Genomic DNA, 270,648 nt, shown 5'->3' with positions numbered 1-270,648 from the left:
CATTAAGGACGATATACTTGCAACAATCTGTTGTAAGATTGCTGATTACATAGGGAGCGGTTGAGAGGAGATAATACAGTCTACAAGGAACAAGGATTTGGACCACTCATCATCAGAGAGAGATATTTTTGTTTTCTGCAGTTTTTTTTTCTTTTATTGATAACACAATTTTTACACGTAATTTAGAAAGGATATAAATATTTTGACTAGGAGAGTTAGAATAGTTTGGATTTTGAGTTTTCAATTAATATTGTTTGTACCATTAATTTTGATTGTTCACGTACGGAGAACAAAATTTTGAGAATCCTTATATGAGATTTGTTTATTGAAAACTTTTGAGTGTGAATTATTTCATTATTTTTTTTTCAATATATAGTGTTAGATCATATGTGTTTTTTATTATTCCGGTATTCTCTGGACCTTACCTTTCACATGTAATAGCATAGATATTGAAGCACGAATTTTAACCCTGAGATAAAAGAATTAAAAATTGTGATAGAGTCATAATCACATCATTGAAATAATTTTAATTAATCAAAAAAATTAATTAGCTAATTATTGCTTGGCGCACCAAGACTTTAAATATCACAATAATATATATATAAAGGAATTGGTATAATAAGATTATAGAGTAAATAAATAAATTTATAAATATTTTATGTTTATTTATATTTTCAAAAAAATCAACTATAAATATGGATTGCCTAATACAGTATAATTGAATCTAGTAGCCAGGAGTTTTCGATTTACTAATCAAAAACTTCTCTACACATTCCGTCTGCGTCTTTCATTAATCCATCAGTACAAGTATCAAAAACATCAATATTTGTTCTCAACCTTACGCTCCTATTTTTAACATTGATGTCTTCAGGAAGAAGTTTCTTATTAACAACACTTTCGTCGGAATTATTTTTAGGTTCTGTTCTTGAAGTGGAGCCTGAAAAAAAAATCGTTATTAGTATTTAAAAAGTATGTGACTAGATAGTAAATAAATATGCTAAAACTCTTTGGCAATCTCTCTTCTCCCAGAGGTAGTGTAGAGGGTCATCGGGATGTCATGTATTGGCCGTCTCCAAAGGTCTCTGTCTTTGGTCATTCTTTTAACTCATGCATAGGTCTATTTGTATATTCCTGTAATTTAATCGATCCATCTTGTTGGGGATCTTCCTCGTAATCTTCGGTCTTCTACCTTTCTCTTGGATAATAAGTCTGTCCATGTTTTCTGTATCTGCTCTCATAACATGTCCAAAGTATTTTCATTATTGGAGATGGAGTTTGCTGGATAGCCGTTTTACGATTCACATTAGTATAGCATTGGTAATAGGTAGCATAATATTGCTACCAAATAGCAGAAGATAGGCAGTAGGGAGACAATTAAGAGACGCCTATATCTTGCGGCGACTTTAAAAATGGTTAATGATAATGGGGGTAGAAAACTGACGATGGAATACGACCTTGCAATGATTCTAAAAATGTACAGGATCATTTTCATTGACATAAACGTAGTCATTATTATAGGCCACTATGGAATATATTATGTAATGACAACGAAAATTTAGCATGTAACAATATTTTCGTGACAACAGCGAACTTTCAACGAACGTCTTCTGGTACCGAACTACGATTAAATTGAAAACAACCAGAGATATACGTTGGAATATAAACAAGGTAATGGAAATTGTGTTGGTATGACAAAAAATTGGGTTTTTCTTTGCATCCTCAATTTATACTTCGGGTTCTAAAATCCTGATTGTTATTTTTACATGTATATCTTGATACTTTTACATGTATTATAGGTGGTGTTTTTCTTTTGACTATTTAATTGTGAAGAAACTAAAAGAAACGTACAAGAAGCTACTTGCAAAGCACTTGTTAGAGAAGCACTTAATTCTCTTCTACATAAAAATTTAAATTAACAGCCTGCAAATTTGTTGGGTGGATCGAGTAGCTCGACAGAACTGTTGCCGCTCTCAAGCCCGGATAAAGGAGGAGCGGTCTACATCCAGGTTAGCAACCTACTAATAGACTTTAAACCCATACAGCTCATGGAAATCAGATTATGCCTCGACTTTAAACCCATACAGCTCATAAAAATAAGATTATGCCTCGGAACAGGAATGAAGAGGAATAACGACGACCAACGCGAGAAAGAATACAACGGCTTTATGGAAAGCGAGAAATATACTTTAAATCGGTACTTGAATTGAAACGTGAAGTTTCTAAAGATAAGAGAGTAGGAAATTACCAAAGGGCTTATAGAAAAATGCTAATTCTAATTAGGCCGGTCGGAAAAAGAAGAAGGAACCTTAAACTCAGGTATTTGGACGATGTGCAGTACCATTTAAGGAAGATTGGAGTAAAGGGATGGAGAAGACAGATACTCGCCTGGGTAGGATGAAAGAATGAAGAATGTTTTGAGGCAGGTCACGGCTCACGAAGGACTACAGCGCCAACTGATGATGATGATGCTTGTAGAAAAAAATGTAAATATATGTGCAGTACAAGAGACGAGGAAAAAAGGAAAGTGTCAAATTATGCTAGATGAGTTTCTGATGGTTTACAGGGGTATTGCAAAAGAAACTAGATCCAAAAAGGGTACTTGATCTCTGCAACATGAACGAAATACGTATTAATAATACAATTTTCCTTCACAAAGAACAATACAAATACACTTTTGAAAACACTAAAATACTAGAGGACAAAGATCTATGATAGAAGAACAGAATCCAATTAGAAGATGCCGTCAAATATCTTGGAGTCGACCTTAACAGAGGATTAAATTTCACACGGAATACACAAGAAATCAAGAAAAAACCATCTAGAGCAAAAGGCTGATTCAACCTTTTATTTTCATATCCAGCCCTCTAACGAAGGTCAAGAAGATTCAATTATACCAAGCCTACGTTAGATCTGTAATGTTATATACAGTTCCAGTTTCGAGTTCGACAGGAGAATCTAACTGGAGGAATTTAGAAAGAACAAAAACAGCGTGTACAGACTAATCGAGGGATCGACATGGCAAGAACAAATTTCAAATGCAATCATCCAAGAAAGGCTCCAGTACACACCACTGAGGGAGGTGGCTGAGAAAAGGACGAGAAGTAGGTATGGTGCCGAAAATAATTTCTACAGAAAAAGATGTCCAAGAATCCAGAAACATAGATAATCAGATATCAGGTCTCACAAGGAAAGTGAAAAATATATTTCTGAGTTATACGAGGCAATATAAGGCAATAAACGAATTTATTTTTATTTTTATTTGTATTTTAATTTTACAAATTACCCATTACCAATCAATATTATACAAACCACCGTAAACATCCACTTCCATAATCGAATACAGTACAAAGGGGAGTCAGACAGGGTGACTCGTTAAGCCCACTTCTCTTTAATATAATAATGGACGAAATAATACAAGCAGTCGTAAATGTCATGGTTACAGAATGGGGAACAAAGAAATCCAAATATTATGTTATGCAGCCACATTAATCGCCGAGACAGAAGACGAGCTTCAAAGATTAACACACATCTTCAATACAACAGCCAAGAAACACAATATAATAATATCAGCAGAAAAAACCAAATGTATGACAACATCTTAATACCCACTACAATGAAAATAATAAAGCAGGAAGCAAGGTTTAGATATCTGGAAATAGATATAACTAGTTACGATGTTGAAGAAGAAGTACGACAACAAAGCTTAAAAGCAAGTAAAACGGCGGGATCTCTTAATGACACAATCTGGAAGAACAAACACCTGAGACAAGACACAAAAACAAGAATATATAAAGCAGCAATTAGGCCTATATTAACAACAACTACTAGAAACAACAGAGATGAAAATACTCCAACGAATGTCAGGGAAAAGTTTGTTGGATAGGGAGAGAAGCGAAAACGTAAGAAGAGCATGCAGTATAGAAGACATAAATGGATGGGTGGCAAAACGGAAACAGGAGATCGATGGAGACAAATAGATGAAGAAGTATTGGCAGACCAAGAAAAAGATGGTGCGATAATTTAAACAATTTAGGAGGCTAATATTGAAGAAGAAACAGGCTTTAAAGTCTACATACAAGAAGAAAGAAGAAGAAGAGGAATTTTAATTTTATTTCTTTAACTTGTCCTAACTCAATGGCTGGATTTTGACTAAACGATAAAATCAAATGCCACTGTAAGCGTGGTTGGTGATGTCAAAGTGGTAGTGGTGAGGGTGTCCAAAGCGGCTGATTCAAAGGTCGAAGAGTTCTGTTCTCAAGTGATCATCAGGGTAAGCACTGGAAAAGTACCAGCAGGCCTAAGAATGCCAACAGAAACAATCTACCTACATTATAAAGTAAAACCAAGCTTATGCCAACTAACACACACAAGAACTGAAAATTGGATAGAATAAAGCTTACGTGACGAAACGGGGTGACATAATATGTTGAAAAAAGATTGGTACTTTCAATTAGAAAACTCAAGCACAGAATACAACAGCATGGCGTAGGAAACTTGAGAATATCGTAGCCCTTTAAGCATTATATACACTTATACACTATAAAAATAATTTCTGTAAGACAGATGACTCCGTCAGATATCCCTGCCCGTCGTAAGAGGCGACTAATGGGAAGGAATGAGAGGTGGAGAGCTGTTGTTTGAAGTGTAGGGTTTGTAGAAACGCACGCAGGGCGCTTCAGCGTTACGGTCACCGGTCTACACTCCTAGTATCCGAGACGAGTTTCTCGTGGGACCACTCTACTTTCATTCCATAGAACCAAAGTGAAGATGAACGAGCTGAGACTCTTATTCGTCCTTTTCTCACTAAGGGTGTGGATTGCGACAGTACCCACTATTTGAGATTTAAGAGTGGGAGAGGAGAGCTCCTCGGCGGCTACCAGTCTACGTGCAAGGTCGAGTTCATCTACCTGCGCTCACCTTTCCGACCCGAAGGGGATAACGGACGGGTGTTTCGTCCAACGAGCCACCCTTAAATGGTGTCGGACTCGTACGGGTTAGTGGCTAGCTAAAATAAGGTCATATGCCGAAAGGCCAGGTAGAACTGGGTCCCACTGATATTTAATTATCAGAGGAACACGAACTTCTTCATGTAAAGGCAGATGACACGAAAGAAAATATCAAATTTATAATGTTCAATTAACAGTCAAAATTATCTCTAAAATGCAAGCTTAAGGTGGATTGGGTGATAATCAAATTATCGATTTTATGCGCGCCAGTTACCTCTGTCTGTCGCATTGGTGTAAGCCAGACCTCGTTAGTCTGTGGTCACACGTCTTTATTTTATAAAATTTTGAAATGACGGCGCCCATTGAGAATCTCGCCAAATTTAAAGTACGCAGTATGATACGGTTTTTAAATGTAAGGGTTTAATGCACGTATAGTTTATGTCCTGGAGTGAAACAATAAATTCAGAAGCCTATTGCGAAATCCTTTAAAGACTAAAACGTGCAATACAGACTATACGATACGGCGTATATGGTCTTACATCGGCAAGAACTCAGCAAGAATTTCAACGTCTACAATGGAAAATTTTGCTTCAGCTCAGACCTTGCACCTTTCGATTATAATCTGTTCTCCAAACTGAAGGAATTGTTGGATGGAAAGGATTTTGCAAACGGAAGAGCTCAAAGATGAAGTAATATCCTGACTAAGCGTTTGGCGGTAGGGGCCTGCAACACCGACATCGAAAAACTGATTGCACTTTACAATAAATGCCTTGACAACCATGGCTGAACATACTAAAAAAAGACTAAGGTAATGTGACTTTGTAAATAAAATTTTGTGTTGATATCTTCCGTTTTTAATCTTTTATGCCAAAACGTTTCTTTCTTTCTGGACGTCCTAAGTATTTTTGTAATTTTAATATTAATACAAATCGAAGATTTTCTTCTAAACTAAAATATAATTCTTTAGATAATTAAATCTTCATAACATCTTAAACGTTAATAAAAAATAATATAAAAATAACATAACATAAAACAAAGAATTACAAATAAGTTACAAAAAATTTATGTATTTTTTATATTTCCTCAGAAATAAAATATAAATATTAATTGCTTAATAAAACATTTTAATATTATAACTAATAAGAGTCTTTTTAGTTACTCATCATCGAAAACTTCCATGCATTCCCCGTTGTCGGCTTTCTTGTATCCTTTCGTACACGTATCGGGAACATCGACGTTCACCCTCATTCCTATACTGATATTTTTTGAGGCAGTAGGTTCTACAGGAGGAAGTCTCCTAGTGGCAACATTTTCGTCTGAATTACTTTTGTTTTTGGTTTGGACTGGTTTTCTCAGCCTGATTTCATCGTCGGGGTAGAATATTTTTTGGACGTTGCTAGGTTGTCTTCTTGGAGTTGGATCTGGAATAAGTATTAAACTTTAGCGTTTGAAAAGTATGTGATAAGTTAATTGCAAAGGTTTATGCTGAATGATGTTCTAAAAGTCTTTATAAGCAGAAAGCCAATGCGAAAACATTAAGCTACTTTCCTAGCAACTGGAAAATTATAAATGCTATAATAATACCCACACCTTGAAATTTTTAATTTACGCGTAATATTTAGGACCAATTTCCGTAACCAATATCTCTCCAGAAGACTTGGAATGCATTCAGGAGGGAGTGGTGAACTTCTTCGATTACCACAATATCGCCGTCATTGATTGTCCAACTAAAAATGCTTTGACTCGGTTAACTAACCATTTCATCCAACCATTTAATTATCATTTAGGCATTAGTACAATGTAAAAAAGACTTTGATCCAGTTTTGTTTGACTAACTGATCAAGATACTACTGGACAGTTTTGGAAAAATGTTATTTGAATCTGAATACAACCGGTTTAAATCTTGTAATAACTTATTACAAGATTTAAACAGTTTGTATTAAAAAATTTTTGTCAGATTTTAAATTTTTATGAAATCAGAAGCTATTGTTGTTACTGAAATAAATTTATCTACCCTTATTGCTAAAGTACCACTTAAGTAGTTTATTTATTTGAGTTGAATACCGATCCAGTTTAACATCTGCTATAAAATTTTTTGAAGTTATACTTCTATACGCGCGCTCCACGTTGGAAATTTGTATGGGAGTGAATCTGTGAAATCATTACATATGTAAGATAATGAGTACGAGAGAGACAGAAGATATATTTTCTCTCTCTTCCTCTCTCGAATATAAAAATGTTCCTTTTGTAATAAAAATGTATAATTTAATATTATATATATATATATATATATATATATATATATATATATATATATATATATATATATATATATATATATATATTGTATACAGATATATATATACATATAATATTATATATGTAATAAAAGATTTATTAATATTATTATTTATGTGATATGTTTTGTATTATTTATTAAATGTTCATAATTATATTAGTCTTTTGTATTTCAAAATAATAATCTCAATAAATCACTGTATGATCCAGAACTGTCAATTTTGAAATACGTTTGTGTCATGTCCTCGGTAGTATAGTAGTCAGTATCCCCGCCTGTCACGCGGGAGACCGGGGTTCGATTCCCAGTCGGGGAGGACTTTTTTATTAATATTATTACATGGTAAATGTATAATGGTAAAACATATATGCGTCAGTAGAAAAGTTATGTATATTATTGTCATTTTTAAATACTTACGAATATTGCATTTTAATTTGTATTGTATTATTATATTAATAACAAAATAAACAATGAATTTTACTGCAGAGTATGTGTAAAAAAAATTTTGCATTCAACTCCTTTCATACATACATGAAAATAAAAATATACATTTTCATCAAAATATTGATTCAATCCTTCATTTACTTATTACAGGTCAAAAGTTGTTTATTAATTGTTAGTAAGTTGTTATTAATTCTGTTTCTCTTTCTGCTATGTCTTACCTATAGCATTACATATGTAATGATTGTCCAGATTGACTCTCAAATAAATTTGTAACGGCGAATGCGTGTATAGAAGTGTAACTTCCACCGGCAGTCCCACTGGACTGCCACACTCGTTTTTTTTTTTTTTAATTTTCAAATGCCCTATATGAATAATTGCTATTTTAGTTATGGACAAGAGAAAACGGCTTAGCGGAGCTGCATACAGAAAAAAAGCACAAGAAAAGATATAGAGGTTAAAAAATGTCTAATAAAGACTATCTCAAAAATTAACTCTTTTTTCACTACAAAGCTCATGATGAAGCTAGTTGATCCAGTTCTGCTAACACAGAAACTCCGTTGGCAAAACCACCAGAAAATGTTAATGCAGAAACAACTGAAGACTCTCCCAGTGCAACGTTAACACCAACTGAAGAATTTTTTGTATTTACCGATCCTGCTAGTTGGACAAAAGATGACAGAACAATATAATATTTAATTATGAATCCTCCACAACATAACCTGAATATTGAATTTTCATTTTCCGCGTTTAGAGAGCATTCGACTGGAATCAACAGATCCCTAACAAGAAATGTTGGACAGCGAAATGAAGTTCCTTCTCGTCTATTTCAAGCGCAACCGACTTCTTTCACTGCAGGTTTTAATGACTGGAAGAATGCTGGCGTCAGATTAAAACAACATGAAGAATCAAAGGACCACATGACAAATGTCTTGAGTTTTATTCAATGAGGTAAATTAAAAAACAGAACAGAATGTTATGTTTTATAACAAGCATTTATCAGAAGCAAGTACAATGCTCGTGTAACGTTTTCTACGTGTTTTTGCAACAATAATTACACTGACCACAAGGGGAGGTAAGGTAGAGGGAGGTAAAAAAGAGGTACAGTAGGTGAGGTAGGGGGAGGAAGGTAAGGAGGGGGGAGGTAATTCAGTCATAGGATCAGTTCAAAACGGCAACTTTTTAAGTTGTTTAGAATTCATAGCAAAATTTGATCCATTTTTACGCGAGTACCTTACTATATTTGGAAATATTGGTCAATGAAACTGTAATTATCTATCAAACACTATATGCGAGGAACTAATAATTTTGATGGAAAGAAAAGTAAGAAAAACTATTGTTGGCGAATTAAAGCAAGAAAAATACTACTCTATAATAGTTGATTCGACACCAGACGTGTCTCATGTTGATCAACTAGCATTTTTAGTTCGCTATATTTCTGGTGATGGTATAGGTACCGACTAAAAGATTTATTAAATATATTCCATTTGAAGGTCACAAATCACATTGACATTCTCTCAATTTGGTAGGATCTTTGGCAGCAGAATCCTGTCTGAACGCCACTTCCTTTTTAATTTTTTACAAGTATTATATATATTTTTCTCGCCTTCCACATATAGATGGAAAATTTTGACTGACAACTTAAAATCACCTGTTGTGAAATCTCTTAGTGTAACTAGATGGTCCGCAAGGGCGGACGCAACTAAAGCGTCAACACTTGCTTCAGCGAAATAAAAAATGCGCTTTTTAATATCTCTAACAAAATATGTCAAACTGCAGCAGTGAAACATCAAGCACCATACTATATTATTTATTTATGTCAAGAACTTTCTATATTTGAAAAAATAAACACTTTTGAAATGGCTTTATTGGCTGTCATATTTGGCAACATATTTTAGAAAGAGTGAACCTATCCAATAAGTATGTCCAGAATCCTGCAATGGATCTGGGTTCTGTCGTTAAATAGTATGAAGCTCTTTCAAATTACTTTACCTCAATCAGAACTAATTTTGCCATTTATAAAGAGGAAGCCAAAAAACTGTGCCCAAATAAAACATATAAAGAAATAAGAAAGTGAAAAAGAAAATTTCAATTTGACGAGGGGGCCGATGACGAACTTAACTTTTCAGCTAGTGATGAGATGAAAATCCACACATTCTATATTATAATCGATACTCTGATAAGATACCTGAATAGACGCCTGGACTCTTATCGACTTATTTATCAACGTTTTCGTGTTATAACAGATTTGCCAAAATTAAACAATGAAGAAATTATTAAAGTAGCTGAAAATCTGATACAAATTTGTAAAGACGACCTAGATACATCATTCATACATGAATGCATTCACTTAAAGGGTCATTTGGACACTACAATAAAATCACTAATTGACATACCTAAATATTTAAAGAAGAGTGCATTTAAAGATATTTTCCCTAATTTTGACATTGCTTTGCGCATTTATTTGTGCATCCTAGTTGCCAATTATCCACTGAAAGGTCATCTTCGAAAATGTCAAGAATTAAAAATAATTTCCGATCAATTATGACGCAAGAACGTATTAACAATTTGTCGATTTTGTCCATAGAAAGTGACGTAATAATGGCGATAAATTATGACGACATTGTAGATGATATCGACAAAGAAAAACCAAGGAAGAAATCTCTGATGTGAACGAACTGAAATGACAATTTTTTCTGTTATATGTTTATAAACATCGTAGTTTAAATTCATTTTTAATGTATTCTTATTTAAATAAAAAATTCTGTTTGCAATTTTTTTTTTCGCAAAAATGGTACATGTTTGAAGGGCGGTTACTAGCGAATTGCCTAGGGCGTCAATGAACCTAAATGCGTTCCTGGTAATAAGCCTACTATATCGTCCATAGGAGACAAGGTAAATATATAACCAAATACAAAGAAGTAGACGTTTAATTATCAATTTATGAAATTAGTATAAGACAACTGGGACAATCATAAAGTGAACGAAAAAGTAGAAGGATTATAATAATATATTCAAGTTCCAACTTATCAAAACACATCTGAAAGTCAACAAGTACATATTTACAAATATATTTTTTAAAAGCAAAATTCAAAACATTTTATTATAATTTACAATGGTGTTATATAAATAATATTATTTCATTAGATAAATTACGATTTTTAACAACAAACAATACCTGTGTGATATAATCGGGTAATACCTGTTGTTAGTAAACATTATGTCATGCTACATCTTTTAATAGATTGTTCTGTATCTATATTTACGATAAAAATTATTACATGGATTGTTTCTTTAATTTTAATCTGGTTCGGTAAATATTTCTAACCTTTTCAGTCACCGATGTCTAATTGAAAGCAAAATATTTAGACCTAATGAAATAATGAAGTTTGTAATCTTTAAAAAGAAATATGGCGCTGATGTTTAGTCCAATTTCTAGCATTTGACCTTGCATGGCGATCTGTTCCAAATTTTATTTATTCTCAAGTATTGATTTCATCAGAAAAATGAAAGAGTATTGTATAACATATAATTCTCTTCATTCTTGCTTATGTATATTCATGTCGTTAAAGTTAACAATACACGAGATAATTCGATAATTATGTTGCCCCCTCCCCCCCTTCCATTAACTGGAAAAATATAAAACAGTTTCAGTTGTTACCACTTGAACTCCACAGGAAAATAATTTGATAAGTCACATTTTTGGTTTTGTTCAAGATAACATTTTTAGAGTTTAAAACCCTGGGATTATGTTAAAGTACATCTTACAATTAATCAGTAATAACAAGAAAAAAATTGCTATATTGGTTGTTGGTTTACGTTTGAACTTTTTTAAATATATATCGCATATTACTGGTATTAATTGTTTTTTATTCGCCTACATGGATTTAACAAGTTTTTCCCCTGTAAAGAAGGGCTTATCACGTTATTACCCTATAAAATTATTGGCTGTCTATTTTTTGTAAAAAATGAAACACAGAAATAGAGCAAATATATTTTTAATGCAAAAAGTATCAAATGAAACCACCTTGTCAAACGCCTCAAAAAATATGGGCCTGCAAGTAAATGAAAATAAAACTAAGATAATGGCATCAACACCCAACAATAGAGCCAGAAACATCGGCCACCAATTCACGGTTGATAATTCTACCTTTGAAGTGGTGGACAAATTCACATACTTAGGCTCCCTGATCACCAAGGAGAACGTCATGACGAAAGAAATCAAGCGAAGAATAATCCTAGCAAACAAATGCTATTTTGGACTGAGTAGACATATGAGAAGCAGAAACTTAAGCCAAAAAACAAAAATAACCATATACAAAACCCTTATACAACCAGTGTTGACATATGGGTCGGAGACATGGACCATTTCCAAGGCAGATGAAAATCTCCTGCTTATATTTGAACGAAGGATCCTGAGAAGAATATTTTGTGGCATCTGTGAAAATGGTGTTTGGAGAAAGAGGTACAACTACGAGATATATCACAGATATAAACATATATTTGGTGGTAAAGACGTAGTATCGTTTATAAAAATAGGAAGACTAAGATAGGCAGGACATCTGGCAAGATCACAGCAGAACAACCCTCCTAGAAGAATCCTTATGTCACAACCTGTGGGAAGTAGAAGTAGGGGTAGACCAAAACTCAGATGGAGGGATGGTGTAGATGAGGATGGTAGACAAATAGGCGCAGCAAACTGGCAACAGTTGGCAATGGATAGAACTGACTGGCGTAATAGACTTGGGAAGGTCGAGGCTCTTTTATAGGGCTGTAGCACCAATGATGATGATGATCAAATGAAACATTCATAAAAAAAACATTTTACAATATAATTCCAGTTTTCCAGTTATTGACGATACCTTGTAGTCATCTTGTAGTCACATACTTACGACTATGCCTTGTATATATGTTTCGACAGACCCATACCTATCAGTGGACGTTACATACTTTGAAGATACCCCGTAGTCTTGTTTCTCTCATACAGTTTTATTGTATACATAAAATCCAATCGCTTGATATCTCATAGGACACGATCCAATAAAAATACGTCACAGTGAATTTTTGACAAGACGCCACATTTGTTTTAATAATCGTATCCCCCACCCTTTCCATCGATACCTCATACCTCATGATCCGTCTAGCCGTTTCTGAGCCCTACGACTTTGTGACCAATTTTCTAATTTTTTTTCTTATGGAGATTTACATGGAAAAATGATCAATTTGGTGCTCAGAGTGAGGTTGTTACCCGTCTTTAAAAACCCGGTAGGTCCCTAGGAGGTTTATTTGATTTTTTAAATGTATTTACAAGAATATCAACTTTACCTCGTGTTTTACCATGAAATAGCACAAAAGGCCATCTTCCACACTGGCTTCCCGTTTTATTTTCACATGATAACAGACAGTGAAATCTCGGAAACCAGTCTTATTCTCGGGTTTTCTTCTTCTTCTTCTTTTTGGTTGTACATGAATCAAGGTAACCAAGCCCGCTAAATATAAGTTTATTTCTTCGTTATTTTTAGAAGAGTTTATATTTTTTAAATATAAACTCTATATATATTTACTATATAAAATTTCTTAGCACATTTACAAGCTTCACCAGTTACATGAGACTGTACATTGTACAAGACAAGGTAATTGATCACTCGAACACTCACCCGATCTGCCATGATTATTTTGATTATCAGATAAAAGTATCAAACGTTGTAAATAATCACTTCCACTTTAAAATAAAACAAACTGAGCACTATCATAACCTTCAGAAAGACACTGAAAGCATCTGTAGAAACCAGGTTATCCAACGTCGCATGCCATTGTTGCCAACTACTAGGATTACCTAGACCACAGCCACCTAAACTTTAGGTGGCTGTGCCAGGACTTATCAACGTTTTCCCCTGTTTGGAATTTAAATGTCAACTTATTTTCCGGTACAGGGTTATTTCAAACAATTATATCTTTTGACTTATCAAGTTATTATTCTGTATTTTGTTCCTCTTAGAAACCATGTAATTAAAGCTACAAAGTGGTATTAAAAACAAGAAATGTCAAAAATTGGACTTATCAAGTTCTTTCCCTGTGGTCTTCATTTTTGTCGAAAAGTTGAAAATGGCGAAGATATTGTGAAAAAGCAGTTCTCCTTTAAATTCCAGATGCCGGCCACTGTTGGATTCAGTCGCGATTTTAAATTTTCACTACGATTGACCCTCGCTAAAGGTTAGAATAATAAAATTTAAGTCATCTCACCTTGCAAGGTTAGGCCTTTTTTCGTCTAACCCGACTGGACTATGTAATTAATAATAAAACAAAACATATAAACACAACACTGATTTTAATCTCAATATTAGAATAACTCGACACGTTTTGCTGTAAAACAGCTAGCTTCATTAAAAGAGAATATTAGTATAATCCTCATAATCCGTTTTCCTCTTCTTTAGTCGTCAGAATTTGACCTCTAAAAGAAGCAGCTTTAAAAGTTTTAGATCGTTTGTAATGCGAAACTTTAAATTTAGCGTTTTTAGGCATATTTTAAATGCCTCATATTTGTTAACAAACCTCAAAATCGGAATTTCATGTTATAGGTTTTAAAAATTATTCTCTAATAATGGAAATTCCATAGGGACCGGTTAATGGAAGTGATAAATTTTGTTGGTCTCGTGAAAAGCATAAAAAATGGCAAAAATCGTGCAACGGTAATTTATTTACGAGCTTTATAGAATCTGACTTCATTTGCGGCAAAATGCAGAAATTGAATACTAAAGTTCTACTCTTCATCTTTAAAACGCATTTTGATAGGAACTTTGAATTAAAGATATCGAATTTTTAAAATCAAAAATTGATTTCGCGCGCGTAACCGACAGTTAAAATGGCCGGTCGCTTTAAGCGTTGTTTCTGAAAGAACGGTTTATTCTACACAAAAAGTGCTAATAAACATTTTTTCTACGAGGGAAATTTTAGGAGGGATCCCGGCAGTAGGAGTCGCAAACTTTTTATCTTTTTTGGAGTCTCAAAATTGACATTCTCAGCAAAACTGAGCTTTGTTCGTATGATTTTTAGAGGTTCAGTGTCATTTTCGTCTCTGATAACTGGACTATTTGGCCGATTTAATATTCAAAACTACTGAAGTATGATGAAACCGTCAATAAAATTACCAATGGCGAAGAGAAATATATTTTTGGAATTAAAATTAATCAATTGCAATTGACAAAATGCAAAATATCACATCCGATTTAATTGAAAATAGTTTTGGGGTAAACTTTTAATGCAATATTTAAATAAGCAATAAATAGATAGTTTCCTTATTACAGCAGTAAAATATGGCTTAACAAAGATATTTTTTATCATTTTAATTTTAGTTTATGATTTTAACCCTTTATTTCGAGTCACTACTATTATATTTTCCATTTAAATAATGACAAAAATACCAGAAAATATACAATATTAAAAACGTGATATCACGATACCTAAAATATCTCAATCACGTTTTCAATTAAGATTTAAGATGGAGAAAAAGTATAATAATATAATGTTTTCCTTGTCTTATAATATGTTCGATATTTATCAGCGTTAAAGTTTATAATATAAGTAAATGTGTAGGAATGGAAAAAAATAGTCTTGTGTCATAAGCATATCACTTATTACAAATGAAAGTGTTGTTTATCGGTTTTAATGAGGTCACTGTCACTATCTCTATCATTGGTGTTTGTGATAATTGTCTTTTTTAGTTTTTTATTACTGTTATAGCTATGCCTATTAGAAGTATTGCAACAGAAAAAAATGATAAAAAAAATTGATTAATACGAGTGACTCTCTGTCAAATTTATGGTTTATTATATAGAGCGGCAGAAAAAATAATAAAAACAATTATCTCGCAGATAGAGTTTTATACAAATCATCTGCAAATAATTGGCCATAATTGGGTAATCTAGAAAGAGAATTAAACATGATATTTTATTATTAAATTGCGAAAATTCACTAAAATTATAAACGCACGGTGATCGACAGTGTTCACGGTCTTACACGGTCACCAGATAAAGATTCTTTTTAAATGAAAACACCTGCAGCTTAAAGCATATTGAATAATTATTATTTTTAAGCAATATTAAGCAGAAATATACTCTTTAAATATCCTTAATGTGAGGGTGCCAGGGAGGAAAGGTACAATAAGCACATACTAGCCCAAAAGTTATCCTCACCTGCTCGTGCAATAACCTGGTTTATCCAATGCACCTTGCTAGATGACCTTGGCTCTGAAGACCTGCCGGAATAAGTTGTTTCCTCTTGCTTGTCAATAGCTTCGGAACTTCGGATGGAGGAGCCGACCAGTGTACGCGTATATTTTTGTCTGAAGTTAAAAAGTTCACCCCGAAAACGGCTTAACCATTTAACACCATATTCATCCAAAATTTTGTGGATAGGACTTTAAACATCAAGGTTACGCTGGATATGTATGAGATTTGTACGATTATTGAAATCGATCCAACCCAAACCTCAACAGAAACACCACCAAATCGGTCGACTTAGTATTTGCAAACAATTAGATTTTGTTCACCAAGAAGACTATACACACGAAGGTGGGTTATACAAAGCTTGACTCATCAAGAGAGATACCTTTAAGAATAATCAAAACAATCAAAAATATCTACCAAGACAACACAATAAAAGTAAAAGCAAAGTGTTACTCAACCTGATTATGGATGAAATAATAAAAAAGTAAGAACTAAAAAAAGTCACCAAATGGAAGAAAAACAACTTAAAAATAATCTCTACAAAGTAAAGATGATTTACAACATATATACATTGCTGCACCAATTCAATATAACCCCCAGAAGATTTAATATGTTAATTTCCCCAAAAAAGACAAAATACATGGTTGTAACAACAAATTTACTAAGATGTAAATTGGAGATGGAAGGTCAGATAATAGAACAAGTGATGGAGTTTAAATATCTAGGCATACACATTATCTAGCTAGGGAAATCTCGAAACAGACGTGGAAGATCAAGTGATTAGAGCAACCAGAGCCGCAGATTGCCTGATTGAAACAATATGGAGAAATAAAAATATCGGGAAAGATATGTAAGGCAGAATTTATAAAACAGTAATCAGACCAATAATGTCATAAGCGGCAGAAACACGACCTGACACAGAGAGGATAAAAAGGGATTAGAAACAGCTGAGATAAAAAATTGATGATAAAACACTATGGGACAGAACTAGAAGTACAGATATACGACATAGATGCAAGGTGAAGAACATCAAGGATAGTAGGCTAGGTAAGGAATAGAAGAGTAGAATGGAACGATTATTTAAGCCAAATGACAAGAATAGAGTAGTAAAGACGGCAAGAGACAGTTTACCCAATGAAAAACAGACATGTCTACATAAAAGAAGAAGAAGAAGTAGACTTTCGTACGAAGTTGAGAGATGGACATTAAAGGCAATAATCATGTCACATCTGGATTCATTTGAAATGTGGTTGTACAGGTGGTTATTGAAAATACCATTAATCGAGAGAGTATCAGATTATCAAGTGTTGGAAAGCATAAATAAAGATAAGGAACTATTCACAATAGCCAAGGTAAGCAGCTTATTTTGGCCATATGTTTAGAAACGATAAGAATGGCTTTCTGCAGTTGATAATTGAAGTAATAGAAGGAAGATGAGACATCGGACGCCATCACAATTATATGATTAGCACAAGATAGGGAAGATTTCCAGTTGATGGTCGCCAATCTTTGATTAGGAGAGAGCAAATAAAGAAGAGGAAGAATGACTTCTAAGTGGGCAGTAAAATTTTTTTCTACTTATGTTTTATTATTTTGTAAGCGAAAATTTGTCTTCCATTTTCAATTTGATGAATAAACTTTTCTCATGATTGCTGATGTTTGCTAGAAATCCTCTTTGCTTCGTTCCGAGTTTCCCTGTATATTTCTTTGTATATTTCCCTATTAACACTGTTTTTAACGTATTTGCGTAGCACCTTTTTAAAAAAATTTATATTTCCTTAAAAACTGACCAGGTAATTTTGATTTTTAGTTATCTCAATTAAAAGTTTTATCAATTTTGATAATTTTGTTTTAAATAATACATCTCAAGAAAATGATCAAAAACCAATAAATATTAAACATTAATTGTCATTTGTTAATATTAATTTACAGTCATAAGAAAACCAAATTAAAGTTGTTTTGCAAACTAACCTTTATTTAAACTTTTCAAAAATCGCTGAACAACTTCGGTCTTCCCGCTACTTCCAACATTATTTTTAAAAAACAAACAACACTGTCCTGAAACTTCGTCAGTTTCTACATTCACCTCTTGACACCTAGGAGGGACACACATTACTTGGTAAACCATGCACATCAATAATAAGACAATTGTTGACATGATTGTTTACAGTTAGATCTTCACGGAGTCTGAAATATGATTGAAGGATTCGAATAATTGCTTGAAACTGGTTTTCTCCGCCTTGGATTCACATTATTAATACGACGAAAGAATTATAATTATGCTTCCCGACGTTTGAAGGTAATAACAGATTTATTTAGAATGCTGTAATTCAAATATTTATGGTGTTAAATGTTACCGATTATTGTTTTACCAACGTTAAGTAATTTTTAATGCGGATTAGAGATGTCTGGAATGGAGTTTAAACTGGTTTGTATATTGACACTTTGATTCACCTATAAATTAAAATAATAATACGCAAATACAAAGAATATGTAATAGGATAAGAGTATGGAGTTGGTAGATGCGCTTTATAGAAGGAGGGTACACATTGCTTGTATTCCAGAGACAAGGTAAAATAGACAAATGGTGAAAGAACTAGGTGACTGATGCAAATTGCTCTATATAGAGAAAAGTAACACCATGAATGGAGTTAACGTAATTTTTAATAGAGAAATGAACGATAACGTATTAGAAGTTGTAAGAAAGACTGATAGAATAATGTCAGTTAAATTTGTACTTAAATAAAGAAGTTTTGAGTGTTTTGTGCGTATCTCCACAAATTTATTTGGGTGAGAATGAAAGAAGTCTTCTTTTATCAACTAGGAGACATACTGAGTGATATTCCATCAGCGATAATGCACATATGGGACAATCCAAGAGATGATATAAAGCAAAACATGGAGGACTATGCTTTGGAACTAGAAATGAAGCTGGAGATTATAATATACTAAAATTAGCATTAGATATGGCGATTGTGAACATATTGTTTCAATATAGAGAAAATCAACTTATTACCTACAAAAGTGGACAAATTAATTATGAATAATGACCAATTTTAATTTATAAAATCTAAAAAAAAATGTAAAAAATTATTTTATTTTTTATTTTTATATTGGCGCCACCTTCCCCCCCCCCTTAATTTTGTGCCTATGAGTCTGTCTACTGGTCTTGTACATACTTCCTAAAATATAGTATAATGCGAGTTAATTATCGTTTCTAGATTTATAAATAACATACGAAACTCAAGAATCGATAACCGATTCGGATCATCTATTTACTGCAAGTAACTGTTCCATAGATTCGCTTATACTACACCTCTCATTTGGTTTTAAATTCTAAAAATGTGGATTTGGTAGGCGTAGGTCAATTATAAGGTATAATATGACGAAATTTAAAACCAAGCCTCAACGTTTTAAATATTATACCAAGTGAGTTTTTATTATACACCGTAGATACGAGGGTAAATTTAAAATTTATTTATATAAAGATTTTGCGCATCAGTATCTGGACCACACGGCAAGTATTTCAACATTCAGCATAGAGCACAGTCTCGTATTTGCTAAATAGCCGACCACATGTTTGTAATATTTAGTGATGGGAAGGCCTGGTTCGTTTTGGTGACCCGGGTCTTCCAGGTCATTCATTAAAATGATCCGTTCATATGAACGGCTAATTAAATTTGTTGTGTAAAGGTCAAGTGTGTAGAGTTTAATATGGACATAATATGTTTACGAATCTTTCTGAGAGTATATGAATTAGTGATAATGCAGGACCCGTTCATAGAAATTCGTTGATTAGAACGACTTTAATTATATTGTTGTTTAAGTGTAGAATTCGATATTATTACTATTTTAAGAATGAAATATAGTTTAAGGCTGACATTAAGATTTGTATGTCTCAAATCACCTTCAGAAATCAATAAAATATAAAAAAATACTTGAAAAAGTTGAGTAAAATTACAAATTCTATATTGTTATGTTCATGAATGAATGATAATGCAACATTTAAAATGGATTAAATTGACTCGACAATTCGAATGTATATAATTTTACAGTTTTGCAGCGTAAGGGTTTCGCCGTTCTGGTAAACTGAAATCAGCGTTTGAACGATCCTTTGCGGTTCACGGTTCATGCATTAATTTAACCGAGTAAAGTGTCGCGATTCGCGATCACACAGTTCGTTTCGTAAACACTAGACAGCGTCATTCATAGGCTCAATTCGAACTTTCATTAAGACTATTCCACGATTACTTTGCTTTATAATATGCATAGATAAATTCACGTACAAAAACAATGCATTGTATTTAGTCATTAACGAAGAGTGATAAGCTAAGTTAGATTACTGACACCTCCGTGTGAGAATCTTTACTGATATAGTGTTTGTACTGCTTTTTAGATTCCAAAATCGGCCGTGCTTACGTTCGGAAACCCAAAAGATCAAAATGGATAGGATTTGGATCAAGACGAATAAAAAGCTGTTATCACTGCTATACGATCTAGGCGAAAAATACGAGAAGTAGGTCGATCATTCAATATTCCAGAGTCCACTCTACGTGACAAACTTAAGTCCAATAGCCATAAGAAAATAAAACTTGGCAGGAAACCAATGTTAAAAAATATGTTTTTTAGAATCACACCAGCAGAACTAAGGTGTTTCGTATGCCAGTTTGCCAATATGTCTTTTTAAACCGTCATCCAGACATTATTAGTGTTAGAAAACCCGAAGGTACCAGTCAAAACTGCATTTTTATTTTCAATCAAGGTGTGGTTGAACGATTTTTTAACAATCTGCTCACAGTTATGGAAAAGTTAAAATTTCCTGAGAGTCGAATTTTTAATGTAGATGAAACGGGTATTTCTACGGCTCAGAAACAAATTATAAATATATAAACTAATTAAAATAAATAAATTATAAACTCATTATAAATTTTGGCACCAAAAGGTCAAAAACAAATAGGATCCGTAATATCTTGGGAAACAGGGAAAAATGCTACCATAGTATGCGTTGTAAATGCTTCAGGACAGTTTGTCCCTCCTATGTTCATATTCCCTCCTATGTTCATAAAGACCACTAAAGAAGGTCCAATGCTTCTCATATTGAATAACCATGGGAGTCAGATTTCTTTGGAGATTTATACTTACTGAGAGTTGCTACGATGAACAAAGGAATATCCGGATTCCTTGTTGCTGGAATATGGCACATAGATCCTAATAAATTATCTGAAGATGATTTCAGCTTAGATCATACTGAAGTTTTAGATGTACACATTGTAATGAATTTAAATGAAACCGAGGATACCAAGGATGGCAGTGCTTTTCAGCAGTCGAATATAAATTTTGAAGTTGATCCCAGAACGTCACCACAAACAATACAGTCGAGATGTGATAAAACTCTGCAGAGAATTCGGCCTAGAAATACCGAACCCCAACCCGAACCACAGAATAAATAACAATCAGAATGCCCACTCTCATATGCCGCCTTTGAAGTTTGTCAGCACGCGAACGCCATGTTTTAGACGGAACATAGACTCGAATTGAGACATTTTTTGACAAGCTACGACAGAACTGTAATTTAAATTTTTAGAGATTAATAATTTAGTACATTTGAAATAATTTAATCTATTCTTCAACTAAAAGTACGAATAAAATATTGCTATTATGTTTGTAGTTGCCGTAAATAAATTAAACCGGGTTAATTTGTCTATGCATACCACATAAAATGTCACTGAACAGCACTGGTTACGACTAAAACATGGCTGATTCCGTCTGCGCGAACGTGATGCGCGTAATTTTGTCAAGCAGAGTGGGCATTCTGATTGTTTATTATTCTGTGCCCGAACTATCGAGATGTGATGAAACTATGCAGAGAAATCCATCTAATAATGCCAAATTGAACCCCAGCCTGGAGTGTCAGGAAATGTTAAGACTCTGGTAGAAAAGCTAGCGCCTCTCCCTGCCAAAATTGTAAAAAATAGTTCCAAATCACTTGCAAAACAACAAAGAGAAATCTTAAGAAAAAAGCTGAAGAGGTCAAAAAAAACTGAAACCAGGAAAAGAACGGCAGGAACCGTAGGAAAGCTGGCTACTAAAGTAAAGAAACGACCTGTAAGCAAGAAAGCTGGAATTGGAAATTAACATTTTGATGAGTCTGAGTCTGAATCTGAAAGATATCGTGAATTCGGACGACACAAAGAAATCTGGTACCGTTGTGATATTTGTTCGAATTGGGCTCATTCAGAATGTACTGGTTGAGATTCACAAGTAAATTTAGCCAGAAACAGCCAGAAAATAAAATTATCTCTTTAACGTGTTTTTTAGGTAAATTTTGTCTTTAAGAAATTTGTTTTGTTTACAATATTTGCTTTATTACAATAATTTTTTTTTTTTCGAATACAGCTTTTTATAATTTCTGTGCAGAATTACCCCGTACTTAATGGAATACTGCGCAATGACTGGTTTTTAAAGTATTTTTTTTTTCAAAATCCATAAAGTTTTAAATTTTTTTATTAGAATAACGTTCCCAATAGATACAAGTTTCAGTAGTTAAATTATGGAAGTTTGTGTGCACATAGGAAACTTTTTGTGTTTTCTTATAGGTACGCAGAGTTACCCAGGTCTCCCCTACACACTCTGAAAACCCACTGAAAAAAATTCATATCAGGCTATACTCTAAATTAGAAGTAGATATTACTAATCTTAGTGATACGCAATTTGGGTTTCGTAATGGTGTCGATACAAGAAAATGTTTATTTGCTCCCAACGTACTTACTTAAAGATGGTTGGACGTTAATCAAAATCTTTCTTCTTCCTCTAGCACTACTTCTTAACCCTCTGTGGGTTTTGACTTATTTATCAATTACATTACATTCCTTTCTGATATTGGTGACTCTTCTCAAATTACGAACTCCCATAATCCTTAGATCATTCTCGACATTCCCTAACCAACGCTTTCTAGAGTGTCCTCGTGGTGTACTTTCGATCAGCCTCCATTCGGTCATATTTTTTGTATTTCTTTCATTGTTCAATTGGGGCAAGTGGTTAAGCCAACGAATTTTATGAGATTTAGCAAACTTAACTATATCGACATGTTTAATTAACTCGTCGAGCTCAAAGTTCATGCGAATTTTGTAGCCCACGTACTGCTTCCAAACAGTCACAAAAATCTTCCTGGACACTTTCCTTTCAAAACTGTTCAGGGCTTCTTTATCTTTCTTCGCCAGTGTTCATATTTAGCAACCATAGCCCAGAATGGGTCATGTCGGTGTGTTATATAAATGTAGGTATCTTTGAATTCAGCACTAGTATTTTAGAAGGTAGCAGTTTTTTATTTGCGTAATATGCCCTGTTTCCTTTGCTTATTCTATTCCTTATTTCTGCACCTACATCATTACTTTCGGTTACTAGGGATCCGAAGTACGCAAACTCTGCTACCTTTTCAAAGCTGTATTTGAAGTTTTGAAGAGGATTTTGTTGTTTCGTCGTACTCTTAATGAACTACAATGATATGCCTAATACACAAAACTATGACAAAATGAGATGTAAAAACTATAGATGGATCGCTTTACTAGAAGTAGTTTACAAAATATTGACACAAATCATAAGGAAAAAGCTAAATCAATACACGGAAGAGATATTGGGCGAATATCAGGCAGGATTTGGAAATAATAGGTCGACGACAGACCAAATATTTGCACTATAAAAAATCCAAACTTCGTGCTACGAACATAAACAGACTTTAAGCAAGCCTACGATAGGGTAAAGAGACAACAGATGTATGAACTAATGAAAGAGTTGGTTCTACCAAGTTAAATTGTCAGGATGGTAAAAATAAATATGGATAACACAACAAACGAAATAACATGGAAGGGTAATAAATCAAGCAATTTTGAAACAAAGGATAGATTTTGACAAGGACCCACTATCAATGAATCTTTTTAATCTGATACTGGAATCGGAAAAAGCAAAATAACTAAATATGCGGGAATCAATCTTTAAAAATGGCCATTAATGTATCGCATTCGCAGACGATCTAACACTATTAACGACAAGTAAGAAAGAACTAAAAAGATTGTTTGTGTGTGTGTGTGTGTGTGTGTGTGTGTGTGTGTGTGTGTGTGTGTGTGTGTGTGTGTGTGTGTGTGTGTGTGTGTGTCAAAGACTTGTTTTAAATCTATAAATAACTTGTGAATGTCGATTTTGTATTCAAGGCTGTTTTCTAACACTTGCCATAGCATATGTATGTGATCACTACTTGATTGGTTTGGCCGAAATCTGCATTGGTAGTCACCAATGATCACTTCCGTCAGTTTGTTATACAGAAAAAAAACACTTTGTATGATATGTTTTTAAGATAACTCCTCTATAGTGGATCATTCTTGCTTATTCTCTTTCTTGTGAATGGGGTGTATAAGGCCCCATTTCCATTCTTCGGGGATTGTTTAAACAATGTATTTGTTTCCATAGTTTTGGTCCTCAATTTTTTAATAATTTAGCTTTCATTTTATCAGTACTAGATACCATATTATTTTTTAAAGAACTTATTACATAATATAATTACAATTTCGTAAAGTCCATGAATTTCTCTTTCAGATGATATCAGCTCACTATCCCAAAACCTTTATGTTTAATTAAAAGATTATTAACAAAGCTTAGATTCGCTACGATATAATCATGGAAATTCGCTCTTGAAAAACTTTTCGAAAATAAAACACCTGTCATAAAATTCAAAGGTGTTTTGATCAACAATATTCGTGACGCAGACGATACAATAATAATTATATGTGGTAATTGGCACTGCTCCAAATGAATTAGAACAGTGGAAAAGTGCAAATATATAGTGATACTATTAACTGAATGCGACGACTACACTGTAAAGATAAGAGAAAGAATGCAGAAAACGCGAGCAAATTTTGTCAGAGTGAAGAAAATTTGATGTAATAAAATAAATTGACTTACACGCGTTTAATTAAATGTTACATATTTACTGTCGTTTACCGGTATCAAAGCATGGACACTAAAAATGTAGAAACGATAAGACAAATTAACTCTTTTAAAAGATGGCGAACTCTGAGAATATCATAGGTTGATAAAATTACCAATAAGGAGGTGGTAAAAAGAGTGTAAAAAAAAATAAGTAGAAATAAGGGTAAAAAAAGAAAACTACAATACCTGGACACATAATGTACGAAGAAAGATTTAGCTACGATTAATCATGCATAATTGGTACGCAGTATAATGACCTATGGAGCAGAGAATTGGGTAATAAATAAACAAAACAGGTCCAAAATCACGACAACTGAAATGGAGTTCATGAGAAGAAGCTGCAGAGTGACAAAAATGGATCGCATCAGAAATGAGGAGATAAAACGAAGAATGGCAGTAGAACAAGACATACTCAGCTACATCGAAGAAAAACGTTTAATTTGGTATGGACATGTGAGAAGAACAGATCATACAAGGTGGATAGCAAAGACTTCGAATTGGAGCTCAATAGGAAGGAGGAAAAGAGGTAGACCCGAAGATCATGGAGGGATGAAGTGGACGAGGCCATGGAAAGACGAGACCTTAGAGATGGAGAATGGCAGAACAGAAAGGACTGGAGACGTTGGCTGAAAGAAGGAAGGCGGCGACAGCTTTAAAAATCCTTGAATAAATAGATAGATAATCATGCAGGGTAAAATAGCTGAAGTAATAAATATCGGAAGAAGATGGATAACCTGGCTCATAAATTTGAGGCATTTGAGGCATTTAGAGAAACAGGTGTAAAAATCAAAATAGGCATGATGATATATTCAATATTCGTAGTAAAGTTAATACCTTAAGAAGAAGTGACATTTTCATCTCCTTAAGTTCAAACCGAAAATATCTCATTCCCATATACTGTAAAAATTATTTTGTGCCCCGGTAAAAAAGCACTGACCATGGATTTCGCTTTAAATAGTGATACTAGGCGTAAACGTAATCAAGCTGTAATGTCAAGGGGACGTAAAAATAATTGCTTTCTATAGTACAGGTGTACATCAAAAGCTGTAATATTACAAAAACAGAATAATAACTTAAACAGTAAAAAATTAATTATATTCTTTACGTAAATGTGACAAATTTTTCACAGTAGTAGGAGTAATTAAATGAGTCTGAATACCAGCAGTCGAACAAATATATAACTCTCTCTCTCTCTCTCTCTCTCTATATATATATATATATATATATATATATATATATATATATATATATATATATATATATATATTGAAAAAGTTGTATTTTATTAATTTTATTTTTATTTATAATAAATGTTGTAATTTTTAAAATATGTGGTTCGTTGTTTAATTTAATATATACCTCAGCTAGCTCAATTATGTGTTCTAAGCAATCTGTCACTGTGTGACGTCGACTCTGTAGTCTCCTGGTAGAGTTCAAAAAGAAATTAAACCAAAATTTACATTAGACTTTTGATAAATTAACCCAAATGAAGCACGTTATTTATTAATATTGAACAAATTTAATATAAACAATAAAATTCGTCTGCAACTTGGGTTGCCTTTAAAAATTTACAAAAATAGGAATCGTATAAATCTTAATGTGGTTTAGTGTCGTGACAATAAAAATTTATTACAAAATGTGGAGACTCTCTACAAGTACCTAAAAACTAAATAAATATTGCAACTTTATAAAGTGTTTAAATGAACTATAAAGAAAAAGAAAATGAACACTTTATTCCGCTGACTTTTAACTTGCATTCAAATATAATCAAAATTTCAAATGATCCCCAAAATTATTATCCAACCACACTTTAAAACAGTTCTGATTTATTTAAAGAAAACTAACTACTCGCAAAATAATCGGTGAAACTGGAATATCAATCCTCTCTTCGGAAGTTAAGGTACGTACTATTCTATTTTTAATATATTTTCAATTTTTTAAGGCCTATCGCAATTATGTTAATTCATGAATTTTAATTTTCTCAATTTAAATGACATTTCTGTACTCCAATAATAATTTATAAGTCAAATTGTTTCTCTTACTCTCTGGAACAAATTCTGGATATCTCTGCTGTGGAAACTGTGGAAAAACTAAAATTCTAATTAGACGAGTTAAAAAAACACTCCCGACCTATTCCACAGTTTCAGGGCTCCCCTTCGTCGAAAAATCCTCGTCGGCCTCCCAAAAAAACCTATTATCCGTTGCTAACAGCAACCAACGTTCTTTTTCTTTTCGTCTTCTATTTTTTTTTTAAACCATAAAACTGTCCTGTTCTGACACATTTGTCAATCCACATTAATTTCTCATAATCACTTTAATCACATCTAATTTGGGAATTTATAAAAAAAAAATGTTCAGATATAAAACTTATTCTATTACAATGCTAATACAATTTATTCTTTTCATCTCCACATCATTGTAATTTCTTATTTAACAAAACCCCTATTAATTTAGCTCCCACAGACTTGCTTGACAGTTTATTTTCTGACGTTTTTTTAAAATTTCTATGTTTAAATATTTTTTAAGAATTCTTCTTTTTTTGTTCTTTTTAAGGTTTAGACGATTCACCTATACACTAGGCAACCATACTATTCAGAAATTATTAACACTATACCAGGTAAGTCAAAATTAATTTATTTAACAATTTACTAATCTTTTTCTCTCTTTTATTTCAGAGTCGAACCCACATTGTGATGGCTTCATGAAATTCATGAACAACAAACTCATATAAAAATCCATTTAAGTTGTATCCTTTTTAACATATTGAAATCATTTCAATATATATATATATATATATATATATATATATATATATATATATATATATATATATATATATATATATATATATATAGTTTATATAGTTTTATATAGTTTATATATAGTTTTGAATTTGTATCAGCCCAAGTGTCTGATGAGGCTGCGATAGGCTGAAATGAGTCATAACACTATTGATACCGATTCGTGCACGGGAAATTTAACGAATTTGTCCTCCTAGGCCATATATTTGGCCATTTAAATCAACAAAGCGATAGCAGCTTTTGCTAGAAGATTTATTCTTTTACACATTTCGCATAGCCCAGAGGACAGGAAACGATATTATTATATCGTTTTCGTTCATGGCCACCAAAGCAGGTGGCGCCTCTGCATGCTAACCACTGCTGTGGTGAAATTTGGAAGACATTCGTTGGACTTTCCGAGTTTAAATTTGTATCAGCCCAAGTGTCTGATGGGGCTGGGATAGGCCGAAATGAGTCATAATACTTTATTGATACCGATTTGAGCACGGGAAGTTTAACGAATTTGTCCTCCTAGGCCATATATTTGGCCATTTAAATCAACAAAGCGATAGCAGCTTTTGCTGAAGATTTATTCTTTTACATATATATATATATATATATATATATATATATATATATATATATATATATATATATATATATATATATATATATATATATATACAGATAATGACATTTTTTTGTAGACCATATAGGAATTAAGATTTATTGCAATCCCATCTCTAGAGTATATTTATTATAATGCTCTAAAACTAATTTTTTGGTTATTTTTTTGCCGTAATAGCAATACAAATAAATAAATAAGTAAATTATGCTCTATTGTCACTGAAAATTGTACAAATTTTATGGACACGGCTTATAACAATAAGACAAGAAAGAAGAAAAAAATCAGAATAAGAATCGTTTGTAGTTTTAAATAAAAAAAAAACAATAAAATTCTTCCAAACTTAAGCATAAAAATACTACCTAATTAAGAACCTACAAACTTCGTAAAATGTACCTAACAAAAAATAAAAATTAGGAAAGCAGATTAATGAATTAAGGGCTCAAATATTTCACCTCCTTGTGCTAAAAAGTAACCAAATCTGTCATACAGATTTCTCCTCATATTTTGGAGTACGGCTGGTGTAATGCTTGCAGAGAAATAAAGTATTTTTGCCCTTAATTCGACTAGGTTTGTGGCCCTTTCAAACTGATGCCTATAAATGTTTTCTTTGAGAAAACCCCTAAAAAAGAAATCGTTAGGCGCTAAGTCAAAGGATCTAGCGGGCCATTTAATTGTACCACGTGTAGTTATCAGTCGATCAGGAAACGTTTGATTGAGGAAGTCAATATTTGCCCTAGAGTTGTGACCGAACACCCATCCTGTTGGAAATAAATCTGAAAATTAACGGGAAGGCGTCGAACTGCCGGATTGGTCTCATTCTGTCTTATATTCTTTTCTCTTTTATACTCGTCTTCAATTATTTATTTTATAACTTTTGCGTCTAATCTGTCACACCTTAGTGTTACTATAATGCTCCTGCACTTATCTGATATTGTCCGTCTCGTTTTTTATGTGTGTTTTATTGGCACTGGTTTTAACAACCAACTGGCCAGACAATCGTTTTTTATGGAATGATGTTAAACATCATATTTCTGGTGGTTTTGTCATATTTATGCATTTATTCCAACCAAGTCATGTATAAAATGACGTGGTTGTCAATTTTATTAACCTCTCAAAACCGGCCTGTATCAGCTCAAATGTGATATTTTCTGGTTCGTTTAATATTTCCCTTTAAAATAGAGTAAATTAATCATCAGGCTCGAAGGAACAATATATAAAATAAGTTCCCTTTCTCCGTTGTTCTCGTTTAAAAAATAATAGCGTGAAAAAATCAATTTTCAGTCATTGATTACAAAAATTGATGTGCAAGATTACGCGTCGATCGAAGATTTTTAAGGTGTGGGAATTATTATCATTAGAGTAGCTTAATTTTTACCATTCATTGGAATTCTAGTTATATACGACTTTTAGAATATTGCTTTATAGCCTTTAACATAAACTTTTACATTTAATCATAGTAATGTTTTACTATGATTAAATTGTTACTATGATTAAAATGTTACATTTAATCATGTTTCTTCCGGATTCATCTCCAAGAAGAAAACTTAACAAAATCTATCTTGACAATGAAATCAGAGAAAATCAGCCAAAAACAAAAGTAATTCTAAGGAAGATATCTCCAGTAAGAAATTTCCTTCTATGGAACCTTCTATATGTAGAATGGAATGCATGGAAGCTTTCGATAATTATAGTAACTTAGAAGACTTGTCTTAAATATTAAAATATTATTTGTTACTAAGCAATAAATATTTTTATTTTATTTCTGTAGAAATATAATAAATACATAAATTGTTTTTAAATTATATTTTTTATTTTATGTCATCGTATAACTATTTTTTTATATATTCTTTTTTTATTGAATGTTTAAAATGTATTCCTCTTCTAAAACTAGTAAACTAAAGATATTAATAACATCTTAATACAAGTTTAAAGGAAAATTTTCGATTTGGATTAATATTAAAATTACAAGAATAGAAAAAACTTACGTGTGTAATTGACACGAGGTAGTTTTAAACGTTTTAGATTTTAGACACATTTTTGTTGCCAAAACTCAGAACCAAAATTTTATGCTATAGGATAAGTTCTGAAGATTAGGCTCTAACAATGGAAATCCCATAGTGACAATGGTCAAAAATCGAGCAACTTTTATTTATTTAACACCTTTGTAAAAATTGACTTCATTTGCAGCAAAATACAAAAATTGCATACAAAATCTGCCCTCCTTACCTTTAAAAAGCAGTTTGATTTTTGTCTATAGGAGACTCCGATCAAAAGATATCGAATTTTTACTGTAGAGTTGATACAAATTTTATTTAAAATTGATTTCGCGCGTAACTGATGTTCAAAATCGCCGGTCGCTTCAAGCGTTGTTTCTGAAAGAACAATTCATTCTACATAAAAATTGCTTATTACCATTAAACATTTTTGTTCAAAATTATCTCAGCTACATGTTTATCTGAAACATTTTTTTCTACGGCGTACAGATTGGGATTGGTAAATCGATTCTCAGCCAAATTCAGCTTGTTCGTATGATTTTTATAGGTTCAGTGGCATTTTTCCTGAGGACTGGAGTACTCAAAGTTAAAATAAAATAAAAGTTCTACTTTATATTTATTGAAATATATTAAATCATATTTTCGTTTGTATTTAAATATAAATGATTCATATACTCATTTAAAACAAATCTAATATACATATATTTACATGTTAATTGCACAAAAAGTAATAAGTAGATTTGTATTTAAGTTGCCCGAAATGACAGATTTTGGTACTAAAAAAATTAATACTATAAAGATGTAAGAAATGTGATTAATACCTACAGTGAAACTTATACTACGTTGATAACAGCTTGTTTTAGCTCTAAATAATGTACTTTTTAACTTGAAAGTACAATATCATGATCCCAATATTGATAAACATTCCTTGGCTTTAAAACCACTATCAGTTGACATATAAAGTTTTATCTTGTAATTATTCATTGTATGCAATGAGTAACATACTTCCTTTACAATTTGACCCAAGACAGCGCAAAATAATTAACAAAAAAACATAAAATTATAACAAATACTTTTTGATAATAATTAACCGACAGAAAAGACTGTTCAATAGTGCTTAAAATGCGGTAGGAAATAAGACTAGTCTATTTGGTTAACGACCACAAACGAAGCATCAGAATCATCGAAAATGGGAAAAAGGACCAAAAGTTTCTGGTGAAATGAAAATATTTAAAATGAATTTAAGAGATGCCAACTTGAAATGACAAAGCAGATTTATATAGAAGTATATAAAATTCGCGTCTGTCACAGATCAGAAACAAACTGTGCAATCGATGCCTACCAGTGTATATATATCGACGTACCACACAAGAACGCTATTAACAGATGAAACACTAACAGAATTGGAAGAAAAATTAAATCATAAAGGGTCTAAGCATCATAAGTCAGAGAAAAATCAACAAATATTAAACTCCGGAAACCTCTGATACTACATAGGAGAAGAAAGATTTATTATATGAGTAGCATTTTTTATCCACAAGACACTTTGATCCTCAACATCGAACATATTGTCAGTATTAAAAATATTAGCTCAAGAGTCATATATCTAATCTACAAACTGAATAAAAGATGTTCTTTAAAAATTATCTAGGCCTACGCACCTACTAGCGAACGTTCAGACGATGAGGTTGAATACTTCTACGACGATATTTCCTACAAGGCGAAAAATGTCACTACCAAATGTTTACAGAGGACTTCAATGACAAAATCGGAAGTAGAGAAGACGACGCAGAGTCTTTAATAGGTCCTCATAGACTAAGGAAAGAGGGTCTACACTCCCACATAAACATATATATGCTTTGAAGACGTTCTTTGAAAAAAGCATAACAGAAAATGGACCTGGGTAAGCACAGATGGAAAGACAAAGAACGCCGTGGTATACGTTATAGAAACAATATTGTTCTGGATGTAGGTGTTCTAAATAGATTCTGTATTATAATAAATGTATTCTTAAAAACATCTGAGAAATGGACAACCCCAGAAAATATAGACGAATATGAGAAAGAGATAAAAATACTGTGTACTATGATGATAATCTGCTGTAACGATGTGCATCGCCAGTTATCTCCGCAAGCTTACCACCGCTCTGTAAGCACGCACTTCCGCCACTAAGTTCCACTTCCATCGATGAGCGCTGGAGATGGAAGACCAGCAACGGTATAAAACAACATCCACCGCAAAAGACAATCAAGTTCCGCCAGAGTGCTGATCTGGTGGGAACTCCACCGGACCTTTGGGTATTGACCAAAGGCCAACCGTTCTGGGAGCCAATCTACCAAGGAATCCAATAGGTAGAAGAGATCTAAAATATCTCGTCTTCGCTGGATCGACTGCTTGTAGGCTCAGGCATACCATATGTTGTAGCACTGCGGAGGAAGTTAACAAATAATATGTATATAAAATGGGCAGCGTAGGACAAACTATCAAATACTTTTTAAAGCGAGTTGCTGATATATTTGATAAAATACTTCGTCGGTGTTTTCTATCGTTACTGATACACCAAGTAAAATACTCGCTATAAAAAAAATTTCATCTACTAAACTGGGGTAACGTAAAGAAGAATGCAATGATCTATAATGGAAGTAGGGGGAAAACATCAATAATATGAATGAAGACGAGGTCAGTGACTTGAAAAAAGTAAATAAAAACTGTCTAACGATAGACGATAAACTAAATGACTTTATAAGAGCAGAAATTAATTTGAACAGGGAGATCAATGACATAATCGACTGTTTAAGTAAAATTATTTGGCGAAGAAGTAAAGTTGTCTTTTAATAACCTATGAAAATATATTTCATAATATGCTAAAATATTGTGAGTCAGATAACCCTGATTACAGCCCTATGTGTTAAAGAAATCAAAAACCCTCTCCGTCGCCAAAATCCGATAAAGAGATGACCTACGAGAATTTTTGGACTTTCCCAGATGACTCGACCGTCGCCTAGCCAGTTGTTTCTAGAATTCTAGACAGTCTGTTCTCATTATATATCACATCATGCTTCACTTGACTCTCTAAACACATAGAATAACGTAACAATATTTATGTCTTAATATTCTGAAACAGAATGACGTCTTACCTGACACATTCAACAAAATGTATTTAAACAAGCTTTACAAACGACATCGGACGTTTTAATTCTATATAGTAGTAGTAGTTTCACTGTATTACACGTTTTGCAATAAAATTTCTGAAAAATAAAGTATAAAAAATTCTATAACTTGCTAACCCTTGTAGAAAAATGAGAACACAATGTTTTGCTCTAAAAAATTTCGATTTATAAAAGTCATTTGTCTGATTGCCCTAACGTAACGTTAGTTATATCCTTAACTATCATTTCAGCTACCTGCCATGCCATTTCCTCCCTCTTCCTATCCTCCTCGTCGTTATTAACTACTTTCTTGAATATACTTTTGAACCTAAACTGCTTCCTATCAGGTTCAGGTTCAAAATCAGCTTCGTACTTGCCTATTTCACTAACTCGCCCTAATGACAGTCTGTAACACTTTTTTCTCTTCCAAAGAGAGTCTGGATCGTACAATTCCCTGGTATCGATAGTCATATCTGCGTTCTTATCTCTTCTTTTGATCGCACTGGGAGGGAGTTCAAATGCTAAGAAAGTGCTCTGACTAAAACTCTTCTCACTGCTACAGTCAGAAGCTGGATTCGGATACCGCTCAAAGTTCGAAAAGTCATTCAACTGTACTGTGTTTATCAGATCTGACAAATACTTATAAAACAACTGGGAAGTTAAAAACGGTTGTAGATAGTTCTTTTCCAGAACTGTTTCGACGATCTTTAATGGAAGATGAAAACAATCAGGCATCAGACCGTTCTCGCCGCAAATGCTTTGTTCTACTGCAAATCTAACTTTATCACTGAAACCTAAGGGACACGTAGCTTGGAGAGAAAAATATTTATCATATAACACTACGGCATCAGTTTGAGCTTCCACGTGATCAAAAAAGTCTTTTTGGTCGTGTAATTGTTGCTGAAAATTCGAAGCGGCTATCCAAAACTCTAGCAAACTACGCTGGTTTTCTTGTTCCAAGTACTCCATGAAATAAAACAAAGCAGTCTCGTTGTATAGAATATCATCAAGAGCAATATTACCACCTGTAAGCAGATCGATCTGATATTTACAGAAATAATCAGAAGCTAAAAACGATGTGAAATACTCATCTTGCATGATATTATATACATAATTCTCTACGGTATCAAAACAATTAATTGATAAAACTTTATCAGTACTGCAAATATTTTCCATAATTTCTTTCCTCATTTCCTCTGTACATTTAATATTACACAGCGCCTCTTGTGCTATATATTTTTTAAATAATAGTAAGGCTTTATCTACTATACTTTGTACACTTTTCTTTTCACTAAAATTAGATTCATCACTTTCTTTATCACATGTGTTATCCTGAGGTGTTTTGCCCTCTGATAACGTTGTCGCCGAATAGTCATACAAACTATTTGAATCGGCTGTATAGGAATCACAATCAGTACTAACTGATAAACTGTCATGTTCGAAATTACTATGTGGCACGGGAGAATGGGGGAACTGTTTCATGGTGTGAAGATTCTGGCTATCTTTTAGAAGAGATTTGAAGGTTTGTATCTCTGACCAACAATGGATGTAGTCACAAGCACTTCTTGATTCCATGTAGTGGGTAAAATAAGCCAGCGCATTTTTGTCCGATATTGTTTCTTGTAGTGTTCTCGTTAGTCTTGATTGGTCTTTTGTAGCTTCCAATTCGCCTGGAAAATATTATTTATTAATGTATAGAAGACACGTCACTCAATATTTACAATACAAAAATGTAAGTTATATTATAGATCTATTACAATGCATTGATCCTTTAACAATTTTTCTCCACCAAAGAAGAAGTTTGAATTCTCAACAAATTCGAAGTATCCTTGTACCACTATCTTAAGAAACTAAAAATAATGAAGAACACAAGAAGAGATAATACCATAGAACAGACTTATGTCATATCTTGTCAAAAACTTTTAAATACCAAAAAAACTGGTGTTTTTTCACTGGTGGTATCCTACTGTTTTATTTTTAACATTAATTTAATAACAAACTATAACATATTCCGCCAATATAGAATAATGAGCTTGTTTATGTAAATTCTAACCTAGTAACCTTATCGTTAAAAATAAACAAAAAAAGAAAATTGGAGTGGAAATGTTTCCTGAAAGACAAAACAATCATTCATTGTAATTGAAGTTACAGATTGTAAATAGATGGAAATTTACTTGAATATATTTATACAGTACAACAAAAAAAATGTAAGAAAAGGTTCTCAATGTTGACGATATAGTTGACTCTTTTTAGACATGATAGATCACTTGATGTATCTCGAAGCTGTTCTGTTGCAACGCTTTTTCTAGATATTTCAATTCTTCAAACAAATAAGCGCAAGAAATAGCAGTCCCTACATATTGATTTTTGTGTTTTATACTCTGTGTCCACTTTCCATTAGAACATAATCTTTTCCTTCTACTAAAACATTTAAAACAGCACTCTTGTTTGTTGTGCTCTACTTCCATGGTAAACTGGATCTTAGGATTTAGGGAATTTATCAAATTAAAGAAATTCACTTTCCAGATTGATCCAGGCCATGAAAGTCTCAATTACATAACAGTGCCAAAACAATGACATCTTATCTGCTAATTATAGAGCTTATTGTTTGAATTTTTCCATCAAAAAGTTTACAATAACTGGACTAACCATGCCCATAAATCTGTTTGTAACACCACTTTCTTGCTTAAAATATATTGTGGTAATATAGTGACGAAAAAAGTTTTACTCCTAGGCCAGCAACTTTTCTACTTTTTATGGAAAATCTCAAATATTGTTCAGTTGTAAATAATACCTTTAATTTAAAGGAAAAAAGCAATATAGAAATCAAAGCAGAACTTTATGCAATTTGTGGGCAATCTGCAACAGCAACATGATTAGTATCAGAGAAATTTTGGCAAATTGAATTTGTTTGTGGGTAAGAATGTGTTTGATTAAATGTCCAGCTATCTCAGAAACCATCACTGCTTCAGAAATCTGCCTAACCAGCAATGCAGTGGCTCTAAACATGTCAACTGACCAAAACATAGTATTACAAACAAATATTTGAATCTGAAAAAGCTATATGTCAGCAAATACAGACATATGTTGGATGGGGTGAGAAAAGAATGTAGAAGGATATTGAGCCCCCACCAGTCCAGTTCGACCAGCAGTTCATGGTTGATGAGTGTTTGTTTGACAGATATTACCCACTACGGCTCTGGTACTGGTGGTGATCAGGTGAACAATCATTGTGGACTAGTGTGCTTTGAACAGTTTTATATGTCCCTTATAAAAGATGAAAGAAATTTTATTGGACTGGTATTGACTATGATTGAAGAAAAAACTACCACGTTAAAGCAGCCATTAGATAGGCAAAATTTAACTAACTGGAAGGCAAATTAATAGGCCATCTACTTTATTCACCTGATTTAGCCTTTCATGTATGGAATTTTAAAAAGATCTGCTCAGAGGACATTGTTTTAGATTCAAAACTTATATTATTCAGAGGAGCTAAACCAAAATTCTTTTCAGAGGGAATAAAAAGAAAGATTATTTAGTAAACAGAAAACTACAATGAAAAATAAATGGGAAAAATAACAAAAATCATGCATTTTCTTACTTAGGTTATGTTAATGTCAAATCACCTTCATAGTAAGATAACAAGGTAGTTTGTTTGATAGTTTTATTAGTCAAAAAGCTAATAACATAATTAGAGAGAAACAATTAAGTACTTAAGGTCATACAAATTAAGCAAAATATAGTTAATTAAAAAGTGTTATGAAAATGAAATAGATAAAGGTAAAAATCAAATTATTATCAAAGGTCTGAAAGGAAGTTGGATTCTGAAAACATTGTAAGAGGGAAGAATCCAAACTTGTTTTTATTTGACATTAGGTACTATCATTCACTAGTGGTTTTTCTATTATTTTTAATGACTCCAGTTGTCTTTCTATATTATATAATAAAATAAGCCTAGAAATAGTGCTAATAAGTGTGTAAGAGCCACAACGAATTATGACTTAAATATAAATTTGCCATGCCCCTTTTTACACCTTAAAATAATCACAATGAGTAATATGTAAGGCTTTCTGTAAAGTGCTTTCAAAACAATCACATGCCAAGGAATCCTTGTACCATAAAAGGTTTTCTCCTTTTAAGAAATGGTTAAATTAGTAGCATACAAAATTTTCTAGTTACCAATATCAAACAGTCCCTCATCATCAAATGATGATAGTGGTAATGGAGTGGTTTTTCCACAATTCGGTTTGAATGAATCCAACACATTTTCATGCGGAATTATAGGATGATCCTTTTCATTGCTACAGTGGGGCGGATGGCTAGAGGAGTATTTTTGTTGACCTAAAAAATACATGATTTTAATTTGATAAACATTTATGATTGTTTAAATGTACTTACCACTCTTGTTTGCTTTTTTTAGAAACTGTAGCATTGTACATATTAAAGCTTATTTCAAATACATATTAAGATTCTATGAATTTACAACGATAACACAATATTTCAAAATATCACTTATCTTCTTTACTTCGCATTTTCAATTCATAAACAAACTGGGCCTCTGACATTTCCAAACGTGACATTTACAAGTTGACATTTCCCGCCAACAATGTTGCCATACTATTTTAGGATATTCCTTGAAATTATCCTTCTGTGTTCAAATTAGATAAATCTTTGAAAAACAAAAGATGATTTTTAACAGGGCTCCTTTAAAAATGCAATAGAATAAAAATTTATTTTAGATTTTACATCTTATTTATTATACTGCCATGTGCACAATTTTTGATTTTAAATTAATATAAGCGAAGGTAATATCAAGCGGTAAAACAATAATTATCTTTATCTAAACTAACAGTTTTATATTATGATCTATCAATATTTGCTTCACATTCTTTTCCAATGGTGACTTGTGTGTATTATCAACAAACACTTAAATAACTTATTAGTTTGTCGTTTATTTTCAGTAATTTTTATAGATATGACAATACCAAATACCACAGATTAAAATTGCTCCCTTGTTGAGAATGAAGAGACACAATCCAAAAATACATATTTACACATTGTATTGTAATAAAAGCAATCGTTTATCTTAAAAAAAAAAGATCAAATTTTATTTTATTTGCACTGTAAAAGTATACCCAAAATTTAAATTACTTTATTAGATCATAATCTTTTATAATGCTTTTATTGCAATGCGCCATCTATTATTAAGTGCTCAACCTGTTTGGTCATCGTGTGAAAATTAAAAATATTTTAAAATAATTAGGTAATTAGGTATAGCGGAAACAATGTAAACATAATGTAAATAATTCAGGAAATATTAGTTTTCTATAAATATTACATAGAAAATTTGTATTTAATTCTGTTCGTGTTTATCAATTTTTCTTTTCCTTTGTTCTAAAATATTTGTGAATTAGATAGTAGTTTAAAAGTAGGACTATTCTTGATATACCTATTGACCGATTTGCTTGTTTTGCATGTAGGTATTTAATTTTCTTCTGGTAAAATACGTTATAATATCATGTTGCGTACACATAGCTATACTTCGTTCATAATAAGTGCCCGATAATAAAAGTGATTCCGATAACAGCAATAAAATTAAACAAACCCTTGTAAATATTCTATTGTTGTGGAATTATCACAGTAACCATATAGACTACTACATCTTGCAAAACTGATAAGCAGTAACTGAGTTTTAAAATTATCGCATTGTTTTTATATATAGTACGTCTAGAAAGTATCCGGAATTTTATATTTTTCCTAATTTTAATAGATTTCCTTTTTGTAACATTTTAAGACAAAAGTAATGCATCAAGTAGGTTGTGCCGATAGTAAGTTATGGACAAAATCGCAAGGGGCAACACCATATGTCAAATATTGTTGTTTGTAAATAGACTTAAGGTTTGAGAAATAATGTCGCAAGTAGAAAAAAAGAAAAGTGGTGGAATATTTGTATAGAAAGGGTGTCCGAAACGTTAAAAAATTAGTGCAATTTACTGAACTCGGAAAAAGTGCAGTGTATGAGACAATAAAGAGGATAAAAAATGGCATATATATGAGACATAGACCAGTTTCGGGTAGACCGCGTAAGATTCGCGGAAACAATTTAAATGCTTTAGTGGCTTTAGGACGACAAAATCCGCGCCTAGGGTTTTGAAAATTAGCGAACAGATTTGGAAATCAACGAAGAATAAAAGTGTGCCCAGAAACTGTCCGCATGTTACTGAAAAAGTAAGGCTACATATCAAGGAATCCAAAAAAAATCGCTACAATGACACCTCTGCAAAGGCAACGAAGAATAGATTTTTGTCAACGTTTTCGAGAACATAATTTTAATAATATCTTTATATCTGATGAAAGTAGTTTCGAGCTTGGTGCAAATAATCTAAAAGTCCTATTAAGAGAAAATGTTACCGTTCAAATTTCCAAATTTCCCACTAAAATAATGGTGGGGAGCAGTATCTTAACGTGGTGCTACACCTCTCTGTATAGTTAATGGTACTGTTGATAGTGCGAAATATTGTGACATCCTAAATGGTTTTCTTCTTGAAACGGCTCATGTTTTATATCCAGAGGGATGGCGTTTTTAGCAAGATAATGCAAGATGCCATACTTCTGCTTATACTCAAGCTTGGATGCAAGAACACGAATTGGCAACAATTCCGTGGCCAGCAGCGTCTCCAGATCTTAGCCCCATTGAAAACATATGGGGACTGATGAAGATTGAAGTGGAACGAGCAGCGCCACGAGATAAAGAAGGTTTGATTCGGTCAGTTTTACAGGACTAGAACACCATTACCGAAAATTATGGCCTTGACCTAGTTTCGGGTGTACCTGGACGTTTAGTTAAGTGTTTAGATTTAAATGGAGGTTGTATAAGTAAATCTAATGAATTATTTGTTGAAATTTTGTATTTCAAGTGATAGAAATAAATACCGTAAAATTATAATTCTGCTTTCTTTTTTCCGGATACTTTCTAGACGGACTATAGTTATGTCCGCAGAGTTGTTATAAGTTCATACAGGGTGTCCCAATTATTTACATGCAACATTATTGTGAGTTAGGCGTATTCACGATCCATATTTATTTGAGAAACTTACAAATGTTATTGTTACAGAAAAATGGTCAAAAAACGTCTTAACGAAGCAGAACTGCAACGTTTACTGGAAACTTCCGAGAATAGTGCGTTCTAGTACTCGGACTATGAAGGAGATTCTGATGCCGTGGATACTCTGTTGCTGGGTGGTCCTGGGTGCAATTATTAACGGTAATTATTTGGAAAATACCCCAGTAGAAAACGTTGAAATAGAAGTTAAAAGCACTTTCGATGATTCTGATAATGACCCCACATTCTTCCCTAGAACTCCTAAAAAGGCTAGAAAAAATAGGTTTACATTTACATAGATACACATCGAGTAGTGAGGATGAAAAAACAATAAACAATAATTCATCGGATCAACTAATAATGTTCAAGCTCGCATGAGTTTAGATGAAGAAATAGTAAATAAAAATTCATTGGAAAATGGTCAAAAAATATGGTCAAAAAATATTCAAGCTCCCTTTGAGTTATGAAAACTTTGAGTTCAAGGAAGTATAATAATTTTGGTGACATACAAGCTGCTTCTCCTAGGGCATACTTTAACCTTTTTTTATAAGGATTTTTGTGATCAAATTATCCCACAATCCAATTTATATGCCGAACAAGGAAATTTTACGTTGGAGCTAGATAGAGCAGAATTTGATGATTTTTGAGGAGTTGTTAAAATAATCGGATTTCATTATTTACCTACAATAAAATCGTATTGGTCTAACGACATTAATTTTCAAGTAGACCGAATCACCGATATCTTCACGGTGAAACGTTGCCTCAAGTTTTAAGATATTTACATAATTACATATAAACAACAACACGAAAATGCCCTCATCTGAAAGTCCGGATTTTGATAAACTTTTTTAAATTAGGTCTCTTATAAACAACCTAAAAGCTAAGCTTTTGTCCACTTTTACACCATCTAGGCATCTCTCAATAGATAAAACTATGATCGGTTTAAAGGAAGATTATCACTGAAGCAATATATGCCTATGAAGCCTATCAAAAGGGGCTTCAATGTATGGGCTATTGCTTATTCCGAAACTGGGTTTTTATTAGATTTCGAGCTCTACGAGTGCAAAGAAACGAGGGATACTAGTGATATACTATATACTAGAGGGAGAAAGTGTCACTCTAAAATTTGAGCTCACTCAAAAGTTCACTCATTAGGAAGAAATTATTTGCTTGTGATATAATCCGGAAAACTAGAAAACAATTTGCTAAGAACTTATTCTCCTACAAAAAGTTAAAAATGATTCAATCGGACGCTGTGTCTTTGGGAAATATTTCCGTATACCAGTGGAAAGATAGGGGTGCGAAATGTGTGGCAGTTGTCAGTAACATGCATAATATTCAAGATACAGTCCTCTCTCTCTATAACGATATGCAAGGAACCGGGAATTTTCATCGTTATAAGGAGAGATCGTTATACACAGAGAGAGAGAGAGACAAAATTCGGTACTGTAATATTAATAATACTGTACTAAATAACCTATTTTAATTTAAAAAATTTATCAAAACGAATATAAATGAATTAACACTGTATTGTACACAACATAGATTTATTAAAGAATAATATAAGCAATACAGTATAAAAAAAAATGACTGTACAATTAAAACATGTGTACGGTACAATAACAAAATAATATGCTACTGTAAAATTTATTTAGCCTACATTACTAAAAAAGTCTCAGCATAAATCACTCAAAAGCACTCATATCGTCTTCCTGGTGGATGAAGAATCGATGCAATACTTTTGCCGCATCCAATGCCTGCTGAGTGGTCGGAGCTGGTTCTGCTTTCACTTCCGGATCACTGTTTTTTTCTACACGAACTGCTTGTAGGATGTCCTCGTCAAAAAGTCCAGGTGTTGTAGCTAGATTTTCATCAACTTCTTCAAAATCTGTTAGCTCTTCTGGTCCGTATGTGATAGTAAGTTCAAACTGTCTGGCCCAAACATCTAATGGCAGGTCATCTTCACCATCAGTCAATCCTTGATCTTCCAGCCATTCTGCATGTTTGAAGGAATGTTTTATTGTATTGCTCGTCACCTCGCCCCAGGATTTACTAATTATTAGGATGGCGTCAAGAATGTTAGTTTAAGATCGTTATTGTTCTCAATAGATTCCATCAAAGTCTTCTCTGTAATGGCTTTTCTAACTCTTGATGACACTTTGGTCCATGGGCTGAAGGACACTCGTTATGTTTGTTGGCAGAAAACAAAGTTCAATGTTTTGAAGGTCGCACAGTACATAATGAGCAGGACGATTATTGTCTACAAAGAGGAAGAATTTTTTCCCTTTAAACTCGATATCCCACTTTCTTATCGCTTCTTCAAAAATTTCCGAAGTCACCACGCACTTTTGTTTGCTTTATAGGTCACCGGTAGATTTTTTATGTTTTTTAAGCAACGTGGGTTTTTCGACTTTTCTATCATTAACAATTTTCGCATCACCGAACCTGTCATGTTAGCGGCCACTAAAAATATAATGCGTTCCTTAGAGAGCTTTCCACCAACGCACTTTTCCGATTTAAATTTTTAAGTTCTGTTTGGTGTCATTTTAAAAAACAGTCCAGTCTCATCAGCATTGAAAATGTCGTCTGATACATATCGTGCCTTCAGTCCAGGCCACACGTTTTCTAGCCAATCATCCGTTACGTTTGTGTTAACATCGCGAGCCTCTCCGCTGATTTGCCTGTAGTTGATCTTGTGCCGCAGCTTCCACTTGTTCAGCCAACCCTCAGATCCCTTGAAATACTAAATTCCAAGCTCAGTTGCAAAAAACCCAAGCTTCTGTGTTGATCACAAACCCGGAAAGTGGAATATAGTTCATACGCTGCTACTGGAACTACTGAAGCATAGCGTGATCTAAATCTTCGTTCTGAGGTTTCCGCAACTTCTTCCTGCTACCGCTCTCCATCTCCGCTTCAAGCCATTTTTTCTGTCCTTCCATATCGTAGCCATAGTTAAGTGAGACAGCCCCGTACAGCGAACGACATCCGATTGCTTTTCACCTTTCTCTATTACTCGAGTTATCGATAACTTTTCCTCCCCGAGAACACTTTACGCTTTTTCGAAAACATGTTGACTGTTGACACACTGAGACACAACTCAAACTGGGAATGAAAGGTCGTCAATAGATGACAACATCTGTGCGATAACAGTTAGGCACGCCACCCGAACAATAAAAGCCAGTCACTTAACCCTCTGATAAGAATGAGTAGAATGGGTGGCCGCATTCCTTAAGCGCAAAACAAAATAACTGCTGGACAATGACCTTGCCACTTGTGACTCAGGTAGTCTGAACTTTAAACACAATAACACATTTGTCATCGACTATTGAACGTTGAAAAGTCATCGCTATACAGAGAGAACGATATCGGCATAGAGAAAGAATTAATACATTGTCCTTATGACGATCCAACCAACGTTTACTATTTTCATCGTTATAGAGGAATTATCGTTATATAGGGAATCGTTATAAAGAGAGACTACTGTATGTCAGAAGTATCATGTACCAATAAAAGAGAGCAATCGGAAAAAGTTCCTTGTCCTATGGCCATAGGGGACTAAGAGATATATGGGCAGCATGGATCAGTTTGATCAATAATTATATTCCACGTATATAATAACTTGGAAGTCTAGGAGGCGGTGGATGAAAAATTTTTATTACCTGCTTGATGCGGCAATTGTGAATAGCTACATTTTATACAAAGAGGATATAAGAAATAACAAAAGTAATCAGAAACCCATGTCTCATTTGCAGTTCAGAATTAATCTGGCAAACACCTTGCCGTAAAGGGAACCTACCGAAGATGTGCAGGGTGTAGCCAAAATAAAAAACAAACTATGTCAAATATAATTTGTAAAAAATGTAATGTTGCTTTATTCAAAAATTGTTTTGAACCATACCACAAAAATTAATATTTTGATTTCTATAATTGTTTGGTAATAAATAAGTTTATATAATTGTATATTTCAATTTTTGTAATAAAACATAAGAAAAATATGATGGTATCTAGATTTACCAGCGATCCTTCGGCACTTTGTTGTCATTCTAAAGAAACCCTGGTAGCTATATTTACCAATCATTTTTTGCGTAAATTTGGGAAAAAATTGTTTGTGGAATTTTTTAAATATTTTTTCCGTAAATCTAAGGTCACATTGAATATGCACAAGGAGCTGTAATTAACAAACCAAGGAAAAAAAGTTTTGTCACTTGAAGTGTTACGATGATTTTGAATGTTTTAACTTTTGTTGGATTATCTTTCTATTCTGAGTTCAATTAAACAGTTAGGTAGTTTCATAAGTTCAATTATTCTAATTTACACATTTCTTTAGTATATTTTACAAAAAAGGTAGACACAATAATACATATATCTTTTTGTTTAATTGCTATTAAAAGTAAAAAAAGGCGCTAATTAATATTTTCTCTGGAAAGGTGACAGTAGGCCACGTTTTGGGAACCGCTGTATTGGAATGAACGCAATAAAAATTAAGAAGAAGCGTTAGAAATAACAATAAAGATCATAATTTTCTTATATTATAATAAGCTAAATATATTTTGGACCATAGTAAACTAAAAATCTCCAGAAACTATATTTCTAAAATTAGACATAAATACTAGAGGTGGAAAAGCACATTCTCTTGGTAAATGTTACGTTAAAATGTCGACAACGGATACAAAAAGACAATAGATGTTTTGCATAATCAATATTTTATCAAACAATATATTTTAACCTGAAGATTGATCGAAAAAATATTAAATGAGTCAAATCCTAATCATATCTACTTGGAAAGTAACAATAAATGAGATCACCATCTTGGATCGGAGTAATATCTACGCCCCTCGCCACAGATATGGCTTGCCTACGCATGACTCACCAGATTTTCTTTTGAGTTCCTCTCCTACACATTCCAGAAACTTGCAACTCATCAAACACGCCCTAATTATTTTAACCTATGCCCTCTCATTTTGCCATCAATTGATGCCACGCCTAAACTTTTCTTAATATCTCTCTCTCCAATGGCGCTACCGCCCAAATAGGGCCTTGGCCTCCTACAAACTATGCCTCCAACCTTGTCGGTCCCGTGCCGATCTTCTCCAGGTTCTCACGTCTAGCAAATTTTGCGCGTCCGCTGCCACTTCATCCTCTCATCTTTTCCGTGGCCTTCCTTTTGGTCTTGCGCCCTACATTTTACTATCTAGGGCTCTTTTCGACAATCTTTTTGTCTCCATTCTTACTACATGACCAGCCCAGCGAAGTCTCTGAAGCTTAACGAATTCTGAGATCGGTGTCTCTTTAAACAGTTGGTAGAGTTCATGGTTGTACCTGGATCTCCATATTCCGTTTTCGTTCTTCTTCTTCTTCTTCTGGTTTCTATCCGTTTCGGATGTTGGAAATCATATTGGCAATCATGCCAATTCCGCCAATTGCTTAAATTCCGCAGCCATGATATTCTCCTTCTACCGGGTCCACGCTTACCTTTGACTTTACCTTGCAATATAGACTGCAGCAGGGAGTAACGGTGCTGATTTCTCATAACGTGTCCCAGATATTGCAATTTTATGCGTTTGATCGTAAACACAATCTCTGGTTCCTTCTTCATTTTTTCTAGAACTTCCTTGTTCGTGATCCTTGCTGTCCATAATATTCTCAGCATTCTTCTATAAAGCCACATCTCAAATGCTTCAAGTTTTTTAATAGTGGTGTCTGTAAGCGTCCATGCCTCCGCCCCGTACAACAACACAGAGAAAACATAGCATCTCAAATGTCTCATTTTTGTATCTAGGGATATGTTGTGACTTTTGAAGATGGCGCTCATTTTGTTAAAGACCGTTCTTGCCTTTCCTATGCGGCACTTTATTTCCTGTACATTGCTCCACTGCTCGTTTATAATAGTTCCCAGGTAGCAATACTGTTTTACTCGCTCTATCTGCGTCCCATTAATGTATAGATGAGCCCCATTTATATTCTCCTTGCTGATAATCATTTGTTTCGTTTTGTGGGTATTAATGTTTAGTCCGTACTGTTGACTGTACTCGTTTATTCTGTCCATTAGCCTCTGAAGTCACTCTAAACTATCTGCTATCACCATGGTGTCGTCGGCATATCTAACATTGTTTACTCTTTCACCATTTAGAAGGATGCCTTCGTCTATTCCGTAAAGAGCCTCGTTAAAAATTTTCTCTGAGTACATATTAAATATCAACGGCGATAGGATACATCCCTGTCTAACTCCACGTAGTATTTTTATGTGATCTGTTTCTTCTCCGTTAATTTTCATGTATGCGGTCTGATTCCAGTATAGTTCTGAAATTATTCTGAGGTCTTTGTCATCCATGTCTGCTTCTTTTAAAATGTTTATCATCTTTTGATGTTGAACTCTGTCAAATGCCTTTTCATAGTCGATCAAGCAGGCGTATACGTCGCAGTTAACGTCCCTGCATCTTTGAATCAGTACCTGTACTCCGAAAAGTGCCTCTCTGGTACCCACTGCGTTAATGAAGCCGAACTGTCTGTCCGATATTTGTTCCTCGCACTTCTTATAAATTCTTCCATGGCTGACTCTAAGAAACAGTTTCAACATGTGGCTCATTAGGCTGATTGTTCAATATTCTTCGCACTTTTTAGCCCCCTGTTTTTTAGGTATCGCTATGAATTCTGATTCTAGCCATTTATCAGGGATGATTCCTGTATTGTATATTTTATTGAAGACAGCCGTGATCCAATTTATTCCTTCTTCTTCCAAGAGTTTTCGTTAATAGGTCCAAATATCTTTCTTAGGACTTTTCTTTCGAAGACTTTGAGTTTTCTTTTTGTCTCTTCTGTCATCATCCATGTCTCGCATGCATAACATACTATTGGTCTGATAATAGTTTTGTAGACCCTGATTTTCGATCTCCAGTGTGTGTTTTTGGAACGGAACACATGATCGAGTGAAAAATAACCTTTGTTTCCCTTTACTATTCTTCTTTGGATTTCTGGTTCTTCTGTTCCATCCGTGTTTAATGCAACTCCTAAATATGTGAAACTTTCTACCGTTTCAATATCGTCCTCCATTTCAACTGTGCGTCTGTTTCCCCTAACTCTTGCCTGTGTTAACTTTTTTGTCTTTTGAATATTTATTTCTAGTTCGGTCTCTTTTGCCTTTGTTTTTAATTGTGAATCTATTGCTGCCGCCTCTTCTGTTCTGCGAGACATGATGCTGATATCATCGGCATAGTCGGCAATCTGTATTGATTTACTTGTTAGGAGATTACCTCTTCCTTTTCCTAATATATCCATTCTTAATGTGATCGTTTATTGTTACGTCACTTATCCATCTAACTATTCTCATTTGCGCTAAATGGATTCGTTGTTCTTTCTTTTTGACTACTCAACATTCAGTGCGGTACATCACAGCTGGTCTAACGGCAGTGTCATAGAATTTTCCTCTCAGTTTATTTGGAATATTCTTCACCCAATTTCCCCATTACACAATAATACCGATCATACATACTTAAAATTATTACTTTTACTGATTGGTTATCCGATTAAAAAAATTGAGTAAGCGTAAAATGTTGATTGTGGCACTATACAAGGAACTTATAAAGGAAAATGTTTTGCGGTGTTATACTCGTAATAATAAATATTTTTAAAAGAATAATAAGCATCAAACACACGTATTGTCAAGATAGATAGTTAAATGTCAAGTTTGTAGAAAGTTATAATTATTGTACTACATAATCCATGTTTAGTTACGCACAATATTATAAGGACTTTAACGTTTTTGTAGGTATTAGATTTTAAATGCTTTTTTTTAATAAATATATAATATTTTTGCCTGAAATGATGTTTACTGATTTATTTCACTTTATTTCCAATAACAACTACCTGTTTAAAAAAAAAAGTAGGGATTATTTTACCCTGCCCTAAGGGATCCTTTTGTCCCACCCGGTTGGGTAAACTGATCCTTTTGCAAACATTTGAAAAATTGTAAAATACATGTATCATACATTTTTAAACATTAATTGCATATACCATACAGGGAGCAAAATAGTTGATGAGTCTAAAAATAATTTTCCGAATTTTTTGGCCTGTAATTAAGCATTATTTAGATTTTTTGTCTTACGGCGATCATTTAGGGCCACTCTCCCTTATGTACAAACGGTTCCAAAATAACAACTCTCTCGACCAGCTCTACCAAATGTATTTTTGGCTTAGGAAATAAGCGGTGGTTCTATTGCATAAACATGTAAGCATCCTAATATCCCCCTAACACAGTTTTTGAGAACATAATGAATCAAGGTTGTTGGAAAGTTGACGAAAATGATGAAGGTAAGATGCTTCATTTATTTATACATCTATCCCACATTTTTCATTACCGATTGAGATCTGTTACTCCATTCCATATTTTTCGATCTTATTTACATTTTACTTGGATAAATAAAAAATGTTATTATTAGCCAGTGCCGGCAAGTTATTAGAAAAAATAGTTGGTCCGGGCAAGCTACGGCGCATGTGGAATGAACCTTTAACTAACTAATGTTTATTTGTGTCAAACAGGAGAGTTTTAATTTATTATTTTTTTAGAGGAGACACCTATGCGAACTATTGGAATATCAATTACTTGCTATTTTTTATTTATCAAATCTAGGTAGACATTTATACGATTTTTGGCACTTAAATTAAAGTTAAAGATAAATATACTGTAATGTGTTGATGTGACATACTCTCAAATTATCAAATTATTGTCACTCTCATACATACAGATATTTTACACTTTTACGAATTTTCACAGTTTTTGTTTACTGAATTGTTAGATCTATGATTATGAGAAGCAGATTTATTACTGAGCCATATTTAGACCAACTAGACTATCAAAGAATCTAGCTTCGCTGAGCATTTGCCATTGACCTTAGACTAGCGGTGACGATCAACAACATTAAAGTAAACACCGCTGCTCACATACTCTTCCTTGTAATCTGTGCATTTTAACATATGCGTGGTGATTACGAATGGTTCTTTTAGAGATCTTATTGGTCTTTTCAAGCTTTCTCTTCATCTATCTCTATTCTGAGTTACATGCACCTATTGCATTGACGAATTCCTGCTTCTTCAAGTAAAAACAGCTTCAGCTTCTTCGGGAGCATATAGTGTATAGCTTCCAAAAGTACTACAGCCTATTTCTTCCGTGAAATGGAGAAAGTATGTGAAGAGGAGGACGAGGCGTTATCATATATATGTTATTTATATATATATATATATATATATATATATATATATATATATATATATATATCAAGGAAAAAGGATATATGGTAACGCCTCGTACTGCAGCCTATTCTAGTTTATGTGAAGAGGAGGACGAGGCGTTATCATATATCCTTTTTCCTATATATATATATATATATATATATATATATATATATATATATATATATATATATATATATCCTTTTTCCTATATATATATATATATATATATATATATATATATATATATATATATATATATATATATGTATATATAAATAACATATATATGATAACGCCTCGTCCTCCTCTTCACATAAACTAGAATAGGCTGCAGTACTTTTGGAAGGTTCCATAACGTAGAATTTACCTCTCTCGCTATTTCTTTCGCTTTATGCCATGTTTTGTTCTTCTGTTTCTTCTCAGACACATTATCCCAAGTCTAGGTTGTCTTCCTCTTCTTATCTTTTTGGATAACAGGTACCCTTATGTTTATTATGTGCAAATGTCCTAACCTACCAAGTTGTTTTCTTGACACAAATTGTGTTATTGATTTAATATTAAGATTTGTACTAATTATTTTATTTTTCACTTTGTATATTCTTGAAACACCTTTTACTCTTATCAGCCATTTTGTTTTAGCCGCTTCGTTAACACCAATGCTTTACAGTCATATATGAGTGCAGGTCTGCATATTGTCTTGAAAATGTACATTTTTTCTCAAAAGACATTTATGAATATAAACTCATTTATAAATGATGAATTTACTGCATAATATATACTGTTGGCTTTTTTATGCTATCTTCTATTTTTCTGCATTGACGAATTCCTGCTTCTTCCTCTTTATACGCAATTCTGCTTGTTCATTGGCGGATTGATACCTCTATGGAAGGTTGTCACTCCATCTTTTAAGCGGTCGTCCGATATTTCTTTTACCGATTGGTGATTTATATCTTGCTATTTTGACCACACGGGTTTCCCCCATTCTGCTTATGTAGTTATTCCATTCTTTTTTTCTGTTAAGTGTCCATTAGTTTATACAACTATACGTTACATTTTCTTCTAATGTCTTCACTTCTATCTTGCGATCTCTCAGCGTATTTCTTGTAATTCTTTTCAGTACTCTCATCTCTGCAGTTTCTAGTAGTCATTGTGTTATGGTTGTGTTGAGTCTTGTTTCTGATACATATGTCGTTATTGGTCTTACAATGGCTTTATAAATTCTTGACTTCACCTCAGTGTTACCATATGTCGGTTTGGCCATATAGTAGTACTTTCTTTTTTTATTTGATCTCTTACTTCTTTGACCAGGTCTCCATAGCTTCACAGTGTAATTCCAAGGCATTTTATTTGCATTACTTATTAAATAATGATACCATCAATTTCTATTTTACATCTGGTTGGTTTTTTGCTGACAACTATTGTTTTAGTTTTCTGAGATGAGATAGTCATATGAAATTATTTTGCTCTTATGTTAAATCTGTGACATATTTTTTACTAATGCAAAATTTCCAACAAGGTTACCACTACATACTCTATTTTCCTAAATACTTTTGGCCTCGCAGAAAACCACAAACTTCCTCAACAGGATCACTTGACCTGGTTCGGCAAGTTAAACCTGGATGAACCTTTTACCTTCTCATATAATCCAAGGCTTTTCAATGAAAAAGAGAATTAAGAAAATGACAAAAACGATTGAAACATGAAACGTAAGGACGCTGGTGGAAACAGGAAAAATGGAACAACTAGTGACACAGTTAAAACAAATCAAGATAGATATTGCAGGAATTCAGGAAACCAGTGAAAAAATGAACAGAGGAAAAAAATCAAACAAGGAATAAACAATGCAGCAGAGAAAGTGGTTGACAAAATGCAAAATAAAAGAAGAACTAATTGGTTTGACGATGAGTGCAAATTAGCAGTGGAAGAAAAGAATAAAACAAGATTGAAATGGTTAAGCACAAGCAAAGAAGAGGAATGAGAAAAATACAAAGATCAAAGGCAAAAAACAAAGAAATAATTTAAATCGAAAAAAAATCAAAAAGTAGAAGACATGAACGAGATAGAAACAGAAAATAAAAGACACAACTCAATACCATTGTACCAATACTTAAAACTACGTAACCGAAAACAGATAGCTAATATAGATACAGAAGCAGAAAAATGGCAGAAGTATTTCGAAGAAATAAATCAAGAAACAAGTAGAGAAGAAGAAAGAGAAACAGTAACGAACACAAAACAAGATGAAGAAGAAGACTGGCCTATACAGAAATAAAAAAAAAATGCAAACTTAAAAACGGGAAAAGAGCAGAAGAAGACGGAATATGCACAGAACTTAAATACGGTGGGAAGGCACTATACAGACAGATTTATAAACTAATACAGAATATATTAGTATATACAAGAATCCTAAATTATTCCTGCATAATATATTATTATGCAGGAATCAACCCTGAGATCATCGAGGAGATCGAGGAAGAGTACCGCGCAAGGAAGAGGGAACTGTACAGGAAAATCCGTACAGAAAAAAGAAGGCACTGGAAAGAGTTGTATGAATAGCTGGATGAGGACATCTGGGGTCAGGGATACAAGATCGTCATGAAGAAGTTCCATGCGTATTCTCCTTACGAAATGCCTATGGATAAGAAGCTTGAGGTAACAAGAGAGCTCTTTCCGGACGGCAGATGTCATGGTGTATAGATAGATACTATGGAGGGATGACGGAGCTAAGCGAGCTGTACCCTTTACCATGGATGAACTTATCGAGGCATTGGGTTCACTGAAGACTCGTAGGTCCCCAAGACTAGATCAGATACCACCTGAGGCGGTGAAGGGTCTAGGACGGGTGGAACCTGCGTGGCTTCTGGAACACATGAATGCACTGCTGGAAGCACAAACCTTTCCTGAGCCTTGGAGGACATCGAGGTTAATACTGCTTCCGAAAGCTAGGGAAAAGTATCGCCCATCTGTCTGGTTCCATGCATCAGTAAGCTGTATGAAAGGATGCTGCGAGTAGGCATAGACGACATGATTGAGAGGTCAGGTGGTTTATCAAGGAGGCAATTTGGTTTTTGTAAAGGGAAAAGCACGATTGATGCAATCATGAATGTACTCGAAGCATTGCGCAACAGAGGGGATGAACATCGCTGGGCGGCTCTGCTGTTGTTTGATGTTAAGAATGCATTCAATACGTTGCAGTGGAACGAGGTAATGAAGGCAATGGAGGAGAGAGTATGTCCTGGTTACCTGATGAATGTGGTGGCGGAGTATCTGTCCGAGAGAAGGATTATGGTGGAAAAGGGCACGATCGTGGACGTGACGGCCGGGGTACCCCAGGGATCTGTCTTGGGCCCGACGCTATGGAATCTGGCATATGACGGGGTTATGCACTGTGAATACGGAGAGGATACAACCCCCTTCGCATTCGCGGATGACCTCGCTGTACTGGTAGTGGCCCGTCTAGGTGAAGCTAGAAAAGTGGGTCACACTGTATGAGTTGGAATGCGTGAGTCAGACTGTGGGGAAGGAGTAAATGCCCATCTGAAAATAATGCCAAACTACGAGCGATGAGTGTCTTCTACACGCTACCTGGAACGAGACAGGGGACCTCCTTGCTGATGAATAGAGTGTGGATGTGTATGAATGGAGAATGAATAAATAAAGGTAGTGATTTGAAAGGTAGTAAACAGGCGTTTGACAAACTAAACAGAAGAAAAATGATCCAAGACTTACAAGAGAGTAATATACCAAACAAAATTATAAGAATGATAGTGAATGAAATGACAATGCGAAATTCCCAAGCAATAATAGATACCGGAAGAGAAACATAAATAATAAAAATAAAAAATGGAGTAAGACAAGGAGATACGCTGTCAACGGTACTATTTATTCTATCACTAGACAAAATAATAAAAAAGCTGTCAAATGCAGGAACTATAAAAAAGAATGCAGTACCAATAATAGGATATCCGGACTATATAAACATACTAGCAACAGTTAAAAGAGCAATAAAGAAAACCTTCCAAGAAATAGAAAACGAAGCCAAACTGAGAGAACTGGAAATAAATGAAAATAAAGCAAAATACATTAACGTAAGCAAGAAAAAGAAGACACAAATGACAGAACTGACAATAGATGCGCAAGAAACGAAAGTGTAGTTATAAAAAGAAGAATTCAAGCGGAAAATTCAGCGTTTTATAGAAATAAAAAAAATGTTTAGAGATAAGAAGATAAGCCGAAACACAAAAATGAAAATCTACAAAACGACCACAAGACCAATAGTAGTATATGCTGCAGAAACATTTACACTAACAACAAGAGAAGAAGAGCAATTGAAAGTTTTTGAGAGGAGGATTACCAGAGAAATACTGGAACCAAAGAGAGAAAACGAAGAGAATGCAAGACAATGGATGAATCACGAAAAACAAGAATGGATGGGTCAAGAGAACATAGTTAGAGCAATAAAAGCACAAAGAATTAGATGGTTTGGTCAATATAATCTACATATTAAATCAATTGACAATCATCGTTTTTTCCATATTTGAACTTAATTTTAGTCACAAAAACAATAAAATTAGCTATAATCAATATTAGTTGTATTTATACCTTTTTTCGCATTTCTTTCCTTCCTATTCACCTACTTAATATTTGTTTTGTATATAGATATGATCTTGCCATTGTGCACCTACTTTAATTTAAAAGCCTTTACAACTATATAAAATATTTCTATTTGTAGTTCGTCTGGCAAAAGATAGACACCACAACTTTTCAAAAACACTGTACACCAAGCTTTATTCGTCGAAAAACACTGGTTCTAAAGGTACCTTTCTGAACTAAAACCTACTAATACCTCTATCTATGTCAATAAACCAAGGTTTAAAAATGTGTAATGGGCAACACAAAAACAATCTATTACTGTTGTGATCGAATTGTAGCTAATAATATTTGTAGGTTTGTGAACTTTAGTTTGAAAATGTGGTCTCAATCGAAAAGACATAACCTCAAACCTGAACTATGGGCGGAGAGGTATGCTGAAAGAAATACAGGCTCAAAAGGTATTCGTTTCTTTAACACCTATTACCTACACTTTTATTATTTTACTAATTTTTTTTATTGTAGTTAACCCTGAGTGAGCTTTAAAAGCATGGTTTTAAAGCATGGTGAATTAGTAGGTATATATGTATTTTACATAAGCTTAGGGATAAAAACTGTAGATTTTTATTGAACCGTATTGACAAAAAAATGAGCTTATTAACGAATCTGAAAAATTAAACATATTTATAAAGAGTGGTTGCTGCTAAAGCTAAAAAAAATTCAAATTAGTTGTAGTTTTTTTTTTTAAATACAATTCATAATTATAATGGATGAAATATTAATTCCTTCATTATAGTCAAGTGAAGATATTAAGTCAAGTGAAGGCATTATATAGTAAGAATATACGAATTTTTCATATACATTACTGATCTTTTACAGTGTCTGTCATCTGTCATGCATGGCGACGCGACGGTACCACTAGCCTGTCAAAGCTCTGCGCCGGCCATGTCCATCAGATATCAGTTTTGCTCGCTACTCAGCTCGTGAGGTCAAATTCGCCGTGACTGTTATCTTGGAAGTGTCAAAAGACAGTTTACAATTATTAAACAAATTAGCTTGGTTCGTTAGCGTGGATCGTCTGCGAGGATATACGGCAAGCACATGTCGAAAATTATTATATGGTACAACAATTACTGTAAAATGTGAATATGACCTCCATTTAAGTTCATACCAAACTAGCGTCGCCGGGCACGGCAACAACAGTTCTTCTTTCAATAGTGCTATAACCTATAAATTGAGCCTTCACCTCCTGAAACTTTTGCCCCGAATATAGGCGGACGCCGCTCTTCTCCATGTTCTGACTTTTAGCAAATTGTGCGCATGCTTTACCACTACGCCCTCCCATCGTTTAATTACCTCTAGATAATCCAAAACAGTCGCAAGTTAGTGAAATATACTATAAGATCCTATATTATAATAGCAGAAATAAAATATTTAACTTTGTTCTCATAATCTAATTATTTCTCTATTTGTAAAGTCGGAAACAGTAATATCTAAAGTACTGAAATTATTTTTAGCTATATACATCGATCTTGACGACGAGGAAAGCGATGATGATGAAAACAAGGAATATTCCATGTGGTCCGAACTGCCGGATCTGCTTCTAGAAAAAATATTCGCTTACTTGGGTATCAGGGAAAAATATTATGCAAGTTTAGTATGTAAAAGTTGGTACAGGGCCTTTCATTTTCCTTATGTTTGGAGTCGGTTCATTTTGGAAGATAATACACTTACTAGAAGCAGGTTTAATTACTACAGCGGATGGCAGGTATTTTTTCAACATTTTATAGTAACTGTCAGCTAGGAAGAATCAAAGATGCGCATTTTATTATTTCCGAATGTTGACGAGAAACAGTTGATGGGTGATAATTCTTATGAAATTGTATTGTGAACGGTTGCAATACGGATCGGCTAAAAGCGGTAGGAAAATGAGGATCTGTGGTGGTTCTTTTTAGCTGGCAACTACTTTACCTATTTTCTATTGCTACCGATAGCTTAAGGCCTGTATTACTCGTATCAGTATCACTTAGAGCTTCATTTTAAGCTACATGTATTCTATTGGCGGTAATACCAAAATTAATAATATCAAAAAAAATGTTTATATACTCTGTTTTTATTTTCAGTACGTTTTGGATCATGTCAGGTGCCAAGCATGCCTTGCAGGCTACGGAAAGCATTTCAAACATTTGACAATAAGACCAATGCTTAATTTTTACAATCTATATGAATTTATGAACATGATTTCCTGGTATGCAGAACAAAGAGAACAAAAGGAAAATGTGGAACTGGGTGTAGGTAGCAATATCAAGTTTTTCAAGTTTACTTTTCCTTGTAATATGACAGCAAGGGATGATACGGAGAGGATTAGGTTATTTGGAACTGGTGGTAAGTAGTATTTTTAAGAATTTCTGTGCAACCGGAAAAAACCACGGTTACAAAAACCTCATTGTATACAGTTTCCTTCAGTTGAATCTACTAAACAATATATATAAGTATTTTTTTCGATGATTTAAGGGATTCAAATGTTTTAAAACTATCAAAAGTCTTGAAAGAAGGAAACGGATATCCAAAAGTAGTATAAAACTTACGAACTCTGAAACGCTATATTGGAAAAGAGTAGATCCATTAAATCTCTAATATTTGTAAATATTATAGATATGACTGGTTTAAAACGTCTTCCGACGCTGCCAGAATCCCAAACTTCATTTATATTCGGCCAGAGATCATCCCTAAAGTCTCTTGCAATTATCACCTTGATGTCGGCCGTCCAACTAGTTGTCGGTCTTTTTCCCACTTCCTTTTTTCAGGAGGTTTCCATTCTAGACATTGTTTTGAGAGCCTCTCGTTATTCATTGGATTTATACGTCCGTACCAAACCAACTGTTTCTTTCTATATCATGTCATTCACGATTGTTTCCTCTATCTCAGTGTTTCTTAACCTTTGGTCTACGAACCCACGGGGGTCCACGAGCATGTGTTAGGGGGTCCGCAGTTTTATCTATGGACATTAGAATTAATAAATAAATGAAAGATGATTTGAAAAAATGATTTATCATATATACATACCAACTATAGCTATTACTTTTTAGGTAAATTACTTCAAGCCATCAAACGATTGATGGGCAATTTAAAAAAGCTAGAAAATTTACATTTAATAGATTTGATGCTAGATCCCAAAGAAGCTCAATATTTGTTAGACGAAGTTTGCGAGTCACAATGTTTAACTCTAAAGACATTATTTTTGATAAATACGACAAAAGTTCAATATCAGTTACTTCACGTTGGTGTGTTTTTAAATCTGAAGGTAAGTTTATTCACTTGATTGAAGAATAGAACATAAACCAATATGAAAAATTTAAAAATTATTTGAAATTTTCTTTGCTCAAATGTGGTAGTAATTTTAATAAATCAATAATGTGGGTACCTACATAATCTGCTCTGATACCTATCAAATATCTCTTAAACAGGAACACTTCACTAGTGTTACTCAAAGTATAGTTTCTATGTATTCAACCATGACCAGAATTGGAGAAACAACCATTTATATAAGTTTGACACAAAAGTTAAAAGACGATAATTTAAAATAAACAATTCTGTGGTTAGTCGTTAGTCCTTGCGGTTACACAAATCTAATAACTTAGAACGTTTTATATTCGCAAAAACAAATACCGATAAGACTAATGTCGCGTGGATTCCTTCAGATTCCTTCTGGAAAACTTAGAAAGTAACTTTTTCGATAGTAAACAAATTTCAATGGTATTTTGACGAGACTAAATTATGATTTATTGCTTCATTTACAAAATCCGAAGAAATAGATATGTTTTTCACGTTGGAGAAATTAGTAGTTTACGCTAAATTTCCTTAATGTAAATTTGCTGAAAACTGATGAATATGACTACATCCAATTAAAAAAAACAATAATGTAACAGTTTTCAAATAATATTTTTAACAACTTATATTTTAAATTTAAATAACAACTTACTTTTTAGGAATTACATATAAGCCCTCAAAACCTTGGAGATGATTTAGTAGAACTTCTTGGCCATACCAAACTAAAACACTTACATATTGTTCAAAATAGATACACATCAACCGATATTAAGATTATACCTGTATCTCCAGACAGTTGGAAAAAGTGCCGGAAAGAGAATACAGGTCTTAGTGTACATTTGCATCTGGAAAGTATGAAAGAAAAACCATTGATTTGGCAACAGAGTGCTCCAGTTAGGTCGTTAATTTACGATTCTCCACATATTGGTGTAAGTATGGTATATTTCAACATTTTTAACCTGTACCTTTTTTTACGAACAAAACGAACTAATTTTTTAATGCCTGTTCTGATTTTTAGTTTTAATAAAGAAGTTTTCAAGGTAATTAGGTGATAGTAGTGTCACGTTTTACCAAAATATAAAACATATCAAAATTACTGTTCAACTGTGCATTTGACATTACATTATAGGGGTCTCCATACGAGGTATGAGTATGTTCAGTTCCTCATGACGTCATGACTTACCCTATGTATATACAGATCACGACATCACGACGTGTTACACGTTTCCACCTCTATATTCATTTCACAGTAGGTACAAATTGTAATTGTCACATTGACATTAAAAATTTCAATCGAAATTCAGTTAAAAATACAATTAAACATTTTCAACTTCGGGATGTGTAAACAGTTGTAAAAAGTGTCATGAAGGTAATGAACCACGTGTTAGACCTGTCGATGAGGAGCGTCAAAACAGGGATATTGATATTTGTGCTTTTGTGGAAGCTAGTGAACCCCGCAATAGTATACAAATTGCTAGGGAAATTAGCGTGAATGCTCGAACTGTCCAGCGAGTTCTCAAAAGGAATGGGTATCACTGTTTTAAGATTCAACCAACACAAGAACTATTTCCGGAAGATAACTTTAGGCGAATGGAGTTTTGTGAAATTATGTTAGAATAAACAGAATAAAAATGGACACTTTTTAAAAAATATTTTATTTTCTGACGAATTTTCATTTTCATTACATAAAAAACACAATCCATCCGTTGCAAGGTATTATTCTCGGAATAATTAGCACCTCACTGTTGCAGTGCGAACTCAGCATCCGCAAAAGTTAAATGTTTGGACTGGGATGTTAGGCGACTATATTGTCGGTCCATTTTTTATCGATAGAAACCTAAACGGGTCCAAATATTTACAACTTTTACAGAATGCAGTTCGACGCCTTCCCGTTAACAGGTATCACAGGTAAAATTAAGTTGTCCAGGTGTATAGAGAAATGGATTGTTTGCAAATAATTGCACAAGAGCTTTCAATAGCATAACTCATTTCATCAATACGTCTTTAAACTATGTTGTTGCTTAAAGAAATTGTTTTAATAATATCAGATGCAGGTTTGTGTAAAACAGTTTTTAAAACCTCTTCAATGGCTGGCAAAATTACCTGTTCTCCGATAGTAGGCGGTTTTCCGGATTTTGCTATAAGCAACGAGATATTGCAAGGCGCTCGCAAACCATCATCGTTTATTTGTGAAGTCGAAGCGAACATTTTGTTCAACGTGGATCTCTTCTAAAGTTTCTTCTTCTTCCGTTTTATCAGAGTGGTATATTATCAGATGCTCTTTCAGCTTAGATAGCTTCATAGTGTCATTCCTAAAAGCTTCGTTGCATAAAAGGTACAAAGCATTTGTTTGTAGGTCAATGATTGATGATTGAAATTTCTTTCGAATTGACCCTCATTTTAATTTTATATTCCCCTTAATTTTTTTAGGCCACGTAGACAACTTGCAGGTTTTCATCGATCCCCGGGGAGTCGATATAGACGACATTGAGAATCACTGGTCCAAAGTAAGGACTCGACGCTAGGGTACGCACCACATCGATGATTTGTCAGCAAAAACGACAACGGGAACATAGCACGCCACGCTATCCTGTACTACGTGTGTACCTCCGTGTATATGTATACGTATTTCGTGTAAATCATTAAGTATCCCTTCCTATCCCATACCCCAGACTGGAAAATGAAAAAGCATTCCTGCCGGAGGGCAGCAGTCACAGTCAGTACCAAATTAAGACGAACAAGATTATTTGTAGTATTTTATCTCAAGTAATTTGTATTAGTCTTTGCTAAGATTGATAAATATCTGTCTTTCTTTTTCAGATACGTACAGATACACTGATTACCGCTATAGACTTTTATGGTAAAGATTTAAGAATTTATGGCCACAAGAATATACCAAGGTTTCACAGATCAAAATCGTTTTCGGAAAGAATGGATCAAAATTTAATGATGCTCATAAGACAATGCACATATCTTTCAACATTGGTAAGTTTTTTTATCTTGAGTGAGATAACTCCGAGTTGTTATCAACAGGTCCTCGAAGACACTTTGTCTCAGGACCAAGTAACCGATGTAGAGCCATACGTTGCCATGTTACCAATTCCAACGGTAACTTAGACATCTTAATTTTTAATAATATATAATGTAACATATTTGTAAATTTATAACATTTAAAGGGTTTTTACCCATATATTTTAGTGGCTTATAGCATGTGCACTTTGTTACACTGATGATGGAATTTACATTCCGAAAACGTTCTGTATTTGTGATATAGCCCGTTTGGGTATTTTATTTATACCTTTTACTAAAAATTTTAAAATAAAAATTTTTTTATGATACATGGTATACAGCCAGCTACAGGAACTTAGTTTCCTAGTGGATTATTAATAAATGTTCACTAAAGGTAACTATCTACTTAAAATTACTGTACTGTAAAATTATTAATGTAGTTCATATAATTTAATAGCTGTGGTTAATCAACAAATTATCTTTATTATGTATAAAAGCATTTTAGGAATTATGACCATTTATTTTATTTACGAATATTCTATTAAAAATTTTAACTTACCTTAAATATCTGAGTCTACCCTGAGTTTGACCCTGCGTATTTTACAAAAGTAGCAAAATTTACGATGGCGGTAGAATTGGCAACGCTGTTATTCTATATCCGTACACTGCCATCTGAATGTGATTTCCAGTATAGCACAAATCACTTAAGGCCGATTCACATTATAGCTCAGGTCACGCTCCGCTCACGCTCAGCTCAAGGTTCGGTCAAGTATTCTTACACTCATCTTAAATGGTGCTATTCACAGTAAACACAACGCTCACGTTCCGTCCCGCTCTTTTGACCGCGGCGATTCTCCAGGAGAATAGTTTGATCGTGACTTGATCTGAGTGGAGTGGAGCGGCAGGGTAGTGTGAATTAGTAACAGTCAGGTGAAGGTACGATTTTCGCGGCTCGATGGATGACGAACAGTTGATTGAATTGGTGCGCTGCTGTAAGGAATTGTACAACCAGGGAGATAGACTGTATTTTGATACGGTACAATAAAATTTATATTTTGTCATTCGAAAGTACTGAAAAAATTTAGTTTCATCGTCATAAAGACCTTTATACAGAGTAAAAAACTCCCCTTCTGTTTTCCTTGTTTTTAAAATATTGTGCACCCATATTCTTGGCTGTTTATTGGTTGACTGAAGCTCTTCTTCGTCCAAACATAAAGCAATGACAGCCAAATCACTGTTAGAAAAATCTTTAAACATGTTAAACAAATTTATATATGCAAAGAACTGTGCCTATTCTCTGAGTCCCGCCAAATTGAATAGTATACCGAAATTCTTGATCGTGAGCGGAGCGTCACCTGAGCGCCTACTGTGAATAGTGTACACAATTCTTGATCGTGAGCGGAACTTGAGCGGAGCGTGACCTGAACGTCTAATGTGAATCGGCCTTTACAACCTACTTGTACCTACCTTATTAGTGGTCTGCGCACTATAGTATCATTTGTATTACAGGTGGTGACAGAACGAATCTCAACAACTACAGTCTTACTTCTCGCTTACTATGGCAAAAATCTCAAATGGTTGTTTATACGTGGCAACGCTGTGATAATCAAGACTGACTGGAAGCAGGGACCTGATTGGACTGACGAGTTTTATTCGTGGTTAAAAACAAACAGTCGATCTTATACTTTGGTGGAGAAGGAAGTTTCCCAAATATTGGGCTATAAATGGAAGCTTTTGACAGATAAGGAATTTAAAACGCTGGAATTTAACGTCCATGATTATTGAGAATTAAGCTGCTAAAGGTGAAATTGTGCAATTTAGTACTGACCAGAGAACAAAATACTTTGCGATGAGAGATAAACAAGTTTTCTTGTTATATAGTTATAAAGAGAGAGTTTTGTGTAAATTGCGAAGAATATATAATATCGTTATATCTTTTTTAATTTTTACTTCCATCCAGTACAACGTTTCTAGTCACGGGAGAAGAATATTTATTTTATATTTGCAGATTGGTTTGAATAAATTTAGGAAAAACACTGTGTTCATTTTATTTAACCTCCGCTACCAATCAAAACTCGCAACTATATGTTCGTTTAACATTTAATCATCTTTACCCCAGTCAATGAAGAAAAAAAGCTGAAAAAATCTTATACAGATATTTAAAGGTTCTAAAAGATATATGAGGTGTACCTGATGAAAAATCCGTGAAGACGTACAGCTAATTTTGTTTTTTTTTAACAATCTTAAAAGGTGAAAAACATAGTTTTTGCCTATAAAAAGTTTATTATACATTCTAGAGAAAAATGTTTCAAATAAAAGTTGTAGATCATAACAAGTTCTTTATTTTGAGAATTTCCAAAATAAAATCTATAAACAATTGACCGAGATGATTATAAAAAACACTTATAACTTGCAATCGATTCTTTAAGGCTTCATTTATAAGGTTTATTAAAAAACTTCAACATTTTACTAAATTTGTTATTAAAAAGCATTTTGAAAAGGGCTGACCTATTAGCTTCTAAACATTTATAATAACTTTGATATTTTTTATGTTACACGGTTGAGAAAAATAAACAGAACCTTCTATGAATAGTAAAAGGAAACAAGCTGAGATATTGCAGCGGACAGTTCTCCTCTCCACTTTTCAATGGCGGTATTTTAAGAGTACCTTCATTTTAACGGGTTATAACTTTTTACTTCTTCACTGTATATGCCATCTATCAGTTGGATCATAAAATTTAGATCTTCTTTTACAATTTGTTCAAGTTTCAGCTCTTAATGTTAATAAACAATGGAAATATGGTTTTAAGAAAAAAATTATATCTGGTTTCCTATTGGTCATAGAAAGTTCTGTTTTTTTTTTAAAAGTGTTTTATCACCAGCTTTTCATTGAGCCTACATAAAAGTGTATGGCACAAAAAATGTCAAAGTTATTATAAATGTTTATAAGCTAAAAACTCATCCCTTTTTCAAACTGTTTTTTAATAACAAATTTAATAAAATCTTGAGATTTGTTTAATATACCTAAAAACGAAGACTCAAATAATCGATTACAATTTATAAAATACGTCTAAAGTGACTATTTGGATAAGTACAGTTGTTCCGTTTTAGCACACTTTAATAATTCATTAACTGCCACAATTATCAAGTTATATTACATGTCTATGCAAAAAACAAAGTTATTACCATTTTTATATATTAATGCAAAAATAAGGATTTTTTGAAATTATCTTGTTCAATTCTTTATGTATTTTAATTTTGGACTCTCAATATTAAAGAACTTTTTATGATCTATAACTTTTATTTGAACAATTTTTCTCTAAAATGCATAAAAACGTTTTTTATTTTATCAGAATTGACAAAACTGAATTTTTCATAAAATTTGAAGATCTACTAAATTATTAGTGGTAGTCTATACTTTTTCACTTTAATTTTTTAAAGATAATCAGTAAGACAAGAGCTTTCAAATCATGCATTACTTCTCACTTTAGTAGCAACCTTACCTGTAACTTTATCCTAATATATTTTTTGAATTATTCAGTCTGTTTCAGTTTTCAGAAATTTTCTAAGAGTTAATTGTTTATCTTTATTTGGTTCTCTGTTGTTCTTGTTAACTGTACCATCCTAATAAGTTTTTTGCTACTTTCGGTAGTTCTTTACGTGATCTGTACAATTTCCTCCTTTGAACTCTGTCAAACGCTTGTTTAAAATCCATAAATATTATCATCGTCGCTTTTTGATATTAATGAGTCTTCTCCTAAAGAGGTAGATCTAAAACCTACCTGGTATTCTCCAATTATGTCCTCTATTTTTCTTTTTAATACATTCTTTACGTACCAAGCCAGTTTTGTGTAAGATATTGGCAATCAGTGTTGCCAAATCTTATAAGCCACATTCAGCAGTTCTATGCCCTTGTAATTGTGTCTCCTTTTTTAGTTTATTTCTTTATTTTTTGGTTCATTCAGCAAATGTTCAAAATATTCCTTCGGCATTTTTAAAACATCTTTTTCATCCATCAGAATTTTTCCCTTTTTATCTCTCATAAATACAGGCTTAGTGCAATATCCTTACTTTTAATTTTTTATTCCCTAGTACAAATATCTTATAGGTATCATTATATCTGTAATTTTCTTCGATTTCGCTCAAGATTGTTTTCATTATATATCCTTTTCTCTTAATATCTTTTAGTTCTTTTTCAGTGTTCTGTGTACTCACTTCCAGCCTCCTTTGATCCCAGTGTCTGCATTCTTAATCTTAATTTTCTCCGTTTTCAACTAGTCCTTTTCTACATTGGCCATCGAACCATGTTTTTTCTCTTTTTTCTGCCCTTTCTCTGCTGCTTTTTGTTGGATTTTAACATGACAATTTAATTCTTTTCTACATTTGTTCCAGACCATCTTTTTCTATTCTTTTGATTTATATATGTTTGTGTTAAATGCTTGCTCGTATTTCCTTTTTTCATTTTTTGTTGATAATCTAGTAGCTCTATTCATTTTGAGTTTTTTTCTGTGTTTAAATTCTTTCTTCAATACTGGTATTAGTCTGTTTCATTCTCGCTCCCACTATAAAGTGGTCCGAATCTATGCCCTCTACATGTTTTGATATTAATAATATCTAGATAATTATAACATACCAGAAAGTAAAGTAAGTTCAAAGTCATCGTCACAATCATTTATTTTAGGAAAAAAATATACAAGATAAGGTACAACATTATGGAAGTCTAATTTCATCTATAAAAGTATGTACTTTTTGATTAATTTGAAAATAAAAAAATTTAAAAAATGTTCGTCTAGTTCTTTTCTTTACCAGTAACTACAATGTTAAACCTAATCAATAATTTACTCTGAATTAGTAAATATATATCACACTTCCCCGTAGTGTATGACCTATTTTAAAAATCTGGTGTTGTGTACACTGAAAAAACAATATCTTTGCTTAATGCTATTAAGAACTAGTACGTAAAATAGTACATATATAACAACATATATGAAAACAATGTAAAAACATTAAGCAAAGCGTGTGCCAACAAGCCACTCCCATTGACGTCACAGGCGACACTAAAGTCTACTAAATCGTTAGTTACAAAACCCAAATAAAGGACTTACAGCAAAAAACACACTGAGGAAACAAGCGAATGGGATAAACCACTTAATATTCGACCATCTGCTATTAAAACACACTGAGGAAACAAGCGAATGGGATAAACCACTTAATATTCGACCATCTGTTATTATTTTCACCCGAGAAGCTATAACCAGGCATCCTGTCGAAAAAATTTAGTTGTTACTCAAAACTCAAATAAGGTCCATTCGCTTAGCTCGGGCATATTTTGACAAATGCATAGTCAGAAACCTATAACACAAAAATTCCTACTTCTCAGTATTAATAGCTCAAATATACTACTATTGCAGACTTCTTTCTTTGAAAAAAGAAGAATTGTTCTAAATAGTGGAAGTGTATACTACACCCATAAAATTTTCCCTGTATATTTAAAATATAATATTTGAGATATTACAATTTAACATATTGTAGTAAATTTTTGTATTATTCGCGTTGTTTATTTTATTTATTACAGTTTTATTTTATTATTTTTGTATACTTCTTTGTTAGTTCCATTTAGTTAATTAGTTAGTTCTATTTTGAATGTTATCATTATAGATGGTCAAAGTTTTCCACTTGTTCCATCGGCTAATGCGTTGGTAAGTTTTTCTTAAATAAATGTGATAAAATGTTCTTTAAAAGCTAATATTTTAGATGAGTAAGATTGCTGTTAAATATGTTCTTAATAACAAAAACATTTCAGTTAACATCCAAATGTCTGAAAGTCTCAGGAAAAAGTGTGCGGAAATATAAAGATGGGCCTAATACAACCCTCACATTAAAGAAGAAAAGTCGAAAAAGTTAATTAACGACTGATAAATGAGAGAGTCAAAAATCAAATTCGCTTAGAAATTGATCCCATGTATGAAGAACGTAAATTTCTATTATATATAAAAAACATATTTTATAAAAAAGTTGGGCTAATATAGATTATATCGTTGAGTTGAGCCAAATGTAGGCAACCAACTTATTTGGTAACATTTAGCTTGAGTTTCTTAAGAATAGTTTCAATAAACGAATAAAGTTTAATCAATAAAGTTTATCCAGTTAGTCGGTAATTAATAGTTCTATTTTATTTACGTTTGTTTAATATTAATATTGGCTATGAGCACGTGTGCTTGGTTGTATAGTAATTTCCAGCCACTTCGAGTCTGTCAAAAAGTAACTAACTTCGCAAAAAAATAATTACTAAATTCACTAGACAGTTTGGACTGGGAATAGCGAACCGACTATACAATATGCATATATAGCTATGACTGGAATTTTGTCGGAACTTTTACGAGTCTTTCCTACTAAAAGGAAAAAAACGTTTGAACGGTTGAATATTTTTTAACTAATACTAAATATGCAGCGTTCGAAGTAGAATTAGAGCACAGAGCTCATTGTATATCGACAACAGCTCAAGCTCTATCAATGGACGGAAAGCTGGTAGACAATTTTGAATAGTATTGAATAGTATTAATAAAACATTTTTGTAAATCATTTTTAGCGATGCCTAAACACAAAATCAAAGATCTACTGACACGTAGAGGGGCTTTATCAACCCTTAATATTCAATAAAGAAATAAATAACCGAAATATCGTTTATAATATATCAGCAATAACATTTGTATTGCATCACATGTTTCAACATATTTAATTGTTTTAAACAATATTCCTACCTTAGTCCCATTGTCTTTCAACAGCGAAGTATATTGTTCATAGGAGGACCAAAAGATGGCGTAAGAGATTTTTGGTGGATAACTTACAGCAGATCGTGATCAATGTATATATGAAAACAAATTAGCTGGATAACTTGCCAAAAAAAATTATGGTATTCGAAGTCGTCAAGACAAGACATAATAATGAACTTACATTAAGCAACTGTGAGTTCGTCAAAAATGGGTCTTCTTCCTCTTTTAACAGTGCTTCGCTGTCCACTCCTGGACGTAAGCCTCTAATTGGCGTTTCCATTTTAATTTATCCCATGCTACCTGGTGCCATTGTCTCGTCGCCTTTTCTTTCACATCGTCCAGTCATATTTTTTTAGAAGATCGGCTCACACCTCTCTTATGTACGTACCTAACAACACTTCGTTGCAGCAGCGCGTTGAATTATAAACCAAGAAAAGGGCTACCACTAGAAAATTTAATGACGGACTTTATGTAATAACCTTATCTTCTCGATATTTATCTGTGTTTTGTTGAAATCCTAACTGAATGGACCTTAGAGCTCTCGCCTTGAGTCTTAATCTTTATTTTATTTTTTATATTTATTTTTTTAATCCATATATCGATTATTATTATTATTAGAAATCAGGGATATATCAAAAAGAACAGTTAAAGAGTCTTCTTTATAGCTGTAAAGAATAGTTGAAACAAGGAGACTTGACAGATGACAGATATGCTATGTGATGTCAGTGGGCGCGGCATGCGAAGCCAGAGAGTGAGTGGCGGTGGTGTCCAAACCGCTTAATTGACACCACAGCTGTGCCAAAACAATATTTCAATTAAGATTTGGGCATCTGAAACAGATGCGGTCATATTTGACGAAAATCGAGTATTACTCACATGACGTATCAAACAAAATTTTAAAACCTGATTTGTTCGTTGAAAAATATACAGATTCCAAATAATTTAACAATCTTTATAAATAATTACATACAAAAACCTGATAATCAATGATCAATACATGCTAATACAGACGTTTTTTCAGTGTAGACCTATTTAAATCACAATAATATAAATATTATCCTTTTTGTTTGTTTTTTTTTACAAATATGTAGTGTACTGGAATCAATCAGTTTTTGTGGGAGAATCGGATGATGTTTCGGTTTTCTTACGTTTCTGGGCGGCGATTTCTCTTTCCAACCTAGTCTGAAGGTGGGAATACAGCCTATTCGAGTCTTCTATATTGCTCTGTAACATTACAAATATAAGTGTATCTAACATATATTGACAGTTAAGAAAATGTTCGCGAAATGCACGAAAAGTGCTTAAAAGGACTTTACTTTCTAAATCGAAAAAAAGACAATTTTTAAATAGTAAAAACAAAAAAAAAACTATTATATTTATGATTATAATTTTTTCTACTCATTGTTCAGGTTTTGAGGTACACAAAAACATTTTTATTTTGGCACTTTTAGTGGTTTTACACCACTTCAGAGGGCGTCTTCCAAGAGATGCATTTTAATTTGGGAGACACTTTTCTGCCTTCCTTTTTTCGATTTTTTTTAAATTCCAACGGGATTCATTTCGTGAGACTTAAAACTAATAACTAAACCTTTAAAAAGTTATTTTTTTTTATATTTTTAAGGCCTTTATATGCAATTTTATTAAAAGTTCGAAAAAAAAACACGCCTGTTTTGGGGGTGGGGGTGAATTTACCCCCAAAGTTTTGAAAAATACGATTTCGAGAAAAAACGCGTTTAAAGTATTTTTACTGTAATTTTATAAATAAAATAGCCACACATGTTTATTTTTATCTCTAATCAACGATTCCTGGTGCATAATGGGTGCCCTCACAGTCCAGTAAAAGCTGTAAATGGTCGGTCAAAGCTTTTTTTTATATAACTTTGCCCTCTTTTGATGTCTCGCTGATGCTTCTATTGGCTTGAGCAATACGAGCTTCGTTGATATTTTCCGACCAACTCGTTACTATTTCTCCAATTTTTATTCCAATTTGTATTTTTATCTCCAATTTTGCCAAAGAACTGAGTAATTCAGAATTTTTTTCTGCAGTAAACTGGTTACCTTTCAATTTTACTTTCATATTATGCTTATTTCGATGCGTCTTCGACTGACTTTTAAATTACATATCAGCAATTTTTTCCGATTTTCAAAACAAACATTTTTGATAAATTTCAATAATATAAAACATGTGCTCGCTTTATAAGTTTTGGAAAGAAACTGTCGAGTTGCAGGTGCACAGGTGAAGTGGGGCGCGCAATGTTGTATACAAACGAGTTTTAGCTCAGGTCGTACCGTTATAAATACAGATATAACTTCGTTCCTATTTCGAATTTCTTAATAAAATTATAGGACAATATTTCTATGACACTAAGGAATGTTTTTCGCAAAGATATCGATTTTTTGAAAACTTAGAAAGTAAAAGTCCCCTTAATAATCTTTCCTGTGGCAGCAGAATTGTAAAATATCGATAGGGAGATTAGTCAGATTAAGAAAGAATGCAATGAATCTAGAAAATGAACTACACAACTTAAACCGACATAGTATGATAATATAACAAACAGGCAAGCAATTGATAAGAACAGTCAACTCTTTTTGATCAAGTCTGGACAAGATATGAATTGTTAGATCCTTTGGTTAAAATGGGGATCTCAAAAAGTAGTAGAAACAACATTTTCAACAGATGTATTAATCAAAACGACGATTTGTAGCTATATGATTTATAGGCTAGAATGATATGATTAAATAAAAGGTAAGAAAGATAAAAAAGTATAAAGTAGAGACATATTGTATGAAATGAGTATTGGAAAGGGAAATGAGTATTGGAAAGGATGTGAGATGAAGAGAAACTGAAAGAATTTTTGACAAAAAAGAGTTGAAGTTACAAATAATGTGTCTTCCGTTTTAACCGTGTCCTTTAATGACGATTCCACCCAGAAAAAAATAGGTCATAGTTCTTACACTGGCCTTGGAAGCTTCCAATTTCATTTAAAAGAGGTAACTAATGAAGAAATGTGTAGTATAAAACGTATTTACTTACCATGAGTAGAAAAACTTTTATTTCTCCACTAGCATCTAGCGCTGTAACTCTAATACTTTTTTCATTTGCTTTTTCTACTACCATTTCTGCCCAAATCTAAAATTAATGACAAAAATAAAATATATACAATTGCAAATATTATACAACATACAGTTATAATAAAATAAAAAATAATCTTTATTCAAGATCAAGATGTCAAATGAAAGCACTCAATTAGTGGATCAATTTAGGTTTACTTTACAATTTTTCTACTGAACGATTTCCGTGATAATCGAAAAAAATGCTTAGGGCACTAACTTATAAAAGTGTATGTAAACAACATATAACAAGAATTTCTGAAACCAACACTGATCATTATCGGAAAATCTGTTCAAACTAGAGGTTGGAACGAATAATTTCAATAATTCGAAAACTCCAACAACTGAAGTAAGACACATAGCATGTAGGTACATTATATTATATGTATAAATAAAAAAATGTTTTATATGATGAACAGTTCATATAAATGTGAATTGAAAGTACTGTTTTTGTGTCTTTTTTTTAATTGCACATAAAAAAGATTGTTTTGTGCCAAAAACATCTTTTGAGGAGAGATTCATCGAAATTAATGATTAAAGAAAAGCTTAAAATGGGATACTTCATGGGAATTGGCTGTATACCATATATTAGTTAAAAACTCGATCATCAAAGTAGAAACTTCTGTTATAAGTGGTATATTATTTAATTAAAAAATTAAATTAAAAATCCAAATGGATTATGGAAAAATGAAGATAACAATCCGGGAACAGCATGTCCCTAGTCGAAATAAAATTTCACATCCGAACTGGTATGGAAGAGTTTGTCAACTGATCTAAGATGCCGAAAATTCGTTTTTTTTTTGCAACTTTAATTTGATATAAAAACATGCACATACGTCATGACAAGCGTATTTTTTTTTAATAAGTGGACGAAATTTTTGTTCAAAAATTAATTATTATTAATTTAATTCAAACTATTTGCGGCCTGTTCTATTTTTCAAAAATCTTTCATTAGTAAACAGTTGTTGAAAGAGTGAACTTGTGCAATTTTTAAATTTAAAAGTGTTGCTGAGAGATTTGCTAGATCTATTCAAATTGTTACTTTGATTGATAATGGAATGAGTCAAAGAGAAGCGACTAGACAGCTTGGAGTCAGTCGTTGTATGGTCCAAAAAACATCCCAATCATTCGCAGAGACTAAATCTCACGAACGACGACCAGGATCAGGCGCGAGAAAACCGTTCTTTACAACGCACTTCTTTGTAAAATCGGTTCTTTACGGCTAGAGCAATCCAAAACCGTTTTCAATATGCTCACCGGTGGACATTAAGCACTTCTACAGTGAGAAGAGATTTGAGAAAATTTGTTCTAAGGGTTCGCTGAACAGCAACAGGACCTTTGTTAACAGCAGCACATCGAAAAAACCGACTTGAGTGTGCTAGAGACCACGAGCATTAAACGATAGGAGATTGGAAAAATGTTTTGTTTACTAATGAGTCCAGGATGGTTCTTTATGGCTCAGATGGTCGCATCAAAACGTACAGAAGATGTGGGAAACGATATGCTGCTTATGCTCGACGAGTAAGTGTTGCTTTTGGAGGAAACTCAGTAATGTTTTGGACAGGCATTTCATTCAAAGGCCGTACTGATCTCGTGTTTATTGACGGAAGAGCGTTGAATGCTCACCGATACATTACCGAAATTCTAGACGAGCATTTAATACCTTTTGCTGGGTTTGTGGGCGAAAACTTTATTTTCAAGCAAGACACCTAGCCAGGATGGTAACGCCATACCTGGAAACCATTGGTGTGGCAAAAATGAATTTTTCGACTTAAAGCCCAGATTTGAACCCGATTGAGCATGTTTGGGACTAACTCAAACGAAGAGTAAGAAACAGAATACATGCTCCAATAAATCGTGAGCAGATTCGGTTGGTGCTCATGGAAGAATGGGAAGCTTTTCATCAAGACAACATCCAGAATTTGATCAGTTCAATTCCAAGTCGAATGAGGAGTGTAATTCAAAATATAGGTGGTACAGAATATTAAAAATCGCGACTTTATTGTAATTTTTATAAAGAAAACAGAAAAAATTATAATGTTAATTTTTGAAATTTTCCATTAAAATCTTCATTTTTGGAAGAAGTATTTTTTTACATTTGTTATTTCAGAAATGGTTGCATACTGCTTTAGAACATATTCTTAAACATTACACAAACATCTAATGACAATCAATTTTTTGTGGGGTTCGTAAAAATTAAAAAACGTCAAAAATTTTAGGTGCCTTTCTTTTAATGACGCGCAGTGTATATTTTTTAAAGCAATTTATGTATCGATATTTTGTAAATACAAAAATAACAAATATTTGATTATAATTCAAAGTTCATACCGCACTAGAAAATAAATATGAGATAACTAATTAGTTTAATTATCAAATTACTGAAGTAAATAAAAATAACTCAGTCATTTTCAAATCAATAAAAGATTTACAAAAGGAATATTTTACCAAATTAACCATCACTGTTACTACGAAGGGTGATCAAAAAGTTCGAGGACTTAGAACACAATACCTAAAAACTTTAAAATTCCTTTTCAGGCAAGTTTCTGATATTTTCAGGCAGAACATTAAACCATTTTGACAACGACAATATGTTGGTATCATATTCTGCTTGTGTCTAGAATCGTAACCGTGCTGATGTTCATGACTTCTATAAAGATTGATATTGCTGTTCATGAATCGAAGGTTTTCTAGAATGTACTGTGCCGGTTCAGTAAGAATTGCCAATCTTTCATAAGCCTGACGACAGGCCTCCCTAAACTGCTTTTCTCTGCAGACCAAATAGTCTGTGAGTATTTGCTCTGCATTCATACTCAGAGTATGAAAGATGTGAGTGGAATATTGAGTGATATGTAGTATGTAATAGTCTCTAGTGAGACGCATTTTGAAAGGTTTCTCAAAATAAAGAGACTTTTTGACTAGTTTTTTGCACAAGTTATTAATATGTGGACCCCAGTGTAATTTTGGGTACAAAAGAACTCCTCAATCTCACCGACTCCATCATTCATATCACCCACATCTGTTATTGTGAAAATCACTTGTTTAGTTTTATTGTTGTTCAGAACCAATCTATTTGCAGCAAACCATTGCTCAATCCTCTGCCGTGGCACCATACAACCCTAAATAATATAACATTATCTCCAAATAACTTCCAACATTATTTCAACTGCTGAAAGGACCCTGATAACTGTTCTTTTGGACTAGTGCTTAACTCTTCTAGCGATTTTTCTGTAATTTCTTTTTAAAGATCTCTTGAGTTTGTATAACAAGAAAAACTCCACAGGAGGTAGTTCTGGTGAGTTGGGGGCTGATCGATGACAGTCATGCTGTTTCTTATAAAGAAATCGTGAATGAGCCAAGCAGAATGTACTGGTGTGTTGTCATGGTGTATTACTTAGAAGCCCCTCCCATATCAGTTAGCCCAACATAAAAAAGAAAATCCAATTTTGGAGAACAAAAACATAAGTCTGTTTTAATAAAGTTTTAATTCATCGAACAACATTTTTGGATTTCAATAATTATAGAAAGTATTTTGTAAATGAATGAAAACGATTAATTAAACAGAATAAAAACAAGTTAAAAATAAACACATACAATATGTAATATTAACAAAAAAAAAGGTGAAAGTTTACTACTGAGTGACATCCCCTTTATTTTTAATTACATCTAAAATTCTTCTAAGGCATAGTTTTTACAATTCATGTATTGTTTTTTGTAGTGCGTCTCCTCCTTCCTTTAGTAACTCCGATGCTATTTGATCCGATCCCGGTGCTTTATTGTTTTTTAATTTGTCTACTGCTGCTCTAATCTCGGCTATTGTTGGTGGAGTCTTTTCTCTGTTGTCTGCTTGGTCTAATGGTATGTCAGGGTTCGTCTCTCTCCGATCTCCTTCAAACTTTTCTGTAAAATGTTCTGTCCATCTACTTAGTATCTCTTGCTGTTCTGTCAATATATTACCTTCCTTATCTCTACACATCGTTGTTCTCGGTTTGAAGTCTTTTCTGCTTTTGTTTAGTCTCTAAACAGCTACCAGCGGAGTGGAATAGCGGTATTATTGTACCATTACATAAAAAAGGAAATCAGTTAGAATGTGGAAACTACCGTGGAATCACGCTGCTGAATGCAGCATACAAAATAATGTCTAACGTCATTTATGAAAGACTTAGACCACACGGTGAAAAAATAGTTGGCAAATACCAAAGTGGCTTCTGTAGACAGAAGTCAACAATAGACCAGATACTTGTTCTGCGACAGATCCTCGAAAAAACAAGTGAATATAACATCGACACACATCATCTCTTCATAGACTTTGAAAGCGCATATGACAATATAAACCGAGAATTCTTAATAAAAGCAATGAAAGAATTTAATATACCAACACAACTAATAGAACTGATAAAAGAATCTCTAAAAGTAGAAAGTAGAATCCGGATACAAAATGAATTAACGGAAACAATAGATGTGAAAAAGGGACTATGCCAGGGAGACGCTCTATCATGCATCTTGTTCAACATCGTACTCAAGAAAATACTGAGGGACACAACAGTCAATACACGAGGAACAATTATTAATAAAAGCGTGCAAATACTAGCATTTGTAGATGATGTTGACATAATTGCAAGATCAAGAAGAGAAATGATAGAGGCATACAACCAAATAGAACGAGCTGCACAAAATAGTGGTCTTAAAATCAATCAAACCAAAACAAAATATATGCAGGTAAGTAAAAACGCAGAAATATTTGTGGCAGCCACAAAATATAACAATAGGAGAATACAACATAGAGGGGGTAAAAAACTTTATATACTTGGGATCCCTAGTCACGTATGATAATAACGTTACAGAGGAAGTGAAGAGGCGAATATTTATTGCAAATAAATGTTACCATGGCTTAATTAGGCAACTAAGATCAGATAACGTCGCAAAAAAAACAAAATGCCAAATATATAAAACCCTAATAAGACCGGTACTCAAATACGGCTCAGAAACCTGGACACTCACTAAATGAGAGGAAACGTTGTTAGCCACCTTCGAAAGAAAAATCTTGCGACACATATATAAGGGCACAAAAGAAAACGGAATATGGCGAAGAAGATACAACTCTGAACTATACAAAATATACCAGGATCCGGATATTATAACATTCATTAAAATAGGACGGCTGCAATGGATAGGACATGTAGAAAGAATGGAAGAAGGCGAAATACCAAACAAAATATTCAAACAGATGCCAGTAGGAAAAAGAACAAGAGGAAGACCGAAGCTGAGATATTTAGGACAAATAGAAAATGATATAACAACCTTAAAAATAAAAAACTGGAGAAAAAAGCACGAAACAGATCAGAATGGAGAAGAATCCTGGAACTGGCCAAGACCCAAAAAGGGTTGTCGAGCCAGTGATGATGATGATGATGATAGTTACAAACTTCTGGAAAAATTTTAATGTAAATAATTGCCACATTTCTTGCAAGTTTTGCTTCAATTCGTTGACGGACCTGGTAGGATGTTTCCTCAATACTTTCTTTATTTGACAACACAAAGTTTCTATCGTGGACAATCAGGACTGTTAGAAACCCATTTCAGAAGTGGTATACAAAGGTCTTTAACCCAGCCTAAACTCTTTTTTGAAGTATCGCAACCTGCGCCGTCCACCTTTCGTTGATTTTGACTTATTTGAAATGACTGTTCCATAAATCGGTAAAAGAGATTCTCTAAAAGTTTTAAATATTTATCCTTATTTAAGGTCCCGTCAATATTAAAATACAACTTTTCCACACTCTTAGACGACATGATACCCTAGGCCATGATAGATGCAGGAAATTTGACTTTTCTTTTGAGAATGGTAGAAAAAATTTAAATTATAGTGTTATTTTAATTAATGCGATACTCAAATGTTGGACAAATACTTGATAAAATTTTTAGAAGGATCGGTCAAATAGTTTTTAAGAAATCGTGGTCACCATATGTAAAAAAAGATTTTGAGAAAAACGTGTTTAAACGTTTTTTACATATGGCGTCCTCGATTTCTCAAGAACTATTTGACCAATCCTTCTGAAATGTTAACCAAGTATTTGACAAACATTTGAGTATCGCATGAACTAAAATAACGCTATAATTTTAATTTTTTCTACTTTTTTCAGTTGTTAAACTGCCAAAAATTGCAAAAAAAATTTGAAAATTTTGTCTTTAAACTGCTGATTCAGTCATTCCCTTACAAAACTTGTTTTTTTTTAGTTCATACTGTAGTCACTAATAATACTAAACAGAAATCTCTGTGCATTTTATGTTTCAGATAATTCCCTAGTACAGAATCATGGTCGCTGTCAATTTTGGGACAGTCACAGGAAATCTGCCATTTAAATTTATAAGATGTTAAAAATAAATTAATAAATTTTTTTTTTAAAATAATGCCTATACATTATTATGCAATAATTCAACATGTATTTCAAAAGTTGTTCAACACATGAAAAGAAGTCTGTAATTCAACTATGAACTTCAAATATACTTAAGCATAATGAATCCACAACAACAATGCATCTAAACTAATAAAATCCTAACGAACTTAACACAAAATTGTACTTACTTTGGTATTCAAGATGACCCGCAAACTTCCTGATGTTCTAAAAACCAATCTACTCCCTGCAGCACAATTTTTAACGAAGTCATACCCATTCAGGTCATTTAACCTCAAAGTCCCTCTCCCCAACTCCAACCAGTTACTAGATGATTTATTAAACGAGAATAATTTACAGGAGATACTTAAAATATTAATTTCATCTTCTTCACCAGTTATGACTTCTACTTCTTCATATTTTCGCTTGTTCGCTCTGGATTCCTCGTATTCTTTTGCTGATTCGCTTAATGATTTCATTTCTTTTTCTTTTGAAGTATCTGCTGGATCGGCTATAAAAAAATAACACGGCATATTTCAGCATAAACACATAATTTTAAAAATAAATAATGTAAATAATGTAAGATTAAAAAAAATATATGTTAAACATGTACTAGATATAGATGCAAACAAACAATAGAATTTCTAGGGTTCTCCATCAGAGGAAACCGAAACTAGGGTGCACTATCACCACAAAAATGTTGTTTTTGGTAAATAATCTTATCAATTATTATTAGATAAATGTAAAAATCAGCAATCATGAGTGAATGCGTTCAAGTAGCCTCAAGTAAAGTCCATCAGGCTCCAGACAAGCTAACACAACTTAATTAAACCAAAAAATAGACTATAATGTAATCCTTAACAAAAAAAGTGTTCCTCCATTCAGACAGTCTCCATATGTAAATAAACAATCTTGGTAATCTGATCGAAACTAAAGTTGGTGATCAACTTTGGTTTAAAGGATGTCGTTTTTACTTAAGTAATTTTAATGGTATTCTTTCTTTATTCATTCATCTTAGGTGCCCGTACTATTTTAACTGTTATTCAGCTATATTATAAATTGTACCATTTTCAAATTTCATGATTTTGTCTTGTATGTAAAATCTGTATATTTTTTAAGCATATAATTTATATTATTCTTATGATTTTAGAGCAAATAAGTCAAGAGTATTGTCGTACTATTTGGATGATTTGTTCTGTGTATCATTATCAACTCTGTTCTAATTACTATATTTAAAAAATCATTATTAAAAGAGCAAATACAAACAAAGCACTAGTATTTATGCATTAAAGAATTTTTATTAATGGCATTTGGTTAGGCATATAAAATAAAACACATACTTCTAATGAAATCATTAATTTATTACTCATTTGAAAAGGCATATTAGCACTCTTTAACTGTTTCTCAGGAACTTAAATATATTAATTTTTTCTCAGTATGTTTATTAAAATGCCATATCACTTAACTGTTTTGTTTATTTTTTTTTTTTCATCTGTAACAAACGCTTTTGTTTGTACAATTGATGCTGTACAATTTTTCTGTACAGCATCTATACAACACATGCTATGTGAAACATGAAATAAGTGTGGAAAAAAGTAAAACTATCAGGCCTTAAAGTAATTAAAAATTCTATCTTTACATACTTAATGACCTAATAAAATTATTCCTTTATAAAACACAAATGTTTTATTTGGAACATCCTTGAAAAAATTCGACTCTCATCTACAATGTAGATATGATCCAGAAGACCCAGTTCCTCCAATAATAGATGCATCACAGATTCATCATTTTAGAGTTTTTCACCTGATATAGCAACATATGGATACTAAACAGCTTCTGAAATTTATTCTATCATCCAATAATGGCACAAAAATCTCCTTTTTGGTAAAACATAACAGCTTTTGCTTTAAAAATCTCTCCATATAGAGAACCCTCTTTCATTAACCACATGTATAGAGCTTGTTCTATCTTTAGAGAATCTTCAACTAGTAATGTTTTGGGCTTTCTGGATGTGGATTTCATTGTTGTCTTTACTTTTTCCAAGTTGTAAAAGTAAAGCAAAATTTATTTTTGCACTCTCTACTTTTGCACATGTTTACTCCACTATTTAATTTGTTTAAAATGTCTATTTTCTCTTTCAAAACTAGAGTCTTATGTTTGTGTTGTCTTAACATTTTAGCCTGCACTATTAGATGAAAATTAACTTGAAAACAGCAGTATATAGAAGTGGAAGATGCAGACAGAGAGACATGTCTGACTACTTAAGTGCCAGATTATTATATTTGCAAAATGCACTGATATTATTCCCTACTTTCAATAATTAAGAATGAAAATTATTGTGTTACCTTTAAGTTCACTCTTGATAGCACTGCTAAACAACATTTCTGAAGTCCCATTGGCCCCTAAACTTGTTGAAGCCTTAGATTCCTCTTTATTTTCAGTTTCTGCCACTCTTTCCTTTAAGTTCTGTCCAAATACAAAAGAATTACTGGAAATTTTGGTTTCAACAGGTTGAGATTTTGTTTCTGCAACTGTGGGAATATAACAATGTTAAATAAGAAAAATAAGATGATTGTTTGACATTAATCTAGCATTATATAGATGGAATTATGTGACAACAAATTGCTCTAACTTTTGATATCTTTCAACCAACACATATTAACTCTATGTGACAATGCCAAGTTTGGACACTATCAGCAATAATTGGATGCCTGTATCAGAATCTTTTGGCAATATATAGCATTTATAGCAAATATAGCATTTCTACATATCCATCATTAATTTGAAGTATATTAATATTTTAAATTTATTTTGAGATTTAGTAAAATTAAATCATTTTCTCAATATAAAAGATGTTTTTCAGGTCTATCCAAAAAAGTTTTTTGCTAAGTTGACACTCTCCCTAGTCCAACAATCATTTTTTCCATTTATACTGTACTAAATGAACTCTTTGAAATAATATGAAATAAATATATAAAATCGTGTAGTTTCTTTTAATAAAAACTTAAGTACTAATGTAAAGCTTTGGTTTAGTTTAAAAGTAATTATTTGTAACAGTTTGGTTTTATCAACAGTCTCACAAACTACTCTGTCTGTCTCACAAAATTCTCATCAACTGTGGTTGAAGGTTAAATCATAAAAAACTGCTCTGATGCAAACATAAATTAAGTAACTATTTATCTGTAGATTTGTGAATTTATCACCAGAGCATATCTAATAATTTCTTATTAATTTACTTACCTTTTTGTGTTGGTTTTTCAGGTACTACCAAAGGCACAAACTTCGGCATGTCTCCATTTACTCTGGTATCACTATTATCTGATTTTTCACTATTGGTCTTATCACTAGAATTCTTAACGGGATTAAGTTGACTGGGCTTTAATACAAACGGTGTCGAGGTGGTATTGTTGGTTTTAATATTAAACTGAGCTGGCTTTAGAATACCTTTTGATATTTTATTTTGTGGGGAAGCAAATGGATTGTTTGATAGTGGCAAAGTGGGTCTAAATGTTGGACTGCACATTTTAAATTCTTCTGTTTTCAATGTTTCTGTGTTCTTTTCGTTTTCTTCAGACTCTAAAAAACATTTTAAGTTTTAAGATTCAGATGCACATCTAAAAAAGCTGGCTATCCAAGTAAACACGCATTAGTTTCACTAGTTTATTTTCTGTTAAAACACTATTTCTATAATTTTGTTAAGGTAAAAAGTAAGCAATTGTTCAGTACAATCCAAGTTACCTTTATCATTAGTTTCTTCAGGTCCATCAATCTTCATAATAATTGGGGACTGCACGACTGCAGTTTTAACACTATCGTCAGTGGAATCTAAAAATAAAATAATTTCATAAATTTTTTATGGAATAATTAAAAATCGGAATTAAAAATATGTATAATAAATATTCATGTTTTAAAACATACTTCTCTGCGATTCCTCCATTTTTATTTATAATCATAACCCTAAAAGACAGTAGAGCCAACCCACTATTCAGAAAATACCAATCATTTTCCTACGAGTGTATACACGCACGATGATGCAGCACCTATATACCAGTTTGAAGACAAACATACAAAAAATCATACATCATGCATTGTACATAAATCATAATTTAGACCCTGGATGTTTTCGTCGATATACACTAGAATTTTTTTCATTATGTCAGTGTCATTGTCCGATTTTTGTTCAACTAATGATTTATGTTTTCGACGTCAGATATTTTTTGATGTTTTGATTTTTCCCTTGAACCAATACAGCTAGTATTGCAGTTAAATTGTCTACGTGTAATTATAATTTTTAGGCGTTTTATTTTTAGTCGTTAACCTGCTGCAATTATAATGATACCACGACTTCACGCATTGATCTTTCCGTTATTCCTTCATTCAAAGTCAGTTACGATCAAACCTCTCATTTACGTGTCCGTCTATGGATAATGGATATCGCCAGTGAATCAACCAGTTATTCAACTGACACGTTCGTAGCTTTATACACTCCCGCATTCTGGACTTGTTTTCATTCTGTCATTTTGTCGATAAATATAACCAACAAATTAAAGATAAATAAAGCACAGTATATACCACAAATAGTAGTGTAAGTGAAATAGGACAAGTGGGGAAACTGAATTGCATGGGTCCAGCCGTTAATAATGGCGACGGCGCTACTAGTCACGTTAAGTCATCGTTTAGTGGAGGTATGACATGACATAACAACATTAGGCACAGACCACTAATAACAGAGGTTAGGTGATCTGTGGAGTTAGGCATAACAAGAAGCGTATGACGTTGATGTAAGATGTAAGTCATCGAGTTAGATTCTAACTCGATGATGTAAGTGCTATTACCAGTTGCCATGATTTCACTAGTTTTGCATATTTATCCAAATACTGATTATAATATACAATGTTTTCCAAAAAACAAAGATTGTAGCAGATTCTACTAAAATCACAACTTAAATTTAGAATAACTTATTTCTAAAGAATTTTGAGTAGGGATCCACGGAACAAAAATTTGTTAGTGGCAACATTGTAATCCACGCCTTTGCAAATGCAAATTGCAAAAAATGACGACAGAGAACAACCGATCGGTTATTCTATGATGACGATATAAAAACCAAGGAATATACTCTGAATCAAGTCTGAATATAGTATGCATGGTACAATGAACACATCTATATACTATATTATTTATCTATGTTCATTGTACCATGTATAGTATGCGTCATGCGTCTATATTCTTTTTAAAAGCGGTGTATCCCAAATTTTAGAAATATGAGATAAAAACAGTATACCTACATCAATTTTTAATATCTGATAAACATTACTAAAAGAGAAGAAGTATCGTCTATTAAAATAGTATTGTCTATTTAAATAGTTAAAACACGTATTTACGTAAATATAGCTATTTTATTAAATTAAATCAAACTCGTTCACAATGGTCATAATTAAATCACACTAAATTATTATCTCTCGTTCCGCTGTGTTTATGTGTCATCACCGAACTACTCGTGACCATATAAGGTAATTAGTGTCCCAAGCCAATCACCGTATTAGAAGTTGAGTGTGTCTTCACAATGTCATAACAGAACTACCAGTATTCCATCTTAAGCTGATTAGGACATTAGGAAGTTAGTGACTTAAGCTGATCAGCGTATTAGGATAATAGTGTGACTGCATTCGACCATCCTGACGTCACGATCGTCCTCGATCGTACAACACCTATTAAAAAAAATAATATGTTCTTTATTATTAAGAATGCCAATTTATAGAAAGGCTCCATCATTCTGCAGAATGACATAGTCTAAATCAATTCGTTTCAGATAGCTACAACTATCCATACAAGCTCATTTTTAAACATTAAAACATATGACTGTCATTTTTCAGAATGACAATGTGAATAAATTTGTTCCAAATAGCTACGGCTATTCAAACAAACTCATTCAAGACATTAAAATATTTGGGTGTCATTTTGCAGAATGGTGAACTGAATATCCATTCAGAACATTAAAACATTTATTTGTCATTTTTCAGAATGACGAACTGAAAATCCATTCAGAACATTAGAACATTTATTTGTCATTTTTCAGAATGACGAACTGAAAATCCATTCAGAACACTATAACATTTATTTGTCATTTCTCAGAATGACGAACTGAAAATCCATTCAGAACATTAGAACATTTATTTGTCATTTTTCAGAATGACGAACTGAACATCCATTCAGAACATTAAAACATTTATTTGTCATTTTGCAGAATGACGAACTGAAAATCCATTCAGAACATTAAAACATTTATTTGTCATTTTGCAGAATGGCGAACTGAAAATCCATTCAGAACATTAAAACATTTATTTGTCATTTTGCAGAATGACGAACTGAAAATCCATTCAGAACATTAGAACATTTATTTGTCATTTTGCAGAATGGCGAACTGAAAATCCATTCAGAACATTAAAACATTTATTTGTCATTTTGCAGAATGACGAACTGAAAATCCATTCAGAACATTAGAACATTTATTTGTCATTTTGCAGAATGACGAACTGAAAATCCATTCAGAACATTAAAACATTTATTTGTCATTTTGCAGAATGACGAACTGAAAATCCATTCAGAACATTAGAACATTTATTTGTCATTTTGCAGAATGACGAACTGAAAATCCATTCAGAACATTAGAACATTTATTTGTCATTTTTCAGAATGACGAACTGAAAATCCATTCAGAACACTATAACATTTATTTGTCATTTCTCAGAATGACGAACTGAAAATCCATTCAGAACATTAGAACATTTATTTGTCATTTTTCAGAATGACGAACTGAACATCCATTCAGAACATTAAAACATTTATTTGTCATTTTGCAGAATGACGAACTGAAAATCCATTCAGAACATTAGAACATTTATTTGTCATTTTTCAGAATGACGAATAAAATAAATTTGCTTCAAATAGTCAGAACTACTCAAATAAACCCATTCAGATCATTGAAACACTTTGTTGTCATTTTTCAGAATGACAATTAAAATACTTTTTTTTTTTAGTTCCAGCTATTCAAACAAATTCCTTTTAAACAATAGAATATCTTTATGTCATTCTACAAAATGACTACACTATCATGTAACTAACCTGAATAATTTTAAGATCTTTGAATCTTAAATCTCTTGATGTTTTCTCCACCAACAACTCCTTCATAAGGACGCCTTGTTCATGATGAATGTACATCTTCTTTTACACGATATCTATCATTTGGTAGAACCTCAACAATCCTGAATGGCCCTCTATCCTTTTCTAAAAGCTTCTTACTTTCATTGTTTGCTGGAAAACTTGTAACTTTTGTCAATACCAGGTCACCAACAGCATATTTCACTGGAGAGCATCTTTTTTTATTAAATTCGTTATTCTGTTTGATTCTGTTTTCTTCTAATCGTTTAGCTACATCCTTTCTCAATAACGTTACATCAATAATGTCCATATCATTATCATCTATGTATTTGTCTCCATCAACTCTTAATTTGTACCCGAAAAACACTTCACTGGGAGAAGATTTAGTTATTCGGTGTTTTGTTCCGTTTATTCCTTGTTGAATGTTTTTTTTAAATTCTTATCCCACATATCGGACTCAAACTTTGCACCCATTGTGGCCATGGTATTCAGTAATGTTTTATTTGCCCTTTCTACTTGGCCGTTGCCTCTTGCCATTCCTACTGCAGTTGTAAACACTCTAATTCCTCTCTCTGCCATATAATTCAAAAATTCTTTTGAAACAAAAGCTGATCCTGCATCTGATATCATTCGTTTGGTGTTACCAAATATTTTAAAAATATCTTCTAAAGCACGAATAACATGTTTACTTGATGTATCTGGGACAGCTTCAACAAACACAAATTTAGAAAAGGCATCAATCAAAACCAAGACGTATTTATTTTGTGATTTCGTTAACACAAATGGCCCTAAATGATCGGCATGGAGTGTATGAAACGGTCTAGCATATTTTGGAATGGAATGTAGATAGCCAGGCTTTTTTTCTCCCGGTTGTTTATGGTATAAACAGGCAAGACAAGCCGAAATGTATTTCTTAATAAATCTTCGCATTCGTGGGAACCAATACCGTTCTTTTATTCTTTTAATTGTTTTATCCAACGCAAAATGTCCAATATCGTCATGATTCATTTTGACAATTTGCCAACGACAATCTTTAGGCACATACCATCTTCTACCATATTCCGTTATTTTATAAACTTTGTTTCCTCTTAAATCATATTTCTTGAGAGTATCCTTATGATTTTCCTGATCTCCTGACAAAAGAATAATCTTTTTTTATTTATTTCCGTATCTGTATCCTGTGCTTCTCTTAGATAGTCGTCTTCTTTGATGAGCATCACTTTAATTTCAAGACTTTCCCCTGCTTCAGTTCTTTCAAAGTTCCTACTTAAGGCATCTACATGTTGTAGTTGTACTCCTGATTTATGTTTTATTTCAAAACAAAAATTTTGTAAACACAAAACCCATCTTGCTGTTCTTGGGATTATTGTTTGTTTTACTAATGCATTTTTAACGGAATTGTAGTCTGTTATTACAGTAAAAGATCTTCCTGCTAAATATTATCTATACCTTTCTAAGGTTTTGACAATAGCCAAAAGCTTTAGTTCAAAAGAATGATATTTCTTTTCTTCTTTTGTGGTTTGCTTGCTAAAATAGGCAATTGACTTTTCACGGCCATCAACAATTTGAGTTATTATGCCTCCAAATCCTTCTCTACTTGCATCCGTGTAAACTATTATGTCATGTTTCGGATTAAATATTGTTAAAATTGGTTCTGAGACTATAACTTTCTTTATTTCTTTAACAATTTTTGTTTCTTCTTATGTCCATGTCCAATTTACATCTTTTTTTTATCAATAAGAAAAGAAGGGCTTGCGAACGATGAATTACTCTTTCGAATAATATTTGCATCCAATAATTCTTGTATTGTTTCTTGTAAAATTTCTTTGTCAGCTGCAGGTGTTCTGTAGGGACGAAACTTAACTACATCTGAACTTGTAATATCGATTCTCATAACAACAGAATGCGATTTTTTTAGAGCTTTCAAATTTGTATAAAAACAGTCCTCGTGATTTAGCAAAATATTTTCCAACATCATTTTCTCGTGTTTAGATATATTTCCTGTACTTATTTCTTTATCTAAGTCTTTCTTATATTTAAATGTTAAACTATTATCTATCATATAATACATAATATTTACATCTTCTGTAAAATTTCTTCCTATTAGAAGGTCATTAACCCAATCTTTATCCATGACATACAACATAATATTTAATTCTACAAAATCGATTTTTATTTTAGCAAATACATAATATTCAACTGATAAAGAATTTCCCAAAAATCCAGAAAGTTTTACATCTTTTAGTTAATGATTTTATTTCTAATTTAAACTTATCTGCCAATTCTTTTGAAATTAGCGAACAATCGCTGCCAAAATCAATGAATGCAGTATGGCTGTGCTCATTTAAGAAAATAATTTTATTAAATTTATTTTCGGAAGAATCAAACTGTATTTGTTTAACAGATTTATTTTTTTCTAAATTTTTGTTGACATTCTTTGTTCTTTTTAAAACAGTATTGTTCAATATGACCTTTAATTTTACAAAACCTGCATATTTGGTTTCTGTGGTGACAATCTTTTTTTAAATGACCACACACCAATTCCACAGTACATACAAGGTTTATTCTTGTTAAATTTGTTATTAACAAATTTGTTATTATGTACAAATTTTGATTTGGAAAAAACAATTGGATTTGTTAAATCAGGAAATTTTTCTGGACTTTTGTGATAAAGCTTATTTCTTAAATAAACTGCCAATAAATTGACATCTTTGATTTGAGCAACTTCAATAGCAGATTTAATATGTTCGTCTCCAATAGCACCAATTATTAAAGAAATCTTATCTGACTCGGAAAAATTTACTTTAAGTTTATTAATTTTTGCTAAATGTTCAAAATAAAATTCATATAATGAAGAACCCTCTGTTGGTTTAGGATGGGCTACGTTCATAAAAAGATCATAAGTATTTCGTGTACTTTGAAAAGTATTTTCTAACACTGATCTCCATTCTGCCCAAGAAAATTGAGACCATGCAACTTCATTTTCAATAAAACTAGCGTACCATGTTTTAGCGGTACTTTTAAGCTTAGAAATCGCTTGAAATATCGTCGGTATACTGCGAAAACCAGGTAAATGACAAATTTTAAAATATTGAGTTAAGTATACCAAAATTCTCAGCTTTTTCCGCTCTACATACAGGTAAAACCAAATAAATGATACGACTTACCATTCAGCAGATAATTTGTGTAATAAACAAATAAGTTACACCTAATCAACTTTTCGTTTTCAAATAAAACAATATATCGCTACTTACTTCCATAAAATTAAAGTTCTGTTGCATGTAAAACAAAGTAAGCCCACATATATTATTATGCCGGACAACAATATATTTCTACTACTGCAAACCATATTCAGTAAAAAGGTGATAAGTGTCTTTAATACATTTTACGTGTATGATTTATTAAAATTTCTCTTCCATATCGACTAGTAAAAACCTTTAAGTACACTTACTTCATTCTACGTGTTCTTTTCGTTTTTGTATACCTTGACTACCTTCTCGGCGAAGAATCGGTAGACGAAATTGTTGTGGTTTCACTACTGGAACTACTATCTCGCTTGGACTTTTTCCTTTTCGGCATTTTGGACACTTTCAATCACTTAACATTAAAAACAGTTCACTAAATTCTACCGTAGGTTCTTTAACACACTTCTGATATCGTCTATTAAAATAGTATTGTCTATTTAAATAGTTAAAACACGTATTTACGTAAATATAGCTATTTTATTAAATTAAATCAAACTCGTTCACAATGGTCATAATTAAATCACACTAAATTATTATCTCTCGTTCCGCTGTGTTTATGTGTCATCACCGAACTACTCGTGACCATATAAGGTAATTAGTGTCCCAAGCCAATCACCGTATTAGAAGTTGAGTGTGTCTTCACAATGTCATAACAGAACTACCAGTATTCCATCTTAAGCTGATTAGGACATTAGGAAGTTAGTGACTTAAGCTGATCAGCGTATTAGGATAATAGTGTGACTGCAGAAGGTACAATACCAACATGGTATATTCCATGGTGTATTCCAAATGAAAACAATCAAAAGAATATTTTTTGTGGATGGGTCAAAGTTAGTTAAAGTTGGACGAAGGGCTATTAAATATTCTGAGGATTATAAGTTTATTTTTACAAGCACCAGATGAAGAACAGCACCTAATGATACCAAACTTTTGTTAGTAAATACGAACACAATGCTATTTTGTACATTTTGCTTCTGTAGTTAAATTACCTTTAAATCGTAACCAACATGAATTTTTTATTTATATACTATATATATTTTAAAATCAATAAAACTCTTAACTCTTGCATTCCTAAAAGTTACCTCATTTTATAAAAAAAAAGTCAGATATGGTCTTTTAAGGAAGAGTATTTTAGAAGGTATGGAACTTATAACAAACCAGTACTAATGAATATAGAGGCATTTATATTTGTTTATCAATAGGAAGATCTCCAAAACAATGGGAAGATTAAATGAAGATTGGTGGAAAAATCCCTACATGAAGTTATCCATATGGTACAGCAAGCTAACAATAATTTAGAGTGCCCCAGACCCTATAAGGAACGAAGCAACAGAAGTCGGGGTTTTAGGGTAAGTTATTGTAGATCCTACATTAAGTACCCGCAAATTGCAAACTTCGTGTGGTGTTAGTCAACGTACTATCCAACGGATTCTAAAGGCCCATAATTTTCATCCGTATAAAATTCACCTTGTACAAGAACTTAATGAAGACGATTTTGATAAGCGATTAGAATTTTGTGAAGTTATGAGTGAACGAATTACAAACAATGAACAATTTTTATTTAACATTTGCTTTTCCGACGAATGTTCCTTTTTTTTAAATGGCGAAGTAAATCGTCATAATTGTCGATATTGGTCGGACTCTAATCCCAGAATTTACCATGAGGTACACACAGCAGCCACAAAAATTAAATGTTTGGGCTGGCATTTTTGGCGATCATTTGGTTGGTCCTTTTTTCTTACCTGGAAATTTGACTGGTGAAATGTATTTGGAATTACTGCAAAATGCCATAGATCCTGCGCTAACAGATATAATTGAAAATCAGAATGATGGTCGATACGTTGAGAATATGTTGATGTTCCAACAGGATGGTGCCCCACCACATTACGCATTAAGAGTTCGGCATTATTTAGATCAGACCTTTCCAGGTCAATGGATTGGTAGAAGAGGTGCCGTTGAATAGCCCCCAAGATCGCCAGATTTATCACCTTTGGATTTCTTTTTGTGGGGTTACTTAAAAAGCAAAATCTATGCTACTCAGCCAACATCCTTAGAAGATTTACGACAAAGAATTGTGAATGAGTGCCATCAAATTACTCCTCAAATATTGCAAAATGTCCGGCAACGTTTTCAGCAAAATCTTTATTATTGCATGGAAAGTAATGGTGGTCATTTTCAACATTTACTCGGCTGACAGGTCAGTTCATTCTTTATTTTTTAACAACTTTGCTGCTATGTATTGATCTCCTCTTACGATGATGTATTTAAACTTTAAATCAATAAATCTCCAAAACTACTGAATTGAAGTACATGAATTTTACATCATTGTAAAGGGAGTTGAAAGACCTTTTAAATGGTGGATCATTCGACCCCCCTTTCCATTTAAGATTTTAGGGATGGTACCACCCCCGCTTAGGGGGCTGCAAATGTTAATGTGATTTTATGCCAATTTTGTTTCCCCCTCGATAACAAAATCGACGGGTCCAAGCGTTTTTTTTAAAAAGGAATCATCTGCCAGTAAATGCATCTGTTTCGTTTTCGGTGCGCCACCCTGTATAAAAATGCGTAAGTGTATACTATATTTTTGGACAGAGAGAATATATTTTTTGGCATAGAATAAGTTTTTATTTCTAATTTTATGACTATATTTATTTTCCAATAACAGGTTGACTGCCACATAAAAATGTTTAAAAAAGTCCATGGTGCCAAGTTGAAAAAAGTGCATCTGGCAACCAACTGAAATACTTCCATTACTATTATTTCACCAATTTCATTTATTAGTCCCAATTTTTGAAAAAATAAGTCAGCGGTCGAATACGACCGCCGGGGCGTAGGCGGCATACTTATTCCCCTGGTGCCAAGCGGTCGGTCGGGCGGTCGTTCGAGTATTATTTTGTTGAGTGGTTATTTTGACCAATATTTTATCAGTAGAGGTTTGATGAGGTTTGGTTTGATGAAGTAAGTTAATTGTGCTCGTGTTATTTTTAGAGTTAGATAATAGTAAAAACAATTATTATTTCTTTAAATAAAATGGGAAGTCGCGGTAAAATGATGGTTGGTATGGTTTTGGAAAGCAATGAACGTTCAGGTAAGAAATAATTTTCATATCATATATTCCTATTATATTTTCAGATGTAAATCATTGCAAAGGATTACTGTTTGAAGTACGTACCTACACAATAAGCAAGATAATATTCTGAAAAATACACGTTGATTTATTAGTAGAATAGCATAGAAATATGCTTTATTGTCATTGAAAGCTATATAGACAATATAGATATCGAAAGATTTATAGCAAAAGTTTACAAAGAGTCAGAAAATAACAATAGCTAATACCATTTACTAAAATCATACAAATCGTTAATATAAATAAAAAATAATGAAGTAAAACAAAACCGATTTATTGCAAAATTTAAATAAGTTGCAAATAATTTACGTTTTTTTTGACAGTTTCACTTAAGTTATAAAGACAACATTGAGTCACAGAATGATTCCGAAAGGGAACAACAACAAATACGAACTACAAGGAGATCGATGCAAACTCATACTTTGGTGAAAAAAGAAGGACCATATGATAAAATAAAGAAATACTGTAAAGGTTGTTATAAAGAGAAGATTCGGGAAAACATAAAAAATCAGGTCAAAAAAGTAGTAACTTACTGTGACACTTGTGAAGGTCAACCACACCTTTGTTTAGATTGTTTCAACAAACACCGATATAACAAATAATCCTATAATTTTTAATTTCTTTTGTGTTCTTATTTAACTTTTGTATGTATTTCAGTTTGTAATGGATCCACAAGGAATCTACGTTCCTGTATTTGGCTGTATACCATATATTAAAAAATTTATTAAAATCCTTTGTAAAAGGTATATATTTTTAAAAACCCAAACGGGCTGTTTTAGACAAAACGTTTTCGGAATCCATTATTCCATCATCAGTGTCCTATAAAATATATAACCACTTAATTAAAAAGAACGTGAAGTTAAAATTTTGACCAAGGTTAATGTAAAGTGTGGTTAATACTTACTAGGAGTACATGAATGTAGCCACTAAATACATGGGTAAAAACCCGTTAACAAATAATTAGTTACATTTGTTTTACATTATATTTTATAAATTATTAGGATGTTAAAGTTACCGTCGGATTAGGTAGTCATATGTCACCATGTTACCTAATCCAACGGTAACTTTAACATCCTAATAATTTATAAAATATAATGTAAAACAAATGTAACTAATTATTTGTTAACGGGTTTTTACCCATGTATTTAGTGGCTACATTCATGTACTCCTAGTAAGTATTAACCACACTTTACATTAACCTTGGTCAAAATTTTAACTTCACGTTCTTTTTAATTAAGTGGTTATATATTTTATAGGACACTGATGATGGAATAATGGATTCCGAAAACGTTTTGTCTAAAACAGCCCGTTTGGGTTTTTAAAAATATATACCTTTTACAAAGGATTTTAATAAATTTTGTAATGGATGTTTTTTATAGTTTTATATTTTTTAGTCGAAATAAAGATATGTCAAAATTTCGATATCATTTTAGTCTCCCCTATTCAGCCAAAATGAAAACTGATATGTATATACGACGACTGTATGCCACAATGGTCGAATACTGCAATAATTTCGCTTCTCTACACGATCTCTAGCAAAACAGGAAATATATCACAGACCGTATCAAATCGGTCGTATACGACCGCCGTGGCATGCAGCACTTATTGAACTGTCGGTCGTATACGACCGCTGGCAGTCAACCTGATAAGAATACTTTTTGAATTTTGGCGCCTAAAATTTAAAACATATTTTTTGAATTTCCGCATAAAATTCAGAACATACGTTTTAAATTTGCCGCCAAATAAAATTAGTTTTGGCCCTTCCGCACTTGGCGCTAGAAACTCTCTCAAAATTTTCTATAGGACTTACCTTACTAGAGGGCTATGTACTGTGAAATAAAGAAAGATAATCCATAGAATCCATAACCAATCAAAATAGTATTTAATTTCTGTCATTAAGTTATTTACCTTTTTAAAATAAGATTAAAATTACCCTGGAAAAATTCAGTATCTTTTATTTATTTACAATTAAATAACAACATATTTATCTGTAATCATGTATATGAACATCTATATATTTTTTAAAACTCTTTTTGGAAATATTGATCAAACTTTTATGATTCGTTTTTGCTCGAAATTGAGAATGGCAGGTGTTATATTTATAAAACAAATAACTTAGAGATATGAAACGTATATAAAATCAAGGAGGTACGTATTATTGATAGAATCATAAAGTTTATATCAAAATGATGGAAGGTAGTCAGATTCAACAAAGGTTTAAAAAGAGATCGTTTACGGGCAGCAGAAGACCTATTCTAGTCACATCAAGAAGGAGAACGACACAAGATCTTTCAATCTTACATGAGGGAAAAGATGTAACTCCGAAACCATTGAATCCGGACGTTTATTCCGAAGGCAAAGAAAGACAAATTAGCGTATACGAAATTGGTGAACGATATTCCGAATACAAGTAACATTTTTTATGTTTTTGTTATCATTTTCATAGTTTCTGTACTTTTAAATTCAACTTCTTTTTCATCTATATGGGGATTTACTTTTTTTGATAGTTACTGGTGTTAGCAGATCAGATTAATCCATTTACTTCGCGGGCGTCCAATATCTCTAGGTCTAATGTACTAGTTATATTTATGTTCTCTTTTTTGTTCTCGTCATTTATAATTTCAACTAAGTGTTTTCTTATACCTTATTCTCTTCTTATGGTGGCTATCTGTTCCAGATGTTAACTATCATCTTGGTTATTTTTATTTTGTGTACCACAGTGTCAAACAGCTCAATAATAGTCGGGATGTACTAATTCTGCTAATCATGCTATATTATTTCAGTAAATTGTGAAGACCTATAATTATGTCTTCTACTTGGTCCGCTTTTACCATTTACCTTCCCTTGGATAATCAGTTGAAGAAGGTTTTAACATTTTCGATTCCTCGTTACGTGTCACCATTATTAACTTTTGATTGTTATCAGAATTTCACGTTCCTTCGTCATTCTTTGCAGAATATGTCTATAATACCACTTTTCGAGTCGATTCATACTTGCCGCAGTCAGTGCCGGTTCCTCTATTCCGTAGAGCAGAACTACAAATACGTAGAATTGTAGGGGACGCCCTTGTGTTGTAAATAATACGTCCCAGCTCCATAAAATGGGTTTCATCCTAAAGAACACAATTTTTACTTATATTATTCGTTATTTAAATTCTGTTGACTGATCCTATTTACTATTTAGATTTACACTTCTTCAAAATTGTACATCTTATTACCACTTCTTGCTGTTACATTTAGGGCATTGTATTTTATGAAATTTTTATCAGTACATGCCATGTATTATGTCTTTCTCTCGTTTATTTCTGAACCTCTTATACCTTTTTATATGTTGAGCATATCTTTGTTTATTTCTTCATGTTTTATAATTTCTAAATCTAACTTATTTCTTTCATTTAATTCTTTTTGACATCCCTTATCGAACCATTTGTTCTTATTTTTTGTTAATTTTTTTCATATTGCACTTTTTGCTTTTTCGTAAATTTTCCTTCATGCTTCCATCCCCAGATTTTTCCATCACAAAAACGCGGAATGCTTCCTGGATTGGTGGTGATTTAGTTAAAAGGCTAGTCGTGCTTTAAAAACATGTTTGCAAGATGCCCACAAAACTGGCACAAAAATAAAAAAAAGCAGATCAATCTCCCAAAACGATTTTTTTTTATAACACATACAAGTAAAGAAGAGTGCATCAACAAAGTGCATATACTTTTACTAAATTTAATATCCCGGAAAACCTTTTTACGCACATTAACGCATTGTCTGGTAGAGATTACAAAAATACTTATTAAGATGCAATCCTCAAATTGCCTTGCACAAGTCTGAATGCGACAACTAATACAAAAAGCATAAGAATTCAATGTTCAAACCTAAATATACTTCATCTAATTTACTTACCGTTGCACGTCATCCGCGTCATAGCCCGTGAGGTCACATGATACCAACACGAAATATTTAGGCGGTAGGTGTGTTCTTTTTTAGAATCACTTTGCCGAGTACACTGGCATTACAGCCACTAGACATATTTTATTATATACGCATAGAAATAATATTTAAAGATTTCTAATAATGTTAACTTAAAGAAATACACAATAATGTGTTTCATTTAATTTGTATAAATGCATTATAAAGCGTTTTTATGAAGAACATTTGTTCAGAACACACTGTAACTGTAATCGAACGAAGGTGATATTTTGGCATAAATTGGTAACACTTATTTGACAGTTGCGGTGTTGACTAATGTTAATAAGTAATGAAAAAAGTTTTATTTTGTTTAAGTTTTCCATTTTACATCTTTATACGACACATACAAGCGGCTCAAATTGTTTTTAACAAGATTATTTTTTTACTCTTGTTTTGTTTGTATTTATTTACATTAAATATTAATTTGTTTTGTTGTATAATCCACTTTTGCAATAATTGTGACCTATTTGATTTAAAATGGATTCAGGATTTTTTTATACTTTGACAACTATGTCAACTTCGATGTCTGTCAACTAATGACGTACAACGGTATGTAAATTAGATGGACTGTAGTCCAGTCTTCATAGATTTGATCTCTAAAAACTAGACGAACAAGCTGAATTTTGCTGAGAATGTCAATTTTGGCACCACAAAAAGGTACAAAAAGCTTCCCCCGAAATCCCTCCCCCTCGTGGGGGGATGGGGAAACATCTATTTACATAGCACTTTTTGTATAGAATGAACCGTTTTCTCAGAAATAACGCTTGAAATGACCGGCGAAGTTTAATGTCAGTTACGCGCGCGAAATCAATTTTAAATAAAATTTGCATTTACTCGACGGTAAAAATTCGATATCTTTTAATCAGAGTGCCCTATCGTCAAAAATCAAAATGCGTTTTATGGGTGGAGTGCAGCTTTCGTATGTAATTTTTGCATTTTGCCGCAAATGAAGTCAGAGCTGTGAAATAATAAACGTTGCGCGATTTTTACCATTTTTTTTTATTTACGATGAGATCAATAACATATATCACTTCCATTGACCTGTCGCTAAGGAATTTCCATTATTAGAACCTATTTTTCAAAGCGGTATACACGAAGACGGTATTGAGTGGAATTTGTAGCTGAAGTTGTGTACTTTGAAAAACTTACTTGTGCAATCGATAAGAAGCAGTTTTAAATATTTTACATCTATTTGTAATGTGAAAGTTTAAATTCAGCGTTTTTAGGCATATTTCATATGCCTCATATTTGTTACCAAAACTCAACATCGAAAGTTCATGCCATATGTTTTGAAGATTAGGTTCTAATAATGGAAAGTCCATAGTAATCGGACAATGGAATTGATAAATTTTATTGATCTTAGTCGTAAAAAATGGCAAAAATCTCGACCAAAGTTTTATTTGACCGCTTTATAGCAACTGACTTCATTTGCGGCAAAATACAAAAATTGTATGCGAAAACTGCACTCTTCATATTTAAAACGCATATTGATTTTTGTCAATAGGACACTCTGATAAAAAAATATCGAATTTTTACCGCCGAGTTGTTACGACTTTCATTTAAAAAATTGATTTCGCGCTCGTAACTGACATTCAAAATCGCTGGTCGCTTCAAGCAAAATTCTCCCCATTAGGGGGAGTTTTAGAGGGAAACCTGGGGGTGGGAGAGGCAAACTTTTTTTCTTCAAACTTCAAACTTGTTCTTATGTTTTTTAGTAGTTCAGTAACATTTTCGTCTCTGTTGACTGGAGTATGAAAATAAAAACATCTAAAAAATCTTCTATGAGGTTCCAAAACATCTATATCTTATACTTAAAGACCTAAATTAAAAATATATTCAGGTTTTTAAGGCCAATAACGGTTTTTCAAACCATTTATACCAATATCTGGTGTAAGACAATGCTTCATTGTATCACACACAATACTTAATTTATATGGAAAGTATATTTTGAGAAAAGTCGTTCAATTACCGAGAGCCGGAATAATTGTAAGTGGCAAAAGAATCAGGAATATTAGAAATACGATACGGACCATATCCTTATGTTCAGAAGAGCAACTGGTCCAAATAATGAGAAATTTGGATACAATGAGCTGAGAATATGGTCTTATAATATATTCAACAGAAATCCACCTATCGCAAAGCATCCAAGATCTGAAATATTACTGATTTTGAGGTGGTCGTCGATAGGGTTAAAGGTTGACAACCCGAAGAAAAATAGATGCTTTCGAGATGTAGACTTAAGATCATAAAGCAACTAAAGGTCAACACAATACTGAACAAAAATAAATCAATCTTATCACGTAATAGTAATACGTAATACTATAGACACGTAACGAGAAGAACAGAAGACCTAGAAAACCTGATCGTCGATAGTAAAATTAATGGCAAATGACCGCGAGAAAGGTCGTCCACACACTGAGTGGATTAGTTCAGAGTAATTATTGGCTATGGTCTACTCTAAGCTTCCCTAGCAGCATTAGACAGAGAAGGATAGAGAACTAGAATCCCAGCGATCGAGACATGATTGGTCACTATTACCACACGAAATAAGAAAGTCTACAATATGCAATGTATCTTTTTTATGGTAATGGATGAATCCCCGAAGAGCTTTTTATCGAGTGCTATGCTTACAATATACCCGCCTGTCGCCCACCATTTTCATCTATTTGATGTAAAGTTTTATGGCTCTATAAAGGCAGTCCATGACCCCTTGTATGCCAACTTATCCAGTAAGCAAATTCACGCTAGATAATGTTGAGTTGTTCAACAAACCTTAGGTGTGCAGAAACATTTGAAAAGGCCATATAGAATGACAGGAATTTATATCCTGTCAACCAAGAAATTTTTTTCAGGCGATGGTTTTATTTCCTCTGAAAATTTAACGCCATTAATAATGTCAACCTCTGGAACAATGATAATCAAACCTTTTTGAAGATAAAAAGAGGCAAACTGAACTGATTCAAGAAAAGTGAAATGTATCATTTACTTCTGGCTGCGTTAGATGTGGGGTCAACTGAGTAGCTTTATACCCGATGCTGCCCGTCCTATGCTCTGAAAAAGAGGAGAGATAGAGGAGTAACACCTCTACAAAAAAAAACAGGTTACAGACAGCCTGGTTGATAACACCTTGTAAGGGCTACTTATCTAGAGTTACAAATAAAAATTTCAACGACGATGAAAGCGGCTGAGAATAGCATTCGAAACGCTGAATTGGGCGGCAGTGGCAGCTCTAAAGCTCAGTAGAGAAGTATTTATGCAACATCTGATTCATGGTGGGCGCTACAAACAGCGTCTGTCCTCATGTTGAAATCGGCTGAACTCAGTGAGGCCCATGGAAAATCACACTGTTATATATATATATATATATATATATATATATATATATATATATATATATATATATATATATATATATAAATATATATATATATATATATATATAAATATATATATATATATATATATATATATATATATATATATATATATATGTAAATACTTTTTTCTTTTTGGGCATGGTAGTCAATAAAAAATAGAGCTTTGCTAATAAGGCGTACTATTTATTCTGAATCTAAGCTTTCGGTGGTTTTTTGCCACCTTTATCAAGGTCTACAAAGAAAATTACTATGTTGTAACAAATTTGAATGGTGCAAAAAAAGGCTATAAAAAACTATAAAAAACTTACCCGAATGTAAGATTCGTGGCATAAACAACAACGTTAAATAACATGATAATACTGAAATTGCAACTAAACTTACAAATGTTACTGTTAAAAAGACACTTTAAAAATTAAAAAAAAAAACGTATTTAACGTATTTATTAATTTTTAAAGTGTCTTTTTAACAGTAACACTTGTAAGGTTAGTTGCAATTTCAGTATTATCATGTTATTTAACGTTGTTGTTTATGCCACGAATCTTACATTCGGGTAAGTTTTTTATAGTTTTTTATAGCCTTTTTTGCACCTTTCAAATTTGTTACAACATAGTAATTTTCTTTGTAGACCTTGATAAAGGTGGCAAAAAACCACCGAAAGCTTGGATTCAGAATAAGTAGTACCTACGCCTTAGCAAAGCTCTATTTTTTATTGACTACCACACCAAAAAAAAAAGTATTTACTTTTTTTCCAAACTAGTCAAAAAATTTTGGACTACTTTTTCTTATATATATATATATATATATATATATATATATATATATATATATATATATATATATATATATATAAGGAAAAATTATTGGCAAAACTTGCAATGTAAATAAAAAGGAATATAGATAAAAAAGGTAGAAGACAACCGCGCTATTTGGTCGTCATCAGTACGGTTCAGGTAAGTTAGAATAGGAGAAAATTAAGAGAAAGAATCACTACAGGATCAATGCGACCATCTTGTGACAATAATGCCAGAATGCTGTTTTATGTATTTTCGCGTGAATTCGGCCGTCGTGCTGGCTATTTCGAGGACATTTGTTCTCATTGGCGAATTGTTTTGTAAGCGATATCAGTGCGAACTGTAAGCGATAATTATTAATGTAATTAGAACTTGTGATATTTGTAATTAAAAATGACTTTTTGGGGCTAAATAAAGTTAGGTAAACAACGTTGTGCTTCACTTAATCTCTGAACCCACAGAAAAACTTAACAGTTTTACGATAACCTCCCTTTTCAGAAACCGTGTTATTTTTCTAAACAACATGGTTCTTGTCTCTAAAAGACAAGTGTGTACTTCAATTGTTGACATATCAAGTAATGTCTCAATTCTAAAGGCCCCTGTTGTCCGCAAAAAACACCAAATAAATTGTGTAGTGTAGTAAATACAGTAGATATAGAAATACTTAAAGATATCTAAATAATACAGATATAATTTATAATCGAGAATTGTTGTTAAGATACGTGATTTGCGCTGGTGCTCATTTACAAGCATGCTCCAACGAAGACAAGAAGAAAATATTTATTTGGGACTTTTGTTAACTAACTGTACCTGTCTAATAAGGTAGTTTGATTTTACGTTACCTTAGTTTATTTCTGTTTATAAATAACTTTCCTATCTTTAAAAATGTTGTCACAATTACAAAAGTTGTTTACGAAACTGCTACTCCTCCACTTACTTTAGTATTCTTTTTTTATTTCCATATTTATTTCATTTTCTTCATTGTATTATTTTTGCTGTATGTATCTAACATTTTTTGTACGAGATGACAGTAAAAAATATTAACTACTCATTTTAAAAGTCATATCGTATTTCTTTTACTTATTTTAGGATATCAGAGAGTGTATCACTAGCTATTACCAGATCCCAGTCAACAGTACGCTTCAAGCATGAATTGGACAAACAGCATCACCAGAGTTCTATTCAGTACAAAGGCAGTGCACCATTCGATGCAAGCGACTACTACCTCGGTATTTTTGTAATACCTGAAAGTCATTCTGATATCCGTTCTACTAGTACTATCGACGAAGAAATTAAGCCAATCATCATGAAACCGATGCCCCCAACGATCAGTCTGATATTAAAAGAGACACCTACGTTTTTTGTGCTGGATTTGCCAAGTTGTACAGCCATTAAAGATACAGAGGAAGGTTAGTTATATTTTACATAGTCGGCGGGTATTTCACTAGGAAATTATTCTCTACGTGAGAGTAAAATACTAAAAAAATGGCAACAATTTGAAAAGCAAAAGTTGAATTATTGCTCTGAACAGTGGCGTAGGTACTATACCTACTTTAAAAAATAAAAAAAAAATAAATGGGAAATTCTAAACTGTTTAATTCCTGCTTTTTTAAAACTATTTGTAGAGGACTGAAATCTGTTCTGAAAACAAATTTTAAAAGTGTACGAATTATATATACAGTCTGTCCCAAACCCTTCTTTCAGTGCGTCACTAATTTTGACGTCACATAGGATTTAAAGAATGTCGAGAATTATTGCATGACATTTTAGTTAAATTTGACAGTTGCAGGATCGTAATCTCTCTTTTTCTAATTAAAAATAATTTAATACTTTTAATATTAGTCTTTGTTCTTTCTCGATATATCTCGGCATATTTAAAATATTTTTATGACAATAAATACAAAATTAAATTTTCACTGTAAAATGTCTGATAATACTAACCTGGAATGACAATTATCATTTTATCAGTTAACATTGTGAAAGTACTGTCACGATCGAGACAATCTATCTGCGTCAAATTAAATGTATGCGCATCATTGATTGGATATATATTTAGCGTATTCTAAACCCCAACCAATTATACATCCGTAAGTAGAATTAGCTTTACGATAAATAATTTTCTAAGCGCTATGTATAATAATCAAAGACTCACGTTTTTTTCTGTCACTTCTAGCTTAATGTGTTAGAGAGAATTCGATCAACTATGACGCACTGAAAGAAGGGTTTGGGACGAACTATATATATATATATTTGTTTTTAGTACAATCCTGAGCCTTCGATAGTAAAACTTAAGCACAAACCTGAACTCCGTTTACGATCCTGAACCTGTATATTGGTTCAGGATTGTTTTCCTTTTATAACTGACATATGATTTAAAATTTACAAATTAAATCGTTTTTTTAAATTAGCGGTGCCATCAGCGGACAAAACTGCCTAATTTTCAATTCAATATGTCATTTGGAATCCAAGAGAAACCTGTTTGTATTGTGGTTCAGGATTGCATTTTTTAGTTCAGCCATTTGCCACTTTGGCTCTGGAAACAATTTCTTGAATATACATGATTTTTATATACATTATCACAATTAGTACCTTCCTGATCCATACTATGTGGCAACATTGCTTTGTCGTTATTTTGTTTAGAGAATTGGGGAATTCTATTTTTAGCCAAGGCCAGAGAGATTTCTTTTCAATAGGTGGTATAAGATATTATTATTTAGTTGCAAGTTGTAACAGTCGTTTGTTTTGGTTCAGGAAGGTGTGTTTAAAAATGAATAATAATTATAAAGGACGTTGTAAACTGATGGTTGATATATATTTAGGGAAAGGTTAATTATACAAAAGGTATTAAACTGAATTGTCATTTTGAGCACTTTGGCTTAAAAATCTAGCTGAATTGTCCTTATTTATATAAGTTAATATTAACAGAGGTACAGGGTATCCAAGTAAAATAGTTATTCTTGATTTTAATTTATATTTACAAAAAGACTGTGACAGAGTTTATTAAAAATTATTATAGGCGATTTTCTTATCGAAAGAAGCTGATTTGCAATTTGGGATTATCATGTTATCCGGTTTTTAGGATTTGTTCTAAATAATGTTTAAAAAAAAAGTAAATTTTTATTTTTTTAACAAAAAACGTAATTAATAGAGGGGAGTTCCGTGATACATCATTTTAGACGGCTTATGAAATGTTTTCATTAGTCTGAGATATCTCAAAATATTGAGTTCCTGTTTAAATTCATTTTATATAGGGCATCCCAAGTAAGAGAAATCACGTCATCTTCTTTTTGCTAACTGTTATGCAAGATGTTTTAGAAGTACTTCGATAAACCTCTAGGGGAATTATATTAGAAGGAAAAGTATCTCTAACTAATGGACCTTGATGTCTTCCTGTTTATATTTTTAAATTAGTATTTTATGACTGTCAGTATCTCAGACAAATTTGACTAAATTAGCACTATTCCATGTTATTTAGGTTGACTAGTTTAAAACCTTTGTCTCTATTAGTTAACAATAGCGCAAAGGGGAACTGTTTATGAGAACTTTTCATCTATCAATCATACTCCTGAAATTTTTCAAAATAGTTTTGAAACATCCTGTGCAAAATGAACCAAAAAAGCAAAAAATGAGAAAGGGTTTAAAGATTAAATGTATAATTTTTAGACAAAAACGTAGAAAAAATACAGTTTGATTATTGCTCGAAAAATTCGAAGAGCAGCTTGTATCCAATTTCTCAGATACACGTAACAAAAGATTCAAAAGTTTAAAGTTCAAAAGAGAAAAATGGAAAGGGGGAAGACGAAGAAGAGCAACGTATGGGTAACGTTTAAATAATATTTTACATACTTAATAATAATGGGTCTGAAATGCTTTTTTCTAATCTATTAAGCTCGAAGAATAAAATATATTCTTTTAAATAAATTTCCTGTTCATATTTTATTCAAAAATGAATGGGTGTCAAAATAGGTTAGTTGTAAATTATTGAGTCACAAAAAATTTTAAGCTGATTTCTTCTATTCAATATGATGAAAGTGGGGATATCTCGAGAACATACAAATCTAATAACATAGGGACCCAGATCAAGCAATAAATATGGATTTTTTATCCGACGAGTATGATTCCTAAGCGGAAAATAATAATGCTGTGTTTCTACAGAAAAAAAATTAATAACTCGTCTAACACATCCAAAAGCAAATTTATAAAGGATGACGACGATTCCATAAATATCCTAATTATATGCCATCAGAAGACGGCCGAGCTAAAAAAATGGGTAGCTATGTTTTTGTTTAATTGTTCTTAAATTTGGTTAAACTTTGACTCTTTCTTGCAGTTTTCAGATTTAAAAATGCCACAAAAAAGAGCCATCCACAAATCTGTGACAGCAAACAGTGTGAGAACGATTCGTTAATACTTGTAGAAGTGATTGATGGGAATGATGTTTCCTCAATTTTATTTAAAGAACCGATTGAAAGAGAGAAACGCGAGAAGGACAAATCCCTAATAATACGGAAACTCTTAAATTTCGATAATAAACAAAAAAGTGAACATCAAATGGAGAAGGAGACTGAAAAAGAAAACACAAGCAGCAGTACTGTAGCTCAAAGGATATCATCTCTTGCTCTAGAAGTGAAAGTAAGGACTCAATTAAATAACCATATAAGCAGTATATGGTATTCAAAACAATTTGATACTTTACATTCCCCTAAACTTCAATAATTCTTAAATTAACAATCTGTGAGAAAGCATATAACGTACGGAAAGAGATAGAATTGATTTTAATTTATTAGACATGACATACTGTGGTAAGGTTGTTTTGTCGTTTACGTCTCGTCAGACGGGTTTTTTTGTGGCCAATAAAACAAACCAAACTCAGCTACATGTATAAAAAAGCCTATCTGACTAGTTGTAAAGGACGAGACAACTGAGTCACAAGATGTCGTGTCTTAAGTTAAAATCAATTATGTTTCTTTTTTTTTTTAATGTTACTTTACTTAAATCTTTTCTTTTTCTTTTAACGTGTTTGATTCATTCTACTTCTTTTTTCAGCCACTTGTTAAAAAAACGTTGAGAAAAAATTACAAAGATCGAAGGGATTTTTGCTTCTATTGCGAAAAGGATGTTTCCCATTTTGCTAGACATATTTCTAAATGGCACTTAGAAGAAATTGACGTAGTTAACATATTATGTCATAAGGTTTATTTATAAGGGAGATAATTGGCTTTATGAAACTTGAAACTATGATGAGAAAAATAATAGAAGACAAACGTCCCAAAGCGACGGACAAACTACTTTGCTTCTACACCATTTTCTTAAACGTAATGATTTATTAAAATCAAAAATTTTCTTCAGAATGCGTGCAGACGACATAAATCTTATTGCTAAAAAGATCTCTCAATTTGCCAGTATGCATATTCGTACATAAAAGGCCGTCAGAGTAAGGGCAAAATTGATTTGGTAAGACAAAATATGCTAAGAATCCCAAAACTCTTAGACTTTACAAGACTACAGAATCCTGATATTAAGAAACTTATAGATATTCTTCGCCCAAAGCATTTTCAACTAATAATTTCTGGAGTTAATAAAATAGCAAAATGTAACCCAGAAACAGATAATTATGAGTCACCAACGTTGGCCATAAATTTTGGGACACTTATGAGAAAATGTTGCGACTTAGCATATATTATTCTTGTTCAGATTGAAAACACAAGCGATGAGAGAAAAGAACTTAAAATATTAAAAACTCTTTTAGAATCCCAATGGTGTAATGAAGTTTCTGCTCAAACATGTACCAATTTAAATCAAAATTAATGGAACAATGAAGAACTTTTGCTGCCTACTAACGACCTCAAGAAACTTAATATTTTTTTGCAAACATCTGCAGAAGAATTATTTCACAAATTGAAATCAGGTGAATACGCCAAAAAATGTCAGTTGGAGAGACCTGCGAGTATAACAGCAACAAAACTTCGAAAACATTTGGCCACCATTATTCAACTTCTTCAATTTTTCAATAATGATATGAAGCAATTAATCAAATTCATTACAAATGACACACATTACAAATGCATTGCAATTATTATCGTTTGTCAAAGTATATCAAACGGCTAAAATTTCTAAACTTTTACTTTTAATGATGGAAGGCGGAGCTGAAAAATACAAAGGTAAAACATTAGACGAAACTAACATTAACTTAGCTCCTCTCTCTGATGCGGAAGAGGCAGAAATGGAAAATATCTTGGATACTCTAATCTAAACGTCAATTGTGAGATTCCATCTACTTCAGCTAACTTAGATAATAATAAAGAACCTCAAAAAATGGGCAATTTAAAAAAGAAAATATTTATTGATAGAAGACGACCATGGACAAAACAACAAAAAAGAATTATCGCAGAATACTTTTCCGACGTTAAAAAAAGAAAGCTTTCCATTGAGGTAAAAGTGCAACACCTTATTAAAGAATATCCCGAGGTAATTAAAGAAAGAAAATGGACATGCATCAAAGCTGTAGTTTATAATACGTATACAGCAAAACTTAAACATTAAACACCCATTTTCTAATATTTTTTAGTTGGTTTTTAATTTTTTTTTCACTGTTTTGAAAGGCTTTCTTGTTTTAGTTTTGATCTGATCTGTATCACATTATTCTTATGTTTGTAGGCAAATTTAATTCCTATTACCTAAGCTATAATAAATAGTAGAGTAAAGTTAATGTACCAATGTACCTACTTTTGATAATAAATGAATGCAATACTTTCCTGATTTATTCTTTTTTTTTTAATATAAATCGCCGTTAACGTAAGCTCATATTTTTGACATTTATGAACTGGAACGTATGGTTTAGTCTGTTAAAATAATCGGTAGACAGGACGTATTGTTTACATATTTAGGATTTAGGATATGTACAATTAAGGGAAAGTAAAAATATACTGCTTCTGACTCTCAAGCAAACACATACGAAAATTTCCCTAAGAAATCCCATTTTACTTAAAGCTGGCAACATCTCTTAGGCTCAGGTTTGTGCATATACACGTATGTTTAGGTTCAGAATTGACTGAAATAACAAGGGGATCAGGATTATGTCATTAATAAGTAAAATTCCCATTTATATATCTTTTAAAATATTAAAAATTTCTTTTGTATATATACATTTTTGAAATCCTTGCTAGAATTAATGAAGATAAGCGTGCCATAGGCAACTCTAAATACTCTAGATATAGGAGGTTCAGGACTGTATGGTTTTTCAGATGGTTCAGGTATGGTATAAAGATGTATATATATATATATATATATATATATATATATATATATATATATATATATATATATATATATATATATATATATATATATATATATATATAAATATATATATATATATATATATATATATATAATATATTACCATAATGTTGTAAAATATTGTTGTAAAACCAGAAAATATTGTTGTAAAAGTAAATCTACAGTTCGCGCTAATCGTACGCATCAGCTCGGGCTCAGCTGACACCCAACGGTCGATACGTACCGAGCAGATCATATGCAATCCATGTGAAATGATTAATTTGCGCTTATGCATATATTCATCATCACTCACGATCAGCGCTGAGCGTCAGCTATACATATGCAAAACGGCACTTAGGCTACACCATAAAGACAGGGCTACACGCACTTACGTGTATAACGGGTTGCGTTTGGTAACAATGGAGTTAGGTATTAACAATATTTGAATTGTCAATATTTTTATTTTGTGATTTATTATTTAAAACTCAATAAAGCTAATTAAATGTACACAGTTGAGGAAAAATCAGCAATAATGTACCGGTGTACACCGCGTACCGGTACTTTCTATTCTCTATATATTTCCTTAAAGCACTACCCTTATATCTATATGCATTAATTTGGTTCCTTCACGGACCCTGGCAAAAATGGTGAGTAAGCCTTTCTTTTTCTTCTACCTATTAATATTGTTCTGAAGCTATTTTCTTGTGGCATCTCAATGTAATGTAATCCTTTTATTAGGAATAAGCCACAATTATACTTTTAATTTACTTTAAAATAAGTTTATTTTGACGTTTAGATTTCCACTTTGGAAATCATTCTCAAAATACAAAACATTCTTCTTCTTCTGGTTCCTATCCGTTTCGGATGTTGGAAATCATATTGGCAATCATGACCCAGCTCCGTTGAGGTTTTCTTAAACCATGTTTTTAAATTCCACAGCCATGATATTCTCCTTCTACCGGGTCCTAGCTTACCTTTGACTTTACCTTGCAATATAGACTGCAGCAGGGAGTAACGGTGCTGATTTCTCATAACGTGTCCCAGATATTGCAATTTTATGCGTTTGATCGTAAACACAATCTCTGGTTCCTTCTTCATTTTTTCTAGAACTTCCTTGTTCGTGATCCTTGCTGTCCATGATATTCTCAGCATTCTTCTATAAAGCCACATCTCAAATGCTTCAAGTTTTTTAATAGTGGTGTCTGTAAGCGTCCATGCCTCCGCCCCGTACAACAACACAGAGAAAACATAGCATCTCAAATGTCTCATTTTTGTATCTAGGGATATTTTGTGACTTTTGAAGATGGCACTCATTTTGTTAAAGACCGTTCTTGCCTTTCCTATGCGGCACTTTATTTCCTGTACATTGCTCCACTGTTCGTTTATAATAGTTCCCAGGTAGCAATACTGTTTTACTAGCTCTATCTGTGTCCCATTAATGTATAGATGAGCCCCATTTATATTCTCCTTGCTGATAATCATTTGTTTCGTTTTGTGGGTATTAATGTTAAGTCCGTACTGTTGACTGTACTCGTTTATTCTGTCCATTAGCCTCTGAAGTCCCTCTAAACTATCTGCTATCACCATGGTGTCGTCGGCATATCTAACATTGTTTACTCTTTCACAATTTAGAAGGATGCCTTCGTCTATTCCGTATAGAGCCTCGTTAAAAATTTTCTCTGAGTACATATTAAATATCAACGGCGAGAGGATACATCCCTGTCTAACTCCACGTAGTATTTTTATGTTATCTGTTTCTTCTCCGTTAATTTTCATGTATGCGGTCTGATTCCAGTATAGTTCTGAAATTATTCTGAGGTCTTTGTCATCCAGATCTGCTTCTTTTAAAATGTTTATCATCTTTTGATGTTGAACTCTGTCAAATGCCTTTTCATAGTCGATCAAGCACGCGTATACGTCGCAGTTAACGTCCCTGCATCTTTGAATCAGTACCTGTACTCCAAAAAATGCCTCTCTGGTACCCACTTCGTTAATGAAGCCGAACTGTCTGTCCGATATTTGTTCCTCGCACTTCTTATAAATTCTTCCATGGATGACTCTAAGAAACAGTTTCAACATGTGGCTCATTAAGCTGATTGTTCGATATTCTTCGCACTTTTTAGCCCCCTGTTTTTTAGGTATCGCTATGAATTCTGATTCTAGCCATTTATCAGGGATGATTCCTGTATTGTATATTTTATTGAAGACAGCCGTGATCCAATTTATTCCTTCTTCCTCCAAGAGTTTTAAATTAAAAATTCAGCTTCGATATTATCAGGCCCTACAGCTTTCCTGCTCTTCATCCGTTTTATTGCTTCTTCTACCTCGGATTTAAGTATGTCCGGGCCCGTCATCCTCTCTGAAAATGGATGCCTATAATCCTCTCTTTGATCTTGAAAAAGTGTCTCCAAATATATTCTCCATTTGTCTTTCATCTCTTGGGTGTCAATGATTAATTTTCCATTGGTGGCTATAAGTTTCATTTGTGTTCGCTTTTTAAAAGTACCCGTTATTTCTTTTACATTAAAATTGTCATGCTTGGCTTGTAGTCTTTCTATTTCTTTACATTTCTCTGCAGCTTCTTTTTCTTTAGCTTCTCTTATTTTTCTTCTGATGTAAGCCTGCATTTTTTATATTCATCTTTATTTCCTTTAATTAACCTTCTGCGTTCCATTAAGTGAAGGATTTCTGGAGTCATCCAAGATTTCTTCTTTGTTTCTTTGTTTGGTTTTAGCAGATCTTGTTTAGTTTTCTTAATTATTTCTTCGAATTGATTGATTTCTTGTTGGATGTTATTTTCTTCTTTTAGTTGTTTAACTTGATTGTTAATATATTCCCCCAATTGCTTTTTAACTTCCGGATGTTGCAGGGCTGTCATGTCGTAGTTAGGTCTAGACTTTTTCTTTATTGTCTTCAGTCTCACATCCATGACTCCCACTAAGGGTATGTGGTCAGATTCAATGTCCGCTCCTGGATATGTTTTGACAGATTTAAAACTGTTTCTGAATCTTCTATTTACCAAGATATAATCTATCTGGTTTCTAATTACATGGGGTTTATCTGCTGGTGCCTTCCATGTATACAATCTCCTCGGTGGTAGTTTATAAAATGTGTTTAGAACCACTAGCTTGTTATCTTCTGCGAATATTTCTAGTCTGTCACCTCTTTCGTTTCTTTGTCCTAACCCAAAAGGTCCGATTAGAGACGTTTTCCGTTCGGCCCCAAGTTTTGCATTGAAATCCCCCATTATGATGCTGACTTCGTGTTTAGGTATTCGTTCTAATATATCCTCTATGCTTTGGTAGAGAGTCTCTACTTCCTCGTCGTCTTTATCTGCAGTGGGAGCGTATATTTGTATTATGTTTACATTCACTGGATTGGCTCTTATTTGCAGTAGTATTACGCTGTTGGACACTGGGACAAAATTTAAAATACATCTACTAATTGTTCTCGTTATTATCACACCAACTCCATGCTCCAGTTTTCCATCTAGTGATCCTGAGTAGAATATTCTGTGATCTTTTTTGTCAATGATTCCTGTTCCGGGCCATCTCATCTCGCTTATTCCCATTATGTCAATGGTCATTCTTTCCATTTCCTGAATGGCATCGTCTATTTTTCCACTCCTTGCCATAGTTTTCACATTCCATGTGCAAATTTTTAAATATTGTGGTTTTGCTGCTTTTTCTTTTTCATAGGTACTCATAACTGTCCCGCCGATAACTGATCCGATTGAGGAACTTACTCCGGAATCGTATTTGGTTGTGAGCATTACCATATATGATTTTATACTAGGACTATTCAATGGAATCTTTAATGTAGTGGTTGTCCTCGGCCTTCTACATCCTTATGCCGTTGACCTCTACTGAGGTTCCTTCGCCTTTAGGGCCAGTTTCCCAACCCTCGGACAAAAGAGTGCCCTGTCACTTACCAGCTCATCCGTCCGAAGCCGTTGGCCAGTAAGTGGGCCGGCAATCGCTCGGTGGAATTTTCGCCATATCTGGCTACCCTCACTTAGTTTAGCCTGCAGACCAATGCAGTTGCCCGGGGTGTGGCACGTGGAGCCATAAGTGAGGGTTAGCTGTCTTATGAGGAGTTATCAAGAACCATCTCCCGTCTATGACGCTCGATGTGGTCGTTCCGATAAAAGGTGCTACCTCTACAACACAACTCTACACCCCCAAAACATTAATAATAGTAAATTCTATCCATTGAATTATAAAATTCTTACTCGCTGGTTTACGACGTTATGTTTGGTATTAACAGCTGTGTCACAAAATCTATGGTGTCAATAATTTTAAAATAGAATATATTTGGTGTGATATTATTTTTTCCAGGAACTCAAGTCCAGGAGGATAACGCGATATATGAGCATCTCACAGTCGGTAAAGGTCGCAATAGAAAAATATTAAACGCCGAATCCCAAACAGTGCCGGTGGTTATGAAAACCCGCAATACTTCTTGCGTAAAATCAAAAACAATCGATGGTACAGCTTTCGCTTCTGCCTGGGACATGTACGACACATTTCAAGATGTCCAAGAAGAATCAGAAGAGAGTGAAACTTCCGATGAAAGCGACTACGAGTTGAACAATAATGACGAATCACCCTCGATAGATAGTTACAAATTGTCAGCAGACGAAAAGCAAATGAATAAACTTATGAAAAATCCCAGGTTTCAAGAAGCTCTATGTGTTACGGAAAGGCTGTTGGCTAATAACTGTTTTAATGAACAACAGAAAGTATTTAGAGGTTTAACAGTTCCTGATCCGTTTAGAGAAAATATTGAGTATAACTACCGATTGAATTTGCTATGGACTTTTGGCAACAATGATACAGTTGGTACGTATATTTCTAAGTATAGAATCTATCGTGTAGCAGTTTTGTCTCACTCTGTATAAGGTTTTAATTTGCGTCTTAAATATTCTGAAGAGAAATACTTAAGAATTGCCCCTCAAAATGCGCTATTGTAAAAATACATAATCTATTTGTATGTTTACATTGCCAGATGCCTCTACCGAGATAGATACTGTCTTTCTCTTATTTCGCTATTCTCTATCAGTTTCGCATGAATTTTAAAAGAATGCCGGGAGTTTTCAATCAAGATAGGAGTGCATATCAAAGTATCTAGCGCGCAGATCAAGCTATTCAATATTAACAAGCAAGACTTTCCAATCCGTGGGATAGGAAACAGTCAGTCTGGGTCTGACCTTTCTCCAATCATGTAGTGCTTGATAGAGTGATGTCAAATTCAGTACAAGCAATGTATGGTTGTTTGAATGTACCTTTGTCGATAAAGTGTATCTTTTGCAGTTTTTTGTGTTTTAATTTTGAGAAATCTGTTATGGAAAACGATGTCATCGAAGCAATGAACGAATTTGTATACCTGGGAGCGCTCCTTAGCGTTTGAACATTTTGTCGAGATAATTAGAAGAGTTGAGAATGACGGTGGCATTACCTTTATTGGCCGGAAGGATGACAATGTCAGGGTTGTTATAAAGTTCTTTGAGAGCACGTCTTTCTGAAAGACTGATATTTGACGGTGGGGGTTTGGAAGTACGGAGAATTCTGGCGACTATATATATATATATATATATATATATATATATATATATATATATATATATATATATATATAGAACAGGCGGGTTTTAGAAAAGGCTATGGAACAAACGATCACCTACTGGTAATAAAAAATCTTATAGAAAAATGCACTGAATATAATAAACCACTAGCTTTAATATTTGTCGACTATGAAAAGGCATTCGACACCGTAAATCAACAAAAAATATTGGAAGCCTTGACAGAATGCCGAATTGACTATCGGTATATAAATATAATTAAACATATATACCAAAACGCAACAGCCAGTGTTAGAGTGGGTGATCGTCAAACCCAGAAATTCCCGATACAACGTGGAGTACGCCAGGGGGACACCATATCGCCGAAACTGTTCACTACGCTTTTGGAATATATATGTAAAAGGGCAAAACTGACCGACAAGGGCATAAACATAAACGGAGAAAAGCTTAGCCATCTAAGGTTTGCAGATGATATTGTACTAATAGCTGATAGGATAGATGAGGCCAAAGAACTTTTAAATCAGCTCTACCTTTCCTCGCTAGAAGCGGGATTGAAAATAAATATATCTAAAACCCAGATGATGACAAATCTTGTAGTCAGCGAAGATATATGCGTAGGAACAAGATCCATAGACCAGGTAATGGCCTATAAATACCTAGGTCATGAGATTCGCATAGGAAAAGATAACCAAACCGTTGAGCTTCTCCGTCGTATAAGACTGACTTGGGCAGCCTTCGGCAAGCTGAACCATATTTTCAAATCGTCTGATATACCAATATGCCTTAAAAGAGAAACGTTTAATCAGTGTGTTTTGCCAGTGTTAACTTACGGTGCCGAAACGTTGACCATGACAAGGAGAACAGTTCAAAAGATCCGTGTGTGTCAAAGGGCGATGGAGCGTGCTATGTTGGGCGTTTCACTACGAGACAAGATCCCAAATCGCCAGCTACGACAAAGAACAGGAGTGGCTGATGCAGTAGAGAGAGTAGCAACACTAAAATGGAACTGGGCAGGTCACGTGGCTCGAATGACAGACAATAGATGGACAAAGCGGATACTGGAATGGAGACCAAGAGATGATGCCTACCGAAGTAGAGGTCGTCCACCAACACGTTGGACTGACGATCTAAAACGTTGTCATAGGAATTGGATGCAAGAGGCACAAGATCGAAATAGATGGAAAATTATGAGGGAGATCTATGTCCAGCAGTGGATAAGCGAAGATTGAATGATGATGATGATGATGATGATGATATATATATATATATATATATATATATATATATATATATATATATATATAATCGATCCATTCCTTATTTCTTATTTATTTGAAGTTGTATAATTTTAGAGACATTAAATTACGTATGTAAATTTAGGTGTACCCTCGTATACGAGAAATAAAATAATATTTTTAATATTGCTTTTTATATTTCTTAAAACAAATTTGTATTTCAGGTTTTTGTCAAAAAGGGTCTGAAGCAAGTGGATATTTATTGAATGTTGTTTTTAATTCAACAACCATACTAGTGTAGTGATTTTATTTTCAAAACGTGTTATATTTTTATTTGATTATCCTTCCTAAATGTCTCTAACTCCGACAGATGCTGCAAGGACGGTGACTTTAGTTCAAGATGGTCTTAGCCAATATTATGCAGCTGAAATGTTGGGTGTTAGTCGATATTCGGTTCAAAGAGCAGTTCGGCGTTTTAGCGACACCGGTAACTTCACAAGAAGACCAGGATCAGGTCGTAGAAGGGTAACATCCGAAAGAGATGATCGATTTCTCGTCTCATCATGTTTGAGAAATCGGCATCTAACTTCAGTTGAACTGGCAAATCGTCTGAGCGAAATGAGAAATGTGGATGTAAGCAGATGGACAGTTTGTGGAAGACTTGTAGAAGGTAATTTATTATCCAGAAGGCCAGCCTTATCTCCAATACTATCCATAGAACATCGCAGAGCTCGCCTTGCTTTTGCAAAAGAAGATGAAAACTGGAGTGATGCAGATTGGAGTATTGTTCTCAGATGAGTCCAGGTTTTGTCTTTGGCCGTCACCAAACGGCCGAGAAAGGGTTTGGAGAAGTCACGGAGAGCGATATTTTCAATGTAATATTGCGGAAAGAATAAGTTATCGGGGGGGCTCCGTTATGGTTGGGCCGGTATCAGTTCAGAAGCCCATACTGATTTAGTTATTGTAGATAGAGGTTCTATGACTGCTGCAAGATACATAACAAGTATTTTAGATCAGCATGTGGTACCTTTTGCTCCTTTCATTGGACCTAATTTTATTTTTATGGACGACAACGCGCGTCCTCACCATGCTAGAATCGTCAACCAATATATAGAGGAGATGGGAATTGTCCGTAGGAACTGGCCAGCTTGCAGTCCCGATCTCAATCCCATAGAACATCTATGGGATATGATGGGAAGACGTCTTCGAGCACGAGTACCCCGTCCAAACCACTTAGCTGAACTCACAGCGGCTCTTCAAGAAATATGGGACCAATTGGATCAATTTGATATCCAGAGGTTAATTACCTCAATGCCTAGACGTGTACAGGCTGTTATAAGGGCCCAAGGGGGAAACACTAGATATTGATTTATTATCAATGTTTTTCTTAATTTCAGAAAGTTTTGAATATTCTTGTATTTTTGAGTTTTGGCGTATGTCTCTCTAAATAAATGATTTTTTTGGAAAATCTGTAAAAATTATTTTAATCTAACATATACTTTTACATATATACCTGATTTAAAACTAATATTTTCAAACGTTTTCTTTTTTCAGCAAATAATACCCATGGATCGTTTTTTTTGCATTTGAATATATATATATATATATATATATATATATATATATATATATATATATATATATATATATATATATATATATATATCCTATTTACAAAACTAGTCAATTCTTTTTATATATTTTATATCTTTCTTTCATCAGGTCTTGCAGTAAACGCATTCAGTTGGAATCCCAAAAATAAGGACCTGCTGGCGGTTGGATACGGCAAGTTCTTCTTCCACGACAACTTAACAGGCCTAGTATTAATATGGAACATAAAAAATCCAGTTCAGCCAGAAAGAAAGTACAACTTTGCAGAACCTGTGACTACCTTGGATTTTTCGAACAGCAATCCGGTATTGCTGGCGGTAGGATTCTATAACGGATCCGTAAAAGTTATTAATATATCCAATAGAGACGTTACCATTATCGGCGAGAATATACCTACGTTTGAGCCGGTGTGGAGTATCATTTGGCAGTTTGGTAGGAACGAAAAGAGGAACGAAGAAATGGTGATGGCGACGTTCGATGATGGAAGGATTTGTGCTTATTCTGTACAGAGAAAATTAGAGGTAAAAGAGTTGGGAATATTGCTATTGTAGAAGTCTCCATATGTTTCTATCTTGGATTATCTCAATATTAATACTTCACAGGTATGTCCAATTGCCTCCTGCAATGTCTATTTTATTATGTCTCCTGAATTTATATTTTAAAATAGTTGGGGATAAGTCTTCCTATTCAACGCATCACACTAATTCCACGGTAATTTTGGCTGTTTTTTGTTGCCTTTTTTTATTTCATCTAAGGCTTTTTTATTTCATCTACTGTAATTTCCTCTACTCTAATTTCCTTTACTGTATTTTCTGTTGTATAGTATTGTTCACTGCATGGTATTTTTCGTCAATAAATTCTCATAAGGCGCTTTCTAATCTTGGAGATTTATACATTACCTTTTTCACTTGTGTCTCTTCCCAAATTGCTGATCAGTTTTAGACCTCTTCCATTTTTCTACCACCCATCTGTGTGTCTAGCTGATTACATTTTATCTCCTACAAGTGATTTTTTTATTTTGTTACTCCTCCATTGACTTCTCCATTTAGTCTAGCATATTGTTTTCGATCTTCATCATCTTGCTTTCCGAGCCAAATTTCATACGCTCTTTTTTATCTTTTTCTAACATGTGCTAGTGTAATTACTACCGTGTTGGGTATCTAACCAATAACCGAACCACCAACCTTCAAGGGTCAGAGTTGTGTGTTGGGGTTTTTTCCTCTAGTCGAGTCAGTTTTAAGGCACCAGAAACTCGTCTTTCATCCTCGCCCGTCTGCTACATAACGGGCATACATTGCTCGCCATGTACCCAGTGTCTACGCGGCAACATGCCTTCGTGGACGTGAAAGTAGGGTTTGCTGGTAGAACTGAGTTCTATTTCTAAAACCTTCAACTTCTCGTTAGTAAAAGAATGGGTATTACTGAGAGTTTTATTCTAGTATAATTATCGACATCTTATACCGTCTCCGAGATCCACTATTTAAGCCACTATTTAAGGTTGTTTATTGTGTAACTATTTTAGAAATATTGATTTTAAATTGTTTATTTGTATTTATGTATTGTATAATTGTTTTTATAGATGAGCCAGTTAATGAGGGTAGGTAAGGCAGATGGAAAGCTTAAAGGTTATGATGCAATGAAGAAATGTACAAGTTTGACAATTCCTGTTTCAAGATATGCTGCAGCACTATTCATGAGGTTTCATCCTATAGGTTTGTAAATTTGTTATATTATGTTGTTCAAACAAGTTGTTTAAACTGCTTCCGACGTCCTTTTAGAACCATAAATAACAAAAGAAAAATAAATCATGGATAACCGATGATATACTCTGCATTATGAGATAGATTAAACAAAAATGTTAAGAAAATGTTAAGAAATGAATGTTAAGAATCAAAGCGCCTACATGTTCTGCAGGACGATGTAAATTTTCATAGAAAGATTAAAGAAATTACTCGCATCACAAAAAAAGTACCTCTATCTAAAACACGATGGGAACTTGATCTTCGACTTGGTCGATCTGTGCAATACCTGAAAAGCTATGCTTAAGTGCTTTTAAAGATGAGAGATAAGCCAGAAAATCTGTAAACTTGTAGATAATTGGGAGAAATTTTGTGAATATGCTGTAAAACATTGCAGCAAGCTCGGAAGAGGAAAAAAGAAAATAAGCAATACTGAAAGATTATAACATTGCAGTTGTCAAGACAGAAGAAACGTATTTGGGAAATAAACATCGTATAAATAGAGGGTGTATCCGAAAATAGTGCATTTCTTAAAGGTTAAGATAGGAGGCACCATGTAAAGTAAAAAAGTCTTATAATATTTTTCTCTAAATGCAACCGTTTGACCAAAAAACGAAAATACATTTTGGTATTCAAAAAGAAATCTGTCAACTACATGCGTTACGAAAATCTAAACGTAGACAGTCACAACTTTAATAAAGGGATAGCTTGGAACAATCGTGTTTAGTGTCACCGCAAAAATATTTTCGATTTGTGAGTACTATATATTGATTATTTATGGAGAAGCGCAGTGTAACAGTAATTTAGCTGTCCAAATTTATGTACATCGGTATCCCGAAAGGTGAACTCCTAATGCTCGAACTTTTGTGAATGTTTCTCAAAGATTATTAGAAACGGGTTCTGTTGTACCGAAAAAAAAAAAAAAAATAGAGGAAGAACAAGAAGTATCCGTCGATTAACTGTAGACATTTTAGATGCTGTGGAGAATAATTCAAATGTAAGTACACGAACTGTGGGTAAAATAGTCGGAATGTCGAACAGCATAGAACATCTCGGGAACAACTTCCACATCCATACATCAGAGAGTACAAGATTTACACCAATTTTCTCGAAGATTAACATTTTGTAAGTGGTTTCAAGATAAACTCATCAGAGAACCTGAATTTTCACCTGAAGTATTATGTACTGATGAAGCATATTTCACGAGAAATGGTGTGTAAAATTTTCAGAATTGCCACATATGGGGTGACGAGAACCCTTAGTTAATACAAACTTTCTGTTAGGACAAATTTTCAATGAAAATTTAGCATACATTATGCATACTTTTATGCACTAATCCCAGCACATTTTACAAGAACTGTTAAAAATCTTTTCGATATCACTTATAATCGTCGTTAGATTGGTAAAAATAAACCCATTCTTGACCACCATGAAATCCTGAGTGCAATGTACTGAATACTGAATTTTTATTTTTGGGGACATGAAGTCGTTAGTTTATGATAACAGAGATAAAATCGAAACAGAAGCTGAATTACTGGAACGAATTTTGGATGGTGCAGATACTATCCCACATAATTTAGTTAACTATGGCATTACTAACAATTTGATTCGTCGTATCAATGCATATATTCGCGCAGGTGGAGGCCACTTTGAACATTTATTATAATAATGATTGTTCAAGTATCTACTTTAATTTTACTTCACGAGTAAACAAATTACTGATAGTCCAAGCATAGTGGAAAAAATTAGAATTATTAAAAGGTGTCTCTTCTATTTAATTTTCTCTGTAAACTATGTAATTCAGTTAAATCCCTCGGCATTTAACACCTTTAAAGCTTAATAAATACATAATACTAGTTCGGTTAAAAGATGATAATTACTATTTAAATGGAAATAAGCCACAATTAAAGGTTAAAGTAAGTTTATTGATGTTTCAATTTCTACTTCGGAAATCGTTCTCAAAATACAAACTAATGTTTGTTTTTTGAGAATGATTGCCGATACAAACATTAGTTTGTATTTTGAGAACGATCTCCGAAGTGGAAATTGAAACGTCAATAAACTGACTTTAACCTTTAATTGTGGCTTATTCCCATTTAAATAGTAATTACTTTAACATGCCACAAGAGAATAGCTTCAGAATCATATCAGTTAAAAGATAAAGTGTTTATTGTAAATAATTGACATTTTAACAATTCGTTTAAAATTATGGCATTTTCAATCAATTTCAGAAAAACATTACAAATAATTTTTCTTAGTTGACTTAATTACTTTTTAGGAATTAAACCATAGTACTTACTTAAGTAAAAATAATAATTTATTTAAAATATCGAGCTTTAATCCAAAACCTTAATTAATTCAGGTAATAGCAAATGCCACCAAATGTATTAGGTACATTTCTACAGATATCATTAATCTTTAGTAGTAAATAAACAAGGGTTGGATTATGTTAAATACCCTAAGTCACAAACGATTTTTTAGTCAGAAGCGATTTCACTGCATACTACGTTGCCCGATTATGTAATTTTATAATAAATTGGGGTGGCTAGCTGTAATAATTTAGGATTGAAGCTGTAAATAAATCTCATAAACCCCTCTAATGAATTGTCTCCACTCTAATAAAGGCTGTCACCATTGTAGAAGACGTCTGTCTCAATATCCTTATCAATGCATCTACAATTCTTAGGGGATACTTATCCCTGCGAGCGGGGCAAGGCTTACTGGTTCCACTAGTCTGGACTGACTGGTTCCGCCCTCGCGGATTTACAAGAGGGTAGGGAAATTTTTGGAAGGAAGGGGATTAAGGACTTCTCGGTCTCAGGTCCTGCAAAGAGTGAGAGGCTATGGGCTTACGTTAGAAGCCGGAGCATTGCATAAGCGAAATGTGTATCTCTTCTAGTCTCTACCTGTAACGGCCAGGAATAACAAAAACAAATTTCGAGTTTACAATGTATTAAATAGACTGTACACTACAAAATATCAGTTATGACCAATAATATTTCGATCAGGCGCGAAGGGAGACGAGAAGAGACAAAGCAAGGAATTAAAGGTCGGACAATTCCGTATCATTAGATATACCTTGGGTTAGTATATAGATCTTAGTTACCTTAGCGTATTTAGGCTTTAGCTAATGAATACGCCTCCAGTCCTACAGGGTTTCGAGATCGCGAACTTTCGAATCTCCAGTTACCGGCACTCTACGTTACACCGTCCCGTCGAGTTAAACCAGCGTACCCGATCGCCGCGCCTCTCGCGTGGACCACTCTCGGGCGCCGCGCTCTTACTGAACGTTTGACCAACTTCTGCTTGTTTTTTATGTATTGCCAACTCGTACCTTAGATTCTTTTTGTCACGTCCGAAGTGGAGATTTGTTTCTACGTTTTCGCTGATTATGCCATCTATTCCATGTGTTAAACTGGATCACGCTATGTAAAACTTCTTAGTCAGCTCAATTCTTATCACTTGTTTAACAATTCGTACCTTGTATTACATTCCAACAAGGTCTAAGTGTCGTAATTTTTTAAACATTCAGGCTTGTGTTAAACTGGGTCAATTGTTTTGTTTTTAATTTGAAATGTATACGTTAAACTGTGTCGAATTTATTCTTTATTAATTTGGAATATATAATAATTACTTAAATAATTATTACTCTTTACTAGGCTAACTGTCCCTTAATTTTTCCTTCTTTATTTCCTTGCTATGTTTACATTACAATTTTTTGAAAATAAAAATTTACGTATATGGAAAACAATGTAATTTTTTTTTTGAAAACGGTTAACTTTAGAAAAAAATGTTAAAGGACTTTTTTGTTCTAAATTGTATATTATATCCGTATCTTAAAAGAAAACACTATTTTCACCTACACCAAATTACTGAAGAATTAAAAAATTTTTTTATTCTTGTGACTAGTTCAATAATTTCAATGACTACAACAGTGGATCTCGTTGTGATAGTGATTTGACGGTACACTTTCAAATTATACTGTCTGTTAAGCCAGTTTCAGATCCAAACCTGTAAAACATCTGTAATAAGAGGTTAGGTGATCTGTGGTAATAACCATTTTCTAATTTGTGTTTTTCAGATCCCAGTATTTACTTCGTCGGAACCAACGAGGGCACCATCCATAGATGCTCGTTGAACTATCTTAGTCAACATTTGGATCTCTTCCTTGCTCACGAAGGTTCGGTCCATGAGCTAAAATTTTCTCCGTTCTGCAAACGCATGTACGCAACTTGCGGAGATGATTGGCACACCAGAATTTGGGGAGAAGGTAGTTTTATTTAAGAATATTCAAGGCTAATTTTATTTCCATATTTTTCTTATATTTTGTTTATTTTTCTAGTTATCTATTTCCTCCTTCCCGCTTTTTTTACTTCTTTTTCGTTTATTCGCTCTTCTTCCTAGCCGAAACCCCTTTCACCACAATTTTATGTCCCATTTTTGTTACCGCCTCGTCATTTGTTTTGAATCTTACATACTAATTTGTTTTAACAACCAAATCAAGTGTGAAAAACTAATTTAGAAATTTTTCTAGGTATAGCAGAGCCTATTCTTTCGTTTGCTGCCATGCAAACTGTTCAAGGACTTGATTGGAGTCCGACGCATTCGACAATATTGGTGACCATTCGTGCTCAGTTTATCGAAGTTTGGGATCTCCAAAGAAAAGTGTACGAGCCCCAATCTATAACCAGTCTACCGTGTAACGAGAGATGTACTGTTGTTCAATTTACTGAATCTGGAAGATGTTTGGTTGTAGGTAAGCCTGAAAAACATGTCTGTAATGTTTTTCTTAATTTATCTTCTATATATCATCTTAACTCTTCTAATAATCTCGTTCTGCACTTGGCGTAGCCATCCTCTTATGCCTTCTAGAGATCATTTTCTAGTCAAGTCATCTAATTATGTTTCGAGGACGCCTTTGTTCTTAGTTGGTATATAATTTAGGTAAGCTTTTTTATTTTCTTTACATTTGAAATGATTTATGGTTTTTTGCCAACAATTTCCTTTATTTGATTTAATTTTGCTCATCTCCAGTTTTATGGATACTTAAGCAGCTGACTTTTTAACGAATGACCTGAATCAGCCAACCATATCTTATATGAGTGCGAGTCATTAAATCGCAGGCGGCAAAGTACTTTTTTTAGACTACAAGTGAATCCAAAAACATATGGTATCAATCCATTGGACTTGTACAAGCTGATGCAAGGTTCTGGTTTGAAAGATATACAATAAACCAATTAATTGCAGTATGATCGGTTTATAACGGATGGATTCCGAAAAAAAAAACAGGTAGTTTTTGATTGGAATTACTTGAGCAGAATGACAAGTAAGCGATAGTCTCTTTTATTGAACAGCTTTCTTGGTATTAATTAATATTATTCTATCCAGGTGCGCAATTTTTCTTCCTTAACTAATTAGTTTGTGCAACTTTCTTTTTCCACAGTTGTGCGTCATCTACTACGCAGTCGTAATTCATTAGTTATCTTCCTCTTATAGATATTTCTGTGCCCATGTGAGAAGTATTCATAATTTTCAATGAAGATTTTCTATATCGGTCTTAGTCTACATAACAATACCAAATGAATAACTAAGTGCAAAACGTGCGTAGGTACCTATTTAGAGTCATACACAAATTTTATGTAAAGGTTTTATACTTCGTATGGACTCATAAGTTTATTTAGGTTTTCAGATATTTGTACATACCATTTCACCCAAGTCGTCGACCGATTTTTCGGTCAGTTTGCACATCGAATGCCTCCGGTTGAATCTTACTTATAAATATAATAAAAAATACGGCACTGTTATGAAGGTAAACTTTTTTTTCTGGTTCCAAGTACATACTTGTTTCATTCGACATCTTTATTATTATAATTAATATTGATTTTATTGTTGTAGGTGATGTTAATGGACACGTACATGTTTTTTCTTTTGAAGATATGCCATTTGAACCATTTTTTCAAGAAAATTTATTGTTCGATTCTCTGTCGAGAGCTCTGATCACAGAACCTCAATTATTATCAAATATTAAAAAACTACGCAGAATGGCTCGAGATGAAGAATAGAGTAAATACGTGGTAATCACAAACAGAGAATTCTAACAAATATAGATAGACCATGGGAACTACATATTCCGTATAAAATTCATCAACGACATGTGTATATGTAAAAATATTTTATTGATTATTTTTAGGTTATTTATTGCATTTTTTAAATACAATATGAAAGAATATACCAAATGTTTATTTATTTCTTACGAATTATATAATGGGGCAATTGCAAAAACCTTATATTCTATTGGGTATACCCAAAAATATAGTAGTTTAATTAGATATTATTAAAATTACTTTATTTTTTAGGTAGGTAAATATAGTCTTGTTCATGAGTTTTATCTCTATCGTTCATTGGTATTCTAATGAAAGACCTAATAAAAGGCAAAGTTGAACTAACTAAAAAAGATATTCTGATGTTTCCATCACTGATATTTATGTGAAACGACACTTTAAAGCGGAAATAAAATATAAGTTTTGCTAAGTAGGTATCCAATGATTTGAAGTGTCCAATCGCCACATAAAATACGTTAAAAACCAAAAAACTAAATTTTGAGGGGATAGGCTATTTCATATTACTAAAAGAAAATTATTTAATCAAATGTTTCAAATACAAACATAATAAATAGGTAATTATTCGCTTTCGATAATGAAATTGTTTGCAGATTTCGTTTGAGTAATAAAATTATCAATGTACAATGAAATTTCGGTTTCGATTTCGGACCTATCTTTGAAATGGCGTATTAATATTTTAGTAATTTGTGTTAGTTTTAGTAAGTATTTGTATTAATAATTTGTAAAAATGGTATATCCGTAAATAAATAAATATTAATGCTTGTCTTGTACTTATTTGGATATGGCCATTGTATGATGGGGATGGGAACTAGAGAAAAAGAAGATATTTTCTAACCTAAAAAATTGGAATTTTATGTTTACAAATACAGATCAGAAGTAGGAATATCGTTTCATTGATTAAATAAACTCAATATTTTGGCTAAAATGAGCCAAAGTACTAGTGCAGCCACTGTAGTGCGAACTGTACCGCAGCAGGATTTGATGAACGAACTTAATTTCTTTTTAAAAGGAGCTTCTAAGAAGGAGCCCTACAGTAATGTAGATCTTACAAAGTCAGCTTTGACTCTTTTAAAGTGTCTTCCACCTACCAAGGTAGCAGTTTTCGAATATTTTCGAGGAGTTTTTGAGAACGCCGCTAAGAGCTATGTTCAAGGACTTGAGGTGAGTGGATAAAATTTAAAATATTTTTCAATTACCCTTTCACATAATACCATAATTTTTAGACTGAAATAAATACAGGAAAGTTGCCACCACCTTCAGAAATTGATGAATTGATGGTCTCAGAAATACATACAGTTCTCTCAACTCTAATCGCTGACAATCCTGTTGCTTGGGCTCCAACTATAAGTACCTGGTCACTGGAGTTACTTGGAGAAATTTCTACTAAATATTGTGGAAGAGCTCATTTCTCATCAAGTAAATATCTTTATTTATTAGAATAAGTTTGCAATTGTTTTTATATCTCAATGTAAACAGTTTTTAATACTCTTGAATGAATCATTTTGTGCTGTTTCAGATTTGAATGAAACTTTGCAGCTGTGGATGGGTTGCAGAGCTACAAGAACTTTAATGGATATCAATACAAAGTGTCTATCCAGCTTGATTCACTCAAATACTGAAGCATGTATTAGTGCCCTTCTAGGTAGTTATTATTAATAAAAATTAATTGTATTAGTTTAAGATATTAAGAAATACAAACAATCTTTAAAGTATATAAATGTTAAGACCTTGAGAATAAGCAATGATAGTTGGGGGGTTAAAAATGAAACAAAAAGCACTAATAAATAAAAAAAGGTTAGATCATGACAAAATTGCCATCAAATGATCATTATAAGTTTGCATGTTCACCTTTAGAACTTCATGGGACTATAGCAGAGTAGTCTGGTATTTTTTGGTCCTTTGGTATACACAGTACTACAAAATAACCCATGCCTATTACTCCTGGTATAGGTACTTTTTATTCAAACTGATTTGACCTGAGCATTTGGACATTTTTAAAGTGTCCATCAATGTAGTAATGAAGTATATTAGTAATTTGATTTGCAAATAATACATTAATAAGTTTATTAACATGTTTATTTATCAGTTGTAATAGACAAGAAAAATCAGTAGTTACCAAGACATAATGTATCAGTTATTTTTATTTTTTTAGACACATCTGTAAAACATTCTCCAAACTTTGACTGGGTTGTTGCTCATGTTGGCAGCTGTTTTCCAAATACAGTGATCACTAGAGTATTATCTGTAGGGCTAAAAGATTTTTGCCAAAATAAATCCTATGAACAAGGATCTAACTCTCCCAAGTTAAAATCAGTGGTTGGAATTTTGGGACATTTAGCTGGGAGTCATGCTGAGGATATTAGGAAAGCTCTTTTGGATATATTTACAGTAAGTTTTGAAATCTGCTATTAATAAAAATATCAAGCTAAGTATACTCAAAAATGTTTTTTATATGATTAAAACTATTTAATTATTTTTGTCTTTAATACAAACCAATAAATGTTACCATCGCTATTACTTTCTCTTCACGTAGTTCTTTTGCTGTTTATCCTTTTTAATCCCATCCACCAACTCCATACTCTTACGTGTAAAATTTTTCCAGATTTCAAGACTCTATATCCTGATTTTGCTAATCTGTTATGGTGCTCCCCCTGAAATAGTCTTCACCAATAAATAATCTTCATCTTTTAATTTAAAGTAATACTGATTGTATCCAACTGCAAAAAGATATTAATACCTTATCAGCTTGGTGTACATAATACAAGTTATCACTCAAATGTCCCAAGATGCAAGATTATCACTGTTTCTAATATGTATTCACAATGAAATTAATTTTGATTATAAATTAGGCAACATCATCATCAAGGGGTTGATTCTATCAAGAGACCTAGGGGTGACTATTGACAGTAAACTCACTTTCAATAAATATATTGATGACATTGTGAAATCTACACTGAAAACACTTGACTTCATCATCAGGTCAACAAGAGATTTTAAAAATCTGGACAGCCTTACCTCTTTGTACAATAGTCTCATAAAATCTAAACTGCTCTATCCAGCTGTGGTGTGGTTCCCTTACTATGAGGTCCATGTAGGTAGGCTAGAGTATGTACAACATAGATTTTTGACATATCCAAGTTTTAAACTTGATGGTATAAGTTTCTGAGGGACGAGATTACAATTATTAGGCGCTTTTGCAAAGATTTGGATTTATATCTCTTATACGTTGTGCTATATCACACAGACAAGTTTTTCAATTTAAACTATGTAACTATAATAATTAAAGTTCTTTGTACATCTGCTTAACCAGATGTCATGTCTAGTAGACCAATTACATCCTGGTCGTAGTCTCATTAACAAGATCCCATAGTCTCACATAAACCACTGTCAACCAGAGATAGATCCTGCTCAGAAGCAGGCTCTATGTCTGTTTGTTAACAACAGCTCTTATATCAACTTAAAATGTTCTCCAGGATATTTTGGCTTGAACCCAATTGTACTCATAGCTAATATTAAAAGCCTTTTCCAAATTTATAAACAAAAATCTCAATTTTTCTTGTGGCTTCTTACAAGAATCTTTCCTTACAAAAGTTCGGGGTATTATTTGTTGGAAAATATAGTGGAAATGTACAGGTTTCATTCTCTTCCTAACTCTCTCTATGGTGCTAATTCAAATGATCAGTGTTTTCAGATACATTATGGAAGTATTTATGTTTTTAATTATACTTTTAGGCTAGTATCAGTGAAAATGTACAAGATACTGATATAAACAGGCTACAGAAGAAAGCAACAGTGCCTTATATTTTACAGCTTATTCATTTATCTTCGACATTATTGTCATCAATATGCCAAGACATTAAAGAATTTCGTAAGTACTCAAAATTTACTTTTTGTATATTCAAAATGACAATTAGACATTTTTAGTTACCACCGACACTATTACTAGACTATATCATTTTGTGGAAGATTGGTGTAGATATTTTGGGACCCCGGAAGCTTTGCAGGTGAGTTGTGCAGTTGCATGGTCATATAACACATATTTCACTCGCCTGTCCAACTTTATTCTTAATAGTGTTTATTTATAAAATATTAATAAACCAATTATTTTAGGAAATACTAGTTGGTTTGATTCTTCGTTGCGAAACTGGAGGAGATCAAATTATAAGACTAATGCTTGACTGTATTTTAATTACCAAAAGTGAAGAAGAAATAAAAAATAACATAGTAGAAACATCAAAAGAGCTCTTGAGTAAGTAAATTACCTTAATATATATGTAATATGAATACTATGACTATGAAATATGAGAGACTTCAGATACATGGATGTTAACTAATGTGAATGGAAATGTAAATATTAATTTGCACCTTATTATAATTAAAAAATATTCATCAAACAATTTATCTAGTGCATAGATTATTTAGTGATTGTTACAATTACAGTCAACTCCTGTTTATCCGTGTGGTTGATTGACATGGTTGCCGATGATAACGAAAATTGCAAATAAGTCGCCAATTGGTTAAAGTACATGAGTAAAAAAAGGAGAAAAATGTAGTTTCGTCTAAAGATTTAATTTACAATTTTCAATATGCACTTACCTACATGCATTTTCTTAGGATGTCTTTATCCATTAGATGCTCAAACCCGGGTCGGTGACATTCTAGTCTAATCACTCCTGCAAAGGCTAGAGGGCGATAAGGTGGTAAAATCTGCACTCGACTGGATTTTTATCTGGGGTTGAGCACTTGAAAGTACACATTTAGAAACCCCTTTAGTGAAATTTCTAGCTCTCTGACTTCCCTAACGCAAAAATGTGTTTTTCAAAAAAAAAATCCTAAGCTTTGCCTTAAAATATTTGAAAAATTCATGAACATAAATATTGATGTCAAAAACCCTCTGACTTTTTTCAGATTTTTTGAATGAAAATTGAGCCCAGGAAAAATAGTTGAATTTTTAAAAAAATGTTTAGGTTATGTAGGTAATTTTTGGAAGACTTATACTACTTAAACTAAATTATTATTTTTCGTGTATTTTTTTCCGGTTTTTTGAGTGGCGGGGTTAGATTTTTCATTTTCCCTCCAGAAAGTTTTCAAAATTCGAAACTAATTTTTTTGATATTTTTTCTCACGTTTTAAGCTCCTAACCCAGAGCTTCCCAAACTGTGCGTCGCGACGCCCTGGATCGCTGCGTTGTCCCAGGGGCGTCGCGTGTCAGCGCGGATTTTTAATTCAGAAAATATATTTATTTTATTTTAAATGAGTATAAAATGTATGTATTAATAAATAAATCAATTAAAAAATATAACATTAAGTCGATAGACCCTTAAATTATCCGAAATTATTCAAAAAATTGTTCAATCCAAAAATTATCCGATGGTCCACGAATTACCCGAAAATCGGATAATTATCCGGACATTAGCAACAGTGCAGTCGAGTAAGCGCCTGGCGCATTCTGTTTCGCCGATCGGTTCCCCTCCCCGTGTTCCCTACTGTCGCGTGTTATGTCATTTAGTCAAGCTTTTGTTTTGTTTTATTACGCACGTGGAGTTTTTTACTATCAACAATGGATGCTTATATTCAAAAGAATAGAAAACAAAGTGAAGAATCAGGCGAGAGCAGTAATGTTAATTTAAGTAAAAAGATCAAAGTATAGGAAATATGACGACCAATATTTGGATTTTTGATTTACCTGCGTTTCTAAACTGAATGTAGAACTTCCTCAATGTGTTGTTTGTCACAAAGTGTTGGCGGCTGAAAGTATGCTTCCTAATAAACTAAAACGACATTTGGAATCAACTCACAGTCATTTACAAGGTAAGCCAAGAGACTTTTGTAAGAAAATTGCGAGAGCTAAAACATCAGACCACGGATTTGGTTGCAAAGCATTGCTCGTCTCTTACATGGTAGCTTACCGTGTTGCCAAATGTAAAAAACCGCATACGATCGCTGAGGAACTGATCTTACCTGCAGCGGTTGATACGGTAAAAGTGATGATTGGAGAATCCGCAGCTAAAGAAATACAAAATGTACCTCTTTCAAACAATACGGTTAGTCGCCGTATTCACGACATGGCAGAAGATATTAATGAGCAAATTGTGGGGAAACTTTCAGGTTTATTTGCCATTCAACTGGACGAGGCGACTGATAGTAATGTTGATGCTCAATTGATATGTTATGTAGGGTACATGCAAGAAACAAATATATGTGAGGATTTGTTATTTTGCAGAAAAAGATGTGAAAGTTGTAAAGCTACTGATTTATTCGAGATTTTAAACTCATTTATGACTGAAAATAATATTAACTGGGAATACTGCGTAGGCGTGTGTACGGATGGTTCCCGAGCGATGTCTGGACAATATGGAGGACTACAAGCTGTCATCAAAACCAACGCTCCAAGTGTAAAATTCACACTTTGTGTCATACATAGAGAGGCCTTAGCGGCAAAGAACGTTACACCTGAATTAATTATTGTGATAGATAGCATTATAGTGGTGAACTACATTAAAACACGTGAAATCAAGATTTTTCCAGAAACTTTGTGAAGAAATGGGGGCCGTGCACATCTCTTTAATTTATTATTGCAACTCTCGTTGGCTGTCCAAAGGCAACGTACTCGCACTTGTATACGAATTAATAAATGAATTTTACACGTATCTACATACAGAATCACATGATGATGCGCAAACCTTTATTAATTCAGAGTTTATAATAAAATTAGCATACCTCTATGACATATTTAACAAATTAAATTATCTTATTGAGTCTTTGCAGGGAAACAATACTCATATCCTGCAATTGGCAGATAAAATTACTGGGTTTTAGAAGAAGTTTCTCTTATGGAGGAAAAAATTAGAAGATCAAGAAATTGACTGTTTCCCTGCTTTACCATGTATTCTACAAGAAAAATCAATAGAAATCCTTGATCCTTCTTTAAAAAATATGTTTACACAACAAATGTTATCATTGAGCGAACACTTTGAGAAATATTTTCCCGAATATATGGAGCAATATGGCTGGGTCAGAAACCCTTTTCTGTCACCCACGCCATCGACAATTTCAACAGAGGAAGAAGAACAACTGACAGAATTGTCCTGTGATTCCAGCCTAAAACATCAATACGACAAGGACAAACTTTTTGAATTTTGGAGCTCACTTTCTCATGTATATCATGCCATCAGCACTGCTGCATTAAAGGTTTTATTACCATTTGCGACTTAGTATTTGTGCGAAACGGGCTTTTCTGCAGTTGCAGTAATCCAGTTACATAAATACATATCCCTTTTCGTTTTTGTGTCTATGTTTTGATTTCGTTCTTAATTTCTAATAAAAATATAAATGTTAAAATAGTGTCGTTGTTATAACTATAACCTGTTACTAGGCTAGTACTAAAATTGGTAAGTATTATTGGGGGTTGGGTTGAGGGAGCGTCGCAAAAAAATAGCAAAGTCCCAAGGGCGTCACAGTACGAATAAGTTTGGGAAGCACTGTCTGAACCACGTTTAAATGTTACGAATAACCATTTTTGTTTCTCCCCCGCCTTTATTCACGTGGTGATTACCATATACATATTTTCATGCCCAAAAACACTGATTTTTTCAGATTTTTTTGGATCAAAATTGAGCTTAGGAAAAATATTTAAAATTTTCAAAAAATTTTTGGGCTATGTAGGTAATTTTGGCAAACTTCTAAATATAGTCGGTTCGCTATATTTACGCGGGTTTCGGATTAACAAAATTATGCTAATGACTCATTGATAACCAGTTGCAGTAAACGACTTCCCAGAAAATTAGGTAAAAACTGCATTAATGGTCATATTTTAAAATACATTAAAATAACATTAGGGTAGGTATAAATTTGTTACAATATTGCAGTTGAATTGATTCTTTGCCAGTGTTGACATTGTATGTTTGGTGGAAATATTTAAAAATGCCTAGACGTGTGTTAGATGTAGATAGTCTAATTTGTAGTGTACATAAGTATTTTACGGATAAAAAAGAAAATGGCGGTCCTTTAAAATCGGTAATGTCTGTTCAACAACGCGTATGTGATGCTCTAGGAATTAGTGAAACCAAACTAAGAGGAGTATTACAAAATCGCAATAATGAACGGCCGAAAGAAGATCACCGAAAAACTCGCCTATCATTGAAAACGACAGATATTCCAGATGGAAAAAAATTTGAAATTCGTGATACCATTTATCGAATGCGAGCCAACAAGGAACATGTGACCTTAAATACAGTTCTCTCGGAATTAAAAGATAGAAAATTTGACGAAATTGGCAGAACAAGTCTATGGCAAGTGATACATAATTTGGGTTTCAAATTTCAAAAGGAGGATAACAGAAAAGCCCTTTGTGAAAGAAGTTCTGTTGTGCATAAAAGAATTAACTTTCTAAGAAAATATTATAAATTAAAAGAAGAAAGGGCAAATTTTATATATTTAGACGAAACATGGATATTTTCTAGGGGTGCAACCAAGAGAATATGGCAAGATGATAACGTAAAGTCTATCAAACATACTGATGGAGAAGGGAACCGACACATAATTTTACATGCAGGAGGGAAATCGGGTTTTATAGAAGGTGCTGATTTAATATTTTCATCTAAATCAAAATCAAGTGACTATCACGATAATATGAACACAGAAATGTTTGTAAAATGGTTACATGAAAAACTTCTCCCAGGTTTAAGTGAGCCCAGCGTAATTATTTTAGGCAATGCACCTTACCATTCTGAAGTATCAAACAAAAGTCCAACGAATTCTTGGACTGTTAATAAAATTAAAGAATGGTTGACAAAGGAACATATACCATTTACACAACATATTTTAAAATCAGAATTATTACGCTTGGCAAATATCCACGCAAAACCAAAAACCTTTGTTGTGGATCAGATTATTGAAAGTTACGGTCATCAAGTTTTACGTCTGCCACCGTATCATTGCCAGTTTAATCCCATCGAATATATATGGGGAATAGCAAAACAATATTATGACAACCATATTGGGCCTAACGGTTATAGCGACGACGCAGTTCGGGAAACTTGGCCAAAGGCACTTTCAATTGTAACTCCAGAAGTGTGGTGCAACTGTATATTCAAGTGCGAGAAACTAATAGAAGATTGGTGGACTCATGAAAATAAAATAAACGAAAGAAGTCCAATCATAATAACAATTAATGGTGATGACAGTGATGATGATGACGATTATGATATTTTTGATGATAATGACTGATTTTCATTTTTGTTGGCAAGTTAAATTTTTTTATTTTTCATTACAAATTCTCTCCATGGAACAAGTGAAGTGTAATATAAAATTATTATTAGGTTTATATTAGCCACATTAGACTCCATTAGTGAAGTAATTCTCCTTATTACACTGTCAATTATATAAAAGATTTTCCATTATTATTTAATTAAAAAAAGTTATGGATTATTTTTTATTTCATTTGACCAGTTGATATTTCCCCAAAGAGCAGGTAATTAAAACTGGGTACTTACAATAAAATTTTTAATCCGAAACCCGCGTAAATATAGCGAACCGACTATAGTTACGTTTCGTGTATTTTTTTGCTTCCTTTTAAATGGCGGGGTTAGATCTGACATTTTCTCTCCGTGATATTCTTAAAATTATATACTTTTACTAATCACTTGTATAAATACTTTTTTACATTGCCACGTGTTTTAGCAACCGTATTACAAGACATGGAGGAATCTGTCCGACATAATAACGCGGTGGACCTTATTAATTCATTTTCAAAAGAAATACCGCAGTTGGTACAAATGCTTTTGAATTCTGAAAAAGTTGTGTATGACACTGCCGCAAAAATTGTTTTATTATTAGGTAAGTGGTAATAACTTCGTTAGAAATTTCAATCAAAAGTACTAAAGAAGCTATACTTTTGTCTTTTTTTGTTGTGTTATTCTCAATTTATTAATAATTTTAATTGAAAATATGTGACATGTGAAGTTTTAACAACCACCTTGAATTTTTATAACGTTTTCTTACGTGGATGTCGAAATGTCAAATATGACGTATTTTCAATTAAAATTATGGTTTATTCCCATTAAATAGAGCAGATAATTGTAAAAATGCCACAAGAAAATAGTTTCAGAATCAAATTAAGCACAATAAATTGAGAGTAACACGAAAGCTTAGATTAGCTTAGATTAATGTCAAACCGTCTTTGTATTTTAAATGATATGTACTTTTGATATTTCAGGTCACACTAACCCGTCTATATTGGTAACAGTGCTACAATCTTTGTTAAAATCATCGACTACTGATAACCAATTAGTCATATTGTTGAAGTTTTTGACAAGTGACCTTATCGATAAAACGGTGTTACCGTATTCTGAAAAGGGAGGGCATTTTTCCTTAGTACTGGAAGAGATTTTGAACAGGAACGTTCAAAAGTTTTGCACCTCCAACGAGGAAAACTTGGATCTGTCGTTGATGTGGAACAATTTGTTAAAATTATTAAGGTAAGGTATTATATTGAACTTTTCATATCACCCCTTGTTTGACATACTCTATAAGCTATATTTAAGCATGAAAGAGTGTTAATCATGTTCTCAGTTGAGCTGTGAGTTTTTATTTGCTTATACCTTATTCGCACCTGTATTGTTCTATAAGACGTTTACTATTGGCCATTAGGACGCTTCATGTCGAGAATGAGAATTTATCTATCCTGTCTGTCCTGTGCGGTATCCTACTCAGTTTAGAGCTTTTTCTGCGCAGAGAAAAGTTCTTAATAACATATGAGATTCTCACACGACATTGTTCTTTTCAAAGCTTCTAACGAGTTCTTGAGTACATGGACGGATGGATCGTTTATAGAACTGAAAAGCTTTTTACTAACTTAATGTTTTTGTGTACCTAATTTTAAGAGCTTAAATATGCTATATTTTGTCTACTTTATTGTACGGGTTGACAACCTGGACACTAAAGGAGAGCCATATGAAAAAAGCTTTTGAAATGTGTGTGGTGGTAAAAATGGGGAAGTGCTGAAACGCCTGGAAAAGAACTTTCGAGTAATAAAAAGCATTAAGGTCAAAATCCTTGAGTATTTGGATCACAGTAATAGAATTGAGAAGTACTCATTATGCAGCAAAAGATTAATGGTAAAAGAACTATAAAATGAAGAATTTGCTTTCTGAGGACCCTCAGCCAATGGTCGTACCTCATTAGATCATTTTAAATCGCAGGTTGATAAAATAAGAGTAACTGCAATGATATGTTAGCCTCTGTTGAGAAGGAACTATGAGAACAAAAAGTGGAATTTCGTTAAACTCCGTGTTGTTCATTTGGAAATTCCTTGTGCAGACTGCCCCAGATCTTATATAGGCCAAACAAATCGTAGACTCCAAAATAGGATTTATGAACATTCCATTTCTGTTCGCAATTCCGATTCAATTTTAGCTCTAGGTTATGACTTGAGGCCCTAAATTTATCATGAACGGTTTCCTGAGGGATGACAACCACCAACAGTAAGCTTGAAAAGATTGAAAGATAGGTTTAACCTCACTGGTTCAGTTATGTATGAAAAACACGAACGAACAAAAAGAAGTACTGTGACAGAAAACCGAAATAAATGAGTTTCTGGCAGTTACTGAAAATCCAAATACGGAGTATTTTCAAAGAAAAAGATATATCTTACTACTCTGTGCAAAGAATTCTTACCAAAAACAGAAAGAACAGTCGTCACTCGACACTGAGAAGTAGGCAGATTGAGATCTCAGTGCCGTTTGACGGTTCTCGTATTTTTGGAGAACAAGATACTGGTACGTCACGAGTGGGGCGAGTAGGCAGATTGAGACCCCGAACTCGAACGGAACCATATCTCCCTTGATAATGGCTCCCAAATGGATACCGAAACGTGGAGGTTTAAGTTCTTAATGCGGTTCTTCCCGAGAACTTAGTTATTTTCATTTATCTGACCGCGTAAATTTACCCGAACATATATACATATATATATATATATATATATATATATATATATATATATATATATATATATATATATAATTATGTATAACATAATGATCCTATTCTAGATGGGAAAAAAGCGGCAAGGTACCCCTTCTCAATTCCAAGGTCATCACGAGGTCTCTTGAAGCCAATTTACCGAGTTTAACGGCTTTACTGAGTAACGAAGTTTTGCATGTGCACGTTATAGCAGATATATTAGACACCATGGAAATACCGGTACAGAACGGTCCTTACAATCCTCCAATAGAAGTTGTCCTAAATTTAACACAGTCCACGGTCAACTACTTTTTTCAATGCTGCAAAGACGATGGTAAGTACGAATTTGTTAGTGTCCATCTTATGGACGCATAAATATGGTCGTTATACATTTTTATTTTAAAGGTACGGCTTTGAAGTTAAAAGGATATAAAAAGGCGAATACCATGCTGAAACGACTATGTACCTATTCGAAGGTGGCTAAAGTATTAGCTCTCAGGGAGCTGTTAGAACGAGCTCTCTTTCGCGCCGATAACGTATTATTTGGTGCTAAAAATAACGAAATGGGCAACGAAAATGAGAAATATCTTTTAAAACAAAATAAAAAGATCGTAAGTACATACAGATTGAACCAATTTAAAACGGAACATACAATTTAATATATGTCTGTTTGAACTACATTTGAAATAGTGGACCAATATAAAACTTGGACAAAAATAAATCCATACCCGGTGATAGACATTGTACAAAATATCGTTCAACTATCTGTCTCCTTTAAAGGAAAGAGGTGCTTGCCTAATAGTCGGAGAGATAGAGCCGAAATTTTGAACTGATCAGTATGACATTTCTCTATTGGAATATATTCATTGTAACTGGGTTAAGACTTTGCCTTACAGGCGGACGTCCCTCGTGGTACAGGGGGTGGCTATACAGGGATGAAGTTGAAATTTTTTTCGGAAAAATTAACGATTGATAATATGGCTGAAAATTTGCCCAGAGTAAGATCTTGGTATAACTAGACGAAATCCCAAAGGGCGGACGCGAGAGTGGATACATAAGGGGTGGCGGACAGGGGTGAAGTTGCAATTTTTTGGGGAAAAATTAACGATAAGTAATATGTCCGCCATTTTCATGGCTTATTATTTAGCCCCTAAAAACTCTAAATCCAAAAGGGCGGACAGCTGAGTTGGTACAGAGAGCCACAAAAAGGGGTCAAATGTACCACTTGCCTGCGCATTTTAGGTCTCGGTAACAATTTTTAAACTGATTTTATTATGATATTTTTATACCGATTGATTTGAAAATTTGTATGCTCACTTCTGTTACTATTCTGAGAAGCGTCAAGTAGAGTTTTTCTCAAAATTTTCCAAAAAAATTTCCGTAAATGAAAATTTTCGTAATTTTTTGAGGTAAAATCTAATTTGTAGAATCCTTTCAATTTTCTGTAAGTTATACCATGATTTTTTTCCAAAAATTTTCAAACGATTTTTCCGATAAGAAAAAAAAATTTAGAAAAACTTCGTGATTTTTCTCACTCTCATTGATGTTATCACATTCATCATCTTCGTCACTTTCACTTTCAATAATATCACATTCATTATCTGCTCCATTTTCAATCACTACTTCTCGAACTGATTCTGGCATCTGAGGTCCACTAAACCATTTGAATTTATATGTTTCATCTTCAAACTCCCAACCATGTTCTTCAACAATCAATTCTGTTGGTACTTTTTTATGAGCATTTGTCCAAATATTTGAAATATAATGAGCTCGCAGTTTTTTTTTAAGGCTCGTTCACATCATGCAACTTATACTGCCGGTTAAATAGTAAAAATCTGACATCGTTTACTTTTCTTTTTGGAATTGTTCTCGTCAGTCCTGTTCCATATAAGTGACTAAGGTTTCAAAAACTTCATTACAATCGAAGTCAGTTTCACCAAGTTGAATAAAAGCATCTTGATACTTATTACATTTAGCGCATGCGTCTAGAATTACTGATCTAAATGAACGCGCATCATTATTATTTTAATATTTTAAAATAATATTCATGCAAAATTAATGTCCAAACAGAATTTGTAAAATTATAATTAACTAATGAAAAAAAAATTCAATCAATTTGAAAGTTAAAAAAAATATTGAAAATATCTACAAAGTAAATTTCAAAACTTAAAAAATTGATAATTCCACTATTAAATTGATTTTTATTAATAATTATTTGTAAAATGTTAAAGGAATTCTACAAATTGAATTTTACCTATTGATAAATAGAAATAATATATTTTGTATTTGATTATTAATGTAATAATAAATCAAATTTTTCTTATATCTGAACAATCATTATTTATGCAATATGTATTTAAAAACCTTTTTATTGTAATAAAAAATAAGTAAAATTACTGTTTGTTATACCAAAAATATTTAATAGTTAAATTATAAATTCGGCTCTATCTCTTGGACTATAAGGAAGCGATAAGTGGTTTAACAGCATAATAACTGCTTGTTTAGTCTAGTTTTTTCATGATTCTAGGCAACCTATTTGGGTGGAGTTTTGACTTGTTCTTGAATGAGTTCCGAATCCAGCAGCCCGCTGAAGTATTGGATTTTTATAATATAATTATTTGACAAACCTTTTGTTGGCCAACCACCTAGAGCGGAGTTGAGCCGAAATACATTGATTTCGTATGTTCCGTTTTAAATTCGTTCAATCTGTATATTAGATTTTATACTTCACGAGTTGAATTTGTTTTGTAACTTTATAACCAATTTTAACTGAAGAATTAAAAGTATCTGTAAAATTTTTCTGAAAGAGGAATAGCGTGTGAATAACATTATTTTGATTATTTATTTTAATTTCAGAACAAGACCATTCCCCTTACAAAACACTCCACTGTCTTCAACGGCGGAATAATTGGAACGGGAAAGCGAAAGTCAATTTGTTACGATCGTTTTCCCGCCCACGTGATTTCCGACAACATTGCACAACTGATCAACGCAATAAAAGCTTGTTGCGCTCTGCCCGAAGAACATAAATACACTGATATGTCGTGGGACAGTATGACTCTGCTGTCTCTTTTGCTAGTCCAATTTGTGAGTCCAGATGTGATGTACAATGGATTGCCATGGCCGGAGGAGGAATTTTCAAAGGTAAGAATTACATGTCTCTATTTTCATATTTTAAATGTTTTAATCACACAATAGCTCGTACAATATCACGATATCTAAGCGGTTCTTTTATTAATTCAAACGTGTATAAACGAAATAAAATATGTAAATTCATAGATAGAAAATATATGTACCGGGGTGGTCTCTATTGATTTCTCAACATAGTCTCCTTTAACTCGATAGACTTGTCCCAACGAGACTCCAACTTCTTTAACATTGTCTGAAAAATAAGTTTTCTCGTAGTTTGCAAGGTAGGCCTCCGTGGCGGAGATCACCACCTCATTCGACTCAAATTTCTGACAGGCGAGTGACTTTTTTAATTTTGAAAACAAAAAGAAATCGCACGGGGCCAAATCTAGAGAATACGGTGGGTGGGGCAGCAGTTCGTAGCCCAATTCGGGTGAGCCAATATTTTGTCATGATGCAAGAGCATGGGTCCGTTTATTCTGCAATTTAGCGTTGAATCGGTTCAATAATTATTATGCATAGTAGAGCTCTGATATTTTGCTCTCCTCCAGGTACTCCAGACACGCCTGTTTCCACACGAGGTCAAAACAACACTTTTTAACTAAATGCCAAATGTTTTGTTACCCTACACTGTCTAATTCGAATTTTGGCCGCACCATGCCACCTCTTTCGTTTGACATCGCGGATACTATATGATAGTAAATTTCTCTTGCGATACTGGCGCCATCGGATGGTGAGGCTGAGTTTCCTCGAAACAGGAAGTTGAATCTTCCATTGCATAACTTCATCACATAACTTTTTTTGACCATGACTCAATCCACCCAATTTTTTCTGGATCTGTTGAATTTTATTTCAATCTAATAATGAGAAACCATTCGCGATACTACACTAACAAAATACTTGCTGAAAAGTATTTTCCCTCTGTTCATTAATTAGTTTTTTTTGTCTCATAGGTTACAATGGAAAGGGATCTGTTCATCAGAAGAATGTTTAGCAACACACCTCTTCTCTGGGATCTACTGAGTTTCGTCGCAGTCTACCGGCCGGCTATATGCTATTGCTCCGTATTGATTAGAGCCTTAACAGCTACATTGATTCATCAGTGGAAGAGTATGGGGGAACAAAGTAAAGACGACGATTCGGAGCATTACAAAAATCTTATGGACACGACCATTAGAGTAATAGATGTTATGGCTTTGGGACAGCTTTTGCCACCTCCTCTGTCTAGTACTAGGGATGTATTACCGTATTTAAAGTGTTACGAGGTAGGTCTAAAAAAATCAATACTTTATTTATTTATATTGGTTTTTGCCACCGATCTATCGCTATCATTCACACACAACTTTCCGGACCCCTCGTGTCCAGTTGTTTCCGTCCAGTCCCTCATAAAATAAGAAGTGATCAAATTGTCTATTTTTTTTTTCAGATCGTAGCTGTTCTAAGAGAATGCATTTGGTGTTACATGAGAGATCACATTCCATCTCCAGCCTTATTCGCTTGTGATTCCAATGGAGTGCATTGGAGAGATCCCGTAAACGCTCGACCACCTGAAGTGTACACCAACACTTTAAGAATAATAATGCAGAGAAACATTAAGACATTAGGTCACATGTATGCCCAAATGTTCATTAATGTACCCACACACGAGTCGTGAGAGACTGTAAATTTTTTAATTTCCATTTGTATAAAGTTTTTATTTATGTTTTGAGTATTTTTCTTCTTATTTTATATATTGATATTTTTTCTAATAAATAATCGTTTGAGATAAAGTGTAAGTGTAAAGTAAACTTCCCAAATCACACATGTGATCCTACGTAACTTTAAAACCAGCCAAAAGTCCCTGACCACTTTGTAAATCATGCATACATTTCTAGCTACTTTTCAAAACGATCCATACACCTCCAACAACCTTTAAAATCACTGTTACATCTTTAGCTACTTCTCAAATTACTCATATGTCTATGATGAAGTCTCTAGGTACTTCCTAAATCACTCGACGTCTCTAGGTATTTTCTAAACCAGGCATACTTCTTAAGGTACTTTTAAGATCACTTTTACGTCTCAATGCACTTTAAAAATCAATCTCTAAGTACTTCGCTAATTACTTATCCGTCGGTAGGTATTTTTAAAAGTAGCCAAAGGTCTCTAGGAACGTTTCAAATCACTAATATGACCTTAGTTATTTCCAGAATCAGCAAAAAGTGAATAGTTACTTCCAATTCGTATCCAAGTTGTTAGATACTACTCAATTCACGTATATTTCACATCTATAGCTATTTCATGAATCACACAGACGACTCTTAGATTCTTTAGTACATCCCAACATACCCATATATCTCTAGATAATTTCAAAAAAATTTAAAAGTCTCTGAGTTACTTCCCAAAAGAAACATGCGATTCTAGATTTTTTCAAAATTAGTCACTACCATTTCTATAGACACTTTACAATTCACACGTACATCTTTAGCTAACTTTAAACGTAGGACTAGGATTTTCCTTCATTGCAAATTTCTTTGTGTACTTCAAAATCGGCACTAAATCACTAGGGTTTTCAAAATTCACACGTGTCTCTAGCCATTTCACAAATCGCGAATACCTCTCTAGGTATTTTTAAAATCACTGTTACGTTTATAGATATTTTTAAAATCAGTTTTATTGACTTTTAAAATCACTGTGACGATTAAAGGTACTTTTTAAATTCCACTGACTTTAGAATCTATTATTCGATTGGGTCAGCATTATGTCATTAGAATTTTTCATCGAGTTAGATTCTAACTCGATGGAATTTTTCCAAACTATCTGTCTCTCGTTATGTTTGAAGTTAGCCATATGTCTCTACATACTTTTAAAATCAATGTTAGGTCTCTAGCTCCTTCCTATCCTAAATCACATTTATGTCCGTAGGTATTTTCAAATATCAGCACTATAACTAAATTTTTCCCAAATTACGTATGTCTCTATGTACTTCCCAGATCACGTTTAATTCTCTAGATGTTTCTAAAACCAGTTTGCATCTCTAGATAGTTTCCTATGGTAACATATATACATATAAAATGAGCAGTTTATTTTAGAAGATAACATAAAAAGACAACTCTTGCCTTAAAAATGAAATAGAAATAATAAGGATCAACTAATTTGGAGGAACAGATTTTTTAAACAATTACAGAAAAGTTCTACATACCAACGACATATAATTCGGAATAAAAAATACAGATGCTCTTTCCAACTTAAAACTGAGACTTGTTAAAGGAAATACGGTGATAAGGTAGATATTAGATTATTATATATTATATTAGAATCACTGAGAATTCTAATAAGAATTTGATAGCTCACACACACTAAATAGATAATTTAGGCAAATTTTATATCATTCAGTTGCGCAGAATGTAGGCAACTTACAGTTTCTCGTTATAGGATTGCAGAATTTCAATATTTACTTAACCCTGTGGCGCAACTGGGGGGGGTTTGGGGGTTACCCCCGGGCATATAAATTAAAAAATATATAAAGAATAGTATAAAAATGTAACTTGTCTTTCACACATTAATCATTTAATCATTAAATTTAATTTAGTCAGTTAATCATTAAATTACCACTTTAAATATTCAGATTACAATAATTATTGTATAAATACATAATAATTAATATTTTTCATTATATTTAGATATAGATACCTAATATTAGGCTCATGATAAGAGTAGACAGAACGAGTCTGTTGCGAGTAGCATGCGCTCACAGGACTGTATCTGCAACGGCCTTGTGGACTATCACGGGTTGTGTTCCTCTGCATGTGTTAGCAGTAGAAAAGAGACATCTCTATGATAGAAGAAAGCATTTGACAACAGCCACAAAAAAGAAGAAAGGGAAAGATCAATGGGAAGATGGCAAGAAGAGTGAAACAACACGGAAGATGTTGCCCAGTGGAACAATATGCTGATCCCGAGCCTAAGGGACTGGCTAGATTGTCTGTTTAGGGCGTATTTTCATAGGTTCAGAAAGACAGATACAGATGCCTATTCTGCGAATATTCCGACACTGTTACTCACACAATGCTGGAGGTAATAGATGTAAAGTGGAGAGAAACAGGTGGACTATTAGTGGAGAAATACCTAGACTGTGAGAGAGATGATCGTGAAGATCTCGAATAGTAAGGAGGGATGGAATAGTGTTCACAAGTACATCCGAACAGTAATTAAAAGAAAGAAGAAGAGAATCACCAACCGGACTGACGACAGAGATAAAGATCTAGATAAGAGAAGGGAGTGTTCCAAACATGTCGTCAGCCTTACAGCGGCCATCCCACTTTCGGATTACGATACGTGCGACAGTCAACTATGCACAAGTAGAAGGGGGGTGGTTTTAGTTGGTAGGCAGAATAACAGATACCGGAATCTTTGGCACTACTATCTTTAGTACTTTAAATTAAACTAAGGCACAAATTTTAAGCACTCAAAATGGAGGTAGCATTAAAAAAATTCGTTGTCCAACCAAATCCCCCCCTACAAAAATTCTAGGTGCGCCACTGTTAACCTAACATGAAATAACACACGGTATATTGGATACATGGCATAATACAGCGTTTATTAATTTTCTCAAAGCATACCTCATAATAGCTGTGAATGGTATCATCCGTAATGTCTACATTATTTCTGGTAATTGAGAAAATTTTGAAAAGCATGTTTGTCAATCCTCAATCAGTATTCAAAACAAATAATGAATTATTGTTGTAATGCAGTATACTTCCTTTATTCTCAATATTCCGGATTATAGAAGAAAGATAGTTAAGAGTTTAGTCATCGATTTTTTACATTAGCATGCGTTTAGAAGAAGTGTGTACATATATATCTACTATATTTGGCACTTTGCCAAATTGAGAGGTCTAAATGCAAAACATTGTCCATATTCCGTCAACACTTATTTTCTGGCCCGAGATGTTGAATTACACTAAATTCTAGACTGAAGGTGGTGCCAAACTCATTTTCCTGTATAAAATCTAAATAAAAAAATTGTGTTGTTGCAAAACTAATATTCTCCACTCTCCAGTCATAATCATAAGTCACATTTTCCATTTGACCAATATGATGAATCTATTACGCTGCGCGCGCAACCGGAAGGTATTTAATCATTTCCGTTTTCAGTCTCATGTACGTATATTAAAAAGTTTTTTGACTTCCTGAAAAGTTATAAAAATGTGACATGTCCCGTTTCTGCAGTTAGCAATTCAGCTATAACTATTTTCACCATGTATTGAAAATCATTCAATACCTCCTTCGTGCTAGCAATTGTTCCCCATGAAGAAGGAATTCTCAGTAAGCACGAGTCATAAGCTCGCGTTGATTATATCTCTGCCCATTGTACACACCGCCCGTTGCTACTATCAGTGCAACTGTGATATAAAATGAAATGCAGTTAAGAATCTACTTTATAATTTATGGTTTATTTCCAACAAAATATTTTATTAACGTAATTTCTAGGAACAACTTATTATTTCCAAGTTAGACATCCACGTCTGACCAAATAATGAAATCAAAACAGGTTTTCGGGTAAATAATGAAACAAAATCAACAATAATAATGTATTTAAAACCTATTATGTATGCCACCATTATATTCATAAAAAAATAACAATTTTTTCTTTTTTTTTAGGCTTTAACCTTTTCCAAATTAACTTTAAACAGGTTCCATACATATGAGGAGTATTCCCAAATTCGCAAATAAAAGTCCAACAATATCCAGAACGTATTTCCACGTTAGTCAGGATGCCCCAATTCTACTCGCAATCATTCCTGTCAAAATTGTTACTTCCTTCCAACTATTGTTCCTTGTCAGTCTTCAATATTTAAAGGCAATGCTAGTTATTAGGATGTCTTTCGAGGATTCAAACTTTAATATAAGAGGTGTTGCTGGTAGTGTTGTCTCAAAATACGGGAATTTATACTTCCTCTGTTATTACAACACAAATATACGATTATAGAAATCCTCGCAACATCAACATATTACTCCCAATGTGTATAGCACCAATTAAACAATGTAGACCGTTTAGTCGATTCCAAATGCTTTATTTAATTCTTTTAAATCCCTTTTATCCACAAGATGCTTGAGGTCGCCCCTATTCATCAACGATATACACATGCGTAGTGTCGACCATATTGTATCCGACATTTGGGACATAGAACCTGAGTTTACTACATCCTTCCCTCTTGCTTGTTGATTTAAAGCCGTTAAGAAGTGCTCCGCCGCTTCTCTAAAACAAAAAAATATGGTATAAAAAGTGGTATACTGACTTGTCCATAGACAAATAATAATTTGAATATATGTCCTTTCACATTAATCTAGCCTTCATTATATGGCGTTACAAAGTGTTCTCGGTTTCGAAATCTGTCATTCAATGTATGACAGCCTTGTCAACCTTGGACTTAACGAGCTAAAAAAGTTGGAAAGGCGTCTTATAATCCTTCCGCTGGTTCTCTGCGATTATGTTATTCAATAAATATGATATACCGTACATAGAAATTAAAAAAAAAAGGAAGAATTGTTATAACGGTTAAACATTATCTTAATGTTATTGGGTAATAAGTAAAATCTAGACAAACGACTTGTCTAATATGTTTCCTGTAACTATTCCATTCCATATCGTATTATTAACTTCTGATAAGCTACAATAGATACTACTAAAGGGTATATCAAAGATGGAAATTAAAAACTGGACAGAAAATATTCAGGACCGGAGAGAGCGGAAAAAATATAATAGGCAAAGCAAAAAAAACATAATAATCTTTGAAAAATAGCCTAAAGGATATATGCGGACTAATCCACCATGATAAATGGCTTAAAAATCTCAAGGGATATTGTGCGACCTATATTCTACCTAGAGTCATCGGCCTATAACAGCCACTATAAGGCTGTAAGGCTGCTACATATTCCATGAATTTACGACTGTTTTTGTATATTGTTTTCATATAAAAACAGCCGTATATTCATGGAATAGACTGTAGTTACGTTCGTCTAACTTCTTTCCTTAGTCCTGATCCTCTTGGTTCGGACCAGATCCTTCTCCGTCTTCACCGGACATCTTGCTGAAACACTTCGTGGGTGTTCAGAATCATGATAAATATAGGCAGAACGAACCTGATGAAGGACTCTGTCAGTTCACGGCATCCCTGATGCGTTAGACAAACGATAAAAGACTCACGTCCAGATCTTTCTTTTTTTAGAGTGCTGTTCATAATGTGCCTAAATTGTGACAATTTTAATGTTTTGAGGACCAAAAATCATGCTGATCGTGACTTGTATACTGGCTTTTAAAGTAAGTGTAGTCCTAAGCAAAGATTTGTACTACATACTATATAAAGTATCTATGGTCTGTTTTTTAACCAGAAGGAGTAATTCAAATTTTCCGCGCCGTATTGCTTGTTTGTAATTGGTCCAACCGCAGGCAAGTTTACTCCACTAAATTATAAAATTTGGACACTAATGACATTTGTGAAATTTTAAAATTCAAAATTTATATCGACAATTTTTTGTGTTGTCTGCGTTATTCCTTACATTTTTGGATATTTCGTTTGTATTTATATAAAAAACAGTTCTTTTCAGAACTATTTAGCGATATATTAGTCTTATTAAGATAAAAATATGGATTCGATGCCAAGTACTAGTGGTAATTGTTCCTCTCCACTTAAAAAAAGTCGTGTAGATTTGGGTCATTTATCTTCAAATGAGAAACAATGTTACATTGTTTCATAAACAACATTATAACCATGTATAAACAAATCAAAATTGATAATTCTGGAATAAAAATAACAGCCACGGTAGCAAAAATAAAACAGGCAACAGGTTAGTTTTGCAGAATAGTTATTGTTAAAATCAAGACTTACTAAAGTAATGTGCTAATTTTATTAGCACATTACTTTAGCTTGTATTAGAATATAAGCAGACTGGAACAGTAATATTATTGTAAAATTCCATTGGATTTTAGATATCATTTTATCACGAATATATCGCTTTCGTATACGTTCCAGACGATTTTCTTCTACAATGTGATAAATAAACTCTAAAAATTCTTCAACTTCTTCATAACAGTCCAACATTTTTTTATTGTAATTAGAAATACTAAATAATATATATTGGAAGTTAATTCGAAACATTATTATTCAAACATAAACAATCAAAGTTATGTTAGAATCAACGTGTGAAGGTGTCCGATACTGATTACTGGATTACCGCAAGGCCGAGATAATCAACAAAAAAAGAAGATGTATTTGGTGACTTTTCTAGTAACTTTCTTGGGTGTGAATCTGTCTTTTTAGTTTACTCCTCCTGGTTAAAAAACAGAGTATAGTAGTAATTATGGTTTGTTTTTTTAACCAGGAGGAGTAAACTAAAAAGACATATTCACACCCAAAAAAGTTACTAGAAAAGTTGCCAAATACATCTTCTTTTTTTGTTGATTATCTCGGCCTTGCGATAATCCAGTAATCAGTATCGGACAACCTCTCAGCCTCACACGTCGATTTTAACTGTGTTTGTTTATGTTTGAATAATAATTTTTTCCAATTTACTTCCAATATATATTTTTTTGTTTTCCTAATTACAATAAAAAAATGTTGGATTGTTATGAAAAAGTTGAAGACTTTTAGAGTTTATTTATCACATTGTAGAAGAAAATCGTTGGGAACGTATACGAAAGCGATATATTCTATTATTTAATTAGCTCATTACTTTAGTAAGTCTTGATTTTAAAAATAACTATTCTGCAAAACTAACCTGTTGCCTGTTTTATTTTTGCTACCATGGCTGTTATTTTTATTCCAGGATTATCAATTTTTATTTCCATATTACCATGGATTCAATGCCAGTAGTACTTGGCATTGAATCCATATTGTTATCTTAATAACACTAATACGTCGCTAAATAGTTCTGAAAAGAACTGTTTTTTTTTTTATAAATGCAAACGAAAAATCTAAAAATTAAAGGAATAACGCAGAAAATACAAAAAATCGTCGATATAAATTTTGAATTTTAAAATTTCATAAATGTCATTAGTGTCAAAATGTTATAATTTAGTTGTGTAAACTTGCCTGCGGTTGGACCAATTACAAACAAGCATTACGGCGTGGTAAATTTGAATTACTCCTCCTGGTTAAAAAACAAACCATAGTTGTACTATAACAACGTAGAACTGTCACTGATGAAGTGCAACGAACGTAAGGAAATAATGTACAGCACTGTCCGGTTCGCATCTAAACATTCCGTATATGTGTTTGGCAGCTAGGACTTTTCTATTGGTCCTTTGCGACACGCGGCCATGTTTCAACCAATAGGCGGCGAGGTGCCAAACACGTATATGGAATGTTACTTTAGTGCGAAATTCATATGCGAAATGTTAAAAATGTGATTATTGAATCAGAAAAAATTTTAGTAAAATATAATGAAAACACGTTTGCCGTCATTGTTGTTATACCTATTATAAAACGAACACAATCTTCCATTTACAAAAGATGTTGTTTTTACAGATACCACAGCTTCTTGCAATGCATTAAACCATTCGGTTTCGTTTATGTTAACCCCTTGCGGAATAGGAGTAGTGCCTTTGACAGTTATTATTACCAGAGGTCAAACAATTAAAGATTATGCTGCAGCATACCAACTGCTCAAAGGGTCGATACTAAATGCCTTCGGTGGAATGGGTTATCCTAAAATATTTATTACAGATGATAATGACGCGGAAAGAAAAGCCTTAAAACGTGTTTGGCCAATATCACAAACACTTTTATGCTATTTTCATATCTGCCAATCAATTTGACGCTGGTTGTGTGAAAAAAGGAATGGAATACCCCAAGACGAACGACAACTTTTATTTAAGACATTTCAGGCTATATTATTAGCATTGACTATAGAGAATGCCACATAGTCACTTAAGATTATTCTTGAAAACCAACGATTTCCGCAGTGGAAGAAATATATTACTGAATATTGGGAAAGAAAGGAATATTGGTGCCTCGCTTATAGGGACGCATCAACACATGGCCACCAAACCAACAATTTCAGTGAAATAACAGTAAGACTTTTTAAATAAATAGTTCTACATAGAAACTGTGTACTGCCTGTATACTTTAGCTGCCCTGCCTTTGACGAATATTATAGAAGACGTCTTCGAAATTTTGCAAAGAGTAGAGATGCAGCTCCAAGATTACTCTTTAAAAGGCAATTAGAAAAAATTAAATATTTACAACAGGAAGACAATTAAATTATCTAAAAATTTATACAAAGTTCCTCGTGAGCAAAATAATAGTGTGCTTTACGAAGTCGATATAGCAACAGATTTTTGAAGCTGCGAAATTGGAAGATTGGATGTTTTTTTCAAGCATCAAGCTGCGATTGCACACTTTTTTAATACATATTTTTGCAACGTTCCAGGTACTAATCCTGAAGATAGATACGACGTAGCTAAATTAGCTTTTGGCGAAAAAGTTCAACATTTCTCATTTTATAGCGGACTTGCAGGATCCAGTAAAAGTATTAGAACAGAACATTATATTAATAACAGCATTGATGACATTGATGAAAATAATGATACAGAATATATTATTTTAAACAAAAATGAAACAGCTGAACAACAAGAATTTTCTTTTGCAGATTCTATTAATACGATATAAGATAATTTTTTTTTACATTTGGAACTGATTCATCAACGTTAAAATTATTGCACGAAATATTATTCCATATTAAAAAAACGACTGGGGAAAGTTTTCTAAACACGGCAGGAAGTTCCTCGGCAAGGCGATTTAGACACAATGCCAATATAAGAGTGCAACCAACTTCAATCAGCCAAAGAAAGTTGGGAGATACTAGAGGGTCAAAAAGATTACCATTTGGACGACCCTCTAAAGATGAACCTTCTAAAGCAGGATAAAAAGGCGACACAATCTTTCATCCAACATCGCAGCAAATCAAACAAATGCAACTAAACATGGCGAAGGGCATTGAATTTCGCCTAAATATTTCATTTTAAACATTTAAAATTTTTAATAATTTATTTGAATATACACTCGCGATCATAAAATCCGGGTCAACTTGAAAATTTAAAGTTTCTTGAATATTTTTGCCTCTGGTGCAGTAATAACCTTTTTTTACGCTAATGTATTTTTTATTTGTCATCAATGTTTGTTTTGAAAGAAAAAAAAACGGTTTTTTATTGTTTTTATTAAAAAAGCAGAAAACAAACCAAATTGTTGATAAAACAGACATACGAAAAAAATGGAAAATACAAAACATGGCAAAACATCAGTGAAATTTTAATGACTAATATCGTGTATTGCCTCCACTTGCTCTAATAAACTCTTGCAGACGACGGGGCATACTCTCAATTTTTCTCCGGATTACATGTTGTGGTATGTTATTCCACTCTCTCACTAACAGATCCTTAAGCTCCTGTGCGTTGTTGGGAGAAGATGTTAGGGGTTGAATACGTTTTTTCAAATCGTTTCAGAGATGTTCAATGGGATTCAGGTCCGGAGACCTAGCTGGCCAGGGTAGCCTGGTAATTCCAACCTCGTCCAAGTATTGCATACTGATCGTGGCAACGTGCATTCGCGCGTTGTTCTGCATAAAAACGACGTATTCTCCAAACCCTGTCATGGTATGCATAACATGTACTTCCAGAATCTCCGTAATGCCTCTTCGTGCAGTTAAGGACCCATTCTCGATGAATGGTAATTCTGTGCGGAAGTCGGAAGATACACCTTCCCAAGCCATGACCGAGCCTTCACCAAATGGCATTCTTGGACCAATGTAAGCTTGTGAAAATCATTCACCGGTTCTCCTCCAAACTCTTACATGCCCATCGGATCCAGTTAGGCAGAAACAAGATTAATCTGAGTATAACTCTTTGCTCCAATCGTTAATTCCCCTATGCGCGTATTTTCGAAAAAAAGCTAGTCGTGTAACTCGATGCGCCAGGCGAAGTGGCGGTCCTGTAGCCATTACCCGAGAAGATAGTCCGAAAGAACGAAGTCTTCTCCTGACTGTTGCAACGCTAACATTGCGATTTCGTACTTCCTGTGGACGATTTCGATGCATAATCTCAGTTGAGGTCCGGTTTCGTAAAGCCTGAAACACAAGAAAACGGCCATCTCGGCCGTAGTCGTCCTTCTTCGTCTAGAGCCAGGTCGTCTGGATAGCAAACCCGTTTCCTGAAAGCATTGAAGCACTCGTTGAACCGTAGAAAGGCAACAGTTCTTGCGATTTGCCGTTGAGTGTGACCGTCTTTCACAAGCGCAACAATTTGTGCCGTTTCAACAACAGTCAAGGGTATTTTTGGCAAAAAATAAACGATAATAAACACTAATAATGGCACTAATAAACATTAATGGTTTATTCGTTGCGTTTGAACAGAAAGTCGAAGCACAAATGAGACATTTAAAACAAGCGGCAGTTACAGGTACCGTTCATTTTGGGAAGTGTGCACTTTTCCGCGAAATCGGCACTATTGGAATTCTTTGTTGCAAAGGAAACCGCTAAGCCGACAACAATTCTCAGAAACATGCATTAGTTTGTATTTGTGTTATTATTATTTACGATAAAGCTCGTTAAAAATGAAATATCGGTGATTTTCAAGGTGACCCGGATTTTATGATCGCGAGTGTATTTTGTTTTATTTCCCATTGCATTGTTTTAGTTTTAATAAAAAGTCGTCTTTTTTGGTCTACGTATTTAACATTCCGCATATGAATTTCGCACCAAAGTAACATTCAATATACGTGTTTGGCACCTCGCCGCCTGTTGGTTGAAACACGGCCGCGTGTCGCAAAGGACAAATAGAAAAGTCCTAAGTGCTAAATATATATACGGAATGTTTATATGCGAGCCGGATAGTGCTGTACATTATTTCCTTTACGGTCGTTGCACTTCATCAATGACAGTTCTACGTTGTTATAGTACAACTAATTGATACTAGATGCTTTATATAGTAGTAAAAATCTTTGCTTAGGACCACGCTTACCTTATATTTTTGGTCCTCAAAATATTAAAATTGTCACAATTGAGGCACATTACGAACAGCACTCAAAAAAAGAAAGATCTAGACGTGAGTCTTTTATCGTTTGTCTAACGCATCAAGGATGCCATGAACTGGCGGAGCCAATATTTGGTTTTGGTCAGAAATTTTAACGGTATTTGGTTTATTAATTCCAACATAGAATATGTAAAGAATGATAATGTTTTACAAGTTTATTGTGCGTGGAAAACACGTCAGCACAAGAAAAATTGAAAGTATCAAAGGAATACAACAGCTTGGTGTAAGAAAAGATGTATTACTATCCATAATCCCGACGGCACATTTTTGACCCCCTCCCTTCATTTTAATATTAGCGAGTGAATTAAAACTTAATATGCTCACCTATAGGCATTTAGATTAATACATGTGATTCCTACATTGTACCTAGCCCTAATGAAACCTGGACTTAAATTTAAAGAGTGGTGATAAGCATCAACTGCTTCCTCTGGCCTTGAACCATTCGCTAAGGTCGCTCCAAGTCTGTTCCAGAGTCTGGCGTCCTGTAAAACAAAATTACCAATAAACAAATAAACTTTTAAGGCTTTTAAATAAAAAAAAAGAACCAGTGGTAGTCATTAGAAGGAAAAATATGTTGAAAATACAAAAGTAGAATAAAATAAGTATGGGTTTTCACACGAATATTTTTGAAAAAATTTTGCTTGTTTTTTAATTTCAAAACGATACTTACAAAAACATGTCATTTACATAGAACAGTTAATTTTTGATAGAGTCTAAGCAAAGTTTAGTATAATTATAATTACATTGAATATAAATAAAGTTAGTAAAACGAAGCCGTATTTTTAATAACCTTTTAACTTCAACAATTGAAAAAAATTAATACTTACATCTGGTTTGACCGACAAGGCTGCCGTAAAACAATCTGCAGCTTTATTATATTCACCAGTTAGATTAAACAATACTCCCAGTCCACATTGAACTTCATAATCTATTTGTTGTGGATTCCGCTGAGCTGCCTTTATAAATAAGTCTTGAATTATTTTGTGGTCATTCCTGTACAAGAAGAAAACGTGTTAATATGACGCATTAGATATAACGTCACGCCTTCATGTTCATCACTACGTTCATAATGTAGTTAATCAAAATGCCATTTTTACATATATTTAAAAATAGGAGAATACATTGATTAATAGGTTGCCAGTCAAAAAGTGGCCTCAAATATATTTTTTATTTAATTAATTGTAATTCATTTTTGGGCCAAAATTTTATTTCGATCATATCATCATATCATTTTGGGTTTACAACCCTGTGTGGGTCCTAGCCTCCCCAAGAATGTTTTTCCAGTCGTCCCTTTCCATCGCCTTCCTCCGCCAAGCACGTATTTCCATATTTCTCATATCTTGATCTATGTTATCTAGGAATCTTGTTCTGGGTCTTCCTCTTCTTCGTTGACCAATAGGTCTATCAAGAAGCGTTTTTCTAGCTGGGTCGGTTTATTCCATCCGGCTGGGTCGGTTTATTACATGGCCTACCCACCTCAGACGTCCTATCTTAATGTGTTTTACGATATCTGGTTCCTGGTATATTCTATAGAGTTCGAAGTTGTATCGTCTTCTCCAGACACCATTTTCATTTACCGCTCCATAGAATGGCCTTAGTATTTTTCTTTCGAAACATCCTGTTTTCATTGCTTTTTGTTAAAGTCCAGGTTTCTGAACCATATGTTAGGACTGGGCGTATTATTGTTTTGTAGAGTTTTACTTTTGTATTTCTTGATATAACTGTAGATTTAAAAAGGAGATTAAGCCCAAAATAGCATCTATTAGCCGTGCTAATTCTGCGGTTTATCTCTGCGATAGCGTCATTTTCAGTATTGACGAGCGTTCCCAGGTATACAAATTCGTTAACTGCTTCGATGACGTCATTTTCTATAACAAGTAGCCGTAGTATTTGTGGTTGCGTACCTATTTTCATGTATTTCGTTTTATTGGTGTTTATTATTAAACCCATTTTTGTAACCGCTTCCTTTAGTGCTACGTACGCCTCTCGTGCTGCGTTTTTCGTTCTCCCAACAATATTGATATCATCAGCATATGCACAGATTTGTTATATATTGAACCGGTAGTTGTGATTTGTGACGTACGTATTACTTTTTCCAGAGCTAGATTGAATAGTATACAGGAGAGTAGGTCTCCCTGAGTAGCCCGTTATTTGTTTTAAAAGGTTCAGATAGTTCCCCCTGAATTCGTACTCTGCATTCAACTTTTTCAAGGGTTAGTTTGGTTAGACTTACCAACTGATTTGGTACTCCTAGGTCTATCATTGCTCTAAACAATTCTCTTCTATTTACAGAGTCGTAGGCTGCCTTGTAGTCTATAAATATGTGGTGCGTGTCTACACCGTATTCCAGTGTTTTCTCTAAAATTTGTCTCAGGGTTGAAATCTGATGAATTGTTGATTTACCACCTCTGAAATCAGCCTGGTATTGTCCTATTATTCGCTCTGCATATGGTGCCATACGATGGCATAGTATATTGGAGAATATTTTATATGCTGCATTTAGGAGCGTAATTCCTCGATGGTTAGAGCATTCAAATATCTCTCCCTTTTTGTGTATGGTGCAAAGTATTCCAATATTCCAATCACTGGGAAGGGACTTCTATATCCATATTTCTTTTATAAGCTGCTGTAGCGCTATTATGATATCGTGGTCACCTTCTTTATATAATTCCGCTGGGAGATTATCTATTCCAGGTGATTTATTTCTGGCTAGTTTGTTTACAGCGTCTTTAACTTCCAGGATCGTTGGTGGATCCTCCTCCCTCTCGTCTGCTCCGCTTACCTCAGAGCTTTCGTCTTCCGGGTTTTCTTCTTCTTCCTCTATATTAAATATCTGGTTAAAATATTCCGTCCATTGGTTTAGTACGTCTGTTCTTGTGGTTAATAGATCGCCATTCAAACTTCTACATTGATTTGTGTTTGCCTTGAATTCTTTTCTGTTGATGTTAACTTTCTTATAGAATGTTCTGAATTCTTTCTCTCTGTTGAGGTTTTCGATATATTGAAGTTCCTTTTTTAAGTGGTTTCGTTTCTTCATTCTGTGTATTTTCTTCTCTTCTCTTTGTCTGGTAATCATCCATACTAATTCTAGTTCGGCGGGTAAGCATTTCTGCATAGGCTTCATTTTTTTTCTGTGTTGTGTCTTTGCATTCATCGTCAAACCAGTGATTTTTTCGGGTACAAGTTTCTGTTCCTATTTCATCTTGTGCTGCTGACTCAATATCTTCCTTTATCCTGTTCCAGTAGGAGTCTATATCTCTCTGGTCTTCTTCGCTTAGACTTTTATTCCTTAACCTATTGGTAATATTTTCCCAGTACTGTTTTGCAACAGTTGCATCTCTCAGCTTCTGTACATTCCATTTCTTTCTATCTATTTTTTTTCTTTGTTGGAATTTGAAATTCTAGCCCTTAGTGTTGAGATCACTAAACAATCATTTATTTTTTCGATCATTTATTTTTTAAATAAAATACGCTGCTCATGGCGTATATGGATGTTTTTATATCAAATTAAAGCTAATTTTTTTCTGAATATGATGATATAAGGTTGTCTGAGAAAAAATGGTCGAAAATTAGGGTTGCCAGCTGTTAAAAATGCGAGATATCAAAGATAAAGTAAAAGCACGCAACGCTACTGACTTGAAGTGTCAGTTGTGTGTATTTTTAAAGCATGCGTCGATAGATATATAATTATAATACTTATCACTTTTAGTATATATAATACATATTAAGAAAAAATAGCTTTAATTTGATGTGTGTGCATTTTATTGACACTGGTTTTAACAACCAACTGGCTTAAAAATTGACTGGCCTTGGTGGTTGAAGGCAAGATAGATGGTAAAAGAACCCGAGGAAGATCGCCACTCCGATGGTCAGACCAAATAAAGTGCGCTACCGGTTACTCTCTGTCTGAGGCAGCACACCGCGCCCAGGAGAAGAATGGATAGCAACAATTCGTCAAATACCATAACGTCACCACATCCTTACGAAGGATAAAGGATAGAGGAGGAGGAGGCTTAAAAATTAATTACTATTAATTGAATTCAAAATATTTGCGGCCACTTTTTAACTGGCAACCTATTATCAATGTATTCTCCTTAATTTTAAATGTATATTATACAAATTTGAGTTTGATTAACTACGTTATGAACGTAGTGATCCTGCAGTGGGATCTTGTACTATAAGAAAACCTATTTGTCAGAAATAAAAAAAAATAAATAAAATTGATCTAAATATTTCTTTTTTTAACAAAAACTTATCTGTATTCCGTTAACAAGAAGACTCAGGTAGAAGTAGCCCCCATCCATCTATGCCAGCATTCCAGTTCGAAGAGTCCAGCCACTGCCAAAACCACCAATCACGTAATAAGCTTCATCCAAACAAATAGGAAAACACCAATGCACTATTGGGCACTATAAAAATCCCAAAAAAGAAACGGGTAGGAAAACCTTCTCCCACATATTGTTGGAGAGTTATAAAATAACAAATTTTCTACTTTTGGAACGGGTTAAATGTAACAATATTGTAGCGATTACACTCCACCTTTTTTCCTAGCTTTGTTCCTTGACCTCGTGTTCTTTATTTCTCGCTCTCCCCTTTCCCTATATATAAAAACAATATCCCTCACTACTAGAAAATTAATACTACCAATCTCCGACGAAGAAAACAGAAACAGTCTGATCATGAAAAACACTAACCTATAGAATAGAATGGAAATATGCTTTATTGTCACTGAAAATTCTACAATTTTATGAACAAAGCTTACAAAAAGTCAGAAAATAAGAATGACAATCACAATTTACTGAAATTAAATGGTCTATATCACAAAATAAAACATAATAAAATGAACAATCCATTGCAAAATTTAAATATTGCAAATTGCATAATAAAACCTTAAGAACTAATCAATTGAAGTTGCTGCATAAGATACCCAAATATAGATAAAAATACTTTTGTTACTTGTACATAAAGATACTGTAATTTCTTAGTTATTCGTTACGAAACTCTTCTATTGAATAATATGGTCTTTCAGATAAATAGGCTTTTGTCATTTTACGGAACTTGGGGAAAGATGTTGCAGATTTAAATTGTAAGGGTAATAGTTTTTTTTGCCGAATCTAATATAGATTTCTTTACTAACTCAGTGGACGGGATCGGTAAATAAACATCAAAGGATGAATTTCTGGTGGTGTAGTCATGATTAGGTCTTGCTGGAAAAACATGAAGGTGTTTATGAATTAAGCAAACAGTTTCTAAAATATAAAAAGAGGGAAGCGTTAAAATCCCGTGATTTTTGAAGTAGCTTCTGCAATGGGTTGTTCTTCTAAAACCAAACAGATACAGTATTGCTCTTTTTTGTTATTTAAAAATAACATCAGATTGGGCAGCTGTACTAGAACCTCAAAAAGGAAGACCGTATCGAAGATGAGACTCGAACAAAGAAAAATATGTTATTTTGGAAGATGCTAAATTGATTTCCTTCGAAACAGATCTTATTAGCACAGCAGACTGAGGCTAGTTTCTTACTTAATAAATCGATATGAAGGGACCATTTAAGGTTGCTGTCTATAAAAATACCAAGAAATTTTATAGAAGCAACGATACTGATCTGGCTGTTATTAAAAAGGAAAGGTTGAAGAGCTCCTTTATAGGATAATGCTACTGTCTTTCCACGTTAAAAGAGAGTAAATTAGAGTCGGACCAGGTTTTTATTTTAAGTAGATCAAAAGTTATCGTTGCATGAAGAGATGAAATATTAGACTTTCTCTAGGTGATACTGGTATCATCAGCCAAAAAATTTTTTTTCCATCGATTTTTAAATTAGTGATGTCAATTATAAAGATAAGGACAAGTAAAGGAGCCTGTAATGTATGCCTCTTTAGGACTGTGGGACATAATAGCCAATAAAGCTACTTACGATAGGTTTTATTAAGCTTTATAAGGATATATAAATTAACATTGTTATTCTTAATCACATGGAGTCCCTAACCTAAGTGTGCTGTCCATGTCTGATTGTCATGTCACAGCTGTCACTTGTGATACCGTTTACCAAGTGCAACGTTGCCAAGTATATGCGTACATGAGAATCATACATAACAGAGCCAATACTGAATCTTGTGTTACTCCATATACATTGCTTTTGTGACTAGAGTCAGTGTCATTTGCTCTAACCAGTTGTTTCCTATTCCCCAAGTAGGATTGGAACTAATTCAAAGAAATACATCGAATTCCTTAGAAATTTAGTTTTGTTTATTAAAATGGTATGATTTACAGAATCAAAAGCTTTGGCATAGTCCAAAAAACAATGGCAGTGTTAAGATTATTGTTTAGTGCTTGATAAACCTCATGTAGTGTAGAAAACATAGCATCACTAGTAACTACAATTATTTTCTGGGAGATTTGAGAACATTTTTATAGATAGTCCATCAGTACTACAGGAAGATTTGCTTTTGATTCTATTGATTGTTTGGATCAGATCACATTTATCAACTGATTTGTTTTTGATTCTATTGATTGTTTGGATCAGATCAGATTTATCCACTGGTCTTATCAAGAATGAATTCGAGACCTTTTTTTGAATTGGGGAGATAGGAAATGGGATCTTGTTGTGGTAAAATAATTGATGTTATATTTTTACTCACATTAACGAAGTATTATTACTGAGCTGCGTTTGTTTTATTTCGAAAATCGTTTATTATAGACCAAGTTTATTTTGCAACACTTTTAGAACTTCCCAGACGATTCTGATAGTACGCTTTGATAGTCCAGGGTTTGTGATGTTTTAGCTTAATTGTAATTAAAGGAAATGTCTTATTGAAACAAGCTTATCTAAAAAATCACTGAAATTATAACCCATGTCCACAGAAGAAAGGTGCCTCTCAGAAGTCAAACATAAATTTTGGAATTTACGAAAGTTCTGAGCGGACAAATCCTACCTAAACGTCGGTTTACATATTTAAATAATCACCAATAATAGAGGCCATTATTAATGTTTAAACCAAAAGAGAAGACGAGATGACAATTTTGGCATATGAATGTCCTCTAATCCAACATAAAAATAAATATACACCTGAATATTCAACCATTATTATTAACCAAATAATAAAATGAGAACCTCATTATACTGGAAATATGGAATACCAAAATACAACAAAAATTCGAGTACTGACGAGATAGGATATTAAATTATAAAATATACATTTATAACTAATTAGATTCAACAACAAGAAATCGTTGACGACTTTACTTTCCTGACGATGGCCCTCTTCAAGCGTCGCCGAGAGGCGGCACTGTGAGACAAACATCAAACATAAAATGTTCCTACGTTCCTGCTCACTACGAAAGAAAGAAGAGATCTACTGAGTCTGTGAAAACCTGGAGCGCTACTACCGTGACTTGTAGTACCAATCATAGGGTGTGATCATATAGTCAGACAGTTACTGGATAGAAAACGAGGCCTGAAACCAAGTGTCAGTCGAAGCTCCATGAACCGATAACCGATACCGCCTAGCGACATGTCGATATATGTTTCGTATATTTGTACTATTAAATACTCTCAGGAACTCTTTTAACATATAAATTAACATTTAATGTTATTTGAAACAATTAATAAATAATATTGCAATAAAAGACACAAATTAAACAATATGGTTAAACAAGTAATACACAATTATTAAGAGCAAAGCGTGTTACAGAGAAAAAAAGCTATGTACAACACTGATTAGAATATCTCTATTTATAAATAATATGTTTATTCTGTAACTCGATGCTTGAAACTGCAAACAGACGAAAAATAAGCTGTTAATTCCATGCTTGTTACGAATAATATTACCTTTTAGCACTCTATCTGTAAATAGGGCTTACCATAAACAACTACGCTTTTTTAATGCACTGTTACTTTATTATTTCGTAAAAACCTTTTACCTATTAGCTCGAAAATTTTAACCTTAAAAGAGATTTAAAAATTAAATGACTATACACTCTTGCTAAAATTTTAAAACGCTATAAAAGGGGGAACATAATGAAGTTTATGGCTGTTGTGAGAGTGAGATGATGAGCCAGTTATTCACTATAGAGTAAAAGTGTCTAACTCTTCCTTACTTGGCAACTTTAATTATTTAAGTATTGTATTTATATGGAATTAAGCCATATTTAATTGTAATAAAAATTTCATTTTACATTTGTTTTTGACGTTTTTCTGAATCCGGAAGTCGCTTTAAAAAAAAATAATATAAATAAGAAATTACTTTAAGATGTAGCTTTCATTAATTAGCGCTTTGTAACAACAAATTTGACAGTTCACTTATTTGGCCTTGATTTTGTAGGCAAATAGGCATGTTTTAAGTTAAAATTCTGAGATCGATGTGGTACCCTCGGATTGATATCAAATTCTGATTTTTTGTATGCAAGTTCTATTAATCCAATAATGTTGATACAGTATACTCTCTCTATAACGAACACAGGTATTATGAGGTTTCGCTTATAACGTGGCATATTTTATTTACATGTGTTTGCCGCGGTGTTGCGGTACACAGAAATGTCTGAAAAGATGTCAAAAAAATCAATGTAAGATGTAATAATTTCTTGCTGTTTATCTAACGACCGATATTGAATGTTGTAGGAAATTTTAGGAAAGTGTTAATTTACGATGGCAGTCTCGAGGTCGAGCATCAGCACCTAATAAACTACGTAAGAGGCATCAAAACATTTCAGTGGTGAAGCACGTCATTTCACAGTTGTTTTTCGTCGTAGATGTTTATCGTTTGTTTCGTGATTGTGTTTTCGCTTCTTGAAAGTTGTGTTGTAGGTTATTACACTATGACTTTTAAAAGAAAGGCATTTACTTTGGAAAAAAAATTAACACCCTTAAAGATGTTGAAAACGGTAAGAAAAAAGCAGAAGTGTGTCGTAAAAAAGGAATTTCAAGTTCTATGATCTCTCCTGTGAGTAGTTCGGTTTGGTTTTGGACAAAAAAGATCTCAGTGTGTTGGTTATTTTAAATGTTGTTGCGATGTTGTATTTATTTCCTATTTATTTTAATTTTTCTAAGCTACATATTTTATTGTCATCTTCAAATCCCATCTTGTGAGTGTTGCTGGATTGCTTATGGTGTTTTGTTGCTTCCTTTCTTCAATCTTGTGAAATTACTTGTTTATAAATGACAATAAGTAATAATTTTTTGTTAAAACCTTTTTAGCAGGTTTTTTTCTTCTTGAAATGCATTTTAGTTGGAGCGGGTCGTTTTGGCTCTATCATATAATGATATAATTCCCTTTTTGATATATATGCGGTGGTTTGAGTAATAATTTAAATATTTGTTGATGTGAGTCAGTTTTGAGTAAACTTTGATTACATATTCTGTATCATCCTTTGTGATCAACACATCCAGAAAAGATAGTGAGTTGTTGTTTTATTTTTCCATGGTGAACTTTATTGATTATTCTGTACCATTAGAATTTCAACTCAAAACATGGTTATTATAAAATGTAATTTTTATTACAATTGATTGTGGTTTAATCCCACATAACTACAATGTCTAGATACACTTTCTCTAAATTTTTAAAAGCTCTCTAAAAGAGAGAGAATGGCTAATTTTACAGCCGTTGTATGAGTGAGATGATGTGTCAGTCATTCACTCCAACGTAGAAATGTCTATCTAGGACTAACTCTTGGCAAAAAAACCTTGGCAAATTTAAATGCTCTCCCTATCTTTTCTTAATTTTTTATTATCTCCAACAAAATTTGATCTTGTATATCGTCTTAATAGTGCTTCACACGTTAATAAAAATTCCTAAACAGTTTAAATCTATTTTTAAAAGTTCACTTTTCTCTTATCTCTTTCTAAAATTTTCTAACAGAAAACGAAATAGAAAAAAAGAGATAAAAATAAATATTGCCAGAACTTACGAGAAAGAAACAATAATGCAAATTCGTTCCCTGCAGCTGAACAGGTGTCTATAGGTTAATATATTATTAGCATAAGATTTACACCATTGAAAATATTTATAAATCTGCAGAAATAAAATCAAAAATTTGTAATTAATCGTAATTATTGTCTGTATATTAATTATTTACATATAAATAACGTTATCGTAGTATTTATGAATTACAAATAAATTTGGTAAAGTTCAAATTTGGATGATATTTTTACAAACACAGTAAGTTAATTTATAGATTTTAAACATTTTACTAGCTTATTATTTATATTTAATGAGCCATAATATAATACCAATTTATATATTTTATATTTATTATACCAATTGATATATTTACAGAGTTTATCTCTTCTAAAATAGAGTTTAAGTATTTATTTGAATAATAATTTGTTAAGATCCTAATTCTAACCCAACTTTTTGTCCAATTGTAAATACAGATCTACTGTTTTAAATATATAAATTGAGTAAATTTTTCCTCTTTTCTATTCTACTTTAATGTCATGATGCAATAATATTATTAACTGAATTTTTCTTTTTAAGACTAAAAATATGGAATTATTGGTACATCTTTTCTTAAAAAAATTATATTTTTCAGCTTTTACTATTACCAAAGAATATAGATGCATATACAGGAATCTTTCACTGTCATTTTTTAGCGTCAGCAAAGTTGATCATGATTTTAGTTCCTTATTTGTACCACTAAGGAGCGGTTTGCTTCTAAAATATGAAAGAGTGGGGCAATAAATGCAACTTTAGATATTTTTATATGTTGATGCCGCGTGGTCGTAGAATAAAATTAAATTTTTGCGTTTTATAAAATTTTTTGAAGAAAATAAAATATTTTAACTTTTAATAAATGAATCTTTTTAGACAAAATATTATGATTCAAATTTTAAATTTAAATATGTACAAATCTACAAATAATATAATTAAAACTCTCTTCTTATAAACTATAAATAATATTTATTAAAAGTCAACCACCGAGAGAGAAAGCTCAAAAAATTGTAAGGTGCTTCCATCAAAAAACAATTCCTGATCTCGTTAGTACGCTAGAATTGCTTTTTAGCACATACACCAAAGAATTATTTTTTACAATTTGAAAATGCGAAATTTTGTAATAAAAGTATAATTTCGGATTTTTAAGTTAAAAAAATAAATACGTAAGTCTTGAATAACACCTCACTAAAGCTCAACAAAGGAAGATGAGAAAAAAGGCAAAAATGTCTGCTGGGACAAGAACCATAGCAAATCCCAAGAAAACCAAATCAGCAACACCCGGGTATAAAAAGAGACTTCGGGAGAATACCATCACCCTCATCGTAACAGACTTGCTAAGAAATCAAGGGGCTTTAACGAGCAGACTAGGTCTTGGCAAAAGTATTCAGAATGGTGGTATCACACACACACATACACCATCCTGATACTCAACTAGATCGGGCTCAAGCGAATTTGATCGTTAAAAAACTGGAACAAGCACTTGATGAGGCTCCTATCGGAGGTCAAAATGAACTTCTGCAGTTCCATAAAACATCGTTTTATCGAAGGGACCCTGTGGGTGAACTGTGTTAACGAGTATAAAAAAAATGGACGACTGAAGGGGTAAAGACTATTGAGGGCCTGTGGAAGGAATCAAACTTGAATATAATTGATCCAAATAATATGCCCAATCGCTCGATGGTCCTCACTCGCGTCCCCGAGAAAGAGCTCGATGAAGAAACTACCAGGATCCGTCTAAAGAGGCAAAATCAAGACCTTAATACAGAAGACTATTCGTTGTGATCTCTGTTCCAGAGACAGAACGACAGTAAAGATAAAGATCATAGAGGGAGGAGTTATGAAGGAAATAATTTCTCAGATCAGCATACCTCCCATATGATGATCCCAAACCAGTTTGCAAATCAATGCCGTCGATTTGATTAAGCGTGGATGCATAAGTTAAATAAATAGCTCCGTAATCTTCCCCCTAACTATATCTTTCATGATGGTTTTAAGTCGACGGCCACGGTTTGAGTTTATGCAGTCGCCCTCTTAAGGATTGATTTGAAGTATAATAACCGTAACCAAATCGCCCATTTGAACTGTTCTTCTATATGCGTCTATATTCTTTGCTATTACTGTAGCAGTTTAGGATGCAACAAATGTTGCATACCATTGTTTTAAATAATTATATGTATAATTATAAGTTATAAAAATCTTACGGTGATGACAAATTTGGCCGATATGAGCGCTTTAAACGTGGCATATATCCCCTCCCGCCAGCTGCACAAAACGAACAGAAACAACAAACAAATACCGAAACGCTGACGCGAATGTGAAAATATGGAAAGTTTCCCATCCAATAATGGAGTATTGACTGTTGGCACGTCATCTATAAATATAAATAAACTTATCGTCGAAAAGATTGGGAAAATCATAATCTTATAATGATTGATTGCTCCTGTTCAAAAACATCTATACAATACACTACTCTTCGCGATAATTTGTAAACTGACTTGCATCTAATAATTTTCGCTTGCAATCATCTTAATTTTAACCATGCAAACTATATAAAAGAGAACCAAAAACCGATAAGTATCATATTATTTGAAAAATAGAGGTAAGCAGCGCATGCAACCCACGCCTTGCACTTACTGAACTAACAAACTTGTAACTTGCCCAGATAGCTTTAAATTAGGAGGTACGAGTTCTTGATATTTCGGATTATATTTCAACCAGTTCAGTAACATCTGACAGGCTTGGTTATAGTAACTTTCATTCGTGTAACTCACTGCTAACGCCATCAAGGCCTTTAAGTTGGAATTGTCTAGGAGAAGGCACCTATTTAACGCCGGTATCGCACTTGGATCCTTAAAACAAACAAAAAAAAAATGTTAATTTAAATAAAAACTGACATTCTCCTAACCTCACTTTCAATAACTTCTCTCTAAAACTGAGTTGTCTAGAAATCGGTATTTTAGTATAAAATTATTTAAATATTTGCTATTGTGTGATCTGTAAGTCACACACTTCATTGGTGTAATTTAATAATAATAAAAAGTTTAATAATTGCTGTGATAGTAGCTGATTTTCATTTTTGACATTAGAAACAGTAGTTAGAACTTTCAGCGTCTAAAGTTAGAGCTTTTCACGTTCAAAACAGAGTTTTGGTGAATTCTGTGACGATTTTAGTGATGCGTTTAAAGCTGTCCCTGTTATGATTGATTATATTAATAAGTTGCAGGAGGATATGGACAAATTGAGAATCGATTCTTCAGAACAATAATCAGAATCTCACTGAGCTTCAGTCTCAAGTTGATTTCTTATTTATCCTTATCCAGGCTCTTGATCTTAAAGTAAGTGCCATTGAGAAATATTTAGCAATTCTTTGTTCCCTTTGATTCTTACTGACATGGATAGCCTTTATTATGAAATACAAAATCGCCAGAATATAGCAAATAACGTTATGTTAATAATACTTAACGATCAATCTGAAATCGAACTTTTAGATAAAAAAAAAAAACTTTCTTACCTGTTCATTTTCGGCTTGTGTTGTTCCAAGTAAGAGCCATGCCTCTGCATTTTGTGGCTCTTGTTTGGCCGCTGCTTCAAAACAGAGCACGGCACTTGGAAAGTCGCCTTCTGCCAGAAATTGTTTACCCCTTTCAAGAGGTTGTGGGATATCCGCCATAGGATTTTCTTCACTGAAGTCATATTCCTGTTTCAAAAAAGGATAAATTTATAAGTAATTTTATCAATTTATTAATGGTTTGTATTTTGAGAACGATTTTCGAAGTGGAAATTGAAACGTCAAAAATAAACTTAGTTTAAACTTAAATTGCGGCTTATTCCCAATAAAAATAGCAATTGCGATAAATTTATAGAATTGCCAATTACTTAATTATTACATGAAGTTGATGATATATCAAGAAACACATTAAATAATATCTAAAGTTATTTACCTTTGTGGTCATATTATAATAGTTATTGAATTCATCTATCCATGGTTGAGATGGGTCTACATCTGTCTCTGATACTTTCTTCATTTCTTCTTGTAGTTTATCCCAAAAGGCAGTGTTAAATTCCTCTACAAACAATAAAAAATAAATAATAACAACTGTTATGTCATATAAAATGAAAAATTAGTACAATACCTTCTACAGATTTGGACTGTTCGAGTTCCTCAGACCACTTTTGAGCAACTGTTTCAACTTTGGCGGCCGGTTTCTCATCCGTGTCAAAATATTCTTTAGTCCATTGAGCAGCTTCTTGTTCTGTTAGTTTTCCTTCTTCTATATTGGACTCATTACCTTCTTCTTTCATAAATTTCATAAACTAAAATTTAATTACATATTGGACAGATGAAAATATGTACTAAAATCGAAATTCAATAGGATTGTCAGTAATCCATTTACTAAGTTCTAAACATTTAGGTGGAAGCCGGCTTAATACTGATTTATTTATCACCACACAAATTTGCTTCTCAACTAAAATTTCGACTCCTAACATCTATTATGGACAAAGTATACTCGCTATGTTTAGAAATTATCTATTTACTAAGATGTGCAGCTACAGTATCCAGAGTTTATCAGTATCAGCTCAATCAGATGTACCTGAATGCCACGGGATGGAGGGATGCCTCCTCTAATGCAAACAAACAATAAAATCGAGTATTTTACGAGCACACAGTTGGTAAATACAAAATGTAAACGAAAACAACATGCAGTACATCTGTTGATAGAATATATAAAAAGTAGTGGTTATCTGTGAAAGAAAAACAAAAACGATTGAGGGATTACATAGAAGAAATCCAGAAATGTTGATTATGTATGCCGCTACATTGTACGGAGATTTAACAAGAGTGTCAACTCTTACGGTTATGTAAGTAACTAAATTGTACATTTCTTTATTAATCCAACCATTGGTTTAACAGGCAATATGGATTTAGACATAATTCAAACACTGTGTATGTTTTTACTGACTTAATAACAGACATATACAACAAAATAGACAAAAGATTAAGCTGTGTATTTGTATCTTTGTATTATTGGGAAAAAGCTTTTGATGACATACATATTTCAATGCTTAAATATGAGACAACTGGAATGGCTTAAAGATATTGTACTTATGTGGAGTTTCTTAGGGGTACATATTTTGACCAACTCTTTTCCTAATTTATATGCATTCATTATTCAATTTACCACTACAATATATGTTGTATCTTTATGCTGATACATTGGCCTTCCGTTTTTCGAAGTAGGTAATTCAAGATAAGAAAAAACTTTTGTCAATGTCAATAAAAAAAAATAGTGAATGAATAACTTAAATATTGCAAATATTGTCATTAGACATCTAAAGTAACTAAATAATGCATTTCATATGTTTTCTCGAAGCAATTAAAAAGGCCGATCTTACAAAATCCTCCATTAAGAAATTCAGATGAAAGTTCGGTATAAAACAATCTGCAGAAGGCTATTAAAATTGAATATCTCGAAAAAACATTCCAACCAAATGAAGGTAATAACACATTAAAACGTCGCACAGGAAGAAGGTGAAATTGAACATACAAAATTGAATAATATTGAAAACATACAAAAAGATGAGGGCAACAAAATTAAAGAGAACACCTGGTTTTTATTTTATTACTTGGGAAATCTTAAAGCAACTCCCTGGAAAATCTTATAGTAAAGCTGGAATTTATTATTAATGAGTCATTCAGATTAAGACATACTCACAAGATATTTAATAGAAAACAACCAAATACAATATCATCGTACATGCCGATTTCCTTACTATGTACCCGTAATTTTAAACCTCTCATAGAAGCTAAAGATCGAAGCGAATCGAAGCTTTTAGTAATAACGCATGAGACGAAGGATTTAAATATATAGGCAAGGTTTTGTCTAGAAAATACACAGAATTATTGAAATCATACATTTCGGATAGAATTTGTGAGGTTATGTAAGAAGAAACCTACTGGAACTAAACGAAATCAATGCAGTTGTACCACAAGTAGTTTATTAAGACCAGTTCTGTACCTATTATTCACTAATGATATTCCTCAACTAGATCAAATTAGTGTTAGTTGGGTATGGAGATCATGATGGCACATCAAGAAAATGCAAACCCCTCTTTACAAACTTTAACGATTAGACTAAATGCTAGTGAATTAAATTAAATAAAATGAAGTCAGTGCACATTCATTGTACAAAACAGAAAAATCAACAGTCCGATTAGTATAAATAACATACATTCCATATGCTCATCATCATCATTTGTGCTAAAGCCCTATATTAGAGCCTCTACCTTCCCAAGTGTATTTCACCAGACATTGTCCACAGTTGTAAGTTTGCTGCACCTATCTTTCTCCATATGCTGATGGTGCAAAATATTTGGGCATTATATGTATTAGCTATTGGAAAGACAGAAAACAGATACTAAAACCTATATGGACATAGGCATCTAGCTGCAGCGTTGTACCAGTAAGATCAATTTAGACATCATCCAGCGATATCAAAATAAAGTGTTAAATTGAAGTGTTAAGAGCATTATAGTAAGGCTCCAAGGTAGTACAGGAATAGTGACATCCATGGAAACCTAGACATCAATGTTGGTTCAGTCACAGAAATGGTAAGAAGACTCCAAAGAAACAATCTCCTTGAGTTAGTTAAGTGAAAAGTTAGTAATATGAATGAAAAGAATGTATAGTGTATGTGATGGTACACGTTTATACTTGTGTAATAAATTAATACAACCTTAAAAATTGTAATGTTTATAAGAATTTAACATTTAACTGTACTTGTCTTTCATTGCTGATTCCTCCCCAGTCTATGCTTTGGAAACGATAAACTGACAATCCTATCGAATTTTGAGTATATGTAAGTAAATAAACTTTTAAATTACATATTGCGAAAAATAGGAGTAATTTTTAATTCAGTTACCTTTGAATAAACATATTTTGAATCTTCTAAATTATCTTCTTGTGAAAATATGTCTGAAGCACCTAATGGTCCCTCTAGACCTTCACTTGCCCATGTATCTGCTAATCGTTGAAAATCATGTTGTCTCTGTTCCTGTGACATTATTTCCGCCCAGACATTTTCATTATTATATACTTCCTAAAATTATTATCATACATAGAATAGTGTCCTAATATCCACGTAAATAGGTAATAGCTGACGAGATATACCATATTTCAACAGAATCACGTTTTTGCTCTTTTAAAACATTTTTTAATATCTAAAATGCTATATTTCGAACATTTATACACTAAACATACTATATTATTTTATTATTATAATTATTGTATTAAACTAGATCCAATAGAGTTGCTTTGTTTTCCAGCTGATTAGTCTGAAATTGAACCGTCTAGTTTAAAAATTGAGAGATTTCACTTTAGAGCATGGCCTTATGTCAGACCAAATCTTCAATTGTGACGAAACAGGTCTCAAATTCAGAATGCTTCCAACCAAAAAACTGGCAGCCCAAAGTGAAAAAATTGCGACTGGATACAAAAAAAAAGCAAAGAACGAGTAGCTTTTTAATGTGTAGCAACTCTTCTGTATCCTTAAAATTAAAACCTCTCCTTATTGGAAAATCGTAAAATGCAGGGCCTTTACAAATAATTTATTTAAAAATTCCTTTACAAATGGTATAATATTAAAAAACCTATAGGGCTACGTCCCAGAACATTTTCGGAATTAATATTCCATCATCAGTGCTATCTGAATGTACATGTTTTGAGCCACTAAATACTTGGGTAAAAAATGTTTAAATGTTGTTAAATTAAGTTTAAGTTGCATTATTTAACTTTGTAAACTAGGATGTTTAAGTTACAACAGAAATAGATAACATGGCAACATAAGACTCCATTGGAGGTTGCTAGTCCTGAGACGAAGTGTATACGAGGACTTGTTGATAGCAACTGATGAAAGTTGTCACAAGTTACACACAATCAAGGTAAAACGAGAGATCAAAGCCCTAAAATCTAAAGTCATAGAAACTGAATACTCTCGCCAATAATAAATACACAAATAGTTCTCAAAGTTGTAAAACCAAGTAACTCAGGCTCCAGGTTTTGATAATATCCTCCCCGAATAGAACAGAGGGAAATATTCAAGAAATTTAACTCACTTTTTTACAGATCTTGAAAACTGGTAACATACCTTAAGAACTTAAACACTCAATAGTCATTGCCATGTTAAAACCTGGCAAATGATGATAACCCCAAAAACTACAGGTCAATAGCCCTATTATCAGCAACATTTAAGTTATTAGAACCGTTTATCCTCAATAGAATCAACACAAAACTCCTTGAAGCAATATGAAGCAATCGAACAGGCAGGCTGCCAACCAAAGAAAAGTTTAGCTATTATGTGAAGTAAAAAAAATGTTATAAAATAATAAAAAAATATTGAAAAATGTTTTTTTATATATTTTCTGAAGAATCTGAATTTGTAGTAATATAATTTTTTGAGTATGTAGAATATACGAATAAATACTGAACATTGGAAAAGATTTACACAATTTCCAAATTTGGGTAATTATAGATTTTGATAATGTATCTTAAAAAAGGAACAATATATCAAAATCATATTAGAAAAATGTTTTTTGTAAAATTTTCTGAAAAAAACTAATTCTAGGAATGAAAACTGTTATGATGTTGGGTAAAATGGAGAAAAATGTGAAAAATCAGAAAATCTTACATTTTTTAAAATCTTTTTACATTCCAGTGATATTTGAACCCTATACAAAGTGCATTCATCTCAAAATATAATACTTATTTAACAAACATTTTGCGAGTTTCTAACCACATTTAAAGTCCATGGCTTTTTGTCCATAGCAATTTAAATCTGTTATCACAATTTCTGCTTTTCTGGCTTCCAATGGTAAATTTTAAAAAACTATCAAAAGTTTTCTTTTATATTAGCTGATTTTCTTAAACTACCTCATCTCCCCTTTAAGTTCATGTAATCTTCTATGATATGTATATACTAAATGATAATAATTTTTTATATATTTTTCTTGTACAAATTATGTTGAGTTGAGTTTGACTATTATTTTGCAGCATCCTCACATTCGCATAAATATATAATCCTGTTAATAAACTTATTTGTTCTTAGTTTGGTATGTACAATTAACTAAGATTGCCAATTCAATAAGATATATAATTAGAATGCAAAAATGATTTATGGCAATGTTTTAATAATTTTTTTTTTGTATTTTATATTACCTTCTAGGTAATTAAAGGATGTTCTAAAAGTCTAATGAATTATTTTTTATCATAATACTAACTAAGAACCTTGATAAAATTGCTTTCCCATTGGCAAGGTCACTAGATTTCTTGACAACATTAATGGTGCAGATAACCCATTGTTTATATATATATCATTTATGGAAAATTAATTGCATAATTCAATAGATTACCCTCTAAAATATAACCTTACATTAAATCGCTTTCCGTCTTCAATATATTGAAGGGCCCAGGCATTGTCATGTAGCTGATCTTTGACTGTTGAAGCAGGAATGGGTGGTAAAGCTGACCTTTGAGATTCAATTTCGTGCATTTCCCTCATCAGATCTACAAGTTAAATTACTTAGCAAAACAAAATTAAGGTTGTCTGTAAAGTTTACCATCCATCCTGAAACTTTGAGGGATGGCTCTGGTTTCCTGGAGAAATTGTTCGACCAATTGGTCTGAGCTACTTTGAAAAACTTGCCCATGATTATCAGAAAATGTGTGATCACGGGTAATGTGGGAAGTTAATTTTGTTAAGGGGTTCGCTTGACCACATTCTGCTTCAGTTAGGGGTCTAAATGCCATCTTTGTAACTACTTGAACTTTGATAACTCTCACTCTCACAAATTTAATCAAAATATTACATGTGGAAGTTAACTATAGACTATAATGACGTTTCTTTCCTCTTGCCCCTTGATAAGCAATATATGTCAACAAATACTTGTCAAACATATGTTCCGATTTCCATACATCACTCGCCAGGAAATAACATATTTCTATTGGCTTACAGTTGATATGCAGCAGACGCACACCAATAGAAACGTAGTAATATCCCCTAAAGGTATAATTATCTACACGAATAATATGTAGCTTATTGGCAATTTAAAAAATTTAGAGTATTGGCGGTGTTTTTAAAAACAGCATTATCTCTTTTTTTCCTTTAAAGATCAAAGACATACACATTTATTTAATATAAATTTAGTAAGTTGTCTTATATGATGTGCAGATTCGTTTGATTTTGTATGCTAAGAGTGATTGAGACTATGTCCAATATAAAAGATGTTAATGGCCACATTAATTATTTTTGCCGCCTTTTTCATTAAGCGACCTGTAAATATTGGGCGCGTTCAGCAGACGGAGCAGCTACCGCTCCGCTACTTCCGAATCCATCGGTTAGCGCTGGACCAAATGTCATAAGTCAAAACCTGCTGGATTCCGCTACCGCTACCTTATCTGTCAATGTCAAATAATTTGTCATTTTAAAAATTAAATATTTTTGTTCTTTGTTTACGTTTGTCAGTAGATTACCAATTTAGCTTGACTTTTAAATATTATTTAACTTTACGTCACATTCATATAATAGGAATGACATAATTAGAGTATTAGTGGAAGAACTTGCGGACGAGGAAAATAATATCCAGCTAATTGGAAATGTTGTGGATCAGTTGACACAAAATGAAGAATTAGAGCTAAATAATGTTGAGAGAGCTCAAGTGCCTCCTAATCAAAATTTTTTTATGAGGAAACCATTCACCAATAATATATGGGAGATCTTTTTGTAAAGCATTTTCGCATGAGTAGGGAATGTGATGAAGTAGGTTTTAGTAAAGATTATTAGTTCTTTGAAAACTACATATAAATATTTTAGGTAATTACTCAGCAACTAGGAAATTTAGGAGTTATACCCATTTCAATTCAATACCCTACAATTCCTTTAGATAAAAAGTGGAACATCTATTAATGTGGCGAAAAGGCAAATAGAATGATGATACTTGTATATATTTTGGTTCATTAATATTTATGTTATATTTACAAACTTTTCTTATTTGGCTTATAAACACACTTTCCTCTGTAAAATAATTAATTTTAATAAAACAAAAGCTACTAAAAATATATCATTTTATTTACAACATTTTACAAGTTTTATTTACAGTGCTATAAATGTAGTTAGTACAATAAACTGATTTGGAAGAAGAATATATGAATAGTATGATTACAAAAAAAATAACATATACAGTCACAAAATAAGATAACAAATCAATTCAGAAAAAGTCACAAGGTATAATGGTATTAAGTTATCTAATGCATGCAGATAATGTAACACTAAACACAATACAAAAGCTGAAGTCGAAAGTATTACAAAGTTGGATCAGAATTATCACTTTTGAAGGGGAAAACTGATAGATTAAAAATTTGGAGCTTCTTTGAAGAGTTAGCTAATAGAAGAGTTCTGGGAGTAAAGCTGTTATAAGAGTAATTGAATCTATGAAAAGAATATAAAAAGTCTGCACATACCTAGTTGCAATATTGGAGAATAATAAACAAATATTTTGGAGAGGAGTTTGAAGCAGGTGCACAGGCTGTTGATAATTTTAAATAGAACTATTAAGTCTCTTTGATTTCTATATACCTCAAGAGAAGTTCAGTATACATTCTAATGCAACATATTCACAGTATACATGCATCCATACAATGGCATGACAGAAAATTGGACAGTCTTAAGTTTCAGTTTAGATGCAATGTAATAGGGGGACAAAACTGTAGACCAGTAAATGAAAAGGGATCTAACCATGGAGAAGGAGATCAAATAGCAGAGATGTAAGAAAAATCTTTGATGGTTCTCTTCACAAATCCAAGTAGCTTCATAGATTTCTGTATTGTTGTGGAAATGTGTGATTTATAGTTAGAGTCAAGGTTCACACCTAGATCCTTGGTTTCAAAAGTAGAATATATGGTTAAATTGTGTTTACTATATTCGAATATTATTGGGGGATGAGGAAGGTGCAAATGAAAACTATGACATTTTGACGCATCCAAATACCATTTTGTGTGCTCCACTTAGAGGCGATCAATATCCTTTTGCAGACTTCGGCCTGGCATTTGTTTATTTTAAAGCATTTTAAATCGTCAGTAAATATATAGTAAATTTTCACTTACTTGGAAACAACATATTAGATAGTTGACAATTAGATTAAACATTACACACAATTATCATCTAAATAAGGAAAGCTATATAGTGCCTGAAAGAAAGACTTTGATATGTAAGTAATAAAACCATCAACGAATTGAAACAATAATTACATCTATAGGCATGATAACAACAGAACTAAAAAACCAGAAACAGAGAGGAATAACACCAGCTTTCAGAACAAACAATTACTTAAGCAAATATAATAAGCACCAGAGCCAACATAAAAAACATTTATACAGTGGGGTATAACAAACTTAATCAAAAACCCAACATACAATATTACATCTGTTAAACTGGTAGAACCTTAAACAAATGTATACCAGAACACAAAAGAGCTTTCAACAACAAAAAACAGAGTCTACATGCACACTTCACCTTTTATATCATAATAATTCATTTAGTGAACAATTTCAAATCCTTATATTAAGAAATTTATGAACCCTCACACTGCACCATAGTGAAAAAAAGGACCCTTCTGGCTGTATATCTTTTTAACTCTATATACACACAAAATTAAAATCTAAGTATATATCTACACATTTCTTTAAAAAAAAAACCTTAATTTGTGTTAGTTAGAGGTGAGAATCACTATATGATTCACGCAGCCTTGTTGACTGATATCATATATTACAGCAGTGTGCATCAAATGCCGATTCACACAAAAACAAGTCCATATGATTCATGCGACCGTGTTTATCAATGTAATATCGTTTATTACAATTATATGTCCATTTCCACAATATAGGCCATTTTACAGAAAAATAAAATTTTGCTCTAAATGAATATTATTTATTTCCAACTGTTAGCCCGTAGGTGTTTGTTGATTTCACTGTGTACTCTGTGCAATTCTTTATACTGTGAAAATGAGTTAAAAAAAAACAAGAGAAACTAAATAGTGTAATGAAAACAATATTTTTTTAATATATAAAGTTTTTGTTAATTTCTTATTAAAATAACAATGTATTTAAATAATAGTTTTCGTTAAAAAATAAATATATAATAGTTGACTTAAGTAGTTTTTATCAGTAACCCACTTTTCAGGCTGTGAGAATCAAACATTGGTTCACATATTTCAGAGGCCAAATATAGTTTCTGTTGCTTACAGCCGTCTACGTTTAAACTGCATTAATGATACTTTGATATGAGAGACCACAATTGCTTCTCAGAGCTTTCATAATTTGTGATGTGTGAGCATTACAAATGCGTGTGTATTCGATATTTGATTCTCGCGGCTGTAAAATCGTATTACCTGTGTATCACATTATGCTTCTCATGGCAGTGAGATGTATTAAAATATACAGATATAATTCTGAATGACCAATTTGAGACATACAGCTTTCCCCTCCTTTATTTGTTCAGAGACTATAAAGTGTAAAACAGACATTTGTTTGTCAATTGAGAAAGACAAAATGCTGAAATAGCTGTAGTGGGAAGAAATTATAATAAAAGTTATAGAGATGTAGAAAACAAAAGTTTTCAGAGTTTTCTTTTTAGATAACATTAACTATAAGTAATGATCAATTTCGACGTAAACATTTTTAATAGCTAATATATGAAGTGAAAAGAAAGTATGAACAAAACATGAAGGAATGGAACCAAACAGTCATTAAATTGTAAAGATAAATAATGGATCACCTTTTTGTTATTAGGAAACAGCTGGAAAGGAATTAGAAATCCAATCAAGAAATACCTCTAAACAAGTTAAATAAATTCAATGGATATGTCCATATAATAAAGTAATATATGGCTGGAAGTAAAAACGTAAAAGCAAAACAAACAAACACCTAACCCTCAATTTTAGTACAGAAATGTCATGAATGACATTTCTCTCAACATGTTGGATGGAGGTAGCGATACATTTTTACGCTACCAAATTTGACAGGCCGCTCCGGAAGTAGCGGAGCGGTAGCGGTTTCATTTTGCAGACATTTACTCAACAGTTGTGGAGCAGCTCCGCCTGCTGAACGCGCCCATTCTTATGTCGCTTCTGGAGTAGCCATCTATTTTTTGCATATCAAAACAATTTATTTGTAGTATTGAACGGTAACACATTTTTAAATTTACTTTTTAATTTAATTTAATTCTAATTAATCGATTCTTAATCCATTCTTATACCATTTTTGTAAACATCTATTTTCTCATTATTCGACGATATACAGTGACATTCTTATTTATAAAACAAACCTATTTTGTTTCATTTTGCATTATTGTTGAAGGAAAAAACATATTTAATCATTTTTGTGATTTCTACATCAGAACTACAACTAAAATCGTGAATTGTGAATTGAAATAGAACGTTTGCAGATTCGATTTGGATTTTGTCTGTTTATATTCTGAGTTATATAAAATCGAGAAGAATCAAACGAAAAATTTAATAAAATAAACCTATTATTCAGTTTTTATATTTTGAATGGAAAAAAAGTTTGAATGTGGATTAAAGACGGTTTTTTACTCCTCCGGTACTCGTGGGACAATACCGTGGTTAGAAAGCTCTGTGTGCTCGGTCATGGTCGCTAATTATGTGAGGTGAACACAAGTGAGTAGAGCCTAAGAGCGGTTTAACCCCGGGTATGAAGCAACTTCCAAATTTTCTTCCTTCTTCCGACATGAGGCTCAGTCGTCTATGACCATCAATCACCTAGAAGATACCTGGAAAAAGAATACATCAAGAACAAACAAACAGTTTGAATAACTCGTAAACTAAAAAGTAGTAAGAAAAACGAAGACTCAGCTCAATAATGATTGGAGAATGTCCAGCAAGTGAGCATCAGCGATCGCAGCAGGAAAGAATTTAGGTAGGTACATGTTGAAGCAAATAGCTTCTTTATAGCCATATACGGTGTAAATAGTATGCCTGGAGACCAAAGCTGGCAATCCCAGAATCTGTTCGAAGTTAAGCCAGCCATATTTGTAAAAATCTGCTTTGCAGAAACAGAAGTTGGAATACTAATCAGCTGAAAATATAAGACGAAATCAAATAGACGATTACAAACATGTTTTAGAAAGACTTATCTACTGATAAGAAAAAGAAAACCGATAACTAGACTTTATATTGTCTTGTTATACAGTCCATAGGATGACAAGCAAAAAACAGAGTATGAAACTTTATTTGACAATGGTTGCCATGATTTGCTATTTGCAAAACGTAGTTCATATGGATTTGATGGGACTTCATTTGGGTGGATTACTAGTTATCTAGAAAATGCAGGCTCTATTTAAACTTCCATGATGGTATCTTCGGGTGTCTGTCAGGAGTTACACTTGGGTTCTATATTGTTCAACTTTATTGACTTGAATAATCTTTCTAATGTAAGTAAAGTGCACCTACTGGGTCTTAATATAGGTAAATGTATAGGAGTCAGATTACTGTTTTAGGCGAGACAATGAAGCAGTAAAAAGCCCAAAACCTACCAAATGTTTGCAGTAGGATGGATCTCAATGAAACTTTTTGACTTCGATTCGATTCGTACGAGTGTCAGGAAATTTTGTTAACAAAACTGATGATGTGGAAATGAAAATTGCATTATTTCTAGGAGCTCATAGTCTATCAAGGAGCGTTTTTCTAGCTTGGTCATTTTGTTCTATCCGTATTACATGCCCTATCCAGCTCCTTTCCTGGTATACCTATTCCATAAAGTTCGAAGTTGTATCGTCTTCTCCAAACTCCATTGTTATTCACTGCTCCATAGATTCGTCTTAGTACTTTTCTATCGAAACATCCTAACATGTTTTCATTACTTTTTGTTAGAGTCCAGCTCTCTGAACCATATGTTAGAACTGGGTGTCTATTATTTTGTTTTGTAGAGTTTTATTTTTGTATTTCTCGATATAATTGTCGATTTAAGGAGATTGAGTCCAAAATAGCATCTGTTGGCCGTGCAACACAGTAACCCAGTCTTTTAAAATGCTTAAATTTATCAGAATACCATCAATAGATTTTCCCCATTCACCATTATACTACCACCACAGAATAAATAACAATCAGAATGCCCACTCTCAGATGCCGCCTTTGAAGTTTGTCAGCATGCGATCTCGATATTTTAAACGGAAACATAGACTCGAATTGAGAAATTTGTGACAAGCTACGACAGAGATTCGAGTCTATGTTTCTGTTTAAAATATGGCGATCGCGTGCAGACACACTTCAAAGGCGGCATCTGAGAGTGGGCATTCTGATTGTTATTTATTCTGTGACTAAACCTTAATACTCGGAGCTTGATCTTACCTTCCTACATATTTATTAAACGGAGCTGTTAAATGTGAAATTCTTAAGAAATTAGGAATAAAATAAATAAATAACTCCTCTTCTCAATTCAACTAATGCTTTCCAATCAAAAATCGATATCTTCAGCTCCTCAAAATAGTTAAACAACAGATTAAAAGTCTTACCTAAGCAATTTAGCTTCATGCCATGTTTCCTCAATATTATTCTTACTTATATAGGTCTATTAAATTAATGAATAAAGAAATTATATTTGTTTTTTACTTATTGTGTGTATTTATTATGTAAATTCTTAAAGTTTTTGTTTAAACCTTTCATTTTTGAAACTTTTTATTTTTTGGAAATGGTTTATCTATTAATAAATAAAAAAAATATATGAAAAAGACATAAGACTTACTTAAAACGCTTTAATAAACAATAAAATAGTTAAATATATATATATATATATATATATATATATATATATATATATATATATATATATATATATATACATAATCAGTTTATTTGAGTCTGCCCCATGTGTTTCAAGGTTTACCTATCATCAGGAAGATGACAGGTGTGAGCACTGAACTGAACTAAAGCCCATCTAGTTGGCTATTATTACTAATATATTCTAATGGCACTGAAGTGAACTAATGCGTACTGTCTAGTTGGTTATTATTACTAATATATTCTAATAGCGACCTACGAGAAAAATCGCTATCAACCCTAATTATAATATTAATTCTTAGTACTCCCCTGATATGTAAAAATACCTTATCTGCTATTTAAGTTTTTTTTTAATTTTAGATATTACCTCATTATAGTATTCCTTAAAAAGAAAAAAATAATTGTATTGATGACACAGTAAAAATTATATAAGAATCCAAATATTTTGTTTTATCAAAAATTTTGCAAAGTGGACATTTTTACATAATAGGATAATAAATATTTCTACAGTTTACACTGGACTAGATCTATAACAGAGTAATTTTAGAGGAATATTATGAAAAAATGTGTTGTGAAGCAAAATGTTGTTTGGAAGTATTTTTCGAGATATGATAACTTTTGGTTTTTTTACTACAATATCTTAAATGTTCCTGGAAAGCAAAAAATGAAATAATATGGAAATATTATTCTCACATTGGGTTCTTTAAAATCATAATCGAAGCTCAAAAAAAGACAGCGTAGGACTAGTGGAAAATATTGCTTAACGTTCAGTGCTCCATTTAATTTTTCTTTTCATCAAACTTTTGGTACATCCAATCGAAAAATTATTCTCTCGTACATCATTTCAGTTGAGGGAAGTTTGTTTTTGTCCCGTACAGTAATATCGACTAATAAACACTTTTTACATTTTTTTATTACGTTTCTACTCTACAAAATTAGATGTAATGCTCTAATTATATTTCTTCCTTTTTCTATCTAAACTAATTTTTCTAAAACATACTACATTATTGGAATGTTTATTGGAAAATAACTATAGTAAGATAATGTTATAGTTATTTGTAGATTTTTTAGCAAGGATTATTATCAAATTATTTCCCCATTTGATTTATATGTTCATTTAATCCATATTTCCCTTATAGTTATATCCTAGTGTGTTTTTATTCATTCAATATAACAATTTAATTTCTTTTGTGACTACATATTGTTTTGTTTATGAATTATAATACAGTTGGTATTAAAAAGAATTATATAAACAAGAAACATGAAAACCAATTAACCACATGCAAGTTCAGTGTTGAGTCATAATACAAATCAACTAAGAGAAGAACACTGAAGGGAGAATAAGTTTAAATCAAAATGTAATGTCTTTTTCAATTTTAGAAAAAAAATACTACAACCAAACTCTTGAAATATCATGTCACTCTTACTATAGTAGCTAAGTTACAGATTGGAATAAGTTAAGTACATAAGTCCTACTCTACACTCTTCAGTACATTCAATATTTTTGAAAAGACAACATCAACCTTCAAAGAAGACATATTCATGGTTTTTATATAAATATTGTGGCCAGAGCTTCCCCAGTTTTAGCATAAAAATTATTATCTTTGTTGCTTTCTTCATTCCAAGATTGAATCATCAAAATAAATGCATTGTAGAGAGAATATATCATATAAATTATTAACGCTAGAACTAACATTATTAAGGCTCCCCCTATTAGATAGGAGCCATCAGTTTGAGCTTTCAGCTGCACTAATTGTACTTGATAAGATTCTAATAGTTTGCGCGTTTCCATTAATTCCCGTTTAAGCTCTTTCTGTTTAACTTTCGGTAGAAAGTGATTTTTTAGTTTTTTCTCTAGGAAGCGCACTCTGTCATTTACTGCTTTTACAGCTTCATCTGTTTGAGGAATCTACAAATAAAATATGTAGCAATAAGAGAGGTATCTTTTCAAACACATAATAGTGCTACTGTTAAAAATATCTTTACCTCCCTCATTATTTTGTTTTTTTTTTATATTAAAATTTCTTTTTTCGCGATATCAATGAAACATTATTTGATCAATTTAGTGTTTTAAATTTTATTAATTATCATTAGAACTTATGTTAGTAAAATCTTTTGTGCTTCATTGTTAAAATTTTTGGCCTTACAAATATTGTTTTTAGTGTCACAAAATTGTTTATAAATCATCAAAACACATAAAAATTTATAAACAAAAGATGATAATCATAATGAACTTCAAAGTTTGGTGTTGTGTCAAATACAGAGTAAATAGCCCTCTAGCAAGGTATGTCCTATAGAAAAATTTGGGAAAGAGTTTCTAGCGCCCAATGCGGACGGGCCGAAACTAATTTTATTTGGCGGCAAATTTAAAACGTACGTTCTGAATTGTAGGCAACAAAATTCAAAAAATATGCTTTTAATGGGAAATAAAATATAGTATACACTTACGCATTTTTATATATAAATATATAACATAATAGCAGACAGAGAGTATATGCGTCTATATTCTTTGCCTCTTGGTATGTCATACCTCCACCTAACGTGACTAGTAGCGCCGTCGCCATTACAAACGGCTGGGCCCATGCAATTCAATCTCCCCACTTGTCCTATTTTACTTACACTACTATTTGTGGTTTATACTGTGGTCAAATATTTTATAGCTTATCACAGAACACTTCTATTTCCTTGAAGCAGAAGTGACAGAACACACACACACCAGTAAAAACAAAGCAGCGTCTAGACACGGTTGTCAGACTTGAATAAATCTTTAGAAACTATTATTTATTTAAATAGTTTATAGTTATAAAACTTATTTTTATCTCATTACTCATTGTCATTTTACATTTTCGTTTATATTTCAATTATTATCGCCAAAAGATATGTAGATATCTAAAAAAATTGTTCAATCATTAAAGAAACACAAAAATAGAAATGATACTATTTTTTTAAGGGAATATAGTAGATGTAAAAGAAAGAAATAAAAAAGAATAAACACTATTATAAATGACTAACTGTAATTACCGCATTCAGTTGAAGCTTTGGTCGTTGCTATCTCTTCCATAGCCATAATAATATGATTTTCAATACATGTTTCCAAATTCTCCTATTCATCGTACACATTTGGTTTGGTATATTGTTGTTCTAGATTTATGCATCTTTGGCTATACTTAAAATACTTCTTGTCTTGATAAAACTAGATAAGAAACTAAATAATTACTATAATAATCAGCAATAAAGCAATCATGTTATCAGATATTTTGGAACTTTTACCAGAAGTGGCAACTCTGCATCAAAACAAATTTATTGCACATGAAATATGAGAGTAAATAGTAAATGTTTAATCTAGCAAATCTTACATTAAGTTATAGTAGTAATCTAAAAGTTGTCGTATTTTAATACTATTATTAAATTATTTTATAAAAATAAATCTCAAAATGGTGTGACAATTGACAACTAAGATTAAAGAGTACCAACTACTGTATTATGAAATTGTCAATAATCAATGGCATTTAAATAAACAAAATTGTTGTCATTTCTATTTCCAATCATGGGGTGCTGCGGTTCTAAAGATGAAAGTAGAAGTGAAGGAGTTACTGAACGAAAATGTACCGACGTTTTCTGGTTGATCTTGTTTATCCTTTTTTGGTTTTTGATGGTAAAGTTGTTGTCATATTTTAATAACTAACGCTTTTTCATTAACAAAGAACTCCCTATGTATTCTCACAATTTTTGCATGTAAAATAAATATAAAACTAGGGTAAAAGTAGTTGATGCTTGCTATAGGTATATTTTAAATGTTTTAATGGTTTTACTTAATTTTATTGGCCATTAAAAAAATTGGGTCATTTAAGTATTGCATTAATATTGCATGGGAATGTCTTGCAATTTTCAATGAAAATATTTATACGAGGTGTGCATGCTAATGTAATGATTGTTTTGTAATTGACTTAACATATTTTTTGGAGGACAGATAGATTTTATTAGAAGACTAAAAATTTGCAAAGAGACAATCTTTTATCAAGCAACAAGTAATCCTTGGAGTAGTTATGAATGTAATAATATGTTCTCAATAACATAGAGTATAGATAAAGATGTGTACATCAAGACCACATTGATTTAAAATCACAGTAAAGGTATTGTCACAGCAATTTAAGACTGGTGGAGTAGTATACTGGTCTTAAAAATCCAATATGAAAAGAAGAATAATTACTGCACAAAATGCTTGGAAAATAAAAAGAATATGCATGTTTGAAAGAAAACCTACAAGTACTAGTTACTAATGCTAGTAGAAGATTGGAGCACTATGAGAGTTGATCTGTCTTGATGATGAACTGGTGTAAATTCGGACAAACCAATAAGACCACTAATGCTTAATTTGCTGCATATTTATGTGCAGCAAGAAATGGAAGGAAAACCTAGAGGCACTAGCAAATAATGCTATTAGAAGTCTGAAGATTAAAAAAGAAACAAATGTATGAGATTTAACTGACAGATCAACTGGAGAAAAGAAATATCAAGTTAGGAGACTAATTTTAATATAGTTGACAACATTAAATCCTTAGAGGACAATAAAAATAAAATGAAAAGAGAAATATTCTTAATATTAACTGCAAATGAACTAAGATAAGTTCTAAAGGAGTAAAAAGGTTAAGAGGGATCAAAGCACACTTTGATGTGGACATCATGTATTACGAGATACATCTTTGGCCTTAATTATTTTGCTCATGGCTCCAGCTATAATTTTCTTCAGTAGTCACTCCATCATTTAGCATCTCTTCGAAATATTCTTTCCATCTTTCACATATTTGGTCTTCATCCACTATCAGCTTTCCTTGCTTATCTTTTACATTCATTGTTCTTCCCTGATACCCAGTTTTAATGTATTTTATCTCTTTGTAAAAATTTTTTATTTCATTTTTCTTGTAATTTTCTTCAATATGCTTTATTTTATCATCCATATACTTTCGTTTCCGTTCCCTTAGGATTTTCTTTACTTTTTTTCATTGTTCGGCATACCTTTTTAGGTCGTCTTGTTTTTGAGATCGTAAACTTTTTAATCTCAAATGATCTTTTTTTTTAACTCTGTTCTACATTCATCATTGAACCAGTGTTCTTCGACGTTGCTTCCCTTATAGTGTTTGTCATTTTCAAGAACTTTTGTTGTATGTTACTCACAGTAGTACTATCTTGTTTGGGGTAGGTTTCTTGTATATCTTTTTGATAATCCTGCGCCACCTCAAATTTTCGCAGTTTTTCAAAATTAAATTTACGTTGCACTTTCTTTTTCCGTTTATGCTTTTTAATTATTGCTTCTCTCATATTAATTCTAACCAAAAAATTAACTTAGTCTGTGTCAGCCCCTCTGCATGTTTTCACATTTGTTATTAAATTGGCGAACCTCTCTTGTATTAAGATGTGGTCTATTTGATTAGTTTCATTTGATCCCGGAATTTTCCACGTTTCTTTATATATATTTTTTCTCCTGAAATGCTTACTCATTATTTTCATTCTGTTTTCAATTGCAAATGTAATCAATCTTTGACCATTATCATTTGTATTTAAATGTTTACTTTCACCCCCTGTTATGTTTTTATATATATCTTCTCTTCCGACCTTTGCATTGGCGTCACCTATAATAATTTTAATATCTTGTCTGGGCATTTCTTCAGACAATGACTCTAATTCTTCATAAAATTCATCTATCACTTCTCCATTTTCTTCGGTTGAAGCATGTATATTTATCAGCGATATCATGATCTCTTTTCCTTTAACCCTGCGTTAGTGTGCCTAGATAAATTAGCACGATAGGTGTTCCGGGGTATGTCATACCCCAAACTAAATTAACGCAGGAAGTTAAAATTTTTTAATTTAAACATTTAAAATAGTTAATCTTGGTTTTTTACTTATTTATGATTCAAATAAATTAAATATGGTACTGTAAAAGTCTTATATTTAAATGGTAAACATCATTTATCCAACATATTGCAATTATGCTAGTCAAAAAATACGAGTGAACAATAATACACTCAGATATTAGGAAAATTTTTATTGATCACACAAATCTAAATAAACTTATAGCCTAAGATTCTACAAACTAAAGAAAAAAATGTTCGCCAAAATACATTAAAAAATAAAAAATTTACGACTCCTCAAAATTGTCGCAATTTGAACACGTCATTATTGCGTGTTCCAAACAAATTGGAGTATCACATCGCATGCATACTTCCTATCTTTATTTCTTGGACAAACAGAACATCTACTGCTTGTCCTACGTCGCTTAGGTCCCAACTGATGTACCTCTGGTATCACGATTATCACGTAGTGGTCGACGCAAGGAAGGGTTTTGTCTTTGTTGGTTTCGAAACTCAGAAATCAGCTGCACACCCAGTTCTTTCAAAAAAATTTGTCTTTTTAATTTATCGTTTTTTGTATTTGTTTTATATATAACTTGAGCATTCACTTCAGCTGTATTCAAAAACGAAAAAAATAGTGTCAAAGTACAACGACGACTATTTCTTGGTACGCCGTAATTAACAGATAGCTCATCCAATGTGTCTACACCGCCTTTGGCTGAATTGTAAAAGTCAATAATTTCAAGTAATTTCTTTTCACCAGTTTCTTCAATTATAGTATCATGATGCAATGTAGAAAAGAGGATTACATTTTGACGTGACAACGTCTTAAATTAGGTTGTGGCTCGGAGTCATTCATGAAAAAGTGTAACGCCCGCTCACGTCTGTTACAGTGAGTCACCGAACGAGAGAGAGGCCCGCCGGACCGGCGAATGCCTTGCGTCTCTCTCCCACTCAAACATGATCGGTCCGCTGCGCGCGCAGCACTAGAGAATTAGGCGCGTTGAATCGGTGCGTGCTTCCGTGCTTGTGTCTCTGTCTTTCTCGAGCGTTCTTGGCGTTCAAGACACATTACAGCAGAAACACTTCCTTTCATTTCATATTTCTCCTATCATCGTCCTATCCTCAACAAAATCACTCAAATAGAAATTAGTTAAGTTTAAGTTTACATGTACAATGTTTTAGTAAACAAAATATATTTCTATAGTTAAAATTTGTGCAATTCTTATTTTCATTCAATTCCTTGTTCCTATTGTGCAATTTAATAATATTCATATCAATAAATATTCTACCGAGAAAAAGACGTTGTCACGTAAAATCTTCACCCGTAAAACCGACTTTACAGGCAACCGATTTTTTTTGACGTTTTTGACACTTATGACATAGCCGTTATATCTTCTTTGAAGACAAATTTTGAACTGTGAATTTCTCTTCCTCGTGTGTTCAGAAGTGCTGTGGGAACATTCCTTTTGTTCTTCCTAACTGTCCCAACCGATGTAAGATGATGAGTCTGAAGTAGATTGATCATGAGCGGATAACTGGTAAACCAGTTATCGAAAGTAATATTATGTTTAGTACCAAAAATTGGCCCAATCACTTTCTTCTTCAGCCTCCACTTCTTCAGAATCCTCCCTTTTGTGTGCTGTCTCTCCTTGAGCCCTTCCTTCCAATATAATTGTCTCTTGACTTTCTAATGGCCTTTGTTCTTCCTCAGATTCACTATCAATGAACGATTTATCATCGTCAGAAATCCTGACAAACTCCGCCCATAAACGTTTTAACCTTTCCTGCTCTTGTTCGTAAGACATCATTATTCTATAATTCAGTATCGCTGAAAGACGAATAAAGATCATAGTACATCTCGAAAAAATATCCAAAATATGTAAATTTACCTCTAGAACACAAAACAACTAAAAGTTACAACAGTAGTGTACCGGGGTATCACACACCCCAACCGTCTTTGAGCAACTCCTAATTCAAACGGAAATTGTATGTACATCTGGTAACAAGGTCATCGTGAGAAAACATGTATAAACTATAGCTACTAGGCGCTAGAAGACGCTATTTCATCTATTTTCGATTTTATAGAAATAAAAGGAGTACCGGTGTATGGTATACCCCAGAACACTAAATGAGGGTTAATTCTAATTGCACACATTCTGTCAGATTTTGTTACGAATCGTTTTACCTGCTCCACGTCTTCATGTACCAGAAAACCCACTCCAAAATTCCTATTATCACCTCCACTTGTATAAAACGTGTACGGGCTAATCTTTTCAATGTTGCTTCCAGTAAAATGTGTTTCCTGTATTGCTATGATGTGTTTTTTATATTTTTTATATTATATTTGTGAAGTTCTTCTATTAGGTTAATTAATACCTTTAAATAATCCCTCCAAATTGCAATTTTAATAATTGTTGATGATTTATAACCTATTAATATATAATTGAGTTAACCTCTCTTTTCTTTTGAGATGACCATAAATATCATAAGAAATTTTAGTTTTTCCTATTTAATAAACTGTGAGATAAAACAATTTTTATACCAACAACAATTGTCCAATAATTTTTATGCATATTAAATTACCAAATTGTTCCTTATTTAAATTTTGGCATTCACACCGAGTTAAATTGCTTTTAAATTTGTTGAGGAAGGATGCTTATCAGTTAGGGTTTTGCAAACGGCAGTAACAACGGATAAGAGTATAAAACACCTACTGGAAGTTTATCAACCTTAAAATTGTTCATCATTTATGTAGTTTACTCATTACATTACACTGTTTCTTTAGATATGATATCATGAGTTCAAGAATGATATCATCAATAAAAACTATTATTATACAAGTTTCTGTAATAATAGTAAACTCTAGTTTTAATTTTATTAATAGCACAAGTACCTGATTCATTTTAATTCTTATTACTAATTTAACCATGTAAGATAATATTAGCAGAAGTAATTTTTGTTTTGTATCTGGTAACAATGTGGGCGTTTTTTAGTAGGGGGATTAAATTTGCTAAAAAATATTAATTGTTTATTAATTCGGTATTAGATGTACAGGGTGATTAAAAAATAACTTAGGGTATTATTTTACCTGTAGATTCTGTAGAAGTAAAGGGTATACAACTCAGTGAAATAAGTAAAAAGACAGATTTAGAAAGACTTTAAATTATCCAGATATCATCATCATCCAGCCTCAAGAGTCCACTGCTAAACATAGGCCTCTTCCTCATGTTTCCAACCCCGTCTATCTTGCGCCGCTCTTATCCAGTTTTTATTGAGTCTTCTTAAATCGTCAGTCCATCTTGTAGGTGGTCGACCGACGCTTCTCTTGTCTTCCCTTGGCCTCCATTCCAATAAAGTCTTTGACCATCGCCCATCTGTCATTCTGGCTATGTGTCCTGCCCATCTCCATTTTAGTTTGGCTATCTTCTCGATGATGTCAGTCACTCCGGTTCTTCTCCTGATGTCTTCGTTGGGTATTCTGTCTCGCAGAGTTATTCCTAACATGGACCGCTCCATTCTTCTCTGCGTGACTCTCAGTTTGGTAGCTGCTGCTTTTGTTAAGGTAAGTGTTTCTGCTCCGTACGTCAAGACTGGGAGGACGCACTGATCAAATACCTTTCTCTTTAGGCATGTGGGCAGCTCACTTTTAAAAGTTTCTCTCAGTTTTCCAAATGCTGCCCACCCAAGGCCGATTCTTCTCTTCAGTTCATGAGTCTGGTTATCCCTGCCAATCATAATTTAATGTCCCAGGTATTTATATCTATCTACGAGTTCTATTTCTTTCCCACCAATACTGATGTTCTGGTTGGGTACCAAATTGGTCATGATTTTTGTTTTCGAGATATTTATATTTAAACCTACACTTTCTGTAGCCACAACGAGTTCCTGTACCATCTCTCTTGCCATACCTAGATCTTCAGCTATTATAAGTATATCATCGGCGAAACGTAAGTTGTTTAGATATTCTCCATCTATTTTTATTCCCTTTGTCATCCAATCCAAATTCTTAAAAGCATGTTCTAGCACCGTATTAAAAAGTTTAGGTGACATTGGGTCTCCTTGTCTAACTCCCCGTTCTATTTTTATGCGATTACTGTTAGTATGTAATCTGACAGTGGTTGTTGCCTGCAGGTATATTTTGTATAATAATTTAGTATATCTATAATCTAGCCTGCATTCTTTAAGCGCCTGTAATATTTTGCTTAGCTCAACTGTGTCAAAGGCTTTGTGAAAATCGATAAATATTAGAACTAGAGAGTGCTACAGAGAGAACTACAGAGTGCATTGTATTCCACTGCTTTCTCTATTAGGGTTTTTATACTTTGTAGATGGTCATTTGTTCCGTAACTTTTTCGGAATCCTGCCTGTTACCTTGGTTGATAAGTCTTTAATTTTCTTTCCATTCTCTTAACTAGTATTCGCGTAAACAACTTATAGTTTACAGTGGTCGGGTTTTTGGCATTTAAACACCGTGCTTGCCTAGCATGTTGGTGAGTATTCATATTTATTCCCACGAGCAGCTGGGGAACGTTGGTCGATTTTTGTAGAGCCCCGCGTACAGGATCAACGCTAATATTCAATGGGATTTCGCCCGGTGTCCCAAGAGCATCGTTAGCGGCCGCGTGACGTGCAACCATTCAGTTTTTAGCACGATAGCTTCCACCTTAACTTACGGATTTTTTGCAGATCCAGATATGCGACAAAATTATTTATCTGTATAAAAGGCTAGGACGGCAAGTCACTGTTTGTCCGGTAGGGTAACTACCAGTGGCGTGCCGTGACATTTGAAGAAAGGGATGCAAATTAAAGGAAATTATAAAAAGACTTACTAACCTTTTTACTTGTAGTGCAGCTCTATTCTTCTGTCGTCCTTGGCAAACTCGTTTATGACAGACTCATAAAAACTGGAATTTTCGGACATTTCTTTAATAAGTTCTGTTTCAATTGATACAATCGCTAAGTTAGCTAGCCTCTCCTCACTTGTGGAATTTCTGAGAAAGTTTTTAATCCGCTTTAGTACAGAAAAACTTCGTTCTACAGACGCACTTGTAGCAGGTATTGTCATCACTAAGTCACATAATTTTAAACCTCACTATATGCTTCATCCAGTTCAGTTTGTTTAAGAAATATCAGCATTTTAGAACTAGTATCAGTTTGTACAGAGTGCTGAGAAGCATACAAAACGCACAGTTGGGAATGCAGGGAAAGAATGTCAAAAAAGTTTGCATAATGTTTTTTTAGACAATTAAAAGCCTCTTCCGGGAAACTACAGTTGGCATATTTATTGAAGTTGCATAACTCCACAAATCTTAACTCACAATGGTTTTTAAATCTTTCTTTAAGCTGCTGGGAAATATTATCTATTATTTCACAAAAAAGTCGATTATAAGATACTTTTGTGTCACCTACATCGTCAATTCTAATGCATTTTCTCTTGGGTTCCATCTCTTCGAGGTCGCAAGATTTTTGCCACATGATATCAAATTGCTCCCTCTGTCTGTTGATTTGGACTTCGAATTCGTTAATTTTTTTAATACAAAATCCAATATCATTCGATTTAGTCTGCAATACATCAAATAAAATGTCTGTATAGGGAAATATTTCAGAAAATACTTGAAACAAAAAATTAAAATCAAAATCTCGTTTGACTAATTCCAAATAACCTCTTGAGAAATTCACAGTTTCAGGGTCCCAACGGTCTTTATGCTCCAAAATGCTTTCAAATAACTCTATTAGGGATTGCCGATATCGGGAAACTGTTTTTACTAACCTCCCATTGTAGTTCCATCTGGTGGGAGCTGCTCGGGGGAACCTTTTCTGAAGAATGACATCTAAAGCATGTGTCCTTTTGAACGATTTAGAAAAAAAAGCAGCCATTCCGCTCAAGGTTTGGAAAAATATTTTGCAAGTCTTATTGAGTGCGACTGATTGCGCTAGAACTAAATTTAGCCTGTGTGCAAAGCAGTGCACAAAAATTGCATTTTGAAACCTCTCCTTAACTTTGGTTTGAAGTCCTACCAGGTGCCCAGCCATTACGGCAGCTCCATCATAACTTTGAGCGACAAGTTTGGAACCACAGTCCAGTTTCTCAACTATATTACAAACATGTCTATATATACCTTCTGCCGATCTATCTGCAGATATATCCAAAAATCCCCAAAATCGTTCTTGTATTTCACCATTATTTTTGATGTAACGCAGAACAACCGACAATTGACTCAAATTGACGATATCTGTAGTTTCATCTTGAACAATGGAAATCCATTGTGCTTTTTTTTATTTCTTCTTTGATTTTTTGCAGAACAATATTGCCACAGACTTGATCAAATCGTTTTGTATCCTATTCGAGGTACCTCGAAATACAGTAGATTGATCTAAATGACTTTTTAGTAGTTCGTCATATTCAGATAAAAAATTTGCTAAATCCACAAAATTTCCCCTATTTATAGATTCATAATTTTCAATATGCCCTCGGCAACTAAGTTCATGTTCTCCAAGGAAACATGTAATGTGAATCAGTCTCTTTAATATTTCACGATTTTTTTTTACTTGCTCATTATGCATGCGGTGACTAACTTTAAGCTGATTATCTAGAGCGTGATCAATTCGTGTTTTCCCAAAAGTCTTTATATATTTATTAAAAATATATTTTTATTAAAATAACGTGTACATTTCGTCGACTTGGTTTGAATTTCCAGTAATAGTTTTGGCCTGCCTACAAATATAATTTGACCTGAGCATTTGTTCTCATTCGGTATTGGTTGCTATTAATGTCGTGATAAGGCCCAAAGATTCTTCTGAGGATTTTCCTCTAAAAAAAAAAATGTATTAAAATGTGATATGCGAACTACTCCAGTCGCCTTGTCTATGATAAGCAAATTTATATAATATTGCATCCAATATTGTTAAAAATGCCGATCCAAACCTAACAAATTGGGCCCGAGAGTCGACGTGTGCTGCCGAATTGAAGCGATGCTAGCGCGAGCAGAATGGTTTCAGAAAATGCATTCAAAGATATTACAGTCACCGTGCGCTGTTGCCAGTAATTGTCATTCGTAAAGTAATTTAATGATTTCTTGAAAAACATATTTTATCTTTAAATATTTGAATTATTACAAATCAATTTGAAATATGATTATGTAGTTTTAACTACTGATAATAAATTTTAGATTTTAGGGGATGCCATGCATCCCTTGCATCCATGCACCGCACGCCCCTGCTAACTACGCCACCTAGGAAAGAAATCTGAACTACCAACATCTGACATTTCAATCATATATTGTTCTTGAAACGATACGGCTGATTTATTGCTAATTCATTTTAAAAATTGGTGATTCAAATATTCTTACTCGGAGATTTTACACATTAACCAGTAATTATTTTTTTCGCAAACTTTTTAAAAATATAGGCTAGTTCAATTGTAAGGTCAGATTTACATAGATTTACATAATACACTTATTATAAAAATAAAATGACGTTTAACAATCGTCGTTTTACCGAAATAAAATAAAATAAAATTAAATTAAATTTAAATTGAATTAAATAAAAGTAAACAGAATTAAATAAAATTAGATAAAACTTCAATAAAATTCAATAAATATTCAATAAAATTAAGTAAAAACTTATCCTTTTCTTTTCTGTCCATTGAGTCTGTAGACAAACACGTTTTTTTGTGATGTTAAGGCACCACTTTTTAAATTCAAAAGTATTCGGTGTTTCCACCATTTTAACAAGAAACTTTTTGTGTCATGTAGAATTTACTATCATTTCTGTATATTCTTTTGGGTGGTAAACTCGGTCAAAGTTTTTTATGACTCTTTTTATTGCCGCAAAGTTTCTATCATTCGGCAAAAAGGAATGGCCAGGTTGTGGAAAGTACTGGTTTATGGTTTTCAAACTTTCAGTATCTACTAAGGAAAGTAGAAATCTCCCCATAGTATGATTCCGGTTTTGACCGGCACCGCTGTCAGAAAATAAGTGAAGATGTTTCACAGCATTGGGCGGGCACTTCAGATTTGATATAATCCATAAGAAATGAAGCAACTTCATTGGGACCCTTTCTGGCTTGACCCTCGTGGTAGATGTAAAATATTCCTTGTTTTTTTTTTGCATATTGTGAATTCCTAAGACGTTGTAGGTTAGTTGACGTAAGTAAAAATTCTTCTGTACAGGAATAAGTGGAAGTTGAAGATTTTGCATATAATCAAACGTCAGGTCACATACAGTGGCATGTGTCTTGTCATATCTCTGCAATTTCTGCCATTTTATTGTAGAACTTCTTTGCACATCTTTTATGTACAGATAATTCCGCAACGGCCAAGCCCTTCGCTGTCTCGTTTAAAGGTGGACTCTTCATTTTTTATTTATAACTGTTCAACATTCACAGCAAGTGTATACCTATGGACGTCTAAAAGATAGAGAAAAATATTCCTGGAAAATCTTCAAATAAAATTTATACTTCACTGAATTATTATTATCAGGAAATTTGGCAAAAAAATGGGTTATACATAATTCGCACATTCAATTTTTTGTCTAAGTAATGCTTCTCTTTCCCTGTGTAATGTGATATATTAGTGGGAAAACTCCCAATATGAGTCTTAATCTGTTCTATTAAATTTTCAGACTTAGCATTCCCTGAAATATTTTTGCCACGTTTATCTAGTGGTGCTTTTCCTTGTACAAGAAGCTTAGAAATTATTCGAATTCTTTCATGACTTACAGTGTGAATTCCCATGAAAGCTTTTTTGCAAACAATAATTTTGCCACCCGAGCCTGCCACGGAGTAACTAATGTTATATCTTCTATTTTGTGGATTTTCATTTCGAGGTCGTCTCTGTTTTACTTCACACTTTCCCATAAGCCCTTGTAAGTATGAATCTTGTGCATGCTTGGTAAGCATGCTTCTGAGTTTGTAAGTATTTCAGCCCCTATAGCCTCATTAACTTTTTCAAAGCGACAACTACAAAAAATATATAATAATTTTACGTTTTAAAACTATCTTAACCTTAAAACTTACCGACAGTCTCCTCCTGATTTTCTTGCAGGTACAACATTACCTTTATAATTTTCATATTATTCCCCACGCTTCCTCGCTTTCTTAATTAATTTTTGACTTATAATTGTCATTATATAATAAATTCAGATCATCATTCGTGCCGTTTATTGCAGCCATCTTGATTGTTTTGTTTACAAATGACAATTCCGCGCCGAAACAACATCAGTCGATGACTCATGTGGTTTTCGAATGGAATAGATATTTATATTAAGCTGTAGTTTATTACAGCAAATCGAGTGATGTCGTTTCGGCTTAGAATGGTGCGTTGACATATAAAAACGGATTTATGAAAAAATGTCAATATTGCCAAAAATTTACTCATGTTGTTTTTGAAAAGACCGATTCATTTATAAAGCAGACCAATCGGGGCTTTCTGGAAATGTCTTCCAATTCGAACGCTAGCTTTTGCAAGTGAAGGTAAAACAGGTGGCCATGAATCCAGCAAAGAACGGATCCTGATTATGTCCTGCAGCAACGCTACAGGAAGTCACAAACTTAGGTTGACGGTAAGGCAAAAGCCTAGATCTTTTAAGAGTACTAGAGTAGAAAAACTACCTGTTTGATTACTTCAACCAAAAGAAAGGGTGGATGGATAAGAAAGTATTTCCGTGATGTTGATTGACAACGCCCCTTCATATTCTGAAATGCATGTGCTTAAGTCTGCTGACGGCTTGCCAAGACAATGCTTCTTCACAGTCTGAAACACATATGCTTAAGTCTGCTGACGGTTTACCAAATTTTTGCCCCCAAACAAGACTGCGTTAGTTCAGCCTATGGAGTAAAGCGTCAACATTGAAGAAGTGAAGTATTGAAATGTCAATAATTTAAGAAGGATTTGTCTTGCAAGAGTCTTGAAAGTCATTCACTATTCTGGAAATCGCATCTGCACAGGAGTCTGTAAAGTCTTTAACAGTGGCGAAGTCATGGAGAAAACTGTGACCAAATATCGAAAATTGTGAAGATGAAACTGAACTACTTGACTTTACAAGTTTAGTGAACTCAGTTCCTGAGGGAGAGCTACACTACTGATTTGGGATTCGAGCATCCAACGGATGAAGATAACCTAAGAAAATACCGAGGAGGAAACAAAGACGAAACTGATGAAGAAGAAGAGGAGGAGGAGTTCGCGCCTGGGGACGAGTGACTCACAAAGCGCCATTGTGTCACGCGAATAAACTTCTAGAATACCTAGAGAACCAGGAAGACACGCTACCAGCTGAAAAACTGAGGCTACGTAAAGTGCAATTTATAATTAAGAAACACGTTTTTCCAACAAATAAGTAGAAACAAGTGATATACAAGACAGTCGTTCTCTATATTGTCGATACAGGCCTCTCTCATTTCTCTCCAGTTTTCTCTCTTCTGGGTTAGCTGGTACCAGTGTAGTCCCACTATTATTTTTAAGTCGTCACAAAATTTTTTTTGCGATCTTCCTACGCTTCTTCTTATCCCCGGGTCTCCATCTAGTTACATTTTCACTTCAGCTTTCTTGACTTCTAGCCACATGTCCGGCCCAGTTCAATTTTTAGGAACATACTAAACAGGAAGGAACATACTTTGGAAAATTCACTTTGTATTATGTCTTCGTCTTTTGTCCGTTGCCTAATCCAATCTATTTGGCCCTTACAGTGACATAACATGTCTGCATGGGAAGCAACAAGAAGTCATCGGACTTGTCAGAAAATGTGCTCAATTCGCAATAAAAATAGTACCTAAATATGTATTAGAATGCCACACAAGACAATCGCTTCTGAACAATAACAAATAATCTTCACTTAATACAATTGAGAAACCTCGTCTTTCTTAGAATATGCAGCACATTCACTGAAGTATTGCAAAAATATTAAACCTATTTACATAAAGAAATCAACACTTTTTACAGTATAAAAATACTTTTTGTTTAATTTTTAGATCGTCATAGCTGCGTTTTCGTTCGTTTACGGGAACCCACTACGGATCATCAACGGATATGACTCGTTCGGTAACACTTGTGGCACAAGTAGTAACAAAGCCTTTGGAAACATGCCCCTGAGCGGAATAGATACCAGCGAAAAGAAATATTTGCTGTTTTTTGATGTAAGAGAACTGAAGCAATCTCTCAAGATTTGTGTCAGGGAATGTCCGAAGATGAAGCTGAGTTCTCTGCAAGATCTAAACAGTCACCACAGACTGGGGATCGATTATTGCAGATATGACTTTAATTACAACGACCTAAATAATCCAAATGCGAATTCGTTATCCGGCCAATTCGGCCCTTGTCCAAGTTTGCCCGTTTATGAAAGGTAAGTAAATTATTGGCAAAACTAGATAAACTACTTTTAATCGGTTTTAAATTATAGATAATGTCTTATGTTATACTGGAATACTAGTATGAAAGAGAAATATCAAACAATGTCACTAATCCTGAAAAGAATTAAGTATGAAGACCATTAGTGTACAATTTTTGTCTATTTAAAAATGGCAAACTGTCTGCATGGACATCAAAGTGAATATACAAATTCTTGTTTTTATGTCTTTGCGACAGCAGCGCAAAACATCAGCATTGGGTTAAAAAATATTCAAGGAAAACAAAACGTAATCAATGAACTTTTAGTTACAAGAGAAAAAATTATAACATATTGACGGTATTAGATTTTTGTTTCGATACAGGGCCGCCGTAGGCCAATAATTATCGAAATAACTATTTACAGACGTAACAACGCCATCTAATAACAGCAAGAGAAATGATACGGGATAGATTTCGATGTTTCGATTCAGAGCAGTGGCATATACCGCTCTGATGAGACCTAAAGAGGCCGAAATACGTATAAGCGGCTTTCCGCTGCCCTGTATCGAAACAAAAATCTAATACCTAATAAAAGTATCTTTCAGAATAAAATTGTCCCAACTACTAATTTCACAAAATCAAAATATTTCAGTTTAAAAGTGGTCTAAGTGCATGTGTCAGTATAATAACGGTACAAATCCGGAGTTGGACCATTATCACTCTGAATTATCACGCCACTTCTGCGAACGTGTTTTGAACTTGGAACATTTTTGGACTATTCTCGATATTCCCGTTTTTGCAATGTTCTACGACGTAGTTTAAAAGATAATTACGTTTTTTTTTTTATTAATTTCGTAACAAAATATCAGCGAAGAAATTAAAAAAAGAATAGTGCTTGCCAATAAGTGCTATTATGGCTTGAGGAAACAGATGGCCCCAAAACTACCCAGAAAAATTAAAGTTACTATATAAAACACTAATAAGGCCAGTGTTAACATACGGGTCAGAAACGTGGTCACTTACACAGAACGACCAAGAATTGCTTAAACGTTTCGAGAGAAAAATTCTAAGGAAAATATATGGAATAGTCCAAGAACAGGGTTTGTGGCGTAGGCGCTACAACTTTGAGTTATACAGAAGTTTTGGGGAACCTGACGTTGTAAAATGTATTAAATTAGCACGCCTTCGATGAATAGGACATGTAATTAGGTGAGATGAAGATGCAACGATCAGAAAAATTTTCGACCAAAGAGGACCAGCGGGAAGATGAGCCAGAGGAAGACCAAAACTTAGGTAACAAGATAAAATAGAGGATGATCTAAAATCCATCGGAATTAAAGCATGGAGAAGAGTTGCCAGAGACAGAGGCGAATGGAAGATTGTTCTGAAGAAGGCTTTGGCTCATAACGAGCTGTAATGCCACTGATGATGATGAACAGGAATGATCGGATTGCGGTTTAAAGAAACACAATGTTTAATTCTTCCGGAAGTAGGTCTGTCAGATTCTATTTCATTATCTTCAAAGAATATTCTTTTCCTTCTTCTCCACTCTTATTTGGAACACATTTCCCTCATTTTCATTGTTATTTAGATTATTCCATACAATTAAATTAGCAACAGGAGAGGAAGTAATATCATTATGAGTTAAAAATACACTCTTAGAAGTAAAAATGTATATTTTTGGGCTAAGATTATCTTATTTAAAACTACTTTCACAAAATTCCATATAACTATCACGGGGAACAAGTGAAAGTTCAAACAATGTTTATACTGTTTTGCCCCCTTATTTGTGCCCACATTTGTTTCCTCCAGTTCTGCATCTATTAGTTTAATATCACTACATTTATGGCTGATACAAAAAAGACATTTTTGAAGCCATAGCACCAAAAGTATTTAAATATAATTCTTACTTCTTCGGCACCAACAAAAGGCTGGTGGGCTATGTAATAATTGGTGTGTAGGCAGTGATTATTATTGTTTATTTTTTTATTTTTAGCGTGTCAGTTTTAAATCGCTGCGTACCAAAACAGGTTACAGAAGTAGGGGAGAACATCGTAAGCAACTTTTATGGACTTCTAAACAGCTGGAATGTGGTTGAACAAGTTTTGGGAGATCTTTACAGTACATGGAAGGAAATATTAGGGCTAACTTTCTTAGCTTTGGGTAAATATTTACGACTAATGATTAGTATTCTAAATGTTTTTGAGTGTATTAATATCAATTTAACGTCGAATTGTTAAAAGTTATTAATGTATGATTATGTAATGTCGATAATTCAATAAGAACACAGCACATACCTGCCTAGCATAGTGTAGTAGGAAGTAGAGGGATAGTTTCTAGCGCCTCACGCGATCGAGGCGTGAACTAAAAACATTTGGCGGCAAATTCAAAACGTATCATCTGAATAATATACTATTATGAATGGAAAATATATTCTTTCTGTCAGAAAATATGGTATACACTTGTTATGTATTTCTATATATAAATGTATATCATATTCTCGGAGCATAATATACAAATGGTACAGGATAAGATTTTATTTGTTATTTTATGACTATACAGTGCTAGTCAAAAGTCCTGAAATTAGGAGGGAAGTAATAAATAGATGACGTTACAGCGCCACTGTGACAGATAATTTTAAATAGGACCTTATAGCAAGTGATACCTCGTTTGAAAGGTATTGAAAATACCAATTCAACCATACTAATTTTATTTGGGTTTAAGCTCATGTTGATGAATAAATTAAATAAATACTAAAATTAAATAATAAATATTAAAACCTCCGCCTCTGGTTACTTGTCAAAAAGTTGACGTTTTCAATACGCCAACGTCAACTTTTTTGACAATTAACCAGAGGCGAACGCTATAATATTTATTAATTAAATGCGAAACTACAATTATTTTAATATACCTATTCATTCATACTAATTTTGTTTGGATTTAAGATGATTTTGACGAATAAATTAAATAAATATTAAAATTCTAGTTTGGCATTTAATTAATAAAAATTCTAACGTCCGCCATTGGTTATTTGTCAAAAAAGTTGACGTTTGTCGATTCTCTAGTTGTTCTTAGTTTGCAAAAGCGTTTATACCTCAATATTTAGTTTCTGTTTCTGCTTAGTTCATTCAATTCAAGTTTAGTCAAGTTGTTTTTAGTTAGTTGTTCTTAGTTAATATTTAGTTTAATTATTATTTAACGAGACGTTTAAATTTTTACAAAGGCAGAATGGTACGTAATGTAGCCGACAAAGTAGCAGCTGTGTTAACAATTGGTGAATGTGGAAATAATTTCCATGCAGCGGAACGTCTTTTTAATGAGAGGTACCCCGATCGCCGTACATCAAAAGCTTATTTGAGGAAGCTTCTTCGGAAGTTTAAACAAACAGGTAGTGTTCAAGATGTCAAACGATCTGGTCGACCAACAATTTGTGATGACAAAAAAATTGACATAATTTTAGAAATGGTAGTGAACCCTACTTCTCCTACAGCCCAAGTTGCATCTATCTATGGAATCAGTCAAAAGACAGTACACACATCTTCAATATAACAGCCAAGAAATACAATATGATAATATCAGCAGAAAAAACCAAATGTATGACATCTAAATACCCACTACGACGTAAAATCGGAATTGATGGGAAAATAATAAAGCAGGAAGCAAGGTTTAGATATCTGGGAATAGATATAACTAGTTACGGAGATGTTGAAGAAGTACGACAACATAGCTTAAAAGCAAGTAAAGCGACGGGATCTCTTAATGACACAATCTGGAAGAACAAATACCTAATACAAGACACAAAAACAAGAATCTATAAAGCAGCAATTAGACCTATATTAACATACACGGCGGAGACAAGACCCGACACATCTAAATCGAGACGACTACTAGAAACAGAATAAGAATGAAAATTTCCGTATTAAAATACATAAAATCAAATATTTATCACTTAATCATAGTTTTAGGAGTACATATCGAACAATTATTAGCTTAGTATAGACAAAAACAGAATATTTTATTGTTAAACATAGTCTTCTCTCACTTGTCGACTTTTCAGAAAAAAATAATTAGTCTTGCTCTGCAAACAAATTCATCACTGCTTCTATAACCTCATCTGTATTAATTGTACTAAAATATTCAATAAATACACTCAAAAACATTTGCAACTATTTATAGAAAAAGCTACAGCATCGCTATTTTGTAGTTCTATCGCTATTTACCATCAGTATTTTGCACTGTTTGGCCCATTTAGTGTCATACCTCATCATGATAGGCTTTACAGTTGCTAGTATAGCAGGTACAGCTTTCTTATGGTACACGTATGTTGATATTAAGTATCATCTAAATCAAACGCAGAAGTATATGCTGCTATCTGAATCCGTTAGGAACGAAACTGCCTTCCTCTGGTATTCGATTATTGCTTCTATCATTACGGTAAGTAAATGTTAATAATTTTTACATGTTTTTCACGAATCAATATGAGGATAGTCTTTTTAATAATTCACGTTCGTTTTTATGAGTACTATGCACTTATTATTGGGAGCAATACTATTATGTTTTGCAGCTATGATCTGGGATTAGAATTAGGAAGTAGAAGAAAAATGGACCAGATCTAAGAAATAGGAAGGAATACAGAGAAAAGTATTGGAAGGATTATAGATGATGGTGAAAAATAGAAATGCATGGTACAAATGGGTAAAACAAGAAACGGAAACCCAAATTTATAAAAAGGGGGTCACGTCTACAAAATGTATTTTATGATTGGGTCACATCACAGTGGGTTCTCTGTTCTATTATAAAAATTTAGACATCAACCAACTACATTTAAGCTGGTTCCTAAAAAAACTGATACGACTCTTAGTAAGATTTGATCATTTTGAGCAGTGTATTTGATTGGTCTGACATTATGTTATATTTATTATGACAGAAAAATACTAAAATAAACAAACAAACAACAAAAAATTGATTACATATATGTTAATTCATAAATTGTAATAATTATTAAGGTCTAAATTTTGATATTACTTGGAATTCCTGCATTTTATAAAGAGTATATAAATAATATAAATAAACTTGCAAAACAAGCAGAAACAGCTGCACAACACAACAGAACTAGGGAGCTTGACCAAATTACTAGACGACTAACACAAAAAGGGTCCAACTGTTCGAACATTGTAAGATCCAAAACAGGCGAATTGCTTACTACAACAGATGACCAAGTAGAGAGATGGAAAGAGCATTTTCAGGAGATGCTAGGTATTCCCAGAGATAACGCAGACGAAATAGTCGAAAACCAGCAGAATATAGACTTGCATATTTCTTGCGAGGCCCCTTCCAAAACGGAGATAATAGCAGCTATCAAATCTCTGAGAAACAACAAGTCACCGGGAATCGATAACATTGCTGCTGAAATTCTTAAAGCTGATCCGCATCTAACTGCTGAACTTTGGCTCCCCATAATCCGAGAGGTGTGGGAAACAAACCACATTCCAGCGGGCTGGAAAAAAGGTAACATTATCAAGCTTCCAAAAAAAGGCAACCTCACACTGTGCAAAAATTGGAGAGGAATAACCTTGCTTACTGTCATAAATAAAATTTTTGCGACCATCATACTGAAAAGAATAACAAACAAGGTTGAGTTTCGAGCTAATCAAGCAGGCTTTAGGCCAGAATTCTCCTGCATAGACCACATTAATACTGTGAGGGTAATAATGGAACAATCGGTTGAATGGAACACACCCCTATACATGGTTTTTGTTGATTTTGAACGTGCCTTTGATAGATTGTCTCACGCTGCTCTATGGAAAATTTTAGAGCTAAGAAACATCCCGCAAAAAATAATTTCTATTATAAAGTCACTATATACTGATGCGAAATGCAGCGTGACACACAATGGGATCAACAGTGACGAATTCAACGTACTTACTGGAGTTAGACAGGGATGCGTGCTTTCTCCGTTTCTTTTTAACATAGCTATAGACTATGTTCTCTTAAAAGTAGACTCCGACACAAGAGGGATACAATGGACGTTAACCACACGCCTAAGCGATCTAGAATACGTGGACGATATCTGTCTATTAGGTCAAAGGTTCCAAGATCTGGCTTACCAATTGGAAACACTTTTCACTGAAGCCAATAAAATAGGTTTGAAAATCAATATTAGTAAAACCAAGTCCATGAGAATAAATGCAAGGAACAACACGCTATTTACTATCGACAATATGCAGATTGAAAATGTGGAAAACTTTACGTATCTTGGAAGTGTCATAACAGAAAACGGAGGTACAGAAGACGATATTCGTATGAGGATACGAAAAGCTCAACAAGCTTTCAGCACGCTCAACCCTGTTTGGAGATCTGGCGAGTATACTACAAGGACAAAGATCCGAATATTCCGATCAAATGTCATGTCTGTTCTACTCTACGGATGTGAAACCTGGAAAGTGACAAACACCCTCACAGACAAACTGCAGGTCTTTGTTAACAAATGTCTACGAAGAATTGTTCGTATATTCTGGCCTAACACCATCAGAAACGACGATCTGCTACACCTGACCGAACAAAAGAGGGTACAAAATGAAATTAAGTCCAGAAAGTGGGGTTGGATCGGTCACACACTCCGAAAAAATAGTTGCAGTATCGCAAAGACTGCCCTAGAGTGGAATCCTCAAGGGAAAAGAAAAAGAGGTCGCCCAGACAAACTTGGAGAAGATCCATCATGGACGAGATAAGAGGCCAAGGAAAGTCTTGGAATGAGGTGAAGGCCTTAGCGCAAAATAGAACCCGATGGCGCGTTTTCACTGAAGCTCTATGCTCCACTATATATATATATATATATATATATATATATATATATATATATATATATATATATATATATATATATATATATATATAAATAATAGTTTTTACATCAAATAAGGTTGTTGTTATTATTTTTATTATTATTAAGGAATACAACAAACGATTTAAAGATATATTAAAGCAAAAATTATAAACAAATTAAAAGATAACTGGGCACTATCAGAGGCAGCAAACCATTTTAACATAAGCAGAACCACAGTTTTTCTATTAATAAAAAATGGAGGGAACAAGAAACTCTCGAAAGAAAGCGAGGGTCTGGAAGACCAAAACTAGACTAAATTTAGGTATGTAAAAATAAAATTAATATTTTGTAATATCTTCATCAGCATTGATAACAGCTTATAGTCTTCGGTCTATCTGCGTGAAAGGAACTATCAAATTGTCTTCTTCAGAGAGCTCTTGCCAAACCTGTTGTATACCGTGCCACAGCTCTTCAGAATTTTGAGGTACAAAATTACGCCGATACAACCGTTTTATAATAAACACCCCCCCCCCCCCCCCCAACTTCTTGCTTGGGTTTAAATCTGGACTGTAGCTGGGCCATGGTAAGGTTTCGATGTTGTTATTCTGGAGTCACTGGTTTATTATATTTGCAGTGTGAACAGGACAATTATCTTGGAGGATAAAACTATTTTCTGGATACGACTGTTCTACACTGGGAAACATGGTGTTTGCTAGAATATTCAGATAAGTCTGCCCAACAAAAAAGCCATCAATACGCCATACTATTCCTGTTCCTCTAGATGAAATCCATCTCCATACATTGGGGAGGATTAAATTTATTATTATCTGGTCTATACACCCCAATTTTGCACTTTTTAGTAGATTGAAAAATTTTCTCATCTGTAAATATTACCCTGTCCCAAAAATCTTGATTTTGTAGCTGATGGTTTAAGGCAAATATAAGTCTTTATTGCTTCTGTTGAGGTGTAAGAGCTTGTTTTTTCTTGCTGCAGTTCGGTACCTAACACGCGATGCTTTAATTCTGCGCCACGTTGTTGTCTTTCTTCTCGGAAACTGTGACATAACATAACATTTTTGATCTTCCAGAACCTTGCTGACAGCTGCTTGAAAAAGGATGGGAATTCAATAGAACTATCCATAATCTCTTCATAGATTTCCGGCAAGCGTACGACAGCATTAAAAGGGATCAGATGTGGAATGCAATGGCCGAACTTTCAGTTTCAAAAAAACTTATCCAGCTTGTTAAGTTATGTGTGAATAGCTGTAGATCCAGAATACAGATAGGTAACAAACTCTCAGAACCTTTCGAAATAAGCAGTGGCCTGAAACAAGGAGATGCGGTGTCACCTATCCTCTTTAATATCATCCTGGAGAAAGTAGTAAGAGCAGCACAACTTAAAACAGAATTACTGACAGTAAATGGACCAAAATTACTACTAGCATACGTATGTAGATGACATTGACATTGTGGGAAACACAGTCACCAATGTGAAGGAGACTTTTAATAAATTAGAGGTAGAGGAAAGAAAACTGGTTTAAGGGTAAACGAAGAGGAAACCAAATACATGTGATAGGATAGGATAGATAGAATAGGGCAAAATGTTACAATAGACCCATACAACTTTGAAAGAGTGGAGAGTTTTAAATATCTCGGAGCAACAATCACTGCAGATAACGATATCGCGGAAGAGATTAAAGGAAAAATTCAGGCAGCAAACAGATGTATGTACAGCCTTCACAATACTATTAAATCTAAAAGCCTAACACGAACATCAACGATTAGAATATATAAAACGGTGATTAGACCAGTGCTCATATATGGGTGTGAGACATGGACCCTGACCAAAGAAACTGAAAGAAAACTTGCTGAGATGTTTTGAGAGGAAAATCCTCAGAAGAATCTTTGGGCCTTATCACGACATTAATAGCAACCAATACCGAATGAGAACAAATACTGAGGTCAAGCAGATGTATAAAGCGAGCGATATAGTCCAAGAGATTAAATCTTAACGTCTAAGATGGGCTGGCCATGTCCAAAGGCTCCCTAATAACCGTCTTGCCAAGTTAATATGGGAGGAAGCCTTCACAGGAAGAAGGCCCTTAGGACGTCCATGAATGCGATGGAGACACAATATATGGTCAGATCTAAGAACAATGGAACTACCCACTGACCCAACTATTATGGACGACCGTTCAAGATGGAAGCAAGTTGTGCAGTCAGCCAAAACCCACCCCGGGTTGTAGTGTTACGAGAAGAAGAAGAAGAAGAACCTTGCTTTCTTTCAAGAGTTTCTTGTTCTCTCCATCTTTTATTAATATTAAAAACTGTTGTTCTGCTTACGTTAAAATGGTTAGCTATGACAGATAGTGACCAACCATCTTCTAATTTCGTTACAATACTTGCTTTTAGTTCTTCGCTAGCATATGGAGCCATTTGCCATTTTGGAGAGAGAGAGAGAGAGAGAGAGAGAGAGAGAGAGAGAGAGAGAGAGAGAGAGAGAGAGAGAGAGAGAGAAATATCTAGTGACCGTCATCAAAAATTCAGCCTTATTTATGCGCCAGAGTTATAGAATATTGGACATTTCCGATATGCGCCATCAAGCGAAGCCGCGACGTATTGGAACGATAGTATATTCCATATATAATAAAATCGAGAGCTACATAGATAAGCAAAGACCTAATATATTTATATATTTTTATGTGAGAATGATTTCAGAGTTGGAAATCGAAACTTCAAATATAATGTATTTTTGAATAGAATTGTGGTATGTTTTTGTAACACAATTGTTAATATAGAAGTCCATATAAAGAAATATTATTTACCATAAATATTTTTTAGGCTGTCATTTTATTAATAATAGTTTTTATGAGAAAGAAAGTGGACTTTCTAGCAGATCTGTTCCAAGAGACCTCAAAATGTGTCATGCACCTTCCTCAACTGTTCATTCAACCTATATTAACATTTGCTGTACTATTGCTGTTTTTCATGTTCTGGCTCTTCGTAGTGGTAAGTATTTAACGAAAGTGAAAATTTTGTCTAAAAAAAGTGGTTTATTAGAATAGAACTGACTTGACTTGACCAGAAATAGCATTGTGATCCCTCTTCGGTATATTTTCCTAAAATTTTAACTTTATAATTTGTCTAAACTGATTTTAACCCAAACCATCGCAGATCCACTACCAAATCGGTCGACTTCCTAGATGTAACATATGGGTGTCGTTCATCCAGATATTTAAACATACGAAGACGACCATCACAACTGGTTAGACGAAATTGATTGACTGATTCTTGAAGTACAAGTCCATCACTCCCTTTGCCATATCAGATCACTCAATAGGTCTCTAGATAGAAATGTATGACAACTAAGATCGAAAGAACAAGAAATCGGTCTCGCTGTGGAATAATTTTCATTTTTAGCCTTTGTCTAGTCTCCATGTGTATCCCCCAATCTCCATAATGCGAGTCCATATCCGGTGAACCACTGAAGGATCAAATTAAAGATGTGTAGTAACGAAGCGAAAAAATTTAACGCTTTCAATTAGGGCAACCGCATGTGCTTTATAAACTTTGTTAAGAGGCATTAGCTTCCTAGAAAAATATTTTAACGTCTAGTCATTTTTTGATTATTTCGGTAAGCCCCAAAAATTAGTTGATAATCTTTTTGAAATATTATTTGGCTTTGTTTTTGGCTACAAGTGGTTGGAAAACTACATCTGTAATCAAAAAAGTTGCCAAGATGACAATGCCGAGAATCACCTTATGATATATAATTCACCTAATAATCTTTCTAACGATGAGAAGACAGCCCTCCTCTTTCAGACTATCTCTCTAGCTGCTTCCAACTCCATGATCATAAAAAACCTTTTACTCCTTCAACGCCAAGGTCTTATTGGTGGGATGAGTAGTGTACATATAAAATAAAAAAACCATCAGAAGCCTTGAAAGCGTATCGAATTCAAAGTAACTACAATAATTACATAAACTATAAAAATAGTCTGAACAAAAGCACACCTCTCTCAAAAATATGGATAACCGTCAGATCAATTTCCGAAAACTATCAGTATAACAAAAAACCTCAACTTTCTGAAGATCTCATTAAACAGATACTAAACCAACTTGCACCTTCATCTGCCTCTGGTAATGTTATTGGTAGGAATAAAGAAATTTTTCGTTTTAATATTAGTATAGATTCCATGTTAAAACCTTTTACTCCTTCAGAACTAGATTTTGCACTAAAAAAAGCAGAAATACAGCCCCTGGTTTAAACGGTTTTACTTATAAGATATTGCACAAATTGCCGTCAAATGCCAAAGACGTTCTCTTACAAAATCTTTAACAGTTGGTGGTTGAAACAAGAATATTGCGATACTTTAAAAAGTATTAGCATATGCCCTTTACTCAAATTTAACTTAAACCCAGAACTTCCATCATCTTATAGACCCATTTCTTTATTATCATGTGTGACAAAATCCTTTGAAAAGCTAATAAAATTTAGATTAGAACATTTTATTGAAAGTAGTTCAGTTTTTCCCTACTCACAGTATGGATTTCGTAGAAGTCGAGGTACCATTGATGCTCTCATACATTTTTTTTTCGGATATCCAACTCTGTTTCTCAAAAAACGAATTTATGCTATGTTTGTTTCTGGATTTAAAGGATGCATATGACGTGGTTGATTTGGATATATTATATTCAAGAATGGTGGCGTGTGGCCTTGATAAAAGGTTATCTGTAAATATAGAAAATTTGTATGTGAAGAGAAAAATATACTTACGGGACCATAAAAATGTATTACACGGTCCAAGAATATTATTTAACGGTCTCCCACAAGGCTCAATTTTCTAAGTCCTTTATTATTTAATGTTTATAGTGCAGATCTGCATGGTTTGATGGATGACAAATATATATATATATATATATATATATATATATATATATGTATATATATATATATGTATATATATATATGTATATATATATATATGTATATATATATATATATATATATATATATATATATATATATATATACCCGGTATTTTAGGCTACACGCCCTTCCGGTAGGGATCTATGGAGGAGTATCACCGAGACGCAAGCCCTTATCTCTTGCCGTACTGCTCCACCATAGGCCGATCAGACACCAGCATATTCTAGTCTAAGCCGCAGAATGAGAAGCCGGCCGCCCAACCCGCTTGGCTATCTGACCGACATATATATGTTTATATACCAGCCATAAATCACATGAAGATTGTATGTTAAATCTAAAACTTAGCTTTAGTAACAGATAAGTGGGTAAAACAAATGAGTATATCACAACAAAAATCTTCGATTGTATGTTTCACTAGACGTAGACAAAAAGTCACAAGCAAATGCCAGATAGGTGATTATATTTTCCCCTTAGCAGAAGAGTATAAGTATCTAGGCATGATACTAGATATAAAAAACTCTTGTGGTCCAGCCATATTAAGTATGTAAAACAAAAGTGCGAGCGTGGAATGAACCTTCTGCGTTTCGTTTCAAAAAAAAAGATGAGGTGCAAATCAACATATTATCTCTTTAATGTTTTATAGATCCTACATACGATCCATTCTGGATTATGGTTGTATTCTTTACGGTTCAACATGCAAAACAAATCTATTAACAATTTGACATAATACAATTTAAATCAATAAAAATTTGTCTAGGAGCTATGATGTCTTCACCAAACCAAGCAGTTCTAGCAGAAGCCCAAGAACCACCTTTACACATACGTAGACAAATGTTAGCCAATAAACGTCTAATAACATACAGATCGTTTAATACAACTATAGTTCACAAAATAGGTTCACTTTTGACAGAAAATTTAACAAATTCTTACTGGAGATTAAAAAATTCTCCTCCTCTTGCAGAATCTTTTATTGATACGAATTCATTTCAATCTTATATATTACAGCTACCAAAATTTCCTTTTTACGAACAAGACCTTAAAGTTCTAATAGACAACCAACCATTATATTGTCCTCTTATTCAGACTTGCCAATTTTAACTAATCTGATATTTAAATCCATACTAAGCAAATTAGGGGAAGATTTAACAATAATTTAGATGGATGAAAAACTGTTGAAAGTGTTGGTTTCGCATTTTTTTGTTTCAAACAGCAATTATCTTGAGAAATATCGAATTCCTGAATGTTGTTTTATTTTTACAGCCGTGGCTGCTGCTATACAGAAAGCACTAGCTTGGTGTGTCACTAATTATTGTGAGAACATCGTAATAGTATCAGATTCTCAGGCAGTATTACAAGCTATTCGTAGCCATCCATTAGATAGTTTTCAAAACTTAGTGGACAGTATGACAAAAAATACATTTAAGATATCCCACACATTTGCCACAGATCTTTGTCTAATGCCATCTCTCTCTCCACACACGTAATATATAATTGGTATTACTGGAATAGATCACATGGACAAAATATAGCACATCCCGTGAAGATAGTGACCACTCACATGGCAGTGCGTTAAGATAACATTTGGTACTCTTTGTCCCTAAGGTTTATTTCTTGTCTAGATCTTATTACCCATACCAGAATCATTTTTAACAAGGTCGTAGATAATCCCAACACAACCGGCACTGGAAAAGATTTTGTTATGTCTTTTATAATTCAATAATTATCAGATTTTGATGTTGCATTGCGAAACGCAACTTGGCCGTAGATCTTTGACACGTGCAGTTATCTATTTTTAACTTTTAGTTATGCCTGGCCACGGCTTCATTCCCGGAAAAAGGCGAGATGACTCGAAATACCGCAGCCATAGTTAACTCGAGCCGTAGCGGTAGCTATGCTTCAAAATTGGTATATCCTTCTCAAACTGACCAAAAGGAGATGAATTTGGAGACATTTGCCGATAAAGTTAAAAGTAAGTTTTTTAAATATTCATAATTTATTTTCGTGATTATTCACCTCTTAAGACATGCGACTTCGTGTATTGTCCTCAAAAATATGATTGTGTAAGTTTTAAAATTAAGATATCACTATTATACAGTATTTATCTGCGCAAAAATGTTACCAATACTTTTGTTATCTCGTTTTTTATTAGTTTCAGTAGTTGACTATGTCGATGCTAGCTGGGTAAGAGGTATGTGGTGGGTGTATTTCATCGGGCTAATATGGACTTCCGAATTTATAATGGCCTGCCAACAAATGGTCATAGCAGGATCTGTCGCACATTGGTTCTACAAGCACAAATACAAGGATGAATCACATTGTTGCTACGCCACTGGAAAGTTGATCAAATATCATCTGGGTTCTGTAGCTCTTGGTTCCCTAATTATCACTGCCTTTAAAATTCCCAGATTGATACTGATGTACCTACATGAAAAGTAAGTTTATATAATGAGATTTTGTGTTTCACAACACAAAATATATACTCTATATAGTCAAATTATTTCTTATTTGTATGAAATATCTAATATATATATCTTTTAGAATGAATAGAGGAAAGTCCAAGGGTAACGAATGTGCAACATGTGGTTTACGGTGCTGCATCTGTTGCTTCTACTGTTTGGAGAAATTCATTCGATATCTGAATCACAACGCCTACACCGTTATTGCTATAGATGGTTCCAATTTCTGTAAAGCTGCTGGAACGGTAAGTTCTTCATTTGTATTAATATTGTATAACATTTAGTATTGATACTGCAAATTTAACTGAATTCTTGATGGGTTTATGTAGATCAATTACATGTAGTTCTATAAGTTCCTTGTAATTCCGTGTGTAGTTCTTCCCATCAATTTTATAAAGACGATTATATCCCAGATAAAATGACTGATGTAATTTTACCTTTTAGGCATTCGAAGTACTTACAGCAAACGTTCTGCAAGTCGCTACGATAAACAGCTTAGGTGATTTCATTTTATTCTTGGGCAAATGCTTTGTCACTGCTGTAACAGGCTGCGTTGGTTTAGCTTTATTCCGAAGAGATGCAGAGTTGACATTTTATGCAGCTCCTACACTGGTCGTATGCATTTTTGCATTCTTCGTTGCCCATTGTATCCTCTCTTTGTATGAGGTAAGTTTACGGTTTTTATATATATATATTAAAGCACTTTCATGCTTTATATTGTCAGTATTACATGGTTTAAATACGGTTTTTGAGACACATTATGTTATGTATTTGTTTTAGATGGTTCTTGATACAGTGTACCTATGCATGTGTCAAAGTGGCGACGCCCCAGATGGCATCAAAATGCAAAATCTAGGGGTCACTACCAACGGTCATCAGAATGCTGAAACGGGACAACTAGATGCTAATTAAACTAAATGGTTTGGTTGTTAATAATATACTTCATTCTATAATAGATCGCTAAAACGATGATGATCCTGTATCAACAACAACCGAGTTATTTACAGTACACAAAGATTTTGATATCTACATAGTCAATTAATACAAAATAAGTTCTAGCGGTATTTCGAAATGCTGCAGTATTAACAGTATGGGATACAATGGGTTTGAATTAAGTTAGTTTTAGTTTAAAGTGTTAGCTGACAAGTGACATCTAACAAATGACAACCTAAGTTAAGGAATGTTTGATATTACACAGTAGGTACGTCATCAGTTTTAGGATCTATCTTTTCTAATACGCATAATCTGCACGTGATAATGACTTTTGAACTATTATTAATGAACCAAGACAGGGTTTATATACATGGAAGAAACTAATGCACTGCTTTAAAGATATTTTTCTCAAAATGTGTCTAGAATTTCGTAAAAAGCAGTTTATTCTTATATTTTTTGGTTACGAAAACTGACAAGGATTTTTTTGCTTTATTTATTTGTATATATTGTTTAATTTTGAGCCTTTTGATTTTTTAAAAGCCTACCTTGTTATCAAGGTAGGCTTTTAAAAAATGATGAACTGTGTATATAAACTTTATCTGGAAATGGTATTTTTACCTTAGTCTCGTGGATTTTTTAGTAAAAAGTATTTTATACTGTTTATTATATATTTTCATATTTTATCATTTTATAAAAATTCGTCTTTGATATTGATTTACCTCTGAGATGCTCATTTCAAATACTCAGGGACTTTTGAAGTCGTTTACACAAATCTGCAAAAGTCGTAATAAAAGTTTTTCTGTCAGTTTTGGATCTATATCATTCATTAGTGTGTGATTCAACATCTAAGGAAATACATAAAAAGACACTAATTACACAATAAATGACTGACAAATGACAGAAGACAGACAAATGACAGGAGACACACAAATGACATCACACATGTGACAGTGCTAATGGACTGTGACATTTTTGTTGTAAATATAATTATATATAATTTTATATAATTACTTATATTATTATATATTAATTGTTATATAATTACAACAGATATAATTAATTTTACAATTGACAATAGTAAATAAATTAAAAATGTGTCGTTTATCTCCACAAATCTATTCACAACTTATACAAATATGCCATCCATCTAATACTATACACATTACATAAAGTGTCACAATGATAAACTACCATAAAAGGAAATGATAGAATCAAATAAACTCAACGCACACGAAGAAAATTTCTTTCTGTTTTTAAAAATGAAGTTTCATTAAATTTATCTATAGGCGGCAGCTATATTATGATGCGAAACACACAACTTTCTTCCTAAATCTATGTACGTGTTATTTATTCCAACGCAATTCTGTGTTCGTGTGTTTTGGCATCGTCCATTTTCTCATGGGTCAAAACATCACATATCACTTCATAATAGTCAAAAAAATTGTCAAGAATTTTTTATATTTACTTTCAGAGTTAATGTGGTGTATAAATTCAGTAGAGAGATTTAATTTTATTCATAAATCAGTCTTCACAAGTGGGTCAAAAACGAAAGAAAACCGTTTATTATAACTTTGATACAACTTTTTTTGTAGCAGAAAAAGTCTCATAAATTGGCAATGCTCATGGAAATGTGTGTCTATTAAAGTACATTTAAGTATTATTTTTTACGGAAAGAATGAAATGATGGTATAATATTACGCTGCAGAATACTCAGAACGTATAAGAAAATCAGATTACTAAGAGGTGCTAATGTGTCCAAGGCTCGCTTTATTTGACACAAGAGAATATTTTTCTATATTTTAAGAGTTTGTAAAAAAAAGGATCAGTAATCTGTGGCTCTTGAGTAGGTTTTGATTTGTGAAAAGAAGTATTAAGTTTTAGTAAATATTAGTAAATTATTCAAATGCCCCTTTCTGAGGTGATCCTCAAAATTGCTTGGTGATTTCTCATTTCAGATTAAAAAGCACTAATGACTGAGTTATGATAAGGAATTCTTGTTCATTTGTAGTTAGCTAGAGATTACAGTCAGAAAAGCTGACGACAGGAAATAATTTAGTATAATAATAGCTGATTCGGTCGCAACATAGTTTTGTGGTAACCTTAAAGGAACTTCTATATTACAAGTAATTTAGTGCGCTCATCTTTGTTGTTAATACGCTTGGGGCGTTCCTAAATCTCGATGGTTTCTGAGCTTATTTCAATCTCCAGGACCGGTGTTGTTTCGGAGTATCAGTCTTTTGATTTCGTATTATAGATCACAAGTACTACGATTGAATTCTGACGAGGAACAGTGTTATACCCTGAACAAATTTGTGGTTAGGATACGATTAGAGCGAGGAAAGAAGCTAAGTTTCGCTAGCTGATTCGCAGAAATAACTTTGTGATAATTTAAGTATCCATGTTAATGGTAGTTGGGTGCGACGATGTGCATTGTTGTCGCTCGGGAAGCTAGTTGATCTGAATGGATTTTTTAATTATCTGTAGACAAGAACAACTGACGACAAGAAGTAATCTTGGCGTAGCAGATTGTATAGTTTTCTAGTAGGTTTACATTGTAGTATTAATAAGAAATAAGTATTAGAAGGAACTTTGTGTGCAGTGTATCTTTATTGATCATCTCGTGGTTTGAGGAAATAAATCTTATATGAGTGGTAATGCCACGCCAGGGCGAAAGTGGAGTCGGTATTGTAACTCTTAGGTGCATTTAGAATTATTTTGTTAGTATAACTTTGATCAAACTGGGAAAAATTAACACAATCAATTTTATAGGTAAAATATTTTTTTTTTGGGAATTTTTCCTGTAAAATATTTGACATCAGAAGAAAGTGAAGTAAAGATAATATTGATAAAATTCATCATTTTATGACATTATTTCATTCTTTGAGTAAATAATATAAATATATTATGTAAACGACTGTTTTAGTAGCTTAAAATATTTTTATTATGAGAAAAAACGTATGAAGCTTATTGGCAGCTTTAAAATTTTGATGTTAATAAGTGAAAACTATTTTAAAATAGTAAAAAACGCTTAAATAAGTCAAGCGATATTGAATGTTGGTACTTATATGTCTATACTAAGCTATATTGTTGCAAAAAAGTGCTATAACTTTAAAAAATTGCATACCAAATACATTATGCAAATGATTGAAAAAAAATTTATTTAATATTATATAGAGATTATTTTGAATGCGTTTGACTGAACGAATATTTAAAGTAGACACAGAATTACTTTATAACGATTTTCCATTTGTTTATATGATATTGAATTAATAAAATATTGATCTTATACTAATATCTACCCATAAATTTTTTTTTTTAACGAATACATATTTAGATACAGTACCCTTAATATTAAACATATTTTTTTAATAATTAATGGGTATATTGTAATATCTAATACATTTTCTACAATTTCTTCTATAAAAATGTGCCCATAATGGCATAATTTATAAAATAAATACAAATATAAAATAAATAAAAATAAAATATCAATACCGATTTGCTTTACAACTAGGCTTCTAGCCATAAAAAAATACGAGGGTGATTATAACAATCTAGAATAGAAGTAAGAAAATACAACTTACAACCATGATAAAGGTTTAAGTCTTGATGAATTAATGCCTTGATCCAAAATATCCAAAACAGATAATAAAACCTATGTTACAATCACAAAAAACCATAAAAGATTGAACCAAAAAAGTCAAATAGAGTTCATTCTGAGGAAAACATCTCAAAAATTCATCCTAGAACGAAATGTATTGGAACCGGCTCTTAGATTGACGATCTTGGACAAAATAGTGGCGCCGAATCCAAAGACAAAGCTTTAATTTCGCAACTTACAGTTCATATTAAGGTGGCTGCTGCTTGTCATGATAAATGCTGGGGTCTCGAGAGGACTTTGTGACTTATCTCTCTGACATTTTTAACTAAAAACTGATTCTTAGAGGTAGAAAATGAAGAGAACTTTACAGAGGAAGAGTTGACAAAAGCCGTATGGTAGAACTAATCCTCTGAGTGGTCAAAAAAAGCCACACCGACCAAGTTCTACATATACAAGTAGAGCTAGATAAACGCTACCAGCAAAGGACGAGTTTAAGATGATTACCAGATTATTACATCAAAGGATTTGACAAAGCATTACCCAAAATTATTGCAATCTATCGAAGGCTAGATTAATTCCAAATGACTCGTATTTTAAACATTATTATGTGCCAAATATGTAAATAATATTTCTTCAATGACAGCCAGTATAGTTTCTAACTTATGAGGATATCGTGAGTTAAAATCTGTGAAGATAAAACTCTTACAGAATCTATATCTATGCAGTTATTCATTGACCTTGAAAACCTCTCGCCTGTCTTTATATTTACTTTTATAATACACGATACATTTTGGCAACACTGGTGCGGTCGAAATTGTTTGCTTAGGCATGAAAACAAAGCTGATTATCGGTAAAGAACTAATTTATTTTGTAACACTGTATGAAAAAGTAATAGTGTGATTAAAATTATATTGTTCAGATAACTCTTTCATTTGCAGAGCTATTCCAGTGAACTAGTTGCCAATATGTCTCCTAATCGACAAATATAATGAAAATTATGAACCAATTTAGCAGAAATTGTAGAAAATTCTAAAGACTAATAAGCACGACTATATAATTTTGTTTAAAATGCTTGTAAATGTATTTTTTTATTATGGTACAGCACGTCAAAAATTTTAACATAAAATAGTTGCTTGTATCGCGATAATATCGAAAACTGTCCTAAAATAATTCAGTATAATGTAAAATATATCAATTAAACACATACAATCTCGCTTAAATAGAATAATATCGAGCCCAGGTTTAATATATTCTGTAATATATATTTGTTGAGTGCGTACTCATTTTTGTATCTCAAATGCAAAAACTGAGTATATTTGGCAATAATAATATATTACATAACAATCAAGTATTGTGAAGATGAGTTTAATATTCATTAAAGTAAATTAATACTTATTACCAGTAATACTTAATACCATTAGCAGTATCTCATGGATCCACGTGGCATAATTCTTTTATTTTCAAGCTTATTATATAAGCCTGGGCTGGCACTATATAGTTATATTTTTGTCATAACCGTCTAACTGGCATAGAACTTTAAAAAATTATTATATTAGAACTTGAATAATATCTTTATACAATGAAATAGAATATTTATGTTTTAAATTATATCTCAGATATCTTTTAAATATATATAAAATAAAGTAAAAGCTTAATCTACATAGCCTGAGTCCCCCTAATCGATACAATTATATCGTAAAATAAATATGCGCGTGAAAAATAATTTTAAGGAGTCCTAGACGGTCAATAGTGTATGTCTATTTATTGTACAAGTTTACTGAACAATACTATTGTTTGATTTCACAATATTATTGTAACATACGTTCACCGCCGATTTATCATCATGGGTCAACCTTTGAAACATATATAAAGCATGTAGTTTGTACATATGGTCAGTATTATCGAACAATATCGATTATTGTGAAATATATTGGGTCAAAGGCCCCTAAAATCGATAAAATAGCAATACAATTAGTTTGTAATGCAATGCAAACAGAACACACCAGGCCTATGCACATATAGAATGTAAAACGAATAAACTATTTATCTCATTCCGATTATTTCCAAGGAGTTATACTATACATCAGCGAAGTGTTAATAAGTTTACTGATGCTTCAAAGTATTCACATACATATACACATTGGTGAAGCATACACAATAAAAATGACCCCGATAAGTACCGGTAAGAATTTACTTCTGACATTTAACATTGTTGCCGTTACTCTAGGTTCAATTTGTAAATAAGTCACCTTTATTTGAAAATTGTCCTAGTATATCAACCGTGTTACAATAGTATTGGGCGATATGTTCACAATATTGTACAATAAATCGTTATTCAGTAGTCAATATGTTAAATAAAAAGCCAGGAGTTTGAATAGACAGTCAGAATAGTCAAAATTGTTGCACAATATCAGACTGTGTACAATATATTGCGGCTATCTAGATTGTAACGGAGAACGTAAGCGTAAAAAATATCTTTAAGGAGATTCTAAACGGTTAATATTGTTGTTCAATTATTTTACAAACTTATTGAACAATAAGATTACTTATTACGCTATATGATATAATATTCTGAAATAAGTCTGATTGTATAAACGGTCAGCATTATCGCACAGTATCAATTATTGTGCAATATATTTCGACCAGGTCACCTAATCGTGTGATTACTAATATCTGCGAAAATTAATTTTAGGTTTCCCTTCACGTTTAATATCTCTACAAAAACTATGGCACAATAATTTATTTTCTCTATCAGCCTATATAGTACAATAGTATTGTGCAATAAGTTCACAATATTGTGCAATAATCATTATTCTGACGTCAATCTGTAAAATAAAAAAAAGCTAGGAGTTTGAATAGATTATCAATATTATTGCACAATATCAGACATTGTGCAATATATTGCGGCTGTCTAGATCTTGTAAGATAGATTGTTAAAAAATATTTATTTGCTACATTTTATATTTGTAACTCATAGGAATAAAGAAAGTCCGCCATACATAGTAATATACTATTAATAAATAGTTTCTATTAAAAGTTTAACCTTTTTTTGAACTGTTATGCTCAACTTCAAGAGTAGAACAATTTTTGGTACCTATTGTTTGTTGTCTAAAATTGTAAAACTGCTTTTTAGGTATTGTAACTTCTTTATATTGTATAAATGTCATCTATCAATTGTCAAATGTCATTTTTCATTCCATGCGGATACAAATAAAAGAGGTTATTATATATCCAAAAGAGTTTAACACCATATTTCATTATTTGTCCGAATCGACCGTATAAAGGATCAATTTGATATACAAAGTATAAAATGAAGCTAAATAGATGAAAGTTATATTACACAATTTATGGTACGTGCAGAAAAGAACTGTAATTTTTGTATTTGACAACGAATTTTGCTTTAAATCTCGAAAGCTCAGTTAAAATATATTTTTCTGGACTAACTCAGTGTTATTTCTTATTCAAATTACAAATTAGATATGCTGCAAATAAATATTTTTCGATGGGCGATAAGGAAAGTATTTTGAACATACATTCAAATTGTCTTGGGCTAAAAAATTAATGTTTAAGTACAACAAGTAGCTACTACTAATAAGTTATCCAAACGTTCGCACTGCCATTACTGTTAAAATAACTTACTGTCTTTTTTTACAAATCTTACTCTTTGTGTGCCTTAATGTGTCAAAAACAGAATAGATATTTGAAAAAATAGAAATAGATTTATTATAAAATAGAGAGTAAGCCTTCAAGAAGACGTTCATTGAATGGTAATCAAAAAGTTTTACGTTTAATGCTTCTTTTCAAACACGTAATGAAGACTGGTGAAGAATTTCTTAAGATAAATCACCAATAGGACCATGCAAAACTAAACACTATTCTTTTAAGTCAATGTTTACGAATAACTGCTTTACCTACAGCAATAATTTTAAAGTTATCTCATGATATTCAACTCCACGTCTCTTGTGAACCACCTCTTTACTGTACGATCAAAACAGAAGGGAATTATTACTGCGTAATGTTCACGTATAATTATATGGACTGGTTTAAAAGTCAGTCTTAAAAACAAGGCACACAAAGAATAAGACCAAGGCTTATGCCGATGTCAAAATCTGTTACAACGACATCGAAAGGACCACCGATATTTGGCTAATGGATAAGGCTGTAAAAACGTATAGTCATAACAATTACTAATATCATACCTACACATTACATTTATTGGATTTTGCAAAGAGCAGTTAAGAATTCTTCTTCATGTGCCGAACTCGATTATCGAGCGTTGGCTATCAAATTGGCTATAGTAATTTTGTTGACGGCAGCTCGGAAAAGAGATGCAGAGGATCTGTTAAACCAATCTCTCAGGTTTCTAAGCCATGACGTTCTTCTTCGACCTGGTCCTCTTCTTCCGTCTACCTTGCCTTGTATTATTAAATGGAGTATATTATATCTCTCTGGGTGGCGCATAACATGGCCAAAATACTCAAGTTTGCGATTTTTAACTGTTTTGACGACTTCCGTAACTTTTCCCATCCGATGCAAAACAGCTTCGTTACGAACTCTATCCACCCAACTTATTCGTAGGATTCTCCGATACACCCAGATTTCAAAGGCTTCCAGTTTCTTGAGAAGTGTATCCGTGAAAGTCCAACCTTCGACACCATACAAAAGAGTAGAGAACACATAACATCTCACTAACCTAATTTTCAGACTTAAAGTAATATTGTTTCCACTTAACAGTTTCTTCATCTTAAAGAATGCAGCTCTGCCCTTCTCTATCCGTATTCTAATGTCTTTGCTCATGTCCCAGTTCTCATTTAGATTGCAAGCAAGGTAAGTGATACTGTTAGTTCTCTCCAGTTGTTCACCATAAGCTGCTACCACTTCCGGTTGTATTGGCGTTTTACTGACGACCATCACCTTTGTCTTTACGGTGTTTAGCTTAAGGCCATATTCATCACACGTTGTGGTAATCCACTGTGGAATAAATACCACTGTATCTGAAATTGGTCATGCATTTTTTTAATCCTGTATTACTTATACAGGATTACTATTAATGTTACTAGGATATCTACTCCATTTTGTGGTATGTGTCCCCTGCGCTGTTATCGAAGTAATATATAATAATACAAAAAATTTTATTTAAAAAAATCCTTTATAAAAGGTATATTAACCTGACTGTCAAACACCAATATTTCCTTCTGTCATACATCATTTGTAGCTATCTTCACCGCAGCGTATTCTGGATGATGTCCAAATTTTTTAATCTGATTCACAGAGAAACAGACTTACTTATGACTTGACAGAGTGGCATATACACAACCTCACTTATTGTTTACAAGTTTTTAATAAAAACTTAATACAATTGGAATATAATCAACGTTTCTATTGACAACGATAATGACATAAATGTCAACACTGACATTTATGATTTGCAAAATGACTGAATTGCCAACCATCGTTATTTAAGTCTAACATCCACAACGTACTTTAATTGCGATTTTTTCCGAGGAGTTTGGTAGAATAGTCATTGTCACTTGTACGAGTAAAATGAAAACACAATGCCAAATATTCTACCTCAATTGTAAGAATTGTTTACTTCATATTATGAAAAATGGTTTCTGTATGATTAAATTTGCTAATTGTTGTGTAGCAATAGTATTCTTTATAAGGCGTTCAAATAAAATTCCGGCGGGATCGATGTTGTCGTAAACAGTTTTGACTGTATTTCGAAAGCACTGAAGTAATGTAGAGAGTACAAAGTTATGCCTTACGTGTGTTGTTATTTGGTCAAGCTTATAGGAACAAATGTTCGTGGTTAGAATTATTGATGTTGGTGTTTAGTACATTCCTTAGGCTCCGTCCTCTTTTCAATTACCTACAGAAGAATTATATTTCTTGTGGTAGCATGAACCTTAAGTACAAAACGTTAAAATAAGTAAAAAGTATATATGTGTTTCACTTTTCAAATTTTTGATGTTACAGGAAGCATAAACTTTTAATTACTTAGAGATAATTAGTATCATTTTCAAGAAAAATCTCCGAGAACGTTATATACTACGGGAGATGAACAGTTGCCTTCTTTAATTCAAGATTTTACAATAACCATTGAGATAATTAGAAGAAGCTGGACTGGTAAGTCCGAAAACGTTCGTTCTGAACATAAAATCGAGTGTTGTAATCCACTTTGATGTTAAAGTGTTTTCATTAACTTTCCTTTTGATACAAAAGGTTTCTCAACCACAAATTCTGGAATGGATACAAGTAGGTTGGAGCAAAATCTGGCAAATAAAGTGGATGTTTCAATAATTATTAATATCATTAATGTTTTACTCTATAGTCGTCAGTAAATGAAAGGAATACGTTTAAAATCTTAAAGAACGCTAATCATAGGCTTACTAGCAGATGCAAATTTATTTGTTTTATTTGATACAAAGTAATTACTCCTACCTACTGTTTGGACTATTTTGATTGGGCTATAAAGTGGTTAACTCATTTTTATCTAATACAACAAGTGGTTGCAGAAAATCGGTTATATTCTTCACAAACACGACAAACATTATTGGGAAAGTTGTTCCCTCATTTGTTTTTGTTTAGTATCTAACAAAACAACACTCTGTCACATTGATTTTAACTTATAAAATGTACTGTACCGTTTCTTCCAAGACGCCCACTTTTAGGGGGCGAAGTAATTCTGCAACCTACAAGATCTATTCTGCCCCTCTTGCCTTCTCGGATTTCTCGATCTCGTAAGCTCGCATATTATGGAGTTCCTTAGGGAGCAGCATTTTGGAAGTATATGGATAGAGATTTCATCTTGTACTTCACAGAATCATCATTCCACCACATTCAACTGTATCAACATCACAAAGCAATATTTTTATTTGTCGCGTAGCCCTCTATATATTAAATTAAGAACTTTTAACGTTGTCCTCGTAAGTATGTGTAAGGTTTATATTTAGGTTGGAGTAAAACATGACGAGTATTTTGTTATTTAATCACCCAACATAAAGACGTTATTGTGCGTCTCAAGACAGGAAAGAACTGAATGTGACTCATGGGTCACGTTTCGACGACTACTCTCGTAAACCATAAAGAATAATATTGAAGAGATTTCCTCTACAATTTTTAATTAAAGAAGTCCGGTATATATACTCAGTGACATTAGAAGTGTTACACCCAGAAAGAATAATTTCTTGAACTTAATTTTTTGGCAACAGAATGACTATATTTAAAACATGCTATGATATCAATACCAATGTTTTATCTTTTCTACTTTTGGTAAAAATAAAATTTTATCGTTAAATTTTTTTTGTGAAGAGACCAATTTGTAAAAACCGGTTCGTTTAGAAATTTTTAGTTATTATTCCTCAGTCAAATTGTATTCAGTGTAAGAAAAGGCCTCGAGTTCGAATACACCAAAATTTCCACCATGTTAGCGATTTTGACGAAGTACAATTATTGCGTATAGAGATATGGGTTTGTCGTATTGCAAAATTGGTCGTCGTGTTAATTGTACGGCAATGACGGTTGTGCCGTGTGTATACAAGGTAGTGTGAAGGTAGAGGAACACGAAGAAGACCAACAGGTCAACCTAGGCGTACCACAGAGCGTCAAGATAGGCACTTTAAATTACTGGCTCTGCGAGACCGTTTTGCTACTACGCGTCAAATTGCTGACCAATGGTTTGGAGTAGTAGGTAGACCTGTTAGTATGCGTACACTATGCCACTGCGTGGCATAATGGCGTAATGTAGCATTCAGTGATGAATCACGATTCTGTTTAGGAATGCATGATAGTCGTAGCATGGTAAGACGCCGCCGTGGAGAGCGACGAGATATCGGGTTTGCTGTTAAGAGGCATGCACACAGGACATTTGGAGTAATGGTTTGGGGGATATTGCCTATGACAGCTGCACGTTATGTTGATGACATCTTACAAACCACCGTACTGCCTTATCTCGACAGTTATCGAGACGCCCTTTTTCAGCAAGACAACGCTCGTCCTTATATTGCTCGTCAAACTATGGACTTTCTCCAAGAAGCTGGCGTTAATGTTTTGCCGTGGCCACCCCGTGCCCCGGATTTAAATCCTATCGAACATGTATGGGATATGATGGGAAGGAGACTGTCCACTTTGCACCTTCCTCCACAGACTCTGGCACAGTTAATACGTGAAGTTCAAGTTGCTTCGAACGAGGTACCACAAGTAGACATCTATCATCTCAATTTGTCAATGCCTAGTCGTATTGTTAATACAAATTCTTGACAACGTTATCGTTGATGTAAATCCACCATGTTACCAAAAAATTAAGTTCAAGAAATTATTCCTTCTGGGTGTAACACTTCTAATGTCACTGAGTGTATTAATGATTTAAGAAAGTTGGTGCTTCCTGGAATCTATTTTATGGTTCATTACATCACTTTAAGCTTACAGTATTTAGGTAGTTGTTTCTCGATTACTATTTCCAAATTTGTAATAATAAAACAATATTTTGTTTTTTATATTTTATTTATGTATTTTTTATATTTTTATATATACACTTTCTTTCACAACTGTACCTACATTGCTTTGTTAAAAGATTATAAAAACTGTGTTGCGCAATAAATGCTAATACTATTATTGTATTTATTATTACTTAGAAAGGTGTGGACTACTTGTACATTTCTTTGTATAGTGCGTTTAATACTCAGAGTGCAATATCTTAAACAGTATCTACCTATTTAATCTTAGCATTTGTTTACAACTTATAATCGAGAACCAAAATTGTAGGCAGTAAATTTTTAGAAGTGCGAAATATTGACGTTTCAGCGCTATGGTAGGTCTTCCAATGGCATACGAAAAATTTCATAAGAAGTTACGACAAACTCGTACTGAAGAAATACCTGTTTATAATATGTAACGTATGAATACCTGTCATCGGTCATAACACCAAGACGAATGAAATGGATGTGTTCAAAATTTGACAGATTATAGAGTAGCGTTAAGGCCGCGTGGTGTAACTGCCAGTTTTGTGTTTAATTCCGCCAAATTTAAAATAACCCGCCTACGCCATTTTATACATATACGAGTATGTACAGTAAAGCGTCGATTATCCGAACTAATTGGGGGACAAGGGTGTTCGGAAAATCGGTTTTTCGGAAAATTGAACTGTATTATTGATATAGCCATATATCATCCATGGGTGAATGAAAGCCATATTTACATACCTGTATATGTATTTATATCTTTAATGAGAAATAATAGGAATTAAACAAAAAAGCGCAGTATTTGCAACAAAACATATTCTAGTTACAATATTGACGAAAATTGAAGATTTTTTAAGCGTTAATTGGTAATGCTTGAAAAATCTTTAATTTTCGGTCTGTCGAAGCAAGTCGAGCAACATTTTACGAGCGGCAAGATCACGTGGTTTTTTAAAGACATTTTTTTTTTCATTCCGTCATCGATGAGGTTTTCTCCCTTTTGCCGTTTTTTAATTGATAGCCTTTAACAGAGAATATAAAAGTTTCTATAAACCATTCCATTAAAATTCTACTATTTATCCAAGCATTCTTTTGCCAAGTATAAACGATAAGCATCGCAGACATGTGGTAAAACAACGTGGTTTCATGAATACCTGTCATCGGTCATAACACCAAGACGAATGAAATGGATGTGTTCAAAATTTGACAGATTATAGAGTAGCGTTAAGGCCGCGTGGTGTAACTGCCAGTTTTGTGTTTAATTCCGCCAAATTTAAAATAACCCGCCTACGCCATTTTATACATATACGAGTATGTACAGTAAAGCGTCGATTATCCGAACTAATTGGGGGACAAGGGTGTTCGGAAAATCGGTTTTTCGGAAAATTGAACTGTATTATTGATATAGCCATATATCATCCATGGGTGAATGAAAGCCATATTTACATACCTGTATATGTATTTATATCTTTAATGAGAAATAATAGGAATTAAACAAAAAAGCGCAGTATTTGCAACAAAACATATTCTAGTTACAATATTGACGAAAATTGAAGATTTTTTAAGCGTTAATTGGTAATGCTTGAAAAATCTTTAATTTTCGGTCTGTCGAAGCAAGTCGAGCAACATTTTACGAGCGGCAAGATCACGTGGTTTTTTAAAGACATTTTTTTTTTCATTCCGTCATCGATGAGGTTTTCTCCCTTTTGCCGTTTTTTAATTGATAGCCTTTAACAGAGAATATAAAAGTTTCTATAAACCATTTCATTAAAATTCTACTATTTATCCAAGCATTCTTTTGCCAAGTATAAACGATAAGCATCGCAGACATGTGGTAAAACAACGTGGTTTCTTGCTTTTACCAATGGCAAGCGTGGGCAATCAGTGGCTGCCAGTCGCATTAGCACAAGCTAAGGCAGTGATACGATCCTTGCTTATTTTAGGTCCAGGTGCTGCTAATTCACAACGTGACGTAAGAGTTTTGGGGGGCATAATTTTCTTCCTTTAGTAACTCTCGTAATTTAATTTAGAATTAATCTGCTGCTGATGAACCAGCACAGTTTTCATCCTTGTATTTGAAACTCATGAATGCCACGTCTCGTCTTAATCGCTTTAATTTGAAAATTTGACAGCTCTCCAGATTTTTCGTTGATCAGTTCTGAATCAGATCAGAAATAGGTTCTCTCTGGAATCGTTTTTGAGTAAAGCACTAATACATATATAGCATCATCTAAATCTATGTTTGAGGCTGGGACATAAAGTTACGTATGCTCGTTTTTTGTCATGAGTCGGAAGTTCGGATAAGCGGTCGTTCGGTTGAACGACGTTCAGATCATCGACGCTCTACTGTATATCATATTGTAGGTATTTCCACTACGTATAAAGACCACCCATCGAGCAAAAAAACAGTCTTTTTGCTCGATGAGACTATCACACAAAATCATGCAACATGCAAAGCACTAAACAAAATGGGAGAAAAAAGACTAGGAATGCCAACCAGTTAATGGTTAACTAAACTACTGAAGGTACTAAAACCAAGAGAAAAGCAGAATGGCGAAATATTGCAATTTCGAAGTCTGTTCTACAAAATAACGACTCAATTTTATTTGTTATTAAGTTGGAGGATTGATAGCTCTAAATTGCAGAATTATGATTATGTATGTCGCAGTTGTAGAAAGAAAGTTGGATAAAACCATTTGATTAATACCAAAAAATCCAGCGCAGGTAAATTTCGGTAACAGGAACTTTATAAAATTGACCATATCGCTAGCAGTTGTATGTTTTGTTGATCCTGCGACATAGATACATGCTTCTAAGAGTTCGTTGGCTTTCTTCTCAACGCGATCGCACGAATTTATAATTATTACCAAAACTGCCTGTAAAAAAATAATAGTTATTAGATATCAAAATTATTAATCAATTGCATGAATTTTAAACATGGGCACTAAAAATTATTGCTTTTTTGACATAGAGGAAAGTCACCAAATATGGAATAGTATCCTAATATGGAATACCTTGAGTTCTCCGAAAATATCAGTTGGAAACGTAATACGTGACCATCTTCTATTTCTCTCGCTCTCTTAACTATCGCACTCACAACTTTGTGTCAGTTGTGCGAACGATACGTATGTGGCAGGAGTGTTTTGTTTTATTGTCTCGCAGAAAATTTCAAAGGTATGTATTAAAAGAGTATTATCGGTTATTATGCATGAATACAGACTTGCTGTACTATTAAGTACCTCCATATTACGTTTATTTTTTCATTCTGTGACCTTCTGTAATCAAAATATTACGACTAGAAAACATATTGATACTACTTTGAACTAGTATAAAATTCCAAATATGGACAGTTGTTGGTGCCTTATTATGGAATATTTCATAATTTGGTCTTTTTTTCACATATTAGCTACTTGCTATAATTTCTGTTAAAAATTATGTGTTATGTTTGTTTTTAAGATATCAGCTTCACAATCGATCAATAAACGAAAAACCTGGGATAAAGAAAAAATGGCAGAAGCTATAAAATTCGTCCGGGAAAAAAATGGGATATTTGAAAACAGCACAGTATTTTCAAGTGCCTAGGACGACTTTATTCCGTTTATGCCAAAAATATGAACAGTCTCCAGAAGATGCAGCAGCCACTACTTTAGGTGGCTGCTGACAATGTTGGGCTCGCAACTCGAAGGTCAGCTGGTAGGATACATATTGGTGATGGAGAGCAAATTTCACGGGTTGACAAGAACTGATCTTCGCCGTATGGCCTATATGCTAGCAAAGAGAAACAATTTGCAGAGTCACTTTGCTCAATCTGGTATGGGTAGAAAAAAAGTGGGTAAAGTTATTTTTAAATCGTCATTAAGACAAACTTTCGATTCGAAGACTAACTGGTACATCCTTTGCCAGAGAATTTGGATTTGATAGGGAAAAAGTGGACTCTTTTTTCAACCTTCTTTAACATATTTACACTAAAAATAACTATCCACCAAATCGTATTTACAACGTGGATGAATCTGGCCTTACAATAGTACAGAGTAAAATATCACAAATTCTCGGTGACAGAGGGAAACGTCAGATAGCTGCATTTACTTCAACAGAAAGAGGATTCCTTAGGACAATAGTTATTTGCATGAATGCTACAGGTCATTTTGTGCCACCGTTTATTATTTTTCCTGGCGTACAGCCTCTCATTTAATGAGAGGCTGTACGCCAGGATCAGTTGGGGTTGCACATCCATTAAGGTGGATTCAAATGAATATCTTCACAAAGTACATCAAGAGTACATCACAGAGAATATCTTCAAGCACTTCATTGAACACACCAACCCGACTCCTGAATTGAAGGTTTTACGGATTCTAGATGGACACTATAGTCAGACTCGTAATATCGATATAATAGACATTGCTAGGAAAAAACGGGGACATCGTTTCTTTACCTCCACATACAACTCACAAACTGCAGCCGTTAGACAAGACTTTTATGGGGTCGTTAAAAACATACTACAGTGAAGAAATACGCATGTGGATAAGAAATAATAACATACTCTATCTCCTTATGATATTGTGGAGCTGTTTGGAAAATCCTATTTGAAAGTACAAACAGGCGAGATTGCAGCCAATGGTTTTAAGGTGACTGGATTATGGCCTTTAAATAAAAATGTGTTTAGTGATATAGACTTTATTGATGCGCAAAATATTGCTGAGAGGGACGGTTCTACAACCAACATCACTATACTGGAATCAAGATCTGAACCTGCTCAAGCCCTGACACAAATCACTGTACCAGCAACAAGTGCTAATGTACAACCTGAATCTGTATCTAACACTAAGATCTAAGAAAAGTATCTAACAGAGGAAGAAAAGCTACAGTAGCAGTAGTCATAACATCTTGACCCTACAAGAATGATTTAGTAGATCAAAATTTAAAGAGACAACAAAAAGAAAATAAATTAGCCAAGACAAAGAATAAAAATAAAACTGTAAAGAGAAACAAAGGAACAAAGAAAAATAAGACTGATTCTGAAGAAGAAGACTCTGAGAAACAGGACGTTATCCAGTTTGATGCAAACAGTGAGCCTGATGAGTTGTTGGGCCAAGAATCTCCTGACTCTGCTGATGCTGAATGTATGTTTGGCTAAAGACTTTTTTCCACGGATAGCAGTGAAGAAAACTGGATTAAGTGGACTCTGGGCTCATTATGATTGTGCTGGTCCAAAGTTTGATACATGGATCTGTGACTTCTGCAAGTGAATTAAGCTACTTCTTTCATTTTTCACAATTTTCTTATTTAAATTGATTTGATCTCATAGATGTTTATGTCTATCCTAGTTATTGATATGTTGGTTTATGCTTATATTCCATATATGGGTCATCATCATCATCATCACTGGCTCGACAACCCTTTTTGTTCCAGGATTCTTCTCCATTCTGATCTGTTTCGTGCTTTTTTTTCTCCAGTTTTTTATTTTTAAGGTTGTTATATCATTTTCTATTTGTTCTAAGTATCTCAGTTTCGGTCTTCCTCTTGTTCTTTTTCCTACTGGCATCTGTTTGAATATTGTGTTTGGTATTTCGCCTTCTTCCATTCTTTCTACATGTCCTATCCAACGCAGCCGTCCTATTTTAATGAATGTTATAATATCCGGATCCTGGTATATTTTGTAGAGTTGTATCTTCTTCGCCATATTCCGTTTTCTTTTGTGCCCTTATATATGTGTCGCAAGATTTTTCTTTCGAAGGTGGCTAACAACGTTTCCTCTCTTTTAGTGAGTGGGTACCATATGGATATAAGTCTTGCAGATAAATCTATACAGTTAACAGATCCAAAATACAGACCAACTGCAATAAAAAAAGCAAAAAATGCCCATCTAAAGAATGCATATCCCGAACATCTAATCGAAATTATTTTCAAATCAAGACTTAATAAATTTTATAACAACACAAATAACAATAAACCCAACAGTATCAAAACTAATTACACAACTCTTCCATATATAAAAGGTTTATCCGAACAATTAACAAATATTTTAGCCAAACATAATATAACAGTGGCCCACAAAGGCAACAACCTTTTAAATAAATATTTCACAAAATTAAAACCCAAACTCCAAAACTTAAAAAATCACATGTTGTTCACGAGATACCATGTATTAACTGTGAAGGTGTCTATCTCGGTCAAACTAGTCAACTGCTTCAATCCAGAATTCGTTCTCACAAATATGAAAAGAACAACGTCAGTGCGCTCACAAAACATGAAAGTGAGAAGAAGCATAAATTTGATTTTGAAAACATCAAAATTTTAAAAACAGAACAAAACAAAAAGAAGAGGGAGATATACGAATCAATAGAAATAAAAAGAAATACCAACGCAATAAATGACAAAAAAGATACACAAAACCTAAATAAAATATATTTCAATCTGATTTAAATAATAATAAATATAACACCATAAAAAGCTCTTAAACTCATAACATATCTCCACTTTACCTTTTTCGAAAATATCAATGATACGCTCATATAAAAATAATTATATACTAATGAAGTAAATCATGAGATATCAGATATCAACTTTTATTTTTCAGTTCATTAATGTCTGTGTACGGTTTTACGTTTTGGTAAGTCATTTATATACATATTTTACAATAACTGTTTGTTCCTATACATGTACATTTTAGAATCTTGACAAAAGCAAGGGTTTTCTGCCGAAACGTTGATCCTAAACCCAAGAAATACTAATTTTATATTATATATATATATATATATATATATATATATATATATATATATATATATATAATATATATATATATATATATATATATATATATATATATATATATATATAAAGGTCGTATATATAGCGTGGTAAGGAACGCCTCACAACCCCTAACATGAACGAGACATTTAAATCATGGCCCTCATTCTCCTAATCAATAAGAACGAAATTGACTTCATTCTAACCAACAAGATTGCTACAATAAAAGATGTCAGTGTAAGAAATAAATTTCAAACAGGCTGCGACCATAGCCTAATCAGAGCAAAAATTGTTCTACATCAAAAAACCAAGAGTAACCGGTACAACAATCAAATATATCAACAATTTAAAAGAAAACTCAGGTCACTACCAAAGGACAATTGATGAAAGAGAATACATGACCAAATCGACAGCTCTCAATTAATGGAAATCATCCTTGATAGTGCCTAAGAAATCGGAGGCTTGCAAAAACAAAATGAACACAGTAAACTGTCTGATAAAACTAAAATAATGTTAAAACAAAGAAGAAAAATCAAAGTAAGTAGCAACATACAGAGAATACAATACACAGAACTTTGTAAGGCAATAAGGAAAAGTATTAAGCAAGACATAAGAAAATACAATGAAAGACTGGTAGAAAATGCAATCGAAAACAGGAAAAACTATAAGAAAACAAGAAAAGCAGTAATCATTGGGAAGAAGCAAATCGTTGCTCTAACAAACGAAAACACCAGAATTACAGACAGAAATGAAATAATACAACTCGTAACTAAATTCTACAGCAAACTGTATAAAGCCCCTGACACACTTAAAGAAGTAATCAGCAACCAAGAAGATGTACCAGAAGTCCTTTCGGAAGAAGTACTATCGACAAATGCAAAAATGAAAAGCGGTAAAGCAGCAGCAAATAGACGGTATAACAGTGGAACTGCTTAAATACGCTGGCAATCAAATCTGGAAAATCTTAACAGGAATATTTACGAACTGCCTACCAGTCCACTCGAGATGCATACCAGTCCACTGGAATACAGCAAACATAATTCATTCATAAGAAAGGTAGCAAAGAGGATATCAAAAACTACAGACCTATAAATCTACTACCAATCGTATACAAGATATTGACAAATATCATCAACAACAGATTAACAAACGCATTAGATGCTGCACAGCCGAGAGAACAAGCTGGCTTCACAAGTGGATTCAGTACCATAGATCATATTCATACACTTCGAGAACTAATGAGTAGACTAAAGAATATGAAATATCGCTAGCATTAATCTTCATAGATTTCGAGAAGGCTTTCGATTCTATATATCCCAAGGCAGTAATAGAAGCTTTGACCAACCAAGGCATTGACAAACCGTACATAGAAGCAAATATATACAGACAAGGAAAAGCTACGGTAAAAATTTATGAAAACACTCCAGAATTTCCCACTACCACAGGCGTCCGACAAGGAGACGCAATATCACCAAAGCTCTTCACTGCAACTCTAGAAAATATATTCAGTAAAATGAACTGGCAGAACAAAGGAATATTCATTGATAGAGAATACCTCAGCCATCTAAGATTTGCAGACGACATCGTTCTGAGTGCTAATAATCCTGCAGAACTACAAGAACTTATAAGCGACCTAAATGCAGCTAGCAATGAAGTTGGTCTAAAAATCATCATTATCTTGGTGCTACAGCCCTTAGAGGGCCTCAACCTTCTCAAGCTTTCTACGCCATTCTATTGTGTCCCTCGCTTGCATTTTCCAGTTGCCGACTCCGATCTTCTCGGCATCTTGTGTTACTCCGTCCATCCACCTCAGCTTTGGTCTACTCCGTTTTCTCATTCCCACGGGTTGCGCTGTTAGAATCTTTTTTATCATGTTTGACTCAGGTGCCCGGGCTACATGTCCTGCCCACTGCAGGCGGTTTCGCTTAATTATAGTGGTAATATCTTTACCACCAAACGTATGCTTGTAGATATTTTGCAGTTCAAAGTTATATCTACGCCTCCATATTCCGTTCTCACAGACCGCTCCGAATATCTTGCGTAGCACCTTTCTTTCAAAAATGGATAGAGCGGATTCATCTGTTTTCGTTAGCGTCCATGCCTCTGATATACGAGTTTTTTGAGACAGACGTTTGTTAGCTAAGTACTTTGATAGACCATGATAACACCTGTTTGCAATTATTATTCGCCTTTTTATTTTCTCAGATGTGTTATTATTGGGGTTAACCGATGTCCCTAGATATATGAACTCTTTGACTGCTTCGAAGTTTTGGTCATTGATGATTAAATTTGTGTCAACATTTCCAGCTCTTGTGTTTATGTTAGTCGCCATGAATTTGGTTTTATTTTGATTTATCTGTAACCCCATTCGTTCTGCTGCTGCTACTAGCTCGGTTAGGATTTCCTCAGTTCTCGCCCTAGTTCTTGTTATAATGTCCACGTCGTCTGAATATGCTAGAATTTGGACTGATCTATTAAATATTGTTCCCCTGCTATCTAAATTAGCGTCTCGTGGCCTAAAAATAAACTTGACAAAAACAAAAACCATGTACAACGAGCTAGTGGATGTCTAAGATGTAATAATAAACAACACTGCACTTGAGACAGTAGACGAGTACGTATACCTGGGACAATTAATACATAAATCTGGCTCCTTACTTCCAGAAATAAACAGAATAATGAAACTGGCTTGGACATCTTTTGGTAGAAATGCAGTTATATTTAAATCGAAGATGCCAATCCACCTGAAGAAAAAAGCATTCGATCAGTGTATACTACCAGTCACGACATACGGCTGCGAAACGTGGACACTAAAAAAAGAGATAATATCGAAACTCAAAGTCACTCAAAGGTCAATGGAACGATGCATGCTAGGTATAACAAAGTTAAGGTGGAATGGAATTTTTGGTTCTCCTTTTTCATTGCAATTTTCTGACAACCAAAATTTTCATAATAATGAGGTGAATGAGGTCCGACAACTGACACAGACATTGACACAGAACACATCAGAGCTACCACAATCTAAAATAACGTATGGTTGCCTACCCTATATTCCAGTTCTCACACCTAAGCTATTGAACATTTTCAAAAATGTTAGTGGCTTAAAAATTGCAACTAAGAATGTGAAAACGGTATCGAAGTTGTACACAAAGACAAAGAATCCTTTCACAATACAGGAGTCATCGAACGTTGTTTATTCTATACCGTGTGCCAACTGTAAAAACGTGTATATCGGAGAATCATCTCGTAATTTTCACAATAGAGTAATATCACATCGCAGCGACATAAAAACCAAAAAGATAAACGCATGTGCGCTCACAGAACATGCATTAACTTTAAAACATGAATTTAATTTCGAGGATTCCTGTATTCTGGCTAAAGAAAAAAAACCATTCAAAACGTGTTTTCTTGGAAATGTGTTTCATAAAATCTAATACGTCTTGTATAAATAAAAAGTCAGACATAGATAAATTGAGCAACATTTATTGTTACTTACTGACAAAACATCAAAAATAAAATAAAGATTTACTTTTACATATACACACCGTAATACACCAGCATACAAAACATGTTACATACTATCAAGACAGGTTTAAGATACTACTTCCATTAATATAATAGCAGGAACTCCTAATTACTTTTTAATCACACTATTTTTGTTTTTTTTTTCTGTTCTCTATGGATCAGTCAAAACACACCATGAAAAGATGTCACTAACAAAATTTTAACTTTCCAACTAAATTTTAAAATCTATATTGTCCATTATTTTAAATGTTTTATTTTATATGTGTGTTTTTAATGTTGAGTGTCGTAGCTTTAGAAAAATAATCTCAACGACTAGTAAGTTGTAATGACAATTTGAGATATGTTGTAAATATTTACACTTTCTTCTAATTACAGTGTCTTGAAGAAGGAATAAAAGAATTCCGAAAGCTCGACCAAAAGTCTAAAGAGTGTTTCTATAACATCCCGGCCAAACCTACTGACTGCAGCACTAATAAACTGTGTTGTTTGTTTATATCGACAGTCAATAATATCCAGTATTTCTTATATATATATATATATATATATATATATATATATATATATATATATATTTATTTATATATATATATATATTTATATATATATATATATATATATATATATATATATATATATATATATATATATATAGTTATTATAGATTATTTTATAATCGAGAAGGAAAAAAATAGCTTAACATACCCAGAACTCTGTTACATAAACAACGTAGAATTGAAGCGTATTCAGCAAGCTGTCAAATTTATAGGTATATAATACATAATGGAATATTGATACAATTGTTACGAATGTCATTCCAAGTAGTAACAAAAAAAGTACTCCAGCGTAGCGGTCAAACGACATAGCAATCTGGTGTAATATTGCAATGCTTTTTTTGACTTTTTTAATTTCTTTAGTATATTTATATACATCATAATCTTTCTCCTCTAACAGTTTTGGTACAACCGTTGTTAATATTGTATATCTACTGCATAAGAAATTATTCAATTGCCACGTAAATATGGTGAATATTGTTATTTGAAGACTATTTAAAAATTGAAAAAGTGTGAATCCTATATATCCAAACGACTTTGAAAAATGTATGAAATCTTGGAATGGGCTAAATGCTAAAGCCAAGAGGAATACTATTTTGGTTATGTTGGAATACGCGTTAAATTGTGGTTTGTACATCTTTTCCAATAAATTAATTCGGCGAAACATGATCATTGAGGATTTCCTTTGTTTTATACAGGCAATAAAAGCGAATAGATGCCAGCAAACTCTCAAAATATAAGCTACAGCAAAATACGCAGGAAAAACAGATGGAACGTGATGGTTAACTACTATATTAATTTGAGTTAAAAACGTTAAGTAAATTGCAATTACCACTATAATCATTACACATGGAACATATATATAAATAAACAGAGATCCTCTTTTGGCTGGAAACATGCCAAAATATGCCCCTACCGTAAAAAATAGTTTTACAAAAACGGTATCGCTGGTCATCTTCAATAAGTATAACAATCGTACGTTTGTTGTGGTTGGAAAAAATATATTTATTTTTAATGTAGAAAAAATTATGGATTTACCTAGTCATGATGTGTTTTAAATTACAGATCGATCACAATCTTCTGACATTTTAGCGAATGCTAAAGGTTTTACTGTTTTTATATTAGGTGTAAATATATAAAATAAAGAGGTTTAACTTTTATTTTTAAAAAAATTGTTTTCTTAGTTGTTTATTTAATGATACCTTTGAATGTATAGGAGCTAACAATGGTATTGAATTTTGTATACATGGCTCTGTTTAATAAAAATGGAGATACTAATTTTTTCGAAAATATCCGTAAATATGTAATCTTATTAAGGCCCGTTTTCACACTACGTCTTATTGTACGTTTTGTGGGTCATATAAAACGTACGACAAAATGTACGTTTTGTCCAGTGTATACACACTACGTTTTTCCTTCCGTTTTCTACCTCATTTCTAATTCAGAGTCTTGAGTTGTGTGAAGTTTGTTTAGTGTTTTTTTTTATTATGGAGGAAACACGGCTGCTTTCTTTTATTTTTTCAACTATAAAGATACTACGACAGAGGAAAAAGGGGATGAAGAGGGAAAAGACAAGATGGTCAAGAGAGTGGGCTTCTAAAAAGAAGCCAGTATTCCCACGTCTCGTTACTAAAAGAGGCGAACCAGATAACTGGCGCAATTATTTGCGAATGGACACCTCAGCCTATTGTCAATTGCTAGAGTTGGTAACACCATACATATTGAAATAAGACACCTCATGAGAAAAGCCATTACACCCCATGAAAGACTCACAGCAACTCTCAGATATCTTACAACAGGACGCAGCGTCAACGACTTGGAGTTCACAATCATAATATCCAAACCAGCGTTAAGCCAAATAATTCCTGAAACCTGTAATGCAATCTACTTGGTTTTAAAACATAACTACTTAAAAACTTTTATACAATTCAATAAATTCCTCGAGAAAATCGTGGGTGCATTGCCGCAAATCTGACATTATTAGGCTTTTTTTGGAAAAATGAAACGAACTGCAGTGGAACTAGTCGTCAAATAAGTCAAGATCGGACGACTTGTCTGAATCTGAATATGTTTTTTCACCTAACGTTTTATCCTATCAGTTCTCGCAAAACTATGCTTCTCCCATCATTTCTACGATCTGGCATTGGATTTCATTTCGATTCGACAAGACGTACGTTTTGCTGTTTACATGCCACGTTTTATTGTATAGGATTTGTCCTATCCAACAAAACGTACAATAAGACGTAGCGTGAAAACGGGCCTTTAGGTGCGTTTATAATCCGATATTTGGGTGTTTGGACGTTTAGATGTATGAAAAATTAATCTATTACATTCATCGCAAGTCTGACAGTGTTGTCGTATGTTATCGTTTTAACAGATCTTAATATTATTATTTAAAATATACGGACATCTAATGATTGACATTCGGAACCTTCATAGTTTTAGTTCTCTTAGCTGATTATGAACAAAAAGTATAGTAAAGACATTTTTGAGATTCGTAATGAATTTATTCAGTAAACTATAACAAAAATGGAAGTATAAAATTAAAAAAACTTAAAACAGGAAATAATAAAATGAAATAAAAAACAAAATAATTTCACTTAACGTTAACAGTTCTTGCAATATAAGTTTTGAACAAAAACATTAATCTTAGATCAATTTTTATTAGCTAAAATTGTTCAGGATTGGCTTTGATCTGTTTTTCACATCTTGTATTTTTTTTTATTTCGTATGTGATTTACAAAAAAAAAAAAAAAAAAAATAGAAAACTACGTTCTATTGGTGTTCTGTCCATTTAATTCTTATAATTGGTTTGCGGCTTGTCATGTTTTTTTTTTAATTTTTTTCTATTTTATTCCGAGGCAGGTTCGTTGTTTACATCATTATCCATTTCTGTTTTTTCTAACACACTCTGTGGTTCAATGTCCGGAAAATCACCTTGTATTGCAGTTTCATTTTTAAGATCATCTTCTAAGTTAATATCTATTTCGTCTATTGATTTCCCTTTAAAATTTGCTGCTAACCCATGTTCGATTAATAATAGTATGTTAGCAACTTACATGACTGGTACACATCTTTTGGGAAACGGTAGAAAATTTTATGAGCACTAGGAGTATGCCCCATGACACTTGATAATTGTTCTAGGTCAGACTCTGTCATAATAAAGATTTAAGATAAGGTGGCCAAATACTTTTTGAGATAAATAGAAGCAATGCATCTTTCAGCACCACAACTTTTGGCATATTTTGCAAGAATTTTGTATCCAATATGGTGTTTGCTATGTGGAGGTGCAAATAAATATTTATTCGTTTGGTCAACTACATTGTCTACATTAGGTCTAGCTTTTAGTATAATAATTATACTAGAGTATTAAAGTCCAAAAAGGCATAACTGTTTTTTTGGACATCAATACTGAATATAACTAGAACACTTCTGTGTCTTTTACGTGGTATCACAACTCGTCTAAACCTCTTTAATAAAATATTTTCTGTTGAAGAGACTACGTCGAAAAACTCTTTACAATGTTGTCCTTCATTTTGAATACATTTTTCATAGGTTTCGAGTAAACCTTTGTAGCTCACCAGAGCGTCTTCTATTTAATAGTATTATTCGACAATAAACTGTTATTAATAATATTCTGTATGCCTCCTTATTATTTAAATCCTCTAGTATTTTATCCTTAGCAAGTTTTGACTTTATTGTTAAATAATCCTTAATTTTTTTTAGGTCAGTCGCCAAAGGCACTATGGTAATTTTATTCCATTTATTTGTACTTAACCCTCAACTGGTATGCTATAAATTCTCCTATTTTCCATAGTACTCTCAGTTGAACTACAACCAGTGTGCATGCGGGCGACTGTTTTTTGAAAACTTAAGAATTTGACCCATATTACTACAGGTAACAATATTTTTTGTTTTACCAAATCACAAATTCTTGTGGTCATTTGTTTCGCTAGATTAACTTTCATGTTTGACTTGTGGTAAGAATTGTAGTTGAGATACCAGAGTTACACTTTTTTCTATCCACGGAGCGCATTCCAACTATATTAAATAAGAAAAAAAAAAAATAAATGTGAAACTTGCGTTTGAACAGTTTTTGCTAGGTTCTTAAAGTCTGGCCTGTAGTTGGAAATGGCCAACCTTACGGAATCCAACGTATGAGCATCAGTCACGCTGGAACGCTCTTTACTCTTCGTTTGTTTTAAATATAAAATCACTGATTCACATAAAAAGTTTGAACCAAAACGTGGTTGCAGTTGTTCAGCATATTTTTTTTAATTTGGATATTTGTCATTGCACACCAATGGCCAGAAATCTAGATGTGAACCTGACCTCTATTTCAAAAATACATCGCAGCGCATAGCAATTATTTCATTTTCAAGAAAAAGTTGGTCCATTTGGAATATCTTTGCAAATTGTTTGGATGTTTCAAAGGTTCATGAATAGTCTCATTGAATGGATAATTGATAAATTCGACCAACCTTTCAATTTTATTGAAATCTCTAAAACGGATTGAAACCACTATACTTACGCGTATAGCTTACAAATTTCAGAAGCACTGGAAGAGAGGTGATGCAAAATACTAAAAATATGGCTAAGCTCAGAGGAACAAATTTAAATAGCCAAAGAGACACTAAATCTCAAGTGAGGATTCGGGCTAGCTTCAATGCACTGAATCGTGGCTTTAGAGATGAACTGATGGGACAAGAAACGAAATGAGATTTGTTAATATCAAACGTGATACAACTAAAGAAGGTCACTGGGAATAAATCTATATAAAGAGGACGACAAGTAGAAAAGAAGAAGGGCGCCAACTCAACAATAGTTGAGATTTTGAAGTAACGAATGACTGGAAATAATGATACTGGAGATACTCACCTGAAATACAAAATACTAAAGACTAATCTTATCTTGCTATATTATATACTGGTTAGTAGAAACTGAAATAAAACGCAAAATACCAATGATAAATATATTGATAGCAATATGTATATATATATATATATATATATATATATATATATATATATATATATATATATATATATATATATATTAACAATAGACATATAATGTAAAAACTAAATAACAAAATTGTATTATATCAAAAGTGAGTTTGGTCAGTACTCCTTAGATCCTCTTTAAAAAAAAACACTTTAAATGTATTTCCCTCCCCTAATATATCAAAATTATATAATTTTTATTTACCCAGACCTTATTTAAAAAAAAACAAAAACCCACTATTTATATTGATTGAAACCCTATATACTATATATATATATATATATATATATATATATATATATATATAAAGAAAATATGTATCTACTTGATCATATGCATATGAGAAGTGTACAGTCGTAAACAGAAAGTAACAAACAATAGATAACAGTTAAACAACTTATCTTTCACAGCACTAAAGTCCATAGGAAATTTCTCTTGGCACGTCTACATTAATTTGTTGCTGTGATGACAAATCCAATGGGGGTAAGAGGGTGGTCAAATCAGGCACAGGTCTATTGGATCCGATATGGCACAGCAAACTCCAGGGGTAACCCCATACGCGAGTTGCTAATAATTTACTGATTTAAGTGACTAACTAAACAGAGGAATATTCCCAAGTCAATATTCTCAAGGGAATATTCTCAAGTAACGGAATCTAAAAGTTAAGTATCAGATTTAGTTATTATATAATTTAATAAATGTAGCAGCATAGATTGACTGCACCAAAACAAAAACATCAATGTCAATTCAATGTCTGATACCACCGACCAAATTTCTGCTGTATACTTCTGTGAATTAAAAGCATAAGCTGGGTGTTTTTCCATGTGATCTTTAATGGTCATAAATCTTAGAAACCTTTTCTTTTCAATATCAAATATTAAAGATACTGTTTGAAGTTTGAATGATACAATAGAACTCATCATTTCTGATGTTTTGTTCTTGTTTTACAGTTCTAGATTCAATGTGCTCAGTTTACCAATGAAATCTGCTAGAAATGTCAAATTACATGACCAGTCTAAGTCACGTAATTACTGATGATCATCGCCCCTTTCTTGAAGAAACTTAATAATGTCATTTAGCAAATCTCGAAACCTTTGCAATCCTGTTGATTAATAAGGCAGTGCTAATTAAAGAAGTCCGGGAAATCTTCATTTTTGTGACATAGTGATATAAATCTATTATTAACACCAATCATTGCTGGAGCCCGATCTGTCGTTATTGAAACGAGGTTAAAAAGAAACAGATTAATCTTACCGACAAAATGTTTGAATTCCGTGAATAAATCAATGCCTAGTGTTCTGACTTTTATGGATGTCATTGTTAACAACTCTTCTCCTGTTGAGAAATCATCAAAGACCATCCGAATAAAAATAAGTAACTGTGCAATGACCATTATCACTTTTAAGAAAAGAAAGTGGAGACTACCATGAGGAGATGGATGTGAAGTCATTTGAAAATTGGCTCCAAAAGATTTTACCAACACTGGAAACAAATGCCGTAATTGTGAAGGACAATGTCCCTTACCATTCCAGAAAATTGAAAAAAAAGTATGGTTACAAAAAAGGCAGATATTCAAAATTGGCTTCGCTCAAAAAACATTCCCTTTGAAGAAACGCTGTTAAAAGTGCAACTTTTAGAAATCGTTAAACAACATAAAGGCGAATATAATAAGTACATAGTAGATGAACTGATAAGAAGCACAAATAGACAGTGTTAAGGTTGCCACATTACCACTGCGAGCTCAATCCAATAGAGCTTGTATGAGCGCAAGTCAAGAATTCTGTTGCTACCAATAACACAACATTTAAATTTGCTGGCATTAAAAATGTATTCCATGAAGCTATATCTGCTGTAACCATGGAAAAACTGCGTCAGGCATGTAAAATAAGAAGTAGAGCCAAAAATGTGGGAGTTGGACAATTTAATTGAAGCCCAAATTGAGCCTCTCATTATTAACATTAATGATGACAGCAATACATCAGATTCTGAAAGTTAATAACGCAAATACGGTTTTTTATTTATATTTAAAAAATTGGTGTATCCACTATAATCTTATCTGACAAAGTTTGTCTGTTTTATATTGTATCTTTAATTTACTAGTCCGACCCTGTTACATCGTTCGTAGCTTGAAGGAAGTTGAATTTAATTTATAATCCCATTTTTAGTAATCTTGATCTTCACTGGGACCAGATGTGAAAAATGTCCAAATATTATTTTAATTGAAAAACAAAGTATTCTTAACAAAATAAAAATACTTAATTTTTAGTTTTTTACTCATAACCTGCTTTTAAAGACATACCACTGCTATTTGTTTCTCGAAGACTTCTTGTTCTTAGGTAGCTAGTGAGTAGTGACTAGCAAATGAAAATTCGATATAGAAAAGAAGAATATAGTGAACTTTTTAGAAACTGTTTGGGTATAAATCAAGCTTTTAACAATTTCTGTTTCTGGTTTTTATTTTTTATCTATAGTAGGGCAAGTGGAATAGGGCGGGTGGGGAGAGTGATTTGAATGGGCCCATCCGTTCGTAATGGCGGCGGCGCTACTAGTCACGTTAGGTGGGGAGTATGACATAGCAAAAGACTAAAGACTTATGACGTTGATGTAAGTACTGTTGCCATCGTTTCACTAGTTTTGCAAATTTACCCAAATAATGATTATACTATACGTTTAAAAAAAAAATAATGTAGCAAGTTCTACTAAAATCACCACTTAAATTTACAACAACGTATTTCTAAAGAATTATTATCCATATCCACCAAAAAAAATGTGTTAGTGCCGTTAGTGGCAACATTGTAATCCACGCCTTTGGATATGGCGTTATAAAACATCATATCGTCGGTGATACTGCAATATGTCGTATGTCGGAATGAGGTAATATTTCAGGAGAGACAAAAAACTCTTCTCGTCGACCATTTTTAAATTTGAAAATGCGATTATTTGTGTATGATGTATCCTTTTATTTGGGTATTAGTACAGGAACACGATTTTTTGGTCAGTGTAATGTTAAGCAAAATGCCGTTACATATGACATATTGCATTGAAAGTTTAAATATTTAAATATTTTATGTCACATACGACAATTTTGTAATGCATGTACACCTCAGAAAAACAATTAATTATTTTCAAACCTTTTGTTTATTTTATTTAAATGGCGGAGAACAAAACTAAAAATTCATTAATTTTAACATTAATTTTTTATATGTGAACAGACTTGGAGAGACACACAGGTATGTTTTAAATTATCATAAAATGCATGATAATCTGATTCTATAACAGATTTTAATTGTTGAAGATGTAAGAATTTTGAATCCTCAATTGGGCGTGGCGATAAATATAAGGGTTCGTGAATTACAGACGTTCTAGTACGACTTGGTCTTCGTGGCAGTTCGAGCCATTCATCAGTAAAATTGATTTTGTATTTTATCAGTCCTTGAGGAAGATATTGCAATGCACAAATATCTGTGACACAAGGATCACCTTTTTGGCTTCCAGGTCGAATTTGTGTGTACATTCCTTTGCTGTACTGTAAAAAATCGCTGTAATGCAAAGGCACTACTTTGTAAGGGGATGGGTTTCGCCTGGCCGCTTTTATAACTTTAGTATAATCAGCGGGAACAGCAATATCATTTTTTCTTCCTAACTTTCTCTCAATCACACTGTGGACCGAATCCACCTCCATCTGGGTATGTCCTACCTCTAGGTACTTTTGTTCTATAATAATATTTTTCTCCATAGCTATCTCTAGCAAACCATTTGACATATTTACATTTCTGTTTTGGTACGTACAACCGTCGCTCCATAGGATTATTGTCTTCGAGTTGTGTCTTTCTATCTCTTCATTAAGGAACTTCACTAAAATGGAAACAAACACATCGCTATCTAAACCTCCATTTCCCTTGTGCCATAAATAACAAGCCACATCTTTGTTATTAAGATTAAAAAATGTTTGGTTGTGAACCTTCAGTTTTTGTTTATAGTACATGGCAGAGGCTTGGGTATATGGACAAAGAAGAACGGCTTGTAAGTCCATAGTGTAGACATAACTTAAGTTTTCTGCCTCTGACGAGATAGCTTTTTGTTTGTCTTGTTCCTTTTCTGAGCGTGCCTGTTCTTTCTTGGCAACATGTCTATCATAATCTGATTGACTTAAATTTCCCTTCTTAAACATCACACATGTGTTGCACTGGTCCTTACGAGGAGTGTAAATTTCAAGATTTTTTGTCTTAAAAGTTTGAAAGAAAAGTCTCCAAGAACAAGATCTTATGTTTTGACGTTCACAGTAGTTAATAAACTCACGTGCAAATGTCTGTAACTGTTCCAAGTGGGTTCCAAATAAAGTTTTCTACTGGATGCTCGACAGTAGTGCGATTCAACTTTAGGCAGGCTGTCTAAGAATGTATTAACATTTTTTGTGCATTCAGAATCCTTCGGTGGCTCTACTAAAACTGGTCTAATAGCTTGCACTTTATTTGGTAAACATTTCTTTGAAACCCATTCGCTTACAGATCTTTCGCCAACACCTAAAGTGGCTAAAAACATTTTTTTGCATACATGATATTTTTTTGAAGACTCCTTATTATCTCTAGCTATTAAATAATATTTAAAACCTGTTTTCTTTCGGGACTCCTCTTCGACAGTGTTTCTTCTTCTGTGTTTGGGCTGAGAGTGCAGTACAAGACTGCTTACATAAATTTGTTTACCTTCCCAAGAATTAATTTCCCAGAAATAGTGAAATATTTGATTACGCATTTCATTCGTAATTTGCGAACATTCAAATTTTTGTTGCGGCCCCTTAGATTCATTTTTGTGCCCCTCACATGATGGCTTTAGTTGGCGCCTACCTTTATAGGCTATCTGCTGGTACGTTCCTTCACTATTTTTCTGAAATCCCATGTACGCATGTCCTTTAAGTCTGGCTTGTGAATTTTTTGCTCGTTTCCACTGTGATGGATCTCTTTGCCCTTTACTCCTGCGTTTTTTTGCTCTTGCGTCCGGTATCTGATGATCCTCTTGGTTTCCAACTAAATTTTCTGAGTCAGTATCAGTTTCTGTTGGCAGATACTCGCTGCCACTGTCACTTTTATGAAATGGATCGATATTTTCTTCTTCTATTGTCATTTTTTCATGATAGTCAATTATTGGTATATCATTGTCTGTGTTCTGTTCCAAATAATATGATTTTGGAGCTATATCGGTTTTAGAATGCGATGTTTCTTTTGGAATTTCTGCCACTTCCAGGGGTGTTAAAACTGGATTCTCTTCCAATTCTGCATTTTCTAATAGATCTTCCACTGGCTCTGGAACCGTGCTTTCTGTTCTTTGAGGACTTGATGCATCGTTCAATTGATATGTCAAAATGTTGATATTATCGTCTTCAGGTACTTGGTGAGAGGCGTCTGCTCTTGAAGCTGAATTTAAAGCTAATTCCACCAACAGCCGTGCTCTGTTCGACATTATTGATTCTCTGAAAAGAAAAAATAAAACATGCAATATGTTGTATGTCAATACCTAACTTGAAGAGGAATAACACTAAATAAGCTAAATTTTGAATGCAATGTGTCGTATGTCGCATAGTATTATTCAACTAATTAGTGTAAAAAACGTAAATCTCATTATAAGAACCTAAATATTAAAATAATTTATTTATGGAAAAAATTTGAGGTTATCTAATTTATTTTTTCAATTATTATTGTGTTTCTCAACTAAAAATTGGACTATATATAAAGTTTTAGTATTTTAAATTCAAAAAAGAACAAAGAACTTACCATATATATTATGTATTTTGTATGTATGTACCTACATAAATTCACTTTTATCACTTCTAACGGCTGTTTTTAAGTTTACAGTTGACTACCTAATGAGCAATTTAAGTGACATACGCCGTATCGAAATATCCAATTGTGCGGCGTTGCCACATACGGAGAGAATGATTCTGACATACGCCATACTGAAGTATCCATTTTAGTCAAGAAAAACTTACGACATATTTGCACGTATAAAAAATCATGGTAACTGTTAAACTTTCACCTGCGATATTTTGCAGGGGCGTAGAGGACTGCAATTTGGTTACAATGGATACATAAACGGAAAATGGCCGTATTTGTGACATACGACAAATTGCAGTATCACCGACAATATCCCAAATTTTAGAAAAAGGCGATAAAAACAGTATACATCAATTTTTATATATCTAATATACACTGCTAAAAGAGAAGAAGGTGCATTACCAAAATGGTATAGTATTCCCAATCAAAAGAATATTTTTTGTTGATGGGCGAACCTAAGTTGGACAAATGGCTATTAAACATTCTGACGATTAGGAGTTTATTTTTACAAGCACCAGGTAAGAACAGCACCTAATTATACCAAACTTTTGTTAGTAAATACAAACTCGATACTATTTTGTACATTTTATTTTTGTACTTAAATTACCTTTAAATCTTAATCAACATTAGTGTTATATTTATATACTACATATAATATATTTTAAAATCATTAAAACTCTTAACTCTTATAATTGCATTCCTAAAATTGGCCTTACTTTATAAAAAAAGTCATACATTCTTAATTTTAATAATACTTCATTATTTTAGATTTTCATGGATCTTCTACTTCTGAGCAATAGTTACATGGAGTTACATGCTAATTTGTGATGATCCTGAAGAGCAAGATCGCAGAGATGCTAGAGTTTACACTTTATTATCTACAGATGGTACTTTAAGGCAGAGTATTTTAGAAGGTATGGAACTTACAACAAACCATTACTAATGAATATAGAGGTATCTATATTTGTATATCAAAAGAAAGATCTCCAACACGATGGGAAGATTAAATGAAGATTGGTGGAAAAATCCCTTCATGAAGTTGTCCATCTGGTACAGAATTGCAGCCAATGGAGACAGCAAGCTAACAATATTAAGAGTGTCTCCACCCACACCTTAACAAGGGCTCAAGAAATGAGGAGGATGAGGATATTTGTAGCTAATACTTACGAAAGAAAATTATACAAATAAACAAGTGTCAGCATGTCTGTTTTATTTTGTTGTTTTTGGGACTTTGGTTTGTGAATGTAATGGAAAACAGATATAATCATAAAATATTAAATAAAAACTGTCCTATACCATAATATATACTCTCTCTGTATCAGATATTATGTTATACATTTATATATAAAAATGTGTAAGTGTATACTGTATTTTTGGACAGAGAGAATATATTTTTTGGCATAGAATAAGTTTTTATTTCTTATTTTATGACTATACTTACTTTCCATTAAAAGGATACTTTTTGAATTTTGGCGCCTAAAATTCAGAGCATATTTTTTTAATTTGCCGCCTAAAATTCAGAACCTAAGTTTTGAATTTACCGCCAAATGAAATTAGTTTCGGCCCGTCCGTATTTGGCGCTAGAAACTCTCTCCCAAAACTTTCTTTGGGAGTTACCTTACTAGGGGGGTATTGTCAGTGCTGATGAGGAGGTGGGAGGAGAGGGAGACATTTTTATTTGTTTTTATTTCATCGTTTAGTTTCCATATGGTCCTATCCTAGAATAACAGAGACACATAAACCCTATTCATTCTACAGATTCCCAATCGTCAACATAACCACGTGTAAGCCAAACAGGGTCGTACTGATGTACGACCTATGTATCATATGATTTTTAAAAATATTTACTTTTGAAACTGTTAGTGTAAGAATTTCTTGAAATTTAATCATTATATCACAATTAAACTAAACTCTAAAAAATAACACGACCAGTAAATAACTTAACAATAACTATAACATAAATATAACACAATATATTTATTAACTTAAAAATCAACACGATACAATTTGAATTTAAAATGATGGCAAGTTAGCATCTGTAACATGAGAATATGTCTCGCTTACGGTAATAAATTAATTTTTATAGCCTCTTGACGAATGAGACGGCGAATATCAACACGTGCTCATGTTTACTGATGGGAATTTGGTAAACGAATAAACTTTAGAAGCGACATAGCGGTCCAAAAGCGGGTACCATTTTTGTATACGCATGCCCGATTCTGGTTGTATTACTGTCAAAAACACGTGCTTATTCTTTAATTCTGGTTGTTTTCGATAGTCCGTAGGCGTCTATGGTAAATACTCGACACAACAAGTGCATTTGACCATTTATATAATTTATTTATAGTTAAAAGGTTATAGTTATAGTTTATAGTTAAATATATAAGTTTATAGTTATAGTTTATAGTTAAAAGTTTAATTTATATTTAAAATGTCTGGATATATTTGTGCGATTCGCGGATGTTCATCTGTGACAGGAAAAGGAATAAGTTTATTTAGATTTCCTAAGAATAATAACAGGTAATTACTATTGCTTGGTAATTATTATTAGTTATTACTATTTACATAATAGTATTGGTTTGACTTTCGAACAGTAAGCCGACGCCGACGTGTCTGTCCGAGCTATAAAAAAATAAACTTTGGTCTGCCAAGGGATACCTAGTTCAAAATAAAAACATTAAATTTTAAATTTGGTGTCAGTGCTATTTCTTTTATTGAAAGACGCAAGTCTCCGAAGGCTCAGGTAAAAAAATCAACAGATGGTGGCCAAATGTCGGCGCGCTCGAAGACAACAATACGAATATAGTATTTTTAAGAAATAAAAATATATAGAGGGTTTTATACACGAGAATATTTGATTTAAGAGCGTAGGCGCAAAATTTGGGGCAAATGTTTTTTAAATGTATTCATTTTTTTCGAATCCTGAAAAAACTAATAAGTATTTTTGAAAAATTTAAACGCAGAGTGAAAGACCACATTATTACTGAGGGCCAAAAGTCCCCGAAAACTTTTATAATGTTTATTTTAATAAGTTACAGGGGTGAAAAAAAAGAGAAAATTTAGTGTGATTTTTAATTTCAAATATCTCATTCAAAAAAACTTTTTGTTTATTCTAAGGGACTTTCGGCCCTCGGTAATAATGTAATCTTTCATTCTGTGTTTAAATTTTACAAAAATATTTGTTAGTTTTCTCAGGATTCCAAAAAAATGTTAAAAAGCATTGACCCGAAATTTTGCGTCTACGCTCTTAAACGAAACAAAGAAATTACTAAAATGCTCAAACTAAAAATTGTTGGAAACATAATTAGACCGATAATTGGGAAAATCTTAAAATTCCAACAGAACAAGACTTCAAAATTGCAAAAACATGGTTGCAAATAAACAAACTTACATTAAATTATGAAAAAACTAAATAGGTACTCATCTACTTTTTGTAGGCATCAGGCATCATTTGGTGGCATCAGTAAATTACCTTTTGTAAATAAAAAATAATTACACCATTAAGAATGTCAACAAAAGTCGGCCCTGCAGGTAACTATTTAGTGCAATATTTCTTATTTATTGAAAGTCAACATAAATGCTCAATTTGATTTAAGAGCGTAGGCACAAAATTTCGGGCCAATTCTTTTTAAATGCAATCATTTTTTTTCGAATCCTGAGAAAACTAACAAATATTTTTGAAAAATTTAAATACAGAATGAAAGATTACATTATTACCGAGGGCCGAAAGTCCCTTAGAATAAACAAAAAGTTTTTTTGAATGAGATATTTCAAATTAAAAATCACACTAAATTTTCTCTTTTTTTTTTCACCCCTGTAACTTATTAAAATAAACATTATAGAAGTTTTCAGGGACTTTCGGCCCTCAGTAATAATGTAGTCTTTCACTCTGCGTTTAAATTTTTCAAAAATACTTATTAGTTTTTTCAGGATTCGGAAAAAATGAATGCATTTAAAAAACATTGGTCCGAAATTTTGCGCCTACGCTCTTAAGAATTTATATTGTGTGATATGCCCACTGACTATTAATTTTCTGGTTGTTAGCTGTCATTGGCGGCTTGGCCACGTAACTTCAAAGAACTGTCGCTTCTCTGTGTTGGGTTGTGTTGGGTTGTTCTCTGATATGGTTTCCATTTCCATTCCATTGTAGATTGTATTGTCAAAGAATAAGAATATAGAGGCTTTAAGCGTCTATATTCTTTGGTATTGTGTTCGTAGTTCTCTAATTTTGTTAATCTGTGAATCTGTGTATTTGTTTCGGCAATTTTCAGCGTAAATGTAAATTAAATTTTAGTAAAAATCATTAGTTCCTTTAATTTTAATAGAGAGATTAAACAGGGATAATCCATAAAATGACTAGTGTTCTTGATAACAAATGTGCCAAGTGTGGTATATCATTCTCAAATGGTTATATTAATATCCAGCAGCATATTGAAGCCCAACACTATTTTAAATGCAAATATTGTGATAAATCGTTTATAAATGTGGAAGAAATCGAGTCTCACGATAAAACCGAACATTTAAAAATCAAGTGTCTACATTGTGCTGCATATTACAAATCAAACGAGCTACTGCAGCTGCATATTAAAGCCAAACATTGCATTAAATGCCCATTTTGTGATGAATCATTTATATCCATTGAGGATGCAACTTTTCATGATAGATATACACATCTAACAGTGCAGTGTCAACATTGCGATAGTTACTTCAGGTCAGTTACAGAGTTAGATCAGCATATTAAAGTCAAACATTGTTTTCAATGCCCGGGTTGTAGTGAAACGTTTAATTCCATTGAGGTCAGAAATTTTCACGACAAAAGTGTACATCTGACGGTTGCGTGTCCACATTGTGATACATTATTTAGAAAAGATGAGCATCTACAGCAGCATATTGAAGACCAACATAAATTTGTATGCCGATGGTGTAAAAAACCATTTAAATCTTCAGAAGAAGAAAATTTTCACCAAGGATGTATATATGTAACATTTAAATGTGTTTATTGTACTTTGTATTTTCCAACAGATAAACAGCATAAGGAGCATTCCGAGGAACATGGTTTACAGCCACAAAAGCAAAAGTATAATAATTATTATTAACATAGGCATTTTCCCTTTTTTTCTTTGCAATGTGCTGTATTTTTTAAAAAATTATTAATAACCATGAAATATAAATATTATAATAGTACTTAAGTATTAACTACAAACAGATAAAAATTTCAACATCCATTTTTTTACACATTAATTTTTTTGTATAACTACAGTAAAACAAAACTTATTTAAATCTATTTTCTCACTATTGAATGGAACCCTTTATGTCACGTTATAGCATTTCTTCTTATTCTTTACATTTCAGTTTCAGTAATGCTCAGTTTGCTCTGAGCCCATATTGGGAGTTTTTCCTTTTCTCTACTGGGATCTTATTGTTCTAGATTTGTATAATTCTTACTATAGTATTTGGTTGTTTTTATTATTAACTCATTCCATCCTTTGTAATTTCACATTTCATTGTAATCTTTATCCTTATCTATATCTATATCCTTAAACAGGATATATGTTTAATGTTATGCATTCATATTCCTATTTATTTTAATTTATAATAATTTATACATTGCATTTGAGGTTTCAGAAGCATATGCAGAAGCTATTTGTGATTTCTGCGGTTTTCCAGGTTTGACTGCACGTTGAATGAATTTGATTTTTATATAAACAGAAAATCATTGTTTTGACGACGTTTCGGCAAGGTCACACTTGCCATTGTCAAGTCAAATTGGTTCCGCTTCTTCTAAATGTGCGAACTGAACAGTTCAAATGTCTTTGAATGTCTGGCAGAAGCAGACTACTCTGGCTTGTGTAAAATTGCCTAAACGTCGTCAAAACAATGGTTTATCTAAAAACCACAGTTATTCAACAATCAGTCAAACTTGGAGAACCACACAGTTACAACAATGGAGATAAACATGTATATGTGACAAACACAATACACTGGCATTTCGTGATACGTTAACAATTCCATATTAATATATGAGTTTGTTAAAGAACAACACCTGTTTTATCATTTGAATACTTTAAAGCACAGAAAATGCTACTAATAAATTGGATTTGACCAGTTTTGAAAATCTGGTACTCATTTGACACTGATGCCAGAGGATTTGACCCCTTTTGAAAAGTACGATAATGGATTTGCCTAAATTTGAAACTAAACAAAATGCCACTGTAAACAGGTACAAATTCCATCATTTCTGAAACTGTGGTATCATGCCATGATACTTTCAGATTCATTAGTAGGAATATTAAACAAATGCAAGGTTGTATTACAAAATTTTATTGAATTAAAAAAAACATTTAGGTGATAAATATCAAACTCTTATGTCCAGTTGCACCAACCATTACTCGATTGGAACCGACTGTTTTTGATCTGTCAAAAGTAACCAACCGATTTTCTACGGTTATTTAAAAAATCGACTGTTTTTAACCTCACTTTTACAGTGTTTATATTATTAAAGTGTTTTTAGCAAAGATTTTGTTTAAAGTATTATAGATTATAATTTAAAAAAATGGATTTATCATCATCGTCGTCGTCGAGTTCATCTTCTGACGATTTGGAAGATATATTGCATATGTTACCAAATATAAGATATGTATATAATATAAGATTATGATATATAAACGTCTATATTCTTTGGTTCAATGTTCCTTACAAAACTTTCTTTGTTGACAATCTTTTTGACAGATTACACTCCGATTCGAATGAAATAATCAAAATAATCTGTACTCATGCAATGTTGCCACGTATAAATTGTCGGTTTGTAAACCAATAGTTTTTTAGAATGGTGCAACTCGTTTGAAAAATAACCATTGATCGTTGATTTAAATCGTCGAATTGACGGTTAGCAAATCAGTTGATTTACAGTCTGTTGGTGCAACTGGGCATTAGACTTTTGTGTTTTTGATCATGACCACAGCAAGGCTTGTGTCCTTCAAGAACCTCTGTCGAAGTAGTGTTATTAAATAAAATGCTAAAATGCTAAAATTTTATGTTTTTGACTTCTCTGTTAATCCTGTCCAATCCATAATGTTTCTCTAAAAGCTTTTTAACATCTGCAATTTTAGCAGCATTAACTGAAACTCCAGGAATGATACAAGTACCTTTCCTTAATTTTTGGATTTGACCACTTTTGACCCCAGGGTACAGATATTTGGTAATTTTAGGTCATTGTTAGTTTAATTTAAGTGTATAATGCTATATATATATATATATATATATATATATATATATATATATATATATATATATATATATATATATATATATATATATATATATTTGTCATTAAGGACTTTTTAATTAATTTGTCATTTCATGTAAACTTTAAAATGTTTATTAGTTTATATAGTTACCAATACTAATTATTATAATATTGCTTTAGACTAAGTAAATAGGTTTTATTTCCTTTATGTTTATTATCTTCCATTTAATCTTTTATGTTATTTCTTTTGTTTTATAAGTTAACTAATATAATATAAAATCTATCTGCTGGCATTTTTACTAGATCCTATTGGTTGATTTTGCTCATGCTAATTTTTATAATTTCGGTAATACGCCAAGGAAGTAAGTTTTTCCTGAGACTTTGGAAGAAACCAAAGTATATACATTAATTTGCTTAATGGTTAATATATTAAACTGTATTTTTTTATAAATTTAATTTATTAACTTTATTTATTATAAAATGTTCTACACTTTACAACACTTTATGAGTTTATTTACATATATTTATTTATTTAATGTACATAGAGACACTTAAATATTAATTTATTTACACTTATATAATTTATTTAAAACATTCACACCGGTTACAACTTAAATAGCCGCGCGAACAATTTATTAATCGACACTTGTTTTCGACTGTCCTTTTAAATCTCAAATCGTCCGTTTTATACCTGATTTGTTTATCTAGAAGTTTCTGCTGGCTTCTTTAACCTTCGGTCGGGATGCCAACGATCTTATTCTATCCTCATCTGGACAGTTTCAATAGAAGGTATAAGCGGGGAACGGGTTTTCGGCTTAGGGTATGACTCATATTTATCGTAACATTGCCCCCTCTTAAAAGATGGTTCTTCCTGGAACCTTGTCGGGACTGGAACTGGAACGGTATGCTGGTATCGGCAACTGGACCCTTTTTTACAACTTCCAGTTGTATAAAAATGACAAGGGACGGTTTTCTCTTCCCACCAGTAACTATGCGGTTTGCAACAGACTAACACCTGGACTTCGGTGTCTTTAAAGATCTCCTCCACCATACTTCGGATAATCCTCCAATCTAATTGGCGGAACTCCAACTTTGTCATGGCTAACTTTTGCAAGTCGGACTCTAGGATGTGCTCTCACAACTGAAGTAAGGCTTCCCATACATCTCGGCTGTGGCGCACCCAGGGAGGGGGTTTGGGGGTTAAACCCCCCCCCCCCCAGGGCATATAAAGTAAAAAATATATAAAGAATAGTAGGAAAATGCAACTTGTCTTTCACACACAATACAAAAAATCCAAAACGCTAATTGAACGATACTACTTTAAACATGTAGAACACAATAAATATTGTATACATACACAATAATTAATAGTATTTTTCATTATATTTAGATATAGATACCTAATATTAGGCTTATGAAAAAGTAGACAGAACGAGTCTGTTGCGAGTAGCATGCGCCTATAGGACTGGATCTGCGGCAGTCTTGTGGACTATCACGGGTTGTGTTCCTCTGCATGTGTTAGCAGTAGAAAAGAGACATCTCTATGAGAGAAGAGAGCATTTGACAACAGCTATAAAAAAAGAAGAAAATGAAAGATCAATGAAAAGATGGCAAAAAGAGTGGAACAACAAGGCATATGTTGCCCAGTGGACCAAGATGCTGATCCCGAGCTTAAGGGACTGGGTAAATTGTCTGTTTTAGGGCGTATCTTCATAGGTTCAGAAAGACAAATATTCCGACGTTCTTATTCACACTATCATCATCATCACTGGCTCGACAACACTTTTTGGGCCTTGGCCTGTTCCCCGATTCTTCTCCATTCTGATCTGTTTCGTGCTTTTTTTCTCCAGTTTTTTATTTTTAAGGTTGTTATATCATTTTCTATTTGTTCTAAGTATCTCAGCTTCGGTCTTCCTCTTGTTCTTTTTCCTACTGGCATCTGTTTGAATATTTTGTTTGGTATTTCGCCTTCTTCCATTCTTTCTACATGTCCTATCCAACGCAGCCGTCCTATTTTAATGAACGTTATAATATCCGGATCCTGGTATATTTTGTATAGTTCAGAGTTGTATCTTCTGCGCGATATTCCGTTTTCTTTTGTGCCCTTATATATGTGTCGCAAGATTTTTCTTTCGAAGGTGGCTAACAACGTTTCCTCTCTTTTAGTGAGTGTCCAGGTTTCTGAGCCGTATGCGTACCGGTCTTATTAGGGTTTTATATATTTGGCGTTTTGTTTTTCTTGCGACGTTATCTGATCTTAGTTGCCTAATTAAGCCATGGTAACATTTATTTGCAATAAATAGTCGCCTCTTTTCCTCCGCAACGTTATTATTAGACATGACTAGGGATCCCAAGTATATAAAGTTTTTTACCCCCTCAATGTTGTATTCTCCTATTGTTATATTTTGTGGCTGCCTTATTTCTGCGTTTTTACTTACCTGGATATATTTTTTTTGGTCTGATTTATTTTAAGACCACTATTTTGTGCAGCTCATTCTATTTGGTTGTATGCCTCTATCACTGCTGGAGTGTAATAGATGTACAGTGGGGAGAAACAGAATGTATAAAGAAATAGGTATGAACCCTCTGACTGTAAGGGAAATGATCGTGAAGATGACGGAAAGTACGGAGGGATGGAATAGTGTTCACAATTACATCCGAGCAGTCATTTAAAAGAAAGAAGAAGAAGAAGAGAAACACCAACCGGGCCAACGACAGAGATAAGATCTAATTACTATTTTAATGGGAATAAGTCGCAATTAAAGGTTAAAATAAATTTATTATATATATACCCGGTATTTAGGCGCCTCGACCTTCCGGTAGGGATCTATGGAGGAGTATCACTGAGCCGCAAGGCCTTATCTCTTGCCGTACTGCTCCACCAAAGGCCGATCAGACACCAGCATATTCTAGTCTAAGCCGCAGATTCATTTAGAATTTTAAACTGCTGCGTTAGCCTTTTTGTTTTCCGTACACCGAGCTGGGGATCGAACCACTGAACCACTCGCAGTGAAGCGAGTGAGAACCGGCCTCCCAGCCCGCTTGGCTATCTGCCCTTAAAATAAATTTATTGACGTTTGAATTTTTGATGTTTGATCTTGCACTGTTAACTTGTTTATACTCCAACAATTAATAGAAAAAAGACTAGCAATTGGTACCGAAGTACATCTAACCTTCATCGACCTAGAAAAGGCGTATGATACAGTTTCAAGTCTTAAATTGTGGCAAGCTTTACAACAACTCGGAAATAGACTATCAGAGCCAATAAAAGTGACTGAAGGACTAAAACAAGGATGCGGAATGTCACCCTTACTGTTTAATTTATATATTGAGGCAGCCCTTCAAAATTGAAAAAACCACTGCCAGGGAATGGGAATGCCCATAGGAAAAGATGTACTGTTCTCCCTGAACTTTGCGGATGGCCAAGTTGTCCTAGCTCAAGATTCTTATGATCTAGAATTTATGATAAAGCGTCTATACAGAGAATATTTAAAATGGCTGTTAGAAATCAGCATGAAGAAAACAGAATATTTAGTTATCTATTAAGATGCAAGGTTTGAACTGTTGATAAACGAGGACATAGAAATCAAACAAGTTGAAAAATTTAAGTATTTAGGTGCACTCATTGCTAAGAACGGCTTGAAAGAAACCGAAATTAAACACCGAAATAATCAGGGACGTAAAATTGTAGGATGTCTGAACTCCTTAGGGTGGGATCGCAACATTTCTAAAAGGAACAAAAAAAGTTACTATTTAAATGGGAATAAGCCACAATTAAAGGTTAAAATACGTTTATTGACGTTTCAATTTCCACTTCGGAAATCGTTCTCAAAAATTGTAATTTTTGAGAACGATTTCCGAAGTGGAACTTGAAACGTCATTAAACGTATTTTAACCTTTAATTGTGGCTTATTCCCATTTAAATAGTAATTAATTTAAAATGCCACAAGAAAATAGCTTCAGAACAATATGAACAAAAAAATAATAGGCAAACCATGGTTGAATCAGTTCTTTGTTATGGCTCTGAAGTATGGACAATTAATGCAGACCTGAAGAGAAGATTGTTGACAGTTAAAATGGATTATTTGAGAAGTGCTAGAACATCAAGGCAGAAAAGGACGACCAACGAATCTATAAGAAATTACATGAATACTACAGAAACGGTCATTGACAGAATAGAAGGAAGGGTAGACCTCGACGCTCATGGAATGAAGGAATTAGAAGAGCGATGGAATCGAAAGGTAAAAGCAACTTATATTTTAATAAATATATTTAATTACTATACAGGGCAATTTAACAAAAATAAAAGATGAAAACTATGGAATTTCACATGTTTGGTTACTTTGCGCGTCAGTGTATATTCGAGATACAAAAAAATAACTTAACCTACCCAGAACTCTGTTGCTAAAACAACGTAGAATTGAAGCGTATTCATTAAGCTGTCAAATGTATAGGTATATAATACATAATGAAATATCGTTGTAAATGTTACGAATGCTATTCCAAGTACTAACAAAAAAAGTATTCCAGCATAACGGTCGAACGACATAGCAATACTTTTCTTAAATTTTTTAATTTCTTTAGTATATTTATATGTATCATAATTTTCATTTTTTAACAGTTTTGGTACAACCGTTGATAATATTATATATCGCCTGCATAAGAAGTTAGTTAGTTGCCACGTGAATATAGTGAATATAGTTATTTGAAGACTATGTAAAAATTGAAAAAGTGTAAATACTATATATCCAAACGAATTTATAAAATGTACGAAATCTTGGAATGGGCTAAATGTTAAAGCCAAGAGGAATACTATTTTAGGTAAGTTGGAATACGCGTTAAATTGGGGTCTGTAAATCCTTTCCAATATACTAATGCGACGAAACATCGCCATTAAGGGTTTTCTTTGTTTTATACACGCAATAAATGCGCATATATGCCAACACACCCTTAAAGTGTAAGATAGTGCAAAGTACGCAGGAAAAACTGATGGTAAGTGGTGGTTAACTACCATATTAATTTGACCTAAAAATACTATGTAAATTGCAACTATCACTGTAATCATTACACATGGAATATATATGTAAATTAACAGGGATCCTCTTTTGGCGGGAAACATGCCAAAATATGCGCCTACCGTAAAAAATAGTCTAAGAAAAACGGTATCGCTGGTCATTTTTGACGAGTATAACAACCGAATGTTTGTTGTGGTTGGAGAAAACATTCTACTTTTAATGTAGAAAAAATAATGGCTTTAGTAGTGATGTGTTTTAAATCTTTTACTCGTCATAAATTATAAATCGATCACAATCTCTAGTCATTTTAACAAAATGCTAAAAGTTTTACTGTTTGTGTTTTTATATTAGGTTTAAATACATAGAAAGAAAAAAATCTAAGAGGTAATCTAGAATCTAAGTATATAGGGGTTGTTATTAACTTTTATTATTTTACATAGTTTTTTTATTTATTTTTTATGGCAGGAAATAAATAAGGTTTATTAGAGAATAAGTGTAATGCATGGAGGAATTTTTGTGAGAAAAATGAACAAAAATCGACCAATAAAAGATATGTGTAAAAAAACATATATTTAAAAATTATGTTAATGCATGTAAATAACTTTTAAATGTACTAAATCACTCAATATTCATTTTAAATATCATTAATAGGCCCAATCGGAACTGGCCGACCCAGCTCACATAAGATCCCCGTACAAAAAGCGTTTGAAGTTAAGCAGCTTGCCGGACAACGATTTATATTGTCGTGTTTATGCTTGCTGTTTAGGCACCAGACGATCGGGCCTACGATGACCAGACCATCGTTGTCACTTGTAACGTAATAATCGAATTGTAATATAAATTTTCTTTTAAATTATGATAAAAAAATATGTAACATAATCTATAATTGTAACATATTTTTAAACAAACAACACAATTGCAAACAAGTGCACGGTTGCCCAAATAAATTTAAAAAAAAATCGTAAAATTCGAAGAAAAAAAATCACATTTGCGTGATTTCTATATCGCCTGATTGTATGCAACTTATATGTGAGATTGTTTTATAACTGATACATAAAAATGAGCTTTTATGACGCTTTACCAGGTTGCAGTAATAGTAATGTTGTTAGTGAGTGTTTGGACATTGTTCTTTCACTATTGGAATCGCCATTATCTAGAAGAACTGAAATCGATAGAAAAAAATTATTATGAATGAAAGGCCTACTTCAACATTGCGTATTGACCAAAAAGATGGGAAAAAGGTGCGTACTTTTAATTGCTCTTGGTATGATGTCTACAAATGGTTGTCTGGAAGTATTACGAAAAAGAGACTATATTGTTGGCCGTGTTTGTTATTTTTTAATACGAAATGTGTATAGAATTGTGAAGGATACTTTGATTTAAAAAATATGTCTGCCTCCTTAAAAAAACATCCCAGTTGCAAGGAACATTTAAGTAGTTTCCTGTCCTTTAAGGATGTACAGAAGAGGGCGTTTTCTGTTCGCGAATTGCTAGATGAAAAATCAAAAATCGCAAAAACTAGATACAACGCAGAAGTTAAAATGAACAGAGAAATCATTAAAAATTAGTTAGGGGGGGGGTCATGACTCCGTGACCCCTCCCACTGGATCCGTCACTGATTACACATAGCTATGTAATTTGCTGGCTTGGCCTACCCAAAATTTTACCACACCAGCCGCCACTGAAATAAACCAATGGCAAAAGGAGAATGGTGTTAAAGTCTTAACACGCCTAATAATTCCTCATTATTCTGTTACAATAATTATTAAGAAAACCTGAAAATATATTTTCTTATTGTCGATATATTTAAACTCAAATAAAACGAGTTTCTTGTCATGTCCGACTCCCGCTAAAACAAGTTGCTTATTTTAATATTCAACATACTTCGCTATTATGTAAAGTTCGGCCAGTTCTTCCCTTTTTAATATAATAAAAATGGGTCCGGTAGAAGTTATACTTCTGTACACGCGTTCGCCGTTACAAATTTATATGGGAGTCAATCTGCACAATTCATTACATATATAATGCTATAGGTAAGAGAGAGCAGAAAGAGAAACAGAATTAGGTATATGGTGCATCGTTTGCTGTATATAAACAACATTTGACCTGTAATAGGAGTATAGTAAATGAAGGATTGAATTAATATTTTGATGAAAAGTAATGGAAATAAAATACCATTATTACTAATGTACAGCTACATTGTACAGCTATGGAATCTTGGACAAAGAAGTGAGAAATCAAGTACAAAAAGCAAATAGACTGACAGGATGAATTAATAACACTATTTGGCGAAACAGACACATTAACACTGAGATGAAGCCAAGAATTTATAAAATCAGTGTAAGGCCAATAATGACATATGCCTCAGAAACAAGACCCGACACAGCCACAACACAAAGGCTACCGAAAACGGCAGAGATGTGAGTGAGAGTACTGAGAAGCGAAGAGATCAGAAGAAAATTAATGGAATAACCCTATAAGCAGAATGGGGGAGACCAGTGTCTTCAAAATAGGTAAGTCACCAGAAGTATCGGACGGCCGGGTAAAAGACGGATTGACAACCTTCCATAGATGTATTAATTCGCCAATAAAGAAGCAGAATTGCTTATAAAGAATAAGAAGAAGAAATTCAATAGGGTTAGACCTTGGACCAAGCTATGTATCAAGTATCAAGTTTTTAGAATTTTTCCTTTATAGTTATAGCACATAAAGGCAGAAAAACAGACAGACAATAACTACTGAGTCTTTAATAATAAATATTAAAAGGATCAAAAATTTTAGTATATAGTTTGTTCTCATAAATTGTGAATTACAACATATTCAACATATATTCTAGCAAAAATGAATGAAAATATTCAATAAGTATGTTAACGTAAAAAAAAAACGAAATAACCCAAACAACTCTTTTCTGAACCTTAAAATATGAATTACTAAATTTTTAGGTAACTGAACTAAGCCTCAGTTTTATTAATAGCATCTTGGCGCCATTTTGTAAGATACTTTGAATTGGGACAATGGAGAAATTAATATATTATTTGAAAGCACTTGTATAAATCATTAGCTACCTGGATTTTTTTTATTCTTTGTGGCACCGTTTCAAAAGCCCCACTAAATTGTGAAAATCTTATTAAATTAACTCTCGGTGAAAGAATAACTCTTTCTTCCCAGATGGATAACGTCACTAGTATCATATATATGCCAAAAAATCTTAAATAAAAATAAATCGACCTTTTTTGAGATTTATCTGCATAAATATAAACATACATAAAAGAAATAACAATGATTATATTTGTCCCTTTCATCTCTACGCCCATGACTACTATATGTACTATAAATATATTAACTTATAAATATTCAATGATAAATAAAATAGTTTGGAAAATTAAATCATGTATAAAATTATCAATCAATATTAAAAAATATATTATGATTTTTCCATTCTTTGATTTTTAAAACCAAAGTGACAAAAATCAGAACATAATAATTAAAAAAATACATTCCCCCATTGGGATCGAACTCGCGACTTCTGGTTCTAAATACCGCGCTTCAACTCATTTGACCATTAACCTTAAATAATATGGTGGCTAACTAACGTCATTATTTGACAAGAACATTATTAAGATGTCAGTTTTTTGGTTGTATTTTGTGTTTGTGTTTATTTATTTATTGTATTCCAAAAATGGAAAGGTTATTACGAATCAGAGAAGTTCCAGGAAGAATATTTATTTGTAAAAGACTTTGGCCAAATGTATATATCTATCGAATTAATATAAAACAATAATAATATTAATAAATATTAGATATATTTACAAAAGGAACATTTTTATTCTCGAGATAGAAATTGGGAGAAAATATATCTTCTGTCTCTCTCTTACCTATATCTTACATATGTAATCATTTTGCCGATTCACTCCCGTACAAATTTCTAACGTCCAACGCGCGTATAGAAGTATAACTTCAAAAAACTGTCATTTTTCATATCATAACTTAACATTATCATAACCATAACTGCTAACAGCCTCGCTAATTCAAGAAGGCAATAAATGTATAGTTTTATTGTTTTTATGCAGTTAGTTCGTAATGTATAAAAAATTAGTTTTTAAAACCCACCGTTTGGGACATGTAAAGTTCGTTAAAAACGTTAAAGTTCGTTATAACAGCTAAAAACGTTGGCGGTTGTTTTTCAATATAAAAGCTTGAATTAAAGCGACATTCAGAGACTTCGTTCCCGATGCTCCTACTAGACCGTAGTTACTTCAAGACTCATCTCTCTATTATGTTGTGCTAAGTTGTAAATCTACTCTAATATTTGTATACCTACCTTAACATTAGTGACATGTCAAATAGAAGAAGAAGTCCGGGCGTGAAAGGGAAGGACACACATTGACAGTCGACAGACTGGTCTGACGGATCTTTAGAGATAATTGTGTATTAGTATTAGTTTGTCTTGTAATAAATAAAATATACAGAAATGAGTCGTCCATTATTACAAAAAGCCCACAGAGTAGAACAAACATGGTGTCATAAGTAAAAAAAAATAAATCAAATATCGAACAGTCATTATAATAGTTACAAAAGCCGAAACATAACCTAGGAACACGTGTTGGGGTGTTAAAAGCAAAAAGGGATTTATTATTAAAAACAGTCAAGACATAAAATGGACATGGAAGAACAAGATGCTGTCGAGCAGAACCAACTAGTCGTTGTAAAAATAAATGTAACGTAGTTGGCAATGAAATTCAACCTTTGTCAATGGAGGAAAATTTGGCTTGCAACTGGGAAGAATGGTGCGTGAATTTCAAAATATTTTTGAGGGCGACAGGTTTAGAGGAGGAAAATGATGCGAGAAAGGTAGCCCTACTATTACACATTGAAAATATGTTGCTCAGGATAGAGACCGATGGAAGGAGTTGGGAGAGGCCTACGTCCAAACATAGACGACAGAAGGCTAAGAAGAAGAAGAAGAAGACTATTACACTATATTGGTCTAGATGCAAGAAATATTTACAAGTCATTTGAGGTTAACATAAAATAGCAGTTACAGGAGCCACAATTAAAATTATTCAAGGTATAGAAGTGAAGTTCCAGGTCCAAGTTGGAGAAATGATAATCAACAGCACAACATAGATCTAACGACTGTTCGTACAAGTCAAAGTCAGGTAACAAATCAGAATTTTAATTTCAAATCAGGAAATAATGGATATGCAAACCAGAGTAGGAAATCAAGTGGTAAGAAAGGTTTATCAAAGATATGGTGAAAACCGTAGAAATAAATGTCGAGCATTAGTAGCTATTTGTAATTTTAGTAAAAAAACAAGGTCATTATGCAAAATGTTGTCAAACTAAAAGAGTAAATAAAATAAATTTAATAGAAAGTACAGTACAGCCATCTAATAATGGAAATGATCCACATTTTGTTATTAAAACAATTAGTCAGAATAGTATCAATCAGAATTGGTCAATTGTATGCCAGAGTTAATAAAACAAATGTAGTATGTTATTTAAGTACAGGTGCACAAGCTAATTTGATGTCAATAAAAATTTTTAATGAGGTTAATGTAGAAAAGTTAGAACTAGTACCTACATGTATAAATTAAAGTCTTTTTCAAACGCTGCCATACCTATTGTAGGAAAAGTAAATTTGTTATGTGAAATTGTGAATAGATTAGAAAGTATAAGTTCATTATTGTGAATTTGGAGTGTGTGATGTATTGGCAACCATGCAGTGCGGCTACGTCACAATCAGCTGGGAAGAAACTTAGGACGAGACAGACGGGACGTTCGTTTAATTAATGTATATTTATTTGCATTACGTTTTAGAATGATAATTAAAGTCGCTAGTATTTCCTTTACTGTTGTTATTATTTACAACCCGGTCCGATACATATTATTTGGCGACGAGGATGGGATTCGTGTGTGTGACAGTTTAAGTGCATTATTTTGTCCCGGTGATAAATAAAGCAAATTGTGTGCAAGATGGCGGCATTCGGAAACATCGAACAGTTTAACGTGAGTGACTCCAAAGGTATTCAAAGGGAATTATACGTCGAGCGTGTAGATTTTTTCTTCACGGTAATAACACTTTCGGATCCTGATAAGAAAAAAGCTACATTTTTAAGTTTGTGCGGTCCAAATACATACGAGATTATTAGATCTTTGGTCACGCCGTCCAATGAGTCGGTCACATTGGTGACATTAGCTTCTTCTTCTTAACATGCCATACACCAAAGTGCGTAGGCGACTATCTCATTACTAGAATTCTGTTCTTGGCGGCGGTGACATTAGCAGATTGCCACAAAAGGTACGTGCGCCAGAACCACCAAGCTCAGATGACTTTTTGATGCTTGAGAACATCCCAGAAAAACTAATTTGTGCCAAAGACATTGCCAATGAGACTAAGAAAGACCCAGTGTTATCTAAAGTTTTGCAGTGGGCTTGGAAATATTGGACTGATGAGAAAATTAGATTTTCAGACGAATATACTCCTTATCTACTACGTAAAAACGAAATTGGCTGTTATCAAGACGGCCTGTTATGGGGTACAAGGGTAATAGTTCCACTTGGAGGGAGGAAAACTGAATTTGCTATACTCAGCACACCCCGGAATCGTAAAAATGAAGTCCCGCTCATATGTTTGGTGGCCAAATCTCTTTGGTGAACACCTAGTAAATACATGCAGCGAGTGCCAGGAGTCTAGAAACATACTAAAAAAGGCTCCAATCAATCCGTGGGAGTGAACGAGCTCCATGGACAAGAATACACCTCGTATTTGCCGGTCCATTTAAAGGCAAAGTGTTTCTGATTATCATAGACTCGTACTCGAATTGGTTGGAGGTTAAAATCGTTCCAATTACCTCTAGTGTTGTGACTATAGATATATTACGTGGTTTACTTGCCACTCATGGCATCCCAGATGTCGTTGTATCAGATAACGGAACTTATTTTACGTCAGCTGAGTTCCAAGATTTTTTAAAGAAAAACCTTATTAGATAAGCATTGGTTGCACCATACCATCCAAGTAGTAATGAGCAAGCGGAATGCATGGTACAAAATGTAAAAAATGCACTAAAAAAATGACAGATAGTAATGAAGAAACTAAAATACAGTTGGCATTGCACAGATATCTCCTTACTCAGTACATTTCACCCCATTGTACAACAGGGAGATGCCCATCAGAAATATTAATGGGGCGAAAATTGGGCTCATTATTTGATTGTTTACAGCCCGACTTTAGAAAAGATATGTTATCTAAGCAAGAGATGAAAGATTCTTACAAAACAGTACCCAGATGTTATCAAGAAAACGAGACTGTATGTGCAAGGTCATTTGCTCCAGGTGGTCAAAAGTTGCTTCCTTCCAAAATAATTGACACCGCTGGACCGTTAAGCTACAAAGTTCAAACCCCTGATGGTAAAATTTTACGTCGTCATTCTGACCAAATCAGAACCTGTGTGTGTGTGACCAAGAAACAACAGACGAAGTTACACCGTCAACCTCGATGGAAACAAAATTACTCGTGATAATTGTGGAAGGTCACAATAAAAAAATAGAACTAGTACTAGATAGGGCAAAACAATTCAATTTAAAATTTAATATGGACAAATGCAAATTTCTATTGTCAGATATTAAATATTTGGGTCATATTTTTAGTGCAGAAGGCATATGTCCAGATTCTAGTAAAGTAGGTAAGTGCAATTTGTTAAATGCCAATTCCTAACTGTGTAGCTGATATTAGAAGATTTTTTGGAATGATTAATTATTTAGGTGAGTACATAGATAATTTATTAGCAGAGCATACGAAAAAGCGTGAAGAATACAGAAGGAGTCGCGGAAGAAGACGCATCTCCTGGTTAAACAATTTGAGAGCTTGGTTTAACTGCACTTCTGCTGACCTCTTTAGAGCAGCGGTATCGAAAGTGCGAATTACCATGATGATTGCCAACTTTCTTAGAGGAGATGGCACATGAAGAAGAAGGCGAAAAAGCGTACGAAGATTATTATTGAAAAAAATATTAGTTTCCGCTGGACAGAAGAGCAGGGAAGAGAATTTGAGGCGCTTAAAGGAATGATTAGTCAAACGCCAGTATTAGTTATTTTGATAACAATCTACCATTAACATTATCAGTTAATAGTTCAAAGTTTGCAGTTGGTGCAGTGATTTAACAAAACAAAAAACTATAGCATATGCATCTAAATCTTTGTCACAGTCTCAGTCAAATTACGCACAAATTGAGAAATAGTTATATGGTAGAAAAGTACAAGTTGAAACCATTAGTCAGTCTTTTTAAGAAACCATTATCCGAGGTTCCAGCACGTTTGCAAAGAATGATGCTAAACTTACAGCATTATGATTTAGAAGTTAGCTATACTCCAAAAAAATTTCTTTTTATCGCAGATACATTAAGTCGGGAACCAGTAGAAGGTCCAGATAATACTGATAGTAGAGATGAAGAGTTACGTATACATGGAAGTTTATTAGTTAACAATTTAGCTGTGTCTTCAAAGAAATTAATGGAAATACAGGCAGGAACCAAAACTGATAGAGTTTTACAGTCAATAATAAAATATTATAATGAAGGTTGGCCAAGTTCGAAAAATAAATTGGAAACAGAAATTAAACCATATTATAATTTTAATAATGAAATACATGTTGTGGATGGACTAGTCTTTAAAGGAAACCAAATAATAATTCCTGAGTCATTACGTCGTCATATTGGAAATTAAAGTACGACATAAACAATTAATGAATGTCCTGAAATCAAAGAAGATTGACTACAACGACCTCAGGATCATATCAAATTTATCCTATAAACAGCGAGCAAAAGTACGTGTTAACGAACAGCTGTCAGAAGAAATTGAAATTAGACGTGGAGTGAACTAGGTATGCGTATTGTCGCCAATTCTTTTTAATGCCTACTCCAAAGAGGTCCTAAAAAAACCTCTTGAGGGTGAAACAGCTGGAATAAAGGTAAATGGAGTTCCCATTAACAACATTAGATATGCGGACGACACTGTGATCTTAGCCGAAAACATTGAAGATCTTCAGAGACTGGTGACCAGAATAGCAGAGTATGGAAAAGAGTATGGTCTAACAATGAATGTCAAGAAGACAAAATTAATGAGAATATCGAAAACTCAAACAAATAACGAGAATCTTCTAGTAAACGGAACCAACGTCGAACAAGTGGACAAATATGCATACCTGGGAACAATGATTAACTCCACAAATGATTACAATCAAGAGATCAAAATAAGAATAAAAAAGGCTAGAGCAAATTTCAACAAAATGAGAAGAGTGCTATGTACCAGGGATTTAAAACTGGAACTAAGAGTTAGGTTGGCGAGGTGCTATGTTTTTTTGACTTTATTTTATGGACTGGAATCTTGGATCTTGAATGCGACATCAATGAAAAAACTGGAATCATTCGAGCTGTGAGTGTACAGAAGAATTCTGAAAATGTCATGGACAGAACACGTCACAAACAAAGAGGTTCTGGGAAGGATGAACAAAGAAATGGAAATTTTAAATACAATGAAAACAAGAAAATTGGAATATCTCGGACATATTACACGTGGAGAGAAACACACCTTGCTCCAACTGATTATGCAGGAAAAGATCCAAGGAAAGAGAAGCATAGGGAGGCGTAGAATGTCATGGCTGCGCAACCTGAGAGAGTGGTACGGATGTACATCAAATGAACTTTTCAGAGCAGCCGTCTCAAAAGTCCGAATAGCTATGATGATTGCCGACCTCCGCCGCGGAGATGGCACTTGAAGACGATATTGAAAATATAATTCATGAAGGACATTTAGGATATGAAAAATATATTCAGCAAGCACGTACAGTGGTTTTTTGGACAGGAATGACAGTGGATATAAAGAGTAAAGTTGAACAGTGTCCAGCATGTATTAAATATCATAAATCAAATAGTCCAGAACCACTATACCACATGAAATACCGACTTAACCTTGGCAGAAAATTGTTATTGATTTTATTTATTATAGTAAAGTGAGATATATTTTATTAGTAGATTACTATTCTAAATATTTTGAAATAATGTCTTTAAATAATACGTCAGCAAATGAGGTAATTAGTATAATGAAGTCTATATTTGTGAGACATGGAATACCATTTATCTTAATGTCTGATAATGGTCATTTTTAGTAGATTGGGATATTACTTATCAAAATCAAAGTTCTAATCCTTATTATCCAAAAAGTAATCGTTTGGTAGAAAGAACAAATCAGACTGTCAATAATATTTTTAATAAGTGTATAGTCAGGCTCTGATCCTTATCAGGGGTTGTTGCAATACATAAATACAAGATTAGAATGTGGTTATTCTCCTGCTCAATTATTAATATCACGTAATTTAAGAATGAAATCACCTGTTAGTGAAAGTGTACTCATACCGAAATCAATGATGAATATAATAAATTTGTTAAGGAAAAAGAAAGGAAATTAAAAGAAGATCACGATAGGTCAGCAAGAAACCTACCAAGTCTGTTTGTTGGGGAAAATGTATTTTATTAAAATATCCATCATCACTGTGGTTACCAGCTACTGTGATATAAATAGGTCCTTTTTCAAGATCATAATACGTCGTCAGAACACCTGAAGGTGTACATTATCGTAGGAACAGGCAACACATATTAAAGCCTGTCAGTACAATTGGTAGACTGTAACGTTTCAATCAACCAATTTAACGTGATACCAAGCTCCGCTTGGTACTTGTCCCCCGTACTATATTATTCCAAAGCGACCTCACTAAATTATAAATGTTTTTAGTAGCCGTTCCATCCTATATAAGCCGATATAAATTTTTATTCGCTCGCTTTTCAATGATATCACTACAATCATTCTACAATGACACTTGGGTCACATAAATTGGTTAGTGTATTAGCCGTAGAAAGGCCTTTGACCGCATCAAACACGGAAAATTGATCGAGGTGCTAAAAGAAGTAGTGTTGGACGGACACGACATAGCTATCATAAGTAGTACGTACTGGAACCACACAGGATGCGTTCGAACAGAGAACGGAAACACCAAGTACATCAACATAGAACGAGGAGTGCGTCAAGGGTGCATTTTATCCCCCCTATTATTTAACGTATATGCCGAACATACAATCAGAGCTTCTCTTGAAGATCGCCCTGAAGGTGCCAGAGTCAATGGAATCATCATTAACAATATAAGATATGCCGATTACACCGTAGTATTAGCAGAAACAGAGGACCAACTAAATATATTGATGAACATATTATCAGAAGAAAGTCACAGGCTATGCTTGGACATTAACTTTTCCAAAACCAAAATTCTGGTATTCCACAAAAACTCCCATGAAGAAGTTACACCTAACATACAAATAAATGGTATCACCCTTCAGAGTTCCCAAAGCTTCATATACCTGGGCAGAGAACTAAATAGTCAACTAGACCATTCAAAAGAAATTAGAAGATGCATTGAAATAGCAAGATCTGGTTTCATGAATATGCGTAAAATGCTCTGTAACCCCAAGCTATCAGTCTCAATAAGATTGAGAACACTAAAGTGTTATGTGTGGTCTCTATTACTTTATGGCTGTGAGACCTGGACATTAAAACAGTATGACGTCAACAAATTAAATTCATTTGAAATGTGGATGTACCGCCGAATGCTAAGAATAAGCTAGACCAGCAGAACTACGAATGAAGAAGTACTGAGAACAATGAACACACGCCCTCATCTGGTCAATACTATCAAAATTAGAAAGTCGTCATATCTAGGACACATAATGCGCCATAGGGAATTTGAGCAGCTCCAAGTAATATTAGAAGGCAAGATTGAAGGTAAAAGGAGCTGTAACCTCGGAAACCTTTTTTGGATGGTGCTAGAAAGGTCACCAATGGAGCCACTGCGGACGGCAGCAGATGGTTGGTGGAGAGTGAGTCGTGGGTTCGAAACTAGCTTTTGGAGCCGGGAATGGGTCCAACGGACGAAATAAGTAAAGATATGACAGGATAAGACGTATTAGAAAAGATACCGAAATAAACAAAAAGATAGATGGGTAAAATTACCAAAGATAAGATAAGATAGGAACAGGGCGCCACTTAATTTTTTGGGGTTTAAGGAGAAAATTAAGAAACCTTAGAAAAGAAAAAAGATAAGGAAAAATATTTTGGTTCTGAGACCAAATCCAAGGAAAGATACCAACAGTTAATTATTAAATAAATTTGGTCAACACACTATATAAACAAATAATAAAAATATATTAGGTGGACTCTGTCTCTGTCGAAATTTAATCAGGCTGATCTTTCTCCTGGTCAAAGGTATAGTAATATTTGGAGGTAAAAAGTAAGTATTCAGAGTTATTGTTATATCAGGAAACTTGTTAGGAGTCGACAAATAAAATTCATACATAAAACAAAAACAATATATTCGACAACACAAAGCTATAATAAGAATAACAAATAACACAAAGTTAATTAAAGTTAAATTCAAAAAATACGAGAAGATTACAGAAATAAAAATTTAACCAAGCAGCACTTTTCGTAAGAAAATATTGAATTTTCTTTAAATTGAATGCAAAAATCAGTAGTTACTCTTAACTACAGGTGAAGACATGGATGAACGTAGATTCGCCCAGATAATTGAAGATAATACAATACCATAACCATACCATATTATTCGCCCAGATAATTGAAGACACTATGATTATGATAACTTACAGTAATTCTCGATGACTGATACACTGCACTGAAGCTATATACTATACTTGTATCAAGCACTGAAGTTATTTAAATTAAAAGGTAAATCAATATTTAATCTAATATGATATTAAATTAAAAGAACTCAAATATATAAGTGTGTACACACTTAGAAAGAAAATGCACAGAGACGGTAAGGTAACGAGCGTATTTCCTCTAAGATCGCCCAACTAGAACTAAAGTTCCTCTCTCAAAATTTCACAAACTTCCACCAAAAAAAGAAGGGATATCTCCCACTTAAAAATGATAGGACTTCTAAGAAGGTAAAGTTTTAACGACTATCGGAAAGTTCGAGGTAAATACGGTACTAGTAACTTGGAACGTGACGAAAGTAAAGTCTTCTGAATTAGGTTTTTACAGAAAAATTACTATAGACGTGTTTACGACGCTATTTAATAAATCTATCAAAAGGAACAGACGCGAAACCGGAAAGAGATTATCTAAGGTTTAACCAAACCGGCGTCTTTAAATAAGTAGGTAGATTCTTCTGTAATATTTCGCTAGTTTCCAATAAAATTTAACAACTTATTTGCGAATACGACCATGGGCGTATCAGCAACGGAGGTAAAGGGATTAGAAATAATTTAATATATTAACTATAAAAAAAAATGTTACAACCCTACCTTGGGAAACAAACAACAGCCAACCACACTACCTTGGAGAAACAATCAGTAACTATTCATACTACCTTAAATCCACTGATGCATCAGAATATAATTTGAAACCCATTTACCAACCTGGGTACAAAAATGATCGCTATAATCTAGCTAGACCAACAATACCCCTTAACCCAACCAACAACCACCGACAGCGGCTAACTTCCTCAAAGATCGGAAACCTTCCTGGAGAACTGAACGACTCCTTAAGAACGAACTAAAGCTGAGTACTTTTTTTATACTTTAATTATTTTATACCGGCAACCGGCAGAATCTTTGAGTCTCAGTTTAAAAATTTATTTTTGTTTCACATTCATATTAATATGAATTCTGTTTATTATTATTTAATAAATATATATACCTTTACTATGACTTCGTAAGTTTTTTTTTTATTTCCTGTACCTTTCTGGGATTGGTGTGGGGGAGATAATTAACAGGGAACGAACCCAGGGCTGAGAAGTCGGGCAGAGCACCATTCTGATGGATGGATTCGAGGAATTTCTCCCCTCGTTTCTTCCAGCAGTGTGGTGTTGCTTAACACCCTGGTCTTAATAAGATTAAGACGTTACAAGACATATAGTCGGTTCGCTATATTTACGCGGGTTTCGGATTAAAAATTTTATTGTATACTCGGTTCGCTACTCCCAGTCCTAACTGTCTAGTGAATTTAGTAATTATTTTTTTGCGAAGTTAGTTACTTTTTGACAGACTAAAAGTGGCTGGAAATTACTATACAACCAAGCACACGTACTCATAGCCAATATTAATAGTAAACAAACTAAATAGTAAATAAAATAGAACTTTGCGAATTACCGACAATCAATATTTATTTATCTGCACCATATAATAAATAGTTATGTTAAATTATAACCACTAAAATATATTTTTTAAATATATACTACCCAAAATTTGATGGGTTTAGTATACACTTCCACTATTTAGAATAACTCTTCTTTTTTTAAAGAAAGAAGTCTGCAATAGTAGGATACTTGAGCTATTAATACTGAGAAGTAGGAATTGTTGTGTTGTAGGTTTCCGATAATGAATCTGTCAAAATATGCCCGAGCTAAGCGAATGGAGTTTAAGTATCCAATTTTAATTACCTGCTCTTTGGGGAAATATCAACTGGTCAAATGAAATGAAAAATAATCCATAACTTTTTTTAATTAAATAATAATGGAAAATCTTTTATATAATTGACAGTATAATAAGGAGAATTACTTCATTAATGGAGTCTAATGTGGCTAATATAAACCTAATAATAATTTTATATTACACTTCACACAGAAAATATGGTCTATGTATATTTGTTCCATGGAGAGAATTTCTAATGAAAAATAAAAAAATTTAACTTGCCAACAAAAATGAAAATCAGTCATTATCATCAAAAATATCATAATCGTCACCATCATCACTATCACCATTAATTGTTATTATGATTGGACTTATTTCGTTTATTTTATTTTCACGAGTCCACCAATCTTCTATTAGTTTCTCGCACTTGAATATACAGTTGCACCACACTTCTGGAGTTACAATTGAAAGTGCCTTTCGCCAAGTTTCCCGAACTGCGTCGTCACTATAACCGTTAGGCCCAATATGGTTGTCATAATATTGTTTTGCTATTCCCCATATATATTCGATGGGATTAAACTGGCAATGATACGGTGGCAGACGTAAAACTTGATGACCGTAACTTTCAATAATCTGATCCACAACAAAGGTTTTTGGTTTTGCGTGGATATTTGCCAAGCGTAATAATTCTGATTTTAAAATATGTTGTGTAAATGGTATATGTTCCTTTGTTAACCATTCTTTA

General features: G+C 33.1%; 8 protein-coding genes across 13 annotated transcripts; 4 read left to right on the top strand and 4 right to left on the bottom strand.

The window, feature by feature from the left end:
* Positions 1-5,993: 5,993 nt before the first annotated feature.
* LOC140433228 (uncharacterized) lies at positions 5,994-18,308 on the bottom strand. The gene is made up of 2 exons (XM_072521266.1): positions 17,880-18,308; positions 5,994-6,367 (listed from the first exon to the last, which is right to left on the bottom strand). Exons 1-2 carry the CDS (start codon positions 18,064-18,066, stop codon positions 6,102-6,104), a joined length of 453 nt encoding a protein of 150 aa, XP_072377367.1. The 5' UTR covers positions 18,067-18,308; the 3' UTR covers positions 5,994-6,101.
* A 12,579-nt stretch (positions 18,309-30,887) lies between these two features.
* Positions 30,888-38,086, bottom strand: pkaap (A-kinase anchoring protein pkaap). The gene is made up of 3 exons (XM_072522470.1): positions 37,840-38,086; positions 37,621-37,782; positions 30,888-35,111 (listed from the first exon to the last, which is right to left on the bottom strand). The coding sequence occupies exons 1-3, from the start codon at positions 37,871-37,873 to the stop codon at positions 33,637-33,639; spliced, it is 1,671 nt and encodes a 556-aa protein (XP_072378571.1). The 5' UTR covers positions 37,874-38,086; the 3' UTR covers positions 30,888-33,636.
* A 10,668-nt stretch (positions 38,087-48,754) lies between these two features.
* LOC140434307 (uncharacterized) lies at positions 48,755-62,730 on the top strand. Of its 5 annotated transcripts, none has more exons than XM_072522466.1 (8): positions 48,762-48,850; positions 54,719-54,822; positions 55,879-56,129; positions 56,485-56,746; positions 57,451-57,665; positions 58,351-58,620; positions 60,512-60,676; positions 62,210-62,730. In XM_072522466.1, exons 2-8 carry the CDS (start codon positions 54,741-54,743, stop codon positions 62,483-62,485), a joined length of 1,521 nt encoding a protein of 506 aa, XP_072378567.1. In that variant the 5' UTR covers positions 48,762-48,850; positions 54,719-54,740; the 3' UTR covers positions 62,486-62,730. The 5 variants fall into 5 exon arrangements, with proteins under 5 accessions (XP_072378569.1, XP_072378567.1, XP_072378566.1 ...); XM_072522465.1 differs by lacking the exon at positions 54,719-54,822 and adding an exon at positions 54,504-54,587 and having other exon boundaries at positions 48,770-48,850; XM_072522467.1 differs by lacking the exon at positions 48,762-48,850 and adding an exon at positions 54,519-54,587.
* A 2,626-nt stretch (positions 62,731-65,356) lies between these two features.
* On the bottom strand, positions 65,357-81,111 carry LOC140434306 (ran-binding protein 3-like). The gene is made up of 7 exons (XM_072522464.1): positions 80,892-81,111; positions 80,712-80,798; positions 80,214-80,549; positions 79,319-79,504; positions 77,165-77,484; positions 70,508-70,603; positions 65,357-68,697 (listed from the first exon to the last, which is right to left on the bottom strand). The coding sequence occupies exons 1-7, from the start codon at positions 80,908-80,910 to the stop codon at positions 68,575-68,577; spliced, it is 1,167 nt and encodes a 388-aa protein (XP_072378565.1). The 5' UTR covers positions 80,911-81,111; the 3' UTR covers positions 65,357-68,574.
* An 11,385-nt stretch (positions 81,112-92,496) lies between these two features.
* LOC140434305 (dynein axonemal intermediate chain 4-like) lies at positions 92,497-122,310 on the top strand. Its single transcript, XM_072522463.1, has 8 exons — positions 92,497-92,913; positions 99,720-100,039; positions 110,246-110,749; positions 114,447-114,856; positions 115,915-116,047; positions 120,156-120,344; positions 120,609-120,830; positions 121,970-122,310. The coding sequence occupies exons 1-8, from the start codon at positions 92,690-92,692 to the stop codon at positions 122,134-122,136; spliced, it is 2,169 nt and encodes a 722-aa protein (XP_072378564.1). The 5' UTR covers positions 92,497-92,689; the 3' UTR covers positions 122,137-122,310.
* Positions 122,311-123,003: 693 nt separating this feature from the next.
* On the top strand, positions 123,004-139,072 carry omd (integrator complex subunit 5 omd). The gene is made up of 14 exons (XM_072522462.1): positions 123,004-123,357; positions 123,420-123,612; positions 123,713-123,838; positions 124,349-124,584; positions 125,929-126,064; positions 126,121-126,200; positions 126,307-126,445; positions 131,878-132,033; positions 132,413-132,674; positions 134,247-134,491; positions 134,563-134,768; positions 137,014-137,301; positions 138,240-138,551; positions 138,713-139,072. Exons 1-14 carry the CDS (start codon positions 123,121-123,123, stop codon positions 138,938-138,940), a joined length of 2,844 nt encoding a protein of 947 aa, XP_072378563.1. The 5' UTR covers positions 123,004-123,120; the 3' UTR covers positions 138,941-139,072.
* Positions 139,073-142,845: 3,773 nt separating this feature from the next.
* Positions 142,846-170,203, bottom strand: Pex5 (peroxisomal biogenesis factor 5). 2 transcript variants are annotated; one of them, XM_072522460.1, is made up of 10 exons: positions 169,897-170,203; positions 169,710-169,843; positions 167,205-167,381; positions 164,418-164,598; positions 164,226-164,350; positions 163,796-163,981; positions 162,919-163,133; positions 151,183-151,348; positions 150,680-150,837; positions 142,846-143,527 (listed from the first exon to the last, which is right to left on the bottom strand). In XM_072522460.1, exons 1-10 carry the CDS (start codon positions 170,084-170,086, stop codon positions 143,323-143,325), a joined length of 1,737 nt encoding a protein of 578 aa, XP_072378561.1. In that variant the 5' UTR covers positions 170,087-170,203; the 3' UTR covers positions 142,846-143,322. The 2 variants fall into 2 exon arrangements, with proteins under 2 accessions (XP_072378561.1, XP_072378562.1); XM_072522461.1 differs by having other exon boundaries at positions 162,943-163,133.
* Positions 170,204-180,483: 10,280 nt separating this feature from the next.
* On the top strand, positions 180,484-221,664 carry Ctl1 (choline transporter-like protein 1). Its single transcript, XM_072522459.1, has 10 exons — positions 180,484-180,781; positions 193,948-194,318; positions 196,299-196,465; positions 198,507-198,736; positions 203,970-204,137; positions 207,862-208,027; positions 208,208-208,490; positions 208,597-208,759; positions 208,959-209,180; positions 209,295-221,664. The coding sequence occupies exons 1-10, from the start codon at positions 180,674-180,676 to the stop codon at positions 209,424-209,426; spliced, it is 2,010 nt and encodes a 669-aa protein (XP_072378560.1). The 5' UTR covers positions 180,484-180,673; the 3' UTR covers positions 209,427-221,664.
* Positions 221,665-270,648: the final 48,984 nt, after the last annotated feature.

Source organism: Diabrotica undecimpunctata, chromosome 2, assembly GCF_040954645.1.
Source record: "Diabrotica undecimpunctata isolate CICGRU chromosome 2, icDiaUnde3, whole genome shotgun sequence".
NCBI classification, from domain to species: Eukaryota; Metazoa; Arthropoda; class Insecta; order Coleoptera; family Chrysomelidae; genus Diabrotica; species Diabrotica undecimpunctata.
Note: the sequence above shows the minus strand (reverse complement) of the source record. Positions and strands in the feature narration are given on the sequence as shown.

Bases quoted from the DNA above. Each gene is read 5' to 3' on its own strand.
- LOC140433228 (XM_072521266.1), bottom strand. From the start codon at position 18,066: ATGTCAACAATTGTCTTATTATTGATGTGCATGGTTTACCAAGTAATG. The intron at 6,368-17,879 runs GTTAGTTTGCAA...TACTTATTCCAG, and splicing joins TTTGAAAAGTTTAAATAAAG to ATCCAACTCCAAGAAGACAA.
- pkaap (XM_072522470.1), bottom strand. From the start codon at position 37,873: ATGCTACAGTTTCTAAAAAAAGCAAACAAGAGTG. The intron at 37,783-37,839 runs GTAAGTACATTT...TGTATTTTTTAG, and splicing joins AAAAAAAGCAAACAAGAGTG to GTCAACAAAAATACTCCTCT. The intron at 35,112-37,620 runs GTAACTAGAAAA...AATATTTTCCAG, and splicing joins TGAGGGACTGTTTGATATTG to GCGAATTGGAAGCTACAAAA.
- LOC140434307 (XM_072522465.1), top strand. From the start codon at position 48,811: ATGAATCAAGGTTGTTGGAAAGTTGACGAAAATGATGAAG. The intron at 56,130-56,484 runs GTATTTTTTCAA...TTTTATTTTCAG, and splicing joins ATTACTACAGCGGATGGCAG to TACGTTTTGGATCATGTCAG. The intron at 57,666-58,350 runs GTAAGTTTATTC...CTTACTTTTTAG, and splicing joins GTGTGTTTTTAAATCTGAAG to GAATTACATATAAGCCCTCA.
- LOC140434306 (XM_072522464.1), bottom strand. The intron at 79,505-80,213 runs GTAAGTAAATTA...ATATTCCCACAG, and splicing joins TGAAAAACCAACACAAAAAG to TTGCAGAAACAAAATCTCAA. The intron at 77,485-79,318 runs GTAACACAATAA...ATTTTTTTATAG, and splicing joins TATCAAGAGTGAACTTAAAG to CCGATCCAGCAGATACTTCA.
- LOC140434305 (XM_072522463.1), top strand. From the start codon at position 92,690: ATGATGGAAGGTAGTCAGATTCAACAAAGGTTTAAAAAGAGATCGTTT. The intron at 120,345-120,608 runs GTAGTTTTATTT...AAATTTTTCTAG, and splicing joins CACCAGAATTTGGGGAGAAG to GTATAGCAGAGCCTATTCTT. The intron at 120,831-121,969 runs GTAAGCCTGAAA...TTATTGTTGTAG, and splicing joins TGGAAGATGTTTGGTTGTAG to GTGATGTTAATGGACACGTA.
- omd (XM_072522462.1), top strand. From the start codon at position 123,121: ATGAGCCAAAGTACTAGTGCAGCCACTGTAGTGCGAACTGTACCGCAG. The intron at 123,839-124,348 runs GTAGTTATTATT...TTATTTTTTTAG, and splicing joins ATGTATTAGTGCCCTTCTAG to ACACATCTGTAAAACATTCT. The intron at 132,034-132,412 runs GTAAGTGGTAAT...TTGATATTTCAG, and splicing joins AAAAATTGTTTTATTATTAG to GTCACACTAACCCGTCTATA.
- Pex5 (XM_072522460.1), bottom strand. From the start codon at position 170,086: ATGGCATTTAGACCCCTAACTGAAGCAGAATGTGGTCAAGCGAACCCC. The intron at 169,844-169,896 runs GTAAACTTTACA...TTTAACTTGTAG, and splicing joins TCAAAGTTTCAGGATGGATG to ATCTGATGAGGGAAATGCAC. The intron at 151,349-162,918 runs GTAAGTGCAAGG...CTTCTTGTACAG, and splicing joins GTTACAAGTTTGTTAGTTCA to GAATGACCACAAAATAATTC.
- Ctl1 (XM_072522459.1), top strand. From the start codon at position 180,674: ATGGGGTGCTGCGGTTCTAAAGATGAAAGTAGAAGTGAAGGAGTTACT. The intron at 208,491-208,596 runs GTAAGTTTATAT...TATATCTTTTAG, and splicing joins CTGATGTACCTACATGAAAA to AATGAATAGAGGAAAGTCCA. The intron at 209,181-209,294 runs GTAAGTTTACGG...TATTTGTTTTAG, and splicing joins GTATCCTCTCTTTGTATGAG to ATGGTTCTTGATACAGTGTA.